The sequence below is a fragment of the Balaenoptera borealis genome (assembly GCF_965194805.1).
Source record: "Balaenoptera borealis genome assembly, chromosome: 8".
Classification (NCBI taxonomy): domain Eukaryota; kingdom Metazoa; phylum Chordata; class Mammalia; order Artiodactyla; family Balaenopteridae; genus Balaenoptera; species Balaenoptera borealis.
The window spans coordinates 122,573,997-122,862,354 of record NC_138865.1 but is presented as its reverse complement, the minus strand read 5'-3'; the positions used below and the strand labels follow the sequence as shown (position 1 = coordinate 122,862,354).

The following is a 288,358-nucleotide window of genomic DNA, read 5'->3' as shown; positions in this document are numbered from 1 at the left end:
ATAAAGCAGAACAGGGGCTTCCCTGGTGGCGCAGTGGTTGAGAATCTGCCTGCCAATGCAGGGGACACGGGTTCGAGCCCTGGTCTGGGAGGATCCCACATGCCGCGGAGCAACTGGGCCCGTGAGCCACAACTACTGAGCATGCGCCTCTGGAGCCTGTGCTCCGCGACAAGAGACGCCGCGATAGTGAGAGGCCTACGCACCGCGATCAAGAGTGGCCCCCACTTACCGCAACTGGAGAGAGCCCTAGCACAGAAACGAAGACCCAACATAGCAATCAATCAATCAGTAAATAAATCTTCAAAAAACAATAAAAAATATGTAAAATAAAATAAAGCAGAACAGCGACTAAGACCTCATGGAAAGAGCTGCATGCCTCCCTTTCTGCGCGGCTACTCAGGGACTTACCTCGAGGCCAGTACTCACGTTGAGTTTCCCTTTAGCTCCAGAGCGTGGCAGGATGAGCTCCACCCCGGCCATCGAAGCACCCGGCTTACCTCGAGAAAACTCATTTTCCTCCCAGAGCCATGCCTACAGTGGCTAGTGGCCTGTCAACAGCAGTCAATTTCAAGTAGCTTCAAGGCAGCATGAATGGAGCTTTCAAAATGGGAAAGCAAGGCTACTTCCATCAGGCCCCCATGTCCACGGGCACACGCAGCATACATCCCTGTGCTTTCTAATAAGTCCAAAGAGACACAGGTTACCCAGTGGTTACTTCCCTGAATCAACTCCTCGAAGCAGGGTGTTCTGCAAATAGCGAACTGCCTCAAGCAAGGAATGCCCCAGCTAAGCCTCCGGGCCCGAGGCTCTTCAAAAGCCTGCAGTGTTACACGAGGAACTGGCCTTTGGTTGCAGTCGGAACGCAAGCCGACATTCTCCTGGAGGCAGGGTGACTTCAGGCAGGGGGTCCCAGATGGAATGCGAAGCCGAGGGTTATTCTCAGTGCAGCTCAGACTAGGGCAATGAGTCAGACTTGCACGGAATGTTGGACCTGCTAGAAAGGTGTTCGTCGACCTGTGGGAGTGTTGAGGAAATCAAGCTGTCCCAAGAAAGAGTGCAGTCTGTTGCCCTACACTCGGCATACACACAGTGGCTCCGAAGGGCTACGAGCCTGGATGTGGCTTCGCAGGCCCATGGGGGCCTGAGGGTACTCAGTGTTCTTGCAGGGAATAGGGTGCCCAAGCGAGGTTCCTTGATGTCCTGCAAAGCGTACTGACGTTAAAATAATGCAGAGCAACGGCTACGGCCTCCTGGAAACTGCTGCACGCCTCCGCTTCTGCATGGCAATTCAGGGTCTTACCTCGAGACAACTGCTCACGCTGAGTGTCCCCTTGGCGACACAGCACGGTAGGATGCTGACTTTCTCCTCGAGCAGAGTGACTTCAGGTACGAGGTCCTCAAAGAATCCTAAGCAGAGTGTTTTCTCATGGCAACTCAGACGGGGGCCACGACGAACACTTCCATGGCACGTCGCACTGGCTAGACATGTGGTCCTGAGGCTGTTCCAGTGCTCTGGAAATGTAGCTCTCCTTAAGGAACGAGCAGTGTGTTGCCCATCACTCGGCATACACAGACGGCCTCCGAGGGACCGACCTTTGGGCCTCGATGTTGCTCAGCAGGCCCACAGGGGTCTGGAGGTACTCACTGATCTTGGACGGAAATTGATGCACACCCGAGGGGCCTACAAGACCTGAAAAGGGTACTTCCTTTCAAATAAAGCAGAACAGGGGCTTCCCTGGTGGCGCAGTGGTTGAGAATCTGCCTGCCAATGCAGGGGACACGGGTTCGAGCCCTGGTCTGGGAGGATCCCACATGCCGAGGAGCAACTGGGCCCGTGAGCCACAACTACTGAGCATGCGCCTCTGGAGCCTGTGCTCCGAGACAAGAGGCCGCGATAGTGAGAGGCCTACGCACCGCGATCAAGAGTGGCCCCCACTTACCGCAACTGGAGAGAGCCCTAGCACAGAAACGAAGACCCAACATAGCAATCAATCAATCAATCAATAAATCTTCAAAAAACAATAAACAATAAAATAAGTAAAATAAAATAAAGCAGAACAGCGACTAAGACCTCATGGAAAGAGCTGCATGCCTCCCTTTCTGCGCGGCTACTCAGGGACTTACCTCGAGGCCAGTACTCACGTTGAGTTTCCCTTTAGCTCCAGAGCGTGGCAGGATGAGCTCCACCCCGGCCATCGAAGCACCCGGCTTACCTCGAGAAAACTCATTTTCTTCCCAGAGCCATGCCTACAGTGGCTAGTGGCCTGTCAACAGCAGTCAATTTCAAGTAGCTTCAAGGCAGCATGAATGGAGCTTTCAAAATGGGAAAGCAAGGCTAGTTCCATCTGGCCCCCATGTCCACGGGCACACGCAGCACACATCCCTGTGCTTTCTAACAAGTCCAAACAGACACAGGTTACCCAGTGGTTCCTTCCCTGAATCAACTCCTCGAAGCAGGGTGTTCTGCAAATAGCGAACTGCCTCAACCAAGGAACGCCCCAGCTAAGCCTCCGGGCCCGTGGCTCTTCAAAAGCCTGCAGTGTTACACGAGGAACTGGCCTTTGGTTGCAGTCGGAACGCAAGCCGACATTCTCCTGGAGGCAGGGTGACTTCAGGCAGGGGGTCCCAGATGGAATGCGAAGCCGAGGCTTATTCTCAGTGCAGCTCAGACTAGGGCAATGAGTCAGACTTGCACGGAATGTTGGACCTGCTAGAAAGGTGTTCGTCGACCTGTGGGAGTGTTGAGGAAATCAAGCTGTCCCAAGAAAGAGTGCAGTCTGTTGCCCTACACTCGGCATACACAGAGTGGCTCCGAAGGGCTACGGGCCTGGATGTGGCTTGGCAGGCCCATGGGGGCCTGAGGGTACTCAGTGTTCTTGCAGGGAATAGGGTGCCCAAGCGAGGCTCCTTGATGTCCTGCAAAGCGTACTGACGTTAAAATAATGCAGAGCAACGGCTACGGCCTCCTGGAAACTGCTGCACGCCTCCGCTTCTGCATGGCAATTCAGGGTCTTACCTCGAGACAACTGCTCACGCTGAGTGTCCCCTTGGCGACACAGCACGGTAGGATGCTGACTTTCTCCTCGAGCAGAGTGACTTCAGGTACGAGGTCCTCGAAGAATCCTAAGCAGAGTGTTTTCTCATGGCAACTCAGACGGGGGCCATGATGAAAACTTCCATGGCACGTCGCACTGGCTAGAAATGTGGTCAAGAGGCTGTTCCAGTGCTCTGGAAATGTAGCTCTCCTGAAGGAACGAGCAGTGTGTTGCCCATCACTCGGCATACACAGACGGCCTCCGAGGGACCGACCTTTGGGCCTCGATGTTGCTCAGCAGGCCCACAGGGGTCTGGAGGTACTCACTGATCTTGGAGGGAAAATGATGCACACCCGAGGGGCCTACGAGTCCTGAAAAGGGTACTTCCTTTCAAATAAAGCAGAACAGGGGCTTCCCTGGTGGCGCAGTGGTTGAGAATCTGCCTGCCAATGCAGGGGACACGGGTTCGAGCCCTGGTCTGGGAGAATTCCACATGCCGCGGAGCAACTGGGCCCGTGAGCCACAACTACTGAGCATGCGTCTCTGGAGCCTGTGCTCCGCGACAAAAGACGCCGCGATAGTGAGAGGCCTACGCACCGCGATCAAGAGTGGCCCCCACTTACCGCAACTGGAGAGAGCCCTAGCACAGAAACGAAGACCCAACATAGCAATCAATCAATCAATCAATAAATCTTCAAAAAACAATAAAAAATAAAATATGTAAAATAAAATAAAGCAGAACAGCGACTAAGACCTCATGGAAAGAGCTGCATGCCTCCCTTTCTGCGCGGCTACTCAGGGACTTACCTCGAGGCCAGTACTCACGTTGAGTTTCCCTTTAGCTCCAGAGCGTGGCAGGATGAGCTCCACCCCGGCCATCGAAGCACCCGGCTTACCTCGAGAAAACTCATTTTCCTCCCAGAGCCATGCCTACAGTGGCTAGTGGCCTGTCAACAGCAGTCAATTTCAAGTAGCTTCAAGGCAGCATGAATGGAGCTTTCAAAATGGGAAAGCAAGGCTACTTCCATCAGGCCCCCATGTCCACGGGCACACGCAGCATACATCCCTGTGCTTTCTAATAAGTCCAAAGAGACACAGGTTACCCAGTGGTTACTTCCCTGAATCAACTCCTCGAAGCAGGGTGTTCTGCAAATAGCGAACTGCCTCAACCAAGGAACGCCCCAGCTAAGCCTCCGGGCCCGTGGCTCTTCAAAAGCCTGCAGTGTTACACGAGGAACTGGCCTTTGGTTGCAGTCGGAACGCAAGCCGACATTCTCCTGGAGGCAGGGTGACTTCAGGCAGGGGGTCCCAGATGGAATGCGAAGCCGAGGGTTATTCTCAGTGCAGCTCAGACTAGGGCAATGAGTCAGACTTGCACGGAATGTTGGACCTGCTAGAAAGGTGTTCGTCGACCTGTGGGAGTGTTGAGGAAATCAAGCTGTCCCAAGAAAGAGTGCAGTCTGTTGCCCTACACTCGGCATACACAGAGTGGCTCCGAAGGGCTACGGGCCTGGATGTGGCTTGGCAGGCCCATGGGGGCCTGAGGGTACTCAGTGTTCTTGCAGGGAATAGGGTGCCCAAGCGAGGCTCCTTGATGTCCTGCAAAGCGTACTGACGTTAAAATAATGCAGAGCAACGGCTACGGCCTCCTGGAAACTGCTGCACGCCTCCGCTTCTGCATGGCAATTCAGGGCCTTACCTCGAGACAACTGCTCACGCTGAGTGTCCCCTTGGCGACACAGCACGGTAGGATGCTGACTTTCTCCTCGAGCAGAGTGACTTCAGGTACGAGGTCCTCGAAGAATCCTAAGCAGAGTGTTTTCTCATGGCAGCTCAGACGGGGGCCACGACGAACACTTCCATGGCATGTCGCACTGGCTAGAAATGTGGTCCTGAGGCTGTTCCAGTGCTCTGGAAATGTAGCTCTCCTGAAGGAACGAGCAGTGTGTTGCCCATCACTCGGCATACACAGACGGCCTCCGAGGGACCGACCTTTGGGCCTCGATGTTGCTCAGCAGGCCCACAGGGGTCTGGAGGTACTCACTGATCTTGGAGGGAAAATGATGCACACCCGAGGGGCCTACGAGTCCTGAAAAGGGTACTTCCTTTCAAATAAAGCAGAACAGGGGCTTCCCTGGTGGCGCAGTGGTTGAGAATCTGCCTGCCAATGCAGGGGACACGGGTTCGAGCCCTGGTCTGGGAGGATCCCACATGCCGCGGAGCAACTGGGCCCGTGAGCCACAACTACTGAGCATGCGCCTCTGGAGCCTGTGCTCCGCGACAAGAGACGCCGCGATAGTGAGAGGCCTACGCACCGCGATCAAGAGTGGCCCCCACTTACCGCAACTGGAGAGAGCCCTAGCACAGAAACGAAGACCCAACATAGCAATCAATCAATCAGTAAATAAATCTTCAAAAAACAATAAAAAATATGTAAAATAAAATAAAGCAGAACAGCGACTAAGACCTCATGGAAAGAGCTGCATGCCTCCCTTTCTGCGCGGCTACTCAGGGACTTACCTCGAGGCCAGTACTCACGTTGAGTTTCCCTTTAGCTCCAGAGCGTGGCAGGATGAGCTCCACCCCGGCCATCGAAGCACCCGGCTTACCTCGAGAAAACTCATTTTCCTCCCAGAGCCATGCCTACAGTGGCTAGTGGCCTGTCAACAGCAGTCAATTTCAAGTAGCTTCAAGGCAGCATGAATGGAGCTTTCAAAATGGGAAAGCAAGGCTACTTCCATCAGGCCCCCATGTCCACGGGCACACGCAGCATACATCCCTGTGCTTTCTAATAAGTCCAAAGAGACACAGGTTACCCAGTGGTTACTTCCCTGAATCAACTCCTCGAAGCAGGGTGTTCTGCAAATAGCGAACTGCCTCAAGCAAGGAACGCCCCAGCTAAGCCTCCGGGCCCGAGGCTCTTCAAAAGCCTGCAGTGTTACACGAGGAACTGGCCTTTGGTTGCAGTCGGAACGCAAGCCGACATTCTCCTGGAGGCAGGGTGACTTCAGGCAGGGGGTCCCAGATGGAATGCGAAGCCGAGGGTTATTCTCAGTGCAGCTCAGACTAGGGCAATGAGTCAGACTTGCACGGAATGTTGGACCTGCTAGAAAGGTGTTCGTCGACCTGTGGGAGTGTTGAGGAAATCAAGCTGTCCCAAGAAAGAGTGCAGTCTGTTGCCCTACACTCGGCATACACACAGTGGCTCCGAAGGGCTACGGGCCTGGATGTGGCTTGGCAGGCCCATGGGGGCCTGAGGGTACTCAGTGTTCTTGCAGGGAATAGGGTGCCCAAGCGAGGCTCTTTGATGTCCTGCAAAGCGTACTGACGTTAAAATACTCCAGAGCAACGGCTACGGCCTCCTGGAAACTGCTGCACGCCTCCGCTTCTGCATGGCAATTCAGGGCCTTACCTCGAGACAACTGCTCACGCTGAGTGTCCCCTTGGCGACACAGCACGGGAGGATGCTGACTTTCTCCTCGAGCAGAGTGACTTCAGGTACGAGGTCCTCGAAGAATCCTAAGTAGAGTGTTTTCTCATGGCAGCTCAGACGGGGGCCACGACGAACACTTCCATGGCACGTCGCACTGGCTAGAAATGTGGTCCTGAGGCTGTTCCAGTGCTCTGGAAATGTAGCTCTCCTGAAGGAACGAGCAGTGTGTTGCCCATCACTCGGCATACACAGACGGCCTCCGAGGGACCGACCTTTGGGCCTCGATGTTGCTCAGCAGGCCCACAGGGGTCTGGAGGTACTCACTGATCTTGGAGGGAAAATGATGCACACCCGAGGGGCCTACGAGTCCTGAAAAGGGTACTTCCTTTAAAATAAAGCAGAACAGGGGCTTCCCTGGTGGCGCAGTGGTTGAGAATCTGCCTGCCAATGCAGGGGACACGGGTTCGAGCCCTGGTCTGGGAGGATCCCACATGCCGCGGAGCAACAGGGCCCGTGAGCCACAACTACTGAGCATGCGCCTCTGGAGCCTGTGCTCCGCGACAAGAGACACCGCGATAGTGAGAGGCCTACACACCGCGATCAAGAGTGGCCCCCACTTACCGCAACTGGAGAGAGCCCTAGCACAGAAACGAAGACCCAACATAGCAATCAATCAATCAATAAATAAATCTTCAAAAAACAATAAAAAATAAAATAAGTAAAATAAAATAAAGCAGAACAGCGACTAAGACCTCATGGAAAGAGCTGCATGCCTCCCTTTCTGCGCGGCTACTCAGGGACTTACCTCGAGGCCAGTACTCACGTTGAGTTTCCCTTTAGCTCCAGAGCGTGGCAGGATGAGCTCCACCCCGGCCATCGAAGCACCCGGCTTACCTCGAGAAAACTCATTTTCTTCCCAGAGCCATGCCTACAGTGGCTAGTGGCCTGTCAACAGCAGTCAATTTCAAGTAGCTTCAAGGCAGCATGAATGGAGCTTTCAAAATGGGAAAGCAAGGCTACTTCCATCTGGCCCCCATGTCCACGGGCACATGCAGCATACATCCCTGTGCTTTCTAACAACTCCAAACAGACACAGGTTACCCAGTGGTTCCTTCCCTGAATCAACTCCTCGAAGCAGGGTTTTCTGCAAATAGCGAACTGCCTCAAGCAAGGAACGCCCCAGCTAAGCCTCCGGGCCCGTGACTCTTCAAAAGCCTGCAGTGTTACACGAGGAACTGGCCTTTGGTTGCAGTCGGAACGCAAGCCGACATTCTCCTGGAGGCAGGGTGACTTCAGGCAGGGGGTCCCAGATGGAATGCGAAGCCGAGGCTTATTCTCAGTGCAGCTCAGACTAGGGCAATGAGTCAGACTTGCACGGAATGTTGGACCTGCTAGAAAGGTGTTCGTCGACCTGTGGGAGTGTTGAGGAAATCAAGCTGTCCCAAGAAAGAGTGCAGTCTGTTGCCCTACACTCGGCATACACAGAGTGGCTCCGAAGGGCTACGGGCCTGGATGTGGCTTGGCAGGCCCATGGGGGCCTGAGGGTACTCAGTGTTCTTGCAGGGAATAGGGTGCCCAAGCGAGGCTCCTTGATGTCCTGCAAAGCGTACTGACGTTAAAATAATGCAGAGCAACGGCTACGGCCTCCTGGAAACTGCTGCACGCCTCCGCTTCTGCATGGCAATTCAGGGCCTTACCTCGAGACAACTGCTCACGCTGAGTGTCCCCTTGGCGACACAGCACGGTAGGATGCTGACTTTCTCCTCGAGCAGAGTGACTTCAGGTACGAGGTCCTCGAAGAATCCTAAGCAGAGTGTTTTCTCATGGCAGCTCAGACGGGGGCCATGATGAACACTTCCATGGCACGTCGCACTGGCTAGAAATGTGGTCCTGAGGCTGTTCCAGTGCTCTGGAAATGTAGCTCTCCTTAAGGAACGAGCAGTGTGTTGCCCATCACTCGGCATACACAGACGGCCTCCGAGGGACCGACCTTTGGGCCTCGATGTTGCTCAGCAGGCCCACAGGGGTCTGGAGGTACACACTGATCTTGGAGGGAAAATGATGCACACCCGAGGGGCCTACGAGTCCTGAAAAGGGTACTTCCTTTCAAATAAAGCAGAACAGGGGCTTCCCTGGTGGCGCAGTGGTTGAGAATCTGCCTGCCAATGCAGGGGACACGGGTTCGAGCCCTGGTCTGGGAGGATCCCACATGCCGCGGAGCAACTGGGCCCGTGAGCCACAACTACTGAGCATGCGTCTCTGGAGCCTGTGCTCCGCGACAAGAGACGCCGCGATAGTGAGAGGCCTACGCACCGCGATCAAGAGTGGCCCCCACTTACCGCAACTGGAGAGAGCCCTAGCACAGAAACGAAGACCCAACATAGCAATCAATCAATCAATAAATAAATCTTCAAAAAACAATAAAAAATAAAATAAGTAAAATAAAATAAAGCAGAACAGCGACTAAGACCTCATGGAAAGAGCTGCATGCCTCCCTTTCTGCGCGGCTACTCAGGGACTTACCTCGAGGCCAGTACTCACGTTGAGTTTCCCTTTAGCTCCAGAGCGTGGCAGGATGAGCTCCACCCCGGCCATCGAAGCACCCGGCTTACCTCGAGAAAACTCATTTTCTTCCCAGAGCCATGCCTACAGTGGCTAGTGGCCTGTCAACAGCAGTCAATTTCAAGTAGCTTCAAGGCAGCATGAATGGAGCTTTCAAAATGGGAAAGCAAGGCTTCTTCCATCTGGCCCCCATTTCCACGGGCACACGCAGCATACATCCCTGTGCTTTCTAACAAGTCCAAACAGACACAGGTTACCCGGTGGTTACTTCCCTGAATCAACTCCTCGAAGCAGGGTGTTCTGCAAATAGCAAACTGCCTCAACCAAGGAACGACACAGCTAAGCCTCCGGGCCCGTGGCTCTTCAAAAGCCTGCAGTGTTACACGAGGAACAGGCCTTTGGTTGCAGTCGGAACGAAAGCCGACATTCTCCTGGAGGCACGGTGACTTCAGGCAGGGGGTCCCAGATGGAATGCAAATCCGAGGGTTATTCTCAGCGCAGCTCAGACTAGGGCAATGAGTCAGACTTGCACGGAATGTTGGACCTGCTAGAAAGGTGTTCGTCGACCTGTGGGAGTGTTGAGGAAATCAAGCTGTCCCAAGAAAGAGTGCAGTCTGTTGCCCTACACTCGGCATACACAGAGTGGCTCCGAAGGGCTACGGGCCTGGATGTGGCTTGGCAGGCCCATGGGGGCCTGAGGGTACTCAGTGTTCTTGCAGGGAATAGGGTGCCCAAGCGAGGCTCCTTGATGTCCTGCAAAGCGTACTGACGTTAAAATAATGCAGAGCAACGGCTACGGCCTCCTGGAAACTGCTGCACGCCTCCGCTTCTGCATGGCAATTCAGGGCCTTACCTCGAGACAACTGCTCACGCTGAGTGACCCCTTGGCGACACAGCACGGTAGGATGCTGACTTTCTCCTCGAGCAGAGTGACTTCAGGTACGAGGTCCTCGAAGAATCCTAAGCAGAGTATTTTCTCATGGCAGCTCAGACGGGGGCCACAACGAACACTTCCATGGCACGTCGCACTGGCTAGAAATGTGGTCCTGAGGCTGTTCCAGTGCTCTGGAAATGTAGCTCTCCTGAAGGAACGAGCAGTGTGTTGCCCATCACTCGGCATACACAGACGGCCTCCGAGGGACCGACCTTTGGGCCTCGATGTTGCTCAGCAGGCCCACAGGGGTCTGGAGGTACACACTGATCTTGGAGGGAAAATGATGCACACCCGAGGGGCCTACGAGTCCTGAAAAGGGTACTTCCTTTCAAATAAAGCAGAACAGGGGCTTCCCTGGTGGCGCAGTGGTTGAGAATCTGCCTGCCAATGCAGGGGACACGGGTTCGAGCCCTGGTCTGGGAGGATCCAACATGCCGCGGAGCAACTGGGCCCGTGAGCCACAATTACTGAGCATGCGCCTCAGGAGCCTGTGCTCCGCGACAAGAGACGCCACGATAGTGAGAGGCCTACGCACCGCGATCAAGAGTGGCCCCCACTTACCGCAACTGGAGAGAGCCCTAGCACAGAAACGAAGACCCAACATAGCAATCAATCAATCAATCAATAAATCTTCAAAAAACAATAAAGAATAAAATAAGTAAAATAAAATAAAGCAGAACAGTGACTAAGACCTCATGGAAAGAGCTGCATGCCTCCCTTTCTGCGCGGCTACTCAGGGACTTACCTCGAGGCCAGTACTCACGTTGAGTTTCCCTTTAGCTCCAGAGCGTGGCAGGATGAGCTCCACCCCGGCCATCGAAGCACCCGTCTTACCTCGAGAAAACTCATTTTCTTCCCAGAGCCATGCCTACAGTGGCTAGTGGCCTGTCAACAGCAGTCAATTTCAAGTAGCTTCAAGGCAGCATGAATGGAGCTTTCAAAATGGGAAAGCAAGGCTACTTCCATCAGGCCCCCATTTCCACGGGCACACGCAGCATACATCCCTGTGCTTTCTAACAAGTCCAAACAGACACAGGTTACCCGGTGGTTACTTCCCTGAATCAACTCCTCGAAGCAGGGTGTTCTGCAAATAGCAAACTGCCTCAACCAAGGAACGACACAGCTAAGCCTCCGGGCCCGTGGCTCTTCAAAAGCCTGCAGTGTTACACGAGGAACTGGCCTTTGGTTGCAGTCGGAACGCAAGCCGACATTCTCCTGGAGGCACGGTGACTTCAGGCAGGGGGTCCCAGATGGAATGCAAAGCCGAGGGTTATTCTCAGCGCAGCTCAGACTAGGGCAATGAGTCAGACTTGCACGGAATGTTGGACCTGCTAGAAAGGTGTTCGTCGACCTGTGGGAGTGTTGAGGAAATCAAGCTGTCCCAAGAAAGAGTGCAGTCTGTTGCCCTACACTCGGCATACACAGAGTGGCTCCGAAGGGCTACGGGCCTGGATGTGGCTTGGCAGGCCCATGGGGGCCTGAGGGTACTCAGTGTTCTTGCAGGGAATAGGGTGCCCAAGCGAGGCTCCTTGATGTCCTGCAAAGCGTACTGACGTTAAAATAATGCAGAGCAACGGCTACGGCCTCCTGGAAACTGCTGCATGCCTCCGCTTCTGCATGGCAATTCAGGGCCTTACCTCGAGACAACTGCTCACGCTGAGTGTCCCCTTGGCGACACAGCACGGTAGGATGCTGACTTTCTCCTCGAGCAGAGTGACTTCAGGTACGAGGTCCTCGAAGAATCCTAAGCAGAGTGTTTTCTCATGGCAGCTCAGACGGGGGCCACGACGAACACTTCCATGGCACGTCGCACTGGCTAGAAATGTGGTCCTGAGGCTGTTCCAGTGCTCTGGAAATGTAGCTCTCCTTAAGGAACGAGCAGTGTGTTGCCCATCACTCGGCATACACAGACGGCCTCCGAGGGACCGACCTTTGGGCCTCGATGTTGCTCAGCAGGCCCACAGGGGTCTGGAGGTACACACTGATCTTGGAGGGAAAATGATGCACACCCGAGGGGCCTACGAGTCCTGAAAAGGGTACTTCCTTTCAAATAAAGCAGAACAGGGGCTTCCCTGGTGGCGCAGTGGTTGAGAATCTGCCTGCCAATGCAGGGGACACGGGTTCGAGCCCTGGTCTGGGAGGATCCCACATGCCGCGGAGCAACTGGGCCCGTGAGCCACAATTACTGAGCATGCGCCTCAGGAGCCTGTGCTCCGCGACAAGAGATGCCGCGATAGTGAGAGGCCTACGCACCGCGATCAAGAGTGGCCCCCACTTACCGCAACTGGAGAGAGCCCTAGCACAGAAACGAAGACCCAACATAGCAATCAATCAATCAATCAATAAATCTTCAAAAAACAATAAAGAATAAAATAAGTAAAATAAAATAAAGCAGAACAGCGACTAAGACCTCATGGAAAGAGCTGCATGCCTCCCTTTCTGCGCGGCTACTCAGGGACTTACCTCGAGGCCAGTACTCACGTTGAGTTTCCCTTTAGCTCCAGAGCGTGGCAGGATGAGCTCCACCCCGGCCATCGAAGCACCCGGCTTACCTCGAGAAAACTCATTTTCTTCCCAGAGCCATGCCTACAGTGGCTAGTGGCCTGTCAACAGCAGTCAATTTCAAGTAGCTTCAAGGCAGCATGAATGGAGCTTTCAAAATGGGAAAGCAAGGCTAGTTCCATCTGGCCCCCATTTCCACGGGCACACGCAGCATACATCCCTGTGCTTTCTAACAAGTCCAAACAGACACAGGTTACCCGGTGGTTCCTTCCCTGAATCAACTCCTCGAAGCAGGGTGTTCTGCAAATAGCGAACTGCCTCAACCAAGGAACGCCCCAGCTAAGCCTCCGGGCCCGTGGCTCTTCAAAAGCCTGCAGTGTTACACGAGGAACTGGCCTTTAGTTGCAGTCGGAACGCAAGCCGACATTCTCCTGGAGGCACGGTGACTTCAGGCAGGGGGTCCCAGATGGAATGCGAAGCCGAGGGTTATTCTCAGTGCAGCTCAGACTAGGGCAATGAGTCAGACTTGCACGGAATGTTGGACCTGCTAGAAAGGTGTTCGTCGACCTGTGGGAGTGTTGAGGAAATCAAGCTGTCCCAAGAAAGAGTGCAGTCTGTTGCCCTACACTCGGCATACACAGAGTGGCTCCGAAGGGCTACGGGCCTGGATGTGGCTTGGCAGGCCCATGGGGGCCTGAGGGTACTCAGTGTTCTTGCAGGGAATAGGGTGCCCAAGCGAGGCTCCTTGATGTCCTGCAAAGCGTACTGACGTTAAAATAATGCAGAGCAACGGCTACGGCCTCCTGGAAACTGCTGCACGCCTCCGCTTCTGCATGGCAATTCAGGGCCTTACCTCGAGACAACTGCTCACGCTGAGTGTCCCCTTGGCGACACAGCACGGTAGGATGCTGACTTTCTCCTCGAGCAGAGTGACTTCAGGTACGAGGTCCTCGAAGAATCCTAAGCGGACTGTTTTCTCATGGCAGCTCAGACGGGGGCCATGACGAACACTTCCATGGCACGTCGCACTGGCTAGAAATGTGGTCCTGAGGCTGTTCCAGTGCTCTGGAAATGTAGCTCTCTTTAAGGAACGAGCAGGGTGTTGCCCATCACTCGGCATACACAGACGGCCTCCGAGGGACCGACCTTTGGGCCTCGATGTTGCTCAGCAGGCCCACAGGGGTCTGGAGGTACTCACTGATCTTGGACGGAAATTGATGCACACCCGAGGGGCCTACGAGTCCTGAAAAGGGTACTTCCTTTCAAATAAAGCAGAACAGGGGCTTCCCTGGTGGCGCAGTGGTTGAGAATCTGCCTGCCAGTGCAGGGTACACGGGTTCGAGCCCTGGTCTGGGAGGATCCCACATGCCGCGGAGCAACTGGGCCCGTGAGCCACAACTACTGAGCCTCCGCCTCTGGAGCCTGTGCTCCGCAACAAGAGAGGCCGCGACAGTGAGAGGTCTACGCACCGCGATCAAGAGTGGCCCCCACTTATCGCAACAGGAGAGAGCCCTAGCACAGAAGCGAAGACCCAACATAGCAATCAATCAATCAATCACTCAATCTTCAAAAACAATAAAAAATAAAATAAATAAAATAAAATAAAGCAGAACAGCGACTAAGACCTCATGGAAAGAGCTGCATGCCTCCCTTTCTGCGCGGCTACTCAGGGACTTACCTCGAGGCCAGTACTCACGTTGAGCTTCCCTTTAGCTCCAGAGCGTGGCAGGATGAGCTCCACCCCGGCCGTCGAAGCACCCGGCTTAGCTAGAGAAAACTCATTTTCTTCCCAGAGCCATGCCTACAGTGGCTAGTGGCCTGTCAACCGCAGTCAATTTCAAGTAGCTTCAAGGCAGCATGAATGGAGCTTTCAAAATGGGAAAGCAAGGCTAGTTCCATCAGGCCCCCACTTCCATGGTCACACGCAGCATATATCGCTGGGCTTTCTAATAAGTCCAAAGAGACACAGGCTACTCAGTGGTTCCTTCCCTGAATCAACTCCTCGAAGCAGGGTGTTCTGCAAATAGCGAACTGCCTCAACCAAGGAACGCCCCAGCTAAGCCTCCGGGCCTGTGGCTCTTCAAAAGCCTGCAGTGTTACACGAGGAACTGGACTTTAGTTGCAGTCGGAATGCAAGCTGACATTCTCCTGGAGGCAGGGTGACTTCAGGCAGGGGGTCCCAGATGGAATGCGAAGCCGAGGCTTATTCTCAGTGCAGCTCACACTAGGGCAATGAGTCAGACTTGTACGATATGTTGGACCTCCTAGAAAGGTGTTCGTCGACCTGTGGGAGTGTTGAGGAAATCAAGCTGTCCCAAGAAAGAGTGCAGTGTATTGCCCTACACTCGGCATACACAGAGTGGCTCTGAAGGGCTACGGGCCTGGATGTGGCTTAGCGGGCCCATGGGGGCCTGAGGGTACTCAGTGTTCTTGCAGGGAATAGGGTGCCCACGTGAGGCTCCTAGATGTCCTGCAAAGCATACTGACGTTAAAGTAATGCAGAGCAGTCGCTTCGCTTGTGGTGCAGTGGTTGGGAATCCACCTGCCGATGCAGGGGACATGGGTTCGAGCCCTGGTCCACCAAGATCTCACATGCTGTGGAGCAACTAAGCCCGTGCTCCACAACGACTGAGCCTGCGCTCTAGAGTCCGAGAGCCACAACTACTGAGCCCGCATGCCACAACTACTAAAGTCCACGTGCCTAGAGCCTCTGCTCCACAACAAGAGGAGCCACCACAATGAGAAGCCCGCGCACCGCAACGAAGAGTAGCCCCCGCTCGCTCCAACTAGAGAAAGCTCACATGCAGCAACGAAAACCCAACACAGTAAAAAAAAAATTATAAATTAACTAAATAAATAAATAAATATATAGAATGACAGATAGATAAACAAATGAATAAATAAATAAACTAACGCTGAGCAGCGGCTACGGCCTCCTGAAAACTGCAGCACGCCTCCGCTTCTGCATGGCAATTCAGAGCCTTACCTCGAGGCAAGTGCTCACGCTGAGTGTCCCGTTAGCGCCACAGCACGGTAGGATGCTGACTTTCTCCTCGAGCAGAGTGACTTCAGGTACGAGGTCCTCGAAGAATCCTAAGCAGAGTGTTTTCTCATGGCAGCTCAGACGGGGGCCGTGACGAAAACTTCCATGGCACGTCACACGGGCTAGAAATGTGGTCCTGAGGCTGCTCCAGTGCTCTGGAAATGTAGCTCTCCTTAAGGAACGTGCAGGGTGTGCTCATCACTCGGCATAAACACACGGCCACCGAGGGACCGACGTTTGGGCCTCGATGTTGCTCAGCAGGCCCACAGGGGTCTGGAGGCACTCAGGGATCCTGGAGGGAAAATGATGCACACCCGAGGGGCCTAGGAGTCCTGAAAAGGGTACTTCCTTTAAAATAAAGCAGAACAGGGGCTTCCCTGGTGGAGCAGTGGTTGAGAATCTGCCTGCCAGTGCAGGGTACACGGGTTCGAGACCTGGTCTGGGAGGATCCCACATGCCGTGGAGCAACTGGGCCCGTGAGCCACAACTACTGAGCCTCCGCCTATGGAGCCTGTGCTCCGCAACAAGAGAGGCCGCGATAGTGAGAGGCCTACGCACCGCAATGAACAGTGGCCCCCACTTACCGCAACTGGAGAGAGCCCTAGCACAGAAACGAAGACCCAACATAGCAATCAATCAATCAATAAATAAATCTTAAAAAAACAATAAAAAATAAAATAAATAAAATAAAATAAAGCAGAACAGCGACTAAGACCTCATGGAAAGAGCTGCATGCCTCCCTTTCTGCGCGGCTACTCAGGGACTTACCTCGAGGCCAGTACTCACGTTGAGTTTCCCTTTAGCTCTAGAGCGTGGCAGGATGAGCTCCACCCCGGCCATCGAAGCACCCGGCTTAGCTACAGAAAACTCATTTTCTTCCCAGAGCCATGCCTACAGTGGCTAGTGGCCTGTCAAGAGCAGTCAACTTCAAGTAGCTTCAAGGCAGCATGAATGGAGCTTTCAAAATGGGAAAGCAAGGCTAGTTCCATCAGGCCCCCATTTCCACGGTCACACGCAGCATACATCCCTGTGCTTTCTAATAAGTCCAAGGAGACACAGGTTACCCAGTGGCTCCTTCCCTGAATCAACTCCTTGAAGCAGGGTGTTCTGCAAATAGCGAACTGCCTCAACCAAAGAACGCCCCAGCTAAGCCTCCGTGCCCGTGGCTCTTCAAAAGCCTGCAGTGTTACACGAGGAACTGGGCTTTAGTTGCAGTCGGCACGCAAGCCGACATTCTCCTGGAGGCAGGGTGACTTCAGGCAGGGGGTCCCAGATGGAATGCGAAGCCGAGGGTTATTCTCAGTGCAGCTCAGACTAGGGCAATGAGTCAGACTTGCACGGTATGTTGGACCTGCTAGAAAGGTGATCGTCGACCTGTAGGAGTGTTGAGGAAATCAAGCTGTCCCAAGAAAGAGTGCAGTCTGTTGCCCTACGCTCGGCAAACACAGAGTGGCTCTGAAGGGCTACGGGACTGGATGTGGCTTAGCAGGTCCATGGGGGCCTGAGGGTACTCAGTGTTCTTGCAGGGAATAGGGTGCCCACGCGGGGTTCCTAGATGTCCTGCAAAGCGTACTGACGTTAAAACAATGCAGAGCAGCGGCTACGACCTCATGGAAAATGCTGCACGCCTCCGCTCCTGCATGGCAATTCAGGGCCTGACCTTGAGGCACGTGCTCTCGCTGAGTGTCCCGTTAGCGACACAGCACGGTAGGATGCTGACTTTCTCCTCGAGCAGAGTGACTTCAGGAACGAGGTCCTCGAAGAATTCTAAGCGGACTGTTTTCTCATGGCAGCTCAGACGGGGGCCATGACGAACACTTCCATGGCACGTCGCACTGGCTAGAAATGTGGTCCTGAGGCTGTTCCAGTGCTCTGGAAATGTAGCTCTCCTTAAGGAACGAGCAGTGTGTTGCCCATCACTCGGCATACACAGACGGCCTCCGAGGGACCGACCTTTGGGCCTCGATGTTGCTCAGCAGGCCCACAGGGGTCTGGAGGCACTCAGGGATCCTGGAGGGAAAATGATGCACACCCGAGGGGCCTACGAGTCCTGAAAAGGGTACTTCCTTTAAAATAAAGCAGAACAGGGGCTTCCCTGGTGGCGCAGTGGTTTAGAATCTGCCTGCCAGTGCAGGGTACACGGGTTCGAGCCCTGGTCTGGGAGGATCCCACATGCCGCGGAGCAACTGGGCCCGTGAGCCACAACTACTGAGCATGCGCCTCTGGAGCCTGTGCTCCGCAACAAGAGACGCTGCGATAGTGAGAGGCCTACGCACCGCGATGAACATTGGCCCCCTCTTACCGAAACTGGACAGAGCCCTAGCACAGAAACGAAGACCCAACATAGCAATCAATCAATCAATCAATAAATCTTGAAAAAAAAATAAAAAATAAAATAACTAAAATAAAATAAAGCAGAACAGCGACTAAGACCTCATGGAAAGAGCTGCATGCCTCCCTTTCTGCGCGGCTACTCAGGGACTTACCTCGAGGCCAGTACTCACGTTGAGTTTCCCTTTAGCTCCAGAGCGTGGCAGGATGAGCTCCACCCCGGCCGTCGAAGCACCCGGCTTACCTCGAGAAAACTCATTTTCCTCGCAGAGCCATGCCTACAGTGGCTAGTGGCCTGTCAACAGCAGTCAATTTCAAGTAGCTTCAAGGCAGCATGAATGGAGCTTTCAAAATGGGAAAGCAAGGCTACTTCCATCAGGCCCCCATGTCCACGGGCACACGCAGCATACATCCCTGTGCTTTCTAATAAGTCCAAAGAGACACAGGTTACCCAGTGGTTACTTCCCTGAATCAACTCCTCGAAGCAGGGTGTTCTGCAAATAGCGAACTGCCTCAACCAAGGAACGCCCCAGCTAAGCCTCTGGGCCCGTGGCTCTTCAAAAGCCTGCAGTGTTACACGAGGAACTGGCCTTTGGTTGCAGTCGGAACGCAAGCCGACATTCTCCTGGAGGCAGGGTGACTTCAGGCAGGGGGTCCCAGATGGAATGCGAAGCCGAGGGTTATTCTCAGTGCAGCTCAGACTAGGGCAATGAGTCAGACTTGCACGGAATGTTGGACCTGCTAGAAAGGTGTTCGTCGACCTGTGGGAGTGTTGAGGAAATCAAGCTGTCCCAAGAAAGAGTGCAGTCTGTTGCCCTACACTCGGCATACACAGAGTGGCTCCGAAGGGCTACGGGCCTGGATGTGGCTTGGCAGGCCCATGGGGGCCTGAGGGTACTCAGTGTTCTTGCAGGGAATAGGGTGCCCAAGCGAGGTTCCTTGATGTCCTGCAAAGCGTACTGACGTTAAAATAATGCAGAGCAACGGCTACGGCCTCCTGGAAACTGCTGCACGCCTCCGCTTCTGCATGGCAATTCAGGGTCTTACCTCGAGACAACTGCTCACGCTGAGTGTCCCCTTGGTGACACAGCACGGTAGGATGCTGAGTTTCTCCTCGAGCAGAGTGACTTCAGGTACGAGGTCCTCGAAGAATCCTAAGCAGAGTGTTTTCTCATGGCAGCTCAGACGGGGGCCACGACGAACACTTCCATGGCACGTCACACTGGCTAGAAATGTGGTCCTGAGGCTGTTCCAGTGCTCTGGAAATGTAGCTCTCCTTAAGGAACGAGCAGTGTGTTGCCCATCACTCGGCATACACAGACGGCCTCCGAGGGACCGACCTTTGGGCCTCGATGTTGCTCAGCAGGCCCACAGGGGTCTGGAGGTACTCACTGATCTTGGAGGGAAAATGATGCACACCCGAGGGGCCTACGAGTCCTGAAAAGGGTACTTCCTTTCAAATAAAGCAGAACAGGGGCTTCCCTGGTGGCGCAGTGGTTGAGAATCTGCCTGCCAATGCAGGGGACACGGGTTCGAGCCCTGGTCTGGGAGGATCCCACATGCCGCGGAGCAACTGGGCCCGTGAGCCACAACTACTGAGCATGCGCCTCTGGAGCCTGTGCTCCGCGACAAGAGACGCCGCGATAGTGAGAGGCCTACGCACCGCGATCAAGAGTGGCCCCCACTTACCGCAACTGGAGAGAGCCCTAGCACAGAAACGAAGACCCAACATAGCAATCAATCAATCAATAAATAAATCTTCAAAAAACAATAAAAAATAAAATAAGTAAAATAAAATAAAGCAGAACAGTGACTAAGACCTCATGGAAAGAGCTGCATGCCTCCCTTTCTGCGCGGCTACTCAGGGACTTACCTCGAGGCCAGTACTCACGTTGAGTTTCCCTTTAGCTCCAGAGCGTGGCAGGATGAGCTCCACCCCGGCCATCGAAGCACCCGGCTTACCTCGAGAAAACTCATTTTCCTCCCAGAGCCATGCCTACAGTGGCTAGTGGCCTGTCAACAGCAGTCAATTTCAAGTAGCTTCAAGGCAGCATGAATGGAGCTTTCAAAATGGGAAAGCAAGGCTAGTTCCATCTGGCCCCCATTTCCACGGGCACACGCAGCATACATCCCTGTGCTTTCTAACAAGTCCAAACAGACACAGGTTACCCGGTGGTTCCTTCCCTGAATCAACTCCTCGAAGCAGGGTGTTCTACAAATAGCGAACTGCCTCAACCAAGGAACGCCCCAGCTAAGCCTCCGGGCCCGTGGCTCTTCAAAAGCCTGCAGTGTTACACGAGGAACTGGCCTTTAGTTGCAGTCGGAACGCAAGCCGACATTCTCCTGGAGGCACGGTGACTTCAGGCAGGGGGTCCCAGATGGAATGCGAAGCCGAGGGTTATTCTCAGTGCAGCTCAGACTAGGGCAATGAGTCAGACTTGCACGGAATGTTGGACCTGCTAGAAAGGTGTTCGTCGACCTGTGGGAGTGTTGAGGAAATCAAGCTGTCCCAAGAAAGAGTGCAGTCTGTTGCCCTACACTCGGCATACACAGAGTGGCTCCGAAGGGCTACGGGCCTGGATGTGGCTTGGCAGGCCCATGGGGGCCTGAGGGTACTCAGTGTTCTTGCAGGGAATAGGGTGCCCAAGCGAGGCTCCTTGATGTCCTGCAAAGCGTACTGACGTTAACATAATGCAGAGCAACGGCTACGGCCTCCTGGAAACTGCTGCACGCCTCCGCTTCTGCATGGCAATTCAGGGCCTTACCTCGAGACAACTGCTCACGCTGAGTGTCCCCTTGGCGACACAGCACGGTAGGATGCTGACTTTCTCCTCGAGCAGAGTGACTTCAGGTACGACGTCCTCGAAGAATCCTAAGCAGAGTGTTTTCTCATGGCAGCTCAGACGGGGGCCATGACGAACACTTCCATGGCATGTCGCACTCGCTAGAAATGTGGTCCTGAGGCTGTTCCAGTGCTCTGGAAATGTAGCTCTCCTGAAGGAACGAGCAGTGTGTTGCCCATCACTCGGCATACACAGACGGCCTCCGAGGGACCGACCTTTGGGCCTCGATGTTGCTCAGCAGGCCCACAGGGGTCTGGAGGTACTCACTGATCTTGGAGGGAAAATGATGCACACCCGAGGGGCCTACGAGTCCTGAAAAGGGTACTTCCTTTCAAATAAAGCAGAACAGGGGCTTCCCTGGTGGCGCAGTGGTTGAGAATCTGCCTGCCAATGCAGGGGACACGGGTTCGAGCCCTGGTCTGGGAGGATCCCACATGCCGCGGAGCAACTGGGCCCGTGAGCCACAACTACTGAGCATGCGCCTCTGGAGCCTGTGCTCCGCGACAAGAGACGCCGCGATAGTGAGAGGCCTATGCACCGCGATCAAGAGTGGCCCCCACTTACAGCAACTGGAGAGAGCCCTAGCACAGAAACGAAGACCCAACATAGCAATCAATCCATCAATAAATAAATCTTCAAAAAACAATAAAGAATAAAATAAATAAAATAAAATAAAGCAGAACAGCGACTAAGACCTCATGGAAAGAGCTGCATGCCTCCCTTTCTGCGCGGCTACTCAGGGACTTACCTCGAGGCCAGTACTCACGTTGAGTTTCCCTTTAGCTCCAGAGCGTGGCAGGATGAGCTCCAACCCGGCCATCGAAGCACCCGGCTTACCTCGAGAAAACTCATTTTCTCCCCAGAGCCATGCCTACAGTGGCTAGTGGCCTGTCAACAGCAGTCAATTTCAAGTAGCTTCAAGGCAGCATGAATGGAGCTTTCAAAATGGGAAAGCAAGGCTAGTTCCATCTGGCCCCCATTTCCACGGGCACACGCAGCATACATCCCTGTGCTTTCTAACAAGTCCAAACAGACACAGGTTACCCGGTGGTTCCTTCCCTGAATCAACTCCTCGAAGCAGGGTGTTCTGCAAATAGCAAACTGCCTCAACCAAGGAACGCCCCAGCTAAGCCTCCGGGCCCGTGGCTCTTCAAAAGCCTGCAGTGTTACACGAGGAACTGGCCTTTAGTTGCAGTCGGAACGCAAGCCGACATTCTCCTGGAGGCACGGTGACTTCAGGCAGGGGGTCCCAGATGGAATGCGAAGCCGAGGGTTATTCTCAGTGCAGCTCAGACTAGGGCAATGAGTCAGACTTGCACGGAATGTTGGACCTGCTAGAAAGGTGTTCGTCGACCTGTGGGAGTGTTGAGGAAATCAAGCTGTCCCAAGAAAGAGTGCAGTCTGTTGCCCTACACTCGGCATACACAGAGTGGCTCCGAAGGGCTACGGGCCTGGATGTGGCTTGGCAGGCCCATGGGGGCCTGAGGGTACTCAGTGTTCTTGCAGGGAATAGGGTGCCCAAGCGAGGCTCCTTGATGTCCTGCAAAGCGTACTGACTTTAAAATAATGCAGAGCAACGGCTACGGCCTCCTGGAAACTGCTGCACGCCTCCGCTTCTGCATGGCAATTCAGGGCCTTACCTCGAGACAACTGCTCACGCTGAGTGTCCCCTTGGCGACACAGCACGGGAGGATGCTGACTTTCTCCTCGAGCAGAGTGACTTCAGGTACGAGGTCCTCGAAGAATCCTAAGCAGAGTGTTTTCTCATGGCAGCTCAGACGGGGGCCATGACGAACACTTCCATGGCATGTCGCACTGGCTAGAAATGTGGTCCTGAGGCTGTTCCAGTGCTCTGGAAATGTAGCTCTCCTGAAGGAACGAGCAGTGTGTTGCCCATCACTCGGCATACACAGACGGCCTCCGAGGGACCGACCTTTGGGACTCGATGTTGCTCAGCAGGCCCACAGGGGTCTGGAGGTACTCACTGATCTTGGAGGGAAAATGATGCACACCCGAGGGGCCTACGAGTCCTGAAAAGGGTACTTCCTTTAAAATAAAGCAGAACAGGGGCTTCCCTGGTGGCGCAGTGGTTGAGAATCTGCCTGCCAATGCAGGGGACACGGGTTCGAGCCCTGGTCTGGGAGGATCCCACATGCCGCGGAGCAACTGGGCCCGTGAGCCACAACTACTGAGCATGCGCCTCTGGAGCCTGTGCTCCGCGACAAGAGACGCCGCAATAGTGAGAGGCCTATGCACCGCGATCAAGAGTGGCCCCCACTTACCGCAACTGGAGAGAGCCCTAGCACAGAAACGAAGACCCAACATAGCAATCAATCCATCAATAAATAAATCTTCAAAAAACAATAAAGAATAAAATAAATAAAATAAAATAAAGCAGAACAGCGACTAAGACCTCATGGAAAGAGCTGCATGCCTCCCTTTCTGCGCGGCTACTCAGGGACTTACCTCGAGGCCAGTACTCACGTTGAGTTTCCCTTTAGCTCCAGAGCGTGGCAGGATGAGCTCCACCCCGGCCATCGAAGCACCCGGCTTACCTGGAGAAAACTCATTTTCTCCCCAGAGCCATGCCTACAGTGGCTACTGGCCTGTCAACAGCAGTCAATTTCAAGTAGCTTCAAGGCAGCATGAATGGAGCTTTCAAAATGGGAAAGCAAGGCTACTTCCATCTGGCCCCCATGTCCACGGACACATGCAGCATACATCCCTGTGCTTTCTAACAAGTCCAAACAGACACAGGTTACCCAGTGTTTCCTTCCCTGAATCAACTCCTCGAAGCAGGGTGTTCTGCAAATAGCGAACTGCCTCAACCAAGGAACGCCCCAGCTAAGCCTCCGGGCCCGTGGCTCTTCAAAAGCCTGCAGTGTTACACGAGGAACTGGCCTTTAGTTGCAGTCGGAACGCAAGCCGACATTCTCCTGGAGGCAGGGTGACTTCAGGCAGGGGGTCCCAGATGGAATGCGAAGCCGAGGGTTATTCTCAGTGCAGCTCAGACTAGGGCAATGAGTTAGACTTGCACGGAATGTTGGACCTGCTACAAAGGTGTTCGTCGACCTGTGGGAGTGTTGAGGAAATTAAGCTGTCCCAAGAAAGAGTGCAGTCTGTTGCCCTACACTCGGCATACACAGAGTGGCTCCGAAGGGCTACGGGCCTGCATGTGGCTTGGCTGGCCCACGGGGGCCTGCGGGTACTCAGTGTTCTTGCAGGGAATAGGGTGCCCAAGCGAGGCTCCTAGATGTCCTGCAAAGCGTACTGACGTTAAAATAATGCAGAGAAACGGCTACGGCCTCCTGGAAACTGCAGCACGCCTCCGCTTCTGCATGGCAATTCAGGGCCTTACCTCGAGACAACTGCTCACGCTGAGTGTCCCCTTGGCGACACAGCACGGTAGGATGCTGACTTTCTCCTCGAGCAGAGTGACTTCAGGTACGAGGTCCTCGAAGAATCCTAAGCGGACTGTTTTCTCATGGCAGCTCAGACGGGGGCCATGACGAAAACTTCCATGGCACGTCGCACTGGCTAGAAATGTGGTCCTGAGGCTGTTCCAGTGCTCTGGAAATGTAGCTCTCTTTAAGAAACGTGCAGGGTGTTGCCCATCACTCAGCATACACAGACGGCCTCCGAGGGACCGACCTTTGGGCCTCGATGTTGCTCAGCAGACCCACAGGCGTCTGGAGGTACTCACTGATCTTGGAGGGAAAATGATGCACATCCGAGGGGCCTAGGAGTCCTGAAAAGGGTACTTCCTTTAAAATAAAGCAGAACAGGGGCTTCCCTGGTGGCGCAGTGGTTGAGAATCTGCCTGCCAGTGCAGGGTACACGGGTTCAAGCCCTGGTCTGGGAGGATCCCACATGCCGCGGAGCAACTGGGCCCGTGAGCCACAACTACTGAGCCTCCGCCTCTGGAGCCTGTGCTCCGCAACAAGAGAGGCCGCGATAGTGAGAGGCCTACGCACCGCGATCAAGAGTGGCCCCCACTTATCGCAACAGGAGAGAGCCCTAGCACAGAAGCGAAGACCCAACATAGCAATCAATCAATCAATCAATCAATCTTCAAAAACAATAAAAAATAAAATAAATAAAATAAAATAAAGCAGAACAGCGACTAAGACCTCATGTAAAGAGCTGCATGCCTCCCTTTCTGCGCGGCTACTCAGGGACTTACCTCGAGGCCAGTACTCACGTTGAGCTTCCCTTTAGCTCCAGAGCGTGGCAGGATGAGCTCCACCCCGGCCGTCGAAGCACCCGGCTTAGCTAGAGAAAACTCATTTTCTTCCCAGAGCCATGCCTGCAGTGGCTAGTGGCCTGTCAACAGCAGTCAATTTCAAGTAGCTTCAAGGCAGCATGAATGGAGCTTTCAAAATGGGAAAGCAAGGCTACTTCCATCAGGCCCCCATGTCCACGGGCACATGCAGCATACATCCCTGTGCTTTCTAATAAGTCCAAAGAGACACAGGTTACCCAGTGGTTACTTCCCTGAATCAACTCCTCGAAGCAGGGTGTTCTGCAAATAGCAAACTGCCTCAAGCAAGGAACGCCCAAGCTAAGCCTCCGGGCCCGTGGCTCTTCAAAAGCCTGCAGTGTTACACGAGGAACTGGCCTTTGGTTGCAGTCGGAACGCAAGCCGACATTCTCCTGGAGGCAGGGTGACTTCAGGCAGGGGGTCCCAGATGGAATGCGAAGCCGAGGGTTATTCTCAGTGCAGCTCAGACTAGGGCAATGAGTCAGACTTGCACGGAATGTTGGACCTGCTAGAAAGGTGTTCGTCGACCTGTGGGAGTGTTGAGGAAATCAAGCTGTCCCAAGAAAGAGTGCAGTCTGTTGCCCTACACTCGGCATACACAGAGTGGCTCCGAAGGGCTACGGGCCTGGATGTGGCTTGGCAGGCCCATGGGGGCCTGAGGGTACTCAGTGTTCTTGCAGGGAATAGGGTGCCCAAGCGAGGCTCCTTGATGTCCTGCAAAGCGTACTGACGTTAAAATAATGCAGAGCAACGGCTACGGCCTCCTGGAAACTGCTGCACGCCTCCGCTTCTGCATGGCAATTCAGGGTCTTACCTCGAGACAACTGCTCACGCTGAGTGTCCCCTTGACGACACAGCATGGTAGGATGCTGACTTTCTCCTCGAGCAGAGTGACTTCAGGTACGAGGTCCTCGAAGAATCCTAAGCAGAGTGTTTTCTCATGGCAGCTCAGACGGGGGCCACGACGAACACTTCCATGGCACGTCGCACTGGCTAGAAATGTGGTCCTGAGGCTGTTCCAGTGCTCTGGAAATGTAGCTCTCCTGAAGGAACGAGCAGTGTGTTGCCCATCACTCGGCATACACAGACGGCCTCCGAGGGACCGACCTTTGGGCCTCGATGTTGCTCAGCAGGCCCACAGGGGTCTGGAGGTACTCACTGATCTTGGAGGGAAAATGATGCACACCCGAGGGGCCTACGAGTCCTGAAAAGGGTACTTCCTTTAAAATAAAGCAGAACAGGGGCTTCCCTGGTGGCGCAGTGGTTGAGAATCTGCCTGCCAATGCAGGGGACACGGGTTCGAGCCCTGGTCTGGGAGGATCCCACATGCCGCGGAGCAACTGGGCCCGTGAGCCACAACTACTGAGCATGCGTCTCTGGAGCCTGTGCTCCGCGACAAGAGATGCCGCGATAGTGAGAGGCCTACGCACCGCGATCAAGAGTGGCCCCCACTTACCGCAACTGGAGAGAGCCCTAGCACAGAAACGAAGACCCAACATAGCAATCAATCCATCAATAAATAAATCTTCAAAAAACAATAAAAAATAAAATAAATAAAATAAAATAAAGCAGAACAGCGACTAAGACCTCATGGAAAGAGCTGCATGCCTCCCTTTCTGCGCGGCTACTCAGGGACTTACCTCGAGGCCAGTACTCACGTTGAGTTTCCCTTTAGCTCCAGAGCGTGGCAGGATGAGCTCCACCCCGGCCGTCGAAGCACCCGGCTTAGCTACAGAAAACTCATTTTCTTCCCAGAGCCATGCCTACAGTGGCTAGTGGCCTGTCAAGAGCAGTCAACTTCAAGTAGCTTCAAGGCAGCATGAATGGAGCTTTCAAAATGGGAAAGCAAGGCTAGTTCCATCAGGCCCCCATTTCCACGGTCACACGCAGCATACATCCCTGTGCTTTCTAATAAGTCCAAGGAGACACAGGTTACCCAGTGGCTCCTTCCCTGAATCAACTCCTTGAAGCAGGGTGTTCTGCAAATAGCGAACTGCCTCAACCAAAGAACGCCCCAGCTAAGCCTCCGTGCCCGTGGCTCTTCAAAAGCCTGCAGTGTTACACGAGGAACTGGGCTTTAGTTGCAGTCGGCACGCAAGCCGACATTCTCCTGGAGGCAGGGTGACTTCAGGCAGGGGGTCCCAGATGGAATGCGAAGCCGAGGGTTATTCTCAGTGCAGCTCAGACTAGGGCAATGAGTCAGACTTGCACGGTATGTTGGACCTGCTAGAAAGGTGATCGTCGACCTGTAGGAGTGTTGAGGAAATCAAGCTGTCCCAAGAAAGAGTGCAGTCTGTTGCCCTACGCTCGGCATACACAGAGTGGCTCTGAAGGGCTACGGGCCTGGATGTGGCTTAGCAGGTCCATGGGGGCCTGAGGGTACTCAGTGTTCTTGCAGGGAATAGGGTGCCCACGCGGGGTTCCTAGATGTCCTGCAAAGCGTACTGACGTTAAAACAATGCAGAGCAGCGGCTACGACCTCATGGAAAATGCTGCACGCCTCCGCTCCTGCATGGCAATTCAGGGCCTGACCTTGAGGCACATGCTCTCGCTGAGTGTCCCGTTAGCGACACAGCACGGTAGGATGCTGACTTTCTCCTCGAGCAGAGTGACTTCAGGTACGAGGTCCTCGAAGAATTCTAAGCGGACTGTTTTCTCATGGCAGCTCAGACGGGGGCCATGACGAACACTTCCATGGCACGTCGCACTGGCTAGAAATGTGGTCCTGAGGCTGTTCCAGTGCTCTGGAAATGTAGCTCTCCTTAAGGAACGAGCAGTGTGTTGCCCATCACTCGGCATACACAGACGGCCTCCGAGGGACCGACCTTTGGGCCTCGATGTTGCTCAGTAGGCCCACAGGGGTCTGGAGGCACTCAGGGATCCTGGAGGGAAAATGATGCACACCCGAGGGGCCTACGAGTCCTGAAAAGGGTACTTCCTTTCAAATAAAGCAGAACAGGGGCTTCCCTGGTGGCGCAGTGGTTGAGAATCTGCCTGCCAATGCAGGGGACACGGGTTCGAGCCCTGGTCTGGGAGGATCCCACATGCCGCGGAGCAACTGGGCCCGTGAGCCACAACTACTGAGCATGCGTCTCTGGAGCCTGTGCTCCGCGACAAGAGACGCCGCGATAGTGAGAGGCCTACGCACCGCGATCAAGAGTGGCCCCCACTTACCGCAACTGGAGAGAGCCCTAGCACAGAAACGAAGACCCAACATAGCAATCAATCAATCAATCAATAAATCTTCAAAAAACAATAAAAAATAAAATAAGTAAAATAAAATAAAGCAGAACAGCGACTAAGACCTCATGGAAAGAGCTGCATGCCTCCCTTTCTGCGCGGCTACTCAGGGACTTACCTCGAGGCCAGTACTCACGTTGAGTTTCCCTTTAGCTCCAGAGCGTGGCAGGATGAGCTCCACCCCGGCCATCGAAGCACCCGGCTTACCTCGAGAAAACTCATTTTCCTCCCAGAGCCATGCCTACAGTGGCTAGTGGCCTGTCAACAGCAGTCAATTTCAAGTAGCTTCAAGGCAGCATGAATGGAGCTTTCAAAATGGGAAAGCAAGGCTACTTCCATCAGGCCCCCATGTCCACGGGCACACGCAGCATACATCCCTGTGCTTACTAATAAGTCCAAAGAGACACAGGTTACCCAGTGGTTACTTCCCTGAATCAACTCCTCGAAGCAGGGTGTTCTGCAAATAGCGAACTGCCTCAACCAAGGAACGCCCCAGCTAAGCCTCTGGGCCCGTGGCTCTTCAAAAGCCTGCAGTGTTACACGAGGAACTGGCCTTTGGTTGCAGTCGGAACGCAAGCCGACATTCTCCTGGAGGCAGGGTGACTTCAGGCAGGGGGTCCCAGATGGAATGCGAAGCCGAGGGTTATTCTCAGGGCAGCTCAGACTAGGGCAATGAGTCAGACTTGCACGGAATGTTGGACCTGCTAGAAAGGTGTTCGTCGACCTGTGGGAGTGTTGAGGAAATCAAGCTGTCCCAAGAAAGAGTGCAGTCTGTTGCCCTACACTCGGCATACACAGAGTGGCTCCGAAGGGCTACGGGCCTGGATGTGGCTTGGCAGGCCCATGGGGGCCTGAGGGTACTCAGTGTTCTTGCAGGGAATAGGGTGCCCAAGCGAGGCTCCTTGATGTCCTGCAAAGCGTACTGACGTTAAAATAATGCAGAGCAACGGCTACGGCCTCCTGGAAACTGCTGCACGCCTCGGCTTCTGCATGGCAATTCAGGGTCTTACCTCGAGACAACTGCTCACGCTGAGTGTCCCCTTGGCGACACAGCACGGTAGGATGCTGACTTTCTCCTCGAGCAGAGTGACTTCAGGTACGAGGTCCTCGAAGAATCCTAAGCAGAGTGTTTTCTCATGGCAGCTCAGACAGGGGCCACGACGAACACTTCCATGGCACGTCGCACTGGCTAGAAATGTGGTCCTGAGGCTGTTCCAGTGCTCTGGAAATGTAGCTCTCCTTAAGGAACGAGCAGTGTGTTGCCCATCACTCGGCATACACAGATGGCCTCCGAGGGACCGACCTTTGGGCCTCGATGTTGCTCAGCAGGCCCACAGGGGTCTGGAGGTACTCACTGATCTTGGAGGGAAAATGATGCACACCCGAGGGGCCTACGAGTCCTGAAAAGGGTACTTCCTTTAAAATAAAGCAGAACAGGGGCTTCCCTGGTGGCGCAGTGGTTGAGAATCTGCCTGCCAATGCAGGGGACACGGGTTCGAGCCCTGGTCTGGGAGGATCCCACATGCCGCGGAGCAACTGGGCCCGTGAGCCACAACTACTGAGCATGCGCCTCTGGAGCCTGTGCTCCGCGACAAGAGACGCCGCGATAGTGAGAGGCCTACGCACCGCGATGAACAGTGGCCCCCTCTTACCGCAACTGGAGAGAGCCCTAGCACAGAAACGAAGACCCAACATAGCAATCAATCCATCAATAAATAAATCTTCAAAAAACAATAAAGAATAAAATAAATAAAATAAAATAAAGCAGAACAGCGACTAAGACCTCATGGAAAGAGCTGCATGCCTCCCTTTCTGCGCGGCTACTCAGGGACTTACCTCGAGGCCAGTACTCACGTTGAGTTTCCCTTTAGCTCCAGAGCGTGGCAGGATGAGCTCCACCCCGGCCATCGAAGCACCCGGCTTACCTCGAGAAAACTCATTTTCTCCCCAGAGCCATGCCTACAGTGGCTAGTGGCCTGTCAACAGCAGTCAATTTCAAGTAGCTTCAAGGCAGCATGAATGGAGCTTTCAAAATGGGAAAGCAAGGCTACTTCCATCTGGCCCCCATTTCCACGGGCACACGCAGCATACATCCCTGTGCTTTCTAACAAGTCCAAACAGACACAGGTTACCCAGTGTTTCCTTCCCTGAATCAACTCCTCGAAGCAGGGTGTTCTGCAAATAGCGAACTGCCTCAACCAAGGAACGCCCCAGCTAAGCCTCCGGGCCCGTGGCTCTTCAAAAGCCTGCAGTGTTACACGAGGAACTGGCCTTTAGTTGCAGTCGGAACGCAAGCCGACATTCTCCTGGAGGCAGGGTGACTTCAGGCAGGGGGTCCCAGATGGAATGCGAAGCCGAGGGTTATTCTCAGTGCAGCTCACACTAGGGCAATGAGTTAGACTTGCACGGAATGTTGGACCTGCTAGAAAGGTGTTCGTCGACCTGTGGGAGTGTTGAGGATATTAAGCTGTCCCAAGAAAGAGTGCAGTCTGTTGCCCTACACTCGGCATACACAGAGTGGCTCCGAAGGGCTACGGGCCTGCATGTGGCTTGGCTGGCCCACGGGGGCCTGCGGGTACTCAGTGTTCTTGCAGGGAATAGGGTGCCCAAGCGAGGCTCCTTGATGTCCTGCAAAGCGTACTGACGTTAAAATAATGCAGAGAAACGGCTACGGCCTCCTGGAAACTGCAGCATGCCTCCGCTTCTGCATGGCAATTCAGGGCCTTACCTCGAGACAACTGCTCACGCTGAGTGTCCCCTTGGCGACACAGCACGGTAGGATGCTGACTTTCTCCTCGAGCAGAGTGACTTCAGGTACGAGGTCCTCGAAGAATCCTAAGCGGACTGTTTTCTCATGGCAGCTCAGACGGGGGCCATGACGAACACTTCCATGGCACGTCGCACTGGCTAGAAATGTGGTCCTGAGGCTGTTCCAGTGCTCTGGAAATGTAGCTCTCTTTAAGAAACGTGCAGGGTGTTGCCCATCACTCGGCATACACAGACGGCCTCCGAGGGACCGACCTTTGGGCCTCGATGTTGCTCAGCAGACCCACAGGCGTCTGGAGGTACTCACTGATCTTGGAGGGAAAATGATGCACACCCGAGGGGCCTACGAGTCCTGAAAAGGGTACTTCCTTTAAAATAAAGCAGAACAGGGGCTTCCCTGGTGGCGCAGTGGTTGAGAATCTGCCTGCCAGTGCAGGGTACACGGGTTCAAGCCCTGGTCTGGGAGGATCCCACATGCCGCGGAGCAACTGGGCCCGTGAGCCACAACTACTGAGCCTCCGCCTCTGGAGCCTGTGCTCCGCAACAAGAGAGGCCGCGATAGTGAGAGGCCTACGCACCGCGATCAAGAGTGGCCCCCACTTATCGCAACAGGAGAGAGCCCTAGCACAGAAGCGAAGACCCAACATAGCAATCAATCAATCAATCAATCAATCTTCAAAAACAATAAAAAATAAAATAAATAAAATAAAATAAAGCAGAACAGCGACTAAGACCTCATGGAAAGAGCTGCATGCCTCCCTTTCTGCGCGGCTACTCAGGGACTTACCTCGAGGCCAGTACTCACGTTGAGCTTCCCTTTAGCTCCAGAGCGTGGCAGGATGAGCTCCACCCCGGCCGTCGAAGCACCCGGCTTAGCTAGAGAAAACTCATTTTCTTCCCAGAGCCATGCCTGCAGTGGCTAGTGGCCTGTCAACAGCAGTCAATTTCAAGTAGCTTCAAGGCAGCATGAATGGAGCTTTCAAAATGGGAAAGCAAGGCTAGTTCCATCAGGCCCCCACTTCCATGGTCACACGCAGCATATATCGCTGGGCTTTCTAATAAGTCCAAAGAGACACAGGCTACTCAGTGGTTCCTTCCCTGAATCAACTCCTCGAAGCAGGGTGTTCTGCAAATAGCGAACTGCCTCAACCAAGGAACGCCCCAGCTAAGCCTCCGGGCCTGTGGCTCTTCAAAAGCCTGCAGTGTTACACGAGGAACTGGACTTTAGTTGCAGTCGGAATGCAAGCTGACATTCTCCTGGAGGCAGGGTGACTTCAGGCAGGGGGTCCCAGATGGAATGCGAAGCCGAGGCTTATTCTCAGTGCAGCTCACACTAGGGCAATGAGTCAGACTTGTACGATATGTTGGACCTCCTAGAAAGGTGTTCGTCGACCTGTGGGAGTGTTGAGGAAATCAAGCTGTCCCAAGAAAGAGTGCAGTGTATTGCCCTACACTCGGCATACACAGAGTGGCTCTGAAGGGCTACGGGCCTGGATGTGGCTTAGCGGGCCCATGGGGGCCTGAGGGTACTCAGTGTTCTTGCAGGGAATAGGGTGCCCACGTGAGGCTCCTAAATGTCCTGCAAAGCGTACTGACGTTAAAGTAATGCAGAGCAGGCGCTTCGCTTGTGGTGCAGTGGTTGGGAATCCACCTGCCGATGCAGGGGACATGGGTTCGAGCCCTGGTCCACCAAGATCTCACATGCTGTGGAGCAACTAAGCCCGTGCTCCACAACGACTGAGCCTGCGCTCTAGAGTCCGAGAGCCACAACTACTGAGCCCGCATGCCACAACTACTAAAGTCCACGTGCCTAGAGCCTCTGCTCCACAACAAGAGGAGCCACCACAATGAGAAGCCCGCGCACCGCAACGAAGAGTAGCCCCCGCTCGCTCCAACTAGAGAAAGCTCACATGCAGCAACGAAAACCCAACACAGTAAAAAAAAAAATTATAAATTAACTAAATAAATAAATAAATATATAGAATGACAGATAGATAAACAAATGAATAAATAAATAAACTAACGCTGAGCAGCGGCTATGGCCTCCTGAAAACTGCAGCACGCCTCCGCTTCTGCACGGCAATTCAGAGCCTTACCTCGAGGCAAGTGCTCATGCTGAGTGTCCCGTTAGCGCCACAGCACGGTAGGATGCTGACTTTCTCCTCGAGCAGAGTGACTTCAGGTACGAGGTCCTCGAAGAATCCTAAGCAGAGTGTTTTCTCATGGCAGCTCAGACGGGGGCCGTGACGAAAACTTCCATGGCACGTCACACGGGCTAGAAATGTGGTCCTGAGGCTGCTCCAGTGCTCTGGAAATGTAGCTCTCCTTAAGGAACGTGCAGGGTGTGCTCATCACTCGGCATAAACACACGGCCACCGAGGGACCGACGTTTGGGCCTCGATGTTGCTCAGCAGGCCCACAGGGGTCTGGAGGCACTCAGGGATCCTGGAGGGAAAATGATGCACACCCGAGGGGCCTAGGAGTCCTGAAAAGGGTACTTCCTTTAAAATAAAGCAGAACAGGGGCTTCCCTGGTGGCGCAGTGGTTGAGAATCTGCCTGCCAGTGCAGGGTACACGGGTTCGAGCCCTGGTCTGGGAGGATCCCACATGCCGTGGAGCAACTGGGCCCGTGAGCCACAACTACTGAGCCTCCGCCTCTGGAGCCTGTGCTCCGCAACAAGAGAGGCCGCGATAGTGAGAGGCCTACGCACCGCAATGAACAGTGGCCCCCACTTACCGCAACTGGAGAGAGCCCTAGCACAGAAACGAAGACCCAACATAGCAATCAATCAATCAATAAATAAATCTTAAAAAAACAATAAAAAATAAAATAAATAAAATAAAATAAAGCAGAACAGCGACTAAGACCTCATGGAAAGAGCTGCATGCCTCCCTTTCTGCGCGGCTACTCAGGGACTTACCTCGAGGCCAGTACTCACGTTGAGTTTCCCTTTAGCTCTAGAGCGTGGCAGGATGAGCTCCACCCCGGCCGTCGAAGCACCCGGCTTAGCTACAGAAAACTCATTTTCTTCCCAGAGCCATGCCTACAGTGGCTAGTGGCCTGTCAAGAGCAGTCAACTTCAAGTAGCTTCAAGGCAGCATGAATAGAGCTTTCAAAATGGGAAAGCAAGGCTACTTCCATCAGGCCCCCATTTCCACGGTCACACGCAGCATACATCCCTGTGCTTTCTAATAAGTCCAAGGAGACACAGGTTACCCAGTGGCTCCTTCCCTGAATCAACTCCTTGAAGCAGGGTGTTCTGCAAATAGCGAACTGCCTCAACCAAAGAACGCCCCAGCTAAGCCTCCGTGCCCGTGGCTCTTCAAAAGCCTGCAGTGTTACACGAGGAACTGGGCTTTAGTTGCAGTCGGCACGCAAGCCGACATTCTCCTGGAGGCAGGGTGACTTCAGGCAGGGGGTCCCAGATGGAATGCGAAGCCGAGGGTTATTCTCAGTGCAGCTCAGACTAGGGCAATGAGTCAGACTTGCACGGTATGTTGGACCTGCTAGAAAGGTGATCGTCGACCTGTAGGAGTGTTGAGGAAATCAAGCTGTCCCAAGAAAGAGTGCAGTCTGTTGCCCTACGCTCGGCATACTCAGAGTGGCTCTGAAGGGCTACGGGCCTGGATGTGGCTTAGCAGGTCCATGGGGGCCTGAGGGTACTCAGTGTTCTTGCAGGGAATAGGGTGCCCACGCGGGGTTCCTAGATGTCCTGCAAAGCGTACTGACGTTAAAACAATGCAGAGCAGCGGCTACGACCTCATGGAAAATGCTGCACGCCTCCGCTCCTGCATGGCAATTCAGGGCCTGACCTTGAGGCACGTGCTCTCGCTGAGTGTCCCGTTAGCGACACAGCACGGTAGGATGCTGACTTTCTCCTCGAGCAGAGTGACTTCAGGTACGAGGTCCTCGAAGAATTCTAAGCGGACTGTTTTCTCATGGCAGCTCAGACGGGGGCCATGACGAACACTTCCATGGCACGTCGCACTGGCTAGAAATGTGGTCCTGAGGCTGTTCCAGTGCTCTGGAAATGTAGCTCTCCTGAAGGAACGAGCAGTGTGTTGCCCATCACTCGGCATACACAGACGGCCTCCGAGGGACCGACCTTTGGGCCTCGATGTTGCTCAGCAGGCCCACAGGGGTCTGGAGGCACTCAGGGATCCTGGAGGGAAAATGATGCACACCCGAGGGGCCTAGGAGTCCTGAAAAGGGTACTTCCTTTAAAATAAAGCAGAACAGGGGCTTCCCTGGTGGCGCAGTGGTTGAGAATCTGCCTGCCAGTGCAGGGTACACGCGTTCGAGCCCTGGTCTGGGAGGATCCCACATGCCGTGGAGCAACTGGGCCCGTGAGCCACAACTACTGAGCATGCGCCTCTGGAGCCTGTGCTCCGCAACAAGAGATGCCGCGATAGTGAGAGGCCTACGCACCGCGATGAACAGTGGCCCCCTCTTACCGAAACTGGAGAGAGCCCTAGCACAGAAACGAAGACCCAACATAGCAATCAATCAATCAATAAATAAATCTTAAAAAAACAATAAAAACCAAAAAAAATAAAATAAAGCAGAACAGCGACTGAGACCTCATGGAAAGAGCTGCATGCCTCCCTTTCTGCGCCTCTACTCAGGGACTTACCTCGAGGGCAGTACTCACATTGAGTTTCCCTTTAGCTCTAGAGCGTGGCAGGATGAGCTCCACCCCGGCCGTCGAAGCACCCGGCTTAGCTACAGAAAACTCATTGTCTTCCCAGAGCCATGCCTACAGTGGCTAGTGGCCTGTCAACAGCAGTCAATTTCAAGTAGCTTCAAGGCAGCATGAATGGAGCTTTCAAAATGGGAAAGCAAGGCTACTTCCATCAGGCCCCCATTTCCACGGGCACACGCAGCATACATCCCTGTGCTTTCTAATAAGTCCAAAGAGACACAGGTTACCCAGTGGTTCCTTCCCTGAATCAACTCCTCGAAGCAGGGTGTTCTGCAAATAGCGAACTGCCTCAACCAAGGAACGCCCCAGTTAAGCCTCCGGGGCGTGGCTCTTCAAAAGCCTGCAGTGTTACTCGAGGAACTGGGCTTTAGTTGCAGTCGGAACGCAAGCCGACATTCTCCTGGAGGCAGGGTGAGTTCAGGCAGGGGGTCTTAGATGGAATGCGAAGCCGAGGGTTTTTCTCAGTGCAGCTCAGACTAGGGCAATGAGTCAGACTTGCACGGCACGTTGGACCTGCTAGAACGCTGTTCGTGGACCTGTGGGAGTGCTGGGGAAATCAAGCTGTCCCAAGAAACAGTGCAGTGTGTTGCCCTACACTCGGCAAACACAGAGTGGCTCCGAAGGGCTACGGGCCTGGATGTGGCTTAGCGGGCCCATGGGGACCTGGGGGTACTCCGTGTTCTTGCAGGGAATAGGGTGCCCACGTGAGGCTCCTAGATGTCCTGCAAAGCTTACTGACGTTAAAATAATGCAGAGCATCGGCTACGGCCTCATGGAAACTGCTGCATGCCTCCACTTCTGCATGGCAATTCAGGGCCTTACCTGAAGGCAATTGCTCACGTTGGGTTTCCCGTGAGCGACAGAACATGGTAGGATGCTGACTTTCTCCTTGAGTAAGGTGGCTTCAGGTATGCAGTCATTGAAGAATCCTAAGCAGAGTGTTTTCTCATGTCACCTCAGACGAGGGCCATGACGAAGACTTCTATGGCATGTTGGACTGTCTAGAAATGTGGTCTTGATGCTGTTCGAGTGCTCTGGAAATGTAACCCTAACCCTCTAACACTAACCCTCACCCTCCCCTTAACCTTAACCTTAAACCCTAAACCCTAAACCCTAACCCCTAACCCTTAACCCTAACCCTAGCCCCAACCCTAAAACCCTAACTCTAACTCTAACCCTAAACGTAGTCCTAACAAAGGCCACGAACCTGTCCCTAACTCAGTCCCTGACACAATAGCTAACAAAGGTTCTGATGCTAGTCCTAACTAAGGCCCTGACACTGTCCTTAACTAAGGCCCTGAAACTACTCCTAACTCAGGTCCTGGTCATGTCTTTAACTAAGACCCTAATGCTGATCCTACAAAGGCTCTGATGCTGCTCCTAAGTCATGCCCTGAAAATGTCCCTAGCTAATGCCCTGACGTTAGGCTTCACTCAGGCCCTGTCGCTCTCCCTAAGTCAGCCTCTGACGCTGTCCCTACCTGAAGCCCTGACACTGGTTCTAAAGAAGGCCCTGATCCTCTCAGTAACTGAAGTCTTGACACTATCCCTAGGTTATTCCCTGACAGTATTCCTACATGTTAACCTGACCCTGTCCCTAGCTAACCTCCTGCCTCTTATGCTAACTAAAGCCTTTATGCTGTGCCTAACTCAGGCCCTGAATTTAGTCCCAAGGACATGATACTGTCTCTAACTAAGGTCTAGATGCTCGTCCTAAGTCAGTGCCTGATACTGTCCCTAACTATGGCCCTACCCCTATTCCTAACTCAGGACCTGACACTGTACCTAACAGAAGGACCTGACACTAATCCTAACTAAGACCCTAACACTGTTCCTAACAAAGGCTCTGATGCTAGTCCTACCCAAGGCCCTGACACTGTCCCTAACTAAGGCCCTGGCACTCCACCTAGCTCAGGCACTGACACTGTCCCTAATAAAGGCCCTGACACTACACCTAACTCAGGCCCCGACACTGTCCCTAACTAAGGCCCTGACACTACTCCTAACTGAGGCTCTGACACGATTCCTGACATAGACTCTGATGCTGGTCCTAACTAAGGCCCTGACACTGTTCCTTACTAAGGCTCTGACACTACTCCTAACTCAGGCCGTGATACAATATATAACAAAGGCTGTGATGCTAGTTCTAACTATCGCCCTGACACTGTCATAACTAAGGCCTTGACACTACACCTAACTCAGGCCCTGACACTGGCCCTAACTAAGGCCCTGACATTACTCCTAACTCAGGCCCTGACACTGGCCCTAACTCAGGCCCTGACACTACTCCTATCCCAGGCACTGACAGGATACCTAACGAAGGCTCTGATGCTAGGCGTAACTAAGGCCCTGACACTGTCCCGAACTAAGTTCTTGACATTACTCCTAACTCAGGCCCTGACATGATACCTAACAAAGGCTCTGACGCTAGCCCTAACTAAGGCCGTGACACTGTCCCTAACTAAAGCCGTGACACTCCACCTAGCTCAGGTCCTGACACTGTCCCTAACAAAGGCCCTGCTGCCGTCAATATCTAAAGTCCTGACACTATCCTGAGCTTATATCCTGACCCATCTCGTACTAAGGTCCTGAAACTGTCCCTAAGTGAGCCTTGACGCTGTCCCTAAGTGAGGCCCTGAGGCTGTCCCTAACTCAGGCCCTAAAGATAGGCCTCACTTAGGCCCTGTTGCTGTACCTTAGTTAGGCTCTGATGCTATCCCTACATCTAGCCTTGACACTGGTCCTGATTAAGCCCCTGACGCTGGTTCTAACTATGTCCCTGATGCTCTCAATAACTAAGGTCTTCACGCAATCCCTAGCTCATTTCCTGACACTATCCCTGGCCTGGAACCTAACTCTGTCCCGAGCGAATGTCCTGCCCCTTATCCTCCCTGAATCCCTAATGCTCTCCCTAACTAAGGCCCTGACTAGTCCTAACTAAGGCCCTGACACTGTCCCTAACTAACGCCCTGACACTACTCCTAACTCAGACCCTGACACTGTCCCTAACTAAGGCCCTGACACTACTCCTAACTCAGTCCCTCACACTGTACCTAGCAAAGGCTCTGATGCTAGTCCTAACTAAGCTCCTGACACTGTCCCTAACTAAGGCCCTGCTGCTGTCAATATCTAAAGTCCTGACACTATCCTGAGCTAATTTCTGCACCCATCTCTTACCAAGTTCCTGAAATTGTCCCTAAATAAGCCCTGACGCTCTCCCTAAGTGAAGCCCTGAGGTTGTCTCTAACAGAAGCCCTAATAATGTCTTTAACAAAGACCCTGATGCTGATCCTAACGAGGCCGTTATGCTCCTCCTAAGTCCTGCCCTGACACAGTCCCTAACTCAGGTGCTGAGAGAGCCCTCAGGTATTCCCTGTCGCTGTACCTTAGTCAGTCTCTGAAGCTGTCCCTACATCAAGCCCTGACACTGGTCCTGAATAAGGCCATGACGCTGTTCCTATATAAGGCCCTGATGCTCTCAGTAACTAAGGTCTTCACACTATCCCTAGCCCGTAACTTGGCTCTGTCCCTAGCTAATGTCCTGCCTCTTATCCTAACTAAGAACCTAACGCTGATCCTACGAAGGCCCTGATGCTACTTGTAAGTCATGCCGATACTGTCCCTAGCTAAGTCCCTGACGCTCGGCCTCACTCAGGCCCTGCTGCTCTCCCTAAGTCAGGCTCTGACATTGCCCCTACCCGAAGCCCTGACGTTGGTCCTAAATAAGGCCCTGATACTGTCAGTAAGGTCTTGACACTATCCCTAGACCTTAACCTCATCCTGTCCCTAGCTAATGTCCTGCCTCCCATCCTAACTGAAGCCCTATTGCTCTGCCTAACTAAGGCCCTGACTAGTCCTAACTAAGGCCATGACACTGTCTCTAACTAAGGCCCGGAAGCTGTCCCTAATACAGACCCTGCGGCCGGCAATAACTAAAGGCCTGACACTATCCTGAGCTAATATCCTGACCCATCTCTCACCAAGGTACTGACACTGTCCCTATGTAAGCCCTGATACTGTCCCTAAGTGAAGCCCTGAGTCTGTCCCTAACTCAGGCCCAGACGCAGTACCTAACTCAGACCCTCAAAATGTCTTTGAGACCCTGATGCTCTTCCTAAGTCACGCCCTGACACTGTCCCTAGCTAAGGCCCTGACGCTAGGTCTTACTCAGGCTCCGTCGCTCTCCCTAAGTCAGGCTCTGACGCTGTCCCTACCTGAAGCCCTGACACTAGCCCTAAGTAAGGCCCTGATACTCTCTGTAAGTAAGGTCTTGACACTATCCCTAGCTCATTTCCTGACACTATTCCTAGACCTTAACCTAACCCTGTCCCTAGCTAATGTCTTGCCTCTTATGCTAACTAAAGTCCTGATGCTCTCCCTAACTAAGGCCCTGAAATTAGTCCCAAGGCCCTGACACTGTCCCTAACTATGGCCTGGATGCTTGTCCTAACTCAGGCCCTCACACTGTCCCTAACTAAGGCCCTGACACTACTCCTAACTCAGTCCCTCACACTGTACCTAGCAAAGGCTCTGATGCTAGTCCTAACTAAGCTCCTGACACTGTCCCTAACTAAGGCCCTGCTGCTGTCGATAACTAAAGTCCTGACTCTATCCTGAGCTAATATCCTGACCTATCCCTTACCAATGTACTGACACTGTCCCTAAGTAAGCCCTGACACTGTCCCTAAGTGAGGCCCTGAGGCTGTCCCTAACTAAGGCCCTGACGCCCAGCCTAACTCAGGCCCTCATGCTAGGCCTAACCCTGGCCCTGACATTGTCCCTAACAAAGGCCCTGACCCTAGTCTTACCTTAGGCCCTGATGTTTGGTCTAACTCAGGTTCTGACGCTGTCCCTAACTAAGGCCCTGAAGCTGTCCCTAACGTCAGCCTTGCTGCTGTCAATAACCAATGTGCTGACACTATCCTGAGCTAGTATCTTGATCCATCTCTTACCATGGTCCTGACACTGTCCCTACTAAAGTCCTGATGCCGTCCCAAAGTGTGGCCCTGAGGCTGTCCCTTTGAAGCCCTGTTGCTGTACCTAACTCAGGCCCTGATAATGTCTTTAACTAAGGCCCTGATGCTGATCCTAGCTAAGATCCTGACGCTAGGCCTCACTCAGTCCCTGACATTGTCCCTAACTCAGGTCCTGACACTTTGCCTAACTCAGGCCCTGAAGCTGTCCCTAACTCAGGCCCTGACACTTTGCCTAACTCAGGTCCTGGCAATAACTTTAACTAAGACCGTGATGCTGATCCTAACTACAGTCCTGATGCTGGTCCTACGTCATGCCCTGACACTCTCCCCAGCTCAGGATCTGATGCTGTCTGTTATATCTTGGTCTCTCCCTCCCTAATTCCCTGAGGCTTTCCATAACTATAGACCTGACACTGTTTCTAACTAACTGCCTGACTCTGGACCTAACTGATACTGAATAATCAGCCTCTCTGCACCGGTTCTGAATCAAATCTTGAGAACAGTGTTTTGGAAAAATAGAAAAGATTAGTTTTATCACTCTGCCAGCCAATGGAGGACACAGCAGGCTCGTGCCCTCAACAGCTGTGTGTCCCAATGCGGGAGGATTTGGTGTTTTAGAGTGATGGTTCAAGGGTGTGGTTGCTCATAAGGATCAGTGTGTATGCAGGGCCTGCACTCCTTTAATCTGGTCTCAGATAGTTTCTTGATGAGCTCCTCTGGAATGAAGAATGCTAACATCTTCCACTTGTTGGGGGGTTTTAGTTCTTTAAGGAGCTCAAAGATATTGTTATGTGTATCCCTTGAGGCAGAACCAGGATCCTGCCACAAGGCTGCACTATTGTTTCTTGACTCTTCCTCCCTGTCTCTGCATCCCCTCACTTCCCTGATTAGCAACTGTTCGAATTTGCCCTTTGGAACTCAGGGAAGGTCCTGGAGTCTCTAGTCTATTCCCTACAAACAAGTTAGGAGGCACACAGAGAGGCTTCTGTGCCCAGGAGGCCACAGAGTCCCTCTCAGTTTCACTCCTCCTCTTCTGGATACTCCTCAATCTTGAGGAGAACAGATTTTTGACAAGAAAAGGAATAATCATTTCAGATTGAGACATTAATCATAAACTTGGCACAGGAACTCGGTTTTAAGGGGACTCGGTTTTAATCCCCACTTCACTTTTATCTTTCCCCACATCCTTCACGGAACAGGGTGATGACCGCTCTGGCTACTTCTCGCTTAAATGGGGCGCAGTCCTGCCTAAATCTAGGGGAATGGATACCAAGTTAGAAATATTTGAGTTCCAAGTCCTGTACCTGAGACTCGTATGATTAAGATCTCAGTCCCTTGGTCCCCCATTTTGGTGCAACCAATCCAGTTAAAATAGGAGGGGTAACAACTGAAATTTTAATAGTAAAAATAGATCTCATTCCCTTAGGAATTCAGGAGAATAAGTCTGAAACCTGGTCTGGAACTGGCACTTCAGAGAGGCTTCGCAGCCAGTTGTCTAATTCTACCTAAGTAGGTTTTAACTTCTGATGTAGTACTGATGTATCCATAACAGGAGCTATTGACCACTACACATATGTCTCATCTTTCTATTAGTATCTGATCTAACGTCATTGTTTGAAATTTAATCGTTAAGAGGAGTTCTTGAAAACGTACGGTTGCAGCTACCAGCAGACATTGTTTTGAGAATGGCTAGTGGCATCCTGAGTCTGATATAGCTCAGAAATTCAATTTCAACAATACAGGAACGCGGGGACTTACCTGGTGGTTCAGTGGTTAAGACTTTGCCTTCCAACGCAGGGGGTGCTGGTTTGATCCCTGGGCAGGAAGCTAAGATCCCACATGCCTCGTGGCCTAAAAACCAAAACATGAAACAGAAACAATACTGTAACAAATTCAATAGACTTAAAAAATGGTCCACATCCAAAAAAAAAAAAAAAACTTAAAAAAAAAATACAGGAATGCATCTAAATCACATCTACAATGGTCACTTAGGTTTATCTTGGATGTCTGAACCATAGTTACTTTTTGACTGTCAAATGCATTCCCCTCCTCAATGCCAAAGCAGATGTACAATTCATATCCAAAAGGCCAAAAAACAGGCCACTTTGGTCAGTAAAATTTAAGTTAAACCATGTAGAAGCCAGAGTGACTTCCTCACACCTCAATACGTGAAGAGTTTTTTTCCCTTTTGATTACAAGTCTTTCAATAGAAAGCACTGATGATCAAAATGTCAATCCGTCAGTGCCAGAATGATTCAGCTGTTTGGCCCAGGTGTAGATCATGGCCCTCAGAGCTAGGCCTCCTTTATATTTGCCTAGTTAATCCACATTGGGGGAATACTGATCAGGTATCGTGAACATGCTCAGAGGTATGTTAATGAGAAAACACTTTATATAGGCCATACATTTTATTATTCATACCCATTGTCACACAAGCATTGTACATGTGTTTTTAGCAGTAGACCTAAAGCAAACAGTGATACATCATGAGTAATTACATTCTGATAACTTCACTAGGTAATTTTCCTTTCCTCTTAAACATCAGGGCAAAATGAAGCCAACACAGTAACTTTCATAAATACACACTTCAGTACAGAGGTGTCATTTACCCAATTGCTCCAAGTCCTAAGTAGCTTCAGGTGAAGGACTTCCCTGTGTCTGGGAAACACAGATCAAAGCCAGTAACAAAAAACCAAAAACATTATAACCATATTCACCAGTTCACTCAGTAACCAATCCTTTTGTTAACTTTTTATGAAGCCATCCAATTCTCCATTAAGATTTTTCATTTCTTACCCAGTTTGGCATTATGATATGAAATTTATCAGAGACCTGTGCTTGCCAAAAGGTCCTTCACATAGATCTTCTTGAAGATGGAGCAGTTTTGCAAAGTGTTAGAGCACAACAGTAACTATCTATAAATCACATAAAGACTTAAAAGGTCATGGTTAAACATTTGATCACAATGTAAATGACAAAAGAAACCATTATTGCTGTGACATACAACATTTAAAAATAACTAGAATTATGACTGATAAAATTTTACCAGGACATACTAGATTTTTAGGAATTCCATGTAATTTAACATACTAATCAAACATTTCTCTCTGAGATGGCTCAAGGGCCTTCTAAAGCATCTCCAAGTTAGCCGGAGATCAAAAGAACTGTTAGAATTGGCCAAACAACACTCATTCACTGAACCAAAGTAAAGAGATTTCAAACAAAAATACAGATCACAGACACAGGCAAAGAAACTCACAAGCTGTCCACAATCAAAAACAGCATTCCAAGAAAACTTTGGAGGGAGAAACCAAATCCAGGCTTGCCCTAACCCACTTCCAACAAAATCCATCTTAGAAAATCCCGGTCATGCACAACTCTTTCCTCAGTGTTCCCTTTTCACAAATGTTCATCACTTCTGTATCCATCTTATGTTGCCCCTTATTTTTTTCCACATTCAGACACAACCAGCTCTAGTACAAAGTGACTTTCTTTTCTCTTTGTACCATCAGCCTGTTACCTAGCTGCTCACTTTCTTTATTACGTAGCTTCATAAATGCTTGAACATACAGAACTTCTTCTGTCTTTCTCTTCCTGTGACAAAATAACTAGTTGAAGGATAGTATAGTCATTTAGGCTACCATTCAAAGACCACCTTTCCACATTTTTCAAGAATGTATCCATACACTGGCCAGACAAAATTACAACAGAATTTCATTCTTTTCTTAGTCTTAGGTTTACAACTATAGGTTGACCAGTCTGCCAGGAGTTTGCCCATTGGCTATCAGATGGAACTGAAGAAGAAGCACTTCTTATGTCTGAACCATAGAACACTCAAATGCGGGCTAAGAACAAAACAAAACCCTAACCACCAATGGAAGCCTCAAACCAAAGGAACCAGAAACCAAACAGAAACCAAAAACCAAACAGCACAAGACTCAAATCAGCTTCCAAGTCTCAACTTAGCCTGTGACCTCTGTCCAAGTGGTGCACCTTCCAAATGAGATTTCCTGGAATGAAAAGTCACCCAAATGGGAACCAAGGTTCCCCCAAATGTACAGGGCTAAAAGGACCTCAGAGTGCCTGCCAGGGGAGTTACCACATGCTGGCTGAGGTGTTGCAACATCCCAAATGCTATTTTTCTGGTTCCCCAAAATAATCCCTTGGAGTAGGACATTCGGGGCAGTCCAGGCAGGAGGAAGAGAGGAATGTCCTCAAGGCGAAGACAGCCTCGGCAGCTGCTAGGGTGGTCCCTCTTCCACCATCGACTCCTGCCCCACAGTTCTAACTGCTGGGATGACTGGGGCTCGGCCTTTCCAGGCAAGGGTCCCACGTGGTCTGGCCTCTAAAGGAATTCTCCAACCCTATACTCTCTCGAAAGAGGCTGGCGTGGAGAAAATCTCAGTGTCCAATCAAGTCAGGGGACCCACAGGGGCCATCCTCAAGTCAGTCCCACACTGGGTACTAAATTTGATGTCGAAAACTCGGCCTCTGTGCACCAGTGCCAAATCGAATCTCAGAGAGAGAGGTTTGGAGGAAGTAGAAAAGAATAGCTTTACTGCTTTGGCAGCCAAAGGGGGACACAGAAAACTCGTTCCCTCAAAAACCGTGCGTCCCAATGCAGGAGGATCTGGTGAGGAGTTTTACAGAAATGGTTTAAGGACACAGTTGATCCTAAGGATTAGTGTGTGCACAGGGCCTTAATTCACTTTAATCTGGCCTCAGATGGTCTCTTGATGAGCTTCTCTGGAATGAAGAACACGAAAATCTTCTATTTTGTGGGGGTTTTAGGTTGGTAAAGCGCCCAAAGATACTCTTAAGTGTATCCCTTGAGGCAAAACCAGGATCCTGCCCCAAGGCTGCACTATTGTTTCTTGACTCTTCCTCCCTTGTCTCTGCATCCCCTCCCTTCCCTGATTAGCAACTATTCGAATCTGCCCTTTGGAACTCAGGGAAGGTCTCAAGGGAGTCTCAAGCCTAACTAAGGCCCTTACACTACTCCTAACTCAGTCCCTGACACTGTACCTAACAAAGGCTCTGATGCAAATCCTAACTCAGGCCCTGACACTGTCTCTAACTAAGGCCCTGCTGCCATCAATATTTAAGTCCTGACATTATCCTGAGCTAATATCCTGACCCTGATCTTACCAAGGTCCTGAAACTGTCCCAAACTAAGCCCCTGGCGCTGTCCCTAAGTGAGACCCTGAGGCTGTCCCTAACAGAGGCCCTGATAATGTCTTTAACAAAGACCCTAAGGCTGATCCTACAGAGGCCCTTATGCTGCTCTTAGGTCATGCCCTGACACTGTCACTCACTCAGGCCCTAAAGATAGGCCTCACTTAGGCCCTGTTGCCTTACCTTAGTTAGGCTCTGACGCTGTCCCTACATAAAACCTTGACACTGGTCCTGATGAAGGCCCTGACGCTGGTCCTAACTAAGGCCCTGATGCTCTCAATAACTAAGGTCTTCACGCTATCCCTAGCTCATATCCTGACACTACCACTGGCCTGGAATCTGACTCTGTCCCGAGCTAATGTCCTGCCCCTTATCCTCACTGAAGCCCTAATGCTCTCCCTAACTAAGGCCCAGACTAGTCCTAACTAAGGCCCTGACACTGTCTCTAACTAAGGCCCGGAATCTGTCCCTAATATAGGCCCTGCTGCCGGCAATAACTAAAATCCGGACACTATCCTGAGCTAATATCCTGACCCATTTCTAACCAAGGTCCTGACACTGTCCCTAAGAAAGCCCTGTTGCTGTCCCTAAGTGAAGACCTGAGGCTGTGCCTAACTCAGACCCTGAAGCTATGCCTAACTGAGGCCTTGATGCTGTGACTAACTCAGGCCCTGATCATCTCTGTAACTAAGACCCTAATGCTGATGCAACAAAGGCCCTGATGCTGCTCCTACATCATGCCCTGACAGTGTCCCCAGCTAAGGGCCTGACACTAGGCCTCACTCAGGCCCTGTCGCTCTCCCAGAGTCAGGCACTGACGCTGTCCCTACCTGAAGCCCTGACACTGGTCCTAAATAAGGCCCTGATACTGTAACTAAGCTCTTGACACTATCCCTAGGTCATTTCCTGACACGATCCCTAAACTTTACCCTAACCCTGTCCCTAGCAAATGTCCTGCCTCTTATGCTAACTAAAGCCCTTATGCTGTGACTACCTCAGGCCCTGAATTTAGTCCCAAGGCCGTGACACTGTCCCTAACTAAGGCCCTAACACTACTCCTAACTCAGGCCCTGACACTGTACCTAACAGAGGCCCAGATGCTAGTACTAACTAAGGCCTTGACACTGTCCCTAACTAAGGCCCTGCTGCCGTCAATATCTAATGTCCTGACACTATCCTGAGTTAATTTCCGGACCCATCTCTTACCAAGGTCCTGAAACTATCCCTAAGTAAGCCCTGACGCTGTCCCTAACTGAGGCCTGGAGGCTGTCCTTAACAAAGGCCCTCAACTTATCTTTAACTGAGGCCCTGACACTCTCCCTCACTAAGGATTGAGGCTGTCTCTATCTAAGGCTCTGAGTCTGTCTTTAACTAATGGCCTCATTCTTTCCCTAACAAAGGCCCTGACACAGTCCCTAACTAAGGCCCTGACACGGTCCCTAATAACATGAGCTGTCCCTCATTAATGCCCTGATGCGGCCCATAAATGATGTACTGAAGACGGCGCTAAGGTCCAGACAATGTCACTAATGACCCAAAATGTCTCTTACTAAGGCCCTCAAATTACCTCTGAGGCCCTAAAGATGTCCATAACTAAGTCCCTGACACTATCTCTAACTAAGACCCTCAAGTTATCTTTAACTGAGGCCATGACAGTGTCCCTAACAAAGAACTTGACACTGTCTCTAAGTCCCTGAGTCTGTCTTTACCTAACGGCCTCACTCTTTCCCCAACTACTCCCTGACGCTGCCCCTAACCAAGGCCCTGACGGTGTGCCTAATTGCCTGAGCTGTCTTTCACTAATACCCTGACCCTGTCCATAACTAACGCCCTGATGATGTCCCTAATGAACAGCCTGAAGTGTCTCTTACTAAGGTCCTCAAGTTTTCTCTGAGGCCCTGACACTCTCCCTAATTAAGGCCTTGACACTGTCTTTACGTAATGGCCAGATGCAGTTCCTACCTGAGATGCTGATGCTCTAAGACCCTGAAGTCTCTACCTGAGAAGCTGACACTGTCTGTAACTGATTTCCTGACTTTTTCCTTAACTAACATCCTAATTTTGCCCCTAAATAACACCCTGACACTGGTCCTAACTACGGCCCTGATGCTGAACCTATCTAAGGCCCTGACGATGTCCCTAATAGACTTAGATGTCCCTCACTGTGGTCCTGATCCTGTCCATTACTAAGGTCCTGAATATGTGCCTAAGTACGTCTCTGACGTTGTCCTTAACTAAAGCCCTGATGCTCTCTACCTAAGGCACTGACACTATCTATAATAATGGCCTGACTCTTTCCCTAACTAACACCCTGATGCTATCCCTAATTGAGGCCCTGAAGATGTCCCTAATACCCTTAGGTATTCCTCTGTATCACCTTGATCCTGTCCATAACTAAGGCCCTGAATATGTCCCTAGGTAAGTCTCTGACGCTGTCCCTAACTAAGGCCCTGATGCTGCCTCTATCTCAGAACCTGACATTCAAATGTCCCGACTCTCCCTAACTGACATCCTGACGTTGCCCCTAAGTGAGGCCCCGACACTCTTCTTAACTAAGGACTTGCCGCTGTCCCTACCTAAAACCCTGACACTGTCTGTAACTAATGACCTGACTCTTTCCCTAACTAACACCCTAGTTTTGGCCCTGACTAACACCCTGACACTGGTTCTAATTATGGCCATGATGCTGGCTCGAAGGCCCTGAAGATATCCCTAAGTAACAGCCTGAACTGTGTCTAACTAAGGCTCTCACGTTATCTCTAACTGAAGCACTGACACTGTCCCTAACTTAGGCCCTGACGCTGTCCCTTATAGTCTAAGCTGTCACTAAATAATGCCCTGATCCTGTCCATAACTAAGGCCCTGAATATGTCCCTAAGTACATCTCTGATGATGTCCCTAACAGCCTGAACTCTCTTCAAGTTATCTCTGACGCTCTGACACTGGCCCTTCCTAAGGCCTCACCCTGGGGTTGTCCCAGGCTGCTGGGCAGTTTTCTCTTGTCCGCATCTCTAGTCAGCTGCCTGCCATTGGCCACTCTAAGATTCTGTGATGCAGTGGTCCCACGTGGGATGTGCCTGTGTAGGCTCACCTGCGGGAGGAGAGTCATGGCCACTCCGCCCTCCAGGGGACTGCGGCTCAGGGTAGGAATCTCTCAGCCAGTGTCTGGACACAGGGTTCTGTGTCCTTGTTTGTTGTAAATCCCTTGGAGTTACCTCTAACATTTTTTAAATGGATCTCCCCCTCAGCATATTTATGATTTAAATTATTTACCACATTAAAATACAGGAATGACATTATTAGAATGAGCAGGAAGATATCGGATGCCCCCCCACAAAATGATCTATTACTTGGAGGATTTAAAATTCTAATGAGAAAACACTCACTCTCCTCACCCTCTTGGGCGTCAGCACAAGGCGGGAATCAGCTGCATTCTTTATTTATCCCTCTGATCTTCCAGAACCTTTCCTTCAAGGAGAAATCTCTGGGCTCTGCGGGAACTGTGAGTGGTGACCATCAGGTAAATCTGAGACTGAAAAGCAAGAGGAAAAGAGAGAGGGGAGGAGATGAGGATTGGTGATGGGGAGAAGCAGGATGCTGAGAGTCTGGGTTAGTCTCCAATGAAGCTAAGGACCACCAGGAGCTGGCCCCACCGGCCTTGTCACCTGGTGTGGGGATTGGGGACAGCCAAACCACCATGGCCACTCTCAGAGAAATAAAGAAGGTGGGAGGGCACCCCTGAGAGCCAGGTTGAAAATGGTCATGCTGTGAAATAATAAGATGCCCTTTTCAGAAAAGTGAAGATGGTTCTCTTGGTTCTCAAAGACTTGCAAATACTCTGTGTCCTTCTGGAGGCATGCTGAAGCCGTCAGCCTTTGAGGGCAGTAATGGGAGTGCATCTGGGCTCAAGACCATCCAGCGCTCACTCCTTGAGGGTGCAGAAGATGACCAGTGTCCACCCCTCGGGTGCTGTGGGGCCTGAGATCCCCTGATCACCGAGGACGGGAGGGGCCGCACAGACACTCCACTGGACCACCGGGGGCTTGGCTGGTGGGCTACAGTCCTTTATCACATACATGGTTTGCAAACATCTTGTGCCATTTTGGATGGTGGATTATCTTATTCCTTGCTCCTTTTATACACAACTGTTTTTCATTTTGAGGAAGTCCAATTCATCTATTTTGTCTTTTGTTGCTTGTGCTTTTGGTAGCAGATCTAAGAAATCATGACTAAATCCAAGGTCATGAAGATTTACTCTCACGTTTTCTTCTATGAGTTTTATAATTTTGGTTCTTGCATCTAGGCCTTTGGTCCATTTTGCGTTGATTTTTGTATACGGGGTGAGGGGAGGTAAGGGTCCAAGTTTATTCTTCTGCATGTGGGTATCCAGTCGTTCCAGAACCTGTGCTAACTGTTTGGGAGAAAATACGCGCAAATGATGCAACCAACAAGGGCCTCATTCTAAAATATACAAACAGCTCATACAACTCAAAAAAGAAAAAAAATCAAAAAACAGGCAGAAGGTCTAAATAGACATTTCTGCAAAGACATACAGATGGCCAATAGGCACATGAAAAGATGCTCCACATCGCTAATTATTAGAGAATGCAAATCAAAACTACAGTGAGTTATCACCTCATAGTGGTCAGAATGGCCATCATTAAAGTGTCTAGAAATAAATGCTCGAGGGGGTGTGGAGAAAAGGGAACCCTCCTACACTACTGGTGGGAATGTAAATTGATGCAGCCACTATGGAAAACAGTATGGAGGTTCCTCAAAAACTAAAACTAGAATTACCGTATGAACCAGCAATCCCACTACTGGGCACACATCCAGACAAAACTATAATTTGAAAAGATACATGCACCCCAGCATTCACAGCAGCACTATTCACAATAGCCAAGACATGGAAGCAACCTGAGTGTCCCTCAACAGATGAATGGATATAGAAGATGTGATACATATATACAATGGAATATTACTCAGCCATAAAACAGAATGAAATAATGCCATCTGCAGCTACATGGATGGACCTAGAGATTATCATACAAAGTGAAGTAAGTCAGACAGAGAACGACAAATACCGTATGATATCACTTATATGTGGATTATAAAATGAGACCCAAATGAACCTATCTACAGAACAAAAACAGACTCTCAAATATAGAAAACAGACTTGTGGTTGTCAAGGGGAAGACAGGGGAGAGGGATGGATTGGGAGTTTGGGATTAGTAGATGCAAATTATTATATATAGGATGGATAAACAAGGTCTTACTGTACAGCACAGGGAACTGTATTCAATACCCTGTAATAGACCATAATGGAAAAGAATATGAAAAATATGTATATATGTATGTATGTATATATGAATCACTTTGCTGTACAGTAGAAATTAACACCACATTGTAGGTCAACTATACTTCAGTATCAATTAGTTTGAAGGCACTTTTATAAATCAGGCCTTATTTCTCTTGTCCTTTCATCCTGGGACAAATGTATAACAGAAACTAACCTGGATTACTCCGGGATGAACTCATATCATACAGAACTTTAATTGTTGAACAAACCATGAATATCAGTTACACCATGGGATGTCCTGATCCAATATGAAGTTTGTATACCTTGTATCCAGCCTGCAGAATCCACTAAATTTGGAAATTCAAACTGAAATGAAGCCACCTATCCCATGACTTCTCCACAACTAGTTATACAACATCAATTGGAAACCATATACAATCAAATGAATGCAGACAGAAACAACTATAGCCTTCCTTTTTTTCCTTTTAGATAAAGACGGTATTTAAGGTGATGTCTTGGGTCATTTCAGGGTGTTACTCAATTTCCTGGGTATCTGCCATGCACACAGGAGGTACACATGTTAGTTAACTTGTTTGTGCAACTATATGAAGGTAGTTAATACCACAAACCTGTATACGTAAAGTGAATTAAATGCTAAAGTCATGTTTTGCATTTTTAATGACAAAGAAAAAAAAGTGTAGCGCTGATATTTGTTACAAAAATGAACATTAAAAACATTCTTAGTGAAAAAAGCCATACAGAAAAGGCCACCTAGATCCCATACTCATCTTGTCTGCTTCAAATCCATCAAGGTTGTCCAAATGAGGGGGAAACTCAGTAATGGTTCCAGAAAAAGAAAACTGGATCAGGATGGAAAAAGACATTTTCATACAGTTGGGACAGCAGGTGAAAGTTGAAGTGGGGCTGAGTATTAAATTATAATGTGGACATCAGGATTTCCTCATTTAGGGGTTATGTGCTGGTTCCTTGGGTGAAACACACTGAGCATTTTGTGTGAAGTGGCAAATGTGAGTACTTTTTGCCATTATTGCAACTTTTCTGTACATTTTAAATTACTGGAAAGTAAATTACTTTTCTAGACAACCATGTCAGTATCATGCCAGAAAATCAGATAAGACAGACATCAAATTTTGTTATAGAGGCCAAGACTCACCCAGACCAAGTTCAACCAAAGTTGTGACACTTATTTCCCTTGTAGGAGTCCGCATGGTATTAAGAGGCACCGTGGGAAGAGTATATTAGTAGCTACCATGTCTTGGGTCCTGTGGATTACCTGGGGTGCAGTAGACACTGAGATTTTAGTATTGCAATTTTTCACATTACTTCAAAAAATATGTTAAAAAATAAATTCAGTAAAGTTGCAAAATATGGAATCAATATACACAAATCAGTTTTGTTTCTATACACTAATAATGAACCACCAGCAAGAAAAATTAAGAAAACAATCCCATTTACAATTCCATCGAAAAGAACAAACTATGTAGCAATAAATTTAACCAAGGACATGAAAGACCTATACTCAGAAAACTATAAAGCATTGATAAAGAAACTGAACACACAATAGAAAACAATATTCCATGCTCATGCATCAGAAAAATTACTATTATTAAAATGTTTATTCTACCCAAAGCCATCAACAAACAGTGCCAGGAAAACTAGACACCAGACTCCGAAGAACGACACTGGTCACCATCTACACTGCACATAAAACTAACTAAAGTGCACAGTATTCCACATTAAACCCTTTCTCTCCTGAGGCCCCTGAAGATGCGCCCCACCCACCCAGCAGTCAGCTGCACAGGAAGATTCTCCACACTTGCTCATTTTTTCCTCTTGTGGAGTCTCCTCACCATTGGCTCATGAGAAAACCCAGCTGCTGTCAGTGTGGACAATGCCTCATGGTCCAGAAGCCTCAGCCCTGACAGGAGACAAAGCTCCTGTCTGCTTGTCACAGAGCAAAGTCTGTGGGCAGGGTGCACCTGTGCCCCCAGGGTCAGACAGGTGGGTTCGGCGCCCCCTGTGGGACGTCAGAGAAGAGCCGGGAGCGCCGCACTCACAAACCCAGAGGCCTCATCCGGAAGGCAGTTCTGCTGTATATACTAAGTTTGGAAATCCAAGCTGAAATGGAGCCAAGTATCTCACTGTATCTTCTCAAAAGATGGTTAAGGAGCAATTAATTACAAACCATATATAATGAAATGAATGTAGACACAAACTTTACAACTTAAACCAAAATTCACTCAAAATTGCCCATAGACAAATTTAAATTACCAAACTATAAAAGTCCTAGAAAAAAAGAGATAATCTACATGACTTTGGGTCTGGTGACCTTATTCAGAAAACCAGAAGACAAACCACAAACTGCAAGAAACTATTTCCAAAACACATATCTGATAAAAGATTTGTACTCAAATTATGCCAACAGTGCCATTAAAATTTGGTAAAGATTGAAACACACACCTGGCCCAAGAAGATAAACAGGCAGTAAATAAGCACACAAGAATATACTCAAGATGCTGGTGGAATGCACGTACAACCAACTTTGGAAGACAGTTTGGCAGTTTTTTCCAAATCTAAAAAGTCTCACCTTAGGATCCAAGAAGTGTACCTCTTGTATTTAGACAACTGCTTTGAAAAACTGTGTTCAAACCAAAACTAGCATCAAGTAATGCACAGCAGCTCTATTCATAATGGCTAAAAGCTTAAAGATATCAGGATGTCCTTCTGTAGATGAATTCATAAGCAAATTAGGGCACATACATGTCAAGGGGAGACGAATACACCACCCCAAAATATGCCGATTTGACAAAAGGATTATTTTGGACTGATTAATTTAAGAAACAGCAGACCCAGGAGAATCTTTCAAAACCAAGTAGAAAATGCCCTTTTAGGAGGTAAATTTACATTTATTAAGGATCTCTCCATTTGTAAGGGTATGTCCCTCTCTGGACCAGGAATTGAATGATGACTAAATATCAAGAAAAGCTTGTTGCGACTTCCCTGCTGGTCCAGTGGTTAAGACTCCATGCTCCCAATGCAGGGGACCAGGGTTCAATCCCTGGTCAGGGAACTAGATCCCGCATGCTGCAATTAAGAGCCCGCATGCCACAACTAAAGATTCCACAGGCCGCAACTGAGACCCGGCACAGCCAAATAAATAAATGTTTAAAAAAAAAAAAAAGCTTGTCAATGAAATAGGCCTGGATGTAAATCTGTGTAACAACCATACCCTTGTTTACTGGGCTTTGACTAATAACATCCCTTAAATCGCTTCCTCCATTCCCTAACATCTTTCTTTTGTTCTCAGCAGAAGATAGCATTTAAGGTAATGGCTTGGGCCATTTCAGGGAGTGACTCAGTTTTCCTGGGTATCTTTCAAGTATACAGGAGGTACGCATGGTATATATTAAACTTCTGATTGTTTTCTCCAGTTTGTCTCTTTTTCATTACAAGGGAGATCTCAATAAAGAACAAAGAAGTGTAGAGGGAAAACTATTTTTCCTCTCATATACATGCAATGCAATAGTATTCAGAGATATAAAGGAATGGACCATCAACCCGTGCAAAAACAAAAAAAAAAATAGATGCATCTAACACTTGCATTGCTAAGTGAAAGAATCCAGTCTGAAGTGCTACACACTGTATGACCTAATTTATATGACATTCTAGAAAAGGCAAAACTGACAATGGTAAACAGTTTACAGGATATGTGGTTGAAATAGTCCATATGATACTTTAGTGGTGAATACCTGTCACTATGCATTTGTCTACACCCACAGATTTTTACAACCCAACAAGTAATTTACAATCTATTCAAACTTAGCTACTTTAGGATATGGGAGTGTCAAAGACTGGAATACAGAACGTAACAAAGAATCTAACTGATTCAGAAATGTATGAAAAAAACTCACTGTTGGTAGTGGGACAAATGGGCTGACCTAAGTTAACTTTGGAAATGTACAGAATCTGTAGGCCAAAGACAAAATGTGCCATACATACACAGTGGACTCTATGTTCTTTCCATGAGGGGTAGTAGCTAACAGTACCGAAACTACTATATCAGTAATCGAATGGAACAAGCACTGAATTTAATAAATGACAAATGGTGGAAGCCAGGTTTCTTACCACTGGAGTGGGATGTTACAGTCAAACAAAGGGAGAAGGTTACAATATCCATGTCATAACAGATCCAGTTGGAGACATCAGTATAAACTATCTTTAGCCTAATAGAGATACACACAGTTCCACATGGAAATCTTTATAACTATGGGTATATGCATAGGCTGGGATACATGCACATATTTCCATGCACTGTCAGCTGAGCATATTTAGCTCCCACGTGTAAGTTTTTAATACCATTCTCTAATAAAAGGAACAAGGGCTCTTTGAAGAAAGGGCTGATGCTAGGACTGAGACAGTAAATATATAAAGCAGGATAATCTTAAAATATCAGAAAGTAAAGAAGTACCAAAAGCTTTAAAAACCCACAGAAGGAAAATTATGTAAAATGAAAACAGGAGCAAATGGAAAAAGCGCTCAACAGCCAAAGCAAGAATTAAGTAAGCAGTCTAATAATGTAGTGCTGGATTATAACCAAAAGTTTACAGTAATTATTCACGTGTCCAAACTGGTAAAAATAAATTACATAGTTTTTGATGAATGGTGTTAAATAGAAATCTCCTATGCAGAAAGCTTCTAAACAATGTATATAGCCACTCAGCTATCCATCAAGGATGTGAAACTAACCCCTCTCTCCTCAAGTGTGGGTTCTGCATTATGACTTCCTCCTAAATAAGACACACAGGATGGACATGGGAAAAAAATTAACCTCACTGTGGGAACACTTGACACACACTACTTCAGCTAGGTGACCAAAGTTAAGAATATAAGTGAGAAGTTTCCTTAAGAGCCTGTCCTCTTGATATATAGTGAAGAGGAAGCACTTCACCTCTGTGGTCTGCTTTTTCAAAGCCAAGTCTGACCATGACAAAACCACCAAGCAAATCCCAGTGCCCCGCAGTCTATAAAATACCTGACCAGTCCTCCTCCACACTGGCAAGGTCATGGAAACAAGGAGAGTCTAAGCAACTGTCAAAGCCCAGAAGAGACTAAACAGACATGATGGCCCCATGTCCTTTGAGATCCTGGAACAAGGAAAGGTATAACAAAGGGAACATGAACAGGGACTTCACTTAATAATAAAGTATCAATATTTGTTCATTATTTGTCATGATTCTGTAGAAAATTAGACAGGAAAGATTAAAAGTCAAATAAGAGAAACCTACTGTTACAAACTGGAAATCTAGAGGAAAAGGGGGATTTCTTTGTAAAAACACATTACCAAAATGCACCCTAAATTAAGGAAAATACAAAAAGACCAATTAATCACTGAGGAACCTCTTCCCCATACTGGTTTTCCTATCACTGTTCCAGGGTTTCTCCTGGGACAGGGAAGGAACAGGGACAGAGATGTTTGGTAGCTCCCCTAGTATCTGACCCCACCCAGTGTCTTCATCTCCCCCAGCCACGCCTACCCAGTGAGGACACCTGAGGAAGGATCAGGGATTATTGTTTCAGATGTATCAACCAGGACTTTTTCTTTTCCCAGCGACTGGACACACTTACTGAAGTAAAATAAATTAGTATTTATTGTAAGGGTAGAAATAAATTAATACTTGCAAGTGGCAAGTTGAAGAATGGGTTTGGACCTGGCAGGTCCAGTGGCTCACACTGTCTCAGTGTGACCTTGCTTCTCTCCAAAACTTTGTCCTGCTCAGTGCCTTTGAGGGACCCCATTCACAGGCACAGGCTCTCTCACTGCCCTTGGGCCAACAGCAATTCTAGGCTGACAACCACTCACCATCCATTTTCCGAGAAAGAGTTTCTCCTTTTCTTGGATTCCAAGAAAGTCATGGTTTTAAATGCCTTTGATCTGGCTTGGGTTGCATTCTCATCCTTGGCCCATCACCAGAAGATGGAAAATGGGACTGGCTAGATGTGGGCTGTAAACCCATCTTCGAGCTGGGTGGAACATGGGCTTATCCTTCTGCAACTGTTTGGACTGGAAGCAGGTGAGATGTAATTCCCAAAGGAAAACTGAGGCACTTGGGCCTGAGAACAGATGCTGGCTGGCAGAAAGCAACAGATTCTAAGTCAACGACAGCTCACTGCACAGCACAGAATCTGACACAAAAGGAAGAAAGGGGTTCACTCAGGTTCAGGGGCTGCAGCTACTCATCCAGTGCTCTTACTGTCCTCCCAAGACTGCAAGAAGTTCTTTCACTTACTGAAAAGTCAGGATCGTTGGTGGTGGTAAACTCAAGTCTCTTTCCTTGGGCATCAGGTCCTCACATCTCAGAGGCTGGCCCAGAACAGCCCATGTGCCCTCAGAAGACACACAGACCTCATTCCTGCCCGAGAGGCGGGAGCCCTTGAGTTATGCCATCTCCATGGCCATATTAATTGCCCATCCCTGAAAAACAATACTGCTCCTTTTCCAGTTTCTTCTCTCTCCTTTACTAAGAGGAAGAAACCAAATGCTAGGGTGGTAAGGAAACTCTTGTGCAATGATGTAATGGGAGGCTCAAGAATTATTCCAAGCCATGGCACCCATAATTGGCAGGCTTTCCAGAGGCCACATGGATGCATATGGCTCTCCAAGACAATGCAGTGTCACTGTGAACCTTCCACTGGGAGGTCCAGTTGCCCCCATATCTTTGATTCTTAATGACTATGAATGTCAAAAGTTTCTAACGACTGAAAGGACAAAGGATTGCAGGGCCATGGTCTGCTGTATGGTTGTTGTGTCAGGGACACACTCCGATGTTTAGAGGATTATTACTTCTCTTGGCAGCCTATGAGGCTGTGGGCAGGAGGCCTTTTTCTCAACCACATGCATGTTGGTAGTTGAAACTTCTCAAAGGAATGTCTACACTGACCAGGCAGTTCTTGAATTGCCCAGCATCCTGGTCAGCTCCGTAACTGTACGTGAGGGCCTGACGATGCCCAGGCTGGACTGAGCTAGAGGACCACAGATGTCTGCCTGGATAGTCAGAGGTCAAGGGCTGTCCTGCCTGAGAACTGATCATCTATTCATGCCCACTCAGATGGGACAAAGGATGCCTCCAGTGCCAGGAGGGCCCCACCAGCCCTTAAGAAGGCAGCATCTGGGGGCTGGCAGGTCACTGCACCCAGTCCTGTATAAATCCACACATGTCCACTGAGTGCCCTCCTGTCTGGGCTGTGCTGGAACCTGGGGCTGCCCAGGCAGAGTAGGGCCAGCATCACCCTTCCCAGGTGGGAGGGCAGAAGGAAACCATGCATGACTTCTGACACCCTCCCTAATCCTTGACAGAGGTTGAGTTGGATGAGAAACAGTCCGAGACAAGAACAGACATTTCATTCTTCTCTCAGAGCCCAGGACTGGGGGAAGGGAGGCCAGAAAAACAGCTACTGACCTCAGCTCCCTGACTCCTGTTTGACCCTGGGCAAGTCCTATCCATTCTGGAGGCTTCAGAGAGAAGGAGAGGGGAAGGCAATGAGGGTCAACTGTGCTTAAACCTAACTCTAACCTTTACCCTAAGAACCCTAACCTCTAACCTTAACCCCCTAACAACCCTAGCCCCAGACCCTCGCCCCTGACCCTTTAACCACAACCCTCTACCATAACTCTCGAACCATGACTCTCCAACAATGACCCATAACCCTAAACTGTGACCCCTGAACCCTCACACTGACTCAACCCCAGGCCTAAAGCCTGGCCTAGTGGGTACCGAGGGATGACTGTATGAACTCTCAAATAAACCAAGGAATTAAATCTTCCTGACCATGAATTTAGCAATGGTTTCTTAGATTTGACAGTAAAGCATAAGAAATGAAAGAAAAAAAATAGATAAATTGGATTTCCTCAAAATTACAAACCTTTGTGCATCAAAAGAGGTTATCCAGAAAGTAAAAAGACAGCCCACAGAATGGAAGACAATATTGGCACATTATATATCTGATAAGACTCTTTACCTAGAATATACCCAGGGCTTTTACAACTCATCAACAAAAAGACAAACAATAAAATTTATGAAACAGACAAATGGCTTGCATGGACTGCTCTCCAGGCAAGACATACAAATGGTCAACAAGGACATGAAAAGATGTCAAACATCAGTAGTCATGATGAAAATGCAAATTAAAGCCACAGTGTGATGCCCCTTCACACACACTAGAATAAAAATAAATTTTAAAATAAATTTTAAAATATATAAATAAAAATAACAAATGTTGGCAACAGTGTAGAGAAATTGAAACCCTTAAAAGTTACTTGTGGAGATGTACAATGGTGCAGTCTATGTGTACAAAACTTCAGCATTTACTCAAAAATATAAAATATAATTACCATGTGGTTCAACAACTCCACTCCTAGATATATACCCAAAAGATGGAAAACAGGTGTTCAAACAAAAACTTGTACACCAATTATTCATAGCAGCACTGTTCACAACAGCTCAAGGTAGAAAAGTTTTAAATGTCCATCAGCAGGTAAATGGATAAGCAAAATAAGGTAGATCCATAAGCTGCATTATTCTGTCATATAAAGGAATAAAGTAAAATTATACAGTCGCTATGGAAAACTCTATGGTGGCTCCTCAAAAACATGGAAAATGTATGAGCCCTTGATTCCACTCCAAGGTGTACACCCAAAATATTAGAAAGCAAGGACTGGAACAGATATTTGTACCCCGTATTCATAGCAACATTATTCACAATAGCCAAAAGGTGGAAGCAACACAACACATCCTTCAACAGATGAATGGATAAGTACAGTGTACTATATCCACAATGGGATATGATTCAACCTTTAAAACTAAGGTAATTCTCACACATGCTACAATGTGGATGCACCTTGACGTCATTATGCTAAGTGAAACAAGCCAGACACAAAAAGGACAAACGTTCTATGATTCCACTAGTATGAGGTATCCAGATAAGTCAAATTCAAAGACAAAGTAGAATAAGGTTGCCAGGGGTTGAGGTGAGTTAGTGTTTAATGGCTACGGTTTCACATGGGGAAAATAAAGTTCTGGAGATGGATGGTGAGGATATTTTTACAACAATGTGAATGTAGTTAATGCCACAGAACTGTATATTTAAAAATGGTTTAAATGGGGCTTCCCTCATGGCACAGTGGTTAAGAATCTGCCTGCCAATGCAGGGGACATGGGTTCAAGCGCTGGTCCTGGAAGATCCCGCATGCCGCAGAGCAACTAAGCCCACGAGCCACAGCTACTGAGCCCTCGTGCCACAACTACTGAAGCCCATGCGCCTACAGCCCGTGCTCCACAACAAGAGAAGCCACTGCAATGAGAAGCCTGCACACGGCAACGAAGAGTAGCCCCCTCTCGCCGCAACTAGAGAAAGCCTGCACACAGCAACAAAGACCCGACACAGCCAAAAAATAAAAAATAAAATAAATTTTTTAAAAAAGCTTTAAAAAAATGGTTTAAATGGTAAATGTTATGTGTTTTTAATCACGATGGAAAAAATGAATGAAATAATGATCAATGTTACAATGTGGATAAACACTGAAAACTTCCTAAGTGAAAGAAGCCATACAGAAAAACCACCCAGATCATGCTCATCTTGTACACTTTAAATCCAGCAAGGTTTTTAAAGTGAGGAAAAGCCCCAGTGATGGTTCCAGGAAAAGAAAACTGGATTCGAATGGGAAAATACATTTCCACAAAGCTGGGGCAGCTGGTGAAAGTTGAAGCAGGTCTGTGGATAGGATTATAATGTGGAAACCATAATTATTCCTCACTTTGGGGTTATGTGCTGGTTCCCTGGGAGAGTGGCCCTCCCACTCTCACAGGGTAAAACAAACTGGAGTATTCTGTGAATGTGGAAAACTTGATACTGCTATTTAAAGTTTTTTATACACTGGAAATTTACTAGAAAATAAAGTACTTATCAAACAACCATGTCGTACCACGCCAGAAATACAGACATCAAACTCTGTTATAGAGGCCAAGCCCTACCCAGATCCAGCTCACCCGCAGTGGGGACGCCAATCACCCTCGTAGGAGTCCACATACTACGAGAGGCACCGTGGGAAGATTACATTGGGAGCCACTATGTCTTGGGTGCTGTGGGTGACGTGGATGTAGCTGAAACAGTGGGATTTCTGAATTCTAGTTTTCCACATTCAACCACCAAAAAACTGTTACAACTAAAAAATGAATTCAGTAAAGCTGCAGGATACAAAAAAAGAAAAAGCAATGCACAAAAATCATTTGTGATTCTATACACTGATAATGAACCATCAGAAAAAGAATTTTTTAAAAAAAATCCCACTTACAATTGCATCCAAAAAGATAACCAGGAGTAAATTTAACCAAGGACGTGAAGGACCTGCACACTGAAAACTGGAAGACACTGATAAAGGAAACTGAACAGACAAAAATAAATGGAAAGATACCCCGTGCTCATGGGTAAAAAGAATAGTGTGAAAATATGCATTGTAAGGTGGGACTTCCCTGGCCGTCCTGGGGTTGGGACTCTGTGCTCCCACTGCAGGGGGCACAGGTTCGATCCCTGGTTGGGGAACTAAGATCCCGCATCCTGCATGCCACACGGTGTGGCCCAAAATTTTTTTTTAATTTAAAAAAAATATGCATCCTAGTCAAATTAATGTACACATTCAATGCAATCCCTACCAAAAGTGCAATGACATTTTCCATAGAAACAGAACAAACAATCTTAAGATGTGTGTGGAACCACAAAGGACCCAGAAGAGCTAAAGCGACCCTGAGGAAGGAGAACGGGCTGGAGGCATCTCGCTCCCTGACTTCACACTTCATTACGAAGCTACAGTCCCAAAAAAGTGTGGAATTGGCACAAAAACAGGCACACAGACCAGAGGAACAGAGCAGAGAGCCCAGGAATCAACCTACAGGTATGTGATCAGTTAATTCACAAGAAAGGAACCAAGAACATACACCAGGGAAAGGACAGTCCCCTCAATAAACGGTGCTGGGAAAACCAGACGCCACACGCCAAAGAACAACACTGCACTCTGTCTACACCACACACAAAAGGGGCCAAAAACCCAGTTTTCCACATCAAGCCCCTCCTCTGAAGACAGACACCCTCAGCGGTCAGCCACGTACAGGAAGCTTCTGCCCACTTTTCCTCACCTTCTCCCTCAGCGGCATCACCTCCCGGCAGGTCCTGAGGAGACTAGGCTCCTCTCAGCATGAACTGGACCCCACAGTGTCCCAAAGCTGAAGCCCCAGGGGGTCCTGAGGAGACCCGGCTTCCGTTAGTGTGGACTCGACCCCGGGTTGTCCTGAAGCCTGGCCATCAGCGTGGACGCAACCCGCGTGTCCCAGAAGCCAAAGCCCCAGCGGGTCCTGAGGAGACAGGGCTCCTCTCAGCGTGAACGTGAACAGCATGATCTGAACAGACATCCCACCAAAAAAGATATACAGAGAGTAAAAGTCATACAGAAACAAGCTCAACATCATATACCATTAGGGAATTACAAATTAAAATCGTGAGATATCACAGCACACCTATTAGCACTGCTAAGCTCCAAAAATATGACAATACCAATGGCTAGAGGGTGAGGAACAAAAGGAGCTCTCCCTCATAGCTTGGGGGATGCATGTGCAGCCACTCTGTAAGACAATTTGGCAGTTTTTTCCAGAGCTAAACAAGTCTCACGTTGGGATCCAACAATCACGCTTCCAGCATTTAGGCAACTGCTTTGAAAATCTATGTCCAAATGCAAACGAGGATGCAATTATGCACAACAGCACTTTCATAATGGCTAAAAACTTGAAGAAATCAGGATATCCTTCAAAAGATGAATGCATAAGCAAATTGGGGTACATCCATGTCAAGGCGAGTAGAATATGCCACCCCAAAATATGTCTCTCTGGCATAAGGATTATTGGTCTGCTTTAAAAAAAAAAAAAAAAAAAAAGGGCCTCCCTGGCGGCTCAGTGGTTAAGAGTCCACCTGCCAATGCAGGGAACACGGGTTCAAGCCCTGGTCCGGGAAGATCCCACATGCCACGGAGCAATGAAGCCCGTGTGCCACAGCTACTGAAGCCTGCACACCTAGAGCCTGTGCTCCATGACAAGAAAGGCCACCACAATGAGAAGCCTGCGCACCGCAATGAAGAGTAGCCCCTGCTCGCCACAACCAGAGAAAAGCCTGCATGCAGCAACGAAGACCCAATGCAGCCAAAAATAAAATAATAAATTTATTCAAAAAAAAAATCTCAGAAAACTGAGATTGCCGTTTTATGAAGGACATTTACAATAGAGAAGTCTCCATTTATAAGGGTATGTCCCTCTGTGCACCAAAAATAGAAGGATAATTAAATCTTAACTCTTTTCAATGGAGAAGTCCTGACTTAAATGTGCAAACACTCATACCCTTGTTTACTGTGCTTTGCAGGATAACCTGCCAAAACTGGCCTTCCCCCCCTTCCCCAGCATCTTTCTTCTGTTTTTAGCTGAAGACGGTATTTAAGGGGATGGTTTTGGTCATTTCAGGCAGTGACTCAGTTTTCCGTGGTATCCCCCCTGTATTCAGAAGGTATACATGTTATTAAATTTCTGCTTTTCTCCTGGTAATCTGTCTTTTATTTCAGGGGCAGGGGGGCCTCAACCAAGAACCTAGAAAAGTAGAGGGAAAATTGTCTTTCCGCCCATACACGTGCAGTGGAGTACTACTCAGCAGGAAGGAATGCACCATCAGCCCATGGAAAGACATGGATAAATCCTCAGTATGTACTGCTACGTGAAAGCATCCAGGCTGAGGAGGCTGCACACAGTATGACCCCATTGGTGACACTCTGGGAAAGGCAAAGCTACACAGATGATAAGCAGATCATGGGGTGGGGGTGTGAAGCGTTCCATGTGACACTCTAGGATGGATACCTGTCACTGTGCATTTGTCTAAGCCCTCAGATGTGTGTAGCCCAAGGGGCCAATCATAATCTATTCAAATTTAGTTACTTAGGATGTAGGAGTGTGGCAGGATGGAATACATAATGTGACAGAGTCTAACTGTATTAGAAATATATGGAAACAACTCACTGTAGGGGATGGGATAAAAGGTGCTGACCTAAGTTACCTTTGGAAATGAATGGAATCTGTAGACTAAAGGCAAACTGGACCGTACATATACAGTGGGCTTCATTTTACAAAGTTCTTTCCAGGGTGTAGTAGCTAACAATTCTGAAACCTCTGCACGTGTAACCTGGAAAGGAGCAATGCATACATAACTGGCAGATGGTGGGAGCCAGGCTCCTTGCTGTGGGAGTGGGAAGTTACAGATAAGCAAGGGGAGAGCCACTGCCCTCGTAATCCTGGATCTGGGCTTCCTGGGAGGATGTTGACTGGCCGGGGGAAACACACAGATCTTCACGCTGGGAAGACCCTGTAGACACAGGAACTTCACGCCCCATCTTTCCACCCATACCTGCTGGAAACACTCAGCCCTCCATCGTCAGTCAATTGCAGCGTTTAAGACATTCTCACGCCCAGGCAGATAAAGGAGCATGAGGCTCTTGCTTTCCCCTAAGCTGTCCCAGAATCCAGGCCCTGGGGGTGGAGCCAGGATGGGGGTTCCTGGGCCTCTGACCAGCAGGTGAGAGGAAGGAGGAAGACCAGTCCTGAGGACAGAGGTTCCCTCAAGTCTGTGAGCCCAGGAGCCCCGATGGGATTCATTCCCAGTGTGGACATGGGCGGGGTCTGCAGTGGTTCTGTGCTCCCCCTGGACCCCTCTGATGAAGCCATGGCAGCACTGGCCCCAGACATCTCCTGGCAGTGACTCAAACTCTGACACAGCGGTTTTACAAAGGAACACGAGAATGGAGCTGAGCCCCTGACGGCCACTCCTTTCTGGCTCTGAGTTGCTTCCAACAGGACCGCAGTCACCTGCACGTAGTCTGCTGTGACCTACCTGCCCCCATTGGCCTTTCCTCTCCCTCCCTGCGATGAGTCCTGTGACATTTCCAGCCTGGACCCCTCTCCCAGGCCAGACGCCTCTGTCCAGTCACTGCACCCCCATCTCACCTTGGGGGCTAACAGGGCCCTCAGGGGACCGGGATCCTGCAGCTCCCCACACCCAGGAGCAGCCCCACCTTCCCAGGTTGCTGAGCCCAGGCACAGGGTGTAACCGAGCAGGACCCTACGGGGCCTTCCCAGGACAGAGCCCTCCCCCACATCCTCTGCTGTAGCTCCTCTCTGAAGTACCCGGATAACAGCATCTGATGCACGCTTCCTGAGTTGTTTTACAGATGCTGAAACCACCACCAAACGGAAGAAATTAACTACCTGATGATCTTGAACAGGTAGCCCCGGAACTTCTGGGGCCTAAGAATTTAGAGTGTTAACCGCCTGTTACCTCACCATCAACCAGAGAATTGTGCACCAGCTGATCTCATACCCTGCGACCCCCCTCCTTCAACTGGCCTTTAAAATTGCTGTGCTGAAATCCTTCAGGGAGTTCGGGGATTTAGAGCACAAGCCGCCTGTTCTCCTTGTATTGGCACTTTTACAATTAAAGCTGCACTTCCCTTCACCACACCCAGTGTCAGTAGACTGGCTTTACTGCACTCAGGCAAGCGGACCCAAGTTTTGTTCGGTAACACTGGGGTCTCCCAGGCTCCCACTCTCTTTGTGCCCCACTGACTGTCATCTGCTCCTCCAGAGTCTTGTTGCAGCAAAAATAGAAATGAAGTTCTCCCTCCCCTGAGAACAAGGAAAACAAAGGGAACAGTGAATAGGCTAGAGAAGAAACATAATCTGGCCTGAAAGAGTTAATCACTCGTTTTACTTTGTCACTAATTTGTAGTAACTAGATTTGTACTTTACACAGCTAACCTCACTCCCTGACACTATGTAATTTACCTCTGGCACCCATCACCCCTAACTCTGTGTGAGTTACATCCCCTGCCTCTCACTCCCTAACCTTATTATGTCCAGCACTTACATTCTATATGCCCCTCATAACAAATCACCCCCTATAGTCTTTGCATTTCAGAAACAAGGTCACCGGCCGATAAACCAGAGGCAAACGGACGCAATTACCAGACTGCCGGACCCCAATTACCGGGCGGCCTGATGCCAGCTATGACTGTTTTGAAATAATGCAAAGAAAAGGAGGAACACAAGACCTTCACTACTTTGATCCTCATCCTATACCCCGGACAGCGAGAGCCCCACATATAAAACCTTCCCTGATTCTCAAGGAGGGGTGCCCAGTTCTTGAGGCGCTAGCCGGCTGTGTCTTCCCTTCTGCCTGGCAGAAGAATAAAGCCATCTCTCTCTTCCTCCAAAATCCCTGTCTCCGTATTTCTGTTCGGCCTCAGTGCACAGGGAAGCCGAGATTTCGACAACAGTCTGTGGCCAGTTCCCACACTAATTCCCCTCTACACCCACAGCCCTGGCCCAAGCCCGATCTTGTGCCTGGTTCCTCCATCAGGCCCTGACAAAACTCCCTGCCCGCATGGTGTACCTCATATCCCACACCAATGTGGTCTTTCTGAAGCATAAACAAGACTGTGACTCTCTCCCACCTGTAATCCCCCAAATGTTTCCCCACTTTCGCTAGGGTATCTGCTGGGAGAGACATCTGCCAAGGCCCTGAGAGTCTCCGGCATCCCCACGAGGCTGCTGGCTCCTGGGTTCCCTGACAATGAGCACCTCAGCCGGCCAGGCAACATGGCAGGAAACCCCAGACCGCTCACCTCAGGAGGGGACTGCAACGGCCACGGCCTGATCAGAGAGAGCAGAGAAGGGCTCCCCAGCTGGGACACAGACTCTGCACGAGTGGCCTCTCCGTGAGCCACTACATCACCTCGTGTGACTTGAGGGAAGGAAGGACCGAGGCACACTTGGTTCCTAAGGAGGATGGGATAGGCTCAGTCACATCCCCCCAAATTCACATGCTGAATCCCTAACCCCCAGGACCCCAGGATGTGGCTGTATTTGGAGATGGGATTTTTAAAGAGGCGATCAAGGTAAAAATGAGGTCACTAGGGTGGATCCTAATCCAATAGGATTGATGTCCTACAAGAAGAGATTAGGACACAGATAGGCACAGGGGGAGACCACGTGAGGACCTGGGGAGAAGATGGCTCTCTAAGCACCAAGGAGAGAGGCCTCAGGAGAAGCCAGCCTGCACACACCTTGATCTCAGACAGCATCCAGGACTGGGAGATGATAGGTCTGTTATTCAAGCTGCCCAGTCTGTGGTATTTGTTACGGCGGTCCTGAGCAGACTCACACGCAGGGTAACTCAGGGCTCAGACTGGACAGAGCTCACTCTCCATCCCCCTGTACGGGAGTTACAGGATCCTCAGGAACTGAGGAGGGGGTCCCTGAGGAGAGGCACAAGATAGAAGATGCCAGGCATTAACACGACTGCATTCGTGTTAAACGTGCCTGAAATCCATTCACACGAGATGGGTTTGTCCTGTATGTACGCCCACATCGGCACCTTCAGTCTGAACTGCAGATCTTTGGCTTCACCACCTCCACTGAGAGCATTAGCTTCACCTGCTGTGGACCGTCTCCTATAGGATTTCCAGAACCACAAAGCATCGAACCTTCACAGGACCCAGAGTCTGTGCGCTACCGTCCAGGTGACCCTCACAGCAGAGCCGCGCAGCTGCCCACCTGATCCCATTTCCCTTTTTCCTGTTCACAGCTACCCTGCACCTCCCAGCCTTCCCACCCCTTACAGCTGGGGCACAGTGTCTCGTGTTACCAAGGGGGAGAGGTGGAGGTGGTGAGGGCCTTGGCCAGACTGCATCCTAGGATGGAGGGCATGATGCCCACCTGGTCACCCCACCCTGCTGGTTGGAGCCCTCACCTGGAAGCAGGGAGGAGAAACAAGGTGGACAGAGTCTGGGCCCTGCCACCCACCTTCCCTGGACTCTCACATGAAAGGGACAGAGACATCTTGAGCTTCAGCCCATTTTGGGGGGGACACTTGGTTCCAGTAACAAACCTTTGCCCTAAAAGCCAAGGTGCTTTACAGACCCCTCCCCAGCTGTCACAGAAAGTCAGACTTAACTTCATCACACTTTTCTCAAACCCCAGCTCATGCTGAGACCACCACTCAGCCTTAGAGTCAGCATTGGGCCCCCAGAAACCCTAAATCAGTGGCTGGACACCACAATGTTGAGGGGTCAAGTAGGAAGCCCATCCCTAAAGGTGCGGGTTGCACACGGCCTCCCGAGCTTCTTACACCGGTACATGTTGGGGGTATTTCAATCCTGACTGAGGACATTTAATGTCACCATTCATGCTGCTAATTAAGAACCCACTAGTTAGAGGAAAACCCTATCAAGATACTTGCTACACTGATGAAAATTTCTGAAGTTGGTCAGAGGCAGGGCGTTTTCTCACATGCTGCCAGCAGCCCCCCACAAGGACCATCCTCATTGGAAAGCTGCTTGGACTGTGCGGAGGCGTCTCTTTGTGAACGTTAGCTGACCTCCAAGCCAGCTGCTCCTGAACTTTATCCACCCTTCCCAGGAAAGCCGCCTGACTATGTGCAAGGACCTCACAGGCTGGAGGAAAGGGCTTGGAGCCACCCCAGTGACAGCACACGTGCTACGTGGGCTCCTGCACATCACACAGGACGGTCCTGGCCCCGGCTGCTCTTCTGGAAGCTTTCCATTCCCCTACCCGAGTTACCCCTCCTGTCCTGGCCCCACTGCCTTTTTCTCGCTTCCTCACCTCTGCCCGGGGACAACTTCCAGCAGAGCCCCACTCAGACCGGGCCACCCTCAAGGCCGTGGCCCCTCCCTCCCTCCCACCAGCCTAGCCCTGAGACTGCTGACGGGGCAGAGAATATGGCGTCAGGCACAGCTGCAGGGGCTCTTGCTGCCGGGAGGGGTGTTTATATTGACCTCAGCCCAGGCACACCTGGGGAGGGCTGGCCGGCAGGGTCAGGCTGCCCAGGTCAGCCAATCCTCGCCCCTCAGGGGCTCATAATTGCAGAAAACGGGCCTTGTTGTGCCGGCCAGGCCCAAGGAACAGGTGTGGGGTCCTGAGGGTCAGGATTGACATGGGGCTACAACTCTGGCTGATTTTCTAATCATTTTAACTGGCTCATGAGTAGGAAACAACTTCAAGAAGACCCTCTCCACACGAGAGGAACCCAGGAGTCAGGAAGAGGAGGGGTGGTGGGTGGAGACAGAGGCCTGGTGCCGGGCTGCAGTGGAAGCCCCCGGAAGACCAGGCGGAGGGAGGCCGCACAGAGTGAAGCCCAGGGTCACAGACCTGTCGGAGCTGCTGTTTGTTAGTTCAGGTCCTGCTCTGAGGTGCTCAGGGTCAGCTCTGACCAACAGGTGGGCTGGGGTGCTCTGCAACGAGGGCCACGTGCACGGTTCCTGTGTGCCCAGCCCTGCCGGGTGCCTGCCCAGGTGAGCTCCATATCCTGGGAGGGGCCTGACCACGAGAGCCCCCGGGGGCTGCTGGGTGCCTGCCCAGGTGAGCTCCATACCCTGGGAGGGGTCTGCCCACGAGAGCCCCGGGGGCTGCTGGGTGCCTGCCCAGGTGAGCTCCATACCCTGGGAGGGGTCTGCCCACGAGAGCCCCGGGGGCTGCTGGGAGGAGCACGTGAATGAGCGTCCTCTCTATGCAGCCAGCACAGAGTTGCTTAGTGACTTCCCTGCGGGCGGTGCTGGGGTGAGATGAGAACCAGGAGCTATTGCGGGCCCCCTGAACCCCCATCTAGGTCCAGCCACAGTGACGAGGTCAGTAGGCGGTTGCTGGCTGCTGTGCTGCGTGAGGGAGGCCCCACCAGTACCTCTTGTTTCTTCTACCTGACACCACGGAGGCCGCCCCAGGACAGAGCGGACAGCCTGCACAGGATGAGTGGGAGCTCCTGGTGACCCTGCAAGGGGACGTGAGAGGGACGGACCAGGCAGGAGGGGAGTGGGCACCTAGGCAGAGCCGTGGGGCTTGGGGCCCAAGGGGGCATCTCTGGGTCTCAGCTGGGAGTGGACGGGCAGGTGGTGAGTATCACCCAGGAAAGCTGCTCTGGTGACGTGAGGCTGAACACGCTTCAGGGTGATATAAACTTCCCGGGTGACCCCAAAAACAGGATTGTGAGATGAATCCCAGAAAAGGAAGGTTTTGTAACAGGAATCTTGCTGAAGGGAAGGCTTGCAAAGTGAATCCGCCTAAGAGGAGGCCCTGTGAGCCAGTCCCCGCAGAGGGGGGACATGGAACCTGCTGGGAGCACTCATTCACCCTGGGCGGGAGATGGGCATGGACCCCACTTCCTGCTCCCACATCTGTGCTTCTGCGTAGGTTACTTGGCTTCTTGGAGTCTCAACTTCCCAGTCTGTTCATCGGGTGACAGTAGCATGGATTGACTAGTAATTTGCTCAGAACAGGGTAGAAAGGGGTCCCATGGAAATTCCACAGAACACCATCAGTATGGGAATCGCAGTCCCTGTTTCCCGCAGGTCTGTCTTCAGGATCAGGAGAGCAAATCTGAGCAGACTTGCAGCAGAGCCCAGGGATGGGCTCAGTTTGGTGGGTCCTCCTGTTTCCTGAACCTCAGAGAAGGGAGACTCCAGTGGGTAGTGGCATGTTTACCCCACACCTGGGAGCATCTGGACCTCAAGTCCCAGCAGCCACTGAGCCCTATCAGCCCAGTATCTGGGGCCCCAGGAGGAAGGCGGGAAGCCTGGAGGGCTCAGGCAGGAAGCACTGGTGTGGTCATCACCCGTGCGGAAGCTTCCGAGCCAGTGTCCAGTGGGAGCTCTTGCCCTGCCCATGAGTTTCAAATCCACAGCACAGATAAGCTGCTAGCGGCTCAGTTTGTTCTCTAGACACAAAGCAAAGTCCTCAGACCCAGTATGTCCATGGCCCGTGAAAAGACACGTCTGGTCTGGCACCAGGAGCTGCCTCTGGGTCCCTCCTGATTGGACGCCCAGCAGCCAATGTCACCACGTCATGACCGTCAGGTGGTGTCGGGCATGGGGGGACGAGAGCACACGGTCCAGGCCCACAGGGGACCATGCTGTCCACGGAACCAGTGTTGTGGCTATAGGTGTGCCCTCCACCAGCCACGGGCGGAGACCACCGTTCCCTTACACACTGTTACCAAATCAAGTCATATGAACCATACTCGGGCCCTAGCCTGGCTGAGGATCACTGTCTCGACAGGGAACGTTTCCTTTTTCCATTCTGGTTCAAATAGGTGAATAACGAAACCAAAGCTGAGACCGACAGAGCACAGGCTTAATTCAGTGGCCAAAGAATGGAGAAGAGGGAACTAAGTTCACAAGTAAACTTCTCGCCCACCTGGAGAGAGTGATTTAATTTTAAAGAGTAAAGACACAATCAGCTCAGTAATTGGCCACGGGGGCTGGAGGGGCCAAGGCTAACCTGAGCTGGAGGAACGTGGGTGCCTGCCTGGACGCTCAGAGGCCAAGGGCTGTTCCGAGACCTGCTTGGACACCCGTGCAGATGGAACAAAGGATCCGTCCAGTCCCAAGAGGGCCCCACCAGCCCTCACGAACGCAACACCAGACTTCCCTGGTGGCGCAGTGGTTAAGAATCCACCTGCCAATGCAGGGGACACGGGTTTGAGCCCTGGTCCGGGAAGATCCCACATGCTGTGGAGCAACTAAGCCCGTGCACCACAACTACTGAGCCTGCGCTCTAGAACCCGCGAGCCCCAACTGCTGAAGCCCACGCGCTTAGAGCCTGTGCTCTGCAACAAGAGAAGCCACCGCAATGAGAAGCCCCCGCTCGCCGCAACTAGAGAAAGCCTCCGTGCAGCAATGCAGACCCAACACAGCCCAAAATTAATTAATTAATTAATTAAGAAAAAAAAAAAAAGGCAGCACCTGGGGGCTGGCAGACTGAGGCACCGAGTCTTACATCACGTCTACTTAGTATCCTGCATGTCAGGGCCATGCTGGACCTGGGGCTGCCCAGACAGAGTGGGGCCTGCATCACCCTTCCCAGGAGGGAGGGTGGAGGGAAACCCTGCATGACCTCTGAGGCCCTAAGAACCCTTGACTAAGGCTGAGCTCAATTTGAAACAGTGGGTGACCAGAGCAGACATTTCATTCATCTATCAATGAGAATCCAGCACTGGAGGAGCAGAAAACAATGGCCTCGCTCAACCTTGACGCTAATCCTGACATGGACCCTAACCCTAAACTCTGATCCTGACCCTAAGCCCTGACCTAACCTTAGCCTAACCCGTACCCTAAACCTGTACCTTACCCTAACCCATGCTCTACCCGCATCCTACCTGTACCCCAATTCTCACCCATACCCTAACACCCACTCTAACACAGAACCCTAACACCCTGAGACCAAAACCATAAACCTTAACCAATAAGCAAAACCATAACCATAACCAAACCATAAAATATATTCATTAACCATACCCATAAATAACTCATTAACCATAAAACTTAAACCATAACAGCAACCATAAACCATACACAGCCCCAACCCTCACACCGGCCCCAGCCCTAATGCTAACCCTCCAAACCACTTACACCAAGCCCAGTCTAATCAGATTATACAACTACATCTTGAAAAAGAAAACTGGGGAATTCTCTGGTGGCCCAGTGGGTAGGACTCTGTGCTTTCACTGCCAAGGGCTCAGGTTCGATCCCTGACTGGGGAACTAAGATCCCACAAGCCATGGGATGTGGCCAAAATAAATAAATAATTAAAATGAAATAAAACCACTATTTTAAAAAAGATTTTAAAAATAAAGGAAAAAAACAAGAAAACTACCCCAGTACAACTTATAAATAGGAATGTAAAAATCTATCACACAATAATAGCAACATGAAACCAACAGAACTTTAAATGGATAATGCCATAAGCAAGTATCTCTACACCAGGAATTTCAGGTTGCTCAACATATGAAAAGTAAGCAATGTATTCAACCACAATAATGGTGTGAAGTAAAAACACATAATCATATCAATTAATGCAAAACATCTACAATGAAAATCCAGTGTTATTTCATGACAAACACTCAAGAAAGCAGGAATAAAAGGAAATTTGCTCAATATGGAAAAGAGTAGTACAAAAAGCCACAGCAAACATCATGCTCAACGTTAAAGACTGAAAGATTTACTCCTGAAATCAGGAACAGGGCCAGGAAGCTGGCCTTCATCACCGTTACTCAATAGTGTACTGGAAGTTCTACCCAGAATCTTGAGGAAAGAAATAAAAGGCATCCGTGGGTGAATGGAAAAATTAAAACCGTGTCTCTTCACAGAACATAGGTCACATCATCTTATATATAAAACTACCTATAATCAGCAAAGAAATTATTTGAGCTAATCAACTAATTAATAAGCAAAGTTATAGAACAAAATATCAATTCATGAAAATCTATCTTATATGCATACGCTGGCAAAAAATAATCTGAAAAAGAATTTATGAGAACAGTTCCATTTTTAATAATGTCAACATCAATATTTAGGAGTATGTTTAATCAAGGTACAAGACTTGTTTTTATGTATGTAAAGTTGTATGTTTGAAATTACTGGAAAGTCAATTACTTTTCAAAACATCATGTATGTCAACAGCATGCCAGAAAAGCAGAGAAAACATCAAACTTCCATATAGAAGCCAAGCCTTACCCAGATCCAGTTCACCCAAAGTCCACACGTCATTTAGAGGCACTGTGGGAAGGTTATATTAGGAGCCGCTGTCCTCCGTGTTGTGGACGACCTGGATATGGTAGAAACAGTGGGATTTTTGAACTCCAATTTTCCACTTCATTCCACAAAAACACTATTAGAACTAATAAATAAATTCAGTAAAGTTGCAAAATCAATACACAGAAATCAGTTGCCTTTCTAAACACTAATAATGAACCATCAGAAAGAGAAAGAAAGCAACCCTATTTACAACTGCATCAAAAAGAACAAAATACCTGGGAATAAAGTCAACCAAGGAGGTGAAAGACCTGCACACTGAAAACTTGAAGACATTGATGAAGACACTGAAAAACACACCAATAAATGGAAAGATATCCTGTTCTCATGGAATGGAACAATTAATATTGTTAAAATATCCATGCTACCCAAAGCAGTGGACACAGTGAATGCAATCCCTCCCAAAATTCCACGGTATTTTCCCCCAAAATAGAGCAAATCCTCCTAATATCTGTGGGGAACCACAAAGGACCCCAAATAGCCAAAGAAACCCTGAAAAAAGAGAACGGGCTGGAGGCATCTCCCTCCCTGACGTCACACTCTGCTGAGAAGCTACAGTCACCAAAACAGTGTGGAACTGGCTCAAAACGGGCACAGGGACCAGAGGAACAGGACAGAGAGACCAGAATTCAACCCACACGGACGGGGTCGGTGAATTTATGACACAGGGACCAAGGACACACCAAGGAGCACGACACGCCCCACGATAAATGGTGCTGGGAAAACTGGACGCCCCATAACTCACGCTGGCTACCCTGCACACAAACCTGACCAAACACCCAGCTTTCCACGCCAAGCCCTCCCTCGCTCACACGAAGAGGGACCCCCTCAACGGTCAGTCGCCCACAGGAAGCTTCTCCCCACTTTTCGTCACCGTCTCTTCACCTTTTCCTCAGGCATCACCTGGGTCCTCAGGAAACCTAGTTCCCTAGTCAGCGTGGACGCAGCCCCACTTTGTCCTGAAGCCGAAACCCCAGCGAGTCCTAAGGAGACGGAGACCGAGCTCCTCTCAGCAGAGACGCTGAGCCGGGCGTCCTACCCGAAGGCCCCCGCCCCCGCCCCCGCGCCTGAGGCGGCTCAACTCCTCTCAGCTGCCCTCACAATCGAGTTCCATGGAACGAGCATGCGCTGTGGGTCAGAGAGGCGAACTCGGCGCCACCCTGTGGTCAGTGCAGGAAGTGCAGGCCGCGCCTCCCTCACAGGTCACTGGAGGCAGCGTGCCCTACTGACAGGACTGCTGAATCCATTAAACTGGAAATTCAAACGAAAATGGAGTCTCTATCCCAAAAGTTTTCTAAAAGTAGTTAAGGAACAATTAATTGGAAACCATTTGGAATGAAGTGAATGTAGATGCAAACTTTACAACTTATACCAAATTCACTCAAAGTTATTCAGAGGCAAATTTTAGTTTAGTTTATAATTTATGTTTGGCTGCGTTGGGTCTTCGTTGCTGCATGCGGGCTTTCTCTAGTTGCGTCGAGCGGGGCTACTCTTCGTTGTGGTGCACGGGCTTCTCATTGCGGTGGCTTCTCTTGTGGGCGAGCACGGGCTCTAGGCGCGCAGGCTTCAGTAGTTGTGCCGCGCAGGCTTGGTTGCTCTGCGGCATGTGGGAGCTTCCCGGACCAGGGCTCGAGCCCGTGTCCCCTGCATTGGCAGGCGGACTCTTAACCACTGCGTCACCAGGGAAGTCCCCACAGACAAACTTTAAATACAAAACTATTCAAGGGGCTTCCCTGGTGGCGCAGTGGTTGAGAATCTGCCTGCCAATGCAGGGTGCACGGGTTCAAGCACTGGTCTGGGAAGATCCCACATGCCGCGGAGCAACTGGGCCCGTGAACCACAACTCCTGAGCCTGCGCGTCTGGAGCCTGTGCTCCGCAACAAGAGAGGCCGCGATAGTGAGAAGCCCGCGCACCGCGATGAAGAGTGGCCCCCGCTCGCCACAACTAGAGAAAGCCTTCGCACAGAAACGAACACCCAACACAGCCAAAAATTAATTAATTAATTAATCAATTAAAAAAACAAAAAGCTGTCTCTCAAATTTAACTTCCAGAATATATTCAGGAAAAACGCATACGCCCTTTTTGCCCAACCAAAGAAGCGGGCAATGCAAATCAACACTACAAAGAGGTATCACTTCGAATCAGAAAAAAGGACCATCCTCACAAAGGGTAAAAACCAGATATGCAGGACAAGGAGGGGAGAAAAGGGAGCCTTGTTACGCTGAAGGGGGCAATGTAAATGGCCAACGGCCACTCTGGAGAAGTGTGCTGTGTTTCCTGAAACATCTAAAAAACAGAGCTACAAAGCATAGGGCGCTTCCACTCATGGGCCTATATGTTGGCAAAACCAAAAATCCACAGGACGCAGGCACCCCGTTTACTGCTGCTATGTTTACAACAGCCTCGACTTGGGTACAACTTAATTGTCCTTGGAAGGAAAAAACGGTGAAAGAACATTTGCTACTTAAGCACAACGGAATATTACTCAGCCCTGAAATCAATGAAATGAGGCCAGTTGCAGCAACTCAGGGGGACTTATGTATGGTCATTGAGAGTGAAATAAGTTAGACAGCAAGAGAAACTTATCATAAGATATCACTTATAAAGGGAATCTAAAAATTGCCAACCATGAACTGAATTACAAACAGAACACCATCACACATTTACAAAACACACTTACGGCTGCTTAAGGGGAAAAGTGTGGTGCGGTGATGCATAAACCAGGAGGTTGAAATTGGCACAGATACCGTTCCATACGCCAATAATGTAATCGCCAAGACATACTCATTGTTCAAGGCACTGGACTCAGCACACTCTATTCACAGAAAAAACATATATCTGACTACTAGAAACTAGAAAAGAATTTATTGATGTCTCTGTGTAAGTGACTCAAGTGGATATACAGCACCAAGAAACACAAAATTGCAAATCAGCTACACCCCATTATAAAAATTAATTATAAAAAAAAAAAGACAGTGAGAGAGAGAGGAATTCTTACAAAATTCAATCAGGGGCTGTGATGCAACTGGACTGACCTCATCTACACTCACAGCTGAATGGGACGTAAGGCTGGACACCCTAACCCTAAACCCTAAACCCTAACCCTAACCCTAACCCTAACCCAACCCTAACCCTACCTTAACCCTAACCCTAACCCAACACTAACCCTAACCCTAATCCTAAACCCTGACCCTGACCCTGACCCTGACCCTGACCCTAACCCTAATCCCTGACCCCGACCCTAAACCCTAAACCCTAAACCCTGACCCTGACCCTGACCCTGACCCTAACCCTAATCCCTGACCCCGACCCTAAACCCTAAACCCTAAACCCTGACCCTGACTCTGACCCTGACCCTGACCCTACACCCTAAACCCTGACCCTGACCCTAAACCCTAAACCCTGACCCTAAACCCTGACCCTGACCCTGACCCTGACCCTGACCCTAACCCCTAACCCCTAACCCTAAACCCTAACCCTAACCCTAACCCTCACCCTAACCCTAGCCCTAATCCCTAACCCTAATCCCTAATCCCTAACCCTAATCCCTAATCCCTAACCCTAGCCCTAACCCTAACCCTCACCCTAACCCTAAACCCTAACCCTAACCCTAACCCTCACCCTAACCCTCACCCTCACCCTCACCCTAACCCTCACCCTGACCCTCACCCTAAACCCTCACCCTCACCCTCACCCTCACCCTAACCCCTCACCCTCACCCTCACCCTAACCCCTCACCCTCACCCTAACCCCTCACCCTCACCCTCACCCTCACCCTCACCTGTAAAAACAAGGGCATCTGACTCTAATTCATTCCAGGAACACAAGCCTATTGAGGGAGAGGGGAAAAATGTACTCTAAGCTCCGGATGATAGACCAAAAACCAGTTTTAAAGAAAACTATGTCATTGCTATTTTCCACTCCAACAGACAGGTATAATGAAGGAAGGAATCCCCCTGGCCCTCCAGGATCTGCCTGGGGACCGAATCTGGGAAATTCTTATACATCAAGAGATGGCTCTGAGCTGAATTTCTACAAAACACGAGTATCCCGTGCAAAGAACAACCCAGTAGAGTTTTGTATCCCATCAGCTACAGGAAGAAAATGGCTGCAGGCTACTGAAAGCCAGCAGCATTTACAAATTAACTCCCATGGCCTCTGCAGTGGTACCTCTGAGTTTTCTGTTTGATTCCCTTTTCTGACTCTCTTCTCAATAAACGCACATTTCTTAACATAATGTCATAGTGGAAGCAAAACAGACCTTCAATTTTTAGACCTCAATTTATAAAACACTTAGAGGTTCTAGGGGTTTTGCTTTTAAATTCAAATACCACATAATTTGAAAATTGTACAAGTTCTAATTATTCAGTTCCAATACACCAAACACTGCAGAGGTCCCTCTCACCGGGAGCACCACCGATTCCACAACGAAAGGGCAACAAGGTGCCCTCCTCCCTTCTCTTCTGCCAGGGTGACCACTATGTGTTTAAATCCACGCCCCCTGGCAAGTTTCTAAGGTGCAATTCTGACACCCTTCCCTTTCCCATCCCAGCAGGTGGCCAAGGGCCGGCCGGGGCTGGAGAAGTGCAGTAACCAGGGCTGAGCCACCTGGCCAGAGTGGGGGTTGGCGGTGGGGGGGGCGGGGGGGGCGGGGGGGGGTCCCAGCAGGTGAAATCATCATGCAGGATAAATCCCTTGGACTTCCCATGGGCCAAGGGCGAGTCTCTCAAGGCACCCGGCCCCTCTCAGGTTCTGCTTGCAGACATTGCGGGGGAGGGGCACTTGGCTGCTTAGAAAAACCGCGCACGAGTGAGCTTTACACCTGCAGATGTTCTGTAAAACGGGAGTGGGTAGGCTCGGGCTCGTCCTCAAAGCCTTTAATCCAAAGGCGAGCCCTTCCTGCTGCCGCCAGCTTACGGAGCTCCGCGACTGTACCAAACAGCTCTGGTGTAATTCGTCGTTCCTTCCTCCACCCACCACCACCAACCCCTGTCCCCTTACCTGCGGTCCGTGGCCCTCCGCTCCGCGCTCGGATGCCGCTGGGGTGCCAGGGACCCACGGGACGGGTCGTTCCCAGCCGCTGCGCGCTGGCTCCCTGGACCCGTGCCGGCTCGCGCGGCGCCGACGGCGAGGAGCCCCGAGGACGCCCCGCGCCAGGTGCGCTCTGGCCGGGACGCCCACTTCCGGGAGAGGCGCGCAGACCGCCGGCGCGCTCAGGTGAGCCGCAGCCAATGCCGAGCAAGACCCGCCCCGCCGGCGCCGCGTCCGCGCGGCACAGCACGATCTCGGCACTCCGGGCGCGGGCGCCTGGGGTCGGGTGTCTCCTGCGAGCTCGAGAGAGGAAGCGGCGCCCTTGAGAGGCCGCTAGCGATACCCCGGCGCGCGGGCCCCTGCGGCGCGGAGACCGCTCCAGGCTGGCCTCACCGACACCAACGCCGCCAGCAGGAGCGCTTGGCGGGACTCGGCAAACAACCCAATGTTTTAAATGGAAAAGGGACTTGAAAAGACCCTTCTCCAGATAAGACATACAAATGGTCAACAAGCACATGAAGAGATGTTAATCATCATTAGTCATGATGAAATGCAAGTTAATACCATAATGCCATACCCCTCCAAACACTAGAAGTCCTAAAATCAAGAAAACTAAAAATAACAAATGTAGGCAAAAATTTAGAGAAATTGATACAGAATTTCCCATAGGGAAAATGAATAAGTTCTGGAGGCGGATACTGAGAATATTTGTACAACAACGTGAATGTAGTTAATGCCAGAGAACTGTATGCTCAAAATGATTTAAATGGTAAATGTTATGTTATGTGGGGGTTTTTTTTAACATAATTTAGCCCCTGCTTTATACCAGACCTCAGAGTCAAAGCTTCTCATCCATTTTCTCACTTTTACTTAACCTCCTAGGATCTTCACACTGCCATTTAGCAGATGAAGCTGAGCCTGAGAGTTTAAACTAAGTGACTTGCCCAAGGCTCACGCGGCCAAGTCTACACTGTTCAATGTTACTGTATTTACTGAGCACCTACTAGAGCACCTACTGAGCAATACCTCCAGCACCTGCTAGAGACATTGTGGGAGGACCAGGATGAACGGGGCCTGAAAGCAGATTACAAAAAATGGGTAGATCCTGAGGCCCTGCTCTCAAACACTGAAGTTTCTTGGAGTGGAGGGGGTAGCCTGTGTCACACTTGTGGAGCCTTTTATTCCACCCCACCCCACCCCACCCCCACAGAGGAGGGAAGCAGCTGGCCTGATACTGAATATTAGTTCAGCTGGGGAGGAGTCCTGGGGCTTTGAAGAAGGCATCTCCTGCCCCACTCCCCCCACATTGCCCCCTAGAGTCCAGTATGTGGGCACAAGCATCCCTGTGGCGGGGCAGGAGGCACATCTCATGGCACGCCTCTCCTCCCGCCCTGCAGTAGTGACGCTGTACCCATACACCCGCCAGAAGGACAACGAACTCTCCTTCTCTGAGGGCACCATTATCTGCATCCTGCCACTACTCCGATGGCTGGTGTGAGGGCATCGGCTTAGAGGGGTCTGGATTCTTCCCCAGGAACTATGTGCAGCCCAGCTGCTGACAGCCTGGGCTCTCTGGGATGCTGACCCAAGCACCGCCTTGAGTGAGCCTCTTGAGTCCCACACCAATGCCAGCTCCAATCAAGACTGGACCAGTCCTGCATGCCTCCTGGGCTGTGAGCCGTGTCTGTTCCTTCCCCCCACTGCAGTGGGAAGGGGTCCTGGTAAAGACAGAGGAGGTACCAAGAGGCCTGCTGGAGACAGGAAAGAACTGGAAGCCAAGGAGTTTGGTGACCTTATCCACAGGGGACCCTTACGCCATGCAAGACGGGGTCTCCAGCTGCAAGTGCCAACTTTGAATAAAACTCTGATGACCTCCTGATGTTTGCCCTGCAGGGCTACCGGGCCGAGGGACTGAAAGGCAACCCACTTGTAAGGCTCCCGCTAACTGAGCCTCCTCTGCCTGCCCTAAGCAGCAGGATCTCCCATCTCCTCGGTGCTCATTGAGCCCTCCACACTAGACCCCTGTGCCCCTCTGTGAAGATGGGCTGCACTCTGCTCTTCTGCCTCTTGCCTGCTTTGGTATGTATTCACTCTTGGTTCCCCAAGCTGCGCGCTCCTCCCAGAGTGGGGACCAGCTCCCTCACTTAAGTGGGGCTCTCTGAGAGCAGAGATCACCTCACCCTCATCCCTCAGACTGCAGAGTGAGAGATCTCACTCACCTCTGCCCCTTCACCTCCTTCACAGCTCTGAAACACCAAAAGAGGGAGGTGGGCCTTGGGTTTCCACTGGCTCTGCTTTAAAACATCATGGCTTTCTGTTCCATACGGGAGAAGGGGGACTCAGAGGGCCCAGTCAGTGGGGCGACTTTGGTTAAGTCCCTGGTTTCTTGCTGCATAGACGAGGCTGGGGTGCGAGGAGACATCTTCGGGCTCTGTGAGGTCCCTGGCTGGCCAGACCCGAGCCCCGGGACAGTGTGCTACCTCATTCCACCACCAGGAGGTGTCTGTTCCCTCTAGCTTTTTTTCCTGTGGGGATGCTGACAGGCTGGGTGGGGGGGAGGGAGGCAAGGAGTGCAGTGTAGGGTCACAGCAGGTAAAGCAAGATCTAGGCCTGGGACGTCGGCAGAGAGCGCCACCTCTCTCCGCGGGGAGTCCGGTGCGGGGGAGGTGGGGAGGGGGGATATTTCGGGGCCTGGGTCCCCTGGACAGAAGACTAGGGGAAAGAGGTCATGAAGCCCAAGGCAACAGTTAACCGCAACGCGGCGGGAGATGTTCCTTCTCTACCCTGACAGGGAACCCCGTCCTCCCAGCTGGGAGGTCAAGGTTTTTGCAAACACGGCTGCCTGCTCAGATATGCGCGCCACCTGGGTGGGGCCAGACTCCGGAATTCGCTTGCCGTGGAACTGGGGGAGGCAGCCGAGCTGGGTTAACTGCACAGACGGGGACAGCTCCCAACTCCCTCCTCCACTCCCCAAATGGACCAACCTGGGATTCCGGGAAATCCCGGAGGGATATACCAAAACGAAAGGGAAAGGGAGTAATAAAACTAGCTTTCTCTTTCCCGACCCCCACCGCCCCACCCCCTCCCCGCCCGGGTGCCCCCTGTAGGCCACGTCCTCAGCACGTCCTCAGCACCTGTTGCAGGTGGAGGCGCACTTCGGTGGAGGTTTCCCAGGGCACCACCCTGGCATGGAAGGAGCTGGGCTCGGCCTTCTGCGCCTCCTGCATAAGGCGGTGCATGGGGTAGCGGCGGCGCGGGAAGGCCACGTCGCCGCCTGCCAGCAGCCCCATGGGAAAGAAGTCGTTGGCGCCGTCGCTCACGTAGAAAAGGCGCTCCAAGTGCACGCCGTCGTGGGCCCGCTCGCGCAGGTAGTCGCTGAGCACCTGGTGCTTGCACATGCTGGCGGGGCAGCGAGCGCAGCTGTGCGCGTGGAAGGGCCGCAGCGCCAGCAGCCCCCAGGGGTCGGACCCCGACGGGTTGCTGAAGATTCGGCGGAACAGGCCGTGGTGGCCGGCGGCGCGCAGCGCACTCTCCACGCCAAAGGTGTTGGCGTCTGAGATGAGAATAACCTCAAAGCAGGCGCCCTGCTTGGCCACAAACTGCAGCAGCTCGCCCATGCAGGGGGATGGCCTCGTGGATGGCGCGCAGGTACCGCGGCCGCACGCCCTACTCGCCCAGGTACTGCAAGACGCGCTGCATGTACTCGTTCTAGAAGCCCTCGCGCTAGGTGGCACGCAGGTTCTCAGGCAGCCGCTGGGCCGCCGCGGCGCGCGCACGACGGAGTCGTCACCGTTTTCGTCCACGATAGTCTCGTCAAAGTCGAAGGTCAGGAGCAAGCGCGGCGCGCCCAGCGCAGCCATCCCGCTGTCCTCTACCAGCTTTGTCCTGAGCGATCAAATCCTTTTGTGGTCACCAAAAAGAGTCCCTCAGAGGAAAGGGGGACAGGACCTCTGAGCTTCTCCTGCAGGGTGGGGAGCGGCTGCTGCAGAGGTCTGTCCCGGCTGAGTTTGCAGTGTAAAGACTGTGGAGAGGGCCTAGCTGAGGTATTTGGGCGCAGGATGGAGCAAGGGGTGCTTACAGGAATTGGAGGGGACGCTGTGTCTTATCCATCCCCGGATTTCTGGGCTCCGGCTCTCACGAGTCCCTCCAGTCCAGAGGGTCCGTGGATGATGTGCATCTGGGCCATTCCCTCCAGTTGCCCCCCATCCCCATGTTATGTATTTTTAACCACAATAAAAAATAAATGAATGAAGCACTGATGATACATGTTACAACACGGATAAACATGGAAAACATTCTAAGTCAAACAAGTCATACTGAAAAGGCCACTCATATCACAATCATCTTGTGTGCTTTAAATCCATAGCAGTTTTGAAAATGAGGGGATGGGACTTCCCTGGTGGTCCAGTGGTTAAGACTCCGTGCTCCCAATGTAGGGCGCACAGGTTTGATCCTTGGTTGGGGAACTAAAATCCCGCGTACACAGCGTGGCCAAAAAATAAAATAAAATAAACGCCATTGGCCTGGTTTGGGTCACAGCATCGTCCTTGAACCCATCAGAGCACCCATAGGATGGAACACAGGATTGGCTAGATGTGGGCCATACGCCTATCTTCAAGGTGGGTGGAACGTAGTGTCAGCCCTCTGGAACTGTTTGGACTGGAAACAGGTAAGAAGTTCCCAAAGGAAAGCTGAGGTTCTGGACTTTGGCATGAGAACAGAGGCTGGCTCGGGGAATGCAGCATATTCCACGTCTCTGACAGCCCACTGCCCAGCTCTGGGGTCTGAAGGCCAAGGAAGGAGGGGGTTGATTTAGGGTCAGGGCTGCAGCCACCCATCCAGTGCCCTTGCTGTCCTCCCACGACAGCAAGAAGCTCTTCCTCTTGCAAAAGGCACAGCCCTCATTGATGTCCCTGGTGGTGGGAGCCCAGGAGTCACACCTGCCCCCCAGCCACATTACTCACCCATCCCCCAAGAACAGTATTGCTCATGTATCCAGTCTCCTCCCTCCTTTACAAAGAGCAGAGACTAAATGTTATGGTGGTTAGGAAATTCTTGCTCAGTGAAGCAGTGGGAGGCTCAAGGATTATTCCGTATCATGGAATCCATAATTGGCAGCTTTCAGAGCCCACATGGGTGCACGTGGCTCTCCAACACCATGCAGCCTCAGTGTGAAACTGTCCATTGGGTGGCCCAGTTGCTCCCGCCGTATCTTTGACTCTTAATGAGTATGAATATCAAAAGTTTGTTACAGCTGGAAGCCCAGAGGATTGCAAGGCCATGGTCTGCTGTATGGTTGTTGTGTCAGGGACACACTCAAATGTTTAGACAGTTATTACCTCTCTTGGCAGGCTATGAGCCTGTGAGGGGGAGGCCCTTTTCTCAACCACATGGATGTTAGTAACTGAAACATCCCGAAGGGCTGCTGTGCTGCCCAGGTAGCTGTTCAATTGCCCAGCAGCATGGTCAGCTCAGTAATTGGCCACAGAGGCTTGACAGGGACCAGACTGGCCTGAGCTGGAGGACCACAGATGACTGCCTGGATGGTCAGAGGTCAAGGGCTGTCCTGAGACTTGATGTCTATTGATGCCCACTCAGATGGGACAAAGGATGCCTGCAGTCCCAGGAGGGCCCCACCAGCCCTCAGGAGGCAGCACCTGGGGGCTTGTAGGTCGCTGCACCAAGTTCTGTATAAATTCATAACATGACCATGGAGTGACCTCGGCCAGGCCTGTGCTGGACCGGGGCTGCCCAGGCCAAGTGGGGCCAGCACTATTCTTTCCAGTTCAGATGGTAGGAGGAAACCCTGTGTACTTCTGAGGCCCTAACAACCGTTGACTGAGGTTGAGTTGGATTTGAAACAGTCAGTGACCAGAGCAGACATTTCATTCTTCTACTATCAGGTTCCAGGACGGGGGGTAGAAAACCAGTGGTCCAGGTGAACCCCACACTCATGAGTGACCCAGGGCAAGTCCTGTCCATCCTAGAGGACTCAGAGGTGTGGGGTTAGGGGGGTCATGGGCCACTTATGCTTAACACTAACCCACTAACCCTAACGCCCAAATCTCTACCGTTAACTCCCTAACCCTAACCTCCTAATCTCTAAACCTAAACCCTAATACTCCTAACCCCCAGCCCCTAGATACTCGACCTTGACCTGTAAACTCCTAACCCTTACCCTGACCCTGACTCAGACCATCTAACCTAACCCTCTAACCCTGACCCTCTAGCCTGCATCCTTTAACTCTAATCCCGCAAAACCTCATCCTCTTTTTTTTTTTTTTTTAATTTGGTTGCACCTGGTCTTAGTTGCAGCAGGCAGGCTCCTAAGTTGTGGCTCCAGGGCTCCTTAGTCGTGGCTCGTGGGTTCCTTAGTTGCAGCTTGCCAATTCCTTAGTTGTGGCATGCGGGCTCCCTAGTTGTGGCATGTGAACTCTTAGTTGCGGCATGAATGTGGGATCTAGGGCCCAGACCAGGGATCGGACCCAGGCCCCCTGCACTGGAAGCACGGAGTCCTATCCGCTGCGCCACCAGGGAAGCCCCTCATCCTCTTAATGTACCCTCTAATTCTGTCCCTGAGCCTCTAACCCTGAGCCCTGAGCCTGAATTTCTGTCCTTACTCCTGACCCTCTAACTCTGAACCTTACTCTACTCCCTAATCCTAACCTCTGAGCCTGACCATGATCCTACACCACCCTTAACCCTAATCCAAATATAGGCCCATATCAGAACAGACTAAACATTTGAACCCTACTCCAATCCCTTTTCCCAGTGTAATCAGAACCATAATTTTCATTTTTGTCTGAAACCTAAGCCTGTTCAATTATGCCTTTTGTAAATGAACTCTAATGTAAACTGAACAAAACCTTAATTCTTACACCCACACAACCCTACACTGTTAGTGGTTATATAGACAAACCCTTTGCCTATACCTAACCCTAACCTCTAATTCCTAACCCTGTCTCTAACTTACACCCCAACCTCAACCCCAAACCTAACTCTAACCTCTAACCACTAACCCACCCAACACAGCCACCCCAAACCTCAGCCAATGCCTGCTCAACCCCAAACTATATTCCTAACCCTAAAACATAACCACATCCCCTGTGAGTCCTCATCCAGGCTCCTCCAGCCACAAGCCTACCCTGATCCTCACCATAAAGCTGGGCCCAATCCACCCTTGCATCCTATCAGGCCCAGAGCAAGTTGAAGAGGGTCTCATCTTCTTCTGAGCCCTGTGCACTCCGCCCCCGAGCCCCGCACCCACAGAGATGGCTCAGCCGCCTGGCTCCGCACCCCTTGCATATATCACCCAGCAGCATGGTGGGGTTTTGTTTTTGATTTTTTGCTAAGTTTTATTTTAATCCAAGGACTTTGCTTCATACAAAATGTCATTGTAGAAACAATAGCAGAATCCAAAGTTTGGCTGATAAATATTACTCAGGCAGCAAACTAGTCAATCACAGAATTTTTTTTTAAAGCAAGTCCCAGTTGTGTTGCATGGTTGGGACTTCTCTTTTGGTTTTTGTTTTTTTTAAACACTGTTCTTAAATATAAAGTTTTGCAACAAACCCTTGATTTATATCAAATATAATTAAAAATTAACAAATGAATACATTTTATCAAAAAGTACGAAGATATACATTTCATGCACATACTTGAATATATGTATATATGTATATATTTTACATGCACACATAACTTATTCAAACTACAGCCACTGCTTGACTGGTTCCAGATGCAGACAACTGGTTGATGCACTTCAAATTTGGCAACTATGAGATTTTGGGGAAAACGTGACAGCTGAGAAGAGACAGTACAGAAACAAAACGCAGAGTCGGGAAAACAAGACAGTATATCCCCCGCTCTCTGTAATTTTCACCAATTCCAGTGTCTAGAAGAATCCAGACAAGCCAGCATGGCTGTATGGGTCTGGAAAAGTGGATTCTCTGCCCAACATGGCCTGGGGAAGCAGCTGTGGTTCTGCACAGAATGAATACATTCAAAATAATATGGGCTGGGGGACCAGAGACAAAACATCAGTACCAAAGTACCATCCTTCTGCTTTGCAACAGGAGCCAGTGATGACATGCACAGTCCGAGGTTCCGATTTTAATTATATCCTATTTGAGTAAAATACTCTGTTATTTTAAAGTTTCAGAGTGTTGTGCCTTCGAGTAAGGAAATTCTATAAAATGGTTTGGTCACAATCATGCTCAAACCCTAGAACAGGTGGCGGTCTTGTGTGTTTTATTTCTAATATTAAACGTGTGTCTTTTGTTGCATAGCCCTATGGGTTAATGGCATCCGCTCACGGGGACACACAGACACGCACACACACATCACACTCCAAGTTTCTTTAGGAGAATCATGGGGTAAAAGCCAATGGGAACACTCAAATGATCCAGCAAAGAGATCATCTCACATTTCAAACTATGGAGGACACACCAGAACCTACTCATCTAAATGCTCCTTTTGTTCACAAAACAAAGGGTCTCCCAGTGTTTTATGCACCACATCCTAACAGTGGTCTTTCTCTTTTGAACGTGGCCCTGAAGCTGGACTTCGTTCCGCTGCCTGCTTTCCCACCTCTTGTGCCAGAAAGAGTGTGGGCTCAGGTACCCAGCTCAGCAGCTGCAGCTGAGCTGCTCCTTCCTCCGAGTTCCGGCCTCATTTCAGTTTGGTTCCCAGCTGCCCTCATCTGCTCAGATGCGGGCGCTCCTCCTGCCCCCACCCCATCCAACCTCCCCCACTTCCCACCAGCCTCTCCCCGATGAGTCTTCTGTGAAAAGAAATTTGCACAACTACAGAGATTGCGCCCTGCCTGTCAGGCACCCTGTCCCTGAGAATCGGGTGTAGAAAGACTGACCGGCCCACGCGGGCCATGCTACACATGCCCTGCGGCCTCTACTGGTTCGAGGAAAAGGGGCAAACGGCCGCTTCATTCCAACAACGACGGACCTACTGGATGTTTTCTGCATGTTCTCCATTACATCCACTTTCTACTCAGTTGCTGTTTGGAATAGTTTCCACAAAGCCCACTCGCAGTTCACACAGGCCTCCCGTCCCGCCCCCGGGAGCCTGCGCGAGGCGCTGGGAGGTCAGGCACTTGGTCGAGAACAGCGGGAGCCGGGGTGGGGGGGGTCTGGTTGGCCGCCTGGACTGGACACAGAGCATCTCCTCGAGCAAGCCAACAACGCACATCCTGAAACGCTGAGATTCTCCTATAGGTTTGAGGTGTTACAGTCATGTTAACATTCCCTTCCCCGTTATTCTGGTTTTTTATTTTTATTTTTTGATCAAGTATATAGAGTCAACAAACGAGTGAAGGGTGTCGTGACTAAAAATCAAAACCAACAGCAAGAACGTGGTCCAGATTTGGTCCCTGTCAGGGCTGACTGTGTCTGGGAGAGGACAGAGCATCTGCGTGCGTTTCTAGTGCCTATTTCCCATTTTAGGTACGAAGGGCGCCACCGGACCGTTGGTGTGAGGAGGCTGACGAGACCTGCTCGGTTCACCATCGACTCTGTTCTGAGGTCTCGCCTGCTCCTCTGCACCACACGTTTGGATAAAGGACGATCCGCACAAGATGCAGACCTCCTGCAAAACGTTCCCAGCACACAGCCCGGACGCTGGGGCCTTCACCCAGTCCCGCTCAGCACACGCAGCCGCGTCCTGTGGAGGCTCTGAGCTGTGACACCCAGGGAGGCAGCGCGGGAGGGGTACAGAGGGAGCCACATCCCTCTACAAACCGCTCCACCCAGCGTGAAGCAGGAGACACAGGGCCGAGGCTCTCCTCCCAGGGCTGCTGCCCCCGCCTCAGCGCCCGAGCGCCCCGGAGCCCAGCGCGGATGATAGAACTCATCACCTGGGACGCGCCCGCCGGTCGCGGTGCGGCTAGCACCAGTGGTCTTGGTCGGGGTGGTGGTAGCTGTGCCGCCCCCGGCCGCCCCCGCCGGAGCTGAGCCCCAGAGTGCAGTGGTAGCCGTTGGGCACCCGGCGGAGGGGGTGGGACTGGGAGGTCAGGGAGGACACGTAGGAAGTCCGGGAGGAGCGGCCCGAGTTGGTGGCCACGGCCTCCTCGAAGGTGAGCGTGTCCTCAGGCTGCGTGCGGGCAGCAGGCGCGCTGTCCAGACGCTGCCCCAGGTACGGGTCAGAGCCGATCCGAGAGCTGGGGGCCAGGGGCTGGCTGAGGGGGTCTCTCTGGAGCAGGGCGTTGTGTTCTGAAAGGCCACGGCTAAGCCGGCCGGGGGAGAAGGCAGGGACGCTGGTCTGAGCCCCAGCAAAGTGGACGGGCGAGGAGTTGGCCGTCTTATAGGTGATGCTGGGACGGGGGGTCAGCGGGGTCTGGGGCAGCTGCCTCCGCCCGCCGCGGCCAGGGGTGCTAGCACCAGATGTTGGCAGCAGGGGGCTCCCGTTCACTGAACCACTACCCTGCAGGAAACGGGAACACGGCAAACCCCAATCAAAGGACAGGGCGAACAGAGCACAGCACAGGGGAGAGGCACGGCGGGGGGCGGCCGGGGGGCAGCTGGGATGGACCCGGGGCGGCCCCAGGAGGGTGGGATGGCGGTCTGCGGATGGTGGTGACAGAAAGGGATAGGCACAGGGCCAGGGAACAGGAGACCACAGCCCAGCCCACCTCAGTCAGAAGGAAAACGAAGAAGGGACTGGACAGCGGGAGGGCCAGGGCTCCGCTCGGCGGGACGAACAGGGCCAGGAAGCGAGGAGCGCAGGCTTGGGCCTAGGAACCAGGCCGGGAAGGGGCTCCCTCCCGGACCCCAGGGAGCGGGGACGAGGCAGGGTCCTGAGGCCCACGTACCTGTCTCGGGGGTCCTGGCTCCTGCCCAGAGGTTGGCGACGCGGGGTGACTGCTGAGGGGGGGCTGGGGCTGGGGCGGCTCACGGCCCCCGAAGCGGTCGCAGGAGTAGAAGCGCTGCTTCTCAGAGGAGGAAGAGGAGGGCTGCCTCCGCTCCTGCGACCGGCCCCGCTCCTGCCTGCGCTCCCGCCGGCAGCCTGCTGGCCCCTCCCCCGGGGGCGGCCCCGGCCCCGGCCCCGGCCCCGCGGCGCTGTTGGGTGCTGGCGGGGGGAGAAGAGAAGTCAGCACAGCCAAACCGGCGGCGAGACAGACCCCACCCCGGCCTGGCCCCCCAGGGCCAGCAGAGGGCCCCAGGGAAGAGCTGGGGGGCGCTCCTGCCTGGTCTCAGGCTCAGGGCTGGCTGTGGGGTTGTGGGGTGCAGAAAGGAAGAGGGTTCCCGTGTGCTCTTGAACCCCCAACTCGAGCCACCGCCCCTCGAGAGACCCCTCGCACGCACCGCCATCTGTGTCTGCGGACAGGCTGGGCCCCTTCTCCAGGGACCTCGGCTTCCTGTCCCTGCGGCGATGGCAGCGGTGGTGATGGTGGGGGGCGGCCTGGCTGGCCGGAGCGCGGTCCAGGGCGGCGTTGCAGAGACGAGCCACGGGGGGGCGCTGGGGCGCCAGAGTGGAGATGGAGCGCTTCATGGGGCTGGCGTCTGGGGCCGGCTGCGGGCGGGGACACGGGTGGGCGCACGGCCTGAGAGTGGGGTCCAGGGAGGCCCAGGGCGGCGGGGAAGCCGCCATGACACGGGGGCTGGGCAGACCACAGGACACGTCCCATCGGGAGGAATGGGCCTGGGACTCTATCCCTGAAGTTGGGGCATCTCCCCAGACAAGGCAGGCTGTGCCCCAGGGGGCTGGGGGTAGGGGGGGAGCATGGCGCCACGGAGGGCCTGGCCTGCCGTCTGGCAGGGTCCCTGGGGAGGCCCACTGAGGGGCTGGGGTTCCGGGACCACCAAGCCCTTCCCTCTCCCTGGACTGCTCTTGCCCACACGAGACCCACCGCTTCCTCAGAAGCACTCTTTGCACAAAATGGTGTTTGTGTGCCTGTCTCTCCCAGGCCGGGCGGGGCCCAGGAGGCCTCTTGGCCTCAGCGTCCCTACAGGACAGGGAGGGTGCCAGGAAGAGGGAGGCCATGGGCCTGGCTGGAAGGATCCCGGGTGGGGCCCACAGCTGCCTCGGTGGCCACGGTGAGGCCACTGTGCCAGCCCTTCCGTCCATCCAGCACCGTGAGGTCCCCCAGGGCTGAAAGCACAACCCATGGAAATGGGCTCACCCAGAGCCACTGCTCGGGCTCAAGCATCAAGGAGGGAGAAGAGGCGCCAGCATGGCGCCGAAGGGAGGTGGCCAGGCCAGGAGGGCACCAGGCGCAGTGGGCAGAGACAAGGGAGTGAGGGGTTGGAAGAGGAATGCTGAACCCAAGGGCTCAGCCCGGGAAACAGTGCCGCAGCCCCTTGGCCAGGGGCTTCCTGCCAGGTGGTCAAGCGAGTCCCAGAGAAAGAACCTCCAGTGTCCAGAGAGAGAACAGGGTCACCCCCAGGGTCTCCGAGAGGACATGAGGGAAAAGGGTGGCTTGAGGAGGCCCTGTGTGTGATTTCTGGGGGAGTGAAGAGCTGGAGTGGGAGAGGCGTGTCCCAGAGACAGGGAAGGGCTGGGTCGGTGACACGCGGCCGTGGGGTGGAGGCCCTGGTGCCCCGACAGGCGGCTGAGCACAGTGGGCAGTGGGGACGCTTGCTGGCCTGGCCACACCTCTCGAGGCCAGCATCGTGTTCTGAGGGTTCCAAACAGGACTGGTGGTGCCCAGGCTACAGTGCCTTCAGGGAGGTTCCACCCCAGCAAAGCCCACGTGTGGGACACAAGCTCCTCCATGCCAAGTCTCCTCACCCCCAACCCCCCTCCCATGACCCCAACCCTCCCAGACCACCCACCTGAGTCTCCGCTGCCAGGCGGGGCATGGAGGCAGCTCGGCCCTGGCTCTCCAGCCCGGGTTGGGGCTCCGCGTCAGGGCCTCTCAGGGCCATGCTCTGCATCTGGACATCCACAGCCTGGGGGGACAGCAGCCCCCCAGTCACACCCACCCCCATCCCACTCTCACTTTCTCCCCCATCCCAGCCTCCCCCCCATCCTGCTCTCACCCTCACCCTCCCACTCTCACCCGATCCCTAACTCGGCCCCCCAGCCCTGGGAGCCCTCACCGGTTTTCCTGTCTGCACCACCGGGATCTCCGTGGAGTGGCCACGCTCCAGGGGTGTCCTCACCTCGCAGGGCACCTCCTGGGTCCTCTGAGTGCCCCAGGAGACTGACTCCTTGATGCCACCCTCTTGGGTATGTCTGTGGAGAAGAGAGGATTGTCCTGTGGGCCTGGAGGTTCATGGGCCACAGAACCTGGCTCCCACCTGCCAGAAACCTCCACCCTGACCCTGTTCTGGGCTAGAAGGAGCCCAGAGGAAGGAGGTCCCTTGAGTGTGGCCACCCTCCAGTGCAGGGACAGCAATGGTCGTGCGCGCTCAGAGTTGATGGGCAGAGAGGGGACCCTAGTCTGGGGACATCTGGCCTAGACAGGGGCTCACACGTGTGGTGGGACGAGGCCACACACACGCACACGGCCGAGGCATCCAGCCTGCGAGGCCGCTCAGTCAGCCCTGATGGCCCACGGCTCCTCGCGACTCCCCTGACCCCAGCCACCGAGGCCTTCCTGCCCTGAGGTCTAGGCACAAGTGTCCCCTTTGGTGAGACCACTTTTGGAGGCCTTCCCCACCACACGCAACCTAACTGCCTGCCCTCTCCCTGTCAGTGTCTGTCTTTCTTATCGTGTCTCCCAAGTGGCACCAAAACAGCCCAGCATCTGCCTGGGTTTCTGCTCGTTCTCCTGTACAATGAGGTATCACATACATTCCCCGTCACCCAGGTTGAGTGGCAACAATCACACTCTGAGCTCAGAGGTGAAGCCTGATGGCCTAAGCTGGCCACACTGATGACCAGACCCACCAGCACTGGGCTTTCTGAGAACATCCTTCATCTTCTCAAGTTGCAAGCGTCTCCCCTGCACTGTGCTGTTGGAGCTGCTCTAGCCTCAGGAAAGGCTGACCCTGAGAGGAAGCATGGCCAGGAGGATGGACGCTGGCCCCAAGGCCTGGTCACCTCTGAGGTCACACCATGCCGAGGCCGGGTGGGCACTTACACCAGCCATCAGAAGGCTCAGTAAATGCCCCCACTGCCTGGCCCCGGTAGATTGGGCCCTCTCTCACATGCAACAAAAAGGGGTGGTAACTGATTTGTGTAGAGATTATAACCACGGAAATAAGTGGCGTTCATTTTCCGGAACCGAAAGCCCAGCTCAGATCAGTCCACAAAGACACACCCCCACCCCATCCCCTCCGACACACACATGGACACTCAGAATCCACTGTTTAACTTTAAATGCACAAATGGGATCGTAGCCAGCATGGAGAAAGGAGAGTGTGGGAACACGGGGGCTCCCAGGGGCTGGGAGGCCTGCACGCACTCAAGAGTGCGGTTTTCGCACGGGAGCGTTATCAGTTGTGGCTTAGATTCTCCCAGTGTCCTGTGGCCTCTCCACCTCTGGACTTGTGCCGCCGCAGTGTCAACCCCTGTCCCATGAGCTCGGGCTAGGGAGGTGACTTGCTTTGGCCAATGGGGCACAAGGAGAGGCCTGAACACCTGCACCCTGGCCTTCCCCTCGGGCTGTTCTCCGGCCTCTCCACACTGATAAGCCCAGACACAGGAGGTGACAATATGCTGTCCTGGGCCCACCGGCCCCACCGGAGCTGGCCGGGGCCCAGGCCCAAAGCACTGCCAAAGCACTTAGGGCTGGCTCCCTAAGTATGGCAGTTTGTTACTCAGCAAAAGCTACCTGATTCACAGCCCATGACCCAAAATCAGGCTTCAAAAAGAGTGTCCAAAACATGCACAGGAGAGGAACAAACCAGGAGCCCTAGCCATGCTTGCTGCCTGGCCTTGTGGTTCTCCAGGACGGCAAGTAGGCGTGAGGCCCACCCTCAGCCCCTGCCGGTGAGACGGAGCGCACATTCCTGCTTTGGGCTCAACCAATGAGTTGCTTTGGCCAACGGGATGTTAGCGGATGTGGGGCACCCCCCTCTGACTGGGGGCGGTGGCTGAGAGGGTCCTGCCCTCCAGTGCAGCTCAGCCTGGTACCAGCTACCACCCCTCAGAGTGCCACAGTGATTGCTATTCTGGATCACTTGGTTTTGGGGTCGTTACCAAGAGTTACGTGATATGGAAAGACCTTGCCAATTTGTCTACAAAACAGACATCAATATCAAAATGGAGATCTGAGAGGGAAAGTATCTTAAAGGAAGATGAGAACACTAACAGGCCGTTAACAAAAAGCGGTGAGAAGCTGAGGTGGAAACAGATACCTTCTTAATGGTCTGCAGGCACCGAAGGCCAGCGAGGAAGCAGAGGGGAGCCCTCACCGGAGAGAGAAACAGGCTCCCACAGTGGGAGGCGTGGGCTGGAATAACAGACTGTCTAAATCAGGTGACCCCAGTGCCGTCAGAGCACCTGTCTACTGTTAGAGGAATCAGCCTCAGATGCACCACAGAACCAGCTCCGGCGGCAGACTGGACCAGCTGGACCCACAGCGAAGCATCTGGGTGGAGGTGGGTGTGGCTGGGTGGCGGTGAGACACGAGGGCTCCCTGTCCTGGAGCACTGCCCACGGGAGCTCCAGGGGGACCCCTGCCCTCCTCCCGCCAAGGTCCCACGCCCTGCCCAGTGGTACTCACACTGCCCCGCCATTGCTGAGGGAGGCCGAGCTCTTCTGCCGAAGGAAAACCCGGGCTCCGCGGAGCACGGCCGGCTGCGTCTGCTCCAGCGTGGCCTTCAGAGGGTGGAACAGGGACACGGGGCCCATCTGCAGAAGGGGCGCCAGGAGGAGGGTCTCTGAGGCCGGGGATGCCCCATGGACCCCAGGCACCGAGGTGCTCGGACACCTATCCGGAACCCCCAGGGCAGGATGGGGATCCCTGGGCCTGTCCTTCGCCCATCAGAAGCCCATTCCCAATCTGGCCTGTAAGTGACTTCAGGACAGTCATTTCATTTCCTGGAGCCTCAGTTTCCCTTCCTACACAATTTGGGGACTGGATCTGATTACAAATGGCAAAAAGATTTCATCTCGTCATCAACTTGGATTGACCAGTAGAGGCTGCCAGAGTCCCAGGTAGAGCAGAATTCGAGGAGATTTCAGGGCTGGGGTGTGGGCACCAGACACTTCGCACCCTGGGGGTGAACGTCCTGAGTGCTGGACACAGGACAACTTTATAGATGAGAGTCTACACACGGTCACCAAAGGTTTTGGCTGTGTGGTGAAGTCGTCATCTTTGAAGGATGACCTCTGGAAGAAAGTCCTCCAAACTATCCCAGCCAGAGGCATGAGTGGGACACAACATGACCCTGCGCAGTCGGTCTGAACCTCTTTGGGCCCCGCCTGTGTGCACCTCCCGCTAACGGAAGCACAGGCTATATGGGGTTTCTGACTCTGTGGGCCAGAGAGGCGGCCGCAAGAAACTCTCATCTTCCTTTTCCCGCTGCACTTTCTTCAAGAAGGGGCTGGGTCCCCTCTGCTACCAAACAATAGAAGGTGGCAGAGTCTCGGGATTACTTCCTGGAACTCCTGGAACCTGGTACCTGGGACAGGCCTCCAGGAGCTTGGTGAATCTGGTCTCTGGTGGTTTTGTTCTGTTTGTAGAAGTCGAATATCATCAGAGCTGCGTACACTTTCCCCACTGTCATCTCATCGGCTGGAGAGCACGGCAGGCAAAGGAGGGAACACAAGAGAAAGGGGACATGTGGGGTGGGCTGGGGTGAGGAGCCAGCACCCACCACGAGGACTCCTGGACCCGCGGGCGGGACCGTGGGGCTTGGCCCGTCTGGAGCTGCACTGACTCTCCCCCAGGCCCCGCTGTGCTCCACCCAACACAGCACAGCTCAGTCTAACCCCAGACACTTCATCCTTCTGCCAGCTCCAACTGTAGGCGTCTCCCTACCTTTTCTCTGGATTTTCTGAAGGGAATTCCCCACACTAGGAGTGTGGGTGACTCTGCCCAACGGAATACGGCCCAGACATCTCCTCCCACAGTCCCTGGCTCCCACCTTGGAGACTAGTGCTCTGGGCTATCAAGGACGTGAGCCCTCCTCTCCAAGGTGACTCAACAACTGCCCTCACCCAGGACTCCCTGCTCTGCCTCTGGGTGCAACAAAAGAGGGGTGGGCAGGGGGAGTTTCTCACCCTACTTACGTTTATGGGGTGGCACCAGTAAATCCAGGGTCTTCTGGGGCAGATTGGCCCACACAGAGGAAATCTCCTTCCTCAACTCTGCGTCACACTGATGCTGCTTTGTGCCAGCTGGGGCAGGATAAGGGTGGGAAGGGAGGAGAGATGTTAGGAGCCATCCCACAGCCCCCTTGGGGGAACAGGCAGAGCTGGGGTGGGCGGGGAGAGACCCCATGCTGGAGGAAAGGTGCAGGGGGGAGAAACACTGCCTTGGAGGCTGGTCAGAGAGCTCCCGCCAGAACCTGTCTAAAGAGGTGTGGGAGCTGAGCCGCCCAGTGGCGAGGGTGCGAGGGCGTGTAGGCGTGGGTGGCGATGGGATTCGGAAGGCACACCGCGGTGTTCCAGCCATTCATCAATCATTCCATAAAAGTTACTGAGCGCCCACCGAACACCAGGTGTTGTTCTAGGTGATGGAACAAAATCAAAAGAAACTGCCCTTGTGGAGTTACATGATTTTAATCTACAATGAAGTAGCAGTAAGTTAGAAGTCCAGTACGTTGGATACAGGAAAACCCAAGAGGGGAGGGACAGGAACTATGAGGAGGGCTGCAGTTTGGACAGAACGGTCGGGAAAGGGCTCACGGGACCCTGAAGGGGGCCAGGGAGCCAGGAGGGCGAGGCTGGAGCAGAGGGAGAGGACATGCAGGTGGGGGCCGCTGAGACAGGAAGCAGCAGAGGGGCCAAGCAGAGGAATAAAGTACTCTGATCCATCTCTTTTTAAACATCATGTTTATTAAAGTGTGATTTACGTACATAAACATTCACCTTGTTACTTCTCCCACTCTGTGAACTTTGGTAAATGCATATGACCATGGATCCACCATCACAATCCAGGCAGGAGCACGGCACCCCTGCCAAGCTCCCGCCGTACCCTTTGTGGTCCACCCCTTCGCCCTCTCCCAGGGCCCTGGCATCAACGATGTGTTTTCTGTCTCAACTGTTTCAGCTTCTCAGAATGTCATACAAATGGCTTCACACAACATGCTGCCGAGTCTGACTTTTCACCCAGCGCGATGCATCTGAGCCCCACCCACGTCAAGCATACGGGCGGCCTGTTTCTCTGCTGCTGAGTGAGAACCGTCTCACTGCACAGACACACCACAGTTTGATTATCCGTCACCATTTGGCTGATGGTTGAGTTGTTTACCGTTTGGCGCGATTATGAATAAAGCCACAGACTTTAGCATATAGGTTTTTGTGTGCGAGTATACTTTCATGTCATCTCCCTTAGGAGTGGGATGCCTGGGCCACACGATAAAGAACGGTGAAACTGTTTTCCAAAGCGGCTGTACCACTGTATCCACACTAGGAACACGAGAATTCGAGTTTTCTGCATTCTCATCAGTACTTAAATATTGTCATTTTTCAAATGGCTAAAATACTTTATTCTTTTTGCAAAATTGTTTCTGTTACTCAAGTTTGTGTGCTTTTCTACGTATATTTTAGAATCAGTTTATAAATTTCAACCCAGAAAGCCTGTTGGGATTTTGATTGGCGTAACACTGATTCTATTGATCAATATGAGGAGAACTAACAATATTGAGTCTTCCAATGCATGAACATGATATAGTGCTTGGTTTAGTTATTAAAGATTCCTTTGGTCAATATTCTGAAATTTGCAGCATACACTCTAGCATATATATTTTTAGAGTTAGCCAGTTATTTGATGTTTTTGGTGCAATTTTAATGGAACTTTTTCAATTTCAATTATTAATTGCTAATCTATAGAAATACATTTGCTTTTCATATACTGACCTTGCTATACTCAGGTATTAGTTTTAGTAACTTCTTCTTGCAGCTTTAAACAACAGAAATATATTGTCTCAGTTCTGGAGGCCAGAAGTTCAAAATCAAGGTATCGACAAGGCTGTGATCCCTTGAAAGGCTCTAATGAAGAACGCTTCTTGTCTCTTCCTAGCTTCTGGTGGTTCCCAGCAATCCTTGGTATTCCTAGGCTTGTAGATGCTTTGGTTTTATTAACTTTTTATTTGATTCTTTAAGATTTTCTGTATAGATAATCATGTCACTCATGAATAGAGACAATTTTATTTATTTCTTTCTAATTGGTATACCTCATTTCTTTTTCTTGACTTGTTACAATGGCTAGAACCTCAAGTATGATATTGAACAAAAATGGTGACAGGAGACATCCTTGCCTTGTTACTGATCTTAGGGGGAAAGGAGCCAGGCTTTCTTTGTTAAGCATGTCATTAGCTGTAGGTTTATCATAGATATCCTTGATCAGATTGAGGAAGTTTGCTTTAATTTCTAGTTTATATAGAATTTATGTATCATAAATGGATGTTGAATTTTGTCAAAGCTTTTTCTGCAACCATTGAGATAATCATATAGTTTTTCCTCCTTGATATATTACATTATATTGATTGATTTTTAAACTTGAACCCACCTGGCATTTTTCATTCCTGGGATAAACCCTACTTTAATCACCATGTTCAGTTTGCTAAAGTTGTGTTGAAAATTTTATTGTTTGTATTCATGAGGAATGTTGGTCTGTAATTTTTTTGCTTGTAATGTCTCTGTTTAGTTTTGGTATCAGAGTAATGCTGGCCTCGTAAAAGAAATTGGGAAATACCTTCTCTTTTTCTACTGTCTAGAGGACTTTGTATAGAATTATTTCCTCCTTAAACGTTTGGTTGACTTCATCAGTGAAACAAATTTGGCCCACGATTTTCTTTGTTGGAAGATTTTTAACTATGAATTTAATTTATTTAATATATACAGTATTACTAAGGTTATCTATTTCCTTTTTTTTTCAGGTTACCTATTTTTGAATGAGCCTCATAGTTTGTGTCAAGGAATTTTTCCATTTCATTTAAGTTACTGAAGTTATTGACATAAAGTTGTTTATAAAATTTCCTTGTTATCCATTTAACGTCAGCAGGATCTACAGTGACATTCCCTCTTTTGTTCCTTATATTGGTTATTTTTATCTATTTTTCGTGATCAGGCTAGCTAGAGGTTTAATAATTTTACTGGTTTGATTTTTAACATGATCATTTTGGCTGTTGTGTTGAAGGTAGACTGAAAGAGGCAAGGGCAGAAGCAGACCAGTTAGAAGGTTACCGCAACAATCCAGTCAAGAAGAACAGGAGTGACTTGGACCAGGAGGTGGCAGTAGGAAAGGTTAGACAAGTGATCATATTCTGAGTGTATTTTGAAGGTGGAGTCAGAAGATATTATAAGGGTTCAGATATGGATCAGAAGTAGGGTAAGAAAAAAAAGTAGGAGATAAAAATGACTGCAAAAGTTTTGGTTTGAGCAACTCTAACAGCAGTTTCCACTGATGGGAGACAGGGAGGAATCTGGGGAGTATCTGGAACTCAAGAGTCAGCACGTGAACTCTGGATGCTCAATGGGCCTCCAAGTACAGACGGTGAATAATTTGTGGGGTATATAAGCCTGGGGTGTAGGAGCAGGCCTGGAGTAAAAATACAAAATTGGAATTCACAACATTGAAAGCCATGGGAAAAGGTGAGAATGTATGCCTGAGGCACACAGTGACCTTCAGAGGTTGGGAGAAGCCAGAAAAAGAGACACAAGGGGTTTCACACAGAAGGGAGTGAAAACTGCGGAAAGGCTGTGGACAGGTCCATAATGCAAGGGCTGAGAATGGGAGGTCCCTGCGGAGCTTGACAAGAGCAGTTCCAGCAAAGCTTTGCACTGTGAAAGATGGACTGCAGACTAGGAAAGGAGAAATCAGAGGCAATGCAGACCTGTGTCTCCTGTTGCTAAGAAGGAAAAAAGAAAAAGAGAGAAGTCGATGGAGGGGGAAGAGAAAAACTTTCTAAAAATAGGAAAAATAACAGCACATTTACATATTGATAGAAATAATCCAGCAGAGAGAGAAAGTTCACAGGGCAAGAAATAGAATACAGAATTTCTGTCATGACATCCTTGGGTAGATGATGAAAACAGGGCAGAGTGTGCAAGCGGGAGGACTGGCCTCTGCTTATCCGTTACACAAGAAAGGGCGAAGCTCAAGGGCACGGACGCAGGGAGGAAGGCGATGTGGAGGGAGGGCCCCTCTGGTGACTCATTTTCTCTGTGAAGGAGAAGCTGTCATCACACGCAGTGTGGAGGGGAGGACAAGCGGGAGGTTCATTTCCTCCTTGATTTGGCTCAGGCTGTGTAGTTCTATCAGTAACTCCGGAGAGGGCCTGATGGGGGAAGTGGGCTCACTATGGGGAAGGGGCAGACTATTCACCCCATAAGGGGTACTGGCTCATGTGACGCTGGCTCCAACACTGCAGAACTCTGGGAAATCTGGAGTCATTCAATTTCACTCCACCCCAGCTCCTCACGTGAAAATGGGATCATTGCAGCACTAACGTGCAGGATGGCTTCAGGGGACGAGGTCAGTCTGACAGAGGTGCCAGAGGCAGTCGTTCTCCATCCAGTCCAGACAGGCCCCTCCTCCCGCCCCTGCACAGCTGCCTGGGGTGGCTCTCGGGGGCGGTCACACAGCCCTGGCTTCGTGCCCTCCCTCAAGGCTGGCTTGCTCACCTGGAGCCAGCTTGATCTCCAGTGCAGTCCGGATGAGGGCCATCAGCGTGGACGTGAAGTGGACGGTCATGTCCTCGTTGGAGATGGGCATGTTCATACGAACCAGGCGCTGGGGACAGGAGGGACAGGTCAGCGCCAGGCCTCCCAGGGTCCCCCCGCCACAGGGCTACACAGTGCTCGAGGGCCCTGGAGGCTGGGCTTGGCCTCCCAGAGGTGTTCCCTGCAGGTGCCCAGGACCAAGAGAGGCTGGCTGGATGGGAGTTTTGCCAGCATTCACACTACCCCTGGACCCCCACCCTCATCTGAGCTGAGGGTTCCCTGGGCTACAGAAAAGTAGAGGTCCACGTACATCTTGTACAATGGGGCCAGGCCATAAGCCTGGATCCCTCTGAAAAAACAGGCATGTCTCAGCCAGAGGGGCACTTGTCCACTGCCCATGATAGAACAAGTGTGTGGCGTAGGCTAAAGAGGGGTCTGGGCTGCAGGACCCCTGAGGCAGCCCACAGACAGGCGCATTGGACGAGGGGTGGGGCAGCCAAGACCACAGGCTCGGAGGTCAGTTCCCAGTGAGGAGACCCGCAGCCCCAGGAAGGCCTCTGCCTCTCACCACCCAGCTAGGGGGCCAGGAACAGATGCTTGATACCCCCAGCCCAAGGCAGCAAGGGAAGCCTTAGAGACCAGCTCCTTCCAGGGGCAAGGACCCAAACAGATGTGACTGCACAGGGCCTCGGGCTCAGCCAGCTGCATGGGGACCCAGGGCCATCCCACAGGAAGACAAGTGCTCAGACCAGACTGGGGGCCCTGCAAGCTTGCTCCCTGTTTCCCCATCAGTTGAACAGCCCCCTTTCCTCTCTTCCATTTTCCAGGACAGAAGAGCTAGAGACAGGTGTGTCCCTGAGGCTCTGAGAACTTATGCGATCTCCAGGAGGAAAAGGGTCTCAGGTGTGTCTGGAACGTCCTGAGCATCGGGGGGCCACCTCGCCTGCCAAGTAGAGCCCTCAGGGCACCGTGAGCCCCCTGTCCTCTCCCATCCAGTATGGGAGCTAGAGGTGGGGGCACAGGGCCCCTCCCTGGGGTCTGCCTGCCCTCTGCCAAGCCTGCACCCTGTGACAGGGCAGCCTCTCTGTCCCGTCTCTGCCCCCAGGCCCGCCCCCAGCATCCTGGCACCAAATCCAGTCTTCAGCCTGATGGAGGGTAGGTGGCTAGAGACACGAGCCCAGACTCCATCCCCTAATGCTGGCAAAGCCCCACTTGGCACCTCCAATCATGGTCCTAGGACCTTGCTGGTCACCTGTGTGACACACACGGCTTCCCAGAGCACGGTGTCCCTGCAGACCAGCACCGATGGCAGTGGGAGAGGCAGAGGGGTTCCACGCCAGGGGAGTCAGGGAGTCAGGGGCCAGCGGGAAGGAGGGGCAAGCAGGTGTTTTCCAAGAGAGGAGAGCTCCGTCCGGGGCACCTTTACCAGAGCCCCTTCTGCCTGCCCAGGCCCCGGAGAGCCAGGAATCTCAGGGAGCAGCAGAGGGGCAAGACCAGGGCAAACAGACAGGAGTCTCTGCCTGGGCCTAGACCCTCTTGGACATGGCACTCTCTGCATCTCCTGGACCCTCCCCAGCTCACCAAGCCCATCCACTCCCACCCACCACGAGGCCTCACCTGGTCTCTTCACTGCCAGAACCTTGGAGTTGGCCAGCACACCTGGGGAAGAACTCCAAAGGCTACCCCGTCACGGCCCTGGCTGCCCACCCTGGCCCCAGGTGTCAGTGTGGACACAGCTCTCCTTCTTGGGGACAAAGCCACAGCCTTTCATGCAGGACCTCCAGGCAGGCTTGACTCGCATGCCGGGCAGGGGACGACCGAGGAAGACACTAGAGGCGTCTGCATATGGCCTGGAGGAGCCACTTAGCTCCCAGAGGCTGTGCTGAGCCAGGGGATAGATGCAAGCCCAGAATCGGAGCACAGAGACAGACAGCGTGGACAGAATCAGAAAGATGGAAGCTCTGGTGGGAAGCCTGCTCAGAGAGGGAGACAGCAGTCAGGCCCCAGGCACACGCTGGCTGAGTCTCGGGAGAACTGAGGGCTGCAGGAGGGCTCTTGAGAGCGTGGAGCGCTGGAGGGATGGAAGGTGCCTACTCACCAAGGGGGTGATGGAGGATGCAGGGGCAGGTGGGAGCAGGCTTGGGGGTGGGGCCATGTGGCCTGCTTGCCCACCCGGGAGGGAGGCCTGGCGGTGTCCTCAGTTTACCCCGCTCCTTGCAGCTCAGCCCGCTGGGCCCTCAGCAGCAGGGTGGGAGGGACATGGGACCACCCAGGCCCCAGAGGCTGTTCTCACCCCGCAGGGCCCTCTAGAGCCCCAGGAATGAAGGCAGGATGCCTCTCTCCAGCACCCTTCCTTCTTAAGGCTCCATGAACCCACGAAGCCCTAGAGACAACACTCCCTCCCCAGCCCGGGAAGTTCTGCACATGCGGAGCTGGGGGTGGGCTCCTCAGGTACACCCTGCAGAGGCCTTGCAGGCCGCTGCTCCCCCAGGGTCAGACTCTCAGGGCTAGACAACTCCACCCACATCAGGGGCTTAGGGGACAGAGGAGCAGAGGGTGGTCCTGAGCTCAGAACAAAAACAGGCTCCGTCAAAAAAGCTGGTCTGTCCCCTCCTTTCTAGGGAAGAGAAGGGAAGGAGAAAGGGCAGATGGTGGGCTCCAGCTCCATCTTCCTGAGCCCCCCCGGGGACTCTCAGAGGGGCAGCCCTGGGGGACAAGGAGCCAGTACAGAGACACCTTGTGGTGTCTGCTTCCCTCTGTTTGGGAAGGAAGCAGAGATGGTCGGGGCAGAGAAAAGAAAGAAACAGTGAGACAGCACAGCAGCAGACAAACAGATGGACAAGCCCCAGAAGAGACACGGGAGCCCGGCCCCAGCACAGACAGCCTGCGGGGTGTGGGCGTGGGGTCTACCTTGTATGCAACTCGAGCAGGGCATTTCTTCCCCAGCCCCAGGGGCGGGGACATGTGTTTCAGCATCTCAAACATATCATTGTAACTGATGCGCCCACTGGAGGCCCGGCCCACAGAACAGAGGCAGAGTGGGGTCCACGGGAGGGGTGCAGCAGGAGGGAAGGGGGAGGAAGCAGACAAGAAAACAGACCCAGTTAACCAGCGTCGGATTAAATGCCAAAAGTCAAAACAGGTAAAATGAGGGATTTCTCTGCTGGGCTCGATCCCCTCCTTGCCCCCAGCCTCACCTCCGCACTCTGGTCCCACGCAGGGAGCAGGCAGGGGGGCATCTGAGCTAATGAACATGGAGGGAATGACAGGCTGCATCGGGGCGGCTTTGGGTTGTCAACTCTGATTTTATACTTTCAGAAGCCACGGATAATGCCAAATTGGAAAAGAGCTGTTTCACCATGCCAGGGCAGCTGGTCAAGTTAAGTGACCAACAAGGCCGGCTGGAGATCCACAGCAGAAACATCAGCTTGCCTTCATGCTCAATTTGCTTCCAAGTTAGCCAAGAGGCTTAGAAAGTGGAGAGAAGTCTACAGCAGGCCAGAAAACTAGAGCGAGAGCCACGCTGCTCGGCAGAGGCCCCGAGGCTCCAGAGACGAAGTCCACGGGGGCAAGGCCAGCTCCAGGCCCAGAGACACCCGAGGCCAGCCCGGGGCAGGGCTGCTGCTGGGTCAGGGCTGGGTGGGAAACGGGAGACTGCTGGCGGGGTGGGGGGGGGCAGCTGGGGTGAGATGTGGCTTGGTGCCACTCTTGTACCCTCCTGACAGCACGCCAGGAAGGGCTGGGACCAACATAAGGGATAAGGCTCCAGACTCAGCGAGGTGTCCAGGGGTTGTTGACTGTGTCTCCTCTGAGGCAGACGGGCCACCAGTCCTGAAGTCTCACCTCCACCCCTGGAATGGCTGCCTACGGGACCTGCTTGGGCTCCCAGAGACACAGGTGGGTTCAGGCCACCGAAGAGAGAAGGGGGACATCCTTCTCGTGGCAGGTGGATCCACCCCAGGGTCTGGCCCTCCTCCCAGGGCTCCTGGGCTCAGCTGAGTGGATCCATCCAGAGGTGAAGCAGGACCTGTCTTTGGGCCCCCACTGCCTCTGCCCTCTCCTCCCCCCAGGAACCAGAAACCCCTGGGTTGTTGGACTCTCCTGACCAGAGGGGCAGCTGCTCCTGGTCTACCTGAGCCCACACCCGCCTCCTCTGGGGCCCTTGGCCTCTGGACTGTCTGACCTTCAGTCCACCTTCAAGAGCCCAGAGGCAAACCCGGGTGAGATGCCTGCTTCCTTGGCACAGGTGGGGCCTGGCCCCCATCCTCATGGCCCGGCCAGAAAGCTTTGTGTGCACTGTCTCATGAGGCTGCCTGTCCCCAGCCAGCTGGAGGGGTCGGGAGTTAGATGGGGAACCAAAGCGTCCAGGAGGTTGGAGCGCGGGCAGGGCAGGAGCAGCGAGAGGTGAGGTGTCATCCTTCCCAGCCAGGCAGGGAGTGTGTGCTGTGTTTGCACGTCGGGCAGGGAAGAGTATGTCACACGGAGGCTCGGAAGTGGCAAACCCTGTAGGCCAACCTACGAGGGCAGTTCTTCCCTAAGCCAACGGGGGGCGCAATACAACGCAACAAACTGTACATATCCTTATAATGAATCCGGCAACTGGAAAGGAAATGTTACAGGTTATGGCAACCGAGGCACCAGGAGCCCGTCCCGCCCGCCCAGGCTTGCGCAGTCCGGAGGCGGGGCCGGGGGAGGCTGGACATGCAGCTCCCGGCTGGGGCCTGGGCCGGAGAGCCCCAGGAGGCGCGGCAACCCGCAGACAGTTTCCAGAGCCCGCTGCAGGCAGGAGACATTCCGTACAGAACAGCGTCGGGCCCTGTGTGTCCACCCTGCACACAGCACGACCGTTGGTCTGTCGACCCCTGGGCCTCGATCACGGCTGTCTGGCCACCCCTCCCCTCACTCCCTGAGTGCCTGAGCCCCCAGGGCCCCCGTGGCCGAGCCTTCTCTGCACACCTGGCTCTCCTGACTATCCCTGCCTCTCTGAGCGCACCGTGTCCTTCCCTGGGGTCTGCGGGTCTGGCTAAGGGTCCCCCTTGTCCCCGGGTGGGCACCCCGGCCAACGCTGACGCTTGCCTTTCCTGCAAGATGGCCCCCTCAGTCTAACCAACTCCAAACTGTGTTGCATTTACTTCTGGGAAAGAGGGAATGAAGAGGAAGCCCCATTCTGGCCTCACGCAAGGTGCTTGCTAACCTTGTGGGCCCGAGGGACCACCACAAGGAGGCTGGAAGCCTGGCGGAGGCACAGCCCCTACAGTCACCCCTGTTCCCACTCGGCTCATCAACTCTCCTCTGCCATCAAACCCCTCAGCCGCCACCAGAGGAAAAGTGTGGGCCTGATCCTGTCACTCTGATTCCAAAACTGTTCTCTCCGTCCATAAAACATAGTCAAAGCCAGCTGCTCAGCCACCCTCCAGCCCCCCTGCGACGCGCCCTCCCCTCTCGCCAGGCAGCCAGCCCCTCCCGCTTCCCTCTGCCCCCACCGCGCCTCTGGAGCGCGCTCCGTCCCCCCTGCTCCTTCGGTTCAGCTCAGCTGCCGCCTCCTCTGGCTCACCAGCCAGATGTAATCTCTGCCTCCTCAGATACACCCGGCCTGCAGCTCCTCTGCCCCACGCCCGGCTGGGCTGAGCAGAGCTAAGAGCACACGCCTGCTTCACTGTGGACCCCAGGCCCGGCACATGGCACAGGCTCAGGGATGTTTACTGGACAGACGGATGACATGAGGATGAGCAGACAGGTCACTCACGGTAGGGGGTCGTGATCCTCCTTTTGAGTCTCTACACTTCGCCACAAAGTGCTGAGGCAACAACAAAAGGGAGGGTGGGGGAAGGCGGCACCAGAAAGCAACAACTCCATGCCTTCCTCTTCCCCCCACAGCATGCATGTGTACACACACATGTGCACGTACACGCCCATGCATACCTGCATTCACACACGTGTACACACACACACACGCAAAGATGCACTGCAGTCACATACACACATGCACACAATCACACGTGCTGCACATGCAAAAACACGTGCATACACACATATGTGCCTGCCTGCACGTAAACACACTCACATGCACTCAGGTGTACACAGACCTGTGCACAGACAGCACACACATGTACATGCTTGTGCACACTCACATAATACACACACATACACACAAAAGCTCAAGAAATTTCACAAAGTTTGTTTTTGTTTCAGCCTCCCCAAGAATGAGGAGACAGCAGATGGTCCCTGGGAAATAAAGATGGTCACGGCCCTGCCTCTGTCACAGAGGCTAGTTGAAGGCTCAAAGCACGCTCTGTCCTGCCCAGTCGTGGGGCACAGACCCAGCCTGCTCAGCGGCCTCAGCCGAGCCTTCTGCTGCCCCAGCCGCTCGTGGGAGAAGCAAGTCTGAGTGTCAGTTGCAGGTCATGTCTGTGCGACTTCCGGACTGGGGGTCTTGTGTTATCTTGCATGGTATCTTGCTCTGGGGCGAGGCTTACATTTTGCTATCTACTCTTCCATAAGCACTTCACCATATTCCTGAATGCCTATGCCTTCCAGAGGCCCCAGTTCTAGAACCCTGGATTTGGGAAACAGCCGTCTCTATGCACAATCACACAGCTGCAGTCTGACCCAAGTCCACTTCTTGTATGTCTTAATTCTGCTCCACCTGGGGCTGACCGGGGAGGAGCTGGGTCTACAGTCCATAAAGATCCCCCTCTCGCAGGCCTGCACTGACTTGCCTTTGCCTGTTAGTCCAAGCCACGCTCTGTACAACACCTCTGTTTTCTCCTCTACCCCCTCTCGCGGGCCTGCGCTGACTTGCCTTTGCCTGTTAGTCCAAGCCACGCTCGGCACACCACCTCTGTTTTCTCCTCCACCCCCTCTCGCGGGCCTGCGCTGACCTGCCTTTGCCTGTTAGGCCAAGCCACGCTCTGTACAACACCTCTGTTTTCTCCTCTACCCCCTCTCGCAGGCCTGCGCTGACCTGCCTTTGCCTGTTAGGCCAAGCCACGCTCTGCACACCACCTCTGTTTTCTCCTCTACCCCCTCTCGCGGGCCTGCGCTGACTTGCCTTTGCCTGTTAGTCCAAGCCACGCCCTGCACACCACCTCTGTTTTCTCCTCCACCCCCTCTCGCGGGCCTGCGCTGACCTGCCTTTGCCTGTTAGTCCAAGCCACGCTCGGCACACCACCTCTGTTTTCTCCTCCACCCCCTCTCGCGGGCCTGCGCTGACTTGCCTTTGCCTGTTAGGCCAAGCCACGCTCTGTACAACACCTCTGTTTTCTCCTCTACCCCCTCTCGCAGGCCTGCGCTGACTTGCCTTTGCCTGTTAGGCCAAGCCACGCTCTGCACACCACCTCTGTTTTCTCCTCTACCCCCTCTCGCGGGCCTGCGCTGACTTGCCTTTGCCTGTTAGGCCAAGCCACGCTCTGCACAACCACCTCTGTTTTCTCCTCTAGAAAAAACTATGCCCAGACGCAGCAGCATCTCCTTAGACCACGGTCAGGACGGCCCTCCTGGAATGAGCCTCAGTCCTGCCTCAGCTGGACTCTCTCCCGCCCTCTGCCTGAAAGGGCCAGGCCTTGGGTGTGGCCAGTCTCCCCTCCGATCTGGCTGGGCCTTCCTGACCAGAGAACCCAGGAATACCCCGAGCCAGTGGACTCCAGCATGTGCTGTGGGCAAATGTGCTGACGCATCAGAAAAATGACAGGACTCTCCAAGACCGTGAAAAATCACATACAGCACAAACCACAAATAACAGCCAGGCTTGTTCTACACTGTGTGAAAACTGGAAATTTTTCACTACACTGGAACACACTCAGAGATGCTCTGGGCCTGGAAGAGCCCCAAGGCCCTGGTGCTGCCCGGACTGGAAAGGGCCTCACATAGCACCTTCCGGACCCTCACTGTGATGGGATGGGGGATCCATGGGGACCGCATAAGAAGTGGGTACGGGAGCCCAGCCAAGCTCCCAGGCTTTCGGGGCCTGGAGGGTCGGAAAGCTCCAGAGCGTTCCCCCCGCTGAACTTGGACTCAGAGTCCCAGCTGCTCTGTGGGCAGCAGGATCCTCCCACGAGGACACTGCCCGTCTCCTGCAGGCCTCTACCACACAAAGGGTGACCAAACACAGAGCTGCGCCGCAGGGACACGGGCAGGCCGGGGAGCCGGAGGGAGAGGAGGCGGCAAGCGGCTGCACCCCAGCCCCATGGTCTTCTCGTCCCCCTGGAGCCCCCGCCCTGGCGCACACTTCACTCCCGGGCTCACTGTGAGTGGCGCGCAGAGCAGGCCTGGGTCTGACCAACGGCCAGATCTCTCGGGCCCTCTGCGTCCTGTGTTTTGCTGCAGAGTACACCCTTAGTAACTCCTCAAGTCACGGATCGAGAGGGTGAATGAATAAATGAGCAAGGGAATGAGTGAGCGATGAAGGAACAGACAAATGGGCAGATGGTGGGCCCGCGCTGCCGTGCTGACCCCGAGGACGAAACGTCACAGGTGCGCAAGACTCTCCGACGAAACACAGTCTCCACCGCCTCCTGACCCCAAGCCACTCCCTACAGGACACCCTTGCTCTGTCTGGAAGCGAATCGCCCCTCACTCACGCAACAGCAGCACAGTAACCCTTTTTTACCAAGACCAAAGGGCCTCAATCACACTAGACCCTTGCTGGCAGCTCATCTGATTTCAATAAAACTTTACCAAGAACCCTCTATTCGCAGCCTGGGCTGGTGACACAGAGGTGCACTTGGCTCTTGACGTCAAGGAGGTGGCAGGGAGGGAGAGCCCTGAGTCCACAGAGGAGAATGTCCTAAGCCCCACATTACTTCTGCCCACAGAGGCCTCAGAGCTTCACAAGCATGGCGAGGCCCTGAGAGAAGGTCCTTCTCTGTTTCCACACGCTCTCCACGACCCCAGATGTGAGAAGACAGTGAGCTCCCGTTCAGTAGGAACCCTGAGTCTCACAACCCCCTGAAAACCTTCCATGACCCCCAGATAACCTCCAAAGGGCTGGACTGAGGGTCTGAGAAGAGCATTTCTCAGCGCAGGGAGCTGTATACAAGAACACCGAGAGTGAGAATGAGCGCACCCCCTGGGAGGGGGCTCAGCAGCACCCCACGGGGAGCAGGATGGAACCCTAACTCCCAAGCAAAACCCAAAGGGGGAACGCTCACTTGAAACATGTCTGCAGCCACCAGCCCGGTGCCGACATCCGTGGGTGGCAGGGACCACCCCCGAGGACCACGCAGCATGGGGGCTCACTCACCACGCAGCCGGGTCGTACTCAGCCCAGACCCGGATGAACTCGTCCAGGTGGTGAGGCCCTAGGATGGAAGAGTCCCGCGTAAGGTACTCAAAATTGTCCATGATCACCGCCACAAAGAGGTTCAACATCTGCAGGACAGGAAGGAAAAGAGGTGACATCCAGAGACCTCAGCCTGCCCCCTCCCCCACCTCTCCACCTGCAGCCAAAGTCTCCGTGTGAGGCGGATAGGGCAGCACACGTCACTGACTCAGGCAGCGCCTGCCCAACCTGCTCCCTCCACAGCCTTGCAGAGGGCTTCCCAGGCCCCCTGTACACTGCCACCACCACCAGCAGCATCCTTCCCCAGTTCTAGGTCCCACAGGCTAACCCCAACCCAGTATTTGTCCTCTGAAGGCTTCTGTTCTCTACTTCTCCCACCCCATTCTCATTCAGGCCCAGCATCTCCTGTCCATGATCTGTCCTGCCGTCTAGGTTAATCTTCTCCACTGTGTGGTCCCCACCCTCTCCCCTTCTCAGGTAAACCTTCAAGGAAAGTAGCAACTTTGGACTTAATAGTTTGGGCTCTAGAGAACTACAGCTCAGGTATTTTGTTTTCTTTTCTTTAATTGAGTTGAAATTCACTTAACATACACTTAAGTCTACAATTCAGTGGCATTTAGTGTACGCACAATACTGTGCAACCACCACTTCCCTAGTTTCAAATTTTTTTCATCACTCCTAAAGAATATCTTGCACTCCTAAGTAATCACTCCTTATTCCTCCATCCTCCCATTCCCTAGAAACCACCAATCTCCTTTCTGTACCTGTAGATTTGTCTATTTTGGATACTTCGAATAAAAAGATCCATACAATGTATGACCTTTTGTGTCTGGCTTCTTTCACTTAGTGTGATGTTTTCAGAGTTCATCCATGTTGCAGCGTTTGTCTGAACTTCCTTCCTGTTTATGGCTGAATAATATTCCTTTGTAGGTATGTACTACAATTTGTTTATCCATTCATCCACTGATGGACATTTGGGTTGTTTCCACCTTTGGCTGTTATGGTTAATGCTGCTATAAATATTCATGGACAAATTTCTGTGTAGACATATAATTTCATTTCTCTTGTGTACATACCTAGGAATGGGATTTCTGGGTCATATGGTAATTTTATGATTAATTTTTTGAGGAACTTCCAAACTGTTTTCCACAGAAGCTATTGTTTTTTACATTTCCATCAGCAATGTACAAAAGTTCCTATTTCTCCATGTCCTCACCAACACCTGGTATCTTCTGTTTAAAAAAAAGAAAAAAATTATTCTAGCCATCCTCGTGAGTGCAAAATGGTATCTCATTGTGGTTTTTATTTGCATTTCCTTAATGACCAAGGATGTTGAATGTCTTTATGTGCTTGTTGGCTGGCCAGTTGAATATCTTCTTTGGAAAAATGACTATTCTGATTCTTTGTCCATTTTTATATGGTTGTTTCTCTTTTTGTTGTTGAGTTGTAGGAGTTCTTTATATATTTTGCATATTAACCCCTTATAAAATATTTTCTCCCATTCCTTCTATTGTATTTTCATATTTTTATAATATCCTTTAATGCACAAAAGTATTAAATTTTGAGTAGTTCAATTTATCTATTTTTTTTCTTTTCTTGCTTGTGATTATGATGTCAAATCTAAGAATCCTTTGCCAAATCTGAGGTCATGAAGATTGGTTCCCTATGTTTTCTTCTAAAAGTTTTACAGTTTTAGTTCTCACACTTAGGTCTTTGATCAATTTTGAGTTAATTTTTTTACATGGAGTGAGGTAAGGGTCCAACTTCATTTTTTTGCATGTGGATAACCAGTTAGCTCCTCCCCATTTGTTAGAGAAACTGTTCTTTCCATGTTGAAAGGTCTTGGCATCCTTGTCAAAAATCAATTGGCCATAGATGTTTGGGTTTACTTCTAGACTCTCAATCCTATTCCATTGCTCTATATATTTATCCTTATGCCAGCACCACATTGTCCCCCACCCCCAGGCTTTATTAAGGTGGAATTGACAAAATTGTAAGATTCTTAAAGTGTACATTGTGGTGATTTGATATACATATACATTGTGAAAGGATTCCCGCCATCTATTAACTAACACATCTATCACCTCACGTTTATCTTTTTGTGATAGAACATTTAAGTTCTACTCTCTTAGCAAATTTCAATTATATAATACAGTCTTAAAAACTATACTCACCATGTTTTACATCAGATACTCAGACTTTGTTTATATAGCTGAAAGTTTGTACCCTTTTATCAACCTCTCCTTATTTCCCCAATCCCCAGGCCCTGGCAACAACTTTTCTGCTCTGTTTCTATGATTTTGACTTCTTAAAAAAAAGATTCCACATATAAGTGATACTATGCACTATTTGTCTTTCTCTGTCTGGCTTATTTCATTTAGCATAATGCCCTCAAGGTCCATCCATGTTGTCACAAACTGCAGGATTTCCTTCTCATGGCTGAATACTATTCAATTGTGTGTGTGTGTGTGTGTGTGTGTGTGTGTGTGTGTGTGTGTATCACATCCTCTATATTCATTCGTCTGTTGATGGACACTTAGGTTGTTTCCTATGTTTGCTATTGTGAATAATGCTGCAATGAATATGGGAGTGTAGATATTGCTTCAATACCCTGTTTTCATTTCTTTTGGATATATACTCAGAAGTGGAATTGCTGGATGAATGGAATCAATAGAACAATGTCATGCCTCGACTCACCCTTGACATGTCCAGGGAGTGTTGGTCCTGTGGATGGTGTGGCATCATGAATGTGGCTTTCTATGGAACATTATTTCTGCAGCCAGAGCACAGTGAAGCCAACCTGGTGGGCTCAACCTTGCGCCCATGGATTGGCTGGCTCTTGCAGCACCAGATGTCTTTGAACTTCATAGAGACCAATGTCCCCACTACCTACAAGATGGGTGACTCTCCAGAAAGCCTTCCTTCCCCACTGCCCACAGTGGGTCTTCTGAGGTATCAGGGAATGACCCCAACATGCAAATCCTCTCCTTGGTTTCTGGCAACTAGTGAAACACTAGTTTCATAGATTTTTCTGTATTTTTCTATCAATATGCAAGCTCATATGTCTCAAATGCACACCTTTCCCAACTACCCCAACCTTCTACTGTACCTTCCAAAACTCACAGTTCACCATCAACAGAAATTCTTTTATCCTCACCTTACCTGAATGTTCTTCATTTCCCATTGCTCTAGGTGAAACACTGATATCCCCCTCCATCCTCTTAAGAAAAAAGCGTGCCGTTTAAGGCTCATGGTCTACCAACCTCCCCCTGCTTCCTGGGAAATGTGCACCTGACTTGCTGTATTTGTCCCCACATCTACTCTTAACTCTTGTTGCTGCTAATATCCACAGAGATGGGTCAACTATTGCCTGGCCTCTCTGATCCTTGACCTCCCCCCAGCCTCCCGCCATCATCTCAGCCCCTTACTCGTATGGCTGTGCAAAACAACTCATTACCAGTGACTACCAATGAACATTACCGTTACCACCTCCAAAGTCTTAACCACAGGTGTCTCGCTCTCTGCCCACATTTCCTATGCTTCTGGCTCACTACATCTAATACTTGTGTCCCATGGGGGCCTCTGATCCAGTGGCCCCGCCCCTCCCCTCCCTCCTGTCCCCAGGCCTGATCCCACATCCAGCACTAAAATGATACTTTTACACACATCGTTTTCTCCCTCCTTACCCTTGTCTGGTAAATCCCAAATCTGAATAATGCACTTTGCTACCCATGGTGCCAAGTAGAGAATATGGCCCGAGAAAAGCACAAACTGTGCTGGCTGGTCCTGCGTGAAAGTTATGACTGTAAATCTGAAGTGTCTGCTCAGCACTGCCCACTGTGGAAAGGAGCTGTCCACTCTTGCTATGCTCTTTGCTTCTTATTATCTCTTGAACCTGCTGCAGTAAGGCTTTGATCCTAACACTCCAAAGAAATTGTTCCTGTGAAGGGCGCCCATGGCTTCTACCTTTCCACACCCCATGAACAATTCTCAGTCATCATTTTACTTTACCTCCCAACAATATTTCACGTGGTTGATGATTCCCTCCCACTAGGGACACTGTCTTCCCTTGGTTTTTAGGGGACTGCCCTCTCCTGGCTCTCACCTGCCTCACTGCTCCTTACCAACTTCTGGATCCCATGCTCCCTTCTGTCTCCTAAATGCCCCCAGGGCTGAGTCTTCAGCACTCACACTCTCCATAGGTCAGTGCTCCTCGAATTTAGCACACACAGAATCACCCGGGGAGCTTGTTAAAACTGATTCCTGGGTCCCTCTCCCAGAGATCCTGATACAGCAAGTCTTGGAAGGGACCCAGGAATCTGCATTTCTAACCAGTGCTCAGGCGATGTTTAAGCCGTGGGTCTCTGAACCACACAGGGACCTAGAGGGTATCATCAAGCCTGATGGATACACCAAATACTAATGACAACGAATTCACATCTCCAGCCCAGAGGCCCCCCACGTGTCTCTACCCCCTCCCTCCTTATCCTCATGCCCACGGCTCCCCAACCTTTCCACCTCGGGGGAAGAACCACTCACTCCATCACCCCAGCAAACCCCAGAAGGCAGCGTTTTTCCCTCTTTTGCTCTCATGCTCATGTTCAATCATCAATTGTGTCAGCTCTACCTTTACAATGCAGCCCAAGTCCACACAACTTCTTTCACACCCACCTTCTCCAACTGTCACTTCCGATTACCTCCTGCTCACTTACAGCCCCTCCTGACCAGAAGCCAGAAGCCAGAGTGAGGTTTTAATGTCAAGCAGATGACGTCACTGCTCACAGTGTCCCAGAGCCTTCTGCTGACTTGTAATAACATCCGCACCCTGGGACCTGGCCCGCTGACACCTCCAACCTGACCCCACAAGCTTCCGTAGCTCATGGGCCACAGGCAGGCTGGCTGGAATTCTGCTGCTTCGTATCTTATCACCACGGTGCAAGTCCTTCTAGAAGCTGAGAACTGAGGGACAAATGCCCTACAGAAACTGAAAACCCCTTCCACAGAAGTAAAGGCAGGCCCACAGGAGCTCATTACCCAGGGGGTCCTTTCAGGATTAATGAGGTCCTCATCTCTGGGGAAACGAGGACCATCAACATGGAATCAGCTTTCATGTGACACGGATCAAAATCAGGGACCAGCAAGAGACTAGGGGGACCCAAGGTGGTCTGAGACAGGCAGATGCAGGCGATGGGATGGGCACAATGCCCAGGGCTCACCAGAAAGGAGCAGAGGAAGATGAAGGAGACAAAGTAGAAGTAGGCGAAGTCGCTCCCACACTCAGTGGCATTGGCGAGCTCGTCGCAGGCCCGGCTGCTGAGGCAGGACAGCATGATCTCGTGCCAGGCCTCCCCAGTGGCGCTCCTGAGAAGAGGGCAGAGCGTGAGGCCCAGGAAGGACGGCCCAGGACCGGCCCTGGGAGGGAGCCTGGGAGTTCAGGAGAGCTGGGTTCCTTCCCACAGGGATCCTGCACATGTGTGAGGTCTGGGTATCAGATGTTGCTTCTTAAAAAGAAACCTCTGGCATTAGCTTTTCAAGCTGATCATAATTGGGAAAGCCCTAGTTACGGGAAAGAATCCACCGCACCAGAAGTCAGCACCATGGCGAGCTCCCCTCTGTGGGCTCTGATCTCCCCAGAACGCCACCCAGTCTTCCTGGATTCAGGACACAGCGACTCCATCCTTCCCACTGCTCAGGCCAAATACGCGGGAGTCACCCTCGCCACCTCGCCCACCACGTCTTGATCATCAGCTCATCGGCCTTCAAACCAGCCAGACACGTACTAGCCCCACCTCCCTGGGCTGCTGCAACAGCTTCTTAATTGGTGCTCGCTCCCCACCAGCAGCCCAGGGATAAGATCAATGACCCCTCAATGACCCCTCACTCCCTGCAAAAGTTACAGTCCACAAGACTGCCCACAGCCTGCCCTTTCCCTGGCCTCACCCCCTGCCATGGTCCCCACTCACTCCCTACCAGCCACCCCAGCTTCTACTGCTTCTCGAACACATCAAGAACACCCCCGCCCTGAGCAGCTGCTACAGAGGCCCCTCCTGTGTGGACTTTTGCTTCTGCGCGTGAGGCCAGCACCAGGGGCCAGATGTGCACCAGACCTGCAGGTGGGCCAGAGGCCTGGGTCCCCCCTGTGCCCCTATGTGGTCAGCCCTGGGCAGAAGCTGGGCCCACTCCCTACTGACAACGGCTGGTTCAGCCCGTGCCAGGCCTGAATGATGAGGGTGCCCACCTGTGACACCAAGATGAGGAAGGAAGAGAGATCTCTGAGATCAAAGGCTTAAAACCAAGGCTCACTTCATATCTTTTGTGGCACAAGGCAGGCTATTAATCAACAAAGAAATAAAGTTAATGCAATAGCTAAAGTCCAGAGAAACGACACTATCTGGGGAAAGTGTAAGCCTAAGGATGCTTGTTCATCTGCTGCAAAGAACAAGTCAAAAACTCTCTCCAGGCAGCTCAGTGAAGCAGGCCTGATCTGAGCTCACCCTCCATATAAAGAAGAACTCCCACGGTGCCCAAAACGCATCTGCATTGGGCCAGATGTGCTGCGGGTCCCCAAGGGTGGGCCTGGCAGCAGCCCGCCCGATGCATTTACGTAAGTGAACACAGATGGTGAAACCTCAGGAAAGGGCCCAAGGCAGGGTGTGCTGTCAGGACCCCTCCACCATAAATCACTACAAAGAGCTCTTTTCTCCCCTCCTAGGGTCATGGTGAAGGAGGGAGACACATTCAACTCTCTGGCCTCCGCCCACAAGTGCATTCTCAAGCCACGGGGGTGGACAGCCCCAGTCCACGGGTGTCCACGCCTGACAGCAATGGCTGGGGAGCCGTCCCACACACATCTTCGCAGGAAGGCCTCTGAGCTAACACAAGCCTGTGCTCCTCCAGGCACCCCCCGGTGCTCCCCTTGGCTGCACCCCCGAGCCTCAGGAACTGCAGCTCCCATCAGCACGGCACTTCTGGCCGGTTGGGTTCCCTGGGCCACTGAGTGGGTACACGCTGCTGACAGCAGCTCTCCACTGCCCTGCTTCTCCTGACAGCACAGACCCCCGGAATCACTAAGGTGAGCAGACGGGAAGCTTGGGGCTGGCACACCAAGAAAAGCCCTTTGGACACCTTCTGTCCTCCCAGACCTCTCGGGCTGCAGCCCCACTGGAGGCCCTGCGGCTGCCGCCGGGGAGCAGAGACAGGTGGAGGAGGCGGGCCCGGCCTGGCGCTCGCAGGCTGACCTCCTCATGGCCTTCCCTTCAGGCTGTCTTGAGGCCCAGGAGCCCTTAGGGAAGAACAAGCAGAAAAAGAGGAGAAACTGGAAAGGTCCACTGCGGAGAAGCCAGTGTGACCAGGGTTGCGGGGCGGTCCCACCCTGAGTGAAGAAGCCACTGAGCCTGGACCCACCTCCCCACAGCGCACCTGAACAGCAGCATCAAGGCTTGTAGAAACGTCCGGAAGTTGTTGTGCCGGTTGATGCTGGTGTCGTCGTCCAGGGCGATGTTTCCAAACACCTGAAGTGGAGAAGAAGGCTGCAGACCACTGCTGCTGGGTCTTCAGGAGCTGCAGCCGGGCAGGAGATGGTGTGTGTGCACGTGTGCGCCCACACGGGACAGGACGCTGCCCTTAGCCAGAGAACCCTGACAGAAGCCGCCGCCACCACTGCTGCCGGGGCTGGTGGCTTCCAGCTTCAGCAGCGTCTGTGCATTTCCAGGGTAGAGAAAACCTCTGGAGAGGCAAATGTATCCCTGTCCCACGGCCCAGCGTGCGCTGGCTCCGGCTCTGAGCCTGTCCAGGGATCTGCCAGCGTGACTAGTAAAAGGGGGACCCAGAGCTAAGTTTTGGTGGGCTCTGCCAGACAGAAGAAGGGAAGCGTTTTAAAATTCACTCTGTCGTCAATGACTCCAAACCAGTAATTATACTGATGTTCCGATACGTCACTTGAACGTTTCTCTTTACACTTCTGTGCAAACATCACAATGGGCTTTCTATCCATTTTAATTTCTTTCTTTCAAGGTTAGAAATGCAAATGAGTCCCTAACTCTAAGTAGCTTAAAATCTGGAATCCAGATGAAAATTTATGAATCATCATATATACATCAAAAATAAAGATCAGTGACATATGTCTTTGTATGCCCACAGACCAAAGCAAGAAAAAAATATATATTTGTTTTAAGCAGCATCAGATCTCAGCAAATTTTAAGCAAGACAACTTTTCAACCCCTGAAAATAGAGTTTAAAAATCAGTTTTCAGCTAACCTTTAGACACTGTCTCCTTCCACTACAAATTAACATTTGAGTCCATCTCCCATCCCTACTATTGGAAAGTGGCCAGATGCCAAAGGTATCAACTGGGACGCTGCTTTGTGTATTTTAAACATTTTCCCAAATAGCTGACAGAGCGTTCTTTGACAAAATAAAGATAAATTATGCCAGCTAACTTTGACCAGGACAGTGACCTGGTATGATCCTGCTGACTTTTTCCTTCAACAGTATATAATCTCCTGTACAGGATCGGGACGCTTGTCCTTCAGAAGTGCTTCTGGGCCAAAAGAGTGACCAGCTGCTGCGCCGCAGGCCGCTCGGCGTCTTGCAGATGTGCTCAAACACTCCACCACCGTGGGGGCCCAGCACCCAAGCAATCGTGCCCACCGGCGCCCTAGCACAGCCCAGCAGGATTCCACTAGAGAGCAGGGCCGGGCATCTGCCCACAACGGGTGGCACTGCCTGGCTTCAGCCACAGAAGAGTCTTTCTGAGGATTAAGTTCATAAAGCGCTTAGAACGGCACCTGGCTCATAGAAACGTTGCCAAGTGCGAACCTGCATCGTTACCGTGCGACGGCCCCGTGCACACCCACCTGCATGCCGATGATGGCGTAGATGAAGAACAGCATGGCGATGAGCAGGCACACGTAGGGCAGGGCCTGCAGAGACACAGGGGGGACGGGTCAGCTCCGGCAGAGCCGCCTGCCCCCTTGCCTGAGCCTCGTCTGGAGAGCGGATGGTGGCCGGGTCTCTGGGGCCACACTGGCCTCAGCTGACTGCAGACCCACCCCACTGACCACCAAGCTACTGTCAACTTCTTCATCTACAAATCAAGTCATAAAAGCCACGTCAGCCCTTTGTGAGCATAAACAAGATACTCTCCGTAAAACTGAAAGTGTCCTTACAAACCATCACGGGACAACGGGGACCACGGGAGGTGTGGGCACCCGCCCCGGCCTTCCCGAGGAGGGCACTCGGGCGGTGGCGGCAGAAGCCCCCCAGCCTGCACGACAAGGGAGGGGTCAGGCCGCGCCTGGCCATGCCCAGCCTCACCTTGAAGGACTGGACGAAGGTCCAGAGCAGGATGCGGATGGTGTAGCCTTGGCGGAGCAGCTTGATGAGTCGGGCAGCACGGAAGAGGCGGAGGAAGCTGAGGTTGATGAAGTTGTTCTGCAGGGAAGAGAGGTTGTGCTCTGACTTTCAGAGACCAGCCTCCCACGGGCGCAGGGCGGCCACTCCCCACCCCACCTCCCCAGGTCACTGTGCCCCAAAGAAAAGCGGGTGAAGAGAGAGAACGGAACAAAAGTCACCGCTTCACAGTCTAAGCAGCAATCAGCCACCAGGAAACCTTCCAAAAGTGAAGCTTGTCTTTGCAAACCGCTTCTCATGCAGCAAATCAGAGAAACGTCCTCCACAGGGAGGGACAGAGAAAAGTCCCATGAAGCAGCCCCCGCTGCCAGGTGGAAGGGCAGGTTGCCTGAGGCCAGGCCTCCAACACCGACGGCCTCTCACAGGGCAAGGCCGAGCCGCCCAGGGGCAGGGCTACCACACAGCCAGCAAGGCCCCGGCCTGCCTGGGGCCCAGCCGAGAGGCAGACCCTTCCTCCGGGCCTGGGCAGGTGCCCGCACACAGGTCACCGCAGGAGGCGCAGGTGGCGTCGGCCCTGCTGCTCACGCCAGGGAAGCCACCTCTGCAACCCACTACCCGGTGTCTACCCCAGAGAACCCAAGCCATCTCGCACGGCTCCCTCATCCAAAGGGTCGAAATCAGGCACAAACTAACCCAACCGTCTCTGGACTGCGCGGATGACCTGGGAGCGAGGCTTCCACCCTGGCCCAGGGGCGCCTGAATTCCTGGCATCCCTTTCGGGGGCACGGCCCTGCTCGGCGTCCGTGAGTAGGTAGGGGTGCTCGCGGGCCTGGGCGGCTTCCTGCCCGTCTGCTTGGAGACCAGGTGCCCACACGCAGCCTGAGGGCAGGTTCCCCACACTTGGCTGCTTTAAAATATGCAAGCAGCTCAGGCTAGACACATTGTGTTGCCAGATGCAGTGGTCAAATACAGAGAAAAGAGAGCACAGGTGCAGCGGCAGAGCTCACGCAGGAGGCGGCAGGGCCTGGGCAGAGCCGCGTCCTCCCTCCAGGGCTGCCCATCTGGCCTTGGCTGGGACGAGGCGTTGGTGGAGAGACGGGCCTCACTCCGCCCCTCCACTGCCTGTCTCAGGGGCTGGCTTCTTTGCTTCCCACCAGGGACTCTGGACTCTCTCTGCTGGCGAGGGACTTACAGCTACCCTGGGGGACGGCTCCCAGGTTTTGGACAGTGCCACAGGGAGAGGGGGCAGTTGGCAGGCACGAGGAGGGGCGACTGTGGTCCAGATCAGCAAGAAGGCAGAAGTGGACCTCGGGGTGTGACCCTGGAGGGTGTACTCGTTTCCCTGCAGCTCCCTCACCGGCTCGTGCTGGGGCAAGAGAACCTCAGGGGTAGACAGGACGGATGAGACATACCCACATTCTCTACCTGAGCCCCGCGGGCCCTGAGGACTCTCAGGTGAGCCAGTCGCCTCAGGAGGACGGGCACAGGGATGGAAGGGGGGACTGCCTACAGTGCCAGGGGACCCTTTGTACAAGACAGTAAAGCACAGCAAGGGAGGAGCTGCCACCTCAGGGGTGTCTGCTTTCAAACCACCTGCGCAGGTGGGTCTGGAGGGGCCAAGACCAAAGCAATTTGCTCAGACCGTTGGGACAGACAAGATTTCCTGAAAATACTGGGGGGAAATATAAGCTTCTGGGTAAGAAGGAAGAGACGGATGCCACAGCGGGCAGCGGAAGGCGCTGTTCGTTCCAGTTACTGGATGCGTGAACGCAGCCCCTTCTTACTTTGTTGAGAACCAGGTCCCACCCCACCTCCCCAGCTTCTCTCTCGGGGCTCCACGGGCACGTAGGAGAGGGTGCAGGTGCCAACAGACGGACAGCCCTAGAGAGCCGTGAGGGCAGAGGTGACGGCGGCCACAGATGCCGCAAGCACAGGGTGACAGGCTGAGTGCACCACGGCTGCAGCCGGGCGCGAGCCGCCACACACCACCATGCAGACTGCATGCGGGACGGCAGGGGCAGCAAGCACACAGCGGCCTCCCCCTGGCTGAGCACCGTCACCCCTGGCCTCAGCCAACCCCCTGGAGGCGGATGCAACCTGCCCCGACCCCCCAGAGTCCATGGTTTCTGCTGCATCCACGAGCAACCCCACCTACTTCCAAGCCAGGCCCCTCCTTATGGCCCCTGCCTCTGAGCCAGGAAAGGTCAGCTTCACAGCCCTCAACACGGAGCTGATTTACGCTGAGGGGACACTGGTCCCCAGCTCCACTGAGCGCCAGCTTCCACCGCCACACGATGGAGGCGTTAGGACATCATGCCCGGGGGCGAGGAACCCCTGAGAAAAGGAACTTACGGTGCACTGAGCACTGAAACGCCACCACAGAGGCAAACGGAGCCCAGGCCGAGGCCCACGTCTCCTGCATCCAAGCACATCACTGCCTCTGGTCAGAGTCACAGCACAATGAGGCGCCCCCCCCCTCACACTGTGCACGTGTCGGGGGACCACACACGTGCCAGGGATGAGGTGCAGCAGAGCGTGGAACGAGCTGCTCTCCTACTCAGCTTCGTTCTCAAGGGGACCGACGACGGGGGAGAGACAGAGAGAAAGGAGAGAAAGCCTGTGGAGAAAGCCCACACACGCACAGTATCCTGGCCGCTGACACGAAGGCAGAGGAGGGCACAGAGCGGGTGGACGGGAAGGGCTGAGCAGGGGCCTGGTGCCATGAGCAGAGCCTGTGCGAAAGATGTGGCCTGGTATTTCTGCAGCATCGAACAGCCTTTTCTCAAAACTCAAGCTTTTCTGCTCCGATTGTGAAACGCTTTATCACAAGCATTCACTTTCTGTAGCAGAAATCTCGGAATCTGCTACTTTGCATGAACTTGCAGTCACGGCCTCAGCTCACTCCGCTCCCCGCATCTTCTCTGCCCCCTCACCCGGAAGGAGGCTCCGTCCACACCACCTGCACGGGTTCCACACAAGCTCGCTGACCAGGGCACACGAGAATCAGCGACGCTGGATAAAGGCCCAGCCCTCTGTTCCCTCCTGGGGCAGAGCCCCTCTTTCTACTCAGGCCAACCCCCCAGCCTGGTGCCCCCCAGCCAGGCCCCCACGGAAGATACGTCCAGGAAGGACCCTACAGGAGACCTTGTCCGAGGCCACTGGGCAGAGCCGAGGCCACTGGGTCTGCCAGTGGAGACAGAGCAGAGGGGAGACAACTGTGCAGCAGAAACCATGGACTTTTCGGGGATCAGGTCCAAACTCACATCCTGCAAAACCTCCCCAATTCTGAGCCCGTCTCATCACTTACCTGCCTCTCACTCAGAAGCCCCTACCTCCTCTCTCAGCCCAAGGCCAGTTCCTGTGGTCAGATGGTCCCTGGGGGGCCCTCATAAGCCCCTGCTGGACCCCAGGAGCCGGGAGAGTGCGTGAGAGGCCAGAGGGGCGGGTGCAGCTGGGCTCTGAGCACAGGAGGGCAGTGGCGAGGGGTGACAGGAAGCAGGAGAGAGGGGGACCACAGGAAGCAGGAGAGAGGGGGACCAGAGCAAGCAAAGCGAGGAGCTTTAAGAACCATTTAAAGTCATGAAACCAACCGTTTCCTACATGTGATGTTTTCATGGATGGATATTTGCGTATTATTGACAAATTGGGATGTTTGAACAGCAGGCGCACAACATGCAGACGGAGACATGGTTTTCGCGTTGTATGTTGGTTGCGTGACGTGAGTCAGCAGGTAGGTGAGGGTAGACATGGTTTTCGCGTTGTATGTTGGTTGCGTGATGTGAGTCAGCAGGTAGGTGAGGGTAAATCAAGAACAGAAACAGAAAACAAAAGAGAAAATGAGTCACCAACACAAGCAAAACTCAAACTCTGAATACTTCACTGGAAATTTTTAGGATTTTGGTAAACTTTGCATATTTTGCTTAAAATGTACCAAATCAAAACACACTTTTGAAATCTGTAGGTTATGCAGACAGGGGCATCATTTGCATTTCTGTTTGTAATGCAAATCCAAAGATGACTCACAGACACTTATTTTTTTATTTCCAGGCAAAGAAATCAATGTCAGTTTTATGCTTGCTTAGAATGTGTTCTCTACGTGACCCTGGTTAAGACTGTTGCTCTATGGTGATTTTTAAGTCGGAGGTGGGAACTGACACTCATATTTTTGCCTACGGAAAAAAAAAGTGCATCCACAAAGTAACATATGAAGTGACTACAATGGAGAAAGAAAAAAAGACACCGAAATCCACAAGACGGCTTCCTTTCACCTTTCCTCCTCCACGCAGGACAGGGTGAAGACTGCCCTCTGAAATCACTAGTGGCCGGGGCAGCTGAGCTTTCAGACCAAGCAGCTTCTCAGCCCTCCCGCCAGCCCTGCTGGGCGCCCAGGATTGGTGGTGGCTACCCTGGAGGTCTTGCTGGGATTAAGTTCTCGAACATCTGCAAGCCGCCCTCCCTCGAGTTTCCAGCAGCTGAGGGGCCTCTCTGTGGGGAGGTGCCCCTGGGAGACAGCACGTCTGCGACATCAGCCGGGCACCCCGGCCTGCCCCTCCTGTGGGTGCCCTCCCAGCCGTCACCCCTCTGCCGACCCCCAGGGCTGTGTCCTTGCAGTTGGGAGCCCAGTGTCTGGATGCCTTTATCTGGGGCATAAAGACTCCTGTGCCCAAGGAGGTGGAGCGCCTGGCAGAAACCACACTGGGGAACTATTTCTTGGTGAGAAGAGGTGCACAGCAAAGGGACAGCGCCCGGGCAGTGCTGCAAGGCCAGCAGCCGGTGGAACAAATAACCTTGCTTTTTTGTTAAAATAGCAGCTTTCAGCTTTTTGCCTGGATTATTCAGATCACTGACTTTTCAAAACCATGAAACATCTCACATAAACAAAAGAATACGTGCAAGTATATGTACACACACGTATTTTAAATGAAGGTAATAAAATATCCATATATTCATCACCCAGCTTAAAAAACAGAATGTCACCATCGCTTTGGAAGCCCTTCCCGTCTCTCTCTTCCCCAGATGTAGTAACTAACCTTAATTCTTGTCAGTAATTGCTTTTCTTCACTGTTTTACCTCAAACTCTTAAAATGCGTTTACACTTGCCTGTCCTTAACTCTGTGACGGGATTAGACTGTACGCAGCCCTCTCGGGCTCAGGCAAACTTGTGCTCTGACTCTGAGCAAACCCCGATTTTCAGAAGCATCCTCTTGATAAGGGTGCCATTCACTGTGTCAATAGACCACTTCTGCTGCTGCGAACAACGCTGCCATGAACATCAGTGTGAAAACGTCTCCAGGTTCCTTTGCCAGGCACCCTGGGCATCTGCACCTGGGAGGGTGCCGGAGCACACACGCCCGCCCCTCCAGAGAGGCCGCGCCGACCGACACCCTCGCCTACAGCCGGCAACCTCAGGGTTTCTGTTTGACGAACGCTGGGTGTGGAACGGCATCTCAGTGCCGTTTCACTGTGTATTTCGTTGATTACAGGTAAGGTTGAGTATCTTTCTGTGGCCATCTGTGTCTTCCGTTTCGCAAGATGCCCCACCGTACCTCCTGCTCCCGGAGGAGCCTGGCACGTTCTGGACACTGACCTCCACGGCGAGCCGGGAAGGCCTCCGCCCTCCAGCCTTGCTCACTACCTGCTGGCCTCACGCTCTTCTCCCCCATGCATCTCATCCCGTCTCATCTTACAGGCTCACGATTCCTAGCCTTACGTCACTGGCCCGCGTCTCCTCCGGCTGCCCGCTGGACGACTCCTGGGAGGAGAGCAGGACTGAACTCTAACACGGACAAAGTGCAGCTGGACCGTCCTCAGCAATCCTGTCCCTCACAATTCCCTCCCTTTTCAGTGAATGACAATCCACTTCTCCAAGTGCTCAGACGACAATGTTTGATGCCATCCTTGCCTCATCTTTCACACCCACGTCCGACCCATCTGCAGCTCTGCCTTGTAATTACACCCAGAACTTGACCATGTCTGACCGCATCCCAGCTCCCAGCTCCTCTCCCGGCTCACAGCAGTAACGCTCGGCCGCACACACATCCTCCAAGGCCCACTACCCAGTTGTCAGCACTCACATCTTTGTTTCTGAGAGCTTTCCCAGGCCAGGACACAATACCCAGGCCCTAACATTAATGAAGGGTGAACTGCTGAAAAAATAATTCTCTGGCCCCCTCTCCCCAGCAGCCTTCAACCCACGGCAGACAGCGGCTGCTGGGAGAGCCCCGGGGTAGTAATAACGGTAGCTGACTTGATAGCGCCTTTCCCGGGCTGCCTGCCTCTCCGCTCGCTTCCAGATGAACGACTTGCACCACATTCTTGTCTCAGGGTCTGTTTCTGGGGGAACCCGGCTAAGACAGCCCTGACTGGTCTCGCTGCCTCTGCCTGTGCCCTGCACAATGTTCTCAACAAAGCTGCCAGGGCTGTGGTCTTAAACGCCAGATCGTGTCACTCCTCCCCACAGAACCCTCCAAACCCTCCCATCTCACTCAAAAGAAAAGCCAAGGTTTACCGACTGCAAGGTGTTCAGTGTGCAGCCACAGCGCCACCCTTCCTTCACCCCTGGGGGGTCTCTGCACTCGCTGCCCCCCAGCTGTCACCTGCTCGGATTCCTTGCAAGCCCAGACTTCCTGACCTGGGGTCGCCGTCTCAGTGACACACAATCACGGCTCCCCAGTGTCTCACACCCCCTCTGCTTTGCCTTCTCCCTGGTCACTGTCTGACACCATGTGTCTTTCCCATTAGCATGAGCGGGGATTTTCATCTTTTGTCCCAGCACTTAGAACAGTGCTTAGCACATGATAGGCACTGCATAAATATTTTAACGTGTATAAATGAAGGAATGTGATACAAATATCCTTCCCCTGTTCATGGATTGGCCTTCCTCCTTTTGATACACAGAAACTTTATGTTATACAATTTTTTTCCAGTTATGGCTGGTGCTTTATATATATTTTGCTTAACAAATCACTACTTATCTCAAGGTCTTAAAAATAATCTCTTGTATTTTCTTCTACGAGTTTTAAAGTTTTTGTCTCTTATATTTAAGTCTTTTCATCCATTTGCAGTATTTTTGTGAATGGTGCGAACCAAGATCCAATTCCTCTTTTTCCCTGTACTAATCATCAGTTACGCCCACAGACGGTCACACACCGAGTTTCCAAACGCGAGTGGGTTTGATTCCAGGCTCTTGGGCTACTCCACACGGTCTAAACTGCTACAGCTTTGCAGGAAGTCGCCTCCCTGGCACAGCACCCCAGAAGCACCTTCTTACTATTAAGTATCTTGGCTATTTGGGAGCCTTTGCTCTTCCTTATAAATTTTAGAAGCAGCTTGTCAAATTCCAAAACAAAGAGACAAACAAACAAAAAGAAAAACAAAATCATTGGTGTTTTTATTGAAATTGCATTGAATCTACAGATCAATTGGGAGAAACTGTCATCTCTATGACACTGACACTACTTATTAATTAACATAATGTATAACTCCATCTATTCAAGTCTTGTTTAGCATCTTCCAATAAAGTTTAGTAATTTTCCACAAAGAGGTCCTGCACGCGTACCTTGTTAGGTTTGTCAGGACTGCTGGCGCCGTAATGAAACGCAGCAAACTTACTTGAGCAATCTCACATTTAATTTGTTTTAGATTATTCTGGATTTCATCCATAGATGGCTCGTCTTCATGGGCCGTGTGCCACCAGCCCAGCAACAACCCAGTGCACCGTGGAAGTGCTACATCCGGGGCCACACCTGGGCAAGCCTAGAGGGCACCGTCACACGACGGCTGGCCTGGCCCCCACACCGCTCGCCTCTGTGGCACCACTGTCTCTTCCTCAGCTCACCCCTCCCCAGCACATCACGGGATGGTCACTAAAAGTCGAGGAAAAACTCCAACCTGGTTATGGAGGGACTGGCTTAATATACTGGTGCAGGCCTCACCAGAGCCCCAGGCAGCGTCGGCCTGAAAGACAGTGGTGAGGCAGAGCTCTGGTGATGTGCCCAAGCCGCCACAGTGCGTGTGTGTGCGTGTGGGTATGTGCGTGAAGTTGCTGGTGGTAAGGACCACAGGGTCCTAGGCAAAGACTACAGCTTGGTCAGGCCTCTGGAGGGAACAAGGTTTGTGGCAGAGGCCACCTCTGGATGTGGGAATGGGCACCATGCGCAGGTCTAGGCATCACATGTTAACGTCCACCCCGGACACCTACAGCCGTAGGGACATGAAAACCCCATGCGCCTTAGGCTGTGCGGACAACAGGTGCCAGCAAGCCGCCGTCCTCCCAGCCCCCGCTCACACGGCAGACCCACAAAGGCAGTGACCGTGACGGCTGGGACGAAGGCTGTGCCTGGCAAGGCTGATCCAGCCACGGCCGCTACTGAGCACCAGCTCGTTGTGAGCAGAGACCACCTTTAGGCCTCTACAGGGAACCACGCCTGGAGCTGTCACTCAGCCACTTGGTGGTACGTTGCCTACCTGAGAACCTTTCACCCGGAAACAACAGTGATTTGTCTCAACGGGGATCACTCATATCTTGGGTGCGGGCCTGCCTCTGCTGATGCACTAGCGTCAGAGATTTACCAACAGGGGATGCCACATGCCATCAACTCAGAGCAAGCGGAGGCGGGGCAAAGGAGCAGGAGACCCAGGACCCACCGGCATGTCACACTCCACATCACTCAGGAGGTGTCGCTCTGATAAAATGCTGAGATGGCCTCTTACAGGCACAGAAAAGAGCTGGCCTGGTGGGGCACCTCAGGGGGTTTGGGGTGCTGCACTTCAAAATGAACTGACGGCCAACAGACATACTGGGTGCCCGACCTGTAAACCGCATGGATCCAGGAAGCAAGGGGCCAAAGCGGAGGTGGCCCCCGTCACCATGACTCCAGCAGCCCGCTGGGACTTTGTGTCACCATCCCCACAAATTCAGGCTAGGCGCATCTCGGGGTCCTGACTCAAAGAGGCCGGAGACCACTTCCACTGTGCGACACAGGAAGGCCGTGGTGGCTCCTGTCGCTCTGGGTTCCCCAGAGTTTCCACGCTGGCCAGGGTGTGAAGGGCAGAGCTGCCCCTGCACAGGGGCAGGGAGGTCTGTCTGGAAATCAGCGGCCCCCGGGGCCTTTCTAGAGGTTCCTGGGACCAGTCTGAACTGTGCCTGGACCATCACAGCAGCCAGAGCCACACGGGGTATGGCAAGCAGGGCCCGGTCCGCACAGCACAGAGGGCTGGGTCACCTGGCAAGACCAGCGACCAGAGCAGCAGAGGGCTGGCCAGAGGTGAGGGGACGCCGGCGATGACGCAAATCCCCAGCACAGCAGCAGGTGCCCCGCTCCTCCTATCAACCCTCTCCTCCCAGAAGTCGTGACTAGCACCACCCTGAAGACAGCAACGGGACCCGACGTGAGGTGTGGGCAGAGCCAGGTTGAGCCAGGGCCGCGAGCAGATGCCCCCACCCTGCACGTGGCCCTTCACCCGCAGCAGCGCAGGCGGCCAGAGCTTGCTTCGCCTGCCCTCGGGGCACTCGGGTGTCTGGCAATCGACGCCCCGGGCACAGCCTTTAGCCGAGGACTGGTGTGCACAGAGGCAAGAACTCTGCAGCTCTGAGGTGTGACCCGCCCTGTCTCCAGAGCCCCTGGGGGATGACCCGATTCACCGGCACCTCTGGTCCTTCTCTCCCCATCCACCTCCCCAAACCTCTCTCCACGGGTTCTGCCTCAGAACACGTCCTAAGACATAACTTTTACAAGAATCCTCACCTTGGTGTCTGTTCCTAGAGAATTCAACCTAAGAAAAATAAATGTGGTTTTTGCCATTTAATTCTAACCTAACGTGTTGTGCTTAAAGAATACCGCTTTATGACTCAGATTCTTTCAAATTTGTTGAGACAAGTTCATGTTCCAGCCCTCAGTCCGTTTTTAGATATAATCCATGTATTTTAGTAAGAATAAGAATCTCCAGCATGTGTACACACACACACACACACACACACACACACACACACCCCACGTATATGTAAAACAAACCTAATACTTTAAAATATTCTAAACTCTTACTGGTTTTAGTTTGTATCTTGTTGGCACCAGTTGTTAGAAGCGTACGCATTAGATACCCACAAATTTAGAAGATCCTTATCTTCCTGGTCACTTGTTACCATGGAGCTCCCAGGTGATTCTCAGGCCACCAGCCTGGAAGACCTCCTGGGAACCAATTTCTTATCCAAGAAAAAGCATTTGCCGAGAGGATACCCACCCCCCCAAACTCATCCCCACACTCGCCTCTGGAGAGGAGCTTCCATCTCCAGAGCTCGTGGGGAATTCTGCTCCGGAGGAGGAGCTAACACCATCAGGGCCTGGAGGCTCAGTGAGGGAACACCTCTGGAAGGAAACCACTTGGGGCCCTGCGGGGGCAGGAGATGCTACTTACCGCAATCTCTGTTACTAAAATATCAGTAATACTTCCCAACACAGTGACAAAGTCAAAGACGTTCCAGGCGTCTCTGAAATAGTTCTGGAGAGAAAGAAGGGCAGTTAGTGCTGGGGCCGGTGAGGGCTCTGCCGGACAAGGAGCTGCAGGAGATGGCCTCTAGTCAAGAAGGCGGCGAGTGGACAGACGCGCCGCCTCAGGTGGGAGAGCACAAGGTCTCGCATCCAGAGGGAAGGAGCCCGGCCCCACCCGCTTCCAGGAGCAGGGCGGGCGCAGAGGTGCGGGCAGACCCCGGCAGCCCCCTCCCTGGGGCCCCTCCGGGGTCACATGTGTTCTGGGGGTTCAGGGAATCCCCAGCTCCAAACGGTGGGCCCCCGAAGGTCCCCTGAAGAGGCGGAGCCAGAATGCAGACACCTGAAGGCCAGGAGGGGCCAAGGCACGTACCAGCACCCCGAAGGCGATGATCTTGAGCACGCACTCCATGGAGAACATGGACGTGAACACGATGTTCAGACACTTCAACATCAGCTCGTACTCGTAGGGCGCGTCATAGAACTGCCCGGGGAAGAGGCACCGTTGGCCCCAGGCCTGGCTGCCCTGCGACACCCCACGGGGCCCACGACGACCTCCTGTCACACATGCCTGCTGCACGGGGACCCCCTCCCGGTTCCCCTCGTCTCCCAGAACCTTCTCACGATCTCAGCCCGCGGACGACTGGGGGCCCAGGGTTGCGCAGGCACCCTGAGCTGACCAGCACTCGGGGCGACGCCCACTCCCGCGCGTACCCCAGGAGGAGGCCCGCCCTCCGCCAGGCTGGAGTCGGGCTCCCGCCCCACGGGCGCCGGGACCCACCACGCGGGCCCCGCGCACCTTCATCATCAGCACCACAGTGTTCAGGGCTATCATAGCCATGATGAAGTACTCGAAGGGCGGCGAGACCACGAACGTCCACGTCTTGTACTGGAACGACTGCTTGTTCTGGGGCATGTACCGCGTCAGGGGTTTGGCACTGATGGCGAAGTCGATGCAAGCCCTCTGCATAGGAAGGAAGCAGCAGGGGGAGCTTGGACCCTGCGGAGCCCCTGCACACCCCCCGCCCTCGTCCAGAAGGCCTCCTCCGGGCAGCCCTCCCTGCCCTGTGCTGGCCAGTGGTTCCCACGCAGAAGGGGCGCCCAGGGCCCCTGCCTACACTGCCCACTGGAGAGCCCGCGAGGAGATGGAGTGGGAGGGGAGGCGCCTACCTCGTTCTTCTCCAGGCTGCATTCAGACATGACCTTGTCCCCCTGCTCCTGGAAGGTGATGATGATCAAGGCCACAAAGATGTTGACGAAAAAGAAGGGGAAGACCACGAAGTAGACCACGTAGAAGATGGACAGCTCCATGCGGTACCCAGGGCTCGGGCCCTGCTCCTCATACGTGGCGTCCACCGAGTGTTTCAGCACCCTGGGCCAAGAACCAACGCCAGGCATCAGGGGAGCCCAGGAGGACACGGCCCCGGGAAAGACGAGGCCCATGTCACAGCTGAGGCTTCTGCGGCTGAGCCCGGAGACGGTGCCATGTGCGGCCAGGCCTGCTCCTCAGAATGGCGTGGCTGCCGGCGGGGCCTGTCCCACCAGTAGGGCTTATACTCAGGGCTACTGGGGGGACCTCCTAGAGGATGCCTCAGTGTGCCTGAGGTCCTATCCCCCGGAGGAGAGGTGGGAGAGGTCCAGCAGTCCTGCGCTGCCCGGCTCTCTCCCACCTCACGCCAGGTAACCTGCCCACACCCAGCTTCACCTGTTGCCAGAAAGCCTTGGGCTGAGCAGGTTATCCTGGCAGAGCATCGATCCTACCTTCTGAAGGGTGGTCTTCTCAGCCCCAAAGGAAGCCCCTGCCATCCAGTGTGGCACTGAACACATGCACCCCTTGGGCTCCCCTTAACTGCGGCCAGAGGCCAGCACAGGGAGACGCCAAAGGGCCCATCTTCCCCCCAGCCTCCAGCCACTAAACAAGGATTTTCAGGAGGTCACAATGCTGTGCTCTTGGCTTAATCCCCTCCTGCTCCCCAGGCTGCCCGCTCTTGAAGGGCAGGGCCATGGCTCAGCCGGTAAGTACAAGAGCCTGGCGGGTATTTGCTTAGTGACGGACGCAGAGCCTGAGCTCCCCACTCTGGCTGCCCCTCTGCTCTAGCCTGACCAGCCAGGGGGCACTCACATGGGCCACCCTTCCCCCGTGGACACCGTGAACAGCGTCAGCAGGGCCCAGAGCACGTTGTCGTAGTGGAAGTCGTATTTCTTCCACTGCCGCGGCTGAGCTTCCACCTCCTCCTTCTCATAATCCAAATACTGGCCCCTGGGGGTGGGAGCACAGAGGAAGTCAGAGGTTAAAGACAAAGGATCCAGATAAACCCCTGTGTCTGCGGTCAACTGAATTTTGAAAAGGGTCATCCATTCAGTGGAGAAGGAACAGTCTTTTCAACAGATGGTGCTGAAACCACTGGGTATCTATAGGTAAGAAAATGAATGTGGGCCCCACCTCACTCCATGTATACAAATTAGCTCAAAATGGATCAAAGACCTAAATGTAAGAGCTAACACTATAAGACTCTTAGAAGAAAACACAGGGGGCCTCAGAAAAGAACAGATAAATTGGACTTCATCAAAATTGAAAGTTTTTTTTGTGCTTCAAAGGACATCATCAACCCACAGAATGGGACAAAATATTGAAAATCATCTATCTGATAAGGGACTTGTATCAGGGCTATATTAAGAACAATTACAATCGGTTATAAAAAGGATGAACAACCTAATTTTAAAAAATGGGTAAAAGATCTGAATAGACATTTTTGCAAAGAAGACATACAAATGGTCAATATGCACATGAAAAGAGGCTCCACATCGTGAATCATCAGGGAAATGCAAATCAAACCACAATGAGATACCACTTTATACCCACTAGCACGGCTATAATTACATTTTTAAAAAGGAAAATAACAAGTATTGGCAAGGATGTGGAGAAATCGGAACTCCCAGACACTGCTGGTGGGAATACAAAATGGTTCAGCCACTTTGGAAAACAGTCTGGCAGCTCCTGAAACTGATAAAGAGAATCACCATGTGACCCAGCAATCTCACTTCTACGTTTATACTCGAGAGAAATGAAAACACCTATCCACAGAAAAAGTTGTACACATGTTCAAAGCAGCAGTAACCACAACAGCCAAAATGTGGAAACAACCAAAATGTCCACCAACAGATGAATGAAATGGATCAGTACAGTGAGGTGTAACTTCAGAAGGAATAACGTCTGACCATTAAAGGGGACGAAGCACTGCACGGGCCACAGCAGGAGGCACCGCCACAGCACTAGTGGTAGAAGCGGGGCACACAAGACCCCAGATCACATGATTCCGTTTACGTGCAGTGTCCAGGACGGCATCCACACGGCACCACCCTCCCCCTCGCTCCTCCCTGAGGGCGCCTCTCCTGTCTGCTCTGCTGAGGCCCAAGGCCTCAGGGGCACGGGGAAGTGGCTCCAACCCCGGGGCGGCCCTCTGACATTCGGGCCCAGCCTGGATCTCGCGGGCTGACAGCGCGCCCGGCAGTGGCCACGCTGAGCTCCCTGGGTGTGTGGGCAGGAAGGGCCTGTCCTGCCCAGGAGGTGTGGCGCTGGGGACAGCGGGGCCGCCCTGCCCAGAGTACCTGCAGTCCCGCTCCAGCTCCTTGGACTCGTCAGTGCAGTAGAAAAACTTCCCCTTGAAGAGCTGCACCGCAATGACCGCAAATATGAACATGAAGAGCATGTAGACAATCAGGATGTTGAGGACGTTCTTCAGGGAGTTCACCACACAGTCAAACACCGCCTGGGGGAGGGTGGAGCCATGAGGGGCGGGGTCCAGGCCCGTGGCCCCCGCAAGGGTCTGGACCGGGCCCGCTGCCGTGTGTGGGAGCTGCCTGCGCCGTCCTCCTCTAGAAGGGTGACCCTGGACTGGATGCGGCGGGCAGGAGGGGCTGGAGAAGGCAGCACAGGCGGGGGGGCCAGATGCCGAGGGGGACCTGCCGCTGGGGCCGGGGTTAGGCCACTCTGCCGGGCCATGAGCTGACGTGGAGGGGAGGGGCGGGGCTGGGCCGAGGACCATGCCTGGCCCTTGCCCATCGGTGGGAAGTGGGATGCGGGAGCGGTGATGCGGAGGCCAGCTCAGGACAGGGATGTGGGGTATGTCCACGAACCAGAGGTGACTCCCGTCTGTTACCACTGCCCGGGCCTCCTCTCAGGGGCTCTCACTGTTCTCCAGTGAACCTTTCCCTGCCGCCCTGGCCCTGGTTCCTGCTGGCTCTGCACAATGGCAGATCCACAACCATCTCCCGAGACCCCACCTGGCACACTCCAGACACAAGCAGCTGCCTTGGCAGCGCAGACCCTGCCCATCCACCCTTGGAGCCGCCATCACCCCCGGAGCCGCCCCTTCACACGCGGCTCTAAGCAAACTGCCTGCCGTAATCCCACATGGCTCAGTGTCTCCACGGCCCGCGTGTCCAAGCTGCCCCTAACACTACTGCACACGGTCTTGGAGGGTTGAGTGAGTTTAGTACAAGCTCAGCAACAATTAGATTGTAGCACAATTCTAAAGCCACACCCACGCTTCAGGGAACCCCTGCCCTCCCCGCATCTCCCTGTGAGCCCACCTCTCTCCGCAGCCCTTCCCCCTGCACTACAGCTGCTGATGAAACCCGCTGTCCCATCGGGCGCCCCTGGGTTGAGGAAGAGGAGCCTTACAGGACACTGCGGAGAATGAGCCCCCTTGGGGAGGGTCGCAGAGCTGAGAGCCCGCCCCACGCACGCGACACAGGGCCTCCCGAGTGTGGGGCCTCCCCTCAGCTCCGCTCATCCCCACCCCACGCAGCAAGCTGCAGGGGACCAGGCCAGTTACACATGTGCACCCCACAACACACACCTACATGTACCCGTGTGCACATGCAGGCACACACACGCACAATCTACATGTGCACGTGTGCCCACACGCACACATGAGCACACACACCGCCCCCCCCAAGGCCCCACTCCAGACTCGCACCTTGAGCTTGGGCAGCCGCTTGATGGTCTTGAGCGGCCGCAGCACACGCAGGACCCTCAGGGACTTGATGGTGTTGATGTCTTTCCCTTTGGAGCCTCTAGAAGGGAGAAGCCACCCATGTAGACAGGCAGGGTACACACCTGTGCCCAGAGGACCCGGGGACAGTGCAGCCTCGGCCCTGCAGGCACCACAAGCCAGTGCATCTACCCCTACGGGCTGCCTGCCAAGGCCTCCTCAGAGTGGACAAGGGCCGCGGCCAGGTCAGCAGCACCTGGTGTCCAAGGAGAGCTGAGCTTCTGGATGGGAAGAGCCCCTCCCCACCGGGCCATGTCGTTCAGCACTCCCACCCACCCCGACACCAGCTTCCTCCAGACACCATGCTGAGACCCCCAGTGGGAATAAAGCGGGGAGGCCGCGCCAGGACTGCAGCCCCAGCCGGGGCTGGGCTTTGACTGAAAAGGTATTGCAGGTCAAATCTGATGGCCATGTCCTTGGTTTGGTTTCCTGGCTTTGAAGGCTTTTGAGAGTTCAGTCTGAGACTCCTTAGGAAAATTTGTAACATAGCAGCCTTAAAAAGAACTTAAATGATCAGTCACTCTTCTCGCTGCACTTATACAAATAATCAGGCCAAGTTTAATACAAACAAATTAGTTTTACTGTGATTATCTTTGGTAAAAAAGTGGGGGTATTGTAGAGAGAAAAAAATATGTTTGTCCCTTTAGAGATATTAGATTCTAATCCTAATAATTATCTTTAAGGTTTTGTTATATACCTGTAAACAGGCTGGACCCTGAATTCTTCCAGTTTCCTCAAGTATCTGGCTATGACTTACCAAACTAATGTTTCCAATTTTCTCCCACCTCTCTGATTTGAAATCAATCAGAACAACGATTGCCCTGAAATCTCCCTGGAAGGGACTGCACCAGGTCCTTCTCACTACCCAGATGGCAGTAAACTTCAGGGACTTGAACCTTGGATAAACATTTTGCAGCTGAAGAAGCCCCAGCATTCCCTTCTCTGGTCTGATCCCCTACACTGGTCTCTCAAGCCCTGGAGCAGAGAGGGGCAGCGGGCCCCAGAGGGCCCCTGGCAGAGCCTCCTGCAGGCCAAGCCCCTGCTGGCTTCAGCAGGCTCCATGCTGGACAGCTCCCAGGTCCCCAGCGCGGTGAAGCTGGGGCCGCCTCAGCCCTGCTGCCCAGCCCGGGTACTCTGCACGGCCAGGCTGGCTGAGGCGAGGACCAGCTCCCTCCGTGCTGCCCCCACTCACCTCACCTCACCTGCCACCCACATGTCACAGAGAAAATCCATTTCCGAGCCTCCCTCAGGGATGAGGCCACCTCCCCGCCTGCCTTTCCCCTCCCCCTCCCTCTGTGGGAACCCAGAGCCTCAGTCATCCTTCAAAACAAAACCAAAAACCCCCATCTCATCGTGTACAAATGCTGGAGACCTCCGAATCGAATTGAGAGGAAGAAAAGTAGCTGACGTGGACGTAGACTGCTTCGGCCCAAGATGACAGATCATGACTTTACACTTCAATTGTGAAACTCTCCTTTTCCTGTCCATTACTCCCGCGCTGGCACGGAAAGATCACACCCTCATCTTTATCTCCCAGACCATTACTAATGGGGTTAGCTTTTCAGACTGCTGGATTCGTCACCAAAGATTCCGACCTATCCCGACTATCTAGATCAGACTTGTCTCCACTCACCAGGAGACCCCACCAGCAGCACCCATCTTTGCAAGGCATTTAGGAAGGCTCTTTATTTCAGGGAAGGAGATTCTACTCCCACATACACTAAAAACCTGACTGACCCCTGGCTTAAATGGGTAAACATAGCAAACGCTGTGAATAAATCCATCACTTGGTTTCAAGTAAATACGCACAAGGAGTTAGGTTAGGAGTAAATATGCACAAGATATGATCAGAAACCTCTCCTTAACTCTTGAAGACATTGCAGATTCCCCTGCAAATATCCTTAGACTCTCTGGCCAAAGTTGGTCCTAATAATAGGACAGCCCTTGGTTATCTTCAACTGAGCAAGGAGTTGTCTATGCTGTGGCCAACACTACCTACAGTACCTGGATTGACACTTCCGGGGAAGGTGAAAATCAGTTTCGTAAGATCACTGAGCCAGCTACTTGGCTCAAATGTGTGACTTCTTCATGGGGTTTTTCTTTGATTGGTTTGGGTCTTGGGGACCATGGCTCCAAAGTACACTTCAAACATTAGGAATTATCCTGCTCATCATGCCCCTGATGTGTTTGTGTTTGTTGTATTCTCTCAAAACCTTTAAATACACGTTTGTAGCTGATAACCACTAAGTAAACGGTCTCCATTCTGACTGGAATGTCAGAAAAGAAGCAAAGAAAATGACCAACGTAAGGATTATGAACCTGGAACTGTGATCCGTGAATGTCATAGGCATTAAGCAAACACATCATGATCTATGGATACCACATCAAAGATCAAAGCTGCAAAAACTACACAGCAGGAGCTAAGAGTGGTGCTAATGCCTGTGAATAAAAAATATTGCCTGCCGTATCAGTAAACAAAGGATGTTGCAGCCATCAAGCCATCACATTCCAGCCACCGGATGGTGAGCCCTGAGGGAGCTCAGGATGCAGGCAGGATGCCCCCCCCATCCAGCTGTCAGCTACCCCCCTTCCCACGGGGCACCTCAGGAGACTCAGGGTGAGAAGCACAGGATACTGGCCCAGACAGCTGACGTACATATCAAAGGAATGATTCAATGAGCCCAGACTCTTGCATGTCCCATATAAAGAAAAGCACTAAATCCCTTACCTTGAGATGCCTGGTTTTCTTTAGTTAACAGTAATCTCTTGACATTACGACTACCTGGGCTCTGTTGCGAAAACTCCTGTACATCCCGCCCCCCGCCCCCCCCCCCCCCCCCCGCCTCTTTGGGGCCGCCCTCAGAGTTGTCTGAGACGCTGCGTCCCGGGCTTAAGTCCTCAGTTTTGTCCGCCAAATAAAACGAAACTCTCAACTTCTAGGTTGTGAATGTTTTTTTAGTCGACACACCTAAAATTTTGATCACATCTCTCAGTTGGGCTGACAGTTTGATCAGAAGGGGAGAATTGTTAAAAAAAAAAAAAAAAAAAAAAGAGGAGGGGGAGAGGGAGGGAGAGGAGAAAGAGGAAAAGGAAGAAAAAGGAGAAGAAGGAAAAATAAAAAGAAACAACAGGTCCAGAGTGGAGCCACTCGCCCCCAGGACAGCGAACCAGGACTGAATTGCAGTTTCAGCCTTTCCCAGGAACGGAATTTCTGGACCTCCCTGGTCAGCACCAGTGAGGTAACCTTGCCTGAAACAATCCTTTCTTTTCTTTTGTTAATAACCTTCCCTGGCTCCCTTTCTATAAAGGCCTTCAATTTTGTACAGCTTCCATCGCGTACAGCCTTTCTACTTACTAGACGGGATACTGCCTGTTTCATGAATCACTGAATAAACCCAATTAGACCTTCAGATTTACTCAGTTGAATTTTGTTTTATGACAATAGAGGGTCGGAGATGCTGGGCATTTCAGGGAGGCGTTGTGGAAAGGAAAGAGCAAAAAAGCCCTGTTTCCAGAGGAGACACGCGGGAAAGTGCCTCAGAGAGCCAACATCCTGGCAGCCACGGTCACGCAGCTCCCACCCAGAGCGGGCACTGCCCTCCGGGCCCAGGCGCCCAGCCTCCAGCACTCAGTCAGCATTCCCTGCTCACCAAAGGGGGGGCCACGCCCAGCTCCAGCCCCCAACCCGGCCCCCCGAGGTGAGGCGGGGACATGTGGCCCTGGGGACGTGGCTCCGGGCAGCATGCAGCCCAGAGGGTGGAGGGGAATGAGCGGAGGTGAGGCGTGGTGATGAAACGGCCCACGAGGGGTCGCGGCGCGCTGTGATGTGGGGACAGAGGGAAGGCATTACCCCATGAAGCTCCTACCGAGAGGCCAGCAACAGGAGACAAAGAGAAGAGAGTCAGAGAGGAGGCCTCCCCGTGGGCTCAGAGGTGACCCCGTCCCTCCGTATCCGCGTCCATCGAGGGTCTTACTTATCTCTGGATCTCCCCCCACCACCTGCCCCAGATCTCCCCCCTGCTGCACCCGAGCACCCAACGCCTGCCCTCACGCCCGCCACCGCATAGGGTCTGAGGGAGCCAATCCAGGCCCAGCCACAACAGGGCTGAGCGCCGCTCACCAGGGAGCCACAGAAAATGGCAGAGACCCCCAGCTGCGCCCGCCCACACTGGCTGACCAAGCAGGGCAGCTGCGTCAGGGCACGAAAAGTTTCCTGAAGGACCCGAGAGGCAGACACCACAAGCAGAGGCCTGCCTATCCAACTTCAGAACCATGGGGTGTGTCAGGGACAAACGAGCCTTGAGGTCCTCCCAGCCCCACAGCCCAGCCCCAGGCACAGAGGGACCGACGACAGACCGCCATGGAGGCCACTGGGCCCCTTCCTCCTTCACCCCCCACACTCATCACGGCTCTGGGGACTGCAGTCCAGCAAGAGTCAGAGCAGACCTGGGTACTTACGAGAAGGCAAACGCCACCAGGGCCCCACTGACCACAATGAAGTCCAGAATATTCCAGAGGTCCCGGAAGTATGCGCCAGGGTGCAGCAGCAGTCCCAAATCGATCATCTTTAGGGGAACAACACACTTTAATGAGCAGAACATTTCAGAAAAGAAAGGCAGAGCCAGAGCCCAGAGACGTGGTTATGGGAAGGGTGCCTCTTCATGTCACGTCCCATCAGGGGAGGGGACACAGCCCTGATCATGCCTATTGTGAAAGGGGACACGGCTCAGGTCACATCCTGTCAGGGAAGGGGTCACGGCTCAGGTCAAGTCCTGTCAGGGGAGGGGTCACAGCTCAGGTCACATCCTGCCAGGGGAGGGGTCACAGCTCAGGTCACGCCCTGTCAGGGGAGGGGTCACAGCTCAGGTCACGCCCTGTCAGGGGAGGGGTCACGGCTCAGGTCACGCCCTGTCAGGGGAGCGGACACAGCTCAGGTAATGGCCTCTTAGAGCCTCAAGGGGTGTTTGGATCTCCATGCCTTTGACCCCACGACCCTGCATGGTCATGACTGGCCGAGATCCTGCCCGGCCCCCAGCTCCTGTGGAGCCTGAGTGAGTCTCTCCTCCATCGCTGGGCTGCAGGCACACGCTGCCCGGAGCACGCCGCCTGCCAGACCCTCGGAGTGCCAGCCCCGTGCGGCGAGAGGAAGAGCTGCTGGATTCTGCACCTCCTGCAGCGGCACCTTAATGTCTCTGGGCCTCCGTGTCCTCGTTCATAAAATGAAATGGTAACACCTCCCCCAGGAATTTGGGAGAGAATTGAAGCGAGTGCTTGTGTACACAGAAGCCACCCTGAGTCAGCACGTGGGCACCCCCCACCCCCACCAGCTGCGCTGCCCGCGCACTTGTGTGGAAAGCACAGGCCACTTGGCAACACCTAGAGAAGGAACAAAGGTCACAACAACACGGTCATTCTCCATCTAGGATCAAACACTAGTGAGTCCTCTACACCCACCTGCCGTGATCTTCGGCCCTTGAGGCCACCGCCCTGTCCCTGCTCTCCTTCCTCCAGCCGAGGTCCCGGCCTCCCCCCTCTGCTGAGACCACCCTGCATGGGCTGGGCTCACACCGCACAGTAAGGAAAGCCTGTCCCCTCAGCGAGAAGGGTCTCCATGAGCAGGTAGTGGGGACCAGGGCCAGCGCTTGCGAGCTCTCCGAAGGCTGACGTGATGCTGTGGCGAATCCTTAACAAACGTGGCCTTGTGTCTCCACAAGACACAACCTCTACCTGAGGGCTCATGTGCCCTCATGTCACCACACGTGTGTGCACGCCCCGGGCACACTTGCCACGTGCCTTCATCTCAGTCACGAGGGGGATGAGCAAAGCCCTGTGGTCACCAGGGCAACCACACATCTCACCTTTATCACCATCTCAAAGGTGAAGACGCCTGTGAAGATGTAGTCCATGTACTTCAGCACCTGGAACCAAAAGGAAAGGCTTTTCTCAAAGGCGAGGCCAGAAGCTCGAGCGGGGGCAGGAGCCTGAACAGACCACCCGTTGGCCTGGGGCCTGTGGGCAGGGTCTGGGGAGGGGAGGGGAGGCCAGCGTCCCTGTGGGAGCGCACCCCTGCAGCGGCAGCCCTCCCTCCCGTCCCGGGCACGTCGCCACTCTTCTGTGTCCCCAGAGCCTCCACAGCCCAGTGGCAGCACTCACGTTGTTCCTGGGCGAGTCTGTCTGCACGGGATCCTCAGCGGCCAGGGCAATGCTGCTCAGGGCGATGACCACGAGAATGACCATCTCGAAGTACCGCATGGTCACGATGTAATGGCAGAAGCGGCGGAGCCTGGAAGGCAAAGCACGGGTCACCGAAGGCCCACGGAGGGCTGGGCTGGCCCCTCCCCGTAGGAAGGGCTGAGTTCTGGGAAGTGTCCCTGTGGTCGGGAGAGAGCGGCCAGGTGACTGGTGGGCACCAGATTCCTGGGAGGGTAGGTGGCGGAAAGGCTGCATAAACCCTGGGCAGGGCCAGCCCGCCACGGCTTGCAGGCCTAGTTGGTCTGGCCCGTTCGCTACATAAAGTTCCACTGGGGCCCAGCCAGGCCTGCTCGTCTACCTGCTGTGGGGCTGCCGTGCCCTGGACGGGCTTCCGGCTCTGCTGTGGCGGGGGAAGAGGCCGAGCACCAACAGTCCCGTGGAGAGCAGGCGCCTCTCGAGCCCCAGTGCTGGGCGCGGTGCCCCCGTCGGAGCCACCAGAGCTGCGTGTGTGCCCCTGCCCGCCTCCACTCACCACTATTCTGCTCTGTTCAGGCACATGCTGGGCTGGGACACAGTGGCGAACGAGACACCAGTAAACGTAAAGCAACAGGAGATGCTCAGGTGTTGACACACACTACGACTCAGCAGGAGACAGTGACCAGGAGGCCAGCAAAGGCCCCGCAGGCGGAGAGTGAAGCCGATCCTGGGGGACGAGCGCACGAGGCAGACGTCGCTCCTGCCACCTCGAGGGACGAGGCCCCCCTCCTGCCTCTGCTGGCCCAACCGCTGCCCCCCAGCCCGTCCAACCTGCTCCTCTCGCCAACGCAGAGTGTTCCCAAGGACACCCACGTCTCTCTGTCCCTGGAAGGGACTGGACTTTATGCCTGTTTCCTCCTCATCCCAACCACCAGTGTCCAGCTCCAGCCCACACACTCCCCGGAGCTGCCCTTCCCAGGCCCCCGAGAGACCTGCTGGCACTTCTCCCTCCTAATTGAGACGCTTTTCCTTCCACTTCCACGACGCTCCATCTCGGGCCCTCTTCCATCCCAGCCCCCTTCCTTCTGATCAACAGCTGCCGGTCCATCTTGTGGCTGAGTTTCCACCCTCGCTCAGACCCCCAAGTCCCCCGGCCATGTGCCACCTGCCAGCTGCCCCGGGCTCCACAGGGTCTGTGCTCACCACCCCCCAGCCTGGCCGGGCCCACAGCCGTCAAGCAGAAACCCTGGCTGTCATCCTTCACATTTCCATCCGCTTCCACATCTAATTTGCCATCAAATCCTGCAGATTCTGCCTCCAAAATTTCTCCCCAAGCATTTCACTCCCAAACCTCTCCACTCTGACTATCCTCATCAAATCACCACCTGAAAACCGCGGCCACCTACTAAACGGTCTCCCTGTCTCGTCTCCAGTCTTCCCACCAAAGGGCTCTGCTGAAGTGCAGTCTAACCAAGTCACCACTCACCCCCAACTGTTTACAACCTCTCAAGCTTCTTAGGGCTCTCGGTGTCACTTCTACTTCTCCACAGAACACACAACAGCGCTGTCTACCTCTGCGCTTTTCCATCCAACTGTTGTTGGCTATTCTGAGCCTGATGTCTTTCACTTCTGGACCACTCTAAGTTCTCTCCGCCCTCCAAGAATACTGGTTCCTCCCTCTTCATCTTAACTCTTTACCCTTCAGGTTTCACCTGAGATCTCTCACCTCCTCCAGGAAGGCTCCCCTGACTCTCCCCACCTGCTCCAAGACACCAGACCTCCCTGCTTTACCGTCCACGTTGTACTCATTTGACGGACACCACCCGGTCGGTGCTGGAGGCCGAGGCCTTATCCGTCTCTACCGCCATCTTACTCCAAGCCCCTAGCAGAGCAAGCTCCCCACAGACGTATGCTGAAAGGAGGAACATGGGGAGGATGGACGACGGGGACTGGTGGAAAGACTGCTGGATGCCCAGGGCAGAAGGGCTGGCTGGACACGTGGGTAAAGGACGGAGCACGAGCTCCTCAGACCCTGCTGCGCTGCCCCCCTGGGTGGTGTGGTTCCGCCTTTGCTCTACCTGCGTCTCTGCCTGGTGGGCTCCCACGACCCCCGTCACGTCTCGGTTCCAATCCCACTTCATGTCAGCAGCCCCCACCGTCCACATCTCCAGTCCCCGCTTTGTGCTTCTTCTTAGCCCTTCCCTCCATGAACCATCTCATGTCCCCTCCCTAACGTCCTGTCTGCTGTCTGCCTCTCCACTCGCTTGTAAGCTTAAGAACAGACGGGGCCCTTGTCCGTTCTGCTCATGACCGCGTATTCCCAGCACCTAGAACGCTGCCTGGTACATGAATATTGGTTGAGCTAATGAAGGCAGGTGGACTGATGAGTGGATGAGACTCATGGTGGCGTAAACAGAGGGGAGAAAACGTGGACAGACACATGGGTGACTGTGACGCACCACCTGATGGAAGGTGGGCGGAGGGCAGCACATATGCACGATGGATGTAAACTGGGTGTGTGTGTGCAGAGGTGAACTAAGGCTGCAGTGCGGGTTAAGAACAAGGCCCTGGGACCAACGGTCTGGGTTCAAATCCCAGCTCCGCCACCGAGATGGACGGGCTGTGTGTCTGGACACCGGCCTTCCCTGTGGCTTCGTGTCTTCATCTGCAAAGTGAGGTGACAGTAGTGTGTGCTTTGTGGGATGCTGTGGTGATCAATCAGGATATTAACACACGTAAAGGGGCAGGTCGCGTCTAGCACACGCTGGTGGCGTGTACACGTGGATCATGGGCCACGGACAAGAGGACAGCACAGGGCACGGGCTGGTGACAAGACTCACAGGTTGGTGGGGCTTAAGCAGAACATGGAGCTGTAAGGCACGATGGGCCGGGGGCCGCTCCTCATCACATCATCAGCTTCCACCTCCTTCTTCCCTTCTGCTTGGCCTTCCAGGTCCACGTTACCACCTGCAAGGACACGAGGCCACCAAGTCAGGGGTGTGGCTCATAAACCCACATCACGCAGGTCTCGCCCCGGGGCGACAGGCACTCTCCCAGCTCCAACCCCACAGGTCTTCGTGGACCCACCCGGGGAAGGGCGTGCGGCTAAGAACACAGCTTCGCATGAGACCCCTCCGATCACCGTCAGGCCGCCACTGAGGCGAACAGTGGCAGGGCCGTGCCGGCGCTGAGGATCTGGGCCGTCTGCCGCAGAGATCCCGAGACCCTTCCTCACCTCTCCCTTCACCAGGGTCGCTGGGGGAGCAGCGCCAAGCCTGGCGGGCGTCCCTGGCTGTGGACTTCTCTGCTTCCCTAGGGGCCACAAATCTAGATGTTCTAAGAACACCAAAGCCGCCTTCAGCCCCAGAGACCAAGGCCAGTAGGTTCCCCCACCCCAGTTCAGGGCTCACCCCTCGAGAGAACGCATCCTGGGCTGCCTGGTGAGAGCTCCCGCGGTCGCTGCAGGGGTTGGGGGCAGGGCCAACAGGGCAGCGAGGAGAGGGGCCGGCCTGGCCTGAAGCCGCTCTCCTGAACCTGCTGGTCAGGCCTGACCCGCGCACAGGGCCCGCAGAGGACACTGGCCCAGGGCGGACGCGGGCACTGCCGTCGCCCACACACCCGCTTGGCCCTTGTCCCTCGCTCTTCATCCCCCCCCTTCCCTAAGGCCCATCCTCTGCGCTATCAGCACCCCCTCCTCCACTCGGCACCCACAAATCAAAGTCCCCAGGTTAACATGGCTGTGACCACTGTTTTTAAGTAGATTTTGCTGTTCTGCATAGTATGTTTCTCACAACAGTGTTTCATTTTTAACTATCCTAATGTACGTTTCCGTTCTTGCCGGTAACAGTTCCTGAGACCCCAGGGACGCCAGGGAGGACAGTGCAGTGACTTGGAGCCAATGCCCACTGTCCACCTCACTTTTACTTCTTGGAAGAAGCATAAAGGCAGAAATGAGGGAGGTTCCCTCCAGCATGTGTGAAGACGAAGGCTCTAAGCTTCTCCCCTGGCTGCTGGCCACTCTGAAGTCCTGCAGGGAACAGCCGGGCCAGAGAAAACAGCCTTGACCTGACCGTGAAACCAGCCTGAGCCACAGCAGCTACGATGCTTCCTAGACTGTCAGCTGCCACCACCCGGCACCATTCAATTCCCGGCTGAAGGCATAAACTATAGCATCTTCTAAGAAAGCAAATGGGCAAACTTATTTAAAGTAAAAAATTCTGTCTATTGATTTAATTTGTACAAAATTATCTCCTAAGGAAATCAAGTATGCACACAAACATCTGTATTCACAAAGGTGTTTTTTATATAAGTTCTTTTACAATAACAAAATCTATGAAAAGTATAACCATAGGAGATCGACTAAGTGTGCAATACTTACAGGAAGCATCATACTATGAATACTAAAAATGCATACAGGGCTTCCCTGGTGGTGCAGTGGTTGAGAATTTGCCTGCTAATGCAGGGGACACGGGTTCGAGCCCTGGTCTGGGAAGATCCCACATGCCGCGGAGCAACTAGGCCCGTGTGCCACAACTACTGAGCCTGCGCGTCTGGAGCCTGTGCTCCGCAACAAGCGAGGCCACGATAGTGAGAGGCCCGCACACCGCAATGAAGAGTGGCCCCTGCTTGCCGCAACTAGAGGAAGCCCTTGCACAGAAACGAAGACCCAACACAGCCAAATAAATAAATAAAAATAAATAAATAAATAATAATTTTTAAAAAATGTATACAAATAGTTTAAATGACTTATCATAAGCTTTAAAGAAGAAGTTTATGATAAGGTAAGTTAAAAAAAAAAAAAAAAAAAGACAGGCTACACACTTGTATATCCCAGATGGGCTCAACTATGAAAAATAACATATACAGGGAGTGAAATAACACCAAAATAACAGTAACTGTGGTGATCTCCGAAAGGCTTTCTGATAATAATCTTAATTCTCTTCACTATACTTTTAACACTAAAATTTTTTTTTCTGTGATGAGCATGTGTAACTTTTAGATTTAGAAACATTTATTATTTTAAAACCACAGCTTTTCAGACTCTTCCACAATAACAATTAAGCAAACCCAAGGACAAGTAAACTGGGAAAAAGGAACCAATATACACTGAATGAAGAATTTTTCTGCTCAAAAGAAGTGGAACAAAGATGCCAGAGCCTGGATGGAAATATTTCTCCTGAAATAGATTTACTACTACAACAACAGCAGAAATCATCAATTAAGTCAAAACAGACCAGGAATAGAGGGAGAGGATCAAAACGAGAACTACAACAGACTAAGAAAATATCCTGTTGGAAGCTGTTTAAAAATAAAAATAAAAAAAGACTAGACAGTAACAAAAATTAATTCATTGAAACAGAAGACAATCAAGCCAGATGGCCAGATATGGGGGAGGGGGGTGGATAAAGAAAGGAACAGAACTTCACTGAAAACAACATGTGCCGGCCTGGTCCAGGTGCTTTATTCTCACAGCGGCACTTACTGGCACGTATTATTACCTCCAGTTTGCAGATTAAGAAACTGAGGCTGAACAGAGGAATTACACTGTGGGGACATTACCGACCAAAGCTGGGGTGAGGCACCACATTGAGCTGCTCCCTCCAGGGGACTGAAGGGAGAGCAGGCGGGCGGTGCGCGGGGCTTCCAGGGAAGCACAGCTGAGTCCTCGGACAAGAACGGCCCTCATCTGGCCCACAGAATCCCCACCGGCCAAGGCAGTCATTTCCAACTTGAAGAGAACTTAAGCCTAATGTCCCAAGGCATCCACCATGTACAAAGAATTTCTCTCCTATAGCTAGGTACCATCCTTGGGAGAACTGAAAAAGCAACCAAACAATTCTTTTTCTGTAGGGCTTGATTATCAAACAAAGCCCACTTCAGAAAGGGTGGATTACGGTCAGTCATATATGAACCCAAAACAAAAAACATCAGCAAACATACAAGGACCAGAAAACAAACATCACCCCCATACAAGGTGGGTGAAAGACAGCAGAAACAAGTAATATATATATATAACCCCCAATGGACTTCAGATATAAGTACCTTTAGATGAGGACTATAAAAGAACTAAACATAAATATGGAAAGAAATTTAAAAAAAAAATGAGTCTTTAAAAAATGAACAAGCAATAGAAGTCTATAAAATTGACCCAGCATTTCCATGGCCTATGACAGAGAGGCTTAAAAAGGACTCACCCTCCTACTAAAAACAACTATAAAAGCTGAAAAAAATACATAACTGTTTAAAGGCACAGGGAACCAGCTGACACGGACAGAACCTGAGAAGCTACAATCCTTGGGAGAAAGGAGGCACGAGGCGACCCCTGTGCACATGGGGCCATTTTCCCATTTTTAGAAGCAGAAAGCAACACGCCTACTGGGAGGAGGAGTAAAAGACTGGAGCTTGAGGATGACACAGTGTCTGGGAATGAGGGGCAAAATCCCAGAGAGGAGAGAAGGGCATAGAAGTGAGTCCCTCTGTTGGTCCCGATTAATTCCCCTCCAGTCACTGCTGCACAAGAGCAAGGCAAGGCTGGTCTCTGCCAGAAGCAAAGGGCCTCGAGGAGGATGCGGGGCTGAAGAACTTGATACTGGGTGCAAATGCAAACAGAGATTTAACTTCGTTATCATTTTGCACTCGGATTGTTCTTGTTTTTGTTAGTGTTCTGGTTAAAGAGTTGCATATCTTGAATAATTCGCTCTTAACCATACTTTTTCTACAAGGCCTATTATTTTCAATGCATCGCATTTTCAGAAATGCATACATAATGTTATAGCAGGAAGGTCTGTACTTCAGGAAGATAGAAAATGATATTAAAGGAAGGTCTGCAATGTAAGAAATTGGTAAATCTATCAGTAAATAAACACAGTCTCTATAAAGTTGTTAGGAAGGAAGAAGCTTTTCCTCTACATTCCTACGTTCTTCTGACTGGTCTAAGAATTAAACTGACGTGAGATTAACAGGAGAAAATCAAATTTAACTTCGTACATACCGGAACCACACATACGTGAGAGGTTCAGACAGAAGGGTAAAATGAGGTATATACACCACCTTAAGCTAAGGAATGGGATAGGAGCCTGGGGCTTCCAAGGACAGGAGCGTCATTCATAGGACAATATAAAAAAGGGCAGGTTTTTGGTAATTAGATGCTTGCCCTGCCAAACAGATGGGGGCCACTTACATAACACTTATCTCTGGTAATAACTCTTTCCTGGGAAAAATCCCCAATTTAAATTTTTCTAGGTAGTTTAAGGGAGGGGCAGTTGCTTCTCTTGAACCCACAGGGACTCGACTGCCCTTAGCTCAAAATAATCCTCACGCAAAAGTGACACATTCTGGGGAGGGTTCATCCTGAACGCCTACAAAGTCAGAACAATAGTAATATCTATTTTGTGGGGGAGAAAAGGACTAAAATGCTGGATGCTAACAAGGAAGTTGGGGGAAATGTGATCGCAGCTGCTGTTCTAAGGTCTTAGAACTTAATAAAATAACTATAGATTTTGTTATGCATGCATGATAGAATTATAAGGATAACCACTTTAAAAAAAACAAAAATAATTCATAGTTTATAAACTAATATAGAGGGGAAAATGTGACACGAAAGCAAATAAACAACCAATTATTCAATACTAAAAAGGAAGGAAAGGAGGAAAAAAATAGGAAAAATGGAACAAATGTCACAAGTCCAAGTAAACTAATAATCACAATACATACAAGCAGACGGAACCTGGTTACTGACTGACACAGATCACCCAGATGGAATTTTTTAAAATACCGTTATACATATAACTGTTAGTTTCCAAGAGACAAGCCTAAAATCGAGGCCACATCAAGGCTGGAAGTCAAAAGATGGGAAAAGATACACTTGGCAAATGTTCATTAAAAAAACAAAATAAAACAAAACTCAGGTATATATTCACATCAGAAAATTACAATATAAGAAAAAATCATTATTAGAGTTAAAGCGGGTCAGCAGAAGATGACAAAAAGTTCAGCTCCACTAAGACACAGCAATTTTAAATATACATAAAGTGGCTTAAAACATAGAAAGCAAACACATATATTTTAACATAAGCTTTTTTTTGAAAAAAAGAATAAATAAAAGAAAAAGCCTAACAAAAGAGAATCAGAAACACATAGTTACTATTTTAGAAACATACACAATAGTACTTGGTCATCTGTTAGAATGTTTCCTATACTGAACTGCATGTTTCAAACTATTCAAAATAACTGCATTAAATATAGAAACTTAAAAAAAAAACATACACACACACACACACACACACACACACACACACACACAAAGCAAGAGCTGACAGATCTACAGAAAGAGATTTCAATGCACCTCTCTTAATTATCGATGGGTCAGTGTGGCAAAATATTAGTGAATATATAGAATATTCAGCAACACAACTAACAAACTTGATTTAGCAGACAAATGTAAGAAGCCGAGTGTTCCCCAAATTAGAGAAAACATAGTCCTCTTAAGCATACATAAAACATTTACAAAAGTTGACCATATGCTAAGCCATAAAGCAGTCGTAAATCTCTCGTCTCGAAGAAGACCCTCAAGCCGGTCATGTCCTCTAATCACAGTACAATTAAGTTGCAATTTAAGGCAATAATCAGAAACCAAAAGATTAATTAAGATTTAAATTTTACAATTGGAAATTGAAAAACAGACGTTAAATAGTTAATGGGTCAAAAATTATATATCATAGGCAGTATAAATGTGTCTACATAGAAAACAGCAGAAAAATTATTTAGAGTAAGAGAGTCTGTTTGGCAACTCTGGCTGGACACAAAACTGAAGGACAAAAATTGCTTGCATTTCTACATGGTAGGGGCAAAAAATTTTTAAATACAATTTTTTTAAACAATACTATTTAAAAAACAGAATAAGTAAAAAGACAAAAGAAGGAATTTGGGGCAGTGAAACTACTCTGTATGATACTATAATGACACAGGTCATTATACATTTGTCCAAACCCTTAAAAGGTACAACAGCAAGAGTGAGCCCTACTGTAAACCTTGGACTTTGGGCGACAACGGCGGTTCATGGAGGCTCACTGACCGTAACAAATGTACCACTGGGTGGGGGAGGCTGACGGTGCAGGGGCAGGGAGTGTACAGCAAGTCTCTGTGCTTTCCATTTAATTTTACTTTGAAACTAAAACTGCTCTAAAAAAAAAAAAGACAAAAATACAAATTTTTCAGGGTAACAGAAAAGAGATACAAATATAAAATCTAAGTAGTTAGGTAAAAATCCTATAATCTTACATTTGAATTATAAATGCCAAAAGAATACATGGTATATTCTTCTTTTTTAAAAAGAAAAAAAAAGTCCTAAAAAGCCTGAAAGCAGTAAAAATCTAGTAGCAATGACCATATTGGTAAATAATACCATTTCTCACCAAAGGAACCACAGCCTCTCAGATCAGGTTCTACAGAAACAGACCATGAGATGAGGGTCCATGTGCAAGTGGCTGACTAAGGACGGACTCCCAGAAGGAACTGGAAGGGAGCAAGAAGGCAGACCAGGGCAGAGAAGGGGGACAAAAGAGGGGGCGGCTTCAGATAAAGTCCTGCGACAGCGTCAGCTGCTCCTTCGGGGGACCCTGGGGTCTGACCCAAGCCTCAGAGTTGTCAGACCTGAAGCCAGAGGGCTGGGCTTTCACCTCCCGCACTCCTGTGCCTGGTGAGGGCCACCTGGGGGCGTCAACCCTCAGGGACTTCCACCTTCCATCCCCCACGTGTTGGGAAGCACCTCTAGTGGTCAAGGGCAGCCCTCCAAAGAGGAGCTGAAGGTGAGGCCACTGGAGGCAAAAGGACCCTGAAGGAAGGGAAGGGAGATCTGGAAAAACAGCAGGTGTCCAGGACACAGGTCTCCTTGGAGAAATGGCCGATTCCAGGTCTGGGCAGGAAAGGTACACAATGATCCTGGAACGTTTTGTCACAGATGAAAGCAGAAAGCTGTCAAAGACAACAGGCTTTGAGAAGGTAAAAAAGCCAACTTTAAGGGGCTCCCACTATCCAGAGACAGGACAATTTGAGCATCAGAACTAAGAGTGAGTCCAAAGGACTGAAACACACCAAACACGTTAAAATCCAAAGATTCATAACAATAATTTTGTTAAAGCTCTCGATGACTGTATTTGGAGTTCCTAGTGTACCAACTCGCTATTTTGAAAACTCATATGTAAAGGGACGGAATTAAGCGTGTATCTTGCTAATACAAATACAAACTGTATTTCAGGGTAACCAAAGAGTTGATGAGGGAAGTTCTTCCTTATAGAAAATGTCAGAATAATTAATGCAGAGAGCATGATAGAATTATAAATTCACAACTGTGCAATGCCAAATAAAATCACAGATCTGGGTGACCATCATCAGTGCCTACTAGATCACTAGGGGAAAGGTTGGTGGAGAACTTTACAGTGGACGGATAGGGCTCTACCCACTGAGCAATCTTAACACTGCCCAAAGGAAAACACTAGATGGTATGTGGCTCCGGATGGAACGTGAGATGAAGCACACAGCCAGCTGCCTAGGAAGCTTCCCCAAAGAGTTTTAACCTGATCACAGTCGAGATCTGCGGTTCACAAACAAGGGTGATTTTGCCTCCTAGGGATACCTGGCCAACGTCTGGAGACTTTTTTTTTTTTTTTTTTTTTGGTTGTCACAACTACAGGGTACTACTGGCATCTAGAGGGGAAAGGTCAGGGATGCCGCTAAACATCTTAAAACGCACAAGACAGCCACCACCAACAAAATTTCAATAGCGCCAAGGTTCAGACGGCCTGTTTTAGGATCTAAATATCTGTTAACAGGAGATACTGAGGACAGAGAAATGTGTTAAATGACACCATGATGCAATCAACCCAATCCAGAACGGTTTACAGTTTCTTCAACAAATAAATGGCATGCAGAAAACAGTCACAGAGTAAAACAGATGTAAACAGATTAAGCTAAGTCAAATGAGCAAACCTTGTTTGGATCCTGATTCAAACAGATCAATAGTAAAAAGTTATTTTTGAGATAACTGGTAAAATTTGAACTTGGGATAGGTATTAGATAATACTAAGAAATTATTATCAACTTTGCTAGGTGTAATAATGCTATTGTGGTTGTTAAATCCTTAATTGTTAGAGATGCTTACAGACACAGTTATACCTAAAGTGATTAAAAGGAAAAAAAAAGTGAAACATGATTGGCAAAATGTGGATAATTGCTTTGAGGGTGAATGGCAGCAAATAGGGGTTCATTATACTTGTGTCTCTACTTACACTGTTTCGATTTTCCATAATAAAAAGGTTTTTATGTAAGCAGCCATAGAGAGAAGAGAGAGCCACACAATGGAAGCATTTGGACTAATGATTAGCTTCTCTACAGAAACAGCAGGAGGCAGAAGACAGTGGAATAGTCTCAAAACACAGAGAGGAAATAAGGAACCAACTAGAATTCCATACAAATTGAAACTACTGTCACAAACAATGGCAAAAAGATTTTTCAGGCAAATTGAGAGAATTTACCACCATCAAACCTCACTAAAATAAATTAGAAAAGATGTTCTTCATGCAGAAGGAAAAAAAAGCCAAATGGATGATCTGAAATACAAGGGGTGATAAAATACAAGAAAAAAAAAAATGAAATCAACAGGAAAAAAATTTTTAAACCAATAAAGAAACCTTTGCCATTTGGAACTTCAAAATTGTACTTATGAATAACTAATGGATCAAATAATAAATCATAATGAAACCTGGAAAAAGATTTAGAACTAAAAAATATGACATTTCATAACTTGTAACATAAAACTAAAATAATTCTTAGAGTCAACGTTAAAGCCTTAAGCACCCTAGCAAAGTAGAAAGGCTTGTGTCAGAGCTGAGTATTCAACTAATAAATGGGGAAAGAGATTACAATAAGAAAGCAGAAGAGGGGGCTTCCCTGGTGGCACAGTGGTTGAGAATCTGCCTGCCAATGCAGGGGACACGGGTTCGAGCCCTGGTCTGGGAAGATCCCACATGCCGCGGAGTGATTGGGCCCGTGAGCCACAACTACTGAGCCTGCGCGTCTGGAGCCTGTGCTCCGCAACAAAGAGAGGCCGCGATAGTGAGAGGCCCGCGCACCGTGATGAAGAGTGGCCCCCGCTCGCCACAACTAGAGAAAGCCCTTGCACAGAAACGAAGACCCAACACAGCTATAAATAAATAAATTAATTAAAAAAAAAAAAAGAAAGCAGAAGAAAAGAAACAATAAATAAGAACATAAGGACTTCCCTGGTGGCACAGTGGTTAAGAATCTGCCTGCCAACGCAGGGGACACGGGTTTGATCCCTGGTCTGGGAAGATCCCATATGCCACAGAGCAACTAAGCCCGTGCACCACAACTACTGAGCCTGCACTCTAGAGCCCTTGAGCCACAACTACTGTGCCTGCGTGCCACAACTACTGAAGCCCACTCGCCCTAGAGCCCGCGCACCAAAACTACTGAACCCACGTGCTGCAACTACTGAGCCAGTGTGCTGCAACTACTGAAGCCCGTGCACCCAGAGCCCATGCTCCGCAACAAGAGAAGCCACCGCAATGGGAAGCCCACACACCACAACAAAGAGTAGCCCCCACTTGCTGCAACTAGAGAAAGCCCGTCTGCAGCATTGAAGACCCAACGCAGCCAAAAAATAAAAGAACTAATGAAACAGAAAAAGATATGATAGAGAAGCTCAGGAAGGCCAAAGTTGAGACTTCAGTAGCCTATTAAAATGGACAGAACTTTAGGGGGAAAAAAAGGGTTTATCAAGGGAAGGAAGAAGGGAGGGAGGGAAGGACGGAAAGAAGAAGAGAAGGAAGGAAGGAAATTAAAAATGTAATGTGGCCATAACTACAAATCCAGCGGAAACTAAAAAGATAAGAGGCTGGCTCCCATAGACAACAGCAGTCACCCACACTCAGATTTCTCCCTACGTGCTCCATAACCCATGTGGTTGATAAGGAGAGGTGATAAAATCATCCACAGTCCATGCCTACAGCATATGGGAAATAAGAAAACTACAAACTTGAATTTACATGTAAGTGGGAAAACAAACCCCAGACCTGCAGAATCAGACAGGGATTGTATGGAGAAGGGAGAGTGAGGAGGGTCCTAGTAATGCTGGAACACAGACAACATCAACTCATTCATCCACAGGAGAGAAGCCCCCCACCCCTCGCCACCCCCCGTCAAGCAGGGAAATACTGAGAACAGGTTTGAGACCTGCCAGGTCAGGGTGTTGCTTCTGGGGACTTGGAAGGAGGGGCTTGGAAAGTACAAGGCACTGGAGATGGCAACCTGGAGAAGACGGTGAGAGACGCGACTTCAGTGGCTCAGTGATGTAGGGAAAGAAGAAACAAGTGTCTGAGGTCCAGGGTCCTCCAGAGATAGGATTTTATCACAGAATTAGAACTAGACAAACACTCCCCACTAGGCACCACTGAAAAAGAAACTGGGTTTCACTGTACTAAATAAGAAGGTGTTCTTGAACTAGAAATCAAGTAAGCTGCCCAAACCCCTCCCCTACTCTTCACAAAATCACGTGTAATTTTTGGTCCAGGAGACTGTAACATACTTCCTCATTATCAGAAAAATGAACCCAACAACCATACAAAGCTTCTACATAAGAACATAGAAAGTAAGGATGAAAACCTTTCAGGTAATAAAAATACTCAGCAAAAAAACAACTGCAAAGCAGAGGAAAACTGTTACACAACTTTCCAACATGAATTAAATACAATTAAACAAACAGTTGTTGATAAGGAAAAAACACCACAAATCAGATTCAAAAGCTCAAAATAAAAATGTATGGACAACTAGGTGATATGAGATGAGAGCTGACCAAACAGGAGAGAAATTGAAAAAAAAGACAAAAATATCTGAGAAATAAAGTTAAAGAGAAAAAATTGTCTTGGAAATCACAAGGAGACAACAGATAAGTCCAAGGGAAAATAGATATGACTGAAATTATAGCAAGGGAAAAAGAATTTAGGAGTGAAATGAAGAATGAGTTTTCAGAAGGGTAAGAGAGAAATCCATACAGAAGATAGGCAAAGGAGATTTAACATCTGTATAACTGGAATGTCTGAAAAACAAAAATAAAACAATGTAATAGAACTAACATTTAAAACTGTAATCCCACAAATTTTTCCTGAAATGAAATAACACCTATCAATTGATTTTTGACAAAAGTACCAAAGTATTCCATGGAAAAAGACAGCGTTTTCAACAAACAGTAATGGAACAAATGGACATCAGTGGTGGTGGGGGAGTGGATAATGAGAACCTCAACCCTTACCTCATGCCATATATAAAAATTAACTCAAGACTTCAGCTTCTGAAAAGATGGAATAGAGGTACTTTCTTCCATTCATCCTTCTAAGCACAACTAAAAACCCTCGACATCATATGTAAGGCCAACCTAAGAAGATTCTGAAAGGTGGAGAAAAGAAGGCAGATTTGCTGGTATCTTGGAAACTGAGGAACAACACAACAACAGGTTTTTTTTCTGGGTTTTTTTTTTTATGCCTCATATACCCTTGGTGCTGGAGAAGCCACCAGCAACCCAGAATGCCAACAGGAAAGATTTTTAAAGGCCAGCTCTCCCTAGTGACAGGACCAGGAAAGGTAGAGCCTAACCAGGTGGGAAATTTATAGCCAATAACCACTCTACTAACACCACAGAAAAAAACCACAGCCCTACTTCCACTCATATGAGCAGAGGCCAAGTGGGGAGCCTAGACCTCCACCCTCACCAGTCTGTAATGAGGTATCCAAAGCCCCTACTGAGGTGGTATCACAGAGAGCCAAGTGAGTGCAGGAACTTTCATACCCACCCTGTGGTAATAATAAGACTCCCAACGCATGCAGTATCAGAAAAGATTACATGGGTAGCCTGGACTTCGATTCTTACCCAGAGGTAAGGAGGCATCCCCTTCCCTTTATCTGCTAGAGTGAATCTTAGTGGAAAGTCGGGACTTTTACCACCACCCAGAGGTAATGAGGTCAACCCTTACTGTGTCAATGCAGGCCATGTAGGGAACAGTAACAAGGCTTCCCCTCTCTCCCAGACAAGACGGTATCAGTGGAGGCCCAGCGGGGAGCTAGAATTCCCAGCTCAACCCAGCTGGGACAAGGAACCCACTCCCACTGGGTGTCAATGAAGGGCAAGTGAGGAACCTGTATTTCACCCCAATTTGTCAATAATGAGGCAGCTCCCCAAGCCTCCCCCTGTTGGTGTGTTGTCACAGCAGACCAGCAAAAACAGAAGACTTAAATAAGACTCAGAGGCTCATAACATAATATCAAAATGTTTAGGTTTCAATCAAAAATCACTTGTCATACCAAGAACCAGGAAAAACTCAATTTGAATGAGAAAAGACACCAAGATAATACAGATGTTAGAATTATCTGACAATGATTTTAAAGCACCCATCATAAAAATGCTTCAACAGATGATTAAAAACACATTTGAAACAAATGAGAAAAAAATCTCAGCAAAGAAAAAGAAGATATAAAGAACCAAACATAAATTTTAGAACTGAAAAATACACTAACTGAAATTAAAAACTTAATAGATGGGCTCAACAGCAGAATGGAGGGCACAGAGGAAAGAATTAGTGAACTGGAAGACAGAACAATAGAAATTACTCGATCTGAACAACAGAGAGAAAATAGACTGAAAAAAGTAAACAGAGCCTCAGGGACCTTCTGGACTATAACAAAAGATCTACCATTCACGTCAACAGAGTCCTGGAAAGAAAAGAGAAAGAGGGCAGAGCTGAAGACGCAGTCAAAGACATAATGGATGAAAATTTTCCAAAATTGGCAGAAAGACATAAACCTACAAATTCAAGAAGCTGAGTGAACCCCAAACAGGATAAACCTAAAGAAACTCATGCCAAAATACATCATAATCAAACTTCTGAAATACAAAGACAAAGAAAAAATCTCGAAAGCAGCGAGAGAGAAACAACATCTTACCTATAGGAAGAAAACAATTCGAATGACAGTGGATTTCTCATCAGAAACCATGGAGGTCAGAAGGATGAGGCACACGTTTTTTCAAGTGCTGAAAAAAAAAGAACTGTCAACCCAGAATTCTATACCCAGTGAAAATATCCTTCAGGAATGAAAGGAAAATCAAGACATTCTCAGATGAAGGAAAACTAAGAGAATTTGTCACCTTCAGACCTACCCTAAAAGAATGGCTAAGGAAGGTCCTCCAAACAGAAAGTTATAAAAGAAGAAATATTAGAATATCAGGAAGGAAGAAACAAAGAACAATAGAAAGAGTAAAAATACAACACACTTTCCTTCTCCTCTTGAGTTTTCTGAATTACGTTTTACAGTTGAAGCAAAAATTATAACACACAATGATGTGCTTCTAAATATATGTAGAGGAAACATTTAATTATTTTATACATGCAGAGGAAAAAGAGAGGTAAAGTTTCTATACTTTACTCCAACTGGTAAATGACAACCCTAGTAGACTGAGACAAGTTATATATATGTAATACTTAGAGGAGGCATTAAAAAAAAATACAAAGAGATACACTCAAAAATACTATAGATAAATCAAAGTGGAATTCTAAAATATAAACAAGTAACCCACAGGAATGCAGGAAAAAGAAACCAGAAAAATAAAAAACAGAAAGAATAGGGGGACTTCCCTGGCAGTCCAGTGGTTAAGACTCCACGCTTCCAATGCAGGGGGCGTGGGTCTGATCCCTGGCTGGGGAACTAAGATCCCATATGCTGTGTGGTGCAGCCAAAAAATAAAAAATAAAAAATAGAAAAAATAAACAATAGGAAAAATAAAACAGCAGATGTAAGCCATAATATATAATTACATTAAACATAAATTGTCTAAATATGCAAAAAAAAAAAAAAGAACTGACAGAGTGGACGAAAAACATGACCCAACGATATGCTGTCTACAAGAAACTAACTTAAAATATACCTATATAGCTAGTTTAAAAGTAAAAAGATGAAAAAGATATACATCTTATAGGCAAATATTAATTTAAAAAAACAAGGGTGGGTATATTTATATCAGATAAAGTAGACATCAAAGCAAAGAAATTTATCAGGTATAAGGGACACACTACACAATGATAAAAGGGTCAATCTTTCAAGAAGACAGAATTCTAAATGTGTATGTACTCAGCAACACAGCTGAAAAATATGTAAAGCAAAAATAGACAAAACTGAAAGAAATAGACACTTGATCTGGATAGGGGTTTAAGAAGCACATTTATAGTTGGATACTGGAACATCTCTTTCTCGACAATTGATAGATCTAGACAGAAAATCAGCATGCACACAGAACTCCACAGGACCCAACAGGATCTAACTTATACTTACAGAATACTCCACCCAGCAACAGCAGTATACATATTCCTTTCAAGCACACCCAGAACACATACCAAGAAATGCCATCTCCTGGGCTATTAAACAAACCTTAACAAATTTAAAAGAACTGAAATCATACAGAGTGTGTTCACTGACCACAAAATAATCAAACTAGACACCAAACAGAAAGATAACAGGAAAATCTCCAAACACTTGGAAACTAAATAACACATTTCTAAATAAACCACGAGTCAAAGAGCAAGTCTCAAGAGAAATTTTTAAAACAGAACTGAAAGAAAATGAAAAGATAACATATCAAAATCTGTGGAACACAGCTAAAGCAGTACTAAGAAGAAAATTTATAGCACTAAATGTTTACATTAGAAAAGAGGAAAAGACTTAATCTAAGCTCCCATCTCAGGAAACTAAAAAAGAGCAACATAAACCCGAAGCAAACAGAAAGAAGAAAATAATAAAGAGCAGAAATCAAATGCAAATGGAAACAGAAAAATAGAGAAAATCAATGAAACAAGAATGCGTTTCTTTGAAAAGGTCAATGAGAGTAACAAATTTCTAGTAAGACGGACAAAAAAGAGACAAGACACAAAGCACCAATATCAAGAATGAGACAGGGGCAGTCACTACAGATCATGAAGACATCGAAAGATAATAAGGGAATACTACAAACAACTATACACACATAAATTTGACAACTTAAGGGAAATGGGCCAATTCCTTCAAAAGCACAAACTAATGCAACTCACCCAGTATGATTACATAACATAGCCCTATTAAGGGTAATTTTTAAATTCCAAAAAAGAAATGTTTCATTGGCAAATTCTATCCAAGATTTAAAGAATTAACACCAATTCTACACAGTCTCCTCCAAAAAACATAATAAGAAACACTATCCAATTCATTTTATGAATTTAGTTATTATTCTGATACCAAAACCAGACAAAGAGTACGAAAAAGAAAACTGTAGCGCAATATCCCTCATGAATCCAGAGGCAAAACCCTCTAACAAAATATTATCAAACAGAATTCAGCAATATATAAAGATAATTATACACAGTGACCAGCAGAGTTTATCCCAGGGATGCAAGGCAGGTCAATATTTGAAAATCAATCAATGTGTAAACTACCATGTTACAGAAGAAAAACCACATGATCATATCAATTGACGCAGAAAATTTGATAAAATTCAACACTCATTTAATATAAAAATTTAGAAAAAAAAGCGACAGAGGGGAATTTCCTCAACTTGATAAAGAACATCTTAAAAAAAAAAAAAAAAAAAAACCCCAAAACAACAGCTAACATCATACTTAATGGTGAAAGACTGAGTGCTTCCTCCTCCCACAAGATGGGAACAAGGGAAGAATGTCAGTTCTCACCACTGCTATCCGACACTGTACTGGAAGTCACAGCGCCACAAGGGAAGAAGGGAAATAAAAGGCATACATATCAGAAAGTAAAAAATAAAACTGTTCATTTGCAGAGTACTTGATTCTCTATATACTAAATCCCAAGGAATCTACAAACACTGAGGGGAAATACAAACCAAAATTGCGTAATTCCTTTAAAATCTGGTGAAAATGAAAACACCAAATATCAGAATCTATAGGCTACAATTAAATTAGTAACCACAGGAAAATTCAGAGCCTTAAATAATCATATAATAAAAACTAAAGACTAAAATAAACTTAAGTCTCCAACTAAAGAAGCTAGAAAAGGAATGACAAAGTAAAACAAGGCAGAAGGAGGGAAATAATGAAAATAAAATTGGAAAAAAAATGATTTTTAAAGAAAACCATAGTAGAACTAACAAAGATGCTGGTTCTTTTTATAAAAATCCACAAAATGTATAAACTTCTAACTAATTTAATCAAGAACATAAGGGGGAAACACAAAATATACAGGATAAAAAATAAGAAGGGGGAAAAAAAACAGTGAGCCAGAGCAAATTGTTTTAAAAACTTAAGCCACTTCTTTGCATAGCTCTAGGTACATAAGTTGGAAAACCTAGATCAAATGGATCATTACAGTTTACCAAACTGATCTTAGGAGATAAGAAAGTTTAAACAGACCAATATCCATACAGAAACAGATAAATTATCAAAGAATTATCCTAACAACAACAACAAAAACCAAACCCAGATGATTTCACAAAGGAATTGTACCAAATCTTTAAAGACCAAGTAATCCTAATGCTACTTACACTACCCCAGAAAAGGAAAAGAAGCAAACGTTCTAATTCTTTTTATGGATCAATAATAGGTACATCCTACAGAACATCTCCTCAGGTAAAATTTCTCAACAGAGCACCTCTTAGTTTTTACAATACTCACACCTCAGGAGAATATATGTATCTCTCATTACAACATTGTTGAGGCTTCCTTGACTGTTGTTTATGCAGGAAAAATGTATACATCCCCAAAACTCAAAACACTGAAAACTGTCAGGCAAGATTCCAAAGTCAGTTAGTTAGCTATCAGAATCATGTGTGGATGTTTTTGAAAAGTGCAAGTTTCACTGAAGGAGGTGCCCAAAGCAATTGCTTGTTAACAGCTATTTTAACTGTGGTGATCAGGAAACAATGTATTAAGTGTTTTCTGTGATTAACTGTGCTTTAGTTCTGTTTTAAGAAATTGGTTGGGGATTTTGAGTACAACTAATTATAATACATTATAATTTTTATAGTGCATTACAATTTTTTCCATCTAAAATAATGGGAAATGGGACTCCCATTACAACATGTGATTTTCAGAAATGGATTAATGAAGTTAAGGAAGAGATAACTATATAGCATTAATACCTAAACCTTATGACATTTGAACATAATATAGGAAAGCTACAGAACACATCTCAATATCCTAAAATACATCTCAATCCAAAAATCCTCCATAAAGTATCAATATTATCAAATAGAATCCAGCATCACATTAAAAAATAAATATGATAACCTAGTGGGGTTTATTCTAAGATTGCAAAGATAGTTCAAGATCTGAAAACTTATTAGTATAAATCCCCATATTTAAGGGGAAAATATATGATCTCTATGGATGCCGAAAAGACCTTCAACAAAATTCAACATCTATTCCAGATAAAAAAATACTTACTGAAAAAGAAATTAATGAACACTATAACATGATCTTATACACACACAGACACACACCTCTCAAGCCCAAAACCAGAATCTTACTTAGTGTAGGCAGAAGCAAGGTAAGGGTACCTAGTAACTCCAATGTTAGTATATTAGCTGGTGAAATCAGGCAAAAGAAAGAAAGAAAGGAAGAAAGGAGGAAAGAAGGAAGGAAGGAGGGAAGGAAGGAAGGAAGGAGAGAGAGAGGAAGGAAGGAAGGAAGGAGGGAGGGAGGGAGGGAAGGAAGGAAGGAAGGAAGGAAGGAAGGAAGGAAGACCTAATATTTGGAAAGGAATAGTTACAACTGTATTTGCAAAATTTTGCATAATATACTTGAGAAAAACCAAAGAGAATCAATGCTAAAACTAATGAACAATTTGAAGATACAGAAAAGTAGTAGGATACAAAATTAACATATAAAAGTCAATAGCCTAGATTTCTGCTCCTAGCAGAAGTAATACCAGGGACCAAATTAACCCTCCCACCAGTAACAATCAAAAACACCAGACATTAAGAAAATGAAAAGACAAGCCACCAACTGGGAGAAAATATTTGCAAATCACATATCTGATAAAAGTCTTTATCAAAATTATACAAAGAACTCTAAAAATTCAACAATTAGAAAACAACAACCCAATTTAAAAGTGGGCAAAATGTCTGTTTTTCAGACCACAATGAAACAAACTAGAAATCAATAACAGAAAGATAAATCTCAAAATATGTAAAGCTCAAACAACACACTTCTAGATAACATACGGGTCAAAGAAGAAATTTCAAGAGAAATTCTAAAATATTTTTAACTAAATGAAAATGAAAACACAACTTATCAAAGTTTGTTGGATGCAGCAAAAGCAACGCTTAGAAGGAAATTTATAGCATTGAATGCATAAATTAGAAAAGAAGAAAGACCCAAAATCAATAATCTAAGCTTCCACCTTAGAAAGAGAAAAAAGAGCAACTTAAATCCAAAGTAAGCAGAAGAAAAGAAATCATGAGAATTAAAGCAGAAATCAATGAAACTGAAAACAGCAAATCAACAGAGAAGATCAATGAAACCAAAAGTTGGTTCCTTGAAAAGATCAGTAAAATTGATAAGCCTCTAGCCAGGCTAGCTAAGATAAATGAGGGGAAACACAGATTCCTAATATCAGAAATAAAAAAGGAGACATCACTACTGATCCCATGGACATTAAAAGGATAATAAATTAATACTATGAACAACTCTATGCCCACAAATTTGATAAACTACTTGAAATGGACCAATTCCTTGGAAGGACACAATCTGCCAATATTCAAGAAGAAACAGATAATCTAAATAGGTTTATATCTATTTCTTCTAAATAGGTTTATGTCTATTAAAGAGATTGAATCAATAATCAACTACCTTCTAAGTCAGAAAACACCAGGCCCAGATGGGTTCACTGGTGAATGCTACCATATATTTAAGAAAGAAATCATACCCATTCTCTACAATCTCTTTCAGAAGATAGAAGCAAAGGGAATACTTCAAACTAATTCTAGGAGGCCAGCATTACCCTGACACTAAAACCAAACAAGCCATCACAAGAAAACTATAGACCAATATCTCCCATGAATACAGATATAAAAATTCTCAACAAAACATTAGCAAATCAAACCAAAAAAAGTATAAAAAGAACTATATACCACAACCAAGTGGGATTAATCCCAGGCATGTGAGGCTGGTCCAACATTCAAACATCAATTAATGCAGGACTTCCCTGGTGGTGCAGTGGTTAAGAATCCATCTGCCAATGCAGGGGACACGGGTTCGATCCCTGGTCCAGGAAGATCCCACATGCCGCAGAGCAACTAAGTCCGTGCACCACAACTACTGAGCCTGTGCTCTAGAGCCTGTGCGCCACAACTACGGAGGCCACATGCCACAACTACTGAAGCCCGTGCGCCTAGAGCCCGTGCTCTGCAACAAGAGAAGCCACCACAATAAGAAGTCTGCGCACCGCAACAAAGAGTAGCCCCCCGCTCACTGCAACTAGAGAAAGCCCGCGCGCAGCAATGAAGACCCAACACAGACAAATAAATCAATTAAATTAAAAAATAAATAAATAAATAAATAAAATTATTTTTAAAAATCAATTAATGTAATCCATAATAACATCAACAAACTAAAAAAGAAAAATCATATGATCATATCAACAGGTGCAGAAAAAGCATTTGACAAATCCAACACCCATTCACCATAAAAACTCTCAGTAAATTGGAATAGAGGGAATTTCCTCAACTTTATAAAGAATATGTACCAAAAAAACCTACAGCTAACATCATACTTAATGGTGAGAAACTCAAAGCTTTCCTACTAAGATCACGTACAAGGAAAAGATGCCCCTCTCACCATCTTTTTCAACACCATACTGGAAGTCCTTGCTAATGCAATAAGGCAAAAAACAACAACAACAACAACAACAAAACTATACAGATTGGGAAGTAAGACTAAAAAATTGTATTTGTTTGCAGATGACTTGATCACCTATATAGAAAATCTGAAAGAATCAACAAAAAAACTCCTGGAACTAATAACTGATTTTAGCAAGGTTGCAGGATACAGGGTTAACACACAAAAGTCAACTGTTTTCCTATATAGCAACAATGAACAAGTGAAATTTAAAATTAAAACACAACACTATTTACATTAGCACCCCACCAAAATGAAATACTTAAGCATAAATCTAACAAAATATGTACAAGATCCCTATGAGGAAAACTACAAACTCTGATGACTGAAATAAAGGAACTAAATAAATGGAGAGATGTTCCATGTTCACAGATGGGAGGACTCAACATTGTCGAGTTGTCAGTTCTTCCCAACTTGATCTATAGATTCAATGCAGTCTCAATCAAAATCCCAGCAATTTATTTTACAGATATCAGCAAAATGATTCTAAAGTTTATATGGAGATGTAAAAGACTAAGAATAGCCAAAACTTCAATATTAAAGAAGACCGAAGTTACAGGATTGGCACTACCCAACTTCAAGACTGACTATATAGCTACGGTAATCAAGACAGTGTGGTATTGGGGAAAGAATGAACAAATAGATCAACAGAACAGAATAGAGAGTCCAGAAACAGACCCCCACAAATAACAGTCAACTGATCTTTGACACGAGAGCAAAGGCAATACAGTGGAACAAAGATAGTCTCTTCAACAAATGGTGTTGGAACAACTCGACATCCACATGCCAAAAAAATTAATCTGGAGAGACTTTACACCCTTCACAAAAATTAACCTAAAATGGCTCATAGGCCTAAATGTGAAATGCGAAACTATAACACTCCTAGGAGATAATGAACAACTTTTGCTCTGTGAAAGACATCAAGAGAATGATAACACAAGCAACAAACTGGGAGAAAATGTTTGCAAAAGACACATCTGATAAAAGACTGTTATCCAAAATATACAAAGAACTCTCAAAACTCAAAAATAAAAACAACAACCTGATTAAAACATCGGCAAAAGACCTTAACAGACATCTCACCAAAGAAGATATACAGAGGGTAAATAAGCATATGAAGATGTTTCACAGCGAATGTCATCAGGGAAATGCAAACTGAAACAATTTGATACCATGACACACCTATTAGAATGGCCAAAATCTGGAACAGTGACAACACCAAATGCTGGCAAAGATGTGCAGCAACAGCAATTCTCATTTATTGCTGGTGGGAACATAAAATGGTACAGCCAGTTTGGCGGTTTCTTACAAAACTAAACATATTCTTGCCATATGATCCAACCATCACTCTCTTTAGGATTTAGCCAAAGGAGTTGAAAACTTATGTCCACACAAAAACATGCACACAAATGTTTATAGCAGCTTTATTCATAATTGCCAAAATTTGGAGGCAACCAAGATGTTCTCCAGTAGTTGAATGTGTAAATAAACGAAGGTACATCCAGACAGTGGAATATTATTCAGCACTAAAAACAAATGAGCTATTAAGCCATGAAAAAACATGGAGGAACCTTAAATGCATATTGGTGAGTGAAAGAAGCCAATTTGAAGAGGCTACACACTGTATGATTCCAACTATATGACATTCTGGAAAAGGCAAAAGAACAAAGACAATGAAAAGATCAGTGGTTGCCAGACGTTGATGGGAGGTGAGGAGGGATGAATAGGCAGAGTACAGAGAATTTTTAGGGCAATGAAAATATTGTGTGTCATGTTACAATGATGGATATATGCCATTATACATTTGTCCAAACCCACAGAATGTACAACATCAAGAGTGAACTCTAATGTACCCTGTGAACTTTGGGTGATTATGATGTGTCAATGTAGTTTTTTCCTTGGTTTAAAAAAAAAAAAAAAGCATCATTCTAATGAGTGATGCTGATAATAGGGAAGGCTATGCATGTGTGCGGGCAGAGTATATGGAAATCTCTCTACCTTCCTCTCAATCTTGTTTTGAACCTTAAACTGCTCTTTAAAAATTTGTCTCTAAAATTTTTTTCAAATAAAAAAATTTAAAAGTGGGCAAAAGATATGAACAGGCACCTCACCAAAGAAGATATACAGAGGTCAAATCAGCATATTAAAAGAAGCTCAAGATCATATATCATTAAGGAATTGCAAATTAAAACAATGAGAAATCAATACACACTTATTAGAAAGGCGAAAATCCAAAACACTGACAATACCAAATGCTGGAGAGGATGTGAAGCAACAGGAATTCTCATTTATTGCAGGTGGGAATGTAAAAATGATATAGCCAGTTTGTTAGAGCAGTTTCTTACAAAGCTAAAAGTAGTTTTACCACACAATCCAAAAACCATGCTCTTAGGTATTTACCCAAATGAGTTGGAAATGTATGTCTACACAAAAACCTGAACACGAATGCTTATAATAGCTTTATTCATAATTGACAAAATTTGTAAGCAACAAAGGTGTCCTTCAATAGGTGGATGGATAAATAAAGCATGGTCCATCCAGACAACGGAATATTATTCAGCACTAAAAAGAAATGAGCTATCAAACCATGAAAAGACACGAAGGAACCTTAAATGCACATGGGTAAGTGAAAGAAGACAATCTAAAGAGGCTACGTACTAGGTGATTCCAACTATAAGACATTCTGGAAAAGGCAAGCTACAGAGAGAGTAAAAAGATCAGTGGTTGCCAGGGTTGGGGAGGAGGGGCCACACCTCGACTCCCGGGGACAAAAACCATGTGGGGACCCTCAAGCTAATCCAGAAAGAATCAGACCCGGGGGCTGGTTTCGGGAGTCTGGGAAGACAGACACACTATCGCCATGGGAGGTGAAACGACAGAATGGACCAGGAAAGCCTTCTTCCAAGGAAGCAACGAGGAAGGGGAGGCTCAGCGGGCAGGGCCAGCCACCCCCACTGCTACACCTGGCGCTGTGCACTGTACACCGGCCCCAGGCGAGAGTACCTGAGTGAGAGGGAACGGGCGCGTGCACGTGTCTGTGTGTGGACACGTCTGCAGACAGGCAAGCGTGTGGCAGCACCTGGGTCTGCCTAAGGCTGAATCTTCGTCTGGAATTCCAAGTCACCTCTGCCCCTGGGAATGTTTTCTTCTATCCTTGGTGTTCACAAAACGCCCGCGCACCTGCGCACGATGTGAGGGGCCTGTCTTTGTCACCTGCAGGTTGGCATGTTATTTACACTGTGCCCTCAGTGCCCGCACACAGTCAGTTGTAGAGTGGCTGCTCCATCATGACCTCACACACGGTATGAGGGGGGAGGGGAGGGGAAGAAAAAGGGAAGCTCAGGCAAAGGCCTGGGAGGAACTGCAGAGCCAGGACCATAAGTAAGTGGGTGGAAGACCACCACCCTGAGACCCTCCTCCTCTCACCCACTAGCTCCCGACCTCAGTCAGGTCTGTGGCCACAGTCCTTAGCAGCGTTTGTGCGACCATGAAGAGCCGTGACCATGCTGTGGTCTGTCTTCCCGACGAGGCTCTGAGCCCCACGAGGGCAGCCCAGTCCCACCCCCTCCTGCCGTGCCCCCTGCACTCTAACACCATGCCTGGCACTTACCTGGTAACTTGCAAATATCGTTGCAAGGAAGCAGACTAGAACTTAAGTGACATGTAATAGCAATAGTGCTCCTCCAGGGCACTGGAAAGCAAAGGGATATCGAGGCACAGATGCTGACAGCAAAGACTTTCCAGTTGGGGAACAATTCACAGAGGCGAGCTCCGTCCCCAGGTGGCTGCCGTGGAGCAGGAGGGAAGGGGGGAGAGCAAACCGAGCCTGCACAAGGTGGGCCCTGCCCTGATGTTCTGGGGAGATACTCACTGGGAACAACCGTGGTCTCCCCAGGAAGGCCAGTCAGCATCACTGGGATATGCACAGTGGTGCTCAGATCCGAGGGTTGACTGCCCATTCGAGTAACGTTCCGCTGATTATCTGCATCCTCTGGCTGTTCTTCCACCTTCTCTAGACAGGTGCTGGGCAGGGCATGCACAGGGCCCACACCCATTACCCCACTGGCCTCCAGGTCACAGTGCAACTCCCTGCAACCAAGAATGCACATCAGATTCTGATGAAGAGCCAAACTCCTATTCAGTCTGCAAAACCCAGCTTCTTAAACCCCTATCCAGATCAAATAAATCCCTGATCACCTCCTCTGTCATGGTCTTTATCACCCTATACATTCCTGTTTTTAGGTCTGAAAAGTAGGGACAGGGCTGACTCACCTGTTTGTCCCTGGCACAAGGCCAGGCATGGCAGATATCACGTTATGCGTATATAACAGAACTGTTTGCAGAACGAAGAAGCCTGGAAGAGGATGTTACCCTAAGCCACCCCACCTGGGGCCCCACCAGGGCAAAGGCTCAGCACAGAGCTCTGCACACAAAGACAGTGCCCAGGTCGGGCTGATCCTGAGCTGTGGCCTCTGGCTGCATGAGTTCTGGGTGGTCGCTGGCAAGCATGGAGACTGCTGGCCTCAGCCTAACAGCTCCTGTTACCCCTGGGTTCTCACAGAGTCACCGTCAGATCCTGTCCCAGCCAGGGACCAGGCTGGGCTGGCCTGGGATGGGGGTCCTTTCCATCATGGCCGCATAGCCCAGCCCCCTCCCATTCCACCATTTAGTCCTGTGGCCTCCTCAGGCTTCCCTCAGGCTCTCCTGACTCGCCTTCCTTCATGGGGTTACACGTTTTTCTCTTCTCCCTGGGGCACCTTTTCCAAGTCTCTGTGTTCCAAACCAGTCCCAGCACTTTCACCCTAAGCCTCCCTTCCTCCCGGGCGCCTTGGAGCAACGCTCCCCACCACGCAGGTGTAAACATCTCACACGCCGCCCCAACAAGGCAAGGACTGTCACCACTCCAGAAAGGGGCTGAGACAGCGGGCTGGGCAGCCCGGCCAGGTCCGCACCCCTGACCTGCGTAACCCGCCCAGCCTGCCGCTCACGGGCTGGTTCGCACGTCCTGCCCAGTCGCCACTCCCCACACGCCCCCCGCGCTGACTCGCCTGGGCTGGTGGTTGCGGAGCTCCTTGTCCTTTCCCCGATCCTCCGCCTCGCCCTCCTTCTCCGCGGCGGCCTCCTTCTCCGCCTCCTCGTGCGTGGACGGCGCCTTGTGCCGCGCGCGGTGCCTCCGCGCCGGCTCCTCTCCGCTCTCCGCCTCCCGGGGGCCGGCCCGGGGGCCGCCGCGGTGCCGCGCTCGCCGCTCGCCCTTAGCCCCGGGCGCCGCGCCCTCCCTGCCCGGCTCGGGCACGTGCCGGTGCGCGCGGTGGCGCCGGGGCTCCCGCTCTGCCGCCTCCTCCGGGGAACCGCGCCGGTGGTGGCGCCGGCCGCCGTCGGGTCCCGGGCCGCGGCCACGCTCGCTCCGGGCCTCCCGGGGGCCCGCGGCCTCCTTGCTGCGGCTGCGGCGCGGCCGCGCCCGCTCCTCCCGGGCCCCCGGCTCCGCGCCCTCCGCCTTCGGGGCGTCCGCCGGGTCCTGCTCCCCCGCCGGCGCCGGGGCCGGGGCCGCGGCCTTGTCCCTGTCTCTGTCGCGGTGCCGGTGATGCCTGCGCGGCGGGTCCGCGCCCTCCGCAGCCTCCGCGCCCTCGGGCCGGGCCTTGCCCCCCGCGGGCCCCCGCGCGCCGTCCCGGCCCGGCTCCACCACGAGCGGCCGGTCCAGGTGCGTCTTCATGTCGGGCCGCAGGTGGCGGGAGGTGGCGAAGCGCAGCCGCTCCTCGGCGTCCATCTCGCTGTACAGCGCCTCGCAGCTGGCCCGCAGGTTCTGCAGCCGCAGTTGGCTGGCCCGCTGCTCCCACACCGAGCGCGCCTTGGCCGAGTTCTGATGCCTGCTGTGGGGAGACCCGCGTGAGCCGCGCCCCCAAGCCGCCCCCCACCTCTCTGCCTCGCAGGGGAAGCCACGGATGGACACACAGCGATGGAGAGATGGCAGAGGGCGCAGTGGGGGGGCGGGGGGGCGGCAGGAGCCCTGGCAACCCCAGCAGAGTCGAGGGGCAGAGTTGGCGGCCGATACCCAGGGAAACAGACCTCATCCCTGCCCCCCGGGGGGGCGCCCGCAGATGGTGAGAGCCTGACCTGGGGGTGGGGGCTCAAGGCCGGGGGGCCGGGGGTGCAGAGCAGTGGGAATGATAGGCACCAGCATGAGGTGGCAGACAGGCTTCCCGGGCAGGTGGGCTGCCCGCCAGGAAGGCCAGAATGGGGCGAGGAGGGGGGCAACGTCCCAATGGAGCAGGACTGAGGAGGTAGGAAGCAGGCTGCCCAAGGAGGGGCTGCTCCACCTCCACCTCCAGGAGGGGAGCCACTGGCCAGAGGAAGACAGGGTGTCTGAGAGGGAACCCGAGAAGAGGCGGGTCGTCAGGAGCGGAGGGGACAGTTACCCAGGAAGCGAGGGGCCCCGGGGGCGGCTGGCCCTCGCAGGAGTCAGGCAGGGACTCTCCCTGCGGTGGTCAGCCCCATCTGGGCAGCTGCCACTCAGCTCAGTGACCATTTGCTGAATGCCCAGGAGCGCAGCAGGCAGGTCTGCGGCCGGACACTACGTCCTGTGGTCAGCAGTGCCCTCCTCTCTCCTGGCTCCACGGGGGCTGAGAGCTCTCCAGCGCCAGGAGTGGCCTGTGGTGCAGGCTCAGCCCTCACTAGACAGGCTTCTAAAGGCCTTGACCGCCCCCCAAGCTCACCCACACGGTCACAGGTGGGGTCCACAGCCCAGGGTGCGTGGAAGCCCTTTGCATTCTGGGATATTTGCTGAACAAGACCCCAAAGTTGGCGAGCTGGCACCACCTCGGCCAAGTGGAAACCTCCTCAGAGGCCAGTCTCGTCCTGCAGCCTCTGCAGGTTTTGGGACCACTGTGGGGGCAGCAGTGGCAGCACGAGAATGAGGATGGCTGTGACACCTGGATCAGCGGCCACCTCCTCCAGCCCTCACAACCCCGTCAGGAATTCGGTGCTGCTCTTGTCCCCATGTCACACTGAGCACAGAGGACGTGACTCACAGAGGGTCCACAGCGAGTCACTGACGGAGCCAGGATCGGACGCATGCAAGGGCAAGAGGAAAAAAGTGTCTAAAGGAGACGCGAGGCCTCCGCCAGACTCCAGCTGCACTGACCGCACAGCCTAGAGCCACAACCTGAGGGCCTTGGGGGCCCAGGCTGGGCAGGTCTCCACCCCCCGCTCTGAGCCCCAGCCACTGAGCACCACACTGAGTCCTGCCCCCAGGGTGGGGAGCCATTTCCAGGGAAGCACCTTGAAAGTATGAGAGCAGAAGAGCCTGATGCCTGTCCCTGGGGGCCCAGACGGGGGGCAGGGAGGGCAACGTGTGGGGGACAGCTGTCAGCCTCTCTGACCATCTGCTGACCCACACCTTCGGCTGCCACCCCAGGCCCCGACCTGCTGCCCCGTTCCCAAGGTCACCTGGCAACAGACCCACCTTCTCTTTCCTTGGCTTCAACCCAGAGCCACTGGGGACCTACCCATCGCCAGCTGACACCAAAACAAAGGGCCCAACGCTGAACTATGCCGAGCCCTGTGAAGTGGACAACAGCCACCAGGGGCGTTCCCCAGCGGTGCAGGAACCCGTGAGGGCTGACAGCCGGCCACTGGTGAGGCTTCCCCGTCAGCCCAGCAGGCCGAGATGGGGCTGGACGCGGAGCCATCGGGCGGCAGGTGGTGGCCTCCTCAGACACAGCCGTGAGCCCTGGGGACCCGCCCGTCAGAACAGAAACAGGCAGGCAGTAAAGACGAGGGGGACACGTGGTAGCCGGTAGCTCTGCCCTCAGCCTTACCCTCAGACGCGGCTCTGTCTCGCCCAGGAACCAGCTCAAGTCCGTGGAGAGGCGGGGTGCCTGCTGGGCTACAGGCTGCGTGGGGCTGGCAGGCTCCCCTCACAGCTTCCCAGGGCGGCTCCACCAGCCCCGCTCCTGCTGGGCTGCCTCTCTGGACGTGTCTCTGCCTCTGAGCCTCGCTGGGGGGCGGCAGCCTGCGCCCACCTGCTTGCTGCTCTGTCCCCGCTCTGCCTGGCATGTGGCGCAGCGTGGCCGGCGCTGGCCTCTCACCCTGTGTGTCTCCACCGAGCTCGCAAGCGGCTCAAGAATGTGGGGGGCGGGCCGCGCTCTGACCTACAGTGCAGAGTGGCGGACGGCTCCGACCCAGGCGAAGGCCTCGTCTAAAAGCACTCCCGAAGGGGGCACAGGGAAGGGCCCCCCCCCCACCGCGTCCAGCCCGGCTCGCAGGCAGAGCCCTGCTCAGCCGCCCTGACCCAGACGTGCCGACAGGACTCAGAAGGAGCCTCTGTGGCGTGGCCCTGCTGTGAGGTCTCCGTGCCGAGAAAGCCGGCCATCCCTCAGTCACCCCCAGCTGTGACAATGTGAAGCAGCCCGGGTGCAACACCGTTGGTACCTACGCCCGCATCTTATGCCACCCTGGGAATCAGTCGTTCAGGATCCAGCCTTCTTACCCCATGGACGTCGGGGGCCCAACAGCCAGCAGGTCCACGTGCTCGTGAGAGCACCGAGCCCAGCTCTGTGCTGGCCAAGTAACGGGGGGCAGGGGTTCAGGGACGGCAGGAGCGCCCGTCACCACCAGGACACGGAGAGGGCACCTGGCCATCTCCAGGGACTTCTCACCTGCACGAAGAAGCTCCTGGGACAGTCAGACTGGTGTCACCCCCAGCAGGGCCACCCTGGGGTTTCTATGGCTCTACCTTAGTCTTTGGCTGGCCTCCGGAAGCCTCACGAGCAGGCAGAAGCTCTGCTCTCGCGAGAACAAGACTTCCTAAGGGTCACAGAGGCACCCCCTCCCCAGCCAGGCAGGGTGAAACAGGAGGACCCCACGGATGTCCTGAGCCCCTAAGCAAGCCTCTACCTCCTGGGAGCCACAAGCAGACAGCCCCAGTGGCACCCAGTGGGGGTCACCTCAGGAGAAGCAGATCTGCTCAAGACACCAGAGTGACAGCACAGGGACAGACAGGCAGGAGGACAGAGACCAGGAGGGAGAGGAGGAGGGGCTGAGCCCAGAGAGCCTGACCCCGCGAGCAGGACGTGAGGGCATCAGGAAGTGTGCCCGCCGTCCCCGGCAAGGCTGCGGGATGTGGGCCTGGAGCTGCCCCTGAAGCGAATGACTTGAAGTGGGAAGCAGAGTTAGGGGCGGAGAGAAGGCGTTGGCGTGTAGTTATCACGAAGCCATAGATGGAAATTGTAGCAGAGAGACTCACGGTGAGGTTACGCTGGAGACAGATGAGCTGCGAGATACAGTACCTCGAGTTTGCTTTACAAAACTGCACATGCAAAAAACAAAACAAAACAGAAGTGAGAACACCAGAGAGAGTTCTAAGAGACGCCGGAACGGTGTGAGCCGCGTCGGGTCGGGGCACGGGCTGCGGTGTGCGTCCAGGCACGAGGCCAGGGATGCCTCCATCAGAACGAGGCCAGCCGAGACCTCGGGGTAAAAGAGAAGCTGAGAGAGAAAGAGCACCACAGAGCAGCGACCCCCACGGCTGGAGGGCAAGAGGGTCAGCTCAGGCCGTCCAGCGCGGCTCTGCGCACACTGCCCCCGGACGGGCAGTGGGGTTGGAAAGAGCGGGCACCACTCGTCCGCCATTCTGATCAGCCCCCCTGCCCCCGCCGGACCTGGCGCCCCACTCCCCTGGCGCCAGGGAGGGCTCACCCCTGTGGTCCCCTGGCCTTCGAGGCGGAGCAGAGCCGGCTGACACAGGGGCCTTGCCTGCCTCCGGCCTCACCTGGGCCCTGCTTCCTGACCGCCGTGCTCAGCCCCCAAGCCACCCTGGCCCCTCAGCTCCCCAGGCTCTAAGGCAGTGCCACCAGCTCACCACCGCCCTCCCCAGGGGCAAACAGGTCCTACCACCAGCCCATCTTCCCTTGAGTGTCCTTCTGGAAGTGTCTTTCTGGAAGCTTTTCCAAAATCAATAGAGAGAAACCATAGATCTCTTTACAGTCATTTCCCTCCCAGGGGAGGACCAGGCGGGTCCCCAGCGCTGCCTTCTCAAGGCTGAGTCCACAAGCATTTGTGAGGAGCTCAAAGCAGCTCACCTGCCTGCCCGCCCTGCGTGCAAACGGGCATGTGTATACAAGAGAGTGAGCAAAGCGGTGTGCATGACTGAGTGTGCGAGCTTGTGAATGAGCATGTGAGCTGGTGTGAGCGTGACTGAGACTGTGAACATTCAGAGAACAAGGGTCAGAGCAAGCGTGTGTGAGTGTGAACCCGCATGCAGGAGGGGCCATGGGCACCGGCACTCATGAGTCCAGTGGTGTCGAGGCCGACACAGCCGAGAGCCAGCAGGGCCGCATCAGCCTGAGTGTCCCTCCCTCCCAGGAGGCTGAGGGGACTGTCCCCTGAGGCCAAGGACACTGGAGCCCCAGCGGCTCTAGGGGACTCGGGCGCCCCTCTGAGGAGGGTCCGTCACGAAGCCTCCGTCCGCTCGGGCACGGCCAGTGGAGCCGCTCAAACACCACGGACACTAACGGCGCCCTGGGCATCAGAGGCTCACAGAGCCCATCTCGGCCAGGCCCCCGTCTCACAGAGCACACAGCACCGCTGCGGGAGCAGGTCAGGGCGGGGTCACACACAGCCTCTCCCACCGCCTCAGAGGCTCGGGCAGAGACGTGAACACGGAGAGGCTGGTGCTGCCAGCAGAGCAGGGAACCGTCGGGGCAGACAGGACAGACAGGCGCAGACAGCTCTGCCCTCAGATGTCTCAGCTCAGTGGAGGAAAGCAAACAACCACGCACGGTGGTCCTCACACCCACCACCCTCCACACCTGGGAGTGGGATCTCCAGGAGTCACATCAGACCCACTGTGCGTGCAGCAGAGATGGGGTGAGGACAAGGCCCAAAGCCGCGTCCCGGGGGAGGCTGCAGGACCCACAGCTGGCCCAAGAGGGGGACGCAAGGGCCAATGCCTGGACATACCCCAGTTGGCCGTGACAGGGAAGGGCCGGCACCGAGCTCAGGGCCTGCTGTGAGGGAGAGCACCAAGTGTCCCCCAGGAGCCGGGGATGCAGGTCTACAGCCTGGTTCCTGCGCAGCAGTGTCCCAAACGGGGACGGGGGCGGAGGGAGAGGAAGAACATCCAGACTTCCCTTTCTGGTGTCCTGACAAGCTCCCCGTGGCTGTGCTGAGGGCCCCTCCCCCTGAGGTCTCAGCCCAGGTGGGAGTGGACACCCTGCCGCACATCCCCAAGGAATGGGCAGCCCTGGGCGGCAGCAGGGGACACAGGACACCACACTCCCCTCCAGAACAGCAGGAAGGCAAGTTACACAGAAACTCCACAGGGCCCATGTGAATAAATGGCTGAGTCACCAGCCACGCCCTCTACGCAGACCGCCAGCAGCTTACGCAGCTCAGGAAGTAACCGGGTCACAGCAAGCCCGGGACCCAGCAGACGGAGCAGGTGCACTGGCCAGACAACAAAACTCCAGAACAACTGGGCACTGAGCCGCCAGCAGCTGTTGGAATGATGGCGGCTGTGTCCTGCCTGGCTCCTTGCAGGCCCCCTGCACCCCTGCCTGGACTCCCAGGGCCTGGGACCTCCCTTTGCTTCTTCTCCCCCAAAGGCCAGCACTTTCTGCTCACCTTAGAGACAGGTCCTCTGCAAACATCCTCCTAGAAAACAGGCCATGGCCCTGTGACTCCCAGGCGAGAGCGGGGCTGCTAAGGTGCACCCTCGCCGGTGCGTGTACACCCTCCCGCTCCCACAAACGCACCCGCGTGCCAGCGCGCTCTCAGCGCCAACGCCTGTGTCGCCACAGACGGGCCTGAGGTGGTGCGACCGCGCAGCACAGTGTGCACAGCAGAGGGAAGCAGCTGCAGAGCTGGGCCCGTGGAGCAGCGTGGCGAGTGGGAGCCGTGGCGGGGGCTGCTGAGCGGGGCGGAAGGCAGGGGCAGCAGCTCCGGGGCCGGCTCAGTCTGGCCCCGAGCCCCTCTGTGCTCTCTCACGGCCACCCAGGGACCGGGACTGGGCCAGACTTTCCTGCCTCCTTCCCTTCCTCCTTGGCTTTCGGCCCTGCGCTGGGGCGTTCTGTCCCAACTCGGAAGTCCATAACGGCCCCAGCAGCGCTCTCGGCTGGCCCGGGGTGACCAGAGTCCCCGACGGAAGGCCCGGCCCCGCCTGCACCTCTGCTCATCAGCGACGCCTCCTCTCGACCCCTGTCCCAACACCAGAACTCGATACTACTGGAAACCGCGTTAAGTCTCTTGGGCTGCTGAAGTAACCCCTTGAATCTTCCGGCTCACAAAACACACTTCCGAAAGGCGGTGTGTAAGTCAGACATACCGAATCGCTGGCGCTGCCCAAGACCATCCAGGGGGCCGCCTTCCGCGGTCACTCCCACCCACGGCGTTGCCACACCGCGCTCTCACCCCGGCAGGGAGAAGCGGGGAGGCTTTACCTGGTGGTCTCTTTGCTCAAAGGCCCCCGCAGTGGGGAGAGCCATTCCCCCGCATCTCAGCTCCTGGGGAGGGGCTGTGTCCTAACAGCTCCAGCCAAGGCGAGGGCCCCTGTGGAGGCCCCGGGGGAGCTGGACTCTGCTCCCGCCACCGCCCACAACCCACTCCGAGAGCCTTACGCGGCGATGGAGATGTTGGCGGCAGACATGGGGCTGACTTCAGCCACTTCTTTGGCCTTTTGCAGAGCAAGCTTCTGGTTGGCTGCTTCTTCCATCTCCTCTTCGTCCTGTTTGGACAGACAGAAATGTGTAGCTAGCCTGAGAGTGCTGTGTCCACTCCGATGCCACCAGCTCTTCAGCCTGGAGCCTCTGAGTCCTTCCTGCCCCCTGAGCCAGCGGGGCCAGGAAGCCAGCTCCTGCCTTAGCACGACCCACCCATGCTCCAGACCCCCCTGCTACGCCCACCTCTGCAGGCAACAGTCCCCAGGGTTTCTGTGTCAGCACCCCCTCCCAGGGCGCTCACAGCTGACAACCCCACTCCAGAGCTCCAGCCCCAGGGACCCATTTCTGCGTGTCAGTCTTATTCCGTCAAAATGCAAACCCACCCCTCCTTTATTCCCACCTGCTCCCCCATCCCGCCCCCCACCCCCCGCCCCCCAGAGCACTTGTCACACTGGAACGAAGTCAGCCTCCGCCCCAGAGAGCTGCCCCAGGGCGAGGGGCAGGCTCCCCACCCTGAGCCTGGGTCCCCGCCCCGCACCACCCACAGGAGCCGTCACCAGGAACGTGTCTAGCAGGGCCACCTTGCAGCCTTTGCGCTTTTCCACCTGGACCCATCGGGTCACATCTGTCTACCTGTGACCATGCCTGGCCCTGTGTTCCCCGGCTGTGACCATGACTGGCCCAGTGTTCCCTTCCCCGGCCCTGTGTTCCCTTCCCCGCTGAGTTCCTGGAGAGGAGCCCCACGGCTCTCTGCCACCCGGGATAGCGTGTGCTCATGTGTGCGCACCTGCGCAGACACCCCTCCCTGCCCCTGCCCTCTCCACGGGAAGGGAGTGGACATCCAGACAGACCCTCCAGCCCTGGCCCCGTGTCACTAGGCAAAACCAACATGATCTGCTCCTCAGATCTAGATAAACAGCTCTAGGCTGAGTCTACAGGCCCTGGGAGGGAAACTAGTCTCTGTGTCGTCCAGCTAGATCGCTGGGACCACCCTTATATCCCCCATTACCCCAATCCCGGGCCCACCTGGCTCCCCTGGGAGCTGGCATTCCCAACATGTCCCAAATGTCCTTGAATCTGCTTTTAGAGGCATGGTAATGGCAACTAAGCCCCCTATTAGCTGTCTGAAGATTTTCCACCATAGAGAAGAGACATTCAAACTTCAGGCCCCAGAGGGGAGGCAGAGCTAGACCCACCACGGAGCACCCTAGAGACGTCATTCCTCCAGCTATGGGCTCCATCCTGGTTTACAGCCCTCAAATGACTCCAATTGGTGTTCTACAAACAAACTCGATGTGAGTTTATTTCCACTTCAAAATAAATGATGCTACCATATATTTGTGGGACGGTAAAGGAGGGAGTGTCCGCCCTTTGGTCTCTTGGCCAGCCCAGGAATGCCCCATAGCCTGACACAGACAGGCGTCCACCTGCCCCAACTCCCAAAGCAAGGAAATTCCTGAATTAGGGCGGTTTGCCCAAAGGGGCCACCACCCATGGTCTGTGCATGGATACAGGGCCCCAAGGACATGGTCTGTCAGTGTGTCCTCACCCACTGACAACCCCGAAGGGGCAGTGAGAGCTCTGAACTCAAGCTCACCCAGCCCAGGATAGCTGGTGCCAGACCAGCGATGCTGCTGGGCACCCCATGCTCACGTGGGCCTGTAAATCCTGACCCCAAGAAGTGCTCTGTGGTTGCACGGTCTCCCCAGCCAGGGGCTTGGGCCATTCTCCAGCCCCTCCTGAGTGGCGAGGTTCAGTCTAGGAACTGGCTGACAACAGAAATGGGCACGCCAGTGGGATTCCCAATCCTCAGAAGCCAGCGCCCAGAAGAAGGGAGGAGTCCACACCCACAGGCACTGCCCCAGCCCAGCTAGGGGGGGGGGGGGGAGGAGGGCTGAGGAGAAGCAGGGGAGGCGCTGCACGGGCCGCCCCCGGGGAGCACTCCTCCCAGGGAGCCGGGCGCGGCAGCAGGGCGCCTGTAGAGCGCGCGCTGTCAGGAGTACCGTGGCACACCTGCATCTCTGTCGCCTGCCTTCCTCAGGGAAGGCCCGAGTCACGCCCCAGAACGGGGACAGTGTTAAGAGTCTTAGCATGTGCTAGACTGGAGTGGGTGCAACACAAGTGGGAGGCTGTCAGGCACGGCGGGCGCGAGCGCACGGACACCCACACACACAGGTCCGCGCACAGGCATAGGCCCGGCGTACAGAGCAAGTACGCGCCTGCCTGCAGGGAGCAGCGCCTTCTCAGACGCCCTGACCAGCAGGAGCGCCCTCTGCACCGGGAGCCGGGCTTGTCGAAGCGCCAGCCTGAGGCTGAAACAGCGGGCCGCCTGCACGGTCCAGGGCAGAGAGGGTGACGGTAACCAGGCAGGGGGCTGTGTCATCTGGAGGGAAACCACAGGGGAGACATGTGTAATCACATCCCCCACCAGGCTCAAGGATGAGAGATGACTATTAGACGACTCCCACTGGGTACAGCCTGGAAAGAAAGCTGTCCTGCTGGGGCACGGACTTGCTGAGAACAGGCACAGACTGCTCCTTCAGCACCAGCCTGGCCCAGACTCTGAGGACAGCACTGCCCAGTGACAGCCTGAGCTCAACCATCCACACCAGAGACTGACCACAGGGGTGCCCTCACCTCTGGGCGATGACCACAGGGGTCCCCTCACCTCCGGGCAATGGCCACAGGGGTCCCCTCACCGCCCGGGGATGACCGCAGGGGTCCCCTCACCTCCGGGCGATGACCACAGGGGTCCCCTCACCTCCCGGGGATGACCGCAGGGGTCCCCTCACCTCCGGGCGATGACCACAGGGGTCCCCTCACCTCCGGGCCATGACCACAGGGGTGCCCTCACCTCCGGGCCATGACCACAGGGGTGGCCTCACCTCCGGGCGATGACCACAGGGGTCCCCTCACCTCCCGGGGATGACCGCAGGGGTCCCCTCACCTCCGGGCGATGACCGCAGGGGTCCCTACTGCCCTTTCGGGTCTTCAGACTGGATGTCCCCTCGGGCCCCCCTCCTGGTCCGTCTCACTCCTGAGAGGACACGTCCCCCACTCCGCACAGTCACGTGCCCCTCACTCCTGAGACCAGGGCAGCCTGGGCCCCATCTTCCAGGCCCCTCTCTGCCATCCACCACCTGCTCCCACACCTCCTCCTGCCTTTCTGGTCATTCTTCCCAGGTCTTGCTTCCTGGGAGCTGCCCTCATGGTCATCTGCCTTCCCGGCATGCTCTTTCTCCCTACCTCCTCGGTGCCATTCCCCCACAGCCCTGCCTGTCCAGGGCCTGGAGGAGACACCCCTGGACAGCAGTCACATGGTCCTTAACCCAGGTCCTGGCCCTCCTCATGGCTCTGCAGCCTCATCCAGAGTGACACAGATTGACCCCCCACCCCACCCATACCTAGGCTGCAGGTGGGTCCCTACCTACACACCTTGGTCAGTTCCTGCGCGTTGGCAAGGTTGTCCACAGCGATGGCCAGGAAGACGTTCAGCAGGGTGTCTGGTTGGCTCCAGCTAAGGAAGGGAAGCCTTCTGACCCACAGACTCTCCCAGGGTCAGACCACGGCTTCCTCTGACAACACAGGTGCTCCCTGCGGCCCCCTGGCCTCCACCCAGCCTCCTTCATGCAATCTCACAACGCCCGGCCTCCTCGAAAGCCCACACCACCCCTTCCCCCCGCCACCTCTTCAGGGCCGACACTCCAGGCCGGAAGCTCACGCTGTGTTGGATTAACCTGCCTTTGCCTCCTAGGAGGGCACAAGGGCTGCCCACTCTGCCCCCACTTCTCCCAACAAGCACCCAGGCTGCATGTGGGCCCCAGCACCGTTGGGTCCCGTGAGCAGAGACCACCGATGGACCACCTTCCGGCAAGGCTCACGGACACGTGCCTGGCTTCGTTCCCAGCTTCCTTTACCAAAGCCGAGTCCTGGGACCCCTCCCTCGAGGTGCCCCTCGTCCAGAGAAGCAGCAGCAGCACGCTGATGGCAGATGCCACGGGAGTGCCCGGCAGGCGGCCGCCGCCTCCAAAGCCCCCTCCCGCTGTGCCCCCTGGGAGCCGTGACAAGGCGCTCCTGTGACCCCCAGTCAGCAATGAGGAAACAAAGGCCACAGAGGGTAGGTAACTCCCCCGGGTCCCAGGGTCAGGGGCCCCAACGGCCCTGCCCCAGCCCTGCCCCGGCCCTGCCCTGCCCATCTGAACTCTGCAGGCTCAGGCCCTCGTGCTGCCGCTGACCTGAATCCCTTCAGTTTGCCTGTCGCGGGAGCCACCTCTCCCCACCTCAGCGCCAGGCAGCACCGTCCTCCCTGCGCTGCCCCCCGCCCCCCGCCCCGTCCCCAGCCCTCGGTGCCTCACCCCTGTACTGCCCCCGCACACCCAGGCCCACCCCTGGCCCCCGCGGGCGGGTGCCCTCCCGGTCACCTAGTGCCCTGCACACTGCCGACGGGCAGGCAGTCCTTTGCCATGGGGTGTCCTCCGCCCGCTCAATGCCAGCAGCCCCCTCCCCTCAGCTGTGACAGCCGAGCCGTCTCAGACTCTGCTGGTCCTGGGGCAGACACCCAGGGACAGCCCTGTGCCCCATGTTATCCCAGGGGCTCTGGGCCAGTGCCAGGCTCAAGCAGCCATTGGCTCTGGGTGACCCCTGTGGGTCAGGCCCCCTGTCTGGCAAGGAGGTGCCCTGGGACTCAGGGGGCACCCACATCCCAGGGCAGTGCCTCAGACAGGCCTGCTCAGGGCCCCAGTGGGGCCCACGGGACAGGACACCAAGGTCGGCTGCTGCCCCCTGGCACTGAGCACAGCTGTGGGCACCCTTAGAGGGCTCGCCACGCCGAGAGCAGGACGAAGGCCATGCCCCTTGGGGCCCAGCCACAGGGACAGACTCCAGCTGGGTAGCACGGTCGGGGGGCCTGAGGCAGAGCCCCCCTGGCCGGGCTTGCCCTGATGCCGCAGAGTCCCGCACGCCAGACCCTGCAACACAAGGCCGAGGAGCGCCCTCCGCACAAGGCCTTCCTTTGCGCTTCTCTGCAGGTGAAACATTTCCATGGGCGAAGGTTTTTTTAAAAGCCCAGTGCCACAACTTAATTATTGAATTCAATTAAAGTGAAAACAAAATAGATGGCTGCCCTCAGGCTCAAAGCCCACGTCTTCCCGCCTCCGACCTTGCTGCCTGCCTCGGGACACCCCACGTGCTGCTCACGCTTCCTCGGCCTCCGGCCCGACCTCAGGCTGCATCTTTAACTCAAGCTGCTCCTGGGCAGGGGCGCGTCACGGTCCACCCTCCATGGGAAAGCCACCCTCACGTTCCTGCCGACCACCCCACTGGCTCCGTCCTCCTGGGGAGGGAGGGGAGAGCAGGCCCAGGAAGCACCGATCCCCTCGCTCAGATGGCAGAAGGATACAGTTTCCAAACAGCGTCAGGACAATGAAGTAAACCGACGAGAACATGCCTTTGCTGACTCCACCTTGCGACTCGATCCCATGATACATCACCGCGTTCCAGTCCTCCCCGGTCAGGATCTGCAGAGGGAGGGAGAGCAGCCGGGGCATGTCCCCACAGCCACCCGCGTCCACACGCACGCCCGCACCCACGAGCCCATGGGCACACGAGTGTGCACACACAGGTCCTTGGATGATGGTCAAGGCAGCCCAGGAGCCTCCAGAGAAACTTCCAGAAGGACATGGCTGCTGGGCTGGGTCAGGCCTTATAAGATGAATAGGCTCTGGGTTTCTGCCAAGAATGGAAAGGGAGCTCCCAGCAGGAGAGAAAGGTGAGCAAAGGCAAGGAGACCGTGGCAGAGCTTTCCACGTCCCAGAGCCGCCTGGTCACTGCCGCACCGGTGAGGAAACTGAGGCTCAGAGAGGGGCGCAAGCTGCTCACGGCCAGACAACAGCTGCAGGGCCTCTGACCCTCCGGGTCCCTGTCTCCCCTCGCCCAGGGGGTCCAGGCCACGAGGGCGGCTAAATGCCGTCCTTGCCCCATCGGGAAACACGTGCCTCTTTTTCACTTGTATTTTGGGGAAAGTACAAGGGGATAAGGTAACAGACATTCGTGTGTCTGCCACTCAGAATGGAAATTGCTAACATTTTGTCATATTCGCATCAGGTCCCACTGCCCACGATCACCCTCGACGGGCAACCCCAACCATGAACCTGGGGGGGCCTCCCGTCTTTGTGGTCCTACACCACACAACACACACACACCTATAAACGAAATACATCACGCGTGTTTTAAACATGCATGGGCAGGTGTCAGACTACCTCATCATTCCGTTCATTCACTCTTTTATCTTTGAAGTTTACCCGTGTGGACACATAAAAACCCACTGTCGTGGAAGGTGCTGCATAGATTCCTTCCATGTACTCACCCATCTTCCTCAACAGGCACTTCCAAGGTTTTTGCCGGTGTGTCCCATTGTGAACATGAAGTTTGTCTAGAACTGGTTCTGCTGGATCGTAGGTTCTGCACACCTTTGACTTCACTAGACATTTTCAAAGTGCTTATCCCAAATTACAGTCCCACCAGCAACGCAGGCTGTGTTTTCCTCACACCCTCGTCCCAAACTGAGCACAGTCACACCCTTTGATAGCTCCCGGCCGGCGGGGTGAACGGAAGAGCCATTCAGGTGGGACATCTTCTCTTGTATCCAGTGGCTGCTCAGATCTCCTTTCTGTGGCCTTTTCAACTCTTTGGCTTGTATTGCTGATAACTCACCTTTTCTTACAGACTTCCTTATGTATTTTTGTATATACTAGTCCTCTATCTGCAATGTCTACTGGAAAAATCTTCTGCTGGTCTCCTTTTTGCTTTTAACTAATTTTTTTGTATTATAAAGAAGTTTAATGAAATCAAATGTATCAGTCTTTTCCTTTATGGTTTCTGCTTTTTGCCCCTTAAGAAATCTCTCTCCATCCCAAGGTCATAAAGAATTTTCCTATATTTTCTTCAAATCATTTTAAAGTTCGGCTTTTAGGTCTCTAATCCAACTAGAGCTTGTGGTTACTGTTCTGTGCACACCTGAGGATGAAGACCTACTTTTCTCCCACACAGAAGGCTCATTTTTTGACCATCCCATCCCCCTCCCATTGATTTAAAATGCCATCTTTTTCATATGACCAACTTCTTACATAGGCTTGGGCATGTTTCTGGGCTTTCTGGTCTGTTCTTTGATACTTTGTCTTTATACCTCACAATCTTCATTACTGTAGCTTTATAATAAGTCTTGATATATGGAAGGGCACATCACTCCTTCTTGAACTGTCCTGGCCATTCTTGGCCATTTACTCTTCCACAGAATCAATATGCTGAATTCCAAGAGCAGTTCTGTTGGGATTTGGATCACAAATTAAATTAGGGAGAACTGATCCCTTTACCACAGTAAGGCGTCCCATTTATAAACATAGGTATTCCGTTCTTTCGGTCTTTTAATAACAATTTATAATTTCACCTGTAAAAGTCTTGTATGCTTTTTGTGGATTTATTTCTGGATAACATAGCTTTTGTTACTACTGTAAATGAAATCTTTCATTTTAATTGACTATTCTAATTGAATGATACTGTTATATAGAAAAGCTTTATTTTTCCTATGTTGATCTTGTGTTCAGCAACAATGAATTCTCTTATTATTTCTAATTGATTCTCTTGAATTTTCTATGTAAATAATCACACCATTTGTAAATAATAACTATTTTGTCTATTCCTTTCCAGTCCTTCTACCTCTTTCTTTTTCTTATTACATTGACTTCAACTGCCTGAATACTAGATATCCTTGGTTATGCTTTCAATCTGTATTAGTCTGGGTTCTCCAGAGAAACAGAACCAAGAGGAGATGTCTGGGTATATCTTGTGGTCATGGAGAATAAGTCCCAAGACCCACAGCTGACAAGGAGAGACAATGGTGTAAGTTTCAGCCCAACTCTGAGTCCAAAGACAAGAGAAGACGGATGTCCCAGCTCAAAGATGGTCGGGCAGCGAGAGTGGACTCTCCCTTAACTCAGCCCTTTTATTCTACTCAGGCCTTCGGCGGACTAGGTGAGGCTTCCACATCTGCTTTCTCAGTCCACAAATTCAAATGCTCATCTCATCCAGAAACACCTTCATAGACACACCCAGAAATAATGCTTAATCTAGGCACCCCATGGTCCAGTCAAGTTGACGTAAAATTAACCATCAACAATCTTTTATCTGTGATGTTTGCTACAGTCTTTGTAAAACAATAGCTTTATTGAGATATAATTAACATACCATATAATTCAGTCATTTAAAGTGTATAATTCAATGGTTTTTAGTATATTCACAAATATGTGCAACAATTACCACAATTTTAGAACTGAATTCTAAATTCAGAATTTAGAATTCTGAATTTAGAATTTTATTTCCATCTCTTCAAAAAAAGAAACCCATCCATATTAGCTATCACCCAACTAGCTGTGGGTTTGTTTTGGGTTTTTTTTTTTTTTTTTGAGTCCTTAGTATTTTAAGTTCTTTGTATAACATGTTTTTCATCATAATATCAATATTCTATCTTTCTAAATCTATTGATATGCTTATTTTTCTCTTTTAAACTGTAGAGATCAGGAAATTACATTGACAAATTATTGTATTACTGAGATAAGCACAGTTTAGCCATGAGGTTCTATTTTACACACAGTTGGATTTGATTTTTGAATATTCTATTTCAGGCTATTTGCATCTACCTTCACTGAGTGAACACTTAAGAGTGCCTGCCTGCTGTGTGTCAGGCAATCTTCAGGCACTTGAGATCCTCAGTAGACAAAACAAAGCCCCTGCCTCACAGATCTGTGGAAGCAGAGAGCTCTCTGAAATGGAGCCAGGAGGCCTGGATGGAATCTGACCTTTTGACCACTTACTGTCCTAATGCAGGCCTCCAGAACATCTGTCAGAAACTCAAGACACTTATCAGACACCTACCCTAAAACGCCTGGTGACAGCCATCCCTGAAGGACACACATTTCCCTTCTTGTGTCAGAGCACAGCCTCGTGGCTTTTGTCTTACAAGCCCCCGACTCTTTCCCTTCCCCAGGACACTCTTTTTATTTTAGCCAAATCTGTGTCTCTTGAATTGCAGTTCTTAAGATCCCAAAACACTTCTTATTTGCAGCCTCCTGCAGCTTTTTTGGTTGACAGAGCTCACACTCTGTCTGCATTTTGCTGTCTTTACATTGTCTTGGCCGGGCTGTGGGGTCAAGGTTGTCCTAGCCCCATGAAATGGTTTCTCCCCTTCTCTGGAAGCGTCTGAGTCCATTATCATCTGTTCCTTAAAGGCGTGGCAAAGCTCACCTTATAACTCCCCGAGCCCTGGGCAGGAGGCAGGAAGGCAGGAAGAGAGCTTTGACTAGGGATTCCATTTCTTTAGTGGTTATAAAATTATCTAGTTCTTTTTTCTTCTTGAGCTAATTTAAGTAACTGATGTTTTCCTATAGAAGTGCACATTTCATCTAAGTTTTCAAACCTATTGGCATAAAGTTGCCATAATATTCTTTTGGGATTTTAAAAATTTCTCCCTTTTCTGTAGTTATACCTCCCTTTTGGGCTATACTTTTTAAAAAAATTTTTTTTTATTGAAGTATAGTTGATGTACAATATTATGTAAGTTACAGGTGTACAATACAGTGATTCACAATTTTTAAAGGTTATATGTCATTTATAGTTATTATAAAATATGGCTATATTCCCTATATTGTACAATATATCCTTGTAGCTTATTTTATACATAATAGTTTGTACCTCTTACCCCTATATTGCCCCTCCCCTCTCCCCTTTCCCCACTGGTAACCACTCTTTTATTCTCTTTATCTGTGAGTCTGCTTCTTTTTCATTATATTCACTAGTTTGTTGCATTGGGCTATACTTTTTATTTGTGCTTTTTTTCTTGATCAGTCTTGCTATAAAGTTATCTACTTTATTAGCCTTATTGAGAATGAGCTTTTTAGGATTTTGTTATCTTGGTATTTTAGTTTTATGTTTCATTAATGTCTGCTCTTAGCATCATTTTTTTCCTGCTTTCAATTTCTCTTTGGTTTACTCTTTCTTTTTTCTAGATTTTTAAGATAAGTACTTAACTTATTTATTTTTAGTCATTCTCTTATTTTGATAATTGCTTTTAAGACTCTAAATTTTCCTCTAAGTATTGCTTCAGACTCATCCTATGAGTTTTGCTAATTATTGTTCAGTTCTAAATATTCTGTAGTGTCCACTGTGCTGTCTTCTTTAACTCAAACCCTCAGCTTTCAAATATGGGGAAGATCTTAAGTGACTGTTTACTAGTGCTTTCTATTTATTTAAGTAATATCAAGAATGTGCTGGACTTCCCTGGTGGTGCAGTGGTTAAGAGTCTGCCTGCCAATGCAGGGGACACGGGTTCGATCCCTGGTCCCAGAAGATCCCACATGCCACGGAGCAACTAAGCCCGTGTGCCACAATTACTGAGCCTGCGCTCTAGAGCCTGCGAGCCACAACTACTGAAGCCCACGTGCCTAGAGCCTGTGCTCCGCAATGAGAAACCCCCGCAATGAGAAGCCTGCGCACCTCAACGAAGAGTAGCCCCTGCTCGCTGCAACTAGAGAAAAGCCCGCGCACAGCAACAAAGACCCAACGCAGCCAAAGAAAAATAAACAAAATAAATAAAATTTTTAAAAAAAGAATGTGCGCTGTAGGAGCACGATTCTTTAATGCTTGTAGAAATTTCCTGAGTGACTTAACACGTGATCAGTTTCTGTAAATGTTCCTGTGCCCCAGATAATGACTATTTTATTCGCTATCAATTGGCGAGTTCTGTATGCATCAGCCGAGTTGTGACGGTCGTGCTCATGAGTTCTTTTACATCCTGTCTAACCCTTATCAGCTTCATCCTTCAGTCTGATAGAAATATAAATCTCTTAAAAGAGGGTGGACTGTTGATTTCTCCTTGTGATTCTGTCGGCTTTTGCTTGGTATGTTTTTTGAGCCGTGCTGTTAGGCTGCATCTTCCTTTTATTGTTACGTAATATACTTCCTTATTTTTACTAAAGCTTTTTTTCACCTTCTTTTTCACTTCTATTTTGGCTGATGTTAACATTACACCAGCTTCCTTTTGGTTAAGGTCTACTTAGTTTATCTTTTTGTACCCATTTAATTTTAAATTATGTAATATTTCAAACATTCAGAAAGGTACAATGAATAATATTTAAAGCTCTGTGTACCCATTACCCAGCTTAAGAAATAAAACTTTAAAATGTAGCTGAAGTTCCCTGAATAGAAATCTTTTACACCTTTACTTCCATATATACCATAAACAATATTGTTATGCAATATGTTTTGAAACAAGATGTTTTCATCCTTATTAAATATTTAGTATCATATGCTAAACCATAATGGAAAAGAATGGAAAAAAGAATGTATATATATGTATAACTGAATCACTTTGTTGTACAGCAGAAATTAATACAACATTGTAAATCAACTATACTTCAATTTAAAAAATTAGTTAAATAAGTAGTATCATATGCTTTGTATTATTCCAAGTCTTGCTTTGTTTTTTTTTAGCTTAACATTGCTTGCGACCCATGTTAATAGAGTTAATTCTAGGTCATTCACGGCCCTGCTGCACTGATAGAACACCCTCTCCTTATCCATTCCCCTGACGATGAACAATCAAGAGGTTTCCAGTGTCTTGCTGTCACACACGATGCTGCTGCGATGGTCTCGCAGGTCTCTGTGCATCCGGCCAGGGACCTTCCGGAGCATGTACCCACAACAGGAACTGCTGTTGTGTGAGTTCCGGTGGGTTAGATACAGTGACATTACTTTCCAAAGTGGTTCTACCAACCCACCAACAGCATAAAGGAATCCCCATTCCTCCACATCTTCTCTAAAACTTGAGACTGTTAGATTTCTTAATTTCAACTAAACTGACAGGTGGGTTTACTTTGCATTTCCTGACTACGAGTAAACAGATGATGGTTTTTACAGGTCTACTCATCAGCCCAATTTCCTGTCCCGAGTTCCTTGCTTATACACTTTGCCCTTTCCTGCTGCATTATTTGTCTTTCCTTTTTGATTTGTGGAAGTTTTCGATTTATTCTGGTTATTGGTTATTTATTCTGGCTGTTGGTTATTAGCCAATGCTGTGGAAACATCTACTCCCAGCCTATGACGTGTTTGTTTGACCTTTTTATGGTGTCTTTTGATGCACAGAAATTTGTATTTCAATAGCCAAATTTGTCAAAGCTTTCCTTTATGATCTGTGCTTTTTTACATCTTCCTTAAGAAGGCTTTCCCTGCCTTCAGTCAGTAACATTACTCTCCTGTATGTTCTAAAATTTCAGAGTTGCTCTTCACATTTACGTCTTAATTCATCTGAACTGATATTCAAATCTGCTACAAGGTAGAAATCCAACTCCACGTTTTTGTCTATGGATAACCAAACTGTCCCACTCCATCTGCAGTGACAACATGAGTGTTCTGTGTATACAACTATTTCTTCTGTAAATAATGACATTTTTCTTTCTTCCTTGGCAATCCTGAGAAATTTTATTTCATTTTTTTCTTATTCTACTGCACTAAGACCACTGATACTAGCATAATCTGCTAAGGGTTTTTATTTGCAAGGAGTGTTGGGTTTTATCATGGGATTTTCTTTTAGAAAAAAAAATTCATGATGGACAGTTTCAAACATACAAAGTGGAGAGTGTAATGTACCCCTACGTACTCATCACCCAGCTTCAACAATCAACACAATTTGCCAGTCTTGTTTCATCTGCCTCTCTCTCTGGTGCTTGGCTGGGCTTTTGCTAGAGTTCAAATGTTTTTTCTGATCATACATGGTTTTTTTCCTTCTTTAATCTGTTAAGATGATGAATTACATTAATAGACCTTCTAATGTTAAATCATCTTGCATTTCTAGAATAAATTCAAGTTGATCATAAAGATGATCTTTAAGTACATCCAGATTGGATTAGTTCTTATTTCCCTCAGGATGTTTTGTCTCTCTGTGTGTGATAGTAATCTATATTTTCCTTCTCTTATATTGCCCTTGTCTAGTGTTTTCATATCAAGGTTATTCCAGTCTCATAAAAGGGTGGGTGTTTCCTTTTTAACTTCTCTGGAGTCGTCTGTATAAAATTGGAGTAACCTTTCTTAAATATTCAACAGAATTCACTTGTAAAACTGTCAGCGTGGTCTCCAGGGCAGGTAGACTTTTCAAGTATTCAATTATTATTCAGAAATTATTCAATTTCTGAAATAGCCCAGGTTTTCTGCTTCTCCTTGGGTTAATGCACTTTTCCCCCCATTTATTCGCTTTCCTAAACGTATCCGTATCCGTGTCTGCAGTGCTTTCAGCAGTTGGGTGTGACTCTCAGAATCTGTGTCTGGATGTGTCTTTCTTCCACCTCGGATTGCGGCTCTCTGAGTGGGAATTCCAGGCCAACAGGGACCGTCCTCCAATATTTTAAAGTTGCTTTTCCCAGACCTTCTGGCATCATTGCCACGAGAGGCCTGCCATCAGACTGGCATTCTTTTGCAGGAGATCTGTCTTTCTAGAACAGATTTTAAGATTTTCTCTGTATCAGGCTGTGTCCAGGTCTCAGCTCTTTCTGGAACATCGCTGGCACCCTCTCTCTCCGCCTCTGAGCCGCAGCTGGCTCAGGTCCTCCGCGTTCTTGAGAGGATCACGTCAGCGTACGTTCAGCCTCCACTTTTTATTTAAACAGCTGTGTCTTCTACTTCTAGGATTGTTACGTAGTTATCTTTCGCATTAACCAGAGATCCTCAGTTCCAGGTGCCCTTCTTCTGTACTTTTGCGCTGAGCTCTTCCTTCTGCCCTCTGAGGGTTAAAGGCGCCTGCATTAGCACGCTTTCCTACTTTTGCGCTGAGCTCTCCCTCGTGCCCTCTGAGGGTTAAAGGCGCCTGCATTAGCACGCTGCTGCCGCTTCTTAGGAGCGGCTCACCCCCCACCTGTGGGCGTGGTCGGGCAGCTTCACCAGGAGCAGAGTTCAAGCTGTTCTCCCCCTGGTCACATGCCTCCCTGTGCCCTCTCCAACCCCATTCAGAAGCAGGGGCTCCAGCCTGGGTCTCAGGCCCTCGGCCCAGTGTCATCCTGCGGGCGTTACAGGCCCGGCTGGGCCAACGGTCGGTCCTGGCGACCTTCTCAGCCTCCTCCAGCCTCAACCAACCACTCTCTCAGCCTCCTTAAAGGGCTGGACGCTTCCCCAGCTCTGAGTCAGTCAAGCCATTGGCGATGCTTCTGATGGAGAAGGTGCGAAGGGTAGTACGCTGATGGGCAGCCCAATCCTTAAAGCTCAGAGGACGGTGAAGCCACAGGACTCGAAAGTGGGGTCAGACAGGAAGCAGAACGATGACAGCCCGAGGTCTGGAGTCCTGCCAGGCCGGGAGCAGACGAGCCTCTGGGAAAAGAGCTGCTCTGCTCCACCCAGGTCGGGAGGGGGGCTTGCGGGCGAGATCACTAGACTGAGTCACCCTGTCAGCAAGCGTCTAGTGTGGTTCTAACAGTCGGCTGGAAAGACGCCCTCCTTTGAGAGAGGAGCCCCAAAGGTCCCCTCTCCTACACTCACTGTGGCTCCAGCGTTGGCTGGGGGGCAGCGCCAGCGGCCCCGGAGGCCAGGAGCAGGCAGGGCCCTGGCCAGAGCGCCTGCAGCCTGCGGGCTTCCCTAGGTGCCATCGCGGGCCGCCCCCCCCGCCGCCGCCAGTCCTGCTCGGCCTCAGACGTGGCGGAGGATGCTCGTGGGGCAGCGGGCTTCATCACGTTGGTGAGGCCAGTTGTGGGGCCCCAGGGGCCGCGGCTCTGTGAGGGGGACAGCGCTGAACCGGGGAGTCCTCAAGCGGGAACCAAGGCTCAGCGTCCCCAGGGGCTGCGGGCGGCGTGTTTCCAGACACAAAGGGAAACTGAGGGGCCGCTGGGGCCAAGCCATTGGAGGGAGAAGCCTGGGGAGTGCTTTCCACTCAACTCTCAACGGACAACGACGGCTGTGATCGGTTCCAGGTCTCGGGGGCAGAGCGGTAAGTGGCGACCTGAAGCTGGGGCCTCCCAAGGTGTCCACCTGTTCCTCGGGCAGCTCCCTCCCGACCCGGCCCCAGCGGGGGCGCCGCACGTCAGAGACCTGCTGTGCCTGTCCCCTCACGGGCGCTGGGGAGGGGCTGACGGGGGAGGAAGGCTGCGCACCCTCACACCCGGCAGGGAGGGCCCCACACGCCAGAAGTGAGCCGGGAGCCGGGAGCCTTACCTGGAAGACAGTGAGGATGGCAGCGGGGAAGGTGTCAAAGTTGGTCGTCGGAGTCTCGTCCTGAAAGTTGAACCTGAGAGGAACAAGGGTCTTGGACAGAGGCAGCCCCCTCGGGACCAGGAGGACCGGCACCTGGCCGGGCTGCGTCTGGTGTCAGCGGCCCCGCCTCGGGACCCTCAGGGAGGGGCGCGGAGGGGGAGCCCGGGGCGGCACCGCCCCCTCTGAGCCCTGCGTCCCGGGGGCCCGGCCTCGCTTACTGCCCCCCGAAGAGCTGCATGCCGAGCAGAGCGAAGACCACGATGAAGAGGAAGAGCAGGAAGAGCAGGCTGATGATGGACTTCATGGAGTTGAGCAGGGACACCACCAGGTTCCGCAGGGAGCTCCAGTACCTGCAGGGAGCGGCCTGGTCCGAGCGCGCCGGCACGCCCGGACACGGACGGCACGCGCCTGCGGCTGCCGGCGCCTTCTGGCCTGAGGGCCCCACACTCGGTGCGCGGAGAGTGCTTTCTCCAGGGGTCCAGACCACCTGCTGGACCGCGCCCGCCCCCCGCCCACGGGGACAGCAGACGCCGAGGGTCCAGCGCTGAGCTCACAATCGCCTCCTACACCTCCTCCCCAGCCTCCCTCCCCCACGACCACGCCCGCCTTCGCCCCTCACCCCCCTCGGGCCACGGCCACGCAGGAGAAGGGGCCGCACTGGAGCATCCATCAGCATCGCCACCCTCAGCACGCGGGTCCCGCGCAAAGAGCCTCCGCTGAGCAGGCCGGGCACGGGGTGCAGACGCTGACCCCAGCGGTCCCTCCCGGAGGGCCAGGGCCACGCAGCGCGGAGCAGCCCTCCAGCCTCGACTCCCTCCCACCCCACCCCTCCAACGCTCCTGGGGGTCCGAGACTCTGTCCCTCTCATTCAGCTGGACCCCCCCGGGCTCACAGGCCCCCTGAGGTCTGCCCACGGCCTAGCTGCTGCCGGCCCGCTGGGTGATGAGTCCCCTCCAGCTGCGACCCCCAGGAGAGCCCAGGCGGACGTACCACGTGCCTCTGTGCCTTTGCACTTGCTGTCCCCTGCCCTGGCCTAGGGCATCTGCCTGGGGCATCCCTGGGCCCTTGTCCCTAATGCTGCTTCACAGAGGCCCACCATCCTCCTTGGGCTCTCTGACTAGGTAGGTGAGAGTTAACGGGAGATGGGCTGGAAGACTCCAAACAGCCTTCTCCTAGGATGGGCGGGGTGTAGGTCAGCCCATGTCAGGACAGGGGCCACCCGCTTTCCAGGAGGAAATGGAGCTGCTAAGATGCCAGGCCCACGACCAAGGTGAGGGCAGCGCCGGCCGTCACCTCCTGAAGCCCCTTCTCCCGCAGAACCAGCAGAGGATGGAGGGCAGGAGGCGCAGGGCACCCGGCAGCCTCTGTGGGCCAAGCCAACCGAACTCCTGTCCAAAGCTCCTCCACGGTTAAACTGTCGTGACCTCGAATGGCCTCAGGGTTGGATTTAAAACAGAACAGAAAAGACCAGGAGGCTGGGGAGGTCACTGCAGCGGGGGCCTGGAGCCCAAGCCACCTGCGCAGGCTCGGTCTGGACCATCCCACGGCCGTCGTGACGCGGGCCACCAGGGACGCTGCGCGGGGGCCGGTGCCAGGCACGTGTGGCCACGCGCTCCAGCCGCTCGTGGGGTGGGCGCCTCAGAGCCTCGGGGAGGCTCGGGTACCGCTGTGGAGTCCTACGGCCATGGCCGTTGGGGTGCGGGCAGCTCTGCCGCTGCCGAGACAGCTGCGGACGAGGGCGGCCCCCCTTCCCGGCGCTGCCGCTCTGGCAGAGAGCGGGGAGGTCTGGCCTGCGTCGCATTCTGGCCTGGGCCTCAGCCTCCTTGTGGGCAAAAGGGAGAGACCTGCTTCCAGGGCTGTGAAGAGCCAAGTGGGATGAAACTGAACACACGGTCAGGGCCCCATCCTGTCACCGAGGACAGGCCAGGCAGCGTCGGCCCCGAGTGGAAAAGGCAGGCCTGGGAGATCAGGTCAGAAGGTCAGGGTCCCGTCGGGACCAGGACGGGAGCAGGGCTGCGGGGTAGGTGAGCAGACTTAGGGGCGGGACGATGGGGAAACATCCATCTGATAACCTGTGTTTTCTCCATTAACTCTGGAGCAGAGTCATCCTCTGAGGTTGAAAGGTGGGCTTGCTGATTTCAAGAGAGGACACAGGGTGAAACTGTGGGGAACGAGCTAACGAGAGAACCAGAAGTGCTGGGGCAGCGCTGAGGCTGCAAATGGCGCTGCAGGTAGATGGGCTCCCAGGGCCGACGCGAAGTCCTGCTGGGCTGCGGCCCTCGCTTGCATGGGCTGCTTTGTGACTGTCTTCTGTTTTTAACCAGTTATAACCCACAGAAAGAGATTCCAGGCAGCTGAGGGCAAGACCCATGCCACACATCCCCAGGAGCGGCACCTGTGTTGGCTTGGCTCCCACACTGCCTGCGCCCCCACCCCCCAAAGCGCACGGATGACATACTTCGTGACTTTGAAGATTCTCAGCAGCCGGAGTGCCCGCAGCACACTGATCCCAAAGGAGGTTCCTGGCTTGATGGCCGCCCAGACCACTTCGAAGATGCTCCCCACGATGACCTGCAACGGAGATGGGGTCAGCCTGGGGCGCGTGCGCAGCTGCTTCTCTCCATCAGCATCTGCCCCGCCCACCCCGTCCGCAGCTCAAGCCACAGAAGGCAACATGAGGCCCAGGCCTCACACTGAGCCCCTGCAGCCCCCTGGAGCTGCAGACGGTGTCCGTCCTTCCCCCAGCCAGACACACCAGGAGGACACAGAACACGAGCGAGTTGGGCCTGCAGCTTTCCTGGCAGATCTTAAAGCCTCCTCGTCTGATGCCTCCTCTGTGCTTCCTCACAGCCCGGTGACCCCTCTGGGGCCGGCAAACCGCCTCGACAGCTTTGACTGTTAGGCTGCTCTCACACAGACCTTGTAACATCCCCTTTCTGATCCTGCCACCTCTGAGATGTTCCAGTTCATAACTGCATCTTGTCTTCTTCTGAATAGCGGGAGCCAGCAAGTACCACCAAGGACAGATGGGGGCAAGCCCACCCCTCGCTTCACCAACAGTCATCCCGGGCGCCGTCCACGTTGGTGGACCAGGACTCGCGGGCAAGAGGCCTGCCCCTCCTTCCAGCCACTCCTCAGCGTCAGTGTCTCGCGTGAGGGACTCAGAAAGGCCAGGGCAGCAGGGCTGAGGCACAGCGGACGCCTCACCCCACAGCACCCCGACAGGACTCCCTCCCTGGCCACTGCGCCTCACAGGGCACACGCGGGCTTGCGGTCGGCGCTCGTGTGCTCTTCGTGCGTGTGGCTGATGCCCACTCCTTCTAAGCGGGCTTCTGCAGCTGGCGCGGAGAACTCCACTGCCGAACATCAATCTCTTAAATTCCCTTTGGCTTCGCTTGGCTCACACATCACCCAAGGTTTCGGTCACTTCCCGCCTTTTCGTACCAACTGTAAACATGATCAGCTCGACACCAACATCCTCACCAAGCTGACAAACGGTGACTGTGCCAGGGCAGCGGCCCCTGCGGGTTAGCACTGGTCCACGACCCTGCGTGTCTGCTCTGCTGGCTGCACCAGCTCCGCATCGCCCCAAACGCACAACCTTCCACTGCACGTTTCCCCGCCCTGGACGCAAGCACATCGTTCAGAGGAGTTCAGACCTGCCCACAGCTGCTGCACCCACCACGACCCTAGCAGGGCAGCAAATGGGACGAGCTTGTCGCGTCTGTCCTTGGTCCCCCGACAATCACCACCAATTTGTCTCAGCATCACACAGCACCCAGATCGTACCCAGGGCTGAAGACTATTGTTTTCTAAGTCTACTTTCTTCTCACTGTCACTCTTCCAACATGTCTCCTATTCTCCATTAATCCTCAAAATTTGCTCACATTGGGTCACAACGTAGGTGGCCTCTCAAGACGGCCCCCACGATCCCCACTGCTTCGGGTTCACCCCCTTGTACACCCCTGTCCCCTGGATGGGGGGGCTGGACCTAGTGACCCACTTGTAGCAAACAGAACACAACAAACGTGATGGGCTGGCACCTCTGAGAACAGTCACAAGAAGACTGAGGCTTTGGCCTTTGTGCTCTCGGCCCTCTCCTGGGCCACGGCTGCCGGGTTGTGAGGACGCTGGGGCAGCCTGTGCAGAGGCCCACGTGACCAGGCCCGAGGCTGCCAGCAGCCCCCGGAGTGAGGCTGGAGGATGACTTTCTGAGGTCTGTCAACAGCCACGAGCACAAGCTTGGAAGGGAGCTCTCCAGCCCAGCGGAGCCTGCGAGGACTGAACCTCGTGAGGGACCCGCTGAGTCACAGCCTGACGGCGCCCCCACCGGAATGAGAGGACGAACATTTGCTGCTTTAAGCCACTAAGTCCTGGAGTAACTTGTTACCCAGAAAGAAAACACCAATACCGACTCCGGAAGCAGGAGTGCCGTGCTGCTGAACTAAGAGCCCCAGGTGTGGGGGCGCTTTTGGAGTCAGGGAGCGGCACCAAGCAGCACATCCGTGAAGGCCTGATGCGCCCTGAACCCACTCTTCCGGGGATCCTGGACTCTGAAGATGCCGCCCGAAAGGTCTGCAGGAGAGTGAGGAGTCGTAGGAGACTAAGGAAGGGAGCGGGCAGAGAGCCACCGGGCAGCCGCAGGGAGAGCGGGAGACGTGCCTCCTGAGCGGGAGCTCTGGCGGAGGGGACGCCGTCCAAGCAGAGAGCAGTGCAGCTGCCTGCGGCCTCCTGCCACTCGCGGTCAGAGGCGAGAGGAGAGCGGGAACTGAGCAAAGCGCTGCTAAGTAAAGAGAAGCCCCAACTCGCTAGCTTGGGAAATGCTCAGCCTCTCCAGAGACCAAATGAGGCCAACGTTAAGAAACGGCATGGCCTAAAAATGAAGCCAAGGGCACGACTGGGGCTGGTATGGAAGATCCCAAAAGATCAAAGGCGGGGCCTCAGAGCATATTCAGCCGCTTTCCGGCCCTTCAAGGGATGTAGGGTGAGCCTTGCAAATGGGCCTCACGAAGCAGTAAGTCCTCCAGGACGTGGAAGGGTGTTGACCTTGGTCATCTCAGCAGCAGCTCAGTCCGAGAAGGGCTCACCTCTAAGACAGCTGTGGGCACGGCTTCCGTCCGATGGAGTGAACTCTGGGAAGACTCACAACACACCCACAATGCTCTTAAAAGGCTTACATGCACAAAAATACCACCAGCTTGGGTTGAAATGCAAAAACCAAAATGAGGCCTTTGGATTCCCAAAATTCTACTAAGTAGGAAGCAGGCCAAGAAAACCTCAGCTGAAAACGTTTACTACTTTTCACGAAAAGGAAAGGGGACTCGGGGTAAAACCAAGAGCCCGAGGGCTCCCAGGCCCCAGAACGAATCAGGGCTTTCCCAACACTTGCCTGCTGGCCAGCTGGACTCCAGCCGGCCCTCCTGTGCATCCCACTGGCCCTGTTTTGAACGGGAAGGTCTGAAGCAGCTACCCCTGCCCGTCCCACTGCTGTGTGCGGGGTGTGGGGGTGGATAGCTTGTCTCTCTCAGTTCACGGCTCTAAGATTGAAAGAAACTGTAGGAGCCTCAGCCAGACCTGGGTCCGATTTGGATGACGAGATTCGGGGCGCTGAGCTGATGCTGTGATGGGGTGCGTCTGGGAACTGGGAGTGGAGGTGAGTGTATCTTACACTGGGAAGAATCTGGATCACAGGGGACTGTGCTAGTCAGCCTCCGGATGGCCCCGAAGGACCCCTGCCTCCTGGTGTTTGCATCCCTGGGTAACATTCTCCCCATGAAAAGCAGGTGGGCCCGGCAACTCCCTCCTGACAAATGTTAATACAATAGCAAGGCTGACCGCTGTCTCTCCTGAGACTGGTTTCTGCAGCCTCTCAGGTACTCGCATCACGAGCTGCCACACAGTGAGGACACGCAAGCAGCCTGTGGAGAGGCCACGGGACCGGGAAGCGAGGCCGGTCACCAACCATGAGCGAGTCCTGTCAACAGCCTGTGACGAGCCTGAACAACCCTGAGGAACCCTGCTGTCCTAATCAAGCCTTGGCATGACTGCGTCCCTGCCTCGGCTGCGCTGTAAACGCGTGAGAGATCCCGGGCCACTGGTACCCTGTAAAGCCACGCCTAGATTCCTGACCCTTAGAATCTGTGAGATAACAGATGCTTGTTTTAAGCTGCTAAGTTTTGGAAAAATTTGTTGGCTTGTGTGCAAATTATTCCCCTGCCCTGGGGCCTAGCTGGTTCCCAGACACCGCCACTCTGAAGTCTCCTCCGCTGTGGGTCCCCTCTGCCTATGTGCACCACAGCTTTCTTCGTAACCGGGAAGGCAAAGGGGCAGAAGCGTTGGCTTCCCCCCAACCATCTGTGAAAACCGCAGGTGCCCACGTGCCCCAGAGAGCACCTGGGCAGCCACTGCCTTCCCCCGCCCAGAGCTCAGGCAGCATGGCGGGTGTGCGACGCCCGCCCCGGGCTCCAGCGCTGACTCCCCGCACGCTAGCCGCGCAGTCCTGGGCCCATCACACGACGTCTCCAGTTATTCATGTATGAAGTGAGTCGTCGTGAAGATCTGACAAAGTCGTAGACACTGTCTGTCAGCTGCACCGCAGCGCAGAGAGGAAAAGGTAAAGTTAAACTGCATCCCAAGTCGAAGCTTTCCTTCGACCTAGGTCCAGCCTCCTCCCTGGTACTGAGAAGTCTGCAGAGGTGCAAGGCCTCCTCGGGCTGTGGCCCGGCCGCTTCTCACTCAGAGCCTCCACCAGGTCAGAACTCAGCCTCTGGGCAGGTGCCAACAGCGCCCCATCCCCAGGCTCCGGGCTCAACACAGGGAGGCATCCTGCATGGCCTGCGGGGCCCAGGGAAGGGGACTCTTCGCTGCCCCGGCCCCGTGCTCGTCCACGGTGAGCCTCAGAAACACCTGCCTTCCAGGCCTCCCTCACCTGCAGGGGCTGGTGAAGGGACCCAGGCCCACTGATCCCCTCTGGCCTCCCCAGGAAGCACTGCTGCGTGTGCCCAGGACCCGCAGGAAAGATGGGGGTCAGGACCACAGCCCCCTTGAGCCTCCACGGGACAGCAGACATTGAGAAGATCGCATACCAGGCGCGGAGGAGGCCACAGAGCCTTGAGCTGGTCTTGAGACTCTACAGACAGGGCCGGGGAGGGAAGGAGGCTGCCCACGGCCAGCACCCGCACCAGTCAGGGCCTGACCGGGACAGGCCTCCCCGGCCTGCCAGCAGCCTTTCTGACCCACAGGGGATACAGTGCCCCAGCCGCCCGGCTCTGCTCCACAGGCCCAGCTCACACCGGGTACGGCATCGCTCTCCGGCCAGGACACCGCGGACCCGTCTGGACCCCCAGCAGGCGTCCCTGACGAGGCGGCTCACTCACCCCAAAATCGAAGCAGTTGAAGGAGGACCGGAAGTAGCTCCTGGGCCCCAGGCCGTACATCTTCAGGGACATCTCTGTGAGGAAGAGACCCAGGAAAACAAACTCTGCAAAGTCTAGGAGAAGCCGGAGAAGAGGGGGATTAGCTCGCGTCCTCCTCCCACCCGGCTCCAGCCCAGACAGGAGGACACCAGGCCTCCGGGCCGACCCAGGGTGGGGCTTCCAGGCCCGGTCGGTGGCCCCTGAGCTCCAACCTCAGCCCAGGACAGAACAGCCCGCGACCAGACAGGGGGTGTCGCAGAGCAGTGCTCCTCCCAGCTTGAAAGCTGAGCGCCCGGTGCCGTGGGACACAGCGGCAGCCTCCCGGGAATGGGCTCAAGAGGGAGTTCTGGGTCAAGGGCCCAAATCCCCCCAGGAGGACCTAGGCGTCAGGCAGAGGGCGCCCACGCCCCGTGGAAAAGCTGGACGGCCTTGAGCCTGTCCTGCCTTCAGTCTCATTCCGCGCTCCGCACTGACGGCGGCTGGAATCCCTCAGCCGCCCGGCCAGGACCCCCGTCCCTCTGCGAGGACCTCCTGAGCCCCTTGGGCTCACAGCAGCACCGTGCTTGCAGGCTCGCCCCACTAAAGGCGAGTGTCCCTACCACCTGACACCCCCAGGCCCCCGCAGTACGAGTCTCCCAGGAGGCACCCATGCTTGCTGGGGGCCTTGGGGAGTCATACAGAGAGCCCTGTGGGCGGGGTGCCTTCAGCTTCCCGCAGGCTGGGCCGGGCAGGCAGCAGTGGTGAGCAGGGCCTGCCTCAGCCCAGGGACCCCGCCACGGCAGTGCTGACCTGGCTGGCAGGACTAAGGGAGGCTGCACTGGGCCTGCTGCGAACTCAGCGCACACAGACGCTACCCCTAACCCAGCCTGAGCAGAAGACAGGGTCAGAGCAAGAAGAAACAGCGCAAAAGCTGTGCGAGGCCACAGACCGCAGGAGACGCAGCCGAGCCCAGCCGCTGACGGCTGCCAGACCGGGCATCCCGGACGTCAGAGCAAGGCCACCGTCTCTGATCCCCTCCCAAAGCTGGAATCCACCCATCATTTCAGACAGTGAGCCCAGGGCACAGGAGCCAGGGAAGCAGCTCAGCACCAAGGGCAGAGCCCGCCACGCAGGGCCAGGGACCGAGGGGTCCAGTCACCAGGCAGTTGCCCACGCAGCCTCCCCAGGGCCTCTGGCATCCAGGCTGGTTGGGAGACTGGACCTCAAGCAGCTCATGCTAAAACAGGTGGTAGAAGAGGGGGCCACACACCTCCTGCCCTCCCTGTGCACCCCGAAAGCTACTCCCCCCACGGCTCTCCACCAAGTGCCGCACAGACGCAGCGGCCTCACTGGGCAGGTCTGCGGCAGCCGAGACCCTGAACGAGCAGAGACATCAGTTCCACTGCCCGCTGGGCTCCGTGCCTCACAGACACACACGTGACGGTCCATACGGCCCTGGAAGGTCTCGGGTAGGGGACCAGAGTACGTGGACAGCCAGCTCCTGCCTGGCCTCTGAAACCAGTCAAAACACAGCAGGGCACCCGAGCCGAGCACGGGACGAGTGATGAGACGGCAAAGCAGCCCTCCCGGAGACGCAGGAAGGCTGTGCCTGAGCCCAGTCGGAACACAAGCCCCGTGGCCGCTGCCCCTCAGGACCCCACGAGAGGAGCTCAGGTCCTGGGAGGAGAGACCACGGAGATGGGCACCCCAGCCACCCACAGGGCAGACCTTGCAGCTGACACTGCCTGGGTGTCCATGTTGCTCCCCAGGAGACCAAAGCGGGAGCCCTTTGCATGAACGAGCACAGGAGCTGCCGAAGGGGAAGCTTTCGGAGAAAGGGGACACCTGGAGCAGAGCCCCCAGTGCCCTGCCGGCTCCTTCTCTCTCCCAAGGAGGAGACCCTCAGCTTCACGTGCTCAGCCTCCCCTCAGAGGCCAAGAAAGGGTGTTCACGCATTCATTCAACTAGCAGGCACCGGCGCTCCTCTGAGCTGGCCCGGGAGACAGCTGACCCCTCTCCCCAGGAGCTCACAGGCTAGGGGAGCAGAGCAGGTAAGTTAAACGGTGTTTGCGTTATAACAGGAGGACAGCATACCGTGGGAACAGAGGGACAGAGGGGAGGGTGGCCAGGTCTGTCCCGTGAGGCCTGGGGGTTCACGGGGTGACAGCATCCACTCCCATCCCTGCTTCACCATCCAAGCCTCAGTCTCGGGGTCCTGAGTGCATTGGGAGCGGTGTGCTTGGTGGGCAGACAGTGAGGTGCACAGTACCCGCTCTCTGCAGGGCGGCCAGCCTCAGGCCAGAGTCCCATGGCGAGCTCTGATGAAGCTGGTCCGGAAGGGGAGTCCCCACCTCTGTGTCTGCCTCCTGCAAGGCCTGCCCTCCCTTGCTGGGTCAGCCTGTCTCAGCTCCAGCCCAGCTGTCACGGGCACTGAGCAGAGGTATCCAGAGCCAGCATAGACCCACCCCTCCCTCCAGCCATTTTCCCCGGGGAATGCTGATGAACTCAGGCGTTTCCAGGAAACCACAGAGGAGGCAAGGCAGTAAGGGGGCAGATTCCCCGCAGGGATACCTGCGGCCTGGCCCAGCACCCGGACACTTCCAGCCTCGCGCTCCTGCACGTCAGACAAGCGACCAGGCCATGCGGCTCACCCCCAGCCCACTCAGCTGGCAAACCCCCGGGAAACAGGGAGTAACCACAGGACTGACTGGGCACCACCGGCTTCTTCCGAGGGAAGAAAAGGCCTGGTTAGGACGCCCCAGGGAACAGCCACGCCATTGGCCGAGCTAGGAGGAAGCCCTGTCTCCCCGCGCCCTACCCAGCCCCCAAGGGCGCGGAGACTGCAGCCTGAGGACTCAAGGCAGACACTGAATTCGGTCCCAAACCACGGGCCCAGGACACATGATTCAGGGGCCAGGGCACCAGTTCAACGTGCACACTCTGTTCCGTAACCCGCCCTCTCCCGGGAAGCCAGCCTGTCTGCTAGAAGCTCCCTGGGCCCCTCTTGCTTCTCCTTTCTCTGTGCCCTTTCCCATTACACCAGCAAAGATTTCAATCGAAGTTTGGGAAACAGTAGCCTGGAGTCCCACCCCCAACACAGGCCTCCCCACCCCCACTTCCAAGTGGCCTATGGAGCCGTCTGTCCACGGCCCACAAGAACCCTTCAGCAGCTTCCCAGGCTCCCAGTTGGAGCTGCCCAGGCTCAGTGTGGCTGGCCCGTCAGGGGCCAGAACTGGGAGCCAGGAGGGTTCTTCTCTGGAGAATGGCTCTCTTGGCCACCTAGGTGACTGCAGGCGCGCAGGGTTCCGAGCAGAGAGGGAGGCGCTTGTGGGAACCCAGAACAGGCTGTTTCCAGATCAGCCACAGACACGAGCAGGGTGAAGGCGGCTGACCCTGGGGAAGGGGAAGGAGGGAGCACTGACCGCAGGACAGAAGTCATTCATGCAGTGTCTTTGGAGCTCTTGTGAGGCAAGACAACAAAGCAAGACCTTCAGTTGCATGTGCCCTGCAGGGCCCTTGGGTGCGAAGGGTCAGCCTGGTCCCTGGGGAGGGACCTCAGCTCTTTGCCTCCTTGGAACTGTAGCCAGGGCCGGACAGGTCATGACCCAGAGCCCCTGGCCTGGCCTGAGGCTCACGGACACAGGCTCGCAGGGCATCCCTGGTCATGGACACACCCAAATTCAACCAACCAAGAAGAAAAACACAAACAACCAGGAGAGCCCTGCGAGATCCCTGGGAGCCAGGACTCTTTCTCCTCAGGAATCCAGGGCAGATGGGTCCCTCATTCCCTGGGTCTAAAGCCCTTATGGGGGAGGACACATGACCCCGGTGCCCCAGACCCCTCACTCATTTCCCACTACCCTGATGGATGGGGGTCTAACCAGATCAGCCGGGCCCCCTGGAAGCCGGGCCCAGGTTGTTGGGGGGCCCTGGGATGGGGAGCCCAGGCCTGGGGCACAGCCACGCCCCCAGCAGAGGCCCCTGGAGCACTTCAGTCAGCGCAGGGGTCCTGCCCAGGGCATCCCAAAGCAACAGGTTGTGGACCGGAAGCGGTTCAGAAGAGGTTGGCGGAGGCGGGGCGGGGGGGGGGGGGGCGGGGGCAGGGGCGGGTCCGGGGGCGGGGCGGGGGCAGGGGCGGGGCCGGGCCCGGCTACGTACACAGCGCCGTGGTGAGCCGCTGGGGCTGGTTGTAATGCACCATGGCCACGCACAGCGTGTTCAGGGCCACCACGCACAGCACCACCCAGTAGAAGCTCTGCGCCTTCACCAGACGCCGGATGAAGAACCGGAACATCTTCTCCTTCCTGCGGAAGTACGACGAGCTCTCCGTCTTCCCGCTCTTGAGGCTGGCTCGGGCAAAGGGGGACCCTGCGGGAACAGGGGCTCACTGAGGACGTGGGGGACAGGTGGGCCCCAGGACACGCTCGCCCTCCGCCGCTGTGAGCCCCGCGGATGCGTCCTCGAGGACATGCTTCCCCCACCCCACAAGGACGCTTGCCCCCAGCCCTGGCCCAGCTCGAGGCCCCAGATTCCATCACAGGCACCAAGTGTGTCAGACCCGCTACCGACATTGTGCTAATGACCTGTGTCCCCTGCAGTGGGTCCTGAGCCCACCCCCGCTTCACAAATGAGGGAACCCAGAGCCTCGGCGGTCTCCATGGCTGCTGGGCTCTGGCTGCGAGTCCGGGATTGGAACCGGCCTCTGGTCCCCAGCGCCCCCGGCCACCTTCCAGGAGGGCAGCCCCGATGCTCCCAGGCCATTCCAACTCCTCCGTGCGGCCTGGGGAGTCCTGCTGCTTCTGGCCCTCGCTCCCTCTGTAGCTCAGGGGTCAGCAGCCACTGACCACCTGCTTTTCAAGGAGTTTTACTGGAACACAGCCAAGCTCTTTTGCAGCTGGCCCATCTGCAGAGCTAAGGGTGGTCCACAGAGCCCCCAAAACTCAGTCTCCAGAAAGTTTGCCAAGGAAGCTGCTCCTCTGCCCCGACTCACCCGCCAAACCCACTGCCTTCCCTCATTTCCATGCCTGCGGCACCTCTGCTCTGCCCCCACCGAGAAGTGCTTCCCTCACTGGCTCCTTCTCAGCTCCACGTCCCGGCGTCAATACCGCCCTTCTTTAGGCTCCAGCTAACAGGTCTCCAGCCCCCCAACAATCGCACCCTTATACAGCTGCACTGTGTCGGCCTGTCGGCCTGTTCCGTGCCCAACCCCCAGGCCACACTGAGCTCTGGGGGGACAGGGCCACCCTCTGCACCACCCAACCCCTCGCGCCACTTGACAAACGAGCGAGCAGACTTTGTGGGTGCTTGGAAGGTCTGAGTGCCTCCGAGTGTTCAAACCCAGCTGGCTCTGAACACCTGGCCTGGCCGTCAGTCCCTGGGGAAGAAGCGTGTGAGTGTGTGTTCCGTGATGGTGGGCGCCTTTGCACAGGTTTGTGTGCGTGTCCACACCCAGACTCTCAACAGCACAACAAGAGCATTATCAGGCTGGTGTTTTCTTGGAGTCACTATATGAAGACGGGCCGAGGCCTCTGGAGAGACCTGTCCACAAGCTGAGCAGCTGCATCGGGCAGGGAGACGCTGTGCCCCAGACACAGGAGGAGCCGTCCCGAGGAGCACCCGTCAGTCAGCCCTTGTGGTGGGCGGGGCGTGCAGGGCCCTAACGCGGAGTTCCTGGCACTCTAGATGCCACACCCCACCCACACCCACGGAAGACACTGCTCCATCACAGCCTCTGGCTACGCCGGGACACAGCCTCCCAATCCACGGCCAGACAGCAGCCAATGCCGATTATTCAGGGCTGGCTCATTCAACGAAACCTCTTGGCCAGCCTTGCCAAGGGTTGCAAAATGCCAAGGCCACAGCCAGACACACCTGCTCCCTCCTCAAAGGCAGCCATGGGGCACAGAAGGAAGACAGGCACCCAGTACCGACAAGACGAGGAGAAACCCCCACACAGGCAGAGCCATCACGGACCCACCCTGTGAACCCCCATGCTCAGAAACCCCAGACACAGCCATTGAGAAACAGAGTCACACACACGTGCTACACAGCATACCCGGACGCTGACCAAACCCCCCAGAGACACACTCGGTTTCACACAGGCACACACCTGTGAACACACACAGGCCCGCTCTGGGAAGGGAGGTCAAGAGAACACTTGACTCAAGCAAACCACTTTGTGCATACCCATGGCCGGGGAGACAAGAAGCACATTCTCCACAGAGATCCCTGCTGGACAAGCCCTGTGAGGCCAGCCAAGCCCGGCCACGAGAAGGGTCTCAGGGCTGCTGCCCTCGCATTGGTGCCTGGCCACGTCCGCCAGGGCCTTGGGGCCCCAGGGCGTTCCGGGCCTGGGTCCCAGCAAGCAGCTCCTGTGTGCTCACGTCAGCTCTCTTTTACTGTGCTCAAGCCAGTTCACAGTAAAAGTGAAAATATGTCACATCCAGAATCATAGCTTTGGGTGGGGAAAACATGAGACATCGGGACTTCTTTTTGGCTTTGTACAGTTTTCAGGTTTAACTTAATCGGCATATATTCTTTATGATGAAAAGGCTTATTTCAAGAAAAATACATATCTTCAAGCTAGGGGGCAATGGAGAATGGAATGGACTCTGAATGACAACAGAATTGGGCACTGGTTAGGACGAGGCGGGTGCCCACAACACTTGGGTGTCTTCGCGCTGTGCCCAGACAGGGGCTCGTTAGTCAGTATAACGCCCACGCCAGTCCTGCTTAGCGCCCACCCTTCAAGAACCGCCCTGAGCAGGGCACAGAAACACAGGGTGGCCACGACCTGCCAGGTCACAGGTCACAGGTCACAGATCACAGGTGACAGGCAGGAAGTGCAAGTTCCCTTCCGGCTTAGTGGCTGCCTCTGTGGGCCTGGGGAGCGGAAGTGACGTGGGCTGAACGCCAGGCACGTGGACGTGAACCCCGTCTGCCCACCAGGCACGTGGCTGGTACACCCTCGCGGCTAGAGAGTCCCTACTGGAAACAGGTCCAGGGTCACACGTGCCTCACAGGGTCTCGGGGTTAAAGGAAACCATGCAGGCCAGCCCACCGGGCCCCAACCAGCAGCCAGCAGGGGGCGGGGAGGGGGAGAACCCAGGAGATGCCAGGCCCCATGTCCAGACCCGTGGGAACCAACAGCTGCCAAGCCTGAGGGCCCCCGAGTGCAAGGAGACGCCTGGGCTCTGCCGGGGCCACGGGGGAAAGTCTACAGGGTCCCAGGATCTGGCACAGCACCAAACCAATCAAAATAAAACTGAGAGAGAAAATAAAATTCCCTCCCAAAATCATTCAGCACCTGAAAGGAAAGAAGTTCCCTCTTAAAAACCCCAAACTAGTAGCCTCAAAAATGCAGCAAAGCAATCTTAAACAAACACAGGAAACGTAAGGAGGAAGAAATCATGAGGAAAAGGACGAGAGACACAAAGGAACAAAGTAAGATACACATGAAGTAACAGGGACTCCAGGACTAAAAGGAACAAGGAAAGGAGATTGAGTAACTGAACAAATGGGAGAAAACATCCCTCATGTAGGAAGACCTGAGCCTGCAGGCTGAGGCCCACTGGGTTCCTGACCCCAGGCAAAGGGAGTTACAGGGGAGACCTTGTCTGCAGCCAGGAAACGAGAGGACAGGGCAGTGACACCCACAGAACAAGAGACAATGACCACAGCAGCAAAAGTTTTCTCATCCTGAGAACCACGGAGGACACCTGAGTATGACCGGAAGCCAGTCCCCCACCTACACACCCATCTAAGGGGGACAATAAGGAATGACAGAGCAGAGCTGAGACAAAGCAAACCGCTGTGTGGTGCGCAGCGACTGCAAGGTGAGAACCTCTACGTGACCACGTGTGTGATGGAAAGGCTAAGTCAGGATTTCTGCGCCCGGGCAAACACAGGGACTAACAACAGCCAGGAACTAAATCCCACAAACAACTCAAACCAGGAGTGGGGAGCGAGGAGGGGAAATACTGCAAAGGCCTCATCTTATTGGGTTGGGGCTAAGGGCGGAGAGATGGGAAATAGGGCGATTTGGTTATGGAAATAATGCATCTTGGTGGTAAAGAGGGTAGAGGAATACGCTAAAATAGTAAAGAAAATGTTTCTAATTCTGGGAGCAGGGAAGGTAACCATTTGTGGACCGGAAATCAGCAAAGGAGGAGAGGGTAATAAACAGTAACCTGATCAAAGCAGCAAAGCTGGGAAAAACAGACCACCGTATGAAATATCGATACCAAATGTGAAGGAATGAGGAAGGAAGAAGTCACGGATGTCAGCCCTTACACTGAACAGAGACAGACTGGATCCCTCCATTAGGGACAGAGACCGTAAGACTGGGTTAAAAAAAAAAAAAAAAAAAAAAGCAAAACCCAGCTAAATACTGCATGTAAGAAGAACACTTAAAATGCTTAAAATGATAAAGAAGGTTGAAAATGAAAGGGAAAGCAAAGATACCAAGCAATGCAAGCTAAACACCAAAACCAATGGTAGTAACAGAAAGTATGACATTTGCTGTCAGACAAGGAACTGTCCAGTGGAGGAACTAAACGGATAAAGAAGGTATTGTGTGATGATGAAAAGCATAATTTACAAAGAAGATGTAACAGTCATAAACTCCACATCTACCAAAGCATATAGTGGTTAAATACATAAACAAAAGCCATGAGAAATACAGGAGGAAGCATCAAGGAAATGCAAATCAAAACCATAATGATTTATCACCTCACACTTGTCAGGATGGCTATTTCCAAAAAAGACAAAACACAAATGTTGGCGAGGATGTGGAGAAATCGGAACCCTCGTGCACTGTTGGTGGGAATGCAAACTCGTGTAGCCGCTGTGGAGAACAGTATGGAGGGTCCTCAAAAAAGTTAAAAATAAAACTACCTGATGATCCAGCAATCCTACTACTGGAAAGAGAGAGAGAGAGAGATCTCCAAAATAATTGAAACCAGAATCTTGACGAGATCTGAGTTCTCCATGTTCTCTGCAGCACTATTCACAATGGATAAGATGTGGAAACAACCTAAGCGTCCACTGACAGATGAATGGATAGAGAAAATGTGGTCTATACGTACCACAGAATACTACTCAGCCTTAAAAAAGAAGGAAATTCTGCAACATGCACCAGCACGGATGGACCTTGAGGATATCATGCTAAGTGAAACAAGCTACCTTCAGAAAGACAAATACTTCATGACTGATTACACGCGCATGAGGTATCTAAAATAATGAAATTCATAAAACCAAAGACCGGGACGGTGGTGACCAGGGGCTGCTGGGCGGGGATGGCGAGCTGTGATGAACAGGCCCAGAGTTTCAGTTAAGCAGGATGAACAAGCCCTGAAGACCTGCTGCCCAGCAGCACAGCACCCGCCGTCAACGGTGATCCACTGTACACTTGGAATTGGAGAGGATGGATCTCATGATGTGTTCCTACCGCACACACACACAATTTTAAGAAAAAAAATACAACAGAAACTGACTAATAAAAAAATAAAATGAAGTGGCAATGTTCAAAACACGTCTTTCAGAACTGAACAGATCTAGTGATAAAACACAAAGGCCTAAAGAACTGGAGAACACAATCAATGAACTTGATTTTAAGAGATACCCATACAACCTGACAACTCTCCAAAACAGAGCATACACTTTCCGTCAGTGAAACTTTTTAAAATCAGTCATGAACTTAGAGTTTGAAAATTTCTAAACTTAGAGATTTACTGGCCACATTTCCCAACCATCATCTGATAAAATTAGATATAATAAAAACATGATCAAAGTTATCTTGCTACTTATAAATTAAGAAGCACACTTGCAGATAACCTTTGCCTCAAGAGGAAAGTAAAGAAATTGTTATCTGGAAACCAGTACAGAGGGGGACTTCACAGCAAAGCTTTGTGCAGAGGAAAATATGCAGCCTTAACTGCTTTTGCTGTTAAAGAAGAAAAAAGAACAAGTTACACATTTTCAGAAGTTAGAAAAATAATAATAAAATAAATAAAAATAATGTAAAAAGATAAACCTAATAAAGATTAAAAATAACAATAATAAAATTGAAAACAAAAAGTAGAAGAAAGGAAATCTACAATCTGGTTATTTTAAATGATCATTAATACAGACTAACCTCATATGATCCTAATTCAGAAAATAGAAAGCAAAGGTAAACATACTAACAACTGGAAAAAAGCAAAACCAAACTCAACACACTCTAGTCAGTCTCAGAGCTTTAAATAGCCTCTGCAGCCTGAATGCCAGAGCCCAACACATAAAGCGCCCACCTGACACCCCACTGCATCTCCAACATGCGTCTCAAACTCAGCACCTCTGAACCGAATTCCGGACGTCGTCCCCCAGAACGCACATGTCCCAGATCCCCTCCTCCCAGGGAGGGCTACTCTGGACACTTCCTGCAGAGCTGTGCTTGATGTCTCTCTCTTTCTCTCACACCCACGTCCAACTGGTCAGCAAATCCTGTGGGCTTGTCCTCAAAATAGATCTAGAATCCAACCACTTACCACCCCCATGGCTGCCACCAGCCGCGGGGTCTTCATAGCGGTCTCCGACCTGGTCCTGCTCCTGCCCTCTCTGCACGTCAGTCTGTCCTCAGCGCCCCGCAGGAGCCAGATGCTGCCTCCCCTCTGAAGACCACCCTGGCAGCCAGAGTCCCCTGACCCGGTCATTTCCTCTCCTGCTGCCCCCGCGCCCCCCCCCCCACGCCCAGCCCCCTCCACTTGGCTCCAGCCACACCGGCCTCCCGGACTCTCCTGCCTCAGGGTCCTCTCACCTGTCGTGGGGATGCTCTGTCTCCAGGTGAGCTGGCTTGCTCACTTCTTTCAGCTTTTTACTCAAAGGCGACCTTTCCCGAGGCCATCTGCGGCCACTCTGTTTAAAATTCCAACACCCCCCAGACCCTTCAAGCCCCCTCCTCTACTTTTTTTCTTTTTCACACCTAGCACCGGAATGGAAACTCCAAAAAATGAAAGGCTTCTGCACCTTGCTTAGTGCCATAGCCCAGTGCCTCAGGCACTTCCCAGCACATCTGGGCACTTAGTAAATATCTGTTGAGTGAATGGACCAGCAAATGACTGAATACAGAAGAGATGAAAAGAATATAAGAGAACTCTACATGCAGCTCTATAGAAACAAGTTAGAAAAGGCCACAAAATGGAAGATTTCCTAACAAAATATAATTTATAAAACTGGTCCAAGTTATTTTCATTTTTTAACTAGATGGGTTCACATTTTTATCTCACCTTTAAAGAATAGAAAATTTAGGTGTTATTTAAATTATTCCAAGCTATAGAAAAAGATTTTTTTAACTCTCCAATTCATTTTACAAAATCAGAATAAAAACTCTAGGTAAAATAGGAACAGAGGGAACTATTGAAATATAACACTCACAAGATAAACTTGAAAAAAAATTTAACAAAATTCAGATCCACAACATACATTGATCTCTTAGGAACAAACACAAACAACCCGACAGAAGAATGTACAGAGTATACGAAGAGTCACCAACACCTAAATTTTAATGGGAAACAAACATTTAAAAAGAGCTTCAAAATCACTAGTAGTGAGTGAAATGAGAAGTAAAGTCCCCTTGAAATATCACTTTGTAATCATTCAATTGCCCTCAAACTGGTAACAGTCAAAAGTAGCTGCAACATCCAAGCAGGACGAGGGCAGATGTCTTCCTGCCCTGTTGATGGATGTGAATTCACAGCCCTTCTGGAGAGCAGTGTGGCGGCAGCCCTGAAGGTGCCAACACACCCCTCACCTCAGCAGCCCTGCTCCTGGGAACCCATCCCACGAGGGACATAAAGCACTGGTGAGGAAGGACAGATGTTTATAGGATTTGGGGGGCAGCCGATTACCTGACAGTGAATCCACACCACGGAACACCACACAGCTACTTACAAGAGCGAATTCAAATCAGACCAACTAATGGGGAGGGGTTTCCAAGAGGCACTGATGAAAAAAATTTGTATGAAACTTTTTCTGTAACATGAAAAGACCCCAAAACTCTACAACGTGTATATGTTCGTGTGTGTGCGCGTGAGTGTATGAGTGTTATCGAGAAACAAGGAAGGATAAACCCCAAGCTATTAACATGCGTTTACTGGGGACAAAGAAGGGGAAAGTGGAAACAAACAGATAAACAAATACACAAATGACTTATTAGAGAGGTCTGTATATAAACATAACAATATAATGGGAAGCAGCTCTTCCAACTCGAGTCCACTCAGGATCGCTGGAGAGCAAGGAGGTCTGCCTTGGATGTGACTTGGAACCTTGTCATGAAAAGCTGTCATTGCCAAGCGCTGGCCCCCCTCCCACACTGCCGAAGGTGGAGACCCAGGGCTGAGCCCTCCTTTGCCGCAGAATGCACAATGACAGGGCATTTAGTGCAAAAAGGCCTGGGCACTTCTGGTGCTAGACTTCCGGTACCAGGCTGAGAGGAGGCGCTAAAACGATGAAAGATAAAAGAACCAGGTTCCCCTTTTACTGTCTGAGAAGCAGGGGATGAAGCCAAGCCCTGAGAGGCAGCAGGACCCAAGGAACGTGGGAGATACACAGGGCTTAGAAGAGAGATGGCAAGAAACTTTCGGTCCCTACAGAGTCAGTGACACACGCAGCCTCCGGCCTGGGGATATGCCCAAGGGCTCCACGTCCACACAGGACGGCAGAGCCAAGAACAGCCAGCAGCCAGCAGTGTACTGAAATGAATGCGTGCGAGGCCTGAGCAAAAAGGAACTCCCAGGAGCTGTGCGTGCAGCCCACCCCACGGGCTGGCCCCAGGCAGAAACCCCAGTACCAGGGTGCTGCACTCCTCACTGTCGGGGGGACACACGGGACGGGCTTACTTGGGCGGTGTGGGCGGTAGGGAAGGAGGGAAGCCGAGGTGACAGGGAGGGAGCGGGGTGCACACTCCGCCTGCAGCCACAGGCCCACAGAGACTCACCCACAGCACAGAGGTCTGCAAAACGGTCCTCCCCCTCCTCCGCGTGGATCAGGTCGTTTCGGCTCTTCTTGGTGGCTGCTCTCTTCAACACTGCTTTAAACAAAGGGTGGGAGGAGGCAGCATGAGTCCGGGCCTCCAGATGACCTGCCTCAGGGCTGGGCGGTGCCACTGTGGGCCGTGCCAGGAACCGGCAGCCTTTCCAGATCTCTCCTGAAGCTGAAGCTGAGGGAAGGCAGGACGATGCCTGGCCCCCATGGGCCCCTCTCGGTCTTCAGAGCAAAAGGGACAAGGGATTTTGAGGTTGGGCCCTGCTTGTCCTTCTCTCCACGATGACGTCCATGGGGAAGGCCTGGCTCCCGTGGAGACCGGGAAACCTGCACGTGGGATGATGGGGCCAGCGCTGCAGCCGGCTGCCCAACGGCCCACACGCCAAGGCCAGCGGAGACCAGAGAAATCAGGTCAAGGCTGCAGAGCGGCCAGCACAGACTGCTCAAGGCCCCAGGTGTGGGCCCAGGCGAGACCGCAACACGCGTGGCCATGCCGTCTGGCCCTGTCCTGAGCAGCAGGTGTGAAGAGAGAGCAGCCTTCCTGCCACCGGGGCTGTGCTGGCCCCCGTCCCTGCCCCCGTGGTCCCAGGCTGTGCTAGGGGTCTTTCTACAGCAATCTGGGGGCATCTCCCTGAGCCCTGGGGACAGATACAGCTTGGATTAAACCAGCAGTTCTCAAGCTTCTAGAAGCGGCGCTGTCCAACACAACTTTCTATGACGACTTGAAACGTGCCGAGACTGAGGATCTGGATTTTCACTTTCGTTTCATTGTAACTTACGCACCTGCAAGCTCACACAGTCACGTGTCAGCTGTCAGCTGCCATGCCGGAAAACACAGCCCTCAGCACAGGCTCCTGCGACCCCCAGGCTGAGCCCACCGCTGGCTACGCCCACTCTGGTGCATGGCACGCAGCTCCGCACGAGCGTGCAGCTGACCCTCCCAGGGCCTGCCTCCAGGAAGGCCCCGCCCAGGACCGTGTTAAGTGACCAACGCGCAGGCACCTGGCTGAGCAGAGGGCATCACGCGTCGCATGCAAGCGTGCACGCGTGTCACCGCCCACCCAGCCACCAAAGCCCTGTGGCCAGGCAAGGAGTGCTGACAGCGGTCACCTACCATCCAGAGGGGACTTCTCCTCTGCGTTCTTGTCCTCCTCGGCCAGCATGACTTCCTCTGTGAGTGAGACACAGCCTCAGGCCAGAGCCCTCCTGTGCCCACCCCTGAGCAGGGCTCGTCCCCCAGGAACACAGCAGGAAGGAGGTGAGACCCTGCCCTCTCGGCCCTCACGCTTCCAGAAGCCGGCAGGGCCCATGGCTGAGCTTTTCCTACCGAGACACACCCCTTGATGGGTCCCACAGACGGTGCCCTGTGACGAGGGCCTGGCTTGCTCCCCTCACAAATCGCCCTCCCGAGAGCAGACCCCCCCCCAGGTGAGCTCAAGCCTGGGAGGGTGCCGGGGAGAAGGAGCCGGCAGAGGCCAGGCCAGGAGCACCACACAGCCCTGTCCTCACCGGCCTTGAAGATCCACTCCAGGTACCCGTTGAGCTCCCGCTCGATCTGCTGCTGCCGGCGGAGCTTCAGGAAGGCCCGGCGGTTCTCCACCCGCTCGCGCTCCTTGGCGAACTCTCTGTGATGGGCAAGGCCGGAGCGGGAAGCAGATCAGGCGGGTGTGAGCACACCCACAGGCCCACCGTGTGCGGCCAGAGGCACAGGGACTCAGGAAGAGGCCAGGACAGGGGAAGCAGGCCACGGGCCACCCCTTCCGGTGCCTCCCATCACCTGGCCTCTTCTCCGCCCCACCCCGAGCACTTAGCAGGCCCAGGTGAGCCCTCCCTCCTCAGGCTCCTGCAGCTCGTAGGGACAGCACCTCAGTGCCCAGAGAGGGGGCTCCAGATGGCAGGGACAATTCCACCTCCCCCTGGCCTAGAGCAGGCCTGGGCATGCACCCTCCGAGGGCCGGGCCCTGTCATCTGGACAGAGACGCTACAGAGAGCTTCTGGACAACAATCCCCCAGAGGAGAACTTCCACTTTGTTTCTTCTGCTGGTTCAGACCCAGAGCCATTGCTAGAAGGAGGAGAGACGGGCAGGCACTGGATCGGCTGAGGGCGGCCAGAGATGACAGGGAGACACTCTAGAGTCACCCAGCTCCTCAGCCAAACCACTGAGGCTCTTCTGCCCTCCTGGGCCCTCAGCACCACCGCCCCAGTCTCCCAGCCAAGCTTAGAAGCCAAGAGGCTCAAAAGGCCAGAAGGAAGCCATTCACACACACAGGCACAAGAGCGCGTGTGCGCGCACAGACACACGCACACGCGCACACACCTTAGCTCAGGTCCCCAGAGGGCAGGCAGGCACACCCTCAGGGTAAAACAGCAATGCCTGTTCTCTGCCGAGCGAGCGGCTGTCTCTCCCCCAGGAGAAGCAGCTTCTGGGCTTGGCAGAGGGGGCGGGCCCGGCAGGCCTGGCTCCTGTCACGCAGCCACTGTGAGAGGGAGAGCTTGGCTCCGACCAGGATGGACCCCAAGCCTGAGACTGGTGTCCACCAGGGCCTGAGCTGCTGCAACCCTGGCGATGAGAGGAGACGGCTCCCACCGGGACCTCTCACCAAGTCCTGAATCTGCAGGAACGCAGGGCCCCTCGTGGTCTCCCCACCAGGCCAGCGCCATCAACCACACCGGAGGGCAGGAGGGCCTGGGGGTGGAGTGGGGCGTGACCATACTGCCCGGTTGGCCTGAGAGCCGCCAGCAGAAACTCGCTGCGGTGACCAAGGCCTGGCCGCCGGGCAGCCACTGCTCAGGAGGCGGCTGGCTGTGGCCTGCCCTCCCCAGGCTTTGGCCCCACTGGCAGGAAGGGCTGCGAGAGGAACCACCAATTCTGCTTGTCTGGGCACTGGGAGGGTGAGAGCCTGGGGCGTGGCGGGGAGCAAGGCTGAACCAGCTCCAGGCTGGCCCGTCCGGCAGCCCTCCTCCAGATGTGGCAGAGCCACACGTTGTGTGCTGACCACTGGCCTGAGGGGCTGTGCAGTCTCCAGCCTCCCCGGGGCTGGCAGAGAACCCTGGGGGGGCCCCCGCTGCTGGAGCTGGAGGCCAGAGGGAGGGCTCAGCTGAGACTCATTAGGAAAATCAGCCTGTATCGCCTGGTCCCCAGAGGCAAGGATGCCCGCAGGTGGGGGCAGGGCTGGGAAACACAAAGTTCGGGGCCCCTCACCCAGTCTCCGCTGCTACCCCTGCTTCTTTCTCACGTTCTCCAGAGTAAGCTTGAGCAGGACCCACTCGTGTCCCGCCAGTCTCCCCGCCACGCCGCCCAGCACGGGGCCCGCCTGCCTCACGAGCCTGGCCCCTGGCCAAGCCCCCACAGCTGGCAGCCCCAGCTCTGCACATCGCAGACACCACACCCTCCGTGCCTCCGCCCCAACAATTCTCTGCCTGGGAGACGCTCCCCTCTCCTTTGCCAAGCTCATTCCCGGTCCCCTCTGGGCCTCAGCTGAGCTGCCCCTTCCCCAGGAGCCTTCTCTGAGCCCCAGGCCTCCCTTGGCTTCCCCATCCCAGCTCAGACCACAGCTCCCCCCCGGACTAGGAGTTCTCATCGGTCCCCTGTGCTGTGGGCCTGCCTGCTCCCGGCGGAGGTGCTTAGAAAGACACACTACTAACAGAGTCTTACAGGAGGGGGCCAAGGCAGGAACGCGCGCCAGAGCCACAGCACAGAGCCCGTGGGCCCAGCCGCTGTCCTCGCTGTGGCTGTTCCTTTCCAGACCAATATGAGAGCTGCCCCTGGGTCACGACCTCAGGAGCCTTGGGCCTGAGCAGGAATCTTCAGAGCGGGTGGAATGGAAACATTACCCTCCAGCCTCACAGGGAATCTGATGCTCAGGTGGGGGCAGGGAGGCAGGCCAGCCCAACGCCCTCTCCCTCTGTCTACACAGCTTCCTCGGCCCCGGACAAGGGCAGGAGCCCCAGATACCAGCCCCGGTTGTTCCCTGAAGCCAACAGCACTTCCTTGGTCCTCGGCCCCATGCAGGACCACAGGTGGGCCACAGGTGTGCTACACCTCACTACCAATGAGGGTAAGAAGCACCTTTCCCCAGGAGGGACCCCAGCCCTGCATCCTCCCTTGTCTTCTCCTGGAGGTCAGCAGGGACAGGTGACCAGAGAGGCGAGGCGAGCCAGGGGTCAGGGCTGGGGTGGAGACCCAGGGCCGCTCCATTCCTTCTCCAGTGTCACACAGAAGGGCTCTCTTGTCCCCAGGGCTGCTCAGAAACCCCGCCACGAGCCCAGATAAGAGGCAGCAGCAGCCCCTCCCCTGACTCAGAGGCCGGGGTGGAGGCCAAGAGCTAGGGGTAAGGAGGCCAGGGACCACCAAGGGAGAGGTCAGAATGGTAGCACCAAGGACAGGCTGGCTGGAGCTCAGGACGCTGGAAGTGACCGTCCCGAGGCCAGGCCGAGCCGAGCCTCCCCCACCACACGGGCCGTGTCCAGCCCCATCAGCCCCCTCCGCAGGCTGCGAACACAAAGGTGGCACACAAGCGCATGGCCTCTTACCCCGAGAGCACGCCCAGCACCAGGTTGAGCATGAAGAAGGAGCCGATGATGATGAGGGGCAGGAAGTAGAGCCAGTTCCAGGTGTTGCCGGCCGCATCATTGGTCTGGAAGCAAGAGGAGATGTGCAGGACGGTGGGCAGGACAGAGCCCTGGCCACGGAAGCTCCCCGGCCCTTCTCACACACCGGTAGAGTCCAAGTGCAGGCGGGTCCAGACAGGTAATCCAGGCAGGACCCACCATCACACCTGCCTGCCCTTGCCCCACAGAGCCCCCTCTGGGGCTGGGGCCCCCGAAGGACCAAGGAGCTTCCTGCTCCTGGCCACTGCCAGCAACACTGAAAAGCCCAGGAGTAGTCCCAGGGGGCCAAGGGCTGCCCCAGGTACCCCGCCTGGACACGTTCCCTCTGCTTCCCAGGCTGCTGGACACACCAGGCAGCTCCAAAGACATTCCTCCTTTGTGAAGCCCACGGACCCCAAGGCCCAAGTCTGATCTTCTTTTTGTCTCCTGCAGTTTCCACAGCTCAGAGCAGTAAGCCCTGTGCCGCATTCCCCCGTCAACGGCAAGCCCACAAGTCCCCAGGGAACAGCTGGGCCTAAGACAGACCCCGGCACCAGGGCCTGGTCTAAATAACCAAACGCAAAAGTTCTTCCCAGACCTTTTGATTTTTAGAGCACAGCCCACAAAAGGGTGAGGCCCTCTGAATCCAATTCATTTCCACTGTTGTTCTGTTTTCAGGGGCCCCCCGTAGACCCAGCTGAGAGGGGTGGAGAGCCTCTTTCTCCCCACGAGTCTGGTGCTAGAAGTGAACCAAGAGGGGTGGGTGTTGTGGGCAGGTGACCACCTGGCCCCTCTGCTCCTCTCTTCAGAGGCGGCTCACAAGCCAAGGGCCAGGGCCCTGAGCAGGACAGAGGCAGGAAGACGGCCTGGCACTGCCCTGAGGCTGGGGCTGACCTCCAGGTGCTGCTGTCGGAATTCCTGCCCTCCAGCGTCTGCTGGCCTCGGCAGATTTGCGGACTCTACCCCTGCAAGTCCTGAGTCCCCCTGGACTGCCTGCCGCTTGTGGCTTCTGATTCCGGGACACTGATTCCAGGCTGGCCGCTGAGACCCCCGGGCCTTGACCAGAATAGACACTCAGACCCCCAGCTCTACATGCTGCCGGTGTTCCCAGACCACACCTCTGCCAGCCCCACATGCAACTCCGACCTACGGGCTATGATGACCACCAAAGCCGCCAATCTCCCCAAAGGGCACCCTCAAAACCTGCCTCCTTCTGGGAAAAAGGAGAGACGTGCTGCCGTGGCCTCAGCTCCTCTCACCTACTCGAGGACTTGGCTCCTGCAGTTTCCCTCTGATGGACCGTTCCCATCAGTAGCCAAAGCACCCTATTCTCTTCTTAAAAAACAAGACAAAACAAACAAGGACTTGCACTTCTGGGAAGATGGAGTGGACATACTCTTCCCTATTTCTCCCACTGAGTACAATTAACACCCTGGACATTACATCTAGAACAAATATATATTTCACAGAAGACTCTGAAAAGTGGAGAAAAGAAAGAAGATCAGCTGGGACCTCTGGACCCATGGTGAGTTCCCTGTGTTTTTGTTTTGTTTTTGCCTCATATATCCCAGACCTGGGGCTTTTAAAGCCTACAACCTGGAAATGCCAAGAGACACAGACAAAAAACACACCAACAAAAGCCAGCACTCTCTCTCTAACCAAAGGGCCAGGAAGGGGGCCACCCTGCAAGGCAGACAATAACTGCACTACTCCAGCCAAACAGGGCAGAAAAAACTGTGGTGAAACTTCCATCCCTGCCAGCAAAGACCCAGGAGGGAGCCTAGGCGACCACCCTCCCCAGACTGTAATGAGGTAACCAACCTCCCCACACCCCCAAACCACAGAGATGTCAGAGAACGACAAGCAGGGAGGTGGGACGTCCTCCTCGACAGATGGTTGACGAGGCCCCCATCCCACCCCACCTCTGTGGTATCAGTGGAGACACACGGGGAGCCTGGACTTCCACCCCCACGTGACAGTAATGAGACACGCCACCCCCTCCCCACTGAGGTGCTGCCAGAAAGTCAGGCTTTCACCACCACCCAGTAATGAGGCCACACACCCCCCACCCCCATAGTGGGCAGAGACCACGTGGAGAGCAGAAACGAGGCACACAAAACCTTCCCAACCAGGTAAGTATCCTAGAGGCAAGAGGGAGCCAGAACTACCATCCCACTCAGCAGTATGGAAAAGACTCCCACAGTGTGTCAACAGAGGCCAGGTGGGGAAACTTTCCAGCCTTCTACTCCCACCTTGCAGTAGCAAGGAAGCAACCCCTGCTTCCAGTGACAGAATGGTCAGAGGAAGCCAGCTAGAACAGAGGGCTTAAATAAGATCCAGGGTCCCAGGACATAATGCCAAAAATGTCCAGTTTTCAACTGATATTCATTTGCCATACCAAGAACCAGGAGGAGCACAAACTGAACAAAAAAAGACAATTGATAGATGCTGTGATGGTTAATTTTATGTGTCAACTTGACTGGGCCATGGGGCGCCCAGATATTTAGCCAAACATTATTCTGGGTGGTTCTGCAAGTGTGTTTTTGGATGAAATTAACATTTTAATTGATAAAGTAAAGCAGATTGCCCTCCATAATGTGGTAGACCTCGTACAATCAGTTGAAGGCCTGAATAGAACAACAAACTGACCCTCTTCCAAGTAAGAGAAAATTCTCTATAAGAGAATTCAGACTTCATCTGTACCGTTGGCACTACTGGGTCTCCAACTACTGGCTTTCAGACTGAAACTGCACCATAGCATCTCCTGGGTCTTGAGCCTGCCAGCCTAAATTTACTGCAGATTTGCACTTGCCAGCCTCCATAATCACAGGAGTCAATTCCTAATAATAAATCTCTTTTTTCTTAATCTCTCTCTGTCTCACACACACACACACATCACACACACATCCTATTGGTTTTATTTCTCTGGAGAACCCTGCCTGATATAGATTGCCAACACTAAGATGACAGAGATGATAGAAGTATCTGACAAAGATTTTAAAGCAGCCACCATAAAAATGTTTCAGAGGGTAATTGTATACACACTTGAAACACATGAAAAAATAGAAAGTCTCAACAAAGAAATAGTATCATCAAATAAATAAAAGATACAAAGAAGAACAAAATGGAAAATTTAGAACTGAAAAATACAATAATCAAAAGTAAAATCTCAATGGAAGGGCCCAACAATAGAATAAAGACAACGAAGGAAAGAATCAGTAAGTGGTGAAAAAGAATAATAGAAATTATCCAATCTAAAAAAGAGAGAGAAAATAGACTTAAAAAACAAAAATCAAACAAGTAAGAAAAAACAGAGCAGAGTCTCAAGAACCTAGGGAACTATGACAAAATATTTGACATTCATTTTTCAGAGGAGCAGAGTACAGGAGAAAGAAGAGAAGGCTGAACAGTATTCAAAGAAATGATAGCTGAAAAATTCCCAAATTTGGCAAGAGACATAAACCTACAGATTCAAGAAGCTGAGTGAATACCATACAGAATAAACTCAATGAAATCCACAAGACATTTCATTGTCAAACCAAGGGAAACTAAAGATAAATTAAAAATCTTGAAAGTGGCAAGAGAAAAAGGGCACCTTACTTACAAAGGGAGACAATTCAAAAGATTTCTCATCATAAAGTATGGAGGCCAGAATGAAGTGGCACAATACTTTTCAGGTGCTGAGAGAAAAAAAAAACTGTCAACAGACACCTACACCCATCAAAAATATCCTTCAGGGATGAAGGGAACATCAAGACATTCTCATAATAAAAACCAGGGAAACTGGGAGAATTTGTCACCAGCAGATCTACCCTAAGAGAATGACTAACGAAAGTCTCTAAGCAGAAAGGAAATGATTAAAAAAGGAATTGTTAACCATTAGGAAGGAAGAAAGAACAATGAAAAGAGTAAAAATAGGGGTAAATAGATTTTATTTGTCCTTTTGAGTTTCCTAAATTATGTTTGACAGTGGAAGCAAAAATTATAACACGCTATGATGTGGTTATAAACATATGTAGAGGAAATGTTTAAGATAATTGTATTATAAATGGGGGAGGGTAAAGAGATATAAAGAAGGTAAGGTGTATATACTTCACTTGAGCTGGTACAATTATGACACCAGTAGACTGGAATAAGATATAGAGCAACCACTAAAAGACCAAGCAGAGATATACTCAAAAACAACTAGATAAATCAAAATGGAATTTTTTTAAAAGTTCAAGTAACACATAAGAAGGTAGGAAAAAGAAAACAAAGAAACAAAAAACCAGAACAAATAGTAAACAAAAAATAAATAAATAAAATGGCAGATGTGAGCTCTAACATATCAATAATTACATTAGATGTAAATGGTCTGAATACACCAATTAAAAGACAAAGATTGGCTAGTGACTTTAAAAACATGACCCACCTATGTTTTGTCTATAAGAAATTCACTTCAAATATAACAGTTTAGGTAGGTTGAAAGTGAAATATGGAAAAAGAAGTATCATATAAACATTAATCAAATGAAAACTGTAGTGGCTATATTAATATCAGAAAATAAATATCAGACAAAGTAGACATCAGAACAAAAAAAATTTCACTAGAGACACAGAGGAACATATACAGGTTTCCCCCACTATTTGAAAGCAGTGCATTCCTATGAAACCTTTCCTAAGCCACAAAGGCATAAAGCAAAGAAACAGTCACCATAGGACACATCAGCTAACACATACAGAAAATAAGATAAAACACAGATGCTCACAAATACAATAGAGCTATGGCGATATGATGCTGAGATGCTGAGTGTAGTTCCCAGGGAAGGAGCTTGGCAGTGCCACTCTTGCTGCTTGGGGTGCTCACTGCCTTTATAATGGCTCACTGTAAAGCAAATGTTGAACACTATTTTCTCTTTTCACCTTTTTTCATAAAAGCATAAATCTTCCATGGATTTCTTTTGGTTACTGGAAATAGGTATTAATGTAGGTCTTTCATAAAAGTGAAGTGGCATTAAGAGAACTTTTGAAAAGTGGGGGATACATTACAATGATAAAAGGGTAAATTCATCAAGAAGACATAGCAATTCTAAATGTGTACATGCCTAACAAATGAGCTATAACATATGTGAAGCAAAAACTGACAGAACTGAAAGGAGAAACAGACAAATGCATAATTATAGTTGGAAACTTCAACACCTCTCTCTCAAAAATTGATACGACAACTAGACAGAAAATCAGCAAGGATATAAAAGAGCTCACCATCAACCAACAGGATGTATAATTGACATTTATACACATACTACACAACAACACATTATATACACATTCTTGTCAAGTGTCCACAAGACATATATGAAAATAGACCATATCCTGAGCCATAAAATAAGTCTCAATAAATTTAAAAGAACTGAATTTTTTTCAAATTTAGTGTATTCTCTAACCATAATAGAATCAAAGCAGAGACAAATAACAGCAATATAATAGAAAACTCTCCAAACAAAGTAAACAAACAATTCTAAATAATCCATGGATCAAAGAGGAAGTCTCAAGGGAAATTAAAAAATACATTGAACTGAATGAAAATGAAAATACAAGATATCAAATTTGAAAGACACAGCTAACGTAGTTTTAAGAAGGAAATTTATAGCACTAAATACATACATTACAAAAGAGGGAAAGTCTCAAATCAATAATCTAAACTTCCACCACAAGCAAAGGAAGAGCAAAACAAACCCAAATCAAGTAGAAGAAAGTAAACAGTAAAGATAAAAGCAGAAATCAACAAAGTTGAAAATGCAAACAATAGAAAAAATCAATTTTTGAAAAAGTTTGTTCTTTGAAAAAAGTTAAATTGACATACCTCTGGCAATACTGACTAAGAAAAAAAGAGAGAAGACACCACTTATCAATATCAATAATGAAACAGGGGATTTCACTACAGAACCAACAAACATCAAAAGGATAATGAAGGAATACTACAAACAACTCTCTATACATTTGACAACATGGATGAAATGGATCTATTTCTCCAAAAACACAAACTACTACAACTCACCCAATACAAAATAGATAAATGTCCAATAACTATTAAGGAAAGTGATATTGTGATTTTAAAACTTCCCCTACAAAAGGATAGACACATTGATCAATGAAATAGAATTGATGATCTAGAAATACACCCTTACATTTATGATGAGTTGATTTTTTTTAACAAGGGTGCCAAGACAATTCAATGGGGAAAGGATAGTCTTTTCAACAAATGGTGCTGGGACAAGTGGATATCCACAGGCCAAAGAATGAAATTGGATCCCTACCTCACACCATATACAAAAATTAAATCAAAATGGATCATAGACCTAAATATAACAGCCAAAACTAGAAAACATGGGAGTAAATTTTCATGACTTTGATTAGGTAATGGACTCTTAGATACTACACCAAAAGTACAAAGTGAAAAGAAAAACAGAAAAAAATGGACTTCATCAAAATTAAAATCTTTTTTACTTCAAATGATACCATCAGGAAAGTGAAATGATAACACACAGAATGTGAGAAAATATTTGCAAATCATCTGAAATATCTGGTAAGGGTCTAGTGTCCATAATATATAAAGAAATCTTATAGGTCAATAATAAAATGACAAATAACCCAATTTTTAAATGGGCAAAGGATATGAATACATATTTCTCCAAAGAAGATCTATAAATGGTGTAATAAGCATATAAAAGATGCTCTACATCATAAGTCATTAGGGAAATGCAAATCAAAGATAAAATTAAATACCACTTCAGTCCATGGTTGGTTGGTTAAAATTAAAATTAAATTGTAATTTTACTAGGATGATTAAAATTAAAAAGATAGACAACAAGTGTTGGTGAGGATGTGGACAATTTGGAACACTTGTGCATTCCTGGTGGGGATGTAAAATGTTGCAACCACTTTGGAAACCAGTTTGGCAGTTCTTCAAAAGGTTAAATATGGAGTTACCATATGACCCAGAAATTCCACTCCTAGGTGTACACCTAAGAGAAATGAAAACATATTCCACACAAAAATTTGTACACAAATGTTTATAGCAGGATTATTCATAATGTAAAAAAATGGAAACAACCCAAACGTCCATCAACCGATGAAATACAAACAGAAGATGGTATATCCACACAATGGAATCATATTTGATAATAACAGCAATGAAATACTGATACTTGCTACAACATGGATGGACCTTAAAAACACAAAATCCCACATATTCTATGAGTCCATTTGTATGAAATGTCTAGAATAGACGAATATAAAGAGATAGAAATATATTAGTGGTTGCCAGAGGCTGGGAATGGAGGAATGGGAGGTGACTACTAATGGGTACAGGGTTTCTTTTTTGATTGATGAAAATCTTCAAAAATGAGTAATGGTAATGGTTGCACAGTCCTGTGCACATACAAAAAGCACTGAGCCATTCACCACTTTGTGAATTTCATGGTAGGTGAATAAAAGTAAAAATGTTATATGAAAACATAAAAATAAAAGAAATCTCTAGGCCCAGATTATAGAATTCTACCAAACATTTAAAAAATAATTAACGCCACTTATGCACAATCTCTTCTAGAAAAATAGAAGAGGAGTAATTACTTCTCAATTCATTTTATAAAGCTTGTGTTACCCTGATAACAAAACCAGGCAAAGATAGTAAAAAGAAAGAAAAAAAGAAAGAAAGAAAGAAAGAAAGAAAGAAAGAAAGAAAGAAAGAAGGAAAGAAAGAAAGAAAGAAAAAGAAAGAAAGAAAGAAAGAAAGAAAGAAAGAAAGAAAGAAAGAAAGAAAGAAAGAAAGAAAGAAAGAAAGAAAGAAAAAGGAGAGGGAGGGAGGGAGGGAGGAAGGGAGGAAGGGGGGAGGGGAAGGGGAGGGAGGGACGGGGGAGAGAGAGCACACGTACCTCAACCTAAACTTCACACTTTATACAAAAATTAACTCAAGATGGATCACAGACTTACATATAAAATAATAAAACTTTTAGAAAAAAATATAGGAGAAAATATTTAAGATTTAGGACTAGGCAAAGAGTTCTTAGATTTGATGCCAAAAGCCCAGTCCACAAAAGGAACAATTGATAAACTGGATGTTATCAACATTAAAATCGCTGGTTCTTTCACAGACCAGGTGAGGAGTATGAAAAGACAAGCTACTGACTAGGAGAAAACATTTGCAAACCACACATCTGAGAAAGAACTAGAATATATCTAGAATATATAAAAACTCTATAGTGAAAGAACAATCCAGACCATGAGCAAAAGATATGAAGAGATATTTCACTGAAGAAGATACACAAACGGCAAATACGTGTGAAAAGATGCTTAACATCATCAGCCATTAGGAAGTGCACTGAGATACATCTCTACACACTGTCAGAATGGCTGAAGTTAAAAACACCAAATACCAGTGAGGATGCAGAAAAACTAGATTATTCATACACTGCTGGTGGGGATGCAAAAGAATACAGGCCTCTGGAAAAGCATTAATTTCTTAAAGAACTAAACACGCAACGGCTATAGAACCCAGAAATTGCACTCTTGAGCATTTAACCCAGAGAAATGAAAACTTACATTTGCACAAAAACCTGCCCACAAGTGTGGAGAGCAACTTTATTCCTGATAACCCTGAACAGAGATGAGACAGATGTCCATTAACAGGTGAGTATTAAACATTGTGGTCCACCCACACCTGGAGCACCACTCAGCAACAAAAAGGAAGAAACTGCTGACACACAGAACAATCTGGATGCATCTCCAGAGTATTATGCTGAGTGAAAAATAGCCAATACCCAAAAGTCACATAGGGTACGGTTTCATCTGTATAACACTCTTGAAATGGTAAAATTATCAATGCGGCAAAAAGACCGGTGGCTACCAGGGGTGAAGGCAGGAGAGAAGTGGGCGTGGCTGTAAAAGAGCAGCACAACGTCCCTTGTGATGGAACGTCCTGTGCCTCGACTGTAGCAGTGTCACTGCCCTGGTTCCGGTAGCTACTAGTTCTGCAGGTCGTTACCGTTACAGGAAAAGGGCAACGCATACAAGGGCTCTCTCTGCATTATTTCTTACAACTGCATGTGAACCTACAGTTACCTCAAAAGAAAGTTTCATTTAAAAAAAAAGCCAATTCCCACATCTCCCTGCACTTACCTCCTCTTGCCCTGCTCCACTTCACAGGGAAAACCCTTGAACGAGTTGACTATACTTGCCGTCCTCGCTTCCATACCTCCTCCCTTTAACCTATACATTCCAAGGTTCTATCCCCACTGCCGAAACGCTCTTGTCAAGTTTACCAACAGCTCCTGTGACCTCTCAGCAACAGCTGATCTGGTCGATCGCTTTCTGGAAAGTCTCTTTGCTCTGCTGTTCCTACTCCCCGCAAGTCCCCGCCTCGCTCTCTTTTGCTGCCTCCTTCTTTCCTACTTGGTTTCTGAATGTTGGAATTCTCGTGACAGCCAAAGGTTCAGACAAGGCTCCGTCTGTAGCCTTCTTTGCTTCTCCAGCCACACATCCACACCCCAGCGATCTCATCCTCTCCCATAACTTTGAGCATCATCCATGACTTCAAACTTGCGCCCTCGGCCCTGCTGGCCCCCCGAACCCCCTCTCATACACCCAACTGTATTCTCAGCATCTCCACTTGGATGAAACAGTTGTCTACAGCTTTCCAGGGCCAAAGCAGAGTTCTCAGTTTCCACCATGACGCTCCGCTAAAACAAAAATCCAGCTACCCTGCTCCCCATTCTCCCCTTCTCAATAAAAGGCACCGCCTTTCCCAACGGCTCCAGTCACACGATCTTTGATTCTTCTTTCTTTCACATTAAATATCACATCCAACCAACGAGCAGGTTGTGTCTGCACTAACTTCAAAATGGAGCCTTTGCACCTACGTATCTGAACGCGCCTTCCTCAGATCTTTACGAAACTAGTGCAATGAACAGATGCAGAACCACATGTATGTGACCATAAACCCACATTATTTACCTCCTACGGTTCCTCTTGTCAAGTACAAATTGGCACTCACCATTGGCACTTGCCATCTACCTGTACAAGGATTCAGTCATGTGCTGCTGCAGCTGTTGACTTTCAACACCCCCTGAAAGGAGTTCAGGTGGAGAGCTGAACTGAGGCCCTCTGGGCTCTGGGTAAAACTGGCAGAACAGGTCTTCCGATAGATGGATATTTTCAGGAGACAATTTTATGAGCCCAATTCTTGTATCTCCTCATATCTAGACAAGCACTAAAATCCTTCATGGCGACGCCTGCTCCGCATGACTGGTAGTGACCTGAACGAGACTAGCAGAAACCTTCTGTAAAAAATGTGTGCGTGATTGCATGTACTCCCCCTTCACCCAAATCACATCTATACTGACCTCCCCCCCGCCTCTGTGGAGCGGTTTCTCAGAGCGATCTGGGACGCTATCTCCCGGGCTGCAGTCCTCATTTTGCCCCAAATAAACTTCACTCGCAACTCTCACATTGTGCGTTTTTTTAAGTCGACACTCTGAACGTAGACATAGCCCGGGACGAAAATGTGGATAAGTCCTGTGACTGTTCTGATAACTCTGGGCAATAGAAAATTCTACAACCACCTCAAGTATAAAACACAATTAAGTGTCCCGTCCCCGCTGACGTGCTTCACACTGAGAAGATCTTCTCTCCTCAGCTGGCCCGCACAGCTGGCTGTTCTCAAGGGGAGAGGACGGTGTGGCCCCTCTCTGCTCCCAACGCCGCACACCCTTCCTCCTTCCTGGGTCACTGACCCCAGCGCTATCGAAGCCAGGGGCGGGGGGAGGGGCAAGCCCTTCCTCACACGGGGCTCACTGTCCCAAGATAACCCACCTCCCAGACCTGGCGGCACTGCTGTGTGCTCTTCCAGGACCCCATCTGACCACACTTTTCAAAACCCAGGCAGACCATCTCTCCTCCAGGCTGAGGACCCACCCGCCCACCACTGCCAGTGTTTTAGCAGTCGGTCTCTGGGTCTCTCTCCAGACCCCACTCATTCCCTCCAGCCAGGATTTAAAAGGGCCCTGGCTTCTCCCCAGACTGCAGAGGGGCTCACCGCCCCCCATCAGCCCCGCTGCGGCAGGCCTATGGCTCCGGCCCTTGAAGGCACGTCGCTCGGGCTCCATCAAGGAGCATATGTCTGGGGACCACGAACGCCCCTCTCACTGGGCTGGGGGAGTGGCAGGCTCGCCCTCCAAAGAATCCTCTTCCAAAGTCCTGTCTGATCTCCCGCAACCGACCCTGTTATCCCTCAGTGTGGAGGACGGATCCAACAGTTCTTGGCCAGCGGCTCTGGGCACCAGCCTCACGACCCACGCCCGTCACTGCGTTGCCCGTCACCGCGTCCCGGTGCCCCGCCGCCAGACTCCGCGGCACCGTCCCATTGCGTCTGCCCGTCTGGCTTCCAGACCCCACCAGGTCTTGCTTTCCCAGCGCCCCCTGACTTGTCGCCCCTGCCCCTCATCCTCCTTTGTTTTCTTCACAGCAGCTTGCCATTACCAGGCCCTTATTTACTGAAGGCCTCCTGCCACCACTGTGCCTGCGGCATCTGCACCCAGTGGGTCCCCTGGAAATATGTGTCGGGTGAGCCTCTGTGGCCCTTCCTGACCGGCACCTCCTGCCCCGAGGTCTGGCTCCTGCCCACCCCTCCCCTGGGGGCACAGGCCCACCAGGCTGAGTCACCTGGCCAAGCCCCATGGCACGAAGGGCTGTGGAGAGCTGCTCACGCGGTGCCCCGCTCGGGTGGCACTGGCAGGGACGTGGCCAGCTCCAGCTATTTTTAGGGTTCGTCTTTGTGGAAATTGTTCCTGGATCGGCTGTAGGGAGAGAACAGCCAAGCTCCTCATCACCGCCCTTGTCTCCATTCCTCTTTTCCTCGATCAAACCGAGACTGTCACCAGACACAACTCCCGCTCCAAGGAGGGCTCTGGCTCAGTGGACCTCAGGCTGGCTTTTCCTTAACTCGCCCTCTGCCATCTGCCTGCTCAGCCAGCACTTACCGAGCGCCTGCTGGATTCCCAGCCCTGAGACCCACAGGGGCGCAGAGCAGAGGGCCCCAGGCTGTCCCCTTCCTCCTGCCCACCTTCATGCCAGAAGCATGTGGCTGCTCCAGGGGCTGGTGGCCCGAGCCCCACCCTCAGTGCACAAGTGACAGGTTCAAGGTGAAGTACCTCACACTCTAGGACACCCCCTCCACAGCTCCCGAGCACAACACACCCCCTAGCTACCAAAACACGGCAGTCCGACAGCCAGGCCTCCCCAATTCCTGTTTCAAGTGCACCTTCTTTCTCCACTTCCACTAACTTAATTGCTTTCATGCCCACAGCTCACAGGACTCTAGGGGGTAGAAGGAAGCTCTGTAGGGGTGAGGGGGTCATCACATAAAAAAAGAGAGAGAGGTCCGCCCAGGAGTCGATGGCAGGTCCCCCAAGAAGAGCCGCAGGTGGAGGGGAGGCGGGAGTGAGACGGGTCACCAGGAAGCCCCCGAGGGCCTTATACCCAACTTCTGTCACAGGCACCAACCCCCAGACTGCCCTGCACTGCTGGGACGGGCTGGATCCTAACGACAGGGAACACTGGAGGAAAGAGAACCAGGTAGACTTAGTGGGAAGGACACAAAGGTACACGACGCCCGTTCCCGCCCCCAGGACCCTGGCGCAATCAGGGACGCCTCCCTGCGCTCAGCCCTGCGCCTCCCCTGTTCACCAGGCAGCCACCTGCTGCCTCGGGCCAAGGGCCAGCTGCCCAGCTTCTCCAGGCCTCACTCCCATCGTCTGCACGCGGGGCTCTCGAGACACGTCCACGAGTTCACAGGGGCAGAGCTCTTCACGCAGTGGGCCGTCGTCAGCAGCGGCAGCAAGAGCACCTTCTCTGGAACTTTCTTTTCTGACCTCCTGGCCCTCAGCTTTACGTTCACAAGAAAAGCTGTCCCGGAGACCCCAGGACCCAGGTCAGTGGCCCCGAGGCGGAGCCGCCTGAAGGAGCCTGTGTTCCATCCTGTGGGGCGAGGAGGGAGCCTGGGGCCGAACAGAAGCTCCGCGTCAGCGGGGCCCCAGCAGCTTTAGGGCCAAGACAGAACTCACGTTGTAGAGGATGTCGGTCCAGCCCTCCATAGTGATGCACTGGAACACCGTCAGGACGGCGAACAGGATGTTGTCGAAGTTGGTGATGCCGAAGTTGGGTCCCGGCCAGTACTCCCGGCACTCGGTGTCACCCTCGCACAGCCGGGCTGGGGCCTCCTTGCCACAGGGGAAGTCGCCCACCGGCTCTGCGTCTGCGAGGAGAAGAAGGGAGCGAGGCTGAGCTCAGAGACACCAAGTTCTCCGCCCACTGCTGGGACTGTGGGCCCCAGAGACCTCACCACAGTGGGACAGGAGTCAGGCACCGAGGGAAACTCCGCTTCCTGCCGCTCCTGCGCCTGCGCCGGCTCTGTCCCCGTGCCTACGGTCTGCCCCCACCCACCCTCAGACCCACCCTCTCAGGAACTGCTGGTCGACCTCTCCTTCCCCACTAGAACCTGCCCATCACTATGTAAACATGCTGAGGCCTCATTCATCTTAAAATATCTTAATAAATGCTCATAAAGAAGACTAGGAAGTCATTGCTTTTCTATTTGTAGATAATCATATTCTCTGTAAATAATGACAGTTTTATTTCCTCCTTTCACATTCTTGATAGAGTTCTTTTTCTTGCCTCACGTTACTGGCCACGACCACCAAGGCTACATGGACCAGAAGTGACCATGTGTGCCTTTATCGTGTTCTTGACCTTAAAGGGAAAGCTCACAAAACCTATGACAAAGTATGATGTTTGCAGGGAATTTTAGGGAGTTTAAGAAAATTCCCCTTATTTCCAGTTTGATAAGAGGTTTTTTAAATTATGCATGATTTAAACTTTAATAAAAACTTTTTCTGCATTTATTGAGATGATCATACAGATTTTCTCCTTTAACGTGTTTGTAGCTCAAGACACAAACCCTGGACTTCCCTGGTGGCGCAGTGGTGAAGAATCCACCTGCCAATTCAGGGGACACGGGTTTGAGCCCTGGTCCAGGAAGATCCCACATGCCACAGAGCAACTAAGCCCGTGCACCACAACTACTGAGCCTGTGCTCTACAGCCTGTGAGCCACAACTACGGAGCCTGCATGCTGCAACTAATGAAGCCCGCACGCCTAGAGCCCATGCTCCACAACAAGAGAAGCCACCGCAATGAGAAGCCCCCGCACCGCAACGAAGAGTAGCCCCTGCTTGCTGCATCTAGAGAAAGCCCACGCACAGCAACGAAGACCCAACGCGGCCAAAAAAAAAAAAAAAAAAGACACAAACCTTAGTGTCACCCTTAACTCTTCCCTTTCTCTTACTCCACATACAATTGCGCAGAAAACCCAGTTGGCTCAGCAGGCCTCAATGCAAAATAGACCCAGAACCTGACCCGTTCTAACTGCCAAACAGCCTGGCCCCAGCCACCATCTCTCCTGGACTCAGAGTCCTAGCACGGCCTGAACCCACAGGACCCCCTCTGCACCCACTGCTTCCCACTCCAGCCTTTCACTCTTACTGTTCCTCGTAACTGGAGCTTCTGGCAGGCGACCACACAGGCCCCCTCTCACGGCACTCAGATCGCTGTCCAGTTGTCACCTTGGCAGAGAGGCCTCCCCGGGCCACTCTCTGTGGAGCAGGCCCCCAAATTACTCTACTGCAAATACCTTTCTTGTTTCCCTCCTAGAAGTTACTACAATCTGTAATTATTTTATGTGTTTGTGTTTATCTTGTCTGGGTCCACCTCCTTTGTCTGGCATCTAGAGGGCACCCCCCCGCCAGGGCCCAGAACACTGCATCTCTCCAGGATGAATGAGTCTGTGGTCCTCATCTGGGTCTGAGGAGCGCTGCCAGGCCTCACCTGTACTGTTGGGGAAACAGGCCTTGTGGAATTTGCCCATGTAGAACTCGAGGCCAATGATGGCAAACATGAGGATGGCGAAGAAGAGAAGCAGCCCAATCTGTAGGAGCGGAACCATGGCCTTCATGATGGACTTGAGCACCACCTGCAGACCTGGGGCCAGAGCAGGCAAAGCAGGCAGGTCAGAGAGCACAGTGGGCAGAGCGGGCAGTGGGCTGGGGGCGTGGACAGAACAGCAAGAGCCTGGGCGGGCAGGGCTGAGTGCTGGGCAAGGTGTCGAGCAATGAGTACTCATGAGGCCAAAGGACAGAGCTGGGCCCTCAAAGTGGGGGACAGAGCAGGGAGTGGTGGGGAAGCAAGAAGTCTTGAGGGACGGAGGACAGAGCAGGGAGTGCCTGCATGGGGCAGAGCTGAGAGTCCTTGGGGAGGAGGACAAAGCATAGGGTCTCGGGGCAGGGGGGAGTGGACTGAGCACCGTCCCAGTTCAAGGGAGGAGGAGCGTGTGGGGGTGTCAGTATGAAGTTCTGGTGAGATCTCTGAGTCCATGGAGGGCTCAGGGTGGAGCAACAGCAGAGAGTCCTGAGAGGAAAGATGAGGGAATCCTGGGAGCTGAGAGCAGGGGATCATGGGAGGGGAAAGCAGGGGATCCTGGGAACTAAGAGCAGGGGATGCTGGGAGGGAAGAGCAGGGGATCCTGACAGAGAAAAGCAAGGGATTCTGGGAGAGAAAAGCAAGGGATCCTGGGAACTAAGAGCGGGGGATCAAGGGAGGGAAGAACAGGGAATGCTGGGAACTAAGCCGGGGGTGCTGGGAGAGAAGAACAGGAAATCCTGGGAACTAAGACCAGGAGATCCTGGGAGGGAAGAACAGGGGATCCTGGGAGGGAAAAGCAGGAGTTCCTGGCAACAAAGTGCAGGGGATCCTGGGAGGGAAAAGCAAGGGATCCTGGGAGGGAAAAGCAGAGAATCCTGGGAACTAAGAGCAGGGGATACTGGGAGGGAAGAGCAGGGGATCCTGGGAGGGATGAGCAGGAGATCCTGGGAGGGACAAGCAAGGGATCCTGGGAACTAAACAGGGGATCCTGGGAACTAAGAGCAGGGGTTCCTGACAGACCCACCCCTCAGGGAAAGTAAAGCAGGGGGCCTACTCCTAGGGAGTGTTTTACCACTGACCGCAGGGCATGAGTATGTCCAGACCAGAGGAACTGGGCAGAAGAGGCTGAACCCCACTATCCCCACTTCCAGCTTCACCCCAGCTCCTGGGTACAGGCCTGAGCCTTTGCCTGGCAGGCTCTTAGGGCAGAACACGGAGCCAACCAGGGGTCTTCCCTGCAGTGGGCTCGGGCGACACAGCCTCAGGGCCCTGCCACCCAGGCCCTGAGGGAAACCCAAACTTCCACTGGCTTGGAGGAACACGGGCACAGGCGGTCACCGGCTCTCAAGGCAGCCTGGCCACCCCCTGCCCTCGCGTGGCCTCTTGAGCAGCCCAGTCCCGGAGCACGCCTTAACCAGGCCACAGGCCCCAACAGCCCTGCCCAGCCTGAGCCAAGACAGGTGGCCCTTTGCAGCCTCTGAATATGTTCTCAGGCATCCTGCCCCACCGCCTTGGTCGATCTCTCACCTGCCCTTTAACCCCAGAAAAAGAAGCAAAGAGCTGGAAATACAGCAGAGGAGGAGGATCAAAGCTTCCACGTAGGGAAGCCAAGTTACCCTCTGGGTTTTCACGGAGTTGGGAGAGACTAGAGAAGGGCCGCTCCTCCCTTCTTCGTGCCTGGTTCCCCGGGGTCAAGGGCAGCAAGCTCAGAGTCACCAAAGGGCCCACTGTTAGGGCCTAACTGGCCATGACAGGGGTTGGGAGACAGGTCAGTGTCCAGGTAGGCTGGGCCTGATTGCTTTTGCCAGACTCACTTGGAATCCCAGACACCAGCTTCAGGGGCCTCAGCACACGCACAGCCCGCAGGGTTCGCAGGTCAAAGTCAGTGCCAGCTGTGGCGAGGATCCTGGCAGGAACAAAGACAAGGGGGAAGTAAGGGCTTCCGCATGGAGTTGAGAAGAGGGCACGCCCCTCCCACCACCCATGTCCTGTCTTCCAAGAGCAGTGACACCTTCGTGCCTGTGTCCCCCGCTGTCCAAGCACAGGGCTGGTACAGGATGGGGGACGTACTAGGCAGGGGAGGCCAGGAACTGAATTCAGACGTCCTCGCCAGCAATGTTAGGAATGGCTTTTACCGGCATAACCATCCCTCCAGGCGTCACCCCGAGAGGACACTTGGTCTCTGGTCCCTGGCCTGGCCTTGAATCTGTCCTTGAATTGAGTCCAAGCCTGAACCATGTCCCCAAGCAACCCCAGCTGCACTCCAAGCTGCCTCATGAGAGGTGGTGATAGCAGGAGCAGGAGTAGAATGGAACTTGAGGGACTTCTGAACAGATGCCACATGGCCTATCCCTCACTTTACCACAGGAGAACACGGGAACGAACAGTGGGGAAAGTGAATAGAGGGTTCAGAGGACTCCGTTAGCATAAGAACATAGCCCAATGTCTCCCACCTTAAAACAAAACAGAAAATTCCATATCTGCCTCCAACCCCAGCACATTTCTCTGCTCCCTTCGCTCCAAAGCTCATTGAAAGTGTCAATCCTTGGTCTCCCCACTGCCTTACCTTTCCGCCTCTCTTTAGCTTTGTCCAACTATGTTCTCACCCGCACCATTCCACTGAAATGTTTTGTCAAGGCTTCTTGCCAGTTGCAATGGTTAAGTCTCCTTCTATAAATGGTTTCTTCTCTTGCCCATTGGTCAATTCTCTCATTTTCCTCTTAACATCCTGGGAGTCCCTTCTAGGTCTTCTTTGCAAGCTTTGCCTCCTCTAACAGACTGAAAAATTGGAGGCCTCAAGGCTCACACCATATAGGATCTGCACAATAGCTTTGAATACCACCGTATGCTTACTACTCCCAATTTATATCTTTAACTCAAGTCTGGAACTTTGGGCTCATATATCCATCCAACTGCCTTTTTTAACATTTTCACTTGGATAGCAAAAAAAGCATATCAAACATTAATAAAACTAAAGAATTCTTTTTAAAACTTTAATGTAAATATTAAAACATGTATTTTTTAAGTTCAGAGTTGTTACACGACGGTGACTAAAGAACTTTTTATTCTTTCTCCCAATCTTGCTCCTTCCCCAGTATTCCCCCCTCTCTGTGAATAGCACTAGTCAAGTGTTTCATAAGCCAAAACCAAGGCTTCATACCTGACTCCTCTCTCTCTTACACTCCACATCCAATTCACTAACAATCCTGTTGGCTCTACCTTTAAAATGGATCCTGGATGCTTGGTGAAAAAGGATTGTTGTCCCCCTACTCTAAACACAGAGCAGCAAGGAATAAAATTTGAGATGCAGCTGGGGTAAAAAATAAGATAAAATGGTCAGGGGAGAAGAAAAGAAGGGCAACAAGAAAATCTATACAAACCAAAATTCCATAGCACATTAGAAAATCCAATACTAAGAGTGATATTCAACTACTAAAATCAACTATTGGAAGATTAATTTTGTTCAGATGAAATCAACAAATTATGAAACAAAAATAGGCAGAAACAGGTAGATATTCTAAAAACTAGCTAGAAGTTTTGGAAATAAACAAATAGTTATTAAAATAATATCAATAATAATAATCATACTCTAGGCTGGAGACAGAGTTGGAGTGTATTAATGGTTTAGGAAATAGTACTAAGGAATCACTCACAGACATTGGAAAGACAAAGAAAAAAATGAAAGACAAATTAAGCGATATGGAGGTTAGATCATATATCTAACACACATCAAATGTAGGTTCCAGAAAAAGAGAATAGAGGGAACATGGTGAAGAAGCAACATTTGAAGAGATAACAGATGAGAAATTTCCAGAATTAAAGACTTGCTTTCTCAAATTTAAAGTGCATTACAAGGTACCAATCACATAAATAAAATACATCCAACTAGAAATGGTGTGAGGAACTGCAGAATATCAAGGATAAAAAGAAAGTATTAAAGGCTACCAAAAAGAAAAGATGAAATATCTAGGGGAAAAAAGGATAATTAAAAGGAGAGAAAACTTCACCTCAGCAAAAAAAAAAAAAATATGCTAGAAGACAATTAAGTAATACCTCCAAAAAAGCAGCAGGAAAATAATTGACATCTTAGAACTTTATATCCAGCTAAACTGTTAATGAAGAGTGAGGGCAAAATAAACATATTTTCAGAGATAAAATAAGTCATCACCCCAGATCTTCAGTAAAACATGGGAACTGAACCTAAAGGGAAAGCACAGTATACAAGAGCAAAGGTAGGCACAGAAATTTTTTAAATAGTTAAATTTAATTAATCATTGATTTTTAAAATTATGATGTCCAATTTTTCATTATTTTCTACATGCAAAACTAACAACCTAGGCAATAATAAAAATATTTACAGAAGGGGTTGTTCCATGTGTAGTTGCATCAAATTATGTTACAGAGGCTAAATTACTCTTCATTGTATTAGGCCAGAGGTTGGCAAACATTTTCTGAGAAGGGCCATTAGTAAATATTTAGGCTTTGTGAGTCATAGAACCTCTGTCACAACCACTCAACTCTATCATTGTAGCATAAAAGCAGATAATATGTAAATGAATGGACAAGGCTGTGTTCCAATAAAACTTTATTTATAAGCACAGGTTGCCAGACAGATGGGCTATAATTTTCTGTCCTCTGTGTTAGACAAATGTATAGTTACGAATATATGTTTAAAATGTTAAGGATATCCAGTAAATGGATAGAAATACAGTCTATTTCAAAACCATCAGAGGTGAAAAAGGTATGTAGGAAACAGGTAATAGAGAATATTTTGTCACACTACAAAAGTCAGAAAAAGACTCCCCCAAAACAAAGAAAGAATATAAAGAGAAAAAACAAAATAAGATATTAGGCTTAAGTCCAAACACACAAGTAATAATAAGAAATATAAATGAATTTTAATTTCCTATTAAATCATACATGATTAGATTGGAGCTTCTGAAAGTCCAGCTTTCAAAAAGTTGCTACCTACAAAAGACATACCTGAAAAAAATACAGAGATGTTGAAAATAAACAGATTTTTAAAAAGAATATACTAAGTAAATGCTACAGAAAAGGAAGTTGGTATATAATACTAAAGACAAAATATAATTTAAAGCAAAACACAATCCTAAGGCTAAAGAGAGATATAATGCATAATATTGAAAGCAAACTTACACCAAGGAATATGATCATCATTAATTTTTATGCACCCAACCTCATAAACTCAAAACAGATAAAGAATGAGAACTCCTCCAACATAGTGGAAGATCCTAACAAAGCTCCCATCAGAACCTGAAAGACTAAACACCAAAATTTAGTAAGGCTGAAAAAGATTAAAACAGAATTAGCACCTTGATCCATTTTATTGTTCTAATCTTCTATATCTTTCATATATTACCTTTATCTACCTACCTATCATCTATCTATCATCTATAATCTGTCTATTTTTCTAACAAAATGTGTTCCTAACAAATAGAAAATATATATTTTTAGGAGTACATGGGAATAGCTTTGAAAATATCCTACATCACAAAAGAAGCCTCAGCAAATTTCAAAAACTTAGTAACATATATTATTGTACTTCTCCAATTAAATAAGAATACTACTATAAAAACACATTTTAAAAAACTTGCATTATAGAAACCTTCAAAATGCACAACTAAATAACTCATTAATTAAAGACATTACCAAATATTTAGAACTCATCAGCAACAAAAATACTACATATCATATGTGTGAGGTTCAGTCAAAGTGATGCCTTAGGGGAAATTTATAAACTTAACTGATTTTATTTTTTTAAAGATTAAAAATAAATAAACCAAGTATTGCTATGTCTCAAGGATCTTATAAAAGAATAGCAGGGTAAATTTAGAGAAAGTAGAAAAATGGAAATAATAAAGAGTAGACATGGTGAAAATAGAAAACAGAGAAATAATAAAAAGCTGAATCTTTGAAAGTTTAATCAAATGAACTAGCTTCTGGCAAGAATAATCAAGAAAAAGAGAATGTACACATGCATACAAAAGATACATATACAAATACACATGGTATATGCATGCATGCACACATGTACACTCATACATTTGTGTGTGCATACATGTGTACACGCATGCACAGGAATGTATAAAAGTACAGGGGACACGACTACAGACAGGAGAGGTGCTTAGCATCACAAGAGAATATTACTAACAGTTTTATGCCAATAGATGCTAAAACTTTGAGGAAATGGATATATCCTCTTGAAAAGCAAATTACCCAAAGTGACAGAAGAAGTAGAAAACCTGAATAAACCATGAACAATTGTATTAGTTTTCTATTCTGTAGAAACTTACCACAAATTTAGTGACTTGAAATAGCACCCATTTATTCGCTCACAGTTCTGTAGGCCAGAAGTCAGGGCACATCGTGGCTAAATTCTCTGCTGCAGGCCTCACAAGGCTGAAATCAAGGGAACAGCCAGCTGCATCCTCGTCTGGAAGCTAAGCTAGGGAAAGCGATGCTTTCCAGCCCCTTCAGGTTGTCTGCAGAGCTCACTTCCTTGCAGTAGGAATGGAGTCCCCTTGCCTTGCTGTCAGCCGGGGACTTCTCTTAGCCCCTGGAGGCCACTCTCAGATCCTTGCCACCTGGGCCCTCAACAGTCCCTCTCACATTTCTAAACTCTCTGACTATAGGAAGAGCCCAGTCCCTTTAAAGGGGTCACCTGATAAGGTCAGTTCCACCCAAATAATCTCCCTTTTGGTTAACTCAGAGTCAACTGATTCATAGACTAACCACAGGAGTGATATCTCGTCATACCCACAAGATCTGCCTGCACGCAAGGGGAGATGACTGTGCAGGTGGGCAGGCAGGGGACCAGAATCTTGGACCATTTACAAGAATTAATTTGGATTCAGTTTTCCTCTGCCAGAATATCAGATCCAGACAATTTTACAAGTGTGTTCTTACAAACATTCAGAGAACAGAAAATTCTATGTTATACAAACTGTTTCAGAGAATAAAAATACAAGAAAAGCTCCCAACTCATTTTATGATGCTGGTATAATCTTGATATCAAGACTGGAACCATCCAATAAAGATGTTAAAAAAAAAAAAAAAAAGACTAGAACCATAATTCAAAGATACATACACCCCAGTGTTCACAGCAGCATTATTTACAATAGCCAAGACATGAAGGCAACCTAAGAGTCCATGGACAGATGAGTGGATAAAGAAGATGTGGTATATTTATACAATGGAATATTACTCAGCTATAAAAAAAGAATGAAATAATTCCATTTGCAGCAACATGGATGGACCTAGAGATTATCATACTAAGTGAAGTAAACCAGAGAAATACAAATATCATATGATATTGCTTATATGTGGAATCTAAAAAAATGATACAAATGAACTTATATACAAAACAGAAATAGGCCCACAGACATAGAAAACAAACCTATGGTTACCAAAGGGGAAAGGTAGGGGAAGGATAAATTAGAAGTTTGGGATTAACATATACGCACTACTATATATAAAACAGCCAACAAAGACCTATGGTTTAGCACAGGGAACTATACTCAATATTTTGCAATAACCTATAAGGGAAAAGATTCTGATAAAAATAGATATATATGTATGTATAACTGAATCACTTTGCTGTACACCTGAAACTAACACAACATTGTAAATCAATTATACCTCAATTTAAAAAATAATAAAAAATTTTTAAAAGACTGGAAAAGGGCAAGAAAAATTTATACACATCTCAATTATGAACACAAATTTTAAATAAAATTTAGAGTAAATCAAATTCAAAGGTACATATTTTAAGAGTTTATAATGGCCAACTGAGTTCTCATAGGAATGTAAGAATAATTCAATAGTAGAATAATTATTAATGTAATCCACCACATGAAAAATCAATATAAAGGAAATTCAGTTTCATTTGTTCTGAGATGACAGTTTCCTTAGTGGATCAGCAATATTAAACTCCTAGGAAGAATCATAATTAAATACAGAAATGTTTATGAAAATCAAACCTTCTGTGTTAATATTACGGTGTTAGGATTAAAAGAATTTATCAGAACACATTAACACGCTAACCAGGCCTGCGTTTAGCATCACATTAGCCCTGTGATTCTAATTTTTAAATGTAATGGAAAAATTGATTTAGACGTGCGATTTTAAGTTGAAAACTTCATAAGTTTGTAAAAAGTATTGGAACATTTAAGCAAACGTATGAATCACCATATTTACACTCTAATTAGCTGGATATACAGAACTTAAGTACTTAGGAAAGTCCAGTTACAATAAATGTATAAATGAAATATTAAATGTTTTACATTAAGCTTATGAAATGGAATAAAAACCCTGCTTAGAGTCTCCTTGAAAGTGATTGTTAAAAATTGCAAAATGTATAAATATAATTTTTCATAAGCTGAATCTAAAAAAAGTTAATATTTTTTCCAGTTTTATTGAGAAATAACTGACATACGTCACTATAAAAGTTTAAGGCGGGCTTCCCTGGTGGCGCAGTGGTTGAGAATCTGCCTGCCGATGCAGAGGACGCGGGTTCGAGCCCTGGTCTGGGAGGATCCCACATGCCGCAGAGCAACTAGGCCCGTGAGCCACAACTACTGAGCCTGCGCGTCTGGAGCCTGTGCTCCGCAACAAGAGAGGCCGCGATAGTGAGAGGCCCGCGCACCGCGATGAAGAGTGGCCCCCGCTTGCTGCAACTAGAGAAAGCCCTCGCACAGAAACGAAGACCCAACACAGCCAAAAATAAATAAATAATAATTTAAAAAAACAAAAACAAAAATAAAACTCACATTATTAAAAAAAAAAAGTTTAAGGCATACAGCACGGTGGTTTGATTTACATATATTGTGAAATTATTACCGCAATAGGCTTAGTTAACATCCATTATCTCATGTAGATACAATGAAAAAAAAGAAAAAAAATTCCTCCTTGTGATGAGAACTCCTAGGATCTACGGTCTCCGCAGCTTTCTTGTAGATCATATCCAGTGTGAGCTACGGTCACCATGCCACACATCACATCCCCAGGGCTTATGTATCTCGTAATTGTATGTTTGTACCTTCTGACCATTTTCCTCCAGTTCCTCCTCCCCCACCCTCTATCCCCACTCTGGGAACCACAAATCTGACCTCCTTTCCTATGAGTTTGGTGGGATGTGTTTCTTTTAGATTCCACATATAAGTACAGTATTTGTCTATCTCTGTCTGACTCATTTCACTTAGCATAATGCCTTCAAGATCCATCTATGTTGTCACAAATTGAATCTAAAATTTCTTTAAAAGAATTATATTTTTGGATTTGTCACGTTAATAAACTGAATGATGATTTTTAGAAATTAAAAATTTTCTACGCACAAAATCCACTCTCAAGAGTACCAACAAACCCACATGTATCATGAAGGATTTCCTTTTAAATCAGATAATAAAATAAGAATTACTACCATAAATCTCATTTAATCTTCCTTCAAGAGTTCTGGCTAACATAACAGAATGTGAATAAGACATAAGGGAAGGAATAGATAAAATAACTATTTCTGGAAGACAATGATAAAACTCCCAGGAACTTGGTCGAGAGTAGAGTTTCTCAAAGCACCATCCCAGGACCGGCAGCAGGTGTGAACTCTGGGCCCCACCCACCGGCCCTCGGAGGGTGGGCCCAGCACCAGGATTGAGGGAACCCCTGCAGGTGATTCTGACACCCACTCAAGTTGTGCGGGCCGCTGGTCAGGAACATCACCTTGAACCCCTTCCTGCAGGTTTGCAAGTCTCACCCTCCACTCCCGACTTCCACAGAGGACAGAAAGTAGAACAAAGCCTTAAGAGAAAAGTACAGCACAAGAGCAATTATAGAAAAGCAACAACAGGCATGGAAAAGCAACCTTTAGATATTGTCATCACAGTGCTGAGAAATCTGGGCTGGAAAAAAAAACAAAACTTGGCTACAAGCTCACCATCAATCAGCAAACAGAGACCAGAGCAAGTCCCCTCAGAGTGGCCTGCAGGGGCCAAGCCCGGGAGCACGACAAGAGCACAGATTCCCCAAAGCCGGAGTGGGACCAAACGTGGCCAGTCGGAAATCTAATGAAACAAAACTCCTCAATCGCAATGGCCTCACACACAAACCACTGAGGAATAACTAGCATGTGAGTGACCGGGACTTCCCTGGTGGCACAGTGGTTAAGAATCCACCTGCCAATGCAGGGGACACGGGTTCGAGCCCTGGTCCAGAAGGATCCCACATGCCGTGGAGCAACTAAGCCCGCGAGCCACAAATACTGAGCCTGCATGCCACAACTACTGAAGCCCGCACGCCTACAGCCCATGTTCTGCAACAAGAGAAGCCACTGCAACGAGAAGCCGAGTAGCCCCCGCCCAAAGCCTGCGCACCGCAACGAAGAGTAGGCTCCCGCTCGCCACAACTAGAGAAACCCCACACGCAGCAACAAAGACCCAACGCAGGGGCTTCCCTGGTGGCACAGTGGTTAAGAATCTGCCTGCCGATGCAGGGCACACGGGTTCGAGCCCTGGTCTGGGAAGATCCACATGCCGCGGAGTGACTAAGCCCGTGAGCCACAACTACTGAGCCTGCGCATCTGGAGCCTGTGCTCTGCAACAAGAGAGGCTGCGATGATGAGAGGCCCGCGCACCGCGATGAAGAGTGGCCCCCACTTGCCGTAGCTGGAGAAAGCCCTTGCACAGAAATGAAGACCCAACACAGCCAAAAATAAATATAAATAAATAAATAAATTTTAAAAAAAAAGAAAAAAAGACCCAACACAGCCAATAAATAAATAAATAAATAAATAATTTTTTTTTAAAAATGTGAGTGACCTACACCAAGAAAACTACAAGACTTTACTGGGAGGGGAGCGTCAAACACATGTTAAGATACATGCTACTCCTGGATGGGGAGAAAAACATGGATTTTTTTTTTTAATAGATTTTTTTTAAAGTATTTATTTATTTATTTATGGCTGTGTTGGGTCTTCGTTTCTGTGCGAGGGCTTTCTGTAGTTGTGGCAAGTGGGGGCCACTCTTCATCGCGGTGCATGGGCTTCTCACTGTCGCGGCCTCTCTTGTTGCAGAGCACAAGCTCCAGACACGCAGGCTCAGTAATTGTGGCTCACGGACCCAGCTGCTCCGCGGCACGTGGGATCTTCCCAGACCAGGGCTCGAACCCGTGTCCCCTGCATTGGCAGGCAGATTCTCAACCACTGCGCCACCAGGGAAGCCCAAAACATGGATTTTTAAAACCTGATTCTCCACAAATTGACTTAGAGATTCTCAATAATTGACACAATCTCCCAAAAGGAATTCTTTGGACTACAGCAACATGATTTCAGAGTTATCTGGAAAACTAAATAGGCAAAAAAAAAATAAAGAAATATTCAGAAAAGAAGAGCAAAGAGAGAAGGTTTTGTTTCATGAGATACTGAAATGCTACTTTGAGCTCAACAGCTAGACCACAGGCCAGACGGGTTCAAATCAAAGCAGAGGCAGCGCCTGTCACACACAAATATGTGATAAAGGAAGCACAACCAAATGACGGGAGAGCGAAGAGTTCTTTAATAGGACTTACTGTCATCCAACTTCTAGGCATTTGTCCCAAGGACATAATCGGAGGTGTGGCACAGATGGATGTATGGTTTTTGGTCTTTTCTATAAAAGCAAAATTGGAAATAACTTAAATGCTCAACAATAAGGGGGTGACCGGGGTCAGTCCACACGGCAGAAGAACCGTGTCTTCAGCGCGTGCGCAGCTGTGCAGGATGCGCAGACACCAGGCCCCTGTGTGCAGCGGCCCCCGGGGACCCTCGCATGGCATCTTGCGCAACCCTGCCCAGCTGACGAGGCAGCCTGCCGCTACGCCCCTGGAGTATGATGCCAACTGTGTATTTTAAAAACTTACACATAGAAAAGGCTCGGAAGGAAATAGCTCAAAATATTAATAGTGGTTATCTCAGGATGGTGGGAATGTGGGTCATTGTTTTTACTCTTTCCAATATGAGCATTTTAAAGTGAGAAAATCAATATTTTTTATTTATACAGAAAAGGAAAATGTGTACCTTCCGCTGAAATTTTTAAAAATAATAAAATAACTTGGAGGTACTTTAATTAAAGATGTTATATGCGGGGCTGGGCCAATGGCGGCGATGGCGATGGCGGTGGCGGCGGGGGCGGGGGCCGGGGCCGCGGCGGGGGCCGAGTCGGCCGAGGGGCCCCCGGGGCCGGCGGCGGCGCTGGAGCTGTGGCTCAATAAAGCCACAGACCCAAGCATGTCAGAACAGGATTGGTCAGCTATCCAGAATTTCTGTGACCAAGTGAACACTGATCCCAATGGCTCAACCCATGCACCTTGGCTACTGGCCCACAAGATCCAGTCTCCACAAGAGAAAGAAGCTCTTTATGCCTTAACGGCGCTGGAGGTGTGTGTGAACCACTGTGGGGAGAAGTTCCACAATGAGGTGGCCAAGTTCCGCTTCCTGAACGAGCTCATCAAAGTGTTGTCCCCAAAGCACCTAGGCTCCTGGACCACAGAGAAAGTTAAAGGAAGAGTCATTGAAATACTCTTCAGTTGGACGGTCTGGTTTCCAGAAGACATCAAGATCCGAGATGCTTACCAGATGCTGAAGAAGCAAGGAATCATAAAGCAAGACCCTAAACTACCAGTGGATAAAATCTTGCCCCCACCTTCTCCCTGGCCCAAGAGCTCCATCTTTGAGGCCGATGAAGAAAAGTCAAAGCTTCTGACAAGGCTTCTGAAGAGCAGCCATCCTGATGATCTTCAGGCTGCAAACCGGCTGATCAAGAATTTGGTCAAGGAGGAACAAGAAAAATCAGAAAAGGTGTCCAAGAGAGTCAGTGCTGTGGAGGAGGTACGGAGCCACGTGAAGGTGCCGCAGGAAAGGCTGAGCACGTACCGCAGGCCAGGGCAGGCCCCGCCAGACCAGGCAGCCCTGAAGGTCGTGTAAGAGAGGTGTGAGAAGCTGCGGCCCACCCCGTTCCGGCTGGCAAGCGATACCACCGATGACGACGATGCACTCGCGGAGGTTCTCCAGGCAAATGACCTCCTCACCCAGGGAGTTCTGCTGTACAAACAGGTGATGGAGGGCCGTGTCACCTTTGGGAACACAGTGGTCAGCTCTTTGGGAGACATACCTGTCTCCAGAGTGTTTCAGAATCCAGCAGGCTGCATGAAGAACTGCCCCCTGATTGACTTGGAGGTGGACAGTGGGCCCGAGCAGGCTGGGACTGTGGCGCCATCTATACTGCATCAGGACCTGGCAGCCTTAGGGATCAGTGATGGCCCAGTTACCAAAAAGGTTGCGAGTCAGAATTGCGGTCAGGAAAAGAGGAACCCTACCACCAGCACGCTGCCGGGTGGTGGTGTTCAGAGCCCTTCTGCGGAGAGGAACTTGCTGGATCTCCTCTCCCCACAGTTGTCTCCGGGACCTCTGAATTATATTCCGCAGAAAAGTATCCCCAAGGAAGTGCCACCAGGTACTAAGTCCTCTCCAGGTTGGTCCTGGGAGGCTGGCCTATTGGCTTCTTCTCCGTCTTCCCAGAATACACCTCTGGCTCAAGTGTTTGTCCCTTTGGAGTCTGTTAAGCCCAGCAACCTGCCTCCTCTTATCGTGTATGACCGGAATGGATTCAGAATTCTACTCCACTTTTCCCAGACTGGGGCCCCTGGCCACCCAGAGGTTCAGGTGCTACTGTTGACCATGATGAGCACGGCCACCCAGCCTGTCTGGGACATCATGTTTCAAGTAGCTGTGCCAAAGTCAGTGAGAATGAAACTACAGCCAGCGTCCAGCTCCAAGCTTCCTGCTTTCAGTCCTTCGATGCCTCCAGCAGTGACCTCTCAGGTGCTGTTGCTTGACAGTCCACACAAAGAGCCCATCGGTTACGGTATAAGCTGACATTCAACCAGGGTGGACAGCCTTTCAGCGAAGTAGGAGAAGTGAAAGACTTTCCAGACCTGGCAGTCTTGGGTGCAGCCTAACTCCTCACTGGACAGACCCTGCCATCCAAGCTTAGGCCAGTGTTACTTTTGCTGTCTAGATAGGACTAATCACGGTGATTTAGTGCAGAGTGCCAAGAGTTCTATCCTGACATCAGGCTCTGGATGCCAACCTCTGACTTATTCTGCAGATATTGTGTGTGTGTGTGTGTGTGTGGGGCCCGGGGGCTGAGGGGCAGGGATGTGGGCGGTGTGGGAAATGCTAAAGCATTTCTGATAACCATCTGCTACGATCATACCTGGTTTTGCATGTTGGTGGACACTGATGTCCCTGCCTCGAGTTGGAGGTTTTATAAGCCAAAGTTGTTGTTGTTGTTTTCCATGTATTATTATCTTTTCATTCATCCACTCTGTGCCTTGTCAGCCTTTGAAAGACTTGGTTGCTCCCAGGCTGCTGTTCTCAGGGACCTTAAAAGGGACCTGGTTGGTCTTGGGGCAGAGTGTCTTCTGGGACACTCTCTTCCAAGAAAGACCTTTTCTCCATTTCCATTAGCGAATGCTGCTTGCATGTGTTCAGGAAGATCTTCTAAATGGAATGCTTGTTGCACTGTGTTCTAGGCAAGGGGCTGCCACTAGACCAGAGGACCGCGCTTGGTGGGCCAATCATGTCCTTCACCACTGTGCCTTAGAATTGCCCATAGATGGACCCTTCAGGGCAGAGGGGAAAGCAGACCCCAGGCCTTATTCAGGCCTCAGGTTCCATGGGTTGGGCAGCCTGTCTGGACCCTTCCTCAGGACCCTCATCTCCATCCTCATCCTCTTTCACCACAAGCATTTACCCAGAGCTCTTTGATTGTGACGCCATGCCAGTCATTGTAAATCATAACTAACAGGTTCGCCCTGGCCTGTTGACTTCACAATCCAGGATGAAGAACTGTGATGCAAATGAGATATGAAGTGAGTTTAGCAATGAAAAGTGATGACTAAATATAGAAAGTCATTGAATAAAAAAAAAAAAGATGTTATATTAACAACAATAACAAAAGGGTAATTACAGCATACATCCTACTAGCATACATCCTACTACATCCTACTATTTCCTAGAGCCTAAGACTTTGGTGACTACTATTCCCAAAGTCTTAGGCTCTAGGAAATCCTGGAAAGCAAGGCAGGAGGTCCTTGCAGGGGGGGGCAGGGCTGGCTTGGGGCTGGGGGCCTTCCTTCTCAGCCCACACCCAGCAAGGCTCCTGGTAGGAAGTACATGCTCAATAAATGTTAGTGAAGAAGCCCTGACGTTTCCAAAACTAAACAGCAAAGAATCCACACACATAACTCATAAAAGTAAACACAATTCAGTAATGTGCAAACATGTCCAAAGCATCAGTCACGGAAACGAAAGATAAAACAGCAACAAGGAGTGGCCTTACACCCGATACATTATCAAGAGCTTTAGAAATGTAACCCCCAGTGGTGGTGAAGTTGATATTGAACTAATGATTTAAATAGAACTAGTGGGAATGTAAACTAATGCATCCCACTTGTAAAATAACTTGGCAAAATAAAATGCCATAAAACGCTTAAACACTTTCAATTAGTCTGCTCTAGGAATCTGTCCCATCAAAATAATGAAAAATTCAGAAACCAAAGTTACAAAGATAGACATCACACTATTGAGGTTAAAACCCCATGTAGAGGGACTTCCCTGGTGGCGCAGTGGTTAAGAATCCGCCTGCCAGTGCAGGGGACATTGGTTCGAGCCTTGGTCCTGGAGGATCCCACATGCCGCGGAGCAACTAAGCCCGCGAGCCACAACTACTGAGCCCGCATGCCACAGCTACTGAAGCCCACACGCCTAGAGCCCGTGCTCCGCAACAAGAGAAGCCACTGCAATGAGAAGCCCGTGCACTGCAACGGAGTAGCCCCCGCTCGCCACAACTAGAGAAAGCCTGCGTGCAGCAACGAAGACCCAACACAGCCAAAAATAAGTAAATGAATGAATGAATAAATAAATACATTTAAAAAAAGAAAAAAAACTCATGTAGAACCATCTTGGCGTGCAACGACAGTGGAACCCTGGGGGCTCATTACAAATAATAACACATCGCATCGGACCTAACGTGTTTGTGAAATAACATTAAAAGAAACAGATGAACTGATTCATGGATGAACCTTAGAAACACTGTCCTAAGTGAAAGGAGCCAGACACAAAGGGCCACTCATCGCATGATGGCATCACATTCAGTGTCCAGACAGACGCGTTTACAGGGACAAACAGGAGATGAGTGACCACTGGGGCCGGCGGGGAGGGGCATCGGGGCGTGACTACGAATGGGAAGGCGTTTCTTTCTCGGGGAGATGGAAATGCTCTAAAATTAGGTTGTAGTGATGGTTGCACAACTCTGAGAACATACTAAAAATCACTGAATTGTACTCTATAAAAGGATGAATATTATGGTATGTGAATTTTACCTCAATACGCTGTTATATAAAAAAGGGTAAAATGCAAGTTTTATGCAAATTGTGATAACAACTACATAAAATATGCAGGGGCTCAGGCCCCAGAGCACACACTCTGGGGCCAGCTAGTGACTACTGTAGCCCAACCCCCAGGCCCAGGTCACCCCAGCACATGGAGCAACAGGGCGTAAAGACGTGGCCGGGACTTGGGGGCACACAGGCGCGTGGCACGTGCTCAGACACACAGCCCCATGGGTACCCAGGCGCCCAGGGTGGACAGCAGGAGCCACGGACACACTGCCTGGACCACAGATGCCAGGCCCACAGATACCAGGCCCACACGGCACACACACATCAGCCAGTCCTGTGTGGAGTCCCACCCGCACGGGCACCTGAGCTTGGGGGGTGCTCCCGGCCACGTGGGGTGGAGAGAGGTGGCAACACCCGCTGCAGTGCTGGCCTGGGGCCCTGACCCTGACCCGGGCACCCCCCACCCGCCCAGAGTCTGGGGTCTCGGCTGGCTCTTTGTAGCTGCATATGGAACATACTGGCTAGAAGGTCACGCTGCCTTTCAACCTCTGTTTCACGATGGGGGGTCGTCCTCTGCCCTTCCCCAGGCTGGGGGCTCCCCCTGAGGCTCCCAACCCACCAAGTCAGCAAAGGGAGCAGAGGCGCCCAGGACAGCCTTAGTCTGGACTGCTGAGCCCGCACAATTGCTACTGGTGTCCCTCTGACTCTCAAAAACACCTCAGTTTGGGCAACGAATCAGCAAGAAGGACCTGGGGTGCAGGGGCCACCCGACCCCTTGAGATGCTGTGACCCCAGCAGTGGTGGCTTTGGCTCCAAGTCGGCCGAGCTGAGCAGGGCCCTGACCCTGCTAGGGCCCCAGGCGGGACGCATTTCAGCGGTGCCGCTCAGCCCCTTTCAGGGAGCTCAGGCCCTGCCGAGCAGGGGGCTGGGGTGCCATGTCCTCTCCACCCAGAGGTGAGCACCCCGGGCTCCGCAGGGCTTGCCTGGGAGGACCTCAGCCCTGGGACACCAGACCCAGGACCCTGGAGCATGTGGCCGGGGTTCAAGTCCAAGCCTGGGTCTTCCTGGTCACAGGGAAGGCACAGCCTGTCCGGTCCCTCACCTGAGACATGGAGGTGACAGCGTGAGGGTCCCGTGGCTATGGTGACGCTGCTACGAGATGACACTCAGAAGATGTGCCCGGCAGCATTGGGACCCACCAGCACTCAGGGGCAGCGGCACCAGCGTCCTTGGGGCCGTTACTACCGTCATCAGGGAGGGGGTGGGGCGGGCTCCAGGGGAAGCCAGGAGCACCTGCTCGCCCCAGTCCCGGTTCCCGCTGGGCAGGTGCCGAGTCCCCAGGTCAGGCCCGGGGGGCGGGTGCCCACAGCACCCACCCACGGCCCAGGGAGACACGGGAGCTGAGGGCAGACGCGTGGCAGGGGAAGCACCATCTCCAGGAACTGCTTTGTCACTGACTTTCCAGGTGCTGGCTCTTGCCCAGGAGGCTGCTGGCTGTTGCCATGGAGACAGCCTGTGGGTCTCAGCCTCCTACACCCTCCTCACCCCACCCCCCACCCTGGGCTGAGCATGAAGTGCAGGCCCCCTGCACTAGAGGCCCAGAGCCTGCTCCAAAGACACCCAGAGACACCAGGCAGGGCTGAAGAAGGGCCAGGCCTGGCATGTGCGGGCCGTCATGCCAGAGAACATGACATTCACATCTCATTCAAATAAAAACATCATGGGCTGTCTACCACGTGCCAGGGACTCTCGGAGGTCAGCACCATTAGCCCCATCATACAGAGGAAGAGACTGAGGTTCAGAGAGCACATCCAAGTGTCCAGGCTCACAACCCAAGAAGAGGTGGAGCTGGGACATGGCCCAGTGCCTCGTGCCCCACATGGTTACACACAGTGACACACACTGACCCACGCTGAGGTCAGCCTCACACGCAACAGACGTTGTCGTAGTCACTGCCCAAAGCACAGGAAAGTCCAGCCACATGTGATCACCCTCCCCAGCCTAAATAGGGCTACAAGACAGGTGGGGACCACACAGAGTGGACAGAAAGGGTTCCAGGCCACCAGCTTCTTTGGGGCACAGTGGGTGACCATCGTAGGGATGCTCTACAGACCCTCCCTGACCATCACCACCCCCAATCTGTGCTGGGAAAAGATGGCCCCCAGGTGGACATTGTGCCCTTAGACTGCCTGAAGTGCTCTGTCCAGCTTGAAAGAGGCCTACTACTTTGGTCAAGTGCAGCAAAGCTCCAACCAGTGAGGTCACTGTGACCCAGGACACTCACTCGCCGCAGCCATGGAAACCCCAGGAGGAGATGCCTCCAGGTCACTGCCATCAGACCCCTCTTTTTAGGGTAAATTTTACTCCTCCTGAATATCCTGAGGGTCAGGGTAGCTAGTGGTTAGGAGCTTGGACTTCGGCTCAGTCTAGCTGGAATCCTTACTGGTTCCTGCAGAACAAATTTCTGAGCTTCCTCAGTCTCCAGTCTGTAAAGTGGGAGCGTTACCCACTCCCTGCAGTAATGAGGGGTCCTGCCAATGAAGGTCGAGTAGGGAACTGGGACTTCTACCCCATGTAGAAGTCACAAGGCAGAAGACCCCTGCCTCTTATGGGTCAGGATCAGAGACTCAGCTAACACAGGGTTAAATAAGATCCAGAGTCTCAGAAAAACATGTGGAAATGTCCAGGTTTCAATCAAAACTCATTCATCAAAAAGCCAGGAAGATCTCAAACTGAACGAAAAAAGACAATCAGTAGATTCCAACACTAAGATAACAGAGATATTAAAATTATCTGACAAAGATTTTGCAGCAGTGATGATAAAAGTGCTACCACAAACAACTGCAAACATATTTGAAACAAACCAAAAAAACAGAAAGTATCATGAACGATGTAAAGAAGAATCAAATGAAAATTTTATAACTGAAAGCTGCAATAACCAATATAAAAAGCTAAGAGGATGGGCTTGACAGCAGAAGAGAGGGAACAGAGGAAAGAGTCAATGAACTGAATAACAACAGTACAGTATGAATGTGAATGACAGAGAGAAATTAGGCTGCAAGATGGAGGAGGAGCAGTGGGGGGAGGGGAAGTAGAAGAACAGAAGGGGGGGAGGAGGGAGCCTCAAGGACCTATTGAGTGACTCCCAAACAAAATAAACTCAAAGATATCCACAAAATATATCATAGTCAAACTTCTGAAAACTAAAAACAAAGAAAAAATCTTAATTGTGACAATTAGAAATTTTAAAATGGAATAAATTAGGTGATAATGGAATTATTTTCTTAGGAATGATAATGTTATTATAGCTACATAGGCCAGTGCCCTTATTCTTAGAACACTAGGGATGATACTTCATAATACCTACAACTTTTAAATGGCACAGCAAAATATATAATACAGGAAGGAAAAAGATTGCAAAATTAAAATTTATTGAATTTAGGTGGAGCATATACGTTGTTCATTGTACTACCCAACTATCCTCTGAAAACTTTCATAATAGAAGTGGATATATATATATGAATATATATATATTCAGAAGAGCCAGAGAAACACATCCCTATAAGGGAAAATAATTCAAAGGACAGTGAATTTCTCATCATAAATCATGGAGATCAGAAGGAAGTAGCACAATATTTTCAAATGCTGAAAGAAAAGAAGTGTGAACCTAGACACCAGTACCCAGCAAAAATATCTTGCGGGAATGAAGGAGAAATCAGGATATTCTCAGATGAAGAAATACTAAGAGAATTTGTCACCAGCAAACCTATTTTCAAAGAGTGACTTTAAAAAGTTCTCTAAATAAAAAGAATATGATCAAAAAAAAGGAATCATTGACCATAAGGAAGGAAGAAGAATGGAAAGAATAAAAATAAGGGTAAATATCAATACAATACAGTTTCCTAAATTATGTTTTCTAAACTATGCTTGTGGTTGAAACAAAAATTATAGCACTCTCTGATGCAGTTCTAAATACATGTAGAGGGGATTCCCCGGTGGCACAGTGGTTAAGAATCTGCCTGCCAATGCAGGGGACACGGGTTCGAGCCCTGGTCCGGGAAGATCCCACATGCCACGGAGCAACTAAGCCCACGCGCCACAACTTCTCAGCTTGCGCTCTAGAGCCTGCGAGCCACAACTACTGAGCCTGCGTGCCACAACTACTGAAGCCCGTGCGCCTAGAGCCCGTGCTCCACAACAAGAGAAGCCACCGCAATGAGAAGCCCACACACCGCAACGAAGAGTAGTCCCTGCTCGCTGCAACTAGAGAAAGCCCGCACACAACAATGAAAACCCAGTGCAGCCAAAAATATAAAATAAATGAAATAAATAAATTTTAAAAATAAATAAATACATGTAGAGGAAATATTTAAGATAATCACACTATACATTGGAGAGGATAATGGGACATAAGTTGCATAAAATTTCTATACTTCACTCAAACTGGTAAAACTACACCAATAGACTGGGATAAATTATGTATATATAATGCAATACCCAGAGCAACCACTAAAAATCCTCTACAAGGATACACTTAAAAATACTATAGATAAATCAAAACGGAGTTCTAAAGTACATTCAAATAACCCACAGGAAGGCAGGAAAAAGAAATCAAAGAAATAAAAAACAGAGAGCTCAAACAGAAACAAAAATTAAAATAGTGGACTTAAGCCCTAACAGAGCAATAATTATATTACACGGAAATGGTCTAAATAAACCAAATAAAAGACAGAATTGGTATAACGGATTAACAAATATGATCCAACTATATGCTGTCTATAAGAAACTCACTTCTAATATGATGATGCAGGCAAGTTGAAAGTAAAAAGATAAAAAAAGTTACTTCATGCACATATTAATCAAACAAAAGCTGGAGTGACTACAGTAACATCGATAAAGTAGACTTCATAGCAAATAAAACTACTAGAGACACAGAGCAACATATAATAATAAAGTCTACCCAGAAGACACAGCAACACTAAACATGCACAGGCACACCTGGGATATATTTTGGGTTTCGTTCCATACCCCCACAATAAAATGAGTATCACAATAAAGGAAGTCACATGAATATTCTGGTTTCCCAGTGCATACAAAAGCTATGTTTATACTATACTGTAGTCAACTAATTGTGCTATAATAGCATTATGTCTAAAAAAATGTACATACCTTAATTTTAAAATATTTTACTGCTAAAATATGCTAACCATCATCTGAGCCTTCAACAAGTCATAATCTTTTAGGAGTGTTTGAAATATTCCAAGAATTAACGAAATGTGACACAGAGACAAAAAGTGACCCAATGCTTTTGGAAAAAATGGCGCCAACAGATCTGCTCTATGCAGGGTTGCCACAAGCCTTCGATTTGTGAAAAAACGCATTATCTACAATAAAGTGGAGCTCAATAAATGAGGTGTGCCTGTATGTACTCAACAACAGAGCCACGAAATATGTGAAGCAAAAACCAATAGAGCTGTAAGGAAAAATAGACAAATGCACAACTATAAATGGAGACCTCAGCACCCACCTTGACAACTGACAGAACAACCAGACAGAAAATCAGCAAGGATTCAGAAGACTTATTAACACCTTCAACAAACAGGATCTAATCCACATTTATAGAACTTGCCACACAAAAACAGCAGTGTACATATTCTTGCCAAGTGCCCATGAAACATAAACAAAGATAGGCCATATCTTGAGCTTAAAATAAACCTTACCAAATTTAAAATAACCAAAAATCATACAGTGTGTTCTCTGACCACATGGAATCAAGCTAGAAATTAATAACAGAAAGATACTGGAACATCTCCAAACATTTGGAAACTAAACAGCACATTTCTAAACAATCTACAGATCAAAGAAAAGTCTAGAGGAAAATTTAAGAACACATGGAACTGAATTAAACTGCAAATACAGCATACTAAAATGTGTGAGACACAGCTAAAGTGTACTGAGAGGCAAATTTAATATGCCATGTGCATACACTAGAAAAGAAGAAACGTCTCAAATCATGCATCTAAGCTCTCACCACAAGAACTGAGAAAAAAAAGAGTAAAATACACCCAAAGCAAACAGAATGCAGAAAATAATAAAAATAAGGGCAGAAATAAGTAAAACTGAAAAAAAAGAAAGAAAAAAATCATTGAAACTAAGAGCTGGTTCTTTGAAAAGATCAATAAAATTGACAAACTTCTAGCAAGACTAACCTAAACCTCCCAAAAGAGAGAGATCAAGAGAGAAGACACAAATTACCAATATAAGAAATGAGACAAGGGCTATCACTACAGACCCTGCAGACATCAAAAGGATAATGAGCGACTACTGTGAACAACTCTACACACATAAATTTGACAATTTAGACTAAATGGACTACGTCCTCAAAAAACACATACTACCACAACTCACTCAACAGGAAATAGATAATTTGAAGATCCCTAAAACTATTAAGGAAATTGAATCCATAAGTTTAAAATTCCCTAAAAAGAAATCTCCTGGCCCAGTTGGATTCACTGCAGAATTCTACCAAATATTTAAAGAAGAATTCACAACATTTTTACACAATGGCTTCCAGAAAATAGAACAGAGAAGGGAACACTTCCAAATCCATTTTTGGAAGCTTGTATTATCCTGATATCAAAACCATACAAAGACAGTACCAAAAAAAAAACAAAAACAAAACAAAACAAAGCAAACAAATGACAGACCAATAGCCCTCATGAATACAGATGCAAAAATCCTTAACAAAATATTAGCAAATACAATTCAGCAATATATAAAAAGGAATTATATACCATGACCATGTTTGTTCCAGGAAGTAAGTCTGGTTCAATACTCAAAAATCAATCATTGTAATCCACCATATTAACATGCAAAGGAAGAAAGAGTCACATGATCATACCAATGCAGAAAGAGCATTGGATGAAATCTGACACTGACAAGAAGAAATCTGATTCATGACAAAAAGTCTCAGAAAAAAAATAGAGGGGAATTGCCTCAATTTAATAAAAAGCATCTACAAAAACCTACAGCAAACGTTATACTTAATGGGGAGAGTCTGAATGTTTTCCTCCTAAAACTGGGAACAAGGCAAAGGTGTCCACTCTCATTCAACTTAGTACTAGAAGTCCTGGTCAGTGTAATAAGACAAGAAAAGGAATGAGAAGGGAGACAGATTGGAAAGAAAGAGATAAAACTGTCCCTATTTGCAAATGACATACTTGTCAACATAGACAATTCCAAAGAATCTTAAAAAAAAAAGAAAAATCTCCTGGAACTAATAAGTGCATTCAGCAAGGTTGCAGGATTAGAGATAAATATACAAAAATGTACTGTTTTTCTATATACTAGCAGTGGACATGTGGACACTGAAATTTTAAATATAATACCATTTGTACTCATGCAAAAATAAAAGAAAAACTTAGATGTAAATCTAACAAAACATGCATAGCTCTTGAATCCTGAAAACTATAAAATACTGATGAAATAAGTCAAACAAGATACTGTAAAACTCTTAGAGGAAAACATAGGAAGAACACTCTTTGACATAAATCACAGCAAGATCTTTTTTGACCCACCTCCTAGAGTAATGGAAATAAAAACAAAAATAAACAAATGGGACCTAATGAAACTTAAAAGCTTTTGCACAGCGAAGGAAACTGTAAACAAGATGAAAAGACAACCCTCAGAATGGGAGAAAATATTTGCAAACGAATCAATGGACAAAGGATTAATCTCCAAATATATAAACGGCTCATGCAGCTCAATATTAAAAAAACAAACAACCCAATCAAAAAATGGGCAGAAGATCTAAATAGACATTTCTCCAAAGAAGACATACAGATGGCCAAGAGGCACATGAAAAGCTGCTGAACATCACTAATTATTAAAGAAATGCAAATCAAAACGACAATGAGGTATCACCTCACACCGATTAGAATGGGCATCATCAGAAAATCTACAGGCAACAAATGCTGGAGAGGGTGTGGAGAAAAGGGAACCCTCTTGCACTGTTGGTAGGAATGTAAATTGATACAGCCACTATGGAGAACAGTATGGAGGTTCCTTAAAAAACTAAAAATAGAATTACCATATGACCCAGCAATCCCACTACTGGGCATAGACCCAGAGAAAACCATAACTCAAAAAGACACATGCACCCCAATGTTCACTGCAGCACTATTTACAATAGCCAGGACATGGAAGCAACCTAAATGTCCATCGACAGACGAACGGATAAAGAAGATGCGGCACATATATACAATGGAATATTACTCAGCCATAAAAAGGAATGAAACTGGGCCATTTGTAGAGACGTAGATGGACTTAGAGACTGTCATACAGAGTGAAGTAAGTCAGAAAGAGAAAAACAAATATCGTATATTAACACATAGATGTGGAACTTAGAAAAATGGTACAGATGAACCGGTTTTCAGGGCAGAAATAGAGACACAGATGTAGAGAACAAACGTATGGACACCAAGGGGGGAAGCGGAGGGGGGTGGGGGTGGGGGTGGGATGAATTGGGAGATTGGGATTGACATGTATACACTGATGTGTATAAAATTGATGACTAATAAGAACCTGCTGTATAAAAAATAAATAAATAAAATTCAAAAAAAAAAAGAAATCAAATAAGGTCTACATAAATGGAGAGACGTACCATGTCCACAGATTGGAAGACTCAACATAGTAAAGATAACAATTCTCTGCAAATTAACACACAGGTTTTATACAATTCCTGTGAAGATTCTGCATATACATTGACAAGATTATTCCAAAATTTATATGGAAGCAAAGAAATTAGAATAGCTAAAACAGTTTTTTTTTTTAAATTTACTCTTAAACACTTTTCTTAAAAAAAGAATAAAGTGGGAGGAATGAGTCTGCCCAATTTTGAGACTTAAATAGTTACAGTAATCAATACAGCGTGAAACTGGTAGAGGGATGGACACACGGATCTACGGAACAGCAGTAGACCCACACAAACATGCCCAGCCGACTTCTGACAGAGACACAAAACACTTCAGTGGAGGAAATACACCGTATAGCCTTTCCAGCAAGTGCTGGAGCAACTGGATAGCCACGCACAGGAAGAAAACAAACAAAAAAGAATCTCAACTTAAGCCTCACTCCTGATACAAAACTAACTCAAAATGGATCCCAGACTTACACATAAAATATAGAATGATAAAACTTTCAGAAAAAAAGAAAAATAGGAGAAAATCATCATGACCTAGGGCTGAAAAGAGTTCTTAGACTCAAAACCACAAGCCCTATCCATAAAAGGAAAAACTGATAAACTGGACTTCATTAAGATTCAAAACTTTTGCTCTGCAAAAGTCCCTGTTATGAGGATGAAAAAATAAGCTACAGATTGGGAGAAAACTGACTAGTAACTAACAATCCAATTAGAACCTGAGCAGAATATATGAACTGACACTTCCCCAAAATGGAGATACAGATGGCAAATAAGTCCATGAAAAGATGTCCAACATCATTGGCCATTAAGGAAATTCAAATCAAAACCACCATGATGTATCACTGCATACCTATCAAAATAGCTAAAATAAAAAATAGTGACAACACCAAACTCTTGTGAGGATATGGAGAAACTAGATCACTCATACATTCCTGGTGGGAATTTAAAAAACTGTAAAATGGTACTGCCACTCTGGATAACAGTTTGGTAATTTGTTAAAAAACTAAATATGCAACTGCAATACAGCCCCGTAATTGCACTCCTGGGCGTTCATCCCAGAGGAATGGAAACTTATGTTCACACAAAACCTGTGCATGGATGTGCAGAGCAGCCTTGTGGGTGGTATTTCAAAAACTGGAAACAACCCACATGTCCTTCAACAGGTGAATAGTTAAAGAGACAATGGACAGTAAAGAGAAACAAAGTATAGACACATGCAACAGCGTGATTCAATCATCCTCAGAGAGTCATCCTGAGTGAACAAAGCCAATCCCAAAAGGCACCATTCCATTTGCATAATGTTCTTAAAGTGACAAAATGATGGACATGGAGACTGGATTGTGGCTGTCAGGGACTGAGAAGCAGTGAGGTCAGAGGAAAGTGGGAGCAGATACAAAAGGGCAACAGGAGGGGTCCCGGTGGGGATGGAGTTTCTGTGTCTTGACTGTGCCATTGTCGACATCTTGGTTGTGAAATTGTGCTACAGCTTCACAGGACATTACCCTCAGAACCCTCTCTGCATATTGTGCATCTACAATTAGCTCAAAATAAGATATTTAGTTTTTTAAAAGGGGATGTTAATAACAGCATCTAGCCCAGGATGGTTGTAGGATGATTACATTAACAGACCAGCCAGCATGCAGGAAACTTCATGGAAGAGTCAGCTTGTACCTTTTGTTCTCCCTTCCATGTCTCAGGAGCTCACGCTGCCCACCTCCCTCTGCCCACCTGCTCTGGTGCTTTCACCAGAGGGCTCTGCACCCCCACTGCCCACCTCCCAGGCTGGGGACCCAGAGAAGCACAAGTAAGTGCACCACCCCAGGGGTCTTACGCCCTGGAAAGAGCCCCTCATGGAGACTGAGTCCAGGCCATGCGGGCAGGGACAGGGCTGGAGGGGTCTTGCACGTGCCTCTGCTGTGTCCTTGCATCAGTGTGTGTTGCAGGGCTGGTCGGTCTTGGACTGTACCCCAGTGGAAACACTGTGCCCCAGAATTGATTCGGTGACGGGAAGAAGGGAGCTCTTGCTTCACGCCCGTCCCCTCCCCATCACTGCATTCTCAGAACCCAGACCCGAGATCGCAGGTGCAGGGCCCGCAGGCACAGGGGGTGGCAGGGCTGGCGGCTCCCTCAGGGATTCCCACCCTCAGACTGGAGGCTTCACCACGCCCAGGACACCCCCGGACCTCCCCCGGGCTCAGCAGCGCCCCCCGACCCCTGCCCCGGTCCAGGCTGGAGAGGGTCCTAGGGTGGGCGGGCAGCCCTGCCTTCAGCCCGTCCTCAGTGCCTGGTGCTGCGGTGTGTTGTCAGGCCCGGGAGGCTGACAACAGACCTGGAGGAGTGAGAAAGGGCCCACGGCCAGCGGAAGGTGAGGTGGGGAGGAAGACGCTGGCCCTACAGCCGCCTCACCCGGGCCCACAACATGGCAACCACAGCACAGCCGGGCCTGGAGCCACACGATCGCCCGGGGTCAGTCACATGGCACCCTGTGCCCATCGGGGCCGGGGCAGGCTCCCTGCTCTCCCAGCTGGATTCCAATCCCACAGTATTTGCTGCACACTGGGAACCGGGGCACCGAGGCAGTGGGGCCAACGGACGCTCATCAGAGGAGCCTGGGGTCTGAGCACAGCCTATTATGGACTAAACTGTGTCCCCCCCCCCAAATTCCTGTGTGAAGCTCTAACCCCCAGAGGGACTGTATTTGGAGACGAGGCTCTTAGGAGGTAAATGCTTAAACAAGGTCAAAAGGATGGGCTTTAATTTAATAGGATGAATCTAACCGAACACGAAGAGAACCCAGAGACCTCTGCACACACGGAGAAGCAGTCCCGTGAAGACACAGTGGGAAGGCCACCGCCTGCAGGCAGGAAGAGGGCCTCGCCTAAAGCAACCCTGCGGGCACCTTGATCTCGGGCGTCCAGCGTCCAGACGGTGAGACGGTGAACGTCTGCTGTCTCAGCCCCTGACCCCCGTCTGTGGCCTCTGTTACAGCGCCTGAACTAACACAGCTCTCAGGGGGAACGTCCGTCAGCAGGGAGGGGCTGTCACGGAGCCAGCCGGTAGGGAAGCCCCTTGGGGCGAGGAAAGGGCAGAGAGGCCCGCCAGGTGGGGACGGGGGTGGGTGGTGAGCTGAGAGAAGACAGACGCACAGCCCATCCCACAGGAAGCAGGGGGCCCAGCCGTGCGCACGGGCTCTTTCTCTCCAGGAGGGGCTGTAGTGTCGGGGACTCTTTGAGAGTGGCCCCCCGGGGGGAGGCTGAGACCCAGAGAAAGAGGGGCACAGTGGGGCAGCAGCGAGGCGGCTGGCTGCGTGAGCAACAGGACACCCAGGCGCCTGTGACAGGTGACCTGCGGGATCTGCGAGTTCCAGGTCCGTGTGAGTGCAGATGGGCTGCAGGCGGTGGGGAGGCCCTGGGTGGAGATGAGGCCTGGCCTGCCCATCCCTAGAAGGACTTGCTCTCCCGTCCCCTTCCCCAGGCCAGGGACCGGCTTTGGCTCCAGGCCTAGTAACCCAAGAAGACATTAGCCACCATTCTCACCTCCAGGTGAATCTGCAGCTCTGGGCTCAGCGGTGTGAAGTGGGGGTGAGGGGAGCCGCCTGGAGCTGAGCGGGAAGACAGAGCCCAAGGCCCAACTGCCCCACCCACCCAAACAGCTGCAGGTGTACCCACCACCCATGGGCAAATGCTCCCGCCCTCCCCAGGCATGAACTTGACCTCCTGTGACCTCTGCAGGTGCACCAGGCACAGGATACATGGATAGGTGAGCAGTTGCCCCGGGCCACCTCTCAGAGGCACTCGGGGCTTGGCATCCTGTGGGCACCAGGCGGCGGCAGCCCCAGGGGGCCCAGCACCCGGGACGAGAGCCGGCAGCGCGGCACAGCGCGGCTGAGCTCCAGGTCTGAGGCCGGGCAGCCTGCATTCCCTGTCCTGCCAGGACCCCCAGGCCCTTGGAGCTGGGCGGTGGGGCCTCTCCCTCAACACATGGGGCGGGGTCTGCAGGCAGCGGCCAGGAGGGGCCTGGCTCTGGCTCCCCACACCCCCCAGAAGAGTGACAAGAACCCTAAATCAGAGGAAGACGGGGGAGGAGGAACGGGGCGGGGGGCAGAGACACAAGCAGGGGAGTAAGCTGCTCCTCCGTAAACACCCAGCGGCGAGCGCGAGGAGGGAGGCTGGGATCCCCCCCGACCCGCCCGCCTCGGGGGTCACACAGCCCAGCACGGGGCTCCGGGCCTGTCCCCAGGGACTGACAGGCCCCGTGGGAGGCCACTGGCAGGAGGCAGGCACCTGGGGGCCGGGCACAGGGTGCCTCCCCCCAACTCCGACCCGGCCACACAGCACAGGAGGCCTGCAGAGCCCGGGGCCGGGCCTGCTCTGAATCGTCAGTGAAGCCTCGGGGACGCTGCCTGGAGCGTAATAATGGGGGCCGGACAGCTCCCTTCTGCCGCTCCAGGGGCCACTTGTCAGACCTCAGGCCCCTCCTCTGTCCCGACCGCTTCCAGCCTCAGGTGGGGACGGGAGAGAAAGTCCGGCAAACCCCCAACCTGACCAGGCATCACAGACCCCGCCTGCAGGACCACAGTCACAGGACGCAGGAGGAGCCCACGGGCGGCGGCTCCAGCCCTGAATGCGAGCTCTAGTGCCCGCGCTCGGACACGCCCTGGGGCCGGCCCACGTCCAAACCCACTGCCGCTGGTCACTCAGACACGGTGTCCCTAGTCACCTCAAACCTGGGCACAGCGTCCCCCACGGCGAGGCACAGCGTCCCTGGCTGCCACACGTGGACACAGGGTCACCGTGCACCTCGGCCCGTACCTGCTGGCCCCTCCTCACCCAGGGCAATGTCCTCCGCGGCCCGGCCTCCCCACAGCGCTCTCCCGCGCCCTCTGACCAACTTCGCCTCCATGCCCAGTGCAAATGCCTCTCCCTAGCGGCGCCACAGGACGCCCAGGCCAGGGAGGGAGGACCCTGAGCTCTAATTACAGGTCCTGGAGAGAAATCCCGGCTTAATTTGGAGTGAAATGAGAGGCTGTGGTTGGAAATGTCCCCTTCGGGAGTCACCTGTCTGAGCTGGGACACGTTTCTCTGCTGTCTCCGAGGAAGGCTCCAGGCTGGGGCTGGGGCTGTGACGGGGGCAGGGACACCCATGGCCTCGGGGTCCTCTGCCAGCACAAAGAGGTCCCCGGGCTCTGAGGGGACCCTGTTGCTGCCCCTACTCCCAGCTGCCATCAACCTGTCAGGACCGCAGGGTGGGCTGGGGGCTGCCGACGGGATGGGGAGGGAGGAGGTGGTGACGTGGGGACACACCAGCTACAGACAGGCTGGGGACGCGGGTGCCACACTCGGGGGTGCCAGCGGGTTTCCTGAGGACAATCAACCAGACCAGTGCTTCCTGCAGCTCCACCCCAGTCCAAGCCCCCTCGCCTCCCTGGGGCACTGCTCCCAGCCCAGGACCGGCCCCTGCACCCGGAGCCCCCCCAGCAGGCCCCGCGGCCTCCCTGCATCCTCACCCTCCGCCCCCTCCCGGGCTCCGGACACCTCTGCTTAAGGTCCTTCTTAGGGACCTTCCCTGACCCCGTGAAGGGGAACTTCACCGCACCCCGCCCCGGCCTCCTGCTCCACCGCCCCGCGTGGCAAGACCCTGGCTCCCCTCGTCCACCCAGGACACGACTCCAGCGCTCTGGCTGCGTCGCCGCTACTCCCTGCCTCCCGGACCTGGCCCGTCTGCACACAGGCTCCGGCCCCCACCTAATTAAACCCTCCGCCCCTCCCCTCCCCACTGCCACCGCCCAGTCCTCTGCCGGCTTTGCTGTAAAACTCCCTCAAAGGTGGAAGAGCTGCCCCAGGTGCTCACCACGCACCCTTCCCATTCCCGCGGGACCTTCCCCTGCAAGCTCTTGGGAGACCCCATCAGCCGCACGGTGCCCAACGCCGCGCTCAGCCGCCCATCCTCCTCTCGCTCCTGCCTCCTCGGCACCGTCCCCAGCCACCTCACCAACGTATCAGCTCTGGGGTCCCGGGGTTCAGTCGTGGGCAGCTTCTCCTCCAAACTCCCCACTCCCTGGGGATCCTGTCCGGTCTCAGGCTCTCAAGGCCACAGATACACCTGTGTCCTGGTATTGACACCGCCAGCCAAGCCCTCTCCCCAAGTATCTAGATGGCTCATCCCCTCACATCCCTCAAAAGTCACCTCACTAGTGAGTCTCCTCTGACCACCGACACCAAGCAACAGCCCCCCAGTCCACACCGCGTTCTCCTTGAGCCCCTTCCTACATGGGAAGACGAAGCACGCTACCGTCACAGAAGGAGCGGTCTCCAGGGCACACCTGCCCCCAGGCGCCGTGATGCGGCCGTGACCTGCCCTTGCCGAGCCTCTGCGCACAGAGAGGACACAGCGCGGGGCAGGGAGACGGGGCCCCCCAAGAACGCAGCCCACGGGGCAGGCGCCTGGGGGTCTTGTTCACTGCTGTGTCCTCAGCACCAGGCAAAGGCTCACTGAATCTGAATAAATGAGTGATCAAGGGACGGTGAGTGGGCGGGGCAGTGCCGGGCGGGGCAGCTCGAGGAGCTGGAAACGCGTGGACAGGACGCAGGACAGAGGGCGGCAGGCAGGGCAGCCCCTCACCTGGCTCCGTGGCCAGGACTAGATGCTGTGCCCCCTGCAACGCCAAGCGTGCACCCAGGCGCAGTTTACAGGTGAGGACATGAGGTTAAGAGGCTTCCCTGATGCAGGGAGCGGCCCTCGTTCCATCAGGGCCCTCCCACAACCTGCGTGCCAGCCTCAGAAGTAGAAGGGAGCCCAGCTGGTCTCTGGGGACAAGTCAGCACCAGGGCCTCCCCGGCCAGAGCCCTTCCCCTCCCCACCATGGGCCTCCGGCCCTCTGAGCACCAATTAAGTCAACCCTAATTAAAAACAACAAAGTAGGGAACTTCCCTGGTGGCGCAGTGGCTAAGAATCTGCCTGCCAATGCAGGGGACCCGGGTTCGAACCCTGGTCCAGGAAGATCCCACATGCCGCGGAGCAACTAAGCCCGTGCGCCACAACTACTGAGCCTGCGCTCTAGAGCCCGCGAGCCACAACTACTGAAGCCCGGGCGCCTAGAGCCCGTGCTCCGCAACAAGAGAAGCTACCGCAATGAGAAGCCCGCGCACTGCAAGGAAGAGTAGCCCCTGCTCGCCGCAACTAGAGGAAGCCCGCGTGCAGCAACAAAGACCCAACGCAGCCAAAAATAAATAAATTAATTAATTTTTTAAAAAGGGAAGGAGAAATAACGTCCCCCCCCCCGCCATGGCTACCCACAGGGACCTCAGCTCAGGAGGGCTTAGAGTTAGGCGTTCTTCCCTGGGTTCCCTGGGGCAAGCACTCACCCCAAAATGGACCAGGGCCTCCCTCCATCACGCACCACACACACACACACGTGCACACATGCACATACATACAGGCACACACACATACAGGTGCACACACGTGCACAGACGCACATGCGCACGCATACATGAGTACACACACAGGTCACGAGTCCCTGGGTGCTGCAAGCAGGAGCAACAGAGCAGCTCCCGCACGTGACTCTGGGACATAGATCACCCTCCCCATCTGGGGGCTCCCCTCCCAACCCAGCGCCACCCCTGGGGACAAGGTGCAGAGAGAGGGGGCCTGGAAACCATTGGTGCCAACTCACAGCGAGAGCAGAGACTCCAGGACCCAGATGAGAGACACAGAACAGGCAGAAAGAAAAAGAGACAGAGAAAGAATGAGAGAGAAAAAGCAAAAAGACACAGAGAAACAGAGACGTCGAGAGGCAAATAAATACCGAGAAGGCAAAGAAGAGATAAAGGGTCAGTGAGGCAGAGAAGATTAGAAATGGGGAGACAAAGACCAAGAGAGTAAGACAAGGAGACAGGGACGGAGGGAAAGAGAGACAGAAACAGGGTTGGCGGGGTAGGAGAGAGGCCCACGAGAAGAAGAGACAGAAGCGAGGAGAGGTAGGAAAGAGGAGATGGAGAAACAGATGGACCGAGGTCAGGATCTCCAAGTCTGGGCTGGGGGCAGAGTTAAGGTCTCGGGACCCTTGGGATCCCCCTGCTGGGGCTCCCAGGAAAGTGAGCCCATCCTCTTCTCTCTTGTGCCCCGGAGAGTGTCGTCAATGGCAAGAGAGAACAGCCACCCTTGGAGGTCTCTCCTAGCCCTCACAGGGGGACGGGGCTCCCTGGACCTGGAATCAGGACATGTTTGTTGGAAGACCCAGGGGTCCTGCCAAGGGGTCGGTGAGGGCTCCTGCCTCCCCGCCTTGCTCCCAGCAGTCCAAACACTCAGCACCATGGAGAGCATCCCCAGAGGCGGGGTCCCACCATCCCGCCCAGCTCCCAGCTGGCCCAAGCACAGAGCACCCTAGCTTCAATAGCCCATTACTTCAGCAGATGCTCCCTGACCCTCCTGGGGGCCCTCCCAGAGCTAGGCTCTGGGGACACCCAGAAAAATAAGACGCCATTCTTATCCTCAGGGACTCACATCTAGAGGGAGAGAGAGATGTAAACAGCCAGCGACGCGCCTCGCCAGCCCGCGCAGTGCCCACTGGACTGTGGGAGCACCCTGCCCTCCGAGGGGCCACGCCCACCTCCAGACCCCCACCAGCAACATCGGTGGGACCTCAGAGGGCTTTCTGTAAAAGCCCCCGCTGCCACCGCCACCGAGGGCAGCAGGCGGGTGTGGGCGGCGCACACCGCACCGCAGGACCGCGCGGCTCCCCGCTCCCTTCCCTTCTCAGTCATTAGGAAAAATGAAAGGAAAACAGCAAGATGCCCGGAAAGCCTATTATATCCGATTTCAGCGGCACCCGTCCCGTCACAGCCGGTGACAGGCTGGTGCCACAGGTGCAAAGACAGAAAGGGAAGCTGAGGCACAAGGCCCACCAGCCCCTCCGTCACCTCCAGGGAGAGACCCTCTGAAGGCGAGGCCACCTCAACTCTGGCCCATGCCAGGCATGCTGCCGGCACCTCTGGGGCCAAGCCACCGGCAGTTCGAGCAGACAGCGGGGCAGGCCCCCCAGGATGGGGCGGGTGAGGGGGGCCTCATTCGGGAGCCCAGAGGCCATTTAGCCAAGTCTGTTTGTCCTCACATGCGGCACAGGACAGAGACCTGGCCGCAGCCTCCTGTCCCTTGGAAGGAGTGTTCTGGGCCACAGTGGGGCTCCGAGCCTCCCTGGGACCACAAGGTCCCAGAAGCAGCGGCTGCAGTCCGCCAGGGCGGGGCCTCTGGGACCTGGGCTGTGCAAACAGGCTCTGTGGAGCAAACACCTAGCCGCTCACCCCCAACCCCAGCCCAGCCCCAGCCTCAGCCTACTGGCCAGAGGAACAGGGCAGAGGCCCTGAACACCCATCAGGCAGATGGAAACACTATGGCCCTGAAGGCTGGGGCCTCCATGATGAAGAGCAGGGCATTCTACCCGCCCTCCAATGCGGCCCAGCCCAAGCTGACTTTCTGGATCTCCTGGGTTGTTCGGAAACCACGAGCTGGCAATTGTTAGGGCCACCCGAGGAGGACAGTGGGTGGCAGGACACACTGATTAAGCGCCTTCCTGGAACCAGAAACTGTGACGACACACCAGCACGGGCTCATCCAAGCACAGCTCCAGGAAGACGTGCCCGAGAACCCTTCAGGCAGGAGACCCAAACACACAAACGTGCCCCCCAGGTCACGGGGCGACAGAGGCAAGGTTGGAGCCCAGGATTTACAGAATAAGGCCCAGAGCCCTCCCCTGCCCTGGTGACCTGCCCACGGCACCAGCAGCTCTGTAAGCAAGCCTCGCCCGAGGACAGAGCACCGTCGACGGCCCCTCAGCCAAGATCACAGCCCAGGCACCTCCTGGGGAGAAACAATGCCCGTCCCACCAGCACCCACCCCGTGAGGACCATCACGAAGCCGGGGCCTCCAGCGTGCCCGACCCCGCCCCTCGCAGAGGGCACCCCGGGCCCAGCACCCACCCCGTGAGGACCACCACGAAGTCCATGACGTTCCAGCCATTCCGCAGGTAGGAGCCCTTGTGCAGGACGAAGCCCAGCGCGATGATCTTGATCCCGGCCTCGAAGCAGAAGATGCCGATGAAGTACGGCTCCGTGTCGTCCTGAGGAGAAGCGCAGAGCAAGGTCACCACCGCCCGGGGTGTGGCAGGCGAGGAAACCCCCCACCACCCACAGACTCGTCTCTTCCATCACGGGCCTGTTTGATCTCTGCCGAGTTCCCCTAACAGGGCAGGTGGCCCTGTCCCCGCAGCCAGCGACACCCGATCACAGTAGGAAGGGGCTCCCACCCCCAGAAGCCCTGCAGCAGGGGAAGCAATAACAACAATGACAAAATTGGGGGGGGGTTTCCCACAATCACTAGGACAATCCTCATGATAACACCTCACATGCATTCAGCACTATTCTCATCCCCATCCTAGAGGAAACTGAGGCACAGAGAGGTCAGGAACTGGGCCGGAGACTCACAGCTTGCTAGAGGCAGAGACAAATCCTAACCCAGAGGTGACCTGGGTCTGATCCTGGGCTCGAACCGCTACGGGGACAACGGCCCAACTCCCGAGAGGACAGCCCAGGACCCACGCATCCCTTCAGCACACACCTTCTGGAGAAGCAAAACATGCACATCTTGGGGGGAGCAAGCATGGCCGGGCCTCAGGGAGCCTCTGGAGGGCGAGGCATCCAGCTGGGCGAAAAGGAAAGGAATTCCGGGCGGAGGGAACAGTGTGAGCAAAAGAATGGGGACAGGAGAGGGCAGGGCCGACACGGGCCGGGACCCTGGTGGCGAGCACAGTGGGGACGAGCTGCGTGCACTCAGGGAGAAGACACACAGACGGGGTGGAGAGTGACCAGGGGCGTCACGCACTTGGGAAGGGTGGCAGACAGAGCCTCGGTGCAGGTGACCCGCAAGCTGGACCAAGGGGACACAGGGGGCGGGTCAGCATGGCAAACAGCCTGAGTGCAGACCACGGACACAGAAGTGGGCAAGGGGGCAGCGGGAAGGTCCTGCCCTCAGGACTATGGGAGCCACGGGGGGACTTGTCCTCCGAAGGCTGCTCTGCCAGGGAGGGTTCTGGCCTCAGGGCCCAGCCTCCAGGGGCTGCAGGGGAGGGGAGGGCCGGACTGGTTCCCTGTGGGTGTTGCCAGTTCCCACTCAGGACCAGCAGCCTGAGCCTTCCTCCCCAGAGAAGCCTGGCCCTCCAGGGCTCTCCCACCTGACCTGGTGAACCCCCAGCCTGGCGTCCACCGTGGCCCGGTTCTCCTGTCCTACCACCCTGATGCTGACTCACGAAGGATCATTCCCCGGAGGCTTCTGGTCTGGTTTAGTTGGAGGGTCCCCTCTCCCCGAGAGAAGAGGCCGCTGACCACCTGCCCTGGGTTAACAGCTGGGCCCCAGCAAACAGATGTTCACAGAAGAAGAGCAAGCCAGCGCCAGGAGACGGGGCGGGGCCCCTCCCCAGACCCCTCCCCAGACCCCTCCCCAGACCCCTCCCCAGACCCCTCCCCAGACCTTCCCTCACAGCTCTTCCCCCAGCCCCACCCTTGATCACACTTGGCTGAGGGCTGGCTCAGGGCAGGGGTGAGACTGCAAGCCCAGGGCTCCAGCTGAAGGCCACTCAGGAAGTTGATGGGTGTGTGGGAAGCGGAGCCCCCAGAGACAGGGAGCTGTGGAGCGCCCCCCCCCAGGCCAGGCTGCCCCTGTGCCACACGGCCCCCGCCCAGGCCGCTGCGTCCGGACTCCCATCCATCTCAGGGGCCTCCAGGCCTCCAGGGGGGCACGTTCTGCTTATTCTCCCCACAGCTCAGCCCCCACCTCCTACAAGCATACCGACCCCCATCACCACAAAGCAAACCCGCCCTCACCTGTGAGGCAGGAGCTCAGACGTGGCTGGACACACGGCTGGCCTACTCAAGCCTGCTGCCGGAGCCTGGCTGCTTGCACACTGGCCTCCCCGCCCCCCGCCCCACCCCGGCCTGTATCCCTCTGGCCCCACCCCTGTTGGACTTCCTTAGAGATGTGACCACGCCCTGTGGCCTGGCGTTCAAGGCTCCCTGCCGGAAACCCCAGTTCCCTCTCACTTTCACCCTCTTCTCCGGCCTCCAGAGTGGACCCCCACCACCAAGCATGTGGCAGGCATGGGGCCCACAACACCAGCAGGAACCTGGGGCCCAAAGAAGGCGAGCGACCCTGTTCGGCTCCACACCTGGGCAAGAGTCACGCAGGGACCACACCCCACTCTGCCCGACTGTGCTGTCTTTCACACTCCTCCTCCCCCCGAGCCCCACAGCAGAAGCCCCTCCTGGCCGTCCTTGCTCCTGGAGAAACGACTGCCCCGTGATCCCCCATCTCCTGGCTGACCACCCAGGCTGTCACTTCCTTGCCTTCTCGTGGTGCCCACCCAACTGAGAGCACCCCCAGGGCAGCCTTACTCTGTCTCCCCTTCCCCACTCCTTGGCCTGGAGTTCAAGGCCTGAGCAGAGCACTGAACAGGCCCTGTTTCATCAACGCTTTTCTCCACTGAAGTTAGGGAAGGAGCTTGGACAGAACCGGTCACTTGCCAGGGTGTGGAAAAGAGGGATCAGCCTCTGGCTGCCCGGTGCCCCCAGAAGTGTCTCCTCCTCGGGGACCTCAGGACCTCCAGCAGCTCTCCAGCCAGGCCCCAGGCTCCCTCTCCAATCCCCGCACCTGCTCTTCCTTCTCTCTGCTCTGAAGCTCGGTCTCTCAGGCCCCTGGGAGCCCACACCAAGCCCAGGCAAAGGGGCCAGGGCAGCAGGGGTGGCTGGGGCTAGGGGACATAACCTCACCCTTGAAATGGGGCTCATCTCCTCAAGCAGCACCCTTCCCCCTGCCCCAGCACCTCCAGACACCTTGACCTGGCATCCTGACTCCTGTGGGTTCTGTACTCCAACACGGGAAAACATAGGGGTCTGGGGAGCTCCAGGCAAGAGTGGTGGAAGCGATATTCGGGACGTTTGGGAAGAAAGCCTGGGAAGGAGTGCTTCCCACGGGAAGCGGCGGGCCCACAGGGAAGGAACTCCAAGCAGAGCCAGGGAAGACAGCTCTGAAGGAGAGGCTGACAGTCCTGAGACCAAGGGCTGCACCTCGGGGGCCGAAGACTATCACAGCCCTGCAGGGAAGGGTGGGCAGCTAGCCCCACCCCCACTCACGGAGCCCGACCCTCCTCAACCTGGGCCATTATGAACGCCCTTCCCACACCCCAGCTTTAGCTCTTAGTTTCTTAGTCCGTGTGGACTGGACAGGTGTAGGGGTGGCTAGTGGCACTGGGCAGAGCAGCTGCCGGCTAAAATGGCCCCTCTCAAGCCACCCTTCCCCAGCAGGGGCTGAGCTGGCTATCCCACTCTCCTGGCCCTTCAGGGAAGTGCTAGCTTCCCGGGTTCTATCCTTTTCCTCCACTGAAGGAGGGGCAGCTGCCCAGACTACCCTGCCCGAGGAAGCTGTGCCCGATCACGGATCCTTAAAGGGTCGTGGAATCAGACAAGCTGCCGCCACCCCACGCCCCGCCCTCAGGCCGGCCGCCACCGCACTCACCAGCCGCTCAGACATGGGCGTCTTGTCTCCGTCGGGGAGGTGCTGCTCCAGTGCCAGCACGATACAGTTGGCGATGATGGTGGCCAGAATCATGTACTCAAACGGAGTGCGTGGGTTAAGGACTGGCCAGGAGGCGCCAAAGAGGAGAGGCGAGGAGACCAAGGCCGACAGCGCGCAGTGCAGCAGCCGGGGCCAGGCCGCCTCCGGAGGGGCTGAGAATGACCGGGTCCGGAGTCCACCCCGCCCTTCCCGCCCTCATCCTCGGGGCTGCCGCGAGGGACGCCTCCGCAGTCGCGGCCACCAGCCCCTCAGCACGTCCCCGCGGCCGTCAGCACCGCGGACAGCGCCTCCGCCGCGGCTCCGCCCGGCTCCCGCGCCCCGAGGGAGGGGGCTGTGGGCCCCCAGCGCGCGGCTGGAGGAAGGACCCCGCGCAGGCGCACACTCCCACCTAAAGACACACGCAGCCACATGTACCTACACAGGCACGTGAGCATACATGTACCGAGAGTCCCGAACGCACGCACGCGCAGCACCGGGTTCATGCTATGCCCGCACACACGCAGGCACCTGCAGCCAGGCGCGCGCACGGGCTCGCGTCCCCCGGGTGCTCACACCTACACAGACACCGATTCGCCCTCGGGTGCCCTCCAGGCTGGCCGCGCGCTCTGCGCCCAGACCGTGGAAGCGAAGGGACGAGCCCAGGGGCAGGGGGCTCCGCCCAGCGTCCACCCCGCTCCCGCGGCCGCTGCCACCACGACCACACACACACACACACACACACACACACACACACACACACAGAAACACACAAACACGCACGCACACGCTGCGCGCGGAGGGGGCCCGGAATCCGCCCCGCCCCCTCCTCGCCGAGCCGACCCGATGCACCTCTCCCCAGGGCGCACCCTCCTCCAGCCCCGGGAAAGATGGCCACTGGGTGCCGCACGCGACCGGCCCCCGCCCCGGCCCCCCGCCCAGGCCGCCCCTCCCAGACCCGGCGAGGCGCGGACGCCCGACGCCGCACCCGTGGCCGTCCCCGCGACCTCGGGCGGCCCCCGGTCCCCGCCCGGCCCCCGGCAGGATATGGCCACTCGGTGATGCGCTTGGCGTATTTGCGGACGACGTTGTCCTCGCTGAAAACGAAGAGCGAGCGGTTGACGGTGAAGCAGTTCTGCTTGACCGGGATGGGGTTGTACAGCGCCATGGTCCGCGCGCGCTGGGCGATCGACTGCTTGTAGAGGACCCGCTGGCCCGGCTGCAGACCCCCAGGGCCCGGGCCGCCCGCCCCGCCGGCCCCGCCGCCCCGGGCCCGCTCCCCGCCGCCGGCGCCCCCATAGCGGCCGCCCAGCTCGTCCCCGAAACGGACCATGGCTCCCGGGCGCTGCGCGCATCCCCCGGCCCGGCGGCCCCGCGGAGATGGGAGGGCGCGGGGCGCGCCTGGCGCTCGTAGTGGAGCAGCCGCGGAGCCGCCGGACCCACACGAGACCTCGCCCGGCAGACCGCCGCCGCACCCGACTCTGCCGCCCGCACCACGCCCTATAAGGGGCCGGTCACGTGGCAGCGCCCGACCAATCCGCGCCCGCCCCGCCTGCCTGGATCCCGCCCGCCCCGCCCCCAGCCGGCCGCCCCCACCCTGTCCCCCGCCGGGTCCGGCCGCCGGCCCTGGGGGCTGCGCCTCGGCCCTCAGCTCCTCCTGGGCTGCGCCCGGGCTGGGCGGCAGCGGTGAGCGTGCGCCCTCCGCGCGTCCCGCCTCGCGCCCGGCCGGCCGCTGGCCAGATGCTGAACTGGGAGGCTCAGGCCAGGAGCTGGGCGGGGCTCGGAGTCCTCGACGGCTCGCTGAGCGGCACAAACGAACCCCTCCTTCCCCCCAGGAGCCATCACCATCGGCGAGACGCTGTAGCCCAAAGGGGGGTGAGGCCCCTAGCTCCCCACGTTTCTTTCCACACCTCACTCCTCCCAGCGGCCACATCGCCCACTCCCCTCCCCCTCGCTGCGGACACCAGCCTCTTCCCAGAAGATGTTGGCTCCCGGCCCTCTCCTGCCATCCTTTCGGGGTCTTCGACATCAGTATAGAGGATGCTTTCAACTCCCTGGTCTTGGGTTTTCAGGATGCACAGCTCTGTCCTGGGGCCCCTCCGCCCTCAGTCGTATCCTGGACTTTCCCATCACCACACACTGAATCAGCTCCAAAACCTCAATTCAGAGATTCCTGCGTCCCACCATTCCTTCGATAAAAATTTAAAGAGAGCCTGTTGTATGCTATTCATCCAGCCAGCCAACCAGCCTCTCCACCAAGCGCCTATTAGATGCCAGGCGCTAGGCTCCCAGCTCAGCCTTCACGGAGCAGACATTCTCCTACAAGGAATGGCAATGTTCACAGTGGGCTTACTTTGTGCCAGGCACTGTTCTACTCGATTCACACATGATTTGCTCATCTGGTCCTCACAACGTCCAAATAAGAAGCCTTTCCCGAGTCAGTGGCAGAGGAGGTAAGCCGAGTGTCCCTTCCACCAGCACGCGGACAGCAAATCAATACTGCCGGCAGCACCAGGTAGCAGCGCTGTGAAAACAGAACAAGGAGATAAGGATGCCGGGGTTGGGGGGAGAGGGGGCGGCTTTTCTACTACCCAGTCAGGGAAGACAACTTTCAGGAAATGATCCTTGAGTGGACCTGAACGTTGTAGAATGAGACAGGACAATGAGTGCAGAGACCCTGGGGTGGCCATGCAGGCCAAGATCTGGGCTCCAGCTTCTGTTTTCAGTGTGATGGGAAGTCAGAGCAGAGTTCTGAGCAGACAGGTGGTCACCTGACTCCTGTTCTAAAAGGATCCCTCTGGCTGCTGGGGAACAGACTGCAGGGGTACAGTGTGCGCATCACCTAGGATGTATTCAGAGGTAAGCAACCCAATTCCCAGGTGTCAGTGACGATACAATAGTTTTAACCTCACTTACTAAGTCATAAAGTATGCCATTTCAGGAACACAGACTCTTCCTATCCCTCTTCCCTCCTATGGTCACCACCTGCACTTTTTGTCCTCATGCTTGTCACCTCATGGCCCAAGGTGGCTGCCATAGCATGAGACATCATGTCTTTACACCACCGTCTCAGATAGGAAGGAACAGGCAGGTGTAAAAAGGACATCTGTTTTTTTAATTTTATTTTATTGAAGTATAGTTGATTTACAATGTTGTATTAGTTTCTGCTATAGAGCAAAGTGGTTCATTTATACATATGTATGTAATAGTTTGCATCTGCTAATCCCAAACTCCTAGTCCATCCCTCCCCCAACCCCCTCCCCCTTGGCAACCACAAGTCTATTCTCTTCGTCTGTGAGTTTGTTTCTGTTTCATAGATAAGTTCATTTGTGTCATATTTTAGATTCCACATATAAGTGATATTATATGATATTTGTGTTTCTCTGTCTGACTTACTTCACTTAGTATGATAATCTCTAGGACCATCCATGTTGCTGCAAGCAGCGCTATTTCATTCTTTTTTTATGACAGAGTAGTATTCCATTGTATATATGTACCACATCTTCTTTATCCATTCATCTGTCGATGGACATTTAGGTTGTTTCCATGTCTTGGCTATTGTAAATAATGCTGCTATGAACATAGGGGTGCGTGTATCTTTTCTAACTATGGTTTTCTCTGGATATATGCCCAGGAGTGGGAATGCTGGCAGTCCCACTGCTGAATGGCGACTCTATTCTCAGTTTTTTGAGGAAGCTCCATACTGTTTTCCACAGTGGCTGCACCAATTTGCATTCCCACCAACAGTGTAGAAGGGTTCCCTTTTCTCCACACCCTCTCCAGCATTTGTTATTTGTGGACTTTTTAACGATGGCCATTCTGGCCGGTGTGAGGTGGTATCTCATTGTAGTTTTGATTTGTATTTCTCTAATAATTAGCAATGCTGAGCATCTCTTCATGTGCCTATTGGCCATCTGTAAGGACATCCATTTAAAAAAATAAACATACAACATCGTTTTATAACAAAGGAAAGGTTTCTCAGGGGCTCCCCGGCACATTTCTCTTTAAACTCCATTGGGCAGACCTGGGCCATGTACCACTCCTGGCTTCAGGAGGATGGGGAAGTGAACGTATGGCAAAGAGGACTAGGAGTGCCATCACCCGCGGAGGTGGGCAGACAGTAGCTCCAAACCAAATCAGGGTTCACTTAGCTGGGAGTGGAAGGGAAGACTGCAGGGGAGGCTGCCAATAGGGCTGTCACACAGAGAAATGGGGAGGCCGGTTAGGAGATTTTAACAGAAGCCCAAGAGAGAGGTGGTGTGGTTTGGACCAGGGGCATGATGCACAGTGGCCCTATCGTAGAGCTGACTGAAGTGCTGATGTGTCCGTTGTGAGACGTGAAAGAGAAAGTGGAGGCTCTTAGTTTTTTACCTAAGCAACTGTGGACTGATGCTCTTTACTGAGACAGGAGATGAGGGAAGAGCTTGTTGGTCACAGGATTCTGCATTTAACATAGAAGTGGAGATGTTGGGTAGGCAGTTGGATATCGCAAGGGAAGCTCAGAGGAGAGGTCACAGCTGAAGACGTGAATCTGGAAGCTGTGTGAATACTTCCTGTCTGACCCTCCCACCCTCTCCACCCTTCCCACTTTGTGCCGTGTGCTGACCTGTTACCGAACCAAACTTGGGTCTGCCTGGCTGCACACAGTAAAGTCAACCTGTTGCCACCGGGTTGTGGTGAAGGAAAGTGCAGCGTTTGTTCCAAGGCATCCAACATGGGGCCAAGCAAGGAGAATGGGCAGCTCATGCTCAAAAGACCCAAACTCCCCAAAGGCTTTCCGGGAAGGGGTTTTAAAGGCAAGGCAAAGGGAGAGGGTGGGTGCGTGATCAGCTCGTCCTTCTGATTGGTTGGTGGTGAGGTAACCAGATGGCATTTTGAGAATTAGCATCATAAACCTTCTGGTTCCAGCGGATCTGGGGTCTTTGTGCTGGTGGGCAGCATGCAGTTAACCTCTCCCACCTGCTGGGGATTTTAGTAGCTGCAAAACAGCCCAAGGGTACGTCTCAGGATGTTATCTATAGCCCTTGAGGGGAAACTAAGGTCCTTGACTTTGTTCTATGATTATTATTGTCTGTTTTCCTTTGTTTCTGCATTTTCTCACTTCTCTGATTAAATTTGCTCTTTGGATATGGGAGAAGGCCTAGGAGGCTAAAGCTTTTCTACAAACAAGGGGCGGGGGACACAGGGTGGTCTGTCCCTGGGAAAGCCCGCAGGGTCCTGCCCGGTTACATGTAGACCACATAGCTCATTCCCTTGACCTCTGGCTCCCGCTTCTGCTGGGCCAACGGCGAGCACCTGGAGGGAGGAAAGACCGAAGTCAGGGTCTTTATCCCCCAGCCCCTCCCACTGACCACCTGGGGTGGGCTGTAAGCCCTAAATGAAGGTCCCAGCTCCTGTCAGGCGCCCTCTCCACCCTCCTTTTTCTCCTTCCAGGTCCAGGGTTCTGTCCCCTCCCCTTGTTTCTGCAATGTCCTCTCCCTCGAGGTTTCACTGTGCCCTGCACAATTCAAGGTAGATAGTCCCTTAGAACGTGCCAGACCCCTGCCTGAATCAGCAGTCATCATCACTGAGGGAGTAAGTGTAGACAGAGAGAAGAGGCCCCTGGGGTGCTCAGCAAGACCGAGTAGATGACAGGGAGACAGAGGAGCAGCCTGAGCCCTCAGAGGGGAGGACAGAAGAGTCCAGTGTTCCAGGGCCATGGGAGGGGCGTTTGTCCAGAGAGAAGTCAGTCATCTGCCAAACGCTGCGGAGAGATCCAGTGAGATGAGGACCGACATTCAATCACTGGCATGAAAGACAGACGTGCCTGTTCCCTTGAGAAAAGCAGTTTCCATAGAGGAGTGGGAAACAGCCTGAGGGGAGTGGATTAAAGAGAATGGGTCACGAGGAAGTACATACAGCAGGTGGACAGAGCCTGTTGGGTGAGTTTTCCTGCAAAGAAGCAGACACGTGGAACAATAGCTGGAGACACAGGGCATGAAGGGAGTTTTGTGGGTTATTTAAGGAAGCGGCTGTCACTGGACTCTGTGTGCCAGTTGGAACGACTCAATAGAAAGACAGGTTCCAGATGCGAGAGAAAGGATGTGCTGCCCGGTCTGGGTCAGAGGCCGTCGGACATGAGACAGCCTGTTCGCTGAGCGGAAGGGCAGTCGGAGGACGTGACCGCAGACACGTGGGTTAATGGGGGGAGGAGGACCACCTCTGGATTGTGACTTTCTCACTGAAATCAGAGGCAAGATCAGAGCTGAGAGGGAGCGGGGGCGTCGAGGTTGGCGGAAGGAGGAGCAGGTGTGAAGGCTCATCCAGGGGGGCGAGGAGCTGCGGGGGTGCAGGGCACGGACCCGGGCTGAGCTGGCAGCCCCAGTGACACTACTCTTCCTCCCTGGCCTCCAGCGGGCTTGCTCCCCACCCATGACCTCAGCATCTCCTGCCCCCCCCACCCCTGCTGGCAGGGGTCCGTGGTCCCTCCCCCTGTCCTACTCACCTCGAACCCCCGGGGACGCCCCCACGAGGCTCCAGCCACTGCAGAAGTTCACGCGCCAGGCAGACGGGTATCACCCACTGTGCCCCCAGAAGTCCTCAGGGGGCCTGAGTTGGTCCTGCTGCGTGCTGGCAATGGCACTGCAACCAGGCTCCAGTGTCCTAGAAGCTCGGCCCCTGGCCCGTTCCCAGAGGGCGGGAGGCCCCTTGCCCACCTTCCCCTCCAGCACCTCTTCAGCTCCTCCCCCTTTTTCCCCAGCTTTACTGAGATGCAGTTGACATACAACATTGTATGAGCTGAAGGGGCACAATGTGATGATCTGATACGTGTACATACTGTGAAATGACGACTCAATAAGGTCATTTAACACATCCATCATCCATCATCTCGCATAGTTTACCTTTTGGTTTTTTTTTTTTTTTTTGGAGAAGGCTTAAGATCTACTCTCTTAACTCTCAAGTACATGATACAGTATTATTAACTATAGTCACCCCGCACAGTACATAAGATCCTCAGAACCTATAACTGCAAGTTATTACCCTTTGACCAGCATCTCCCCATTTCCCCCACTCCCAGCCCCTGACAACCGCCATTCTGCTTTGTTTCTGAGTTCAGCTTTCTTTTAGATTTGACATATAGGTGAGATCATAGAGCGTTTGTCTTTCTCTGTCTTACTTCACTTAGCACGATGCCCTCAAGGTTCATCCATGTTGTCACGAATGGCAGGATCGCCTTCTTTTTTTATGGCTGAACGTACTTCACATATTTCAGTGTATACATATCTCACTTCTTCTTTGTCCATTTATCCGTCAATGGACACTTAGGTTCTCTGATGACAGCTATTCTAGCAGATATTGCACAGTGGTTTTGATGTGCATTTCTCTGATGACTAATGATGCTGAGCATCTTTTGATGTACTTGTTGGCTATTTGTATATCATCTCTGGAAAAATGTCTGCCAGGTCCTTTGCCCATTTTTTAATTAGATTACTTGGGGGTTTTTTTTTGTTTTTGTTTTTTGCTACCAAGTTGTGAGTTCCTTATATATTTTAGATATTAACCCCTAATTAGATATGTGGTTTGCAAATATTTTCTGCCACTCTATAGACTGCCTTTTCATTTTGTTGATGGTTTCCCTTGCTGTACAGAAGCTTTTTAGTTTGATGTAGTCCCACTTGTTCCTTTTTGCCTTTGTTGCTTGTGCTTTTGGTGTCATGTCCAAAAAATCTTTGCCAAGACCAGTGTCAATGAACTTTTCCCCTATGTTTTCTTCCAGGAGTTTTAAGGTTTCACGTCTAACATTTAAATCTTTAATTCATTTCAAGTTAATTTTTGTGAGTGGTATAAAATAGGGACCCATTTTCACTCTTTTGCATGTCAATATCCAGTTTTTCCAACACCATTTACTGAAGAGACTAACCTTTCCCCATTGAGTACTCAAGTATCCTTTCCCCTTGCCAAATATTAGCTGACCATATACACATGGGTTTATTTCTGGGTTCTTGATTTGGTTCCATTGGTCTTTGTGTCTGCTTGTATGCCAGTGCCATACTGCTTTGATTATTGTAGCTTTGTAGTGTAGCTTGAAATCAGGAAGTGTGATGCCTCCAGCTTTATTCTTCCTCAAGGTTGCTTTAGCTATTTAAGGTCTTTTGTGGTTCCATATGAATTTTAGGACTGTTTTTTCCATTTCTACCAAAAATGCCATTGGAATTTTTTATAGGGATTACGTTGAATTTATTGATGGCTTTGGGTAGTTGACATTTTGACAATATTAACTCTTCCAGTCCATGAACAGGAGGTCAGTGGGGGGGGGAGGGTGCAGTGTCTTTCCATTTATTTACATCTTCTTCAATTTCTTTCATTAGTGTCATAGTTTTCAGGGTACAGTTCTTTCACCTGGGTTGAATTTATTCCTAAATTTTTTATTGTTTTTGATGTTATTTTAAATGGGATATACCTCCCTTTCTAAGTCCCACCTCTGCCACTAGGTGTTGGGTTCCCACATGGAGAGTTGGGGAGGGAAAACTGGGAGTAATTTTCATTTTCATATAGAATTGACATTTAATTTTTAAAACAATAAGGGTAAGTAGTACATGAGGCCAGGAATGGCTCCATGAAGGAGAGGGACCCCTGTACTTCCAACTTATCTGCATCCCCACAGCGTTCAAACACCGGGCAGCCCCTCCCTTCTGAATTAGGGCCCCATACACCTCTCCAGCCTGCCACCTGTTTCTGACACCCTACCTAATGGCCCCCACCTCCGTATTTACTTTTTAAAATCAAACAATAAGTACATGCATATTATAAAATATGTATAAGGCTTAAGGAATAACAATACCACAAACTCCTGTGCACCCACCAACCAGCCCAGGAAACAGACCCAGGAGATCCTGCAAAACCCCCGTGTGCCCCTCCCAGACCCCCACTTCCCACAGAGGCCTCCCCAGTCCTGAATCCTGTACTCACGATCCTCTCTCTATTGTACCCCTGCACAATATCTGTACAGTTTTACACACTTTTACCTTCACATACATAGAAAGAACCGAGTTGTAGATATTCTTCTGCAACTTGCTTTTCCTCAACAGTGTGCCCGGCATTGCACATATGTGAATCATTTGTTGTCACCACACATATTAGTCTTTGGTGTGACAATTTATTTGTCCATTCTACTTTGATGGAGGTTTGTGCTGCTTTACATTTTCTGCTATTTCAAACAGTCCTGCGGTGAACATCTAATTTAATTCTCCTGGTATCTGGGCCACAGGTGAGACTGGTGCTGCCCCATCAGTGCCAGTGGGCCGATCACACTCCCCAACAGCTCACAGGTCCCAGTGGCTTCACTCTCCCAACACTCTGGTGTGATCGATATTTTTGTCAACCTGGTGGCTACTTAAAGCATCTCACTATGGCTTTTAATCTGCATTCCCCTGATCACTAAGGAAGCTGAGCAACTTCTCATATATTTATTACTTATCTAATCTTCCTCTTGGTCAAAGTGCCTGTTCAAATCTTATGTCCACTTTCCAACTGGATCATTTTTTTCTTATTCACTTGTACCAGTTCTTATATGTTCTGGTGTGAACCTTCGTCAGATATGTGTGTTGCAAAATCTTCTTTGATATGCAGAAGTTCTTAATTATAATGTATCTAAATATATTCAAATTTTCCTTTATGTTTTGTGCTTTTTGAATCATAGAAAATTCTTCCTTCATTTATCATTGTGAAGATATCCTTTTGTATATTCTGTTGGAATGTTGAGAATATAGTCTCCTACCTTCTCTTCTAAAATTTGCATTTTTGGCTTTTTGCACTTTAAACCAGACGCAACTAATTTTTCTGTACGAAGTGAGGCAGGCAGGAGTCCACTTTGTTTTTTTATATAATTAAACTGTCAGAACATCATTTTTGAAAGGTATCCTTTCCCCACTGCAAAGTCAGCTCTGTCACATATCAAAACTTTGTAAACATATGGGTCGGTTTCCGGGCTCTCAATTCTGCTCAGGTGATCTATTTGTCTATCTCTGTGCCAATACTACACTGTGTTAATTACTAAAGCTTTACAATAAGGTAATATTCCTACCTGGTTTTCTTCTTGAGAATTTTTGCTATTCTTTACCTTTTATTTGTCTGTATAATTTTTATTTATTTATTTATTTGTTTGGCCCTGCTGTGTGGCTTGCCTGATCTTAGTTCCCTGACCAAGGGATCAAACCTGGGCCAAGGCAGTGAAAGTACCAGGTCCTACCCACTGGACTGCCAGGGAATCCCGTCTGTATAATTTTTAGAATCAACTTGTCGCATTATACAAACACATACAGTGGGCTTTTGACAAGAGCTGCATGGAATCAATAGGTCAATTTGGGGCAAATTACACCTTTGCGATACTGAGACTTCCAGCCCATGAGCAAAATACGTATCTTCATTTAGTTTATTTCAGTAAAGTTTTATAATTTTCTCCATAAAGGTCCTGTGCATTTATATGAGATTTATTCCTAGTGTCTCATGTTTTCACACTATAACGAAGGGCTCCACCTAGTTACATTGTCTGTTGCTCACATTCTGTGCAGTTCTCTGCACACAGCAATACTGCTAAATTTTCTGATTAATAATTCACCATTAGATTTCTTTGTTTTCTATGTAGATAACATTGAAAAATGTTTCATTTCTTCTTTTCCAATTCTTAGATGTTTTGTTTCTTTTTCTTATATTCCTGTGCTAGCTGGTACAATGAAGTCCACAAATGGGACAGTGGGCACCCTGTCCTGTTCCTCATGTTAAATAAAATACTTTCAACCTTTCACCATTATGAGGTTTGCTATGTTCTTTTAAAAAAATAGATACCCCCTAACCAGGTTAAGAAATTCTCCTCTAGTCTTAATGTCTAGGAGCTTTTATCATGAATAGATGAAGAATTCTATCAAATCATTTTTCTGCACTGGAGATGATCATATTTTTCTCCTTTATGTTAAGGTAGTGGCTTATGCTAATTGATTTCCTAAAGTTAAACCAACCTCTCATTCCTGTGGTAAATCAAATGTGGTCATGACTGATTATTGTTGTTATACACTATTGAAATTTGGTTTACTAATAATCTGTCGAGTTGTTGCAGGTAGGTCTCTGAATGACATTATCCTGTGGTTTTCCTCTGTTGCACTATTTTTATCAGATTTTGGCATCAAGGTTATGGTTGCCTTGGGGAGCATTTCTATAGAGAATATGTATTTTGAAAGTTCAGCTGAACTCACTAACTGGGCCTGATGTTTTCTTTGTGATTTTAATTGCTGACTATTTAAGAATTATAAGACTATTCAGGTTTTCTATTTCCTCCTGGGTCAGTGTTCGTTCCGTTATACTTTTCTAGAAATGTATTGGCCTAAAGTTGTTCATGCTATCTTTTTAATCTATGTTGTACTGTGGCTGTATGCCCTTTGTATTCTCCCTCTCTCTCTTCCCCTCCCTCTCTCTCGCTCTCTCTCCCTCTCTCCCCCCGCCTCCCTCCCTCTCTGCCCCCTCCCCCTCTCTCAATCTTGCCGAGGTTTGCCATTTTGTTAATCTTGTCAAAGAACCAATTTTTTGCTTCACTGATTGTCTGTATCATATGTTTGTTTTCTTTTTTCTTTTAATAAATTTATTTATTTATTTTTGGTTGCATTGGGTCTTCATTGCTGCATGGGCTTTCTCTAGTTGCGGCGAGTGGGGGCTACTCTTTGCTGCGGTGCACGGGCTTCTCATTGCGGTGGCTCCTCTTGTTGCGGAGCACGGGCTCTAGGCGCATGGGCTTCAGTCATTGTGGTGCCCGGGCTCAGTAGTTGTGGCACACGGGCTCAGTAGTTGTGGCATGCAGGCTCTAGAGCGCAGGCTCAGCAGTGTGGCACGCGGGCTTAGTTGCTCTGCAGCACGTGGGATCTTCCTGGACAAGGGCTCGAACCCATGTCCCCTGCATTGGCAGGCGGATTCTTATCCACTGTGCCACCAGGGAAGTCCCATATGTTTGTTTTCTATTCATTAATATCTGCTCTTTATATTCCCTCTCTTCTCCTTTGTTTCAGGTTTATTTGCTTTCTCTGTTGGATGATTAATTAGAGCCTTTCTTTAAAAATACACACACGCGCGCGCGTGCGCGCTACACTATTATTTTAGACAGTTGTGGTTGCCGTGAAAATGTGCCCTGCAGCACGATTGGCAAAGGGCCTGTTGCTGTGCTGAGCCCACCGCTGCTCCTGTGCTGAGGGTCCTGGACTCTGCAGCGGCTTTACCGAGTCGGAGTAGATGCTTGGTGATCAGGACGTCCCCACCGGCCTTCTGTCCCGTTCTCGTCACTAGAAGTTAGAGCTGCATCATAGTCTGACAGCTCTGCCAGCCTTTCCTCACTCCCTCCCAATTTTTTTCTAATAATAATAATGTATATTCATCATCATATAATAAAATCTAATAAAATCCTGGTACATTTAATCCCATCTGTATCTTGGATGAACCGTGAAAACATCATGCTAAGTAAAAGAAGCCAGACATAGAAGGCCACCTAATACATGATTCTGCTTCATGAAATGTTTCCAGAATAGGGAAATCCAAAGACAAAAGGAGATTAGTGGTGCCAGTGGAGGAGGTGAGAGTGGGGAGTGACTGGTAATAGGTACGGGGTTTCTTTTCAGGGTGAAGATTTTCTGAAGTTAGATAGTGGTGATGGGTGAACAACACTGTGAGTGTGTTAAAAGCCACTGAATTGTACATTTTCAAATGACTATAATGGTGGATTTTATGTTATGTGAATTTTACCTCAATAGAAAAATTTAAATAAAAAGTGTAAATAATTTTAAAAAATAAAGATATTTGGGCCCCTCTAACTCTCCATCACTGCGGTCACCTTCCAAGTTGTTCAGCCAGTGGTGGCGGCCACCTCGTGAACACAGGGCCTTGTCCCGCTCGCACACCTGTCCTCCTCTGCAGCCTTGACCACGTCACAGCCCGCCTGGGGCCCTTCGCGCTTTTCTCACGGCTGCTGGCCCTGCCTGCCGCTCTGGCCTCATTGCTCATTCAGCGCCAGCCCCGCTGGCCCGCAGGTCCCTCAAAGGTGCCACCTGCTGTCCCTGTGCTGTCCCTGTGCCCGGACAACTGGGTCCACCCCTCAGATGTCAGCCAGATGCCACCTCACTGGTGACTCCCTGCCGGCCAGGATGCCCCCACTGCCCTGACCCCTCAGAGCAACCTTGCCCCTCCCCCCACTTCAGGTGTTTTTCCATCCCAGGGCTGGAGACAGGGCGTTCCTCTTGGGGTGCTGCCCTGTGCACTGTGGGCTGTGCAGCAGCCCTGCTGGACACCTCTGACTTCAGCATCGTCCTCAGCTGTGACACCAAATCTGTCCCCAGATCTTGCAAGTGTCCCCTGGGGGCAGAGTCATCCCCAGGTGAGGGCCCTGCGCTATCCTGGTAGTCCCCAAATCTTTATCTCCAGTACAGATTTCTCTCCTGAGGATCCATCTGTTTCTAGACATTTTCCCCAGGAGAAATGGGATTTTTAAAAAGATGAGTGGAAGGAAATTGACAAATTTGTAACAAAAGCTAATCTGGAAGTACGAGCAAATAAAACGATGAGGACAAATAGAGACGAATAAAAGAACAGTCCCAACAACCTAAAAATGGACAAAAATCAAATTGTGTAGTCTATACAACCCGGGAAAGAAATTCTAGATATACTGATGGGAATACAAAGTCAAATTACAGGAGAGCAAAAAGGGTTTTTAATCTTAAAAGTGTAGGGACACCAAGGCCGGAGGCTCCGTGTGGCTGACAGTGAAGTCACCTGGGACGTCTTGCCGACAACACCACACGGACACGGGCTGAAAACCACCAGCTTAACGGAAAAGGTTGCCAAATTGGATTACAGAAGAATTTGAAATTCTAGAAAGGCAGAAGTAAAAAAGAACCTAGAAGCTGATATATATTTTTAAATAACCCATCACAGACAAAGTAAATAAACACATTTAGAAAATATTGTCAATGCATAAGGCAAGGGATGAATTTTCTTTATTTCCAAAGAGCCCTTTCTGATCAATAATAAAAAGATTAACAATTCCACTGAAACTAAGCAAAGGACATGTAAAGTTGCCTCACAGAGAAAGACACCAATAATCATGAACGAACTTGCAATAAGACAGGATTTTAGGTGAGCAAACAAAGGCTTAGAAGCTTTATGGACCCAATGGGATTATTTATGAGAATGAGGAAACAGCACTGGGGGGTATGGACTCTGAATCGCGCTGCCTGGGGTCCCAACCATGGCTCTGCCACTCGGAGCTGTGTGACCTTGGGCAAGGTCCTTAGTGTCCTTTTTATCATCCATTAAGGTGGGGACAGCCCCCACCATACAGAATTTTCATGAGAATTAAATGATCATGTACGTAAAGCACTTTAGAACAGTACCTGGATATGGTAAACACTACGTTTGTTAAAAAACAGTAAGAGTTTTAAAAATATTACGTATTATTCTTTTATCGATATATTTTTTTTACATAAAATGTGAGAATATTCATGAAACAGTGATTAATCTAAGGAAGACACTGGAAGTGAGTGGAGGTTTAACTTTTTTCCTTTCTGTATTGTATTTACAATTGAATTTTTAAATTTAAAAACATAAAATCATAAGGAAATAGAATACATAGAGGAACAGAATAAAGCAATAGAATAGTACAACAGAATAAAAAAGAGTGTGTGTGTGTATACCTAAATGTAGTGGATGAGATTTAAGATTTGTGGGAAAGGAAAGATTTGTCAATAAATGGTGTTAGAATAATTGGCTTTCAAGATGGAAGAAAATAAAGTTCTATTATTCTTTTGCTTCTGGCCACAATGAAGTAGCAGGTACTAGATAACCATCCTGTCATAAAAACTGTAAAAATGGGCAAATATATATATGAAACCATTTTCAGACATTAGACAACAGGAAGTGCAGGAAAAAGATTCCTGGAAAAAGAAAAACACAAAGCACACTAGTTCACACTCACCCTGGCCTGTCCGAAGGGGACAATGTTCCAATCGTAGCACAAAGGTGAGGACACCAAGCAGAGCAAAGTCCTCCTGTCGAGATTACAAGACAGAGGTCAGAGTTCGGGGAAGCAAAGGTGGTGGAATTTGAGGGGCAGACACCAGAGATGAAGGACTGAACAGAGAAAGAGCTCCAGAAATCCATACGGGAGTGCCCTGGAGTCTCTGGCTGAAAAGAACCCGTGCGTGTGCACAGTAAGAGCCCACGAAATGGGGGCGGGAGGGATGCTGGGCAGCTGTGACCTGAACAAATGCCACACTCACACAGGACAAGGCGTCATCCGAGTCCTAACGAGTAGAAAACCTTGCTGAACACTCTGGCAATTCAGCAGAGGCCCAGAAAGGCCACATCATAAGATGTGTAGAGTCAAACTTGTCCTAGAATAAAGGCTACTTTAGACCTTCCCTCAAAAAAGCTTTAAAAGAAAAGACTTGAGATGATCAACTTGATCTAAAAGTAAAGTATTTATTTGCCAGAACAAAACCCACTACTCTCCAGAGAAAGAAAACAAAATCCAGACACTTAACACAAGATTCATACTGTCCAGCATCCAATTAAAACTGATCAGACATGAAAAGAAGTGTAGAAAGGTGACAGAACTAGGAGAAAGATCAGTCAACAGAAATAAAACCAGCTATGACAGAATTAACATACAGAGATTAAAAATAGCCATTATTAGTATGTTCAAAGAGTTAAGGGAAAACATGAATATAATGAGATAACAGATAGTGAATCTCAAAAGAGATATTGAAGCTATAAAAGAACCAAATGGCATGTCTACAACGGAAAATCATGGTATCTAAAATGAAAAATTCACTGGATGGGCTTAATAGAAGATGTGACACTGCAGAACAACCACTGATTTTTCATCAGAAAGAAAGCAGTCCAGAAGGCAATGGGATTGCATCTTGAAAGTGCTGAAAAGCGATAATAAACTTGTAACTTAGAATTTTAGACCCACTGCAATAGCCTTTAAAATTAAGGTGAAACGAAGATACTTTTGAACAAACAAAAGATGAGACAATTCTTTGCTAGAAAGATCTGTGCTAAAAATGTTTATTTAAGTTCTTTCAATGACAGTAGTTGGAAATTTCTATCTACAAAAAGGAATGAAGAGCACCAGATATTGTAAAGGTATATAAATGTAAAATACCTTTTCTCTCATTCTTTAACTTCTTTAAAAGACAACTGAACTTCTTGATTTTACAGCATAAAAATGAATCTTAATGCATGGTGATAAAAAAAAAAAAAAAGTCACTTATGAGGCCGTAAGACCCCAGGAAGGAATGCAGACAGTGACAAGATAATCTATTACAATGTATGAAACAACCTCACTGAAGGGGTAGGGGAAGGGGCTAACCTAAGTAACCTTGGAAATGAGTGGGTCCATAAGAGTAAAGCAAATGGAGCTGCACATGAACACTGTCTCTGGTCAATAAGGTTGTTTCCCATAGGGAACTGGTTAACGACTCTGATACAGCTATGCATGTATCCTGGAACTGAACAACTAAGTAAGTAGACGGTGGAGAGAGCTGGGTTTCTCACGGCTGGAGCAGGAGCTTGCAGATAAGCAAGGACAGGAGGCTACGGTGATCCATGTTGTAAGGAATTACATTTGGAGACGTCAGTGTGAATTTACGTTTATCCTAATGTAGACACAGATAGGCACATACAGAAACATTTGTAGATTTGTGTGTATGTACACACATATATTTCTTTCCCCTGTCAACTGAGAGGGCCTTTCAGAAAAGACACCCCAGTAGCAACAAGCACCCCAGCACCCAGATCTTGGTTTCTAACACCACCCCCCAATGAAAGGAATCAGGGCTCCATGGAGAAGTGGCTAAGTCTAGGACTCAGGCAGAAAATAAACAAAATGAGCCTGAAGCATCTCACAGTGCCAGAAAGTAAGGAAGTGCTTGGAGGCACACACAAACACAACCCACGTTGATGAGGGTGTCAGTGGTAAACAGGAGCCACATGAAGAGCTCCTAATGGCCAAAGCTGCAACAATTTGAGCAGATAATACATAAATAAACACCCAAAATATAAAATGAATACCCATGAGCCCGTATTGATAAAAATGACTGAAAAAAATTAATAAATGAGCCAGAAGAGACAAATCTCAAGTGCAGAGGAATTCCAAATAATTTATGTAGATACTCTATCCCAAAGGAGAGGGGACCTAACCCCAGACCTCAGGTGTGGCAGGGCCTAGAGCCCTCCTTCTAGGAAGCAGGATGGAAAGGGAGGAAAGAGTGGCAGAAATCTGACAAGCACACCTCAGTGAGGTGATCAAGGCCCACATCAAGTCATAAATCATGTTGATAGGATTATTTTTATGTGACAGGACAAAAATGGCCCCTTATCTCTGTGGTCTTCCTCCCAATAGCCCATAACGTCAGTCGTATCATAAGAAAAACATTAGACAGATTCCAATAGTGGGACATCCTAAGAAACACTTGACCGGTACTCCTCTAAACTGTCAAGATCAACAGGAACAAGTAAAACTGCCACAACCAAGAGGAGCCTAAGGAGACCTGACAACTAAACACAATGTGATATCATGGAAGGAATCCTGGAAGTAAAAAAGAACTTAGGTAAAATTTAAGGAAATCTGAATAAACTATGGACGTTAGTCAATAACAATGTATCAATATTAAATAATTAATTAATTATAACAAATATACCATATGCTAATAAGATGTTAAGAGTAGG

The 288,358-nt window shown here is 51.3% G+C and overlaps 1 protein-coding gene and 2 pseudogenes across 7 annotated transcripts; 1 reads left to right on the top strand and 2 right to left on the bottom strand.

Moving 5' to 3' along the window:
• Window positions 1–82,006: 82,006 nt before the first annotated feature.
• On the bottom strand, window positions 82,007–85,308 carry LOC309633856 (phosphoethanolamine/phosphocholine phosphatase pseudogene; annotated as a pseudogene). Its single transcript has one exon. The product of its transcript is annotated as a phosphoethanolamine/phosphocholine phosphatase pseudogene (transcript).
• A 911-nt stretch (window positions 85,309–86,219) lies between these two features.
• Window positions 86,220–272,071, bottom strand: CACNA1B (calcium voltage-gated channel subunit alpha1 B). 5 transcript variants are annotated; one of them, XM_082403125.1, is made up of 46 exons: window positions 271,667–272,071; window positions 270,581–270,687; window positions 266,995–267,134; window positions 233,682–233,773; window positions 231,775–231,927; window positions 229,957–230,147; window positions 216,804–216,907; window positions 213,779–213,894; window positions 213,384–213,440; window positions 212,223–212,315; window positions 203,408–203,617; window positions 199,232–199,344; window positions 194,314–194,426; window positions 192,074–192,205; window positions 191,817–191,889; window positions 181,975–182,092; window positions 180,012–180,079; window positions 176,535–176,641; window positions 168,968–169,790; window positions 167,795–168,008; window positions 143,806–143,932; window positions 140,951–141,080; window positions 140,656–140,715; window positions 139,256–139,362; window positions 134,723–134,819; window positions 133,350–133,510; window positions 131,863–132,000; window positions 130,911–131,112; window positions 130,540–130,704; window positions 130,114–130,224; window positions 129,670–129,753; window positions 119,221–119,337; window positions 118,761–118,826; window positions 117,325–117,416; window positions 115,122–115,266; window positions 109,867–109,994; window positions 103,536–103,632; window positions 100,587–100,695; window positions 96,027–96,134; window positions 95,417–95,529; window positions 94,516–94,643; window positions 91,943–92,078; window positions 91,676–91,792; window positions 90,206–90,413; window positions 89,713–89,969; window positions 86,220–89,324 (listed from the first exon to the last, which is right to left on the bottom strand). In XM_082403125.1, exons 1-46 carry the CDS (start codon window positions 271,947–271,949, stop codon window positions 88,788–88,790), a joined length of 7,047 nt encoding a protein of 2,348 aa, XP_082259251.1. In that variant the 5' UTR covers window positions 271,950–272,071; the 3' UTR covers window positions 86,220–88,787. The 5 variants fall into 5 exon arrangements, with proteins under 5 accessions (XP_082259251.1, XP_082259255.1, XP_082259253.1 ...); XM_082403129.1 differs by having other exon boundaries at window positions 92,006–92,078; XM_082403127.1 differs by having other exon boundaries at window positions 168,968–169,787.
• On the top strand, window positions 243,995–248,603 carry LOC309634048 (ADP-ribosylation factor-binding protein GGA2 pseudogene; annotated as a pseudogene). Its single transcript has one exon. The product of its transcript is annotated as an ADP-ribosylation factor-binding protein GGA2 pseudogene (transcript).
• Window positions 272,072–288,358: the final 16,287 nt, after the last annotated feature.

What these genes read in the sequence shown, in the direction of transcription:
- CACNA1B (XM_082403125.1), bottom strand. Translation starts at nt 271,949, where the DNA reads ATGGTCCGTTTCGGGGACGAGCTGGGCGGCCGCTATGGGGGCGCCGGC. An exon ending in TTCGTGGTGGTCCTCACGGG is followed by an intron (nt 233,774 to 266,994) that starts GTGGGTGCTGGG and finishes TGTTCCTGCCAG; the next exon opens with GATCCTCGCCACAGCTGGCA. An exon ending in TCAACTGCTTCGATTTTGGG is followed by an intron (nt 194,427 to 199,231) that starts GTGAGTGAGCCG and finishes TCTCCGTTGCAG; the next exon opens with GTCATCGTGGGGAGCATCTT.